At 45.6% G+C, this 288,358-nt stretch overlaps 3 long non-coding RNA genes across 3 annotated transcripts; 2 read left to right on the forward strand and 1 right to left on the reverse strand.

Moving 5' to 3' along the window:
* The first annotated feature begins 26,505 nt into the window (after window positions 1-26,505).
* LOC137301283 (uncharacterized) lies at window positions 26,506-73,837 on the forward strand. Its single transcript, XR_010958257.1, has 3 exons — window positions 26,506-26,709; window positions 35,435-35,499; window positions 73,753-73,837. It is a non-coding gene; the product is annotated as an uncharacterized lncRNA (long non-coding RNA).
* Window positions 73,838-75,124: 1,287 nt separating this feature from the next.
* LOC137301285 (uncharacterized) lies at window positions 75,125-205,917 on the forward strand. Its single transcript, XR_010958259.1, has 6 exons — window positions 75,125-75,375; window positions 98,727-98,896; window positions 120,174-120,216; window positions 160,357-160,477; window positions 183,728-183,818; window positions 204,385-205,917. It is a non-coding gene; the product is annotated as an uncharacterized lncRNA (long non-coding RNA).
* On the reverse strand, window positions 120,738-143,312 carry LOC137301284 (uncharacterized). Its single transcript, XR_010958258.1, has 3 exons — window positions 143,266-143,312; window positions 132,497-132,580; window positions 120,738-120,961 (listed from the first exon to the last, which is right to left on the reverse strand). It is a non-coding gene; the product is annotated as an uncharacterized lncRNA (long non-coding RNA).
* Window positions 205,918-288,358: the final 82,441 nt, after the last annotated feature.

Below are 288,358 nucleotides of genomic sequence, written 5' to 3' on the forward strand. Positions count from 1 at the left end.
GATGTGAAAGAGTATTACTCCTGGGAACAAGTGGTCCAGTAACTCTTTGCAAATTCAAAGTGACAAGTGAAAGTGTTAATGACGTAACACTTTGACCTAATTAAACTTTAGTTTAAACATATTGTATATCAATAAGTACAAATTTTCTGACTTATGACCAAGCCAAAATCAGCCAGCCATGACAGTACGGCACAGGTCACAGTGAGTCCACCGTCATTCTTGGTATGTTTTGAATCTCATATTTTGGTAATGTTCGAATCGTATATTTGGACTATCACTATCTGTATCAGGTTTTAAAACTGCAAGAGGGGATATACCCCTAAAAACAAGTTCTCGTTAATATCAGTTGATAATTCCTTCGTATGGAATTCCACTATTTTTAACGCTGATGTTAACCCATTTATCTTAAAGGGGTAAATGGACCTGCTCGTCCCTCCATAAACCTCTTTGCCTCTCCACTCTCTTTCTTCCCTAAGACCCTCTTTAACACCTACCTCTTTGACCAAGCATGTAGTCACCTGTCCTAATGTCTCCTTCTATGGCTCGGTGTTAATTTTTGTTTGATTATGTTCCTGTGAAGAGCCTTAGGACGTTTTACTACATCAAAGGCGCCATATAAAAATGCAAGTTGTTGTTGCTATAATAGTGGACAGAGTAATGTCATAAATAAATTAAACATTCGCCCATTGATACAACCAAACAATAACTTTTGGGCTATAGTTTTATTTCTCGAGGAATAAGATTGGTTTTATTTAAGTTAAATCTAAGCGTAAGGCAGACATAGCAGGAACAATTTGGAGCCAGAGCCCCAGAAGATTGGAAGGTTCAGTTTCAGCCTCTGAAAATTCCTGCTGATCAGGCCGTGTAACTCGTTGATGCTTTGCTGCGCTCTCCTGTGGATTGCTAGAACATTCTTTCACGCCCAGTTTCCTGACACGGCGAGCTATCGATCTCAGCCGCTCAGTTGGGCAGAGATGCTGAACAGAGGCCAAGCGATTCTCCCTGGGGGAAGGGTGGAAGATAAGCACAACTATTTTTTAACTGAGAAACCTGGATAAGAGCAACACCAATGTTGAGGAGGGGAGAACACAAGGTGGATCAAAGTGTAGTAGTTATTCAAAGGTTGGGTTTTAAAAAACTAGTAGATTGTAGGAGGAGGAAGGCGAGATAGAGGGCAGTGAGGAGTTCCATGGTTTTGAGGTTCTGGGGAACAATGGGTTTGAGTAGGAGATGGTGCAATGAGTCTCTATCTCAAGACAGTGAGGGTGCAGGATGAGGAAGAATTTGTAGGACTGTATAGTGGAGCTTGCAATAAAGCTTAAAAAGACTTTAGCAGTTAGTGTAAATGCTAATTGCTGGTATCACCATTAATCTCAATGTAGTATCTTCCTTCTATCCAGCGAAGACGAGACAATAATGGGGTCTCACTTTGCACGCAGTAATGTGACACGGCTCTTACTGAGCTGGGTGATGAGTTAATACCATGACGAAGATCAGTGGCTGAATTTACTGTCTGCCTGTCCACATGCAAAGGTTTATAGACCACTGCACAACTCGCCCATGCACTGAGGAGCCCATCTTTTACCGAGGGATTGGGCAGGGGGTAGATTTATGAAATGAGTTTTGACGTTCATTTCACTGCCAAAGAAAATTCATCAACAACCTAATAAACACCTCCACCTCACTCACATTTGGAATCCAGTTTACAACAACTTGCATTTATATAGAACCTTTAACATTGTAAAATGTCCCAAGGCGCTTCACAGGAGCGATTATTAAACAAAATTTGACACTGACCCACATAAGGAGATATTAGGACGCTTGGTCAAAGAGGTAGGTTTTAAGGGGTGTCTTAAAAGAGGGTAGAGAGGAGAGGTTTAGGGAGGAAATTCCAGAGCTTTGGGCCTGGGCAGCTGAAAATCGGGGATGTGCAAGAGGCCAGAATTGGAGGAGCGCAGAGATCTCGGAGGGTTGTAGGGCTGGAGGAGGTTACAGAGATAGGGAGGGGCGAGGCCATAGACGAATTTGAAAACAGGGATGAGAATTTCTAAATGAAGGCATTATTGGACGGGGAGCCAATGTAGGTTAGATTCTGAAAAACTCTAGATGATCCACTTAAAAACCAGACCATCCAGTCCGTAACTGAATGGGTGGTGACCCTATGTCATGCACTTCTCGTGAGCTTTCAAGAAGAAGTATGCAATGAGGACAGAGTGCGAGGTGGAGAACAGACCTTTGCGGACTCCTGAATTGATATAGTGGCAGGGTGTATGATATCGATAACAATGAAAATCGATGGTCTGTTCTTAATGTTATATTGATAATCTTTAACTCACTTGTTGCAATGTTTGTCATTGCTGAGTATATAGATTTTCTGCTTAATAACCAGGAAAAGGATTAAATTAATAATCAAATGTTATTATAAGGCACTGATTTGGGATTATTTTTGATGGGAGATTTTGGACATTGGCTCTTGCCTCTCAACCTGCGACATGTTGAACGGGTACTTGAAGCGGGATCGCAGGTTTCTGATTTTGCCGGCTTTGTGGGGGGGCCTTGGTGACCCCTCTTTTTCTTAGCAGTAATGTCAGAACATCACAATTAAAACAGAACGGGGGGCGGGGGTTTGGGGGGGAGGGTAGAAATCTGACTTGAGTGGGAGTGCAAAGTGTTTATCCCTCAACCAGCATCACCATTAAACCCAGTTTAATTGGTCATTTATCTCATTGCTGTTTGAGGGATCTTGCTGTGCGCAAATTGTCTCCCGTGTTTCCTGCATTACAACAGTGACTACACCTCAAAAGTACTTCATTGGTTGTAAAGCGCGTTGGGACATCCTGAGGTCACTATATAAATGCAAGTCTTTCTTCTTCTTTCTTCTCACTGGTAGTGTTCAACTGTGCAGCAAATGTAGAGATCAGTGAGGTGAATTACACGGAGTAACAAGTATAACATTCAAGGCACTGGGGGGAGCGTGCTTGAAGACCAGATTCTGGTACTAAATTTGACTTTGAACCTCAGTCTGAATCAAAAGTCAATTAAAACTTCCAATGGAAGATGTTCTAGAAATTCCTTGCGGTAATTCACCCATTGGACGAAGCAGCTGTCAACATATTTTCATCATTTTAAATCATTTTCGATTTCTACATCACAACAGTGACTACACTTCAAAAGGACTTCATTGGCTGTAAAGCATTTTGAGATGTCCTCAGGTCGCTATATAAATGCAAGTCTTTCTTCTTTTTCTTTCTTTATAATTTCCTGCTAATCAAATAAACCATGCAATACTGTAGTAGCAGTCAAGCAGTGCCATTCACTAGCAAACCTTTCCTTAGTATTGTTTTGTGCTTCTACCATTCTCAGGACTTCACTATATAATGGTAAAGTAGTGAAATTGAACATCAGGAGCCCTCATAGTGACTAAACACAATGCCCCGTGTCGACCTCAAGAAAGCCCCGGGTTCAGTGTCTGGTCTGCACGGGGTTAGCAAGGGTGATGAGGCTTATTTAATTGGCCTCAATGCCCCTGGATTAGAAAGAAGAGAGACTAGCCAGGGACCCCGGTCCCTGATTGTTGTCCTGTGGCCTCGTCTGGAAAACACGCACAGGCGCAGATGTCATGTAAGAACGTTGATGCTCGCCACACTCGCGCTCCAGGCTCACACGTGAGGAATGGCGACAAGAACGAGTTTCTGAAGGGCTGCCAATGCTGTAGGACTAAAGCCGTGCGAGCGTCAACACACGTAGGAGAGGAGGGGATACAACTGAGGGGAAAAAAGACCAAACATTGGTTCCCAAATTGCAGGATAACACAACTGCAAAGATTTCTGGGTCTGGCAACACCTTGTGATTGTTGGGCTTTTATTTCTCAGGAGGAACTGAACTGGGCCCTTCGTCGTACACACAGACTTTTATCTCGCAATTCCCTCTTAATGTCAAATGATTCCATAATGCTCGGAAATAAATAGGTTACTTTAAAAGTCAAATGAGAACAGAAACTGCTGCAACGCTTCGTGAGAGCGTATGAGATGGTGACTCCATGCAGGAATAAATCTATCCTTTCTCCTTTGAGGGCCTTGACTTTATTGGGCTATAATGTGCTATCTTAATTTGTCATTCCGGGCAGTATGAGTTGCCAACACACCTTTTCCTACATATGGACTTCTGACGTTTTAAAGAGTCCAGTGTCCTGTATTTTATGATCTGTGGATTAAATATATATTGCGTGGCACAGACTTACTTATAGAATCCAATAATCTCAATTTGATGTTCATATAAAAGGATTTAGTGAGTGCAGTTAAACCCTTCTCAAGTAACAGAAATGCAGACATGCCAAGCTTATTCTGCGGAGGAAGAAATAAAAAAGACTTTCAAGTACATCCTTCAAGTGGCAAACGTCTGAGCCTTATTGATTTTGTATTTATAGATGTGCAGATGTGGATTTGTCTTCTCTTTCCCCAAAAGGACAATCAAGGTTGAGACTTAACAGCGAGATACGGTTCAGGGGAGGAATGCTAATGAAGCATTAAATGGGAATGTTTGTAAGATTAAGCAGACCAGGAGAAAAAAAACTTCAGTGTCCTACAATGGAAGCTGGAAGTTAACGTATTGCAAAACACGAACGCTTTCATAATTTTGAGTGGTGGGCGCATAAAAAAACTTGGCTGCTGCTGACTGCTTTGGTGCTTCTTAACTGTGAGTGACATTGAGGATTTGCTTACACTGAAGTACTGAGAGCATTCCTGAATGATTGATGAGTTCTGTAGGTCATTTAAAAATTCTTATCCTTGTGTTCAAATCCCTCCATGGCCTCGCCCCTCCCATCTCTGTAACCTCCTCCAGCCCTACAACCCTCCTCCAACTCTGCCTTCCTCTAACTCTGGCCTCTTGTGCATCCCCCAATTCATTTGCCCCACCATTGGCGGCCGTGCCTTCAGCCATCTAGACCCTAAGCTCTGGAATTCCCTCCCTAAAGCTCTCCGCCTCGCTCTCCCCCTTTAAGACGCTCCCTAAAACCTACCTCTTTGACCAAGCATTTGGTCGACTGTCCTAATAGGTATAGGGATTTGGGAGAAGGGCATTATTCAATGGGGGACCAGGATCTTGTGAAAAATAACTGCCATTTAAGTATTGGAAGTGTCGGGAGCTTGCTTGTTTCCAAGATATCTTGGCCGATGAAGGCCCTGTGAGGAGTGAGAGGCTGCAGTGAAGAAAAGAGGAAGAAAAACCGAGGACGTACGCAGGAAGGGGGAATTGGATCGTGCAGTGGGTGAACACATTGGCTGTTCACTAATGGAACCTGGGTTTAAATGTAACCCAGATCGACAAGGTGAAAGTCTCTTCATTCTACTCGCTGTATTGGGTGCTACGTTAAATGGGTTTGGACAGTCCCAATCTAATTGGTCCTCAGCATGAAGCTGCCTCTTAATTTGGCACTAGCGTGGAAATATCACTCAGAGGCTGCAAAATGGCTGGTATGTGAAATGGAAATTGTCACACTATATTAGGGTAGAAAGTCGTCACATGAGGTTGGAGGTCGAGGCCTCTTGTAGAGTAAACTCGATAGTGACACTGGGTGCCTGAAGTGGGGAAAAGGTGTTCCATTTCCTGGCGCTAATACCTTTTTGATCATAAAATTCGCCAATAAAAAAAAACTGTTTGAGAGATGTTTTCCTGAACCTGGTGCTGTGATGGAACAATGACTGAAACACAGACAGTGTGAGCAAGGTTGCCAAGATTTCCAAACACTTTGTAGGGTTTCCATCAATTGATCGAATAATCACAATATTACTGTAAACCTGGAAGGTCAACAGCAATTAATCTTGGAGTTTGATAGTCCCTGGCCGACTTATAAAACTTTATACTGAAGTGTGATTAACTAAATGGCTTCAAAGAAACCTTCTCTTGAAAAATCAAATGGGGCGCATTACTGATGATGCGTTAAATGATTGGTTTTATTGATGTGCTTTTGGGTTCTGACTGGTCCCAACACCCAATTGTGCGCTGCAAGCAGATTGTCACTCTGAATGTCTCTCAATGTGCCTTAAAGAATCTGCTATTCATTTTAAAACAACTGTGTCAGCTGTGGCTCAGTGGGTAGCACACTCATCTCCGAGTCAGACAGGTCGTGGTTTAAGTCCCAGTCCAGAGACACTCCCAGTGCAGTACTGAGGGAGTGCTGCACTGTCGGAGGTGCCATCTTGCAGATGAGACGTTAAACTGAGGCCCTGTCTGCCCTCTCAGGCGGACATCAAAAATCCCACGGCCACTATTTCAAAGAAGAGCAGGGGAATTCTCCCTGGTTTCCTGGCTAATATTTATCCCTCAACCAACACCAATAAAACAGATTATCTGGTCATTATCACAGTGCTGTTTGTGGGACCTTGCTGTGCACAAATTGGCGGCCACGTTTCCTACATTACAACAGTGACTACACTTCAAAAGTATTTCATTGGCTATAAACCTCTTTGGGATGTCCTGAGGTTGTGAAAGCTGCTATATAAATCTGAGACTTTCTTTCAAAATGGAAGCTGTCTCAGCTAAAAAAGTTTTCATATCAGTTGGGATCTGTGCCCTTCGTGCTCAGTGGATGGGTTGGTGTGCTGGGAGTAGTGGGGGTTGTGCTGAGTGTGGCTCTGAGAGAGGCCTCCCCGCTTCTCATTTCTCTTGTCCCAGTTGGAGGACGAATATAACTTGTTATGCTTTGGAACATGCCCCAAACGTGCTTCCAATTGGGGCTAAAAGGGGTTCAATTATGCAGATGGGTTCCATAGACAAGGCTTGTATTCCCATGAGTACAGAAGATTAAGGGGTGAACTAATTGAGGAGTTTAAAATGATTAAGGGATTACATAGGGTAGATAGAGAGAAACTATTTCCTCTGGTGGGGGGAGTCCTGAACAAGGGGGCATAACCTTAAAATTAGATCCAGGCCATTCAGGGGTGATGTCAGGAATCACTTCTTCACACAAAGGGCAGTGGAAATCTGGAACTCTCTCCCCCAAAAAGCTGTTGAGACTGGGGGTCAATTGAAAATCTCAAGACTGAGATTGATAGATTTTTGTTGGGTAAGGGGATTAAGGGTTACGGAACCGAGGCGGGTAAATGGAGTCAAGATACAGATCAGCCATGATTTAATTGAATGGCGGAACAGGCTTGAGGGGCTGAATGGCCTCCTCCTGTTCCTGTGTTCAGACATATGCGTTGTGTTGAAAGCTGCCCCCTGCCACTCTTGTATAGGGTCTCCTCCCACCTGTCCCCAGGCCTAACTAATCCCCAGAGACTGACCAAACAAGCCTCAACCCCTTGCTTCACATGTGCAAACACAATCCTGCCAAGAGACCTGGGTGTATCAATGCATTCCTCCTGCGATAAGAATGTACAATGGCTTAGAATCATAGAATCTTACAGCACAGAAGGAGGCCATTCGTGCCCATGCTGGCTCTTTGAAAGAGCTATCCAATTAGTCCCACTCCCTTGCTCTTTTCCCATAGCCCTGCAAATTTTTCCTTTTCAAGTATTTATCCAATTCACTTTTGAAAGTTATTATTGAGCTTCCACCGCCCTTTCAGGCAGCGCATTCTAAATCATGACAACTCACTGCGTAAAAAAAATTCTCCTCTTCTCCCCTCTGGTTCTTTTGCCAATTACCTTAAATCTGTGTCCTCTGGTCACTGACCCTCCTGCCAGTGGAAACGGTTTCTCCTCATTTGCTCTATCAAAACCCCTCATAATTTTGAACGCCTCTATTAAATCTCCCCTTAACCTTCTCTGCTCCAAGGAGAACAATCCCAGCTTCTCCAGTCTCTCCACATAATTGAAGTCCCTCATCCCTGGTATCATTCTGGTAAATCTCCTCTGCACCCTCTCCAAGGTCTTGACATCTTTCCTAAAGTGTGGTGTCAGAATCAGGTACAATACTCTAGCTGAGGCCCAACCAGTGATTTATAAAGGTTTAGCATAGCTTCCTTGCTTCACAAAGTACATATGAGAATGTGTATTTTTGAGAAGTTTCCATATGTAGCTCATCCAATACCTGATGTGGTTCTGAGTTAGTTAATCCTAGCCAGGGGTGCTGGCAATTTGCTGTCACATCTGGAGCAAGGAAAGGACGAAACCAAATCGGCCAGGGCTCCCGATCCAAGAAAAGCGCGTGATTACATTGAGTTACATCCAAACTACAGCACAGAAACAGGCCACTCGGCCCAACTGGTCTATGTTCCTCCTCCCACCTTACTTCATCTAACCCCATCAGGATATCCTTTTATTCCTTTCTCCCTCATTTGCTTATCTAGTTTCCCCTTAAATGCATCTATACTATTCGCCTCAACCACTCCTTGTGGTAGCGAGTTCCACATTCTAACCGCTCACTGGGTAAAGAAGTTTTTCCTGAATTCCCAATTGGATTTATTAGAGACTATTTTATATTTATGACCTCTGGTTTTGGACTCCCGCCACAAGTGGAAACATCTTCTCTATGTCTACCCTATCAAACCCTTTCATTGTCTTAAACACCTCCATCAGGTCATCCCTCAGCCTTCTCTTTTCCAGAGAAAACAGCCCCAACCTGTTCAGCCTTTCCTTGATAGGAATATCCTCCCAGTCCTGGTATCATCATTGTGAATATTTTTTGCAGCCTCTCCAATGCCTCTACATCCTTTTTATAATATGGAGACCAGAACTGTGCACAGTACTCCAAGTACTGTGTTTTTATTCAAGTTTAACATAACTTCTTTGCTTTACAATTCTTTCTCTCTAGAAATGAACCCTAGTGCTTGATTTGGCTTTTTTATGGCCTTATTAATCTGTGTCTCTATTTATAGTGATTTGTGTATCTGTACCTCTAGATCCCTTTACTCCTCCACCCCGTTTAGACTCTTATTACCCAAGCAGATTGGCCTCAGCTGCAACGTCCCACCCCCACGATTGAATGTCCTGCCAATACTTGGTGTCCAGACTAACAGGTGGCAAATGGCCACTGGGCTGAGGTCCATGTGGAATCGAACCCCTGTGCGAGTCGCCACCTGGAGCATGACGGGGAATAAAACCGCGGACAAAAGTATTTTCCAAACTAGCATTGGTTCGAGTGTTTTGTGCGAATGTGAGCCTGGACAGAGTGTCAGCAGCCTCTTTGAACACGAGGACATCTGACTGAGTCCCATCCTGTCTTCATCCGACATCCACTCACATGCACCTTCACACCAGAGATCCCTGAATAATGTGCAGGAGCAGCAAACCTGGTTGATTTTTTTCCCCCCCCCCTTCTAACCCCGGTGTCCTGGGGCCAATATTTATCCCTCAACCAACATCACTAAACAAACAGATTATCTGGTCATTATCACATTGCTGTTTGTGGGATCTTGCTGTGCACAAATTGGCTGCCACCTTTCCTACATTAGTCAACAGTGACTGCCCTTCAAAAGTACTTCATTGGCTGTAAAGCACTTTGGGACGTCCTGAGGTTGTGAAAGGCGCTATAGAAATGCAAGTCTTTCTTTATGAGAACGATTGTAATCACTGCCTGGCTGCGATCAGCTAATTCAGTACAGACCAGGAATCAAAGCTGGTTTGTATGGCGAAGTATCACACTGGTCAGTCCATTTATCCATTGGGTGACTTGTAGGGGACCTAACTGGAGAAAATTTTTGAGTTAGACACACAGGGAATACTTTTTAAAAATATCATCTGATTTTAGAGTTCTCCCTGCTTTGAGTGCCATTGAAAGTTGATTTCTTCAGCACATTTCATATCAGCAATCTCAGGTCCTCATTGACTGAATTGTACTTTCAGATGTTCTGCTCCAGCCTTGAAGGTTGAATATTGATGCCGTCTATAATGATCTGAGGTAGCAGATTGAAACAACTTGAAGGAATCAACTTTCAACAGCACTGACAGCAAGAGTTAGCGAATCCAGATTACAAAGGAACTCCCTTACCCCACACATATTGTCACAAACTCCACAAGATACCCGAGGCATAGGAATGATCTCTTATTGTTAAGGAATAAAAACTGAAAAATTGATGACTGTTTGGAATATTACCAACCAAGGTAATGGAGGCAGAAACATTAACGATATTCAAAGTACAATGGGCATAAACTCGGGATTAGTGGTGGAAGCATTAAGGGCTGGTTAGATGAAAGTTTTCTCTGTAAAGGGTTATTAGTCTATAGAATGCATTACCGCAGGTATCTATAAAAGGCCAAGTCAATCATGGGATTTAAGAGGGAATTACATCAACATGCAAAGGCACAAAACTTCAATGAGCATGAGACAAAGCCAGGCAAATGAGATTGGAGCGTGCATATCGTCCTGATGTGGAGCTGCACCCCGGACAGACTCGAATGGACACATGTGCTGAAGTGCCTGTGATTCTGGATGCCGTGTAGGGAGAGTTAGTGTAATGGAGGGTTGAGTTTCAGTGGGCCAAATGGCCTGTTTTATTTCCTGACTTTCCTTGCGTTTTTATGCTTCAAATATGCAGCAGGTCAGTCAGCATTTGAAAGAGGAAAAATAGGTTAAGCTTATGGTCATGGCAAGGAGGAGATTCCCATTGTATAACTGAATAAAACAAAGAGGGAAGAAGGGGGCAAGAATGTGTATTATATATATATATATATATATAAAACAACAACTTGCACTAATATAACACTTTTACAGTTGTGAAACATCCCAAATCACTTCACAAAAAGTAACTGGACACTGGGTAGGAGTTTGGGAGGGAGATTAAAGAAGGAAAAGAAGAAAGAAAAGGCTTGCAATTATATCACGCCTTTCACAACCCCAGGACATCCCACACAGCCAATGAAGCACTTTTGAAGTGTAGTCACTGTTATAGTTTAGGGAAACACGGCAGCCAATTTGCGCACAGCAAGATCCCACAAACAGCAATGAGTTAAATGACCAGATAATCTGCTTTACTGATGTTAGTTGAACGGTAAAAGTTGGATAAAACTCACCTTTTCTTGAAATCGTGCCGTGGGATCTTTAACGTCCATCTGAGAGGACAGATGGGGCCTCGGTTTAACGTCTCATTAGAAAGATGGCACCTCCGACAGTGCAGCACTCCCTCAATGCTGCACTGCAAGTGTCAACCTAGATTATGTTCTCAAATCTCTGGAATGGGGCTTGAACCCACAACCTTCTGACTCAGAGGAGAGAGTGCTACCCACTGCTACTTTTGAAAATGGGGAGAGATGTAGCAGGACAGAGGGTTTTAGGGAGCGAGTTCCAGTTTGTGAGGTGTGATGCCAATGCTGAAATGGAGGGTGGGGGAGAAAGGGGGAAGAGAGCCAAACACTCCAAAGGCCAAAATTGGGGGAGCAGAGGGCATGAGCGCAGATATTGGGCTGGAGAAGGTTCCAGAGATTGGGTGGGGTAAGGCCATGAAGGGATTGATTGATAAGAACAAGGATTTTGAAATCTATACTTTGGAGGATGGGGAGCCAGAGTAGGTTGGCGAGGATTGCAGTGACTGGTGGCGCCATTAGGTACGTAATGGGATGTTGGGCAGCAAAGTTCTGAGTGAGTTGAGACTTTGTAGGGTGGGGTCTGTGGGTCGACAAAGAGAGGGTTAGAAAAGTTGAACCTGGAGGCGTTGAGGGTGTGGACAACCTAAGTACTTTTTCAGAGAGGCAGCTGGTGGGTTCAATGAACTGTAAATACATCTTAACAGAGTTGGGAAGTGCAGTGTATCTGTACACACCTGTTGGCTAACCTGCTGAGTATCTCTAACATTTACTCTTTATATTCCTGGCATTTACAATTTTGCTGTTTATTTCTTATTGTCAAGTCTTCAACTGCAAATGTCTTCAAATCCAACTGTAAAGTTAATCTGCTTCCCTTCCAAGAGTGATAGGCCTGAACTGATACAGAGGACACCGTAGTAACTTAGTAACATTAGGAACAGGAGGAGGCCATTCAGCCCCTCGGGCCTGCTCCGCCATTCAATTACATCATGGCTGATCTGCACCTCAGCTCTGTTTTCCCAGGAAAGGGTAATGCCACTCTACAGAGGATAATTATGGTTGTGTCATTCATGGATCAACGGCAGACAGTTTGTCCCAGAAGTTGTGGGGTGTAGGAGTATTGCTCATCTAAAGGCTCGAGCAGGGGGCAGTTGGGAGTCACGTGTATCCAGCTTTGGAGAAAGTGGAAGAAAAGGAACCATGTTATCTGCATGCTTGTTCTGCTGCCTCTAATGCTGTGTTGCAGGCTCTCTCTTTGTCTGTCTCTGACTCTCTCACTTCTTGCTGTAAGTGATCTTTTCTGCTCCATTGTAGACTCTTTGTTCCCTCGCAGATTAGCTCCTCTTTTCTGTGCCAAAAGAATCATCTCAGCTTCTGCAAAGGTGTATTTGGTGAAGAACACTGCCCGGTGAGCCATTCAGAGCAGAAGACCCCAGATTAATTCCCCGTGTTTGCTGATTTTAAGCAGGGCAGCAGTTGGCTTCAGTGCCTCTGGACTAGGAAGGGGAAGAAAGTCATTCAGGATTCCTGATCACTAGCCTACTGGAAAGTGCGTGTGTATATGTCAGGTGGGGACAGGATTGGGCTCAGCTGTGATGCATTCCATGGTGGAATACCCAACTGCAGCTCACCCTGCTCATGTGAAGCACGGCTAGTTGGTTGAGGTTATAATGGCCCCTGATGGCCATGAACAGTGCCCCAGCAAGAGTGAGTGGCTCCCGGAGAGAAAAATGGGCAAATACACAAACCAAGAAAGAAAGACTTGCATTTATCTAACGCCTTTCGCAGCCTCAGGATGCTTTACAGCCAATGAAATACTTGTAAAGTGTAGTCACTGTTGTAATGTGGGAAACACGGCAGCCAATTTGCACACAGCAAGATCCCACAAACAACAATGTGATAATGACCAGATAATCTGTTTATTAGTGATTAGGTTGAAGAATAAATATTGGCCAGGACACGGGGGGAGAACTCCCCTGCTCTTCTTCGAACACCGTGGATGTCTACCTGAGAGGGCCGCAGTTTAACATCTCATCCGAAAGACGGCACCTCTGACACTGCAGCTCTCCCTCCGTGCTGCACTGTGAGTGTTGGCGTGGATTATGTGCTCAAGTCTCTGGAGCGGGACTTCAGCCCACACCTTTCTGACTCAGAAGCGAGTGTGCTACCCACTGAGCCACGGCTGACACCTACAATAATGCCAATTGTGCCCAAACATCTCGTGGCTTCACCTGCCCTTTAAGTCGTGATTTATCTGACCTTTCTCTCTCCGCAAATTAAGTCTGCCAGACTGTTCTTCCTGAGGACAGTGTCCCTTTTAATGTATAGATTTGAATTAGAAAAGAAAAATAACTTGATGCTTGTCGTAAATCAAACTGCAATGAAATGAGACTCATTTAGAAGTGTTTGATTTGGGCCTGAAACACGACCTCGCAGTGTGAGAAGAGCACTCCCTGAAGGTGGGTTTCAAATGCTGGCTCAGAGCAGATCATTTTCTGCGTGAATAACCTCTCTTGGTTTCTCAGCGTTCAAAATGCTTTTAGGTTCTTCAGCTGTACCAAGGGCTTACAGTTCTGTGCATGCCACTACACAGCTGACAGGCAGACTAAAAGCTGGGGTCAACAGGTCATCTGTCTGGGGTCAGTGTTCAAACATCCTTGGCTTTGATCAGTTGTGGCTGATTCTTCAGATGCAGCTGATTGTTGGGGGGGGGGGGGGAGGGGCTATTTTCTTTCCTTCCCTTTCTCTTCCTTCCCCTTGTCGTGCGTTGACATTACCAAGTTCGTTAAGGGTTGGGATATTGAAATGTGTAGGAATAGTAAAAGCTGGTCGTTACCGACTGCATCGCACAGTGGAAAAGCAGGTGGGAGCTTGTGTTCTCTGTCCGTTTGTTCTGTTGCAGCACACACAGTGTGGGAAAACAAGGGGTGATTCTGCGACCCGAAGCTCCCAGCAAGGAGCGCTGCCCGGAGGGAGCACATCTGAGATAGAGTTGCCAACCCTCCCAGGATTGTCCTGGAGTCTCCAAGAATTAAAGATTAATCTCCAGGACAAAGTTGTGAGCAAACCTGGAAGAAAAATCGTCGAGGCATTAAATTTCTTTGAACACTTTTGTTCATTAGTTATAAAAATATTGGAGATGAGGGAAAGAAAGACTGTTTGACAGTGAGGAATTGGGTAATGAAGAGACTGTTCGCTTTCCGATTAGCCGTGGGGAAGGCAGGGCATCGCGAGGATGGACGTGTCGGGCGACCAATGGCGGGAGTGTGGGGGCGGGGCGGTTGTAGGCGGGAGGTCGTGCGATGCAACCTCCGGAAATTTGTCCAACCAGAGTTGGCAACCCTTCTCGGGGAGCTGCGGGCATCGCTCCCCATTGGGTGCGCTGGACCACGGAATCTCTCCGTTAAATTATTTTCCGGCTTTCCCTCCTTTTTTTGTTGATGAGGACAGTGTCCCTTTAACAACTAATTTTGGGCTCCTCCATTTCCTGAATGGGGAAATGCACTGCGTAGAATGGACTAAGCCACACAGGCCAGGAGTGTCCCCGGTTCTAATCCCCTGGTTCCACTGAGCTGGCAGATCACAGCCAGGTCAGTGGCAGGGATGCTGCAATCTGTGTATCCTTGGGTAAGGGAAAGGAAGTTCAAACATAGTTTCCCACTATTCTGTGACTATTGTTAGACAGTGCGCATGTGGACATGGGATTGGGTTTACCTGCGGTACTCCACGCGTGTCTGACAACATTCAAGGATAAATTTTACCAATTTGCGCTGCCAGCTCAGAGCTTTGGGCACTAGGAGCTTATGTTGAGAACTCTGGCGCAGACCCCAGGATTTTCTGTTCCACCTGACCCCTGTGCCCAAATAACCGTTATTTGCTCCCAGTGCGAAAAGCTCTTCAACAGGAGGGCAAATTTGTCAAGCCCACCCTCTACCATCTAAGTTGACGTACACAATGATGGTGCCACTGGAAGAACCCTAACCGGCACAAGTGATCAGCTTCTGGAAGGGGGAAATTCATTCATTTCTATCCTTCAAACAGAATGTAAAGTAGAATGGGAAAGTGCTGAACTTTTCAATAAGTCAGTGATTCACCTGTGCACCTCCTAGTGGCCCATCATAGAGAAGCCAAGGAGCAAATTGGATGCCCATTTTTTTGGCTGGAGATGTTGCATGGGTGTGTGTGGCATCTCAGGATCGAGTACCTCCAAGTCAGGTCGAGAGCAGGTTACACGCTCCTCAAGGCCCTATTCTCCATCTGCAGTCACCCAACAATGTGCCTTAACCTTTGCCTCAGAAGATGCTTCCATTTACCATAACATGCTTCCTTGTGGATCGTCAAAAATTAGTGCAAATTTGTACTGAATTGTGAGTACCTTCGTGTTGTGCACGCATGCGAGTGCCCAAAAGTCACTTCCCATAGGACCTTGGCAGCCGACTTTCATTCCAACACTGTTAGAATCAAACCAGGCCCAACAACCACAACAACTTGTGTTTATATAGCGCCTTTAACATAGTAAAATATCCCAAGGCGCTTCTCAGGAGCAATTATCAAACAAAATTTGACACCGAGCCATGAGATAGTAGGACAGGTGACCAAAAGCTTGGTCAAAGAGGTAGGTTTTAAGGTACGTCTTAAAGGAGGAGAGAGAGGTAGAGGGGCAGAGAGATTTATGGAAGGAATTCCAGAGCTTAGGGCCTAGGCAGCTGAAGGCACGGCCACCAATGGTGGGCTGAAGGGAATTGTGGATGCGCAAGAGGCCAGAATTGGAGGAGTGCAGAGATCTCGGAGGGTTGTAGGGCTGGAGGAGGTTACGGAGCTAGGGAGGGGCGAGGGCCATGGAGGGATTTCAAGACGAGGATGAGAATTTTAAAAATCGAGGCATTGCCGGACCGGGAGCCAACGTAGGTCAGCGAGCACAGGGGGTGATGGGTGAACGGGACTTGGTGCGAGTTAGGATAGGGGCAGCAGAGTTTTGGATGAGCTCAAGTTTACGGAGGATGGAGGGTGGGAGGCTGACCCAAGGTTGGAAGGACACTGTGCTAACCTGCTGCCCCACACAGTCCCTGCTGCTCCCTCTCCAATACAAAGCACTATGTTATTGTAAGGAATGTATCAGTCTGGTGTCCTTCAATAGTGATGGAGTTTGTGGGAACACTGTAGGCATAACGAGGTCCATCTTATGTGGAAGGTTTTTTTTGTGCATGGCGTTAAAATAGATGTGAAGTATGTAGGGCTGCAAAAAGAGATCTCAGCGTTTAAGCAAAATACATTAATAGGCCCACAGTGTTGGAAAAGAAAATGAATTGGTGTATTAATAGCTGAAGGAAGGTTTAACAGAACTAAGATAATCTTCCTTCTAGTGAAAGCTGCGACTCTGCAGTCCATTTCCTCAGGTACCTGGTTCATAATCAAGTTGTTTGCGCATCTAGTTCAAGAGCTACAGTGTTTTGCTTTTCATTATTGTTTGAACAGTGGAATCCTGTTTAGCATGAACGGGCAGAAATTGGCCACAGATGTCTGGTTCTCCATCCTTCCTGACAGCATTAGTCCACTTTGAGAGAACTTTTCACAAACATCAGTCTGCTGGGAAAAAAAAGAAAAGAAAGAGCTTGCATTTATATAGCACCTTTCACGGCCTCAGGATGTCTCGATGCGCTTCACAGCCAATGAAGTACTTTTGAAGTGAAGTCACTGTTGCAATGTAAGAAACGGGGCAGCCAAAATGTGCACAGCAAGATCCCACAAACAGTAAAGTGATAATGACCAGATAATCTGTTTTTGTGATGTTGGTTGAGAGATAAATATTGGCCCAGGACACCGTGGAGTTCGAAGTAATGCCATGGGATCTTTTACGCCTACCTGAAAGGGCAGACGGAGGTGCCATCTTTTAGATGAGACGTTAAACTGAGGTACCCTCTCAGGTAGACATAAAAGATTCCATGGCACTATTTAGAAGAAGAGCCGGGGATTTCTCCCTGGTGTCCTGGCCAATATTTATCTATCAACCAACATCACTAAAAAACAAACCTGATTATCTGGTCATTTATCACATTGCTGTTTGTGGGATCTTGCTGTGCGCAAATTGGCTGCCGCGTTTCCTACATTACAACAGTGACTAGACTTCAAAAGTACTTCATTGGCTGTAAAGCACTTTGGGATGTCCTGAGGTTGTGAACGGCGCTATATAAATGCAAGTTCTTTCTTTCCAGTTGTCTTTGTGGCCTCTCAGTGTCAAATTAGGTGTAGTTTGGGCTGTGGCCTCACTGCCAGTGGGACCTGGATTGAAACTGCGCCAAACCCATTTCATGTGGGACCCCCTACAGGCGGCAGAGAGAGGAGACTTTGCCCTCATCAGTGGACAATAACAGCAGTGTTGTTTCTGATTTATGTTCAAAGGGCAATTCATCCAGTGTAAGGTCACTGGGGAAGCTTCTACCCTCCTTGGTTTGCAAACATGTGATGCGGTGACATCATTCATGCTGTGCAAATGTCTGCTGCGCTCTCCACCTCTCCGAACAGTGATGTCTCACCTCCCCCCACTGTGAGCATTTTCCCACATGTCCTTGTTACTTACGCTCAGACTAGAATGGAATCGTCAGTGGCTGAATGCTTCAGCTTTGCATAAACCCGGCTGCCTGGTCTGACCTTTGACTTGACCCTCTTCAAAAGGCTCTTCTTCTCTGGGAGCCCAGTCTCTCCCGGTTCCTTTTGTCCCTCGTCTTTCTCAGCACCTCTGACCTCCTGCAAGTCGCGTCCACCAGCCGCAAAGAGGAAAATAAAAACACCTTCTCCCTTTCACCCTAACCTCCTTATACTCACCCAGTGGGAATAAACGCTTTCTGTTTTTTGTTAAGGTATAAAAGTACATTCTATTTTACACTTTCTGGCACTTTTAAACGTGAACACCCAGGGTTAAGATTGGAACATCAAGAAGTCCCGAGACTCCTGGTATCCCTGCTGTACAAATGAAGCTCAAACTCACTGGAGATGTCACACACAAAAAAAATAATTCATACATGGAGGTGGGGGGGGAAGGAATGCAATTTAACTCTGGATATATTTAGATTCCAAGTATTCCTCGCACTTTGCAATGTTGACACTGGTAATAGTACAGATGGGCCCTCTTTTTTTTTCCCTTAATGGGTTATGTCAACAGGACTTGGGTGCAAGTGGCCATGATGATAAGAAGGGACGACATCAGGCATCCATCATGCTGTCTGCTTTCCCTGGGTTAATAGAGAATGCAGTGTTGGTGAAATAGAGTCACAGCATTCCTGGTGTAATCTGCTATCACTTAATGCTTTTTAAAAAAAAATCACTGCTCTAAGAGTTCAGGTCTAGGGCTGCACATAAATTGCAGTAAATGATCCTGGTGCTGTCACATTCAGTAGATGAGAGACTTGGAATTGTAGTTGCTCTGGTTACCAAACTTTGCCTGCTGGCTCAGTGCCTTGTTCAGCAGTATTTCTGCAGAGTCTGATGGTGGAAGTCTGATAGTTGTGTCTTTTAGTCCTGTGCAGCAAAGCAAAGCAAGGTTTGGTTACTTCCTTTTGTAAACTTTCTACTTTTGAGTTAGGGGAAGTCTCTGATTTTCTACAGTATCTCTTTGTCCTTGCGGTTTTCTCCACTCCTCTCCTGAAGGTGCTGATTCACCCCGCCAGGGAAGAACCAGCTGCCTGATTGCACATACTTCATGTTATACCTTCCAGACCTCTTGGGAGGATTCCAGACCAAAATGTTGGTTGAGGGATAAATGTTGGCCGGGACACCAGGGAGAACTCCCCCCTGCTCTTCTTCGAAATAGTGCCTTGGGATCTTGTATATCCACCTGAGAGGACAGACAGGGCATCAGTTTAACATCTCATTCAAAAGACGGCACCTCCAACATTGCAGCACTCCCTCAGTACTGCTCTGAAGCGTCTGCCTAGCTGATGTGCTCGAGGGTTTAACCCTCAACCTCCTGACCCAGAGACAAGAGGGCCACAGCCGACACTTCAGATTTAACTTTGGAAGCTCCCCGAGGTTCTAGTGTGCAAAGGTAGTGGCACACGCCTTCTGGAGCAGAAGGTCCCAGGTTCAGTCCTGGCCCATTGCTGAATCAGCTCGTTTCAGCCAAGTCATCAATTGGGGTGTTACGGTTCATCCAATACCCCTGGTGAGAGATGCGAAGAAAAACAGCCAGGTGTCCTGATCCCTCTCCAGAGGCCCCTGCTGGAAATGGGCATAAGTGGGAACATCTGATAAAATCAGGCTGTGAAGACCTCCACACAGATGACACTCATTGTCTGTGCGTTTTGCGTCTCCTGGTTTTCATCGCTCCACCATTGGCGGCCGTGCCTTCAGCTGCCTAGGCCTTAAGCTCTGGAATTCCCTCCCTAAAACCTCTGCGTCTCTCTTCCTTTCCCTCCTCCTTTTAAGACGCTCCCTGACCAAGCTGTAGGTCGCTTGTCCTAATCTCTCCGTGCATGGCTCGGTGTCAGTTTTTTGTCTGATTACGCTCCTGTGAAGCGCCTTGGGACGTTTTACTAAGTTAAAGTCGCTTTATAAATGCAAGTTGTTGTTGTTTGGGCTTACGCATGCAAAATTCCCACTTGGGTGAGGTACAAGAAGGCACTGAACAAAACCCAGCACATGCCAGCACCTTCAGAACAAGAGGGAGAACATTTTGGATGGAGATAAAAAAATTTAACCTGTGGTGTAGAAAGTGCTGTCTAATTGCACAATGACAGCACAACCCCAATCACAATATTGTACAACACGGTTAAATCACAACTTCCGCATTCATCATTGTGATTAGAGGGCTCACTTTATTTGTAAATTATATGTTTTCCAGACAAAAGGAGGCCTGTTATTATGTGGTTGGTGTTTTATCAGAATCTCAGCTTTCTCGCTGTGTTATTGTTACATTTTTGCTTCAGTTTCCAAACCCTCTGCGTGTTGGGGTTGACCGTGTTAGCAATGAAATAGAGGGAAATAAGAATTGTTGCAAAGGGGAGAGGAGCTGGAGAGTAGTGGTGAGAGAAAGCTCCCCAATACATGGGACATGTGTTCATATCTTGGGCACAACAGGAGGGGGGATTCCCCCCCCCCCCCCCCCACGAAAGCATATAGTGAATTAATCCATTGGGCTATTGATACCCCTGTCCTCATTTCAAGACCCCCTCTGATCTCACCCGCCTTATCTCAGCAATCTTCTTCAGCCGTGTCTTGCAACCCCAATTCCTGCTTCTCCAACTCCATTCTGCTCTTCAGCCAGTAGGCCCCTACTCTTTGAAATTCTCTCCCAGAACCACTGCACCTTGCTATTTACAAACATAGGAATAGGAGTAGGCCATTCAGCCCCTCCAGCCTGTTCAGTCATTCAGTTAGATCAGGGCTGATCTGTACCTCAACCCCATTTTACCCGCCATTGCTCCATACCCCTTGATACTCTTACCCAACAAAAATCTATCGATCTCAGTCTTGGAAGCTCCAAATGAACCCCCCCCCACCCAGCTTTGATTCACAGCCTTTTGTGGGAGAGAGTTCCAGATTTCTACTACCCTTTGTGCTAAAAAATAGCCAAGCTCGAATTTGAAGATTATGTCCCCTCGTTCTCGATTCCCTCCACCAGAGGAAATAGTTTCTCCGTATCTGCCCTATCAACTCCTTCTAACATTTTAAACACCTCGATCAGATCACCCCCTCAATCTTCTAAACTCAAGGCAATACAAGCCATGTTTATGCAACTTGTCCTCATAATTTAACCCTATAAGCCCCGGTATCATTCTGGTGAATCTGCGCTGCACCCCCTCCAATGCCAATATATCCTTCCTGAGGTGCGGTGCACAAATCTGATCGCAGTATCTCCAGCTGGGGTCTGACCGAGGCTCTGTACAGCTGAAGCATCACTTCCTCCCCTTTGTAATCCAGAATCCCACTAACTAAACTACCAGCCAGCGCTTTTAACACTTCTAGATTTCTTTTATTCTCTTTGATTGCTCGCACAAAGCCTGCATAAATACTTCAAGAAGCGTCCCCTTGGCTGAGATGAAATGGATTTGAAATAGCATAGAGCTGAAAAATCAGCTGGCTATTCTCCTCCAGTAAACTGCACTTTTCACCTCTTCACCCATCGGTTGGTTCTTGCCTGAATGGCACTTAACCCTTCCAGCTCCTTGTGTAATTACAGTAGAATTTTGCTTTCTTTTTTAAAAAAATACGATTTTAATTATTCACAGCCTCATTCTTAAAATAGTGCACACATGCATTGAAAAAAAGGCGCTGAAGGGAAAAGGCCTATTTCTGGACATGTGCTGCTGTAGTGCGATATCCCAACTATGAAACACAGGTCGATTTCCCTGCAACGGGCAAATTCTTCTCACTGGGCGCCCAGGGGCCACACAGTAATGTGTTTAATGCATTTCCTCGTTTTATTGTGGGTACCCTTCCTCTTTTACTGCTTTCTGTTTACGCATGGATTGTGCTGGGACTTTCAACAGCCCTGAGTGAACCATTTTAAACATCTTTCACTGAGTCCTTGTTGCCTGGGCCGCCCGGTCAGAGAGCCTGCTGTCACACAGCCCCTGTTATCATGTCTAGACTGTTTAGGGTAGTTTGCAGTGGTATCGATAACACCTGGGGGAGACTTCACTGGAGCATTGTTGAGCTTGGAGCGATGGCTGAAATCTGAACAAATACATCAGTTTCTGGGGTTGGTTTGTTATCTTTGCCAAGTCCAGAATTGGATAGACACCTCTCTGTCTGAACACGGTGATTGCCTTGGCAACGGGCAGTTGCAGGGGCAGTCTGTAAACACCATGTATTGTTCTATATGTATAAATGCGTAGGCTTCAAGGAGCTCTTGAAACATTTGCCTGAGGAAGGAGGAAGCCTCCGAAAGCTTGTGAATTTAAAATAAAATTGCTGGACTATAACTTGGTGTTGTAAAATTGTTTACAATTGTCAACCCCAGTCCATCACCGGCATCTCCACATCATGGATAGAGAGGATGATAGGTGCAGGGCAGGCAATGGGATCGTGACCAGGGTCTTGGGGGGGGGGGGTGATTTTAAACCTCAAGAACTGGTGGGTTGGGGGCGGGTGGGAGTTGAAAAGAGTTGTTTTTTGGGTCGCGACCGTAACCCGGCTTTATTTCCGGGTTTGACATTGGCACGGGAAAAGTACAGGCTTCTCATAGCGACCCAAAAAAAGCAATCACTTTCAACTCCCACCCGCCCCCAACCCACCCGTACTTGGGGTTTGAAATCACCTCCCTGGTGTTTGCTGCTAATGAGTATTCATTAAGAATCTGCACTTCAGAAAGACTTAGCATTAAGTGGGGGAGAAAAACGACTTTTGCTTTAATGTCTGGTTCTTGTTTCAGAAAGTTACAAACCACACAAACTCAAAAGCTGGACTGTTTTATCCTAAACATTAGCCTGCTTATTTTGAGGGGGTGGGGTTGACCTGCTGTGAACCTGATTGGTACAAGGCACCTTTTGAAGGGATGTTAGATTGATGATGTAGGTGAATTTTTGCAGGGCAATGGAGCACCCTATTTCTGAGGGTCCTGTTTATAATTGCACTGTCTGTAATGAACAAAACCTTTCTTTAATATAATTAATAAATAATACTCGCATTTACATAGTTCCTTATCTGGTCACAGTGCAATGAACTATTTTTTTTGAGTGCAGTAACTATTGTTATGCAGGTAGTTTCTTACTGTGACCTTTGTGTGGATGTACCACGAAGGGTTTTCTTTGGCATTGTGTTGATGTGACACTTGTACGGTGCTGTTGTTACCCATGATACTTTACAGCAAAGAGAACATGAGTTTTGCACCTCTGATCTGAGTTTTGGTGGATCATGAGAATTGCCACTCAAGACAGCTCAAAATGTAGATCTCCGTTCCTCCATCTCTATAGGGTCCCATCCCCACCGGGCCCCCATCCCCACCGGGCCTCCATCCCCACTGGATCCCCATCCCCACAGGATCCCCGTCAGGCCCCAATCCCCACCGGGCCCCCATCCCCACCGGGCCCCCATCCCCACCGGGCCCCCATCCCCACCGGGCCCCCATCCCCACCGGGCCCCCATCCCCACCGGGCCCCCATCCCCACAGGATCCCCGTCAGGCCCCCATCCCCACCGGGCTCCCATCCGCACAGGGCCCTTATCCCCACGGGGCCCCCATCCCACCAGGCCCCCATCCCCACCGGGCCCCCATCCCCACCGGGCCCCCATCCCACCAGGCCCCCATCCCCACCGGGCCCCCATCCCCACCGGGCCCCCATCCCACCAGGCCCCCATCCCCACCGGGCCCCCATCCCACCGGGCCCCCATCCCCACCGGGCCCCCATCCCACCAGGCCCCCATCCCCACCGGGCCCCCATCCCCACCGGGCCCCCATCCCACCAGGCCCCCATCCCCACCGGGCCCCCATCCCACCAGGCCCCCATCCCCACCGGGCCCCCATCCCACCGGGCCCCCATCCCCACCGGGCCCCCATCCCACCAGGCCCCCATCCCCACCGGGCCCCCATCCCACCAGGCCCCCATCCCCACCGGGCCCCCATCCCACCGGGCCCCCATCCCCACCGGGCCCCCATCCCCACCGGGCCCCCATCCCACCAGGCCCCCATCCCCATCGGGCCCTCATCCTCACCGGGCCCCCATCCCCACCGGGCCCCCATCCCACCAGGCCCCCATCCCCACCGGGCCCCCATCCCACCGGGCCCCCATCCCCACCGGGCCCCCATCCCACCAGGCCCCCATCCCCACCGGGCCCCCATCCCACCAGGCCCCCATCCCCACCGGGCCCCCATCCCACCGGGCCCCCATCCCCACTGGGCCCCCATCCCCACCGGGCCCCCATCCCACCAGGCCCCCATCCCCACCGGGCCCCCATCCCACCGGGCCCCCATCCCCACCGGGCCCCCATCCCACCAGGCCCCCATCCCCATCGGGCCCTCATCCTCACCGGGCCCCCCATCCTGGGCCTCCATCCCCACCAGGCCCCCATCCCAGGCCCCATCCCCACCGAGCCCCCGAGCCCGCTGGGCCCCCATTGTAACCAGGCCTCCATTTCCACTGGGCCACTCCACAATCTATAGAGAGAAGAAGGTTAAGGGTGACCATCTCGGTCTATATAAAGTTTTAAATGGTACAGATAAGATAAGACATTTTATTATTTCAAAGTAAACCAGGCCAAAAGACATGAGTTTAAATTATAGGACACAGATTTAAGGTAATTGGCAAAAGAACCAGAAGGGGAGATGAGGAGAATTTTTTTACACAGCGAGTTGTTCTGATCTGGAATGCGCTGCCTGAAAGGGCGGTGGAAAAAGATTCAATAATAACTTTCAAAAGAGAATTGGATAAATACTCGAAAACGAAAGCTTTGCAGGGCTATGGGGAAAGAGCATGGGGGAAGTGGGACTAATTGGATTGCTCTTTCAAAGAGCCGGCACAGACACGATGGGCCGAATGGCCTCCTTCTGTGCTGTAAGATTCTATGATTCTACTCTTTAGATGGAGCCTGATCCTGTTGTCATGACTCCTCAAAGCATCTAACCTGTTTCATCAAGAATTTACAAGTCTAAAATTCATGGTCAGACTAATTCAGTAGGTGATGAGTTTCGCTATTGCCAGATGGTGGACAGATTGAGATTGCCATGAATTGTATGTTGAACATAATTTAAATTGCCTCAAGGCCCAGTGGGAGGGAGTGAGGGAGGGGGAGAGAAGCTGGATGGGATTCCCCATGAATTATTATGTGATTTGCACACTTTTGGTGACCGAATAGTGTGCGTTAGTGGATCATACAATGGGGATCGAGTCAGGATTACAGTAACATTGCTGCAATGTACACATATGAAGCATCTTCTGGAATAGGAGATAAAGAGAGTTGATTTCTTACCTTGTACTTTAATACTGGAAAGTACTGCACTTTGAAATTCTGTGGACACTCCTTAACAGAGGTTGAAAAGATGCATAGCAGTCAATTGGTGTCCCTTTCTGACATACCCTAGCCCTGGACTGAGCCATGGGCTAAGTGGTAGCATTCCCTCCTCTGAGGCATGGGGCTGCAGGGTTCAAACCTCACTCCTGATAGTCCTGCAGAGTAGAGACCAGAGCTTGGGCTCTTAATTCTAGATTGACATCCAGACTAGGTATTGTACCTGGAACCTTCTAAGGATTACATTTACCAGCTGTTTTAAACACAGGTGTAACAAATTTCCTGTGGGGATGGGGAAGGTTTAGTGGCTTAGTGCATTGGCGCGCCAACATTCTGCACCGGTGTGCAGATAGTTCATACGGGGAATCCCATCCATCTCTTCCCCTGCCCCGTGCCTCTCGGGCTTTTTAAATTAGGTTTAACGTAAAAATCAAGGCTAGCTCAATCTGTCAACCATCTGTGATGTTACTAATCTGCCAACAGCAAGATTCACCGACTACTGAATTACTCCGACCACAAATCGTTGGCTTGCAGGCCAGAAACTCTTGAAGACTCGTTGCCTTGAAGCTTTGAGGGAAATCTGGAGGGGGACTCATCCTCTCACAGACAGCAACAACAACTTGCATTTATATAGGCCTTAAGCATAGTAAAACGTCCCAAAGTGTTTCACTGGAGCGTAATCAGACAAAAATTTGATACCGAGCCACATAAGGAGATATTAGGAGAGGTGAGGGTAAGCTTGATCAAAGAGGTAGGTTTTAAGGAACGTCTTAAAGGAAGAGAGAGAGGCGGAGAGGTTTAGGGAAGGAATTCCAGAGCTTAGGGCCTAGGCAGGTGAAGGCACAGCTGCCAATGGTGGAGTGATGAAAATCGGGGATGCTCAAGAGGCCAGAATTGGAGGAGCGCAGAGATCTTGGAGGGTTGTAGGGCTGGAGGAGGTTACAGAGATAGGGAGGGGCGAAGCCATGGAGGGATTTTAAAATGAGGATGAGAATTTTAAAACCGAGGCATTGCCGGACCGGGAGCCAATGTGGGTCAGCGAGCACAGGGGGTGATGGGTGAACGGGACTTGGTGTGAGTTAGGATACGGGCAGCAGAGTTTTGGATGAGCTCAAGTTTATGGAGAGTGGAAGGTGGGAGGCCGTCCAGGGGAGCGTTGGAATAATCGAGGAAAAATTCTTGCTCAAATACTCCCTGATCCTCAAAGGTAATCAAACAAAACCTCTGAATATTCATGATGTTTATATCCTCATGATTCAATCTTGGCTTCACGTTTTTCTTTCCAACTCTACTCTGCCCAAGCTGCAGCTCAGGAACATTTATGTCCTATCCTCGTTTCTAATCTTCCTTATCACATGATAGACTTCCCTTGCTCCCTCTGCTACGGTTTCCATCTTCTGCTTACCCTCATAAAATCATAGAATCATACAGCATAGAAGGGGGCCATTTGGGTTTAGCTTTGCTCTTCTGCTGCTCTTCCTCCTGTGTACCCTTAGCTTCTATAATTGTTTCTTTTGTGGCTTTCTTAAGATCTCCTAGGCGTTCACCTACTTGGACATCCTATTTTTTTCTCTCTCTAGATCTGGGAACTCTTTCTTGAAAGCATCCGGATGGCCTTGTTTGGTCAGTTGTGGTGCGGAGCATTAAAGATCTCGAGAACCTCCAGCAGATGATGAGGAGTCAGCAGGACGCTGGCTTCAGCTCGCTGGAATGTTGATGGCTGCTGACATTCGATGGCGCTGTACGTGTGAAAAAGAAAAAGCGAGAGGACATTCAGCTGCGTTGAATCTAATCAAACTTGCAAGGTCAGTGATTTAAAAAGAATGAATGTTTATGAGGGTGCTGGGTGGTGCAGCGGGTTAAACATAAGGACCCCCTAAAAATCTGTGGGCCTCAGTCCCGGAATAAGTCTGGGATCTCTCTGCCGATGACCTCCAGTGCGGACCCTGGCAAAGTATGCGGGTTCAGGGAGAGACTTGAGCCCATAATCCAGGCTGACACTCTCAGTGCAGTACTGAGGGAATGCTGCACTGTCGGAGGTGCCGTCTTTCGGATGAGACGTTAAACCGAGGCCCTGTCTGTCCTCTCAGGTGGACATGAAAGATCCCATGGTGCTATTTCAAAGAAGAGCAGCGGAGTTCTCCCCGGTGTCCTGGCCACTATTTATCCCTCAACCACCATCACTAAAACAGATTATCTGGTCATTATCATATTGCTGTTTGTGGGAGCTTGCTGTGTGCAAATTGGCTGCCGCATTTCCTACATTACAACGGTGACTGCATTTCAAAAGTACTTCATTGGCTGTAAAGAGCTTTGGGATGTCCTGAGGTGAAAGGCGCTATATAAATGCAAATCTTTCTTTTTTTATTAACTTAAATAATACAGGTGGGCGCCTTTGCTACTAGGGATGTATCTCGAGCACCCACCGGAGGGAGAAGGCTGCAAATTACAGTAGTGGGCGCCAACCCAGGGTGTCGCTGTGCCCCCATAGAAAGATGCGCTTGACGGGGGTGGGGGGAGGCCAAAATAAAAATCGTCAGTAGTCCAGGCCGTGACCCATGGCCTGGACACTCAACTGCGCCCCAATTCCGCAGTGGTAGTATGCCTGGTCTCAATCAGTGTACTGATCCCCTGCTCTTCCGCCACGCTGGGAAAGCATTGGGGAGCAAATTTCAACTTTGGCAGGGGTGCAAGACGGGTGACAGCGGAATTGGTCGTACAAGGGGAGCTGATGGTAACTATCAAGCAGGAGAGGAGAGCAGAAAGTCTGCAAGTTGTAGGAGCATTTTGTTACAGGAGGTAAATATTAAACGACTGCCGTTCTGAATAGGCTCTTTATGTAAGAAACAGTTTTGTTATCCATTTAAATTGAAATTGATTGTGTATAGAACCTGAAATCCAATCTCGGTGTGGTTTAGATTAAATATAATTAATAATTGTGCCACACATTTTTAAATTAACATCAGCACTGAAGCTGAGTACTGGAGTGGTATGCGATAGAGTATAGTTGAGGCATGGGAATCACAAATTTGCACTTGAACTGGAGAAATAATAAAACACAAAAGCTGTATTATGTGAAAATAGCAAATTAAAAAAAAAACAAAGTAAAATCGAAAAGAAAAGAAAACAATGGAGAGACAAAGAGTCAGATAAATATTTTCAATAGAGGGTTTGTCTATAGAGTGTCGCTGGTCCAGTTTGTTAAAGCATTGGTTTTAATTCAGCTTCATACCTACATTTAAAGAGATAATTATCGATCTGCACACACGCTGTCTCTGCCTGTTACATACAAAACAGTTATAAGCTGTCATTATGAATCTGACAGGCTGGTGTCTCAAATTGTTCGAGTCGGAGCTTGTTCTGCTATTCCTTGCCTTTGTGGAACGAACGGCTTTGTTATATATGCATGAAGACTGTAATTTGATTTCTTTTTAAGATGTATATTTGTATCGTGAAATTTGGTTAAATTAGTGATATACTGTACCTTTAGGTAGGCTGTCTTAGTATCATACAGTCACCTTGGAGCGAAATCATTTTAACGTGTGGGTTTGCTATTACTTGTGATTGAGAAAGCCTGTTAGTGATTGGTTACTAGTGATTAGGCTTGTGAGGCCTAAACCAGGACTAAATATGATTTTATTATTTGGGGGAATTGCACGATAACCATTTAATAGCATTTGTCCTGTAGCAAGAATTGTGACACCAATGAACTTTCCCAAATTTTTCCCCTGGAAATTTAAACCACAAAAAAAAAATAGGGTTTTTTGGGGAAATAAAAAGGGTTTTATATTCGTGACAGAAATTCTATTTCTTGAACATTGCGAGTGTGGCTTGTCTTTAACTAGGCGGAGAAATGCGAATAGATTCTGCAATTATCCAAGGTTTTACATGTGTAAATATATCTGGGGTTCTCCAACTGCTTTTGTCTAGACAGAGAGATCAATCAAGCAAAGCCTCAGCCTCACTCTTCACAGCATTCATTCTCCAGCTCTCATTTCCATTTTGAACACAAACGCACTCGTGTATTTATATATACACATTGAATTTAATTTATGCAACATTTTGAAATAACACATTTTTTTGCAAAAATATATATTTTTTTGTGAATAAATATAAACCCTTATTTTTTTTTAAAAAGACCTGAATTATGACAGGGGTTTTTGACCTTAATTTTATTAATGAAAATATTGTGTTAATGCTTGGTCAGTAAAGTAAATGTTAATTCATGAAGCAAGAAATTTGTAACTGAGTACCTTTATTTAATGGTTAGGATTGAGAGATTCAAATTAAAATATTCACTATTTAGGAAGATTGTTGTATAATATTTAATATTTAAATAATGTCTACCAATCAATCCCACGTGTGTGTGTGTGTGTGTGTGGTGTGTGTGTATCTCTATACAGTAATAAAACATAAACTTATTAAAAACAACTTGATAAGTTACTAATGGTGATGCTGAGGGGGTTATTCTCCTATTTCATGTAGAACATATTAAATTTACACAACACTGGAAAGTTCCCCTCCCCTCTCCTCATTTAGCTTTCTTATCTTGTGTTCTTGGATCCAATCAGGCGAGATCAATATTTTCACAAATAAAACATAATCCCTTTCTTACCTCGGGACGTCCCAAAGTGCTTTACAGACAATAAAGTACTTTTGAAGTGCAGTCACTGTTGTAATGTAGGAAACACGGCAGCCAATTTGCGCGCAGCAAGATCCCACAAACAGCAACGAGATAAATGACCAGATCATCTGTTTTAGTGATGTTGGTTGAGGATAAATATTGGCCGAGGACACCGGGAAGAACTCCCCTGCTCTTTTAAATAATGCCATAGGATCTTTCACGTCCAGCTGAGAGGGCAGACTGGGCCTTGGTTTAACGTCTCATCCAAAAGACAGCACCTCCGACAGTACAGCACTGCAAGTGTCGGCCTAAATTTTGTCCTTAAGTGGGACTTGAACCTACAACCTTTCAGTGATCTCAGGGATGTGCATGCTACCACTGAGCTTCAGACAAATACTGCATATAAATTGCAGACGAGCCTGATATAATAAGTTAACTGGTTAACTGGACCAGGGGGTGGTGAGGGGAGGAGGGGAGGAGGGGAGGGTGGAATGGGGCCAACATCGAAGTATATAGAAAATAAGTGAATATATAAAAAATAGATTTTTTTTTAATGAATAAAAACCAGCCTCCTGCCAACAAAAACCTGCGTTTGTCCCTTTTAGTTTCCTCCGATTTGTGTTGAATATCCTGGGGGGAAGGGGAAATGCACATTCACAGCACAAAAGGTTTTCGAGGCCTTTAAGAGCTATTAATTTTTAATGTGAATGTCTAAGTAAGTAAAAAGCCTTTAGGACAGTCTGTCCTTGTACTCGTCTAACTGCATTGAACTGCTTTTAATCAGATTCACGGTTTACAACAGGCATTTTATAAAGACACAGCCACCCACCTTACTCGTTTCTTTCCCCCCCCCCTGCCAAAAAAACGTTAACCCATTCATGGTCAACAGAAATATTAAGCAATAAGGAATCCTTCATCTATTCACAAAGCTTATTAACTCAGCTATAAGGCTCAGTTGTCATGAAGTTGTGATGACAGTCATTGTTTGTTATATACGATATAGATAACGGGCTAGTTGATGCTCCTGTCTCTGTAGGTGTCAGCTGTGGCTCAGTGGGTAGCACTCTGCCTCTGAGTCAGAAGATTATAGGTTCATAGTCCCACTCCAGAAACTTGAGCGCAAAATCTAGGCTGACACTCCCAGTGCAATATTGAGGGAGCGCTGCACTGTTGGAGGTGCTGTCTTTTGGATGAGGCGTTAAACCGAGGCCCTGCCTGCCCTCCCAGGTAGACGTAAAAGATCCCATGGCATGATTTGAAGTAATAGCAGCGGAGTTCTCCCCAGTGTCCTGGCTAATATTTATCCCTCAACCAACATCAGTGAAAGAACAAATTATCTGTTCATTATCACATTGCTGTTTGTGGGATCTTGCTGTGCACAAATTGGCTGCCATGTTTCCTACATTACAACAGTGACTACACTTCAAAAGTACTTCATTGGCTGTAAAATGCTTTGGGACATCCTTGCATCTAAATGCAAGTTCTTTCTTGCAAGTAAGAACTTTTGAGCGCTGAATCTTTTAAATAAGCTGCTTGCACAAGTTTGTGAAACAGTCTCATCGTTTAAGAAGTATTTCACTGTGTGTTTTATGGACATGCGATGATCTGAACTCTTCTGATAATCACAATCAGTTTTTCCCCCATAAGGATTTCTACGCATCCCTGTGTTGTGCTGTATTCATCGTAGGGGAGGGCTACTGTATCTAAACATGGTGTAGAAAGGCAGAATAGAACAATCGTAGCATTTTAATAGTGTTTGCTGGTTTCACCTATAGTTTCTCATTTTATTAATTGTTGCTGTTCAAAAAAATTTGAGTAAATGTAATTCAATTAAAATAATTTTACATCCAGTGTTTTTTTAAAAAATAAACAGGAAAAAGAAAACGGGAAAACATGCACTATATAAAGAACCAAAGCAATACTAGGTTTCTCTGTTTTTCTCCATCTCTCTTTCGCTTTCACTCTGCCTTTCTCCAAATATTTCTTGTCTCTTTTCTCACCTCCCTCTCTATCTCTCTTTTTTCTCTATTTGTCTCAGTCTTTCTCTATCTCTCTCTCTCTTCCTATCTATCTCTCTTTGTCTGTGTGTCTGCCTCAGTCCCCTCTATCTATCTATCTATCTCTCTTTGTCTGTGTGTCTGTCTCAGTCCCCTCTATCTATCTATCTATCTATCTTTCTCCCAGCGAAATGGCTAAATGTTGCCGAGGAAACCATTGCACATTTGTCTGAAAACGCTTAAAGGGTTTTGTTTTTTTTTTGTTTTTCTATCTCAAAAAGGCAACAAATGTAAAATATTCTCCTCTTAGCAAAAAATATTGCCATCATTAGTTTTGGCCCCAACAGGGAGTATTCATAAAAAGACATTATTTAAAAATACATACAAATATATTTTCAGCCCTGCCTCTCCGAAGCCCGCATTGACTAACAACCATCTCAGTTATACATTTTTCTAAAACAGTACAGAAAAATATTGCGCCAGTCAAGACATTTTTTAAAATATATATTAAATTAATTTATTTTGTGTGCGTGTTCTTACAATTCGCATACTGGTTTCTAGATTGAGATGGTCACCCGCTTGCTTCATACTTTGATTACACGTACGATAATTATTCATTTTTGATAACAAGCTATTGAGGATGCGTTCAGCTAATGAAATCGCCATGGAGACTTGGCGTACATACCGCATTATTTAATTTGCGGTTGCAAGTGAGCGATTCCTGTATGAAACAACATACGAGAGCTTATTTAAAATACGCGCAACTATTTTATATTTTCTGCCTGATTCCCATCTTACAGTAAACACAGCCTCCTCGCCACTTTATAAATTCTGAAATTTTTGCTGATTTCATTCCCAAAGTTAAAATTATTAAATTGGCTTTGTTTGTTTTTTCCTGAGCTAAGTTTTGTGTTGAGAGTTGTACAGATTGGCCCTGGGTGATGGTGCAACATGGGAGAACTTGCCTGTTCTGTTACATCTGCCCAGATTTATTGAGGCTCCTGACCATATTTCCTTTGTTTTGCACGCTTCACTAATTAAACGCCTCTTCAAGAGAAGTTTCATTAAGTTTCGAATGTTAATTTTTCCCTGCACTTGTGTTCCCTCGGCCTTCAAGAGGGAGAAGCCAGTTATCAACATTTTTTTCTGACCAAGTTTTATTTCTCTTTCTCCATCTCTCTCTTTCCTTTTTCGTTTGGACAAAAATAGAATCAACAGAAATGAGATTAAAATTGGCACAATTTGTGTCCTGATTCAACTCTTAAAGGGGCCCCCACACAAACAGTAGCTTTTCCCTTGTGACGAGTGTGAAAGATGTTTGGAAAGGTTTGTGTAGGTGTGTGTGTGACTGACAAACTTCCTAACAATGTACTTTGGGTCTGAAGGAGCAACGAGCTCCCGTTAGAAATGATTGTTGCTTTGGCTGGCGGTTTGAATAAGGGGGAGTGGGGAGGGGATATAAAATTCAGTTTCGAGCCATAGAAACTGACATGTATAGTGCTGTCATTGTATGGTAGCCTGAGATGAGATCTGTGCACAGATTGGCTATTTCAACTGATGCATCACAGGTATGTGTAAGAGCTATTTAGTCTGGGATCAGCCCCACACCTCAGCTGTCCACTACAATAGGGGTCTTGCAAGTTCCTGAGCAATAAGTCCTGAAGTCTGCCCGCTGTAACTACTTTACTTTGCTGTCGTCCTTGACTTAAGTGGGTTTTTCTTTTGTTTTCTTGTCCTGGTGTTCGAATGCACCCGTTTTCTGACTAAGCAACGATGGCACGCATTGAAGTTAGGCCGTTAACTGTTCCCTCTTAAATAAAAGCCACGAGCTGATGGATCCCGGACAAAACAAAACAACAAAACCGAAAACCGATGGGACGTGGCCACTTTTTGCCAGCAGACATGATCGGCGTTTCCACGAAAATCCAGAAGAATTTTTCTCCTTCCTCCTTTCTCTCTCTCTCCTTTCTCTCTCTCTCTGGATGTCGCTTTGCAGGTCAGCAAACACTAATATTCCATCTTAAGCGATACGTTCCCTTTTTTTTTCTCTTTCTCTTCTTCCCGAAGCAGCCGTGAATAGAGAACAGCGGCATTTGCATCGAGGTATTTAAACAAAGCCTTTTCACAGATTAGACCCATGCTGAGAGGCTGATTGAAGTCACTGGACGGGGAGTGGGGTGGAAATTAAATTTTTTTGGCAGTAAGCCAAAAAAATTAAAAAAAAAATCCGTCGCCCGCTTCTCATTGTGAATTAACTTTTGACGAAGGCGGAGAAATAAAAAGAGACAAAAGCTGAAAATACTGCGGGCGCTGGAAATCTGAAATAAAAACAGAAATTGCTGTAAAAACACTCAGCAGGTCAGGCAGCATCTGTGGAGTGAGATAAACGAGAGTTAATGTTTCAGCTCGATGACCTTTCATCAGAACTGAGACGACTGAAATAAGAGAGAGGACGGCAGCTATGGGAACCAAGCCGGGGACTTGGCAAAACGTGAGGAAGGAACTGTAAAGAAATGCAAGCAAAGAAGTCCCCCTATATGGTGGCAGAAGCAGAGAGCAGCTTCTCTCAATGAAACGAGTTTATATTGCTTAGTGATGTCAAATTATTGCCTCCTTTCTTTCATCCAATCAGTGCTGTCATTATTGTAAAAGACTAATGTGTTATTAAGATGGTAATGCAATTAGTTCTGGTGAACTTAGGTACTCGTTATGTGAGGCTCACTTGTGGGTTTTCACTGGCGGGCTCGTTACACGGAGCGCGGAACATTCATATCACAGATTTCAAATGTGCGTTTACCTTTTAGGCAAAATTTTTATTTTTAAATAAAACACACACACAAATACGAAGGTCGGCCTGGCAGTGTGTGAGCTGTTATGTGATGTGTCTCATCCTCGAACACTACCTGCCCTATCACAGCTTATTTATATTCTTAGAATCATAGAATGATACAGCACAGAAGGAGGCCATTCGGCCCATCGTGCCTGTGCTGGCTCTTTGAAAGAGCTGTCCAATTTGTCCCATTACCCTGCCCTTTCCCCCTAGCCCTGCAATTTTTTCTCCCTTCAAGTATTTATCCAATTCCCTTTTGAAAGTTATTATTGAATCTGCTTCCACCGTCCTTTCAGGCAGCGCATTCCAGATCATAACAACTCGCTACGAAAAAAATGTCTCCTCATCTCCCCTCTGGTTCTTTTGCCAATTACTTTAAATCTGTGTCCCCTGGTTATCGACCCTCCTGCCAGTGGAAATAGTTTCTCCCTGTTTACTCTGATTTTGAACACCTCTATTTAAATCTCCCCCATTCTTGTTTTCACTGTTTTGTTTTGTCAGCTCTATGAAAACCCTCCAAAAAAATAATAAAATAGCTGAGATTCAAATGACTGTCACTTATTGCAGACTCCGTGTACCTCCGAGCCCAGTATGAAAGCTGGTAACTGCAGACTGCTGTAGGGAGCTTCCACCGACTGCTAGCTCCTAACCTGCCGGCTCGCAGCAGCAAATTGCCGGCGCTGTCAGCTCCTCTGCCCCTTGCTCCGTTCGGGTTCATCCACAGAATCATAGAACGATACAACGCAGGAGGAGGCCACTCGGCCCATCGCGCCTGTGCTAGCTTTTCCCCTTTTCTTTAAAAATAAAGCGAAACCGTCACATTTTAATACGATTGCTTCCAAACAAAAAAAAACATCTACCCAAACACACACAACCTTTTTTTTTTGAAAGAAAAAGAGAATGATCTAGGACCCGCTTTCAAATCTGGGTAAAGGACAGGAAGCGGAGTGCGTCGCCTTTTAATAAATTTGCAAGACGGATTGTCTGCCTGCGTGTAATAATATTCGGTGCTGCTTTTTGGTTTTGTTTGCATGCTTGGGCAGATGGCAGAGTTGAATGCTGACTTCTCTCTTTGTTAGGGGGCTGTTTAAAGACAGGACAAAGGTACTCTTAAGAGGGAAGCAGAAGAGGAGAGCGTTGCCTGGTGAGTTTTTCCAAATCTCTGTACTGTGAATGGGGAATATATATATATATTATATATTTAAAAATATCATTCCTCTAATGCGCCCAATACTTGGGACGTTAAGGGAAATGTCGGGCGTCCATTGACAGTAGCGTAAAAATCATATTTAAGCCAAGAATTGGCCGATGACCGGGTTCCGCCCACTACCTGCTGTATTAAAACAAAACCAATTCAAATTCCTCCATGGAAAAGGAACGTGCAGACAAAGATTTTTATAAAAATCCGTGGGCAAGTTCTTTCTTTTAAAAAGCAGCTCCCTGTAAAATTCATGGGGAACAATTAACAAATCTCACTTTGCAAAAAAAAGGGGGTGTTGAGGAGAGCAAATGTGGGCTCAGTAAAGTTCGAGAAGGGATAAGGAAAATAACATTAAGATATTCGTTCGATAGCCCATCACATTGTGAAAGCAAACTTCTCTCAATATTTAAACAATTACACGGTGCTTTTAATTTTAAACCTTATGAAAACAAAGCCACACGCTGTATTTATACTGGGTAAGATTGTGTGTGGTTCTGGGATTTTTATTTTCCTTCTATTTTGTTGCGGGGTCCGCATTTTTAATTTTAAAAAAAATTAATGTACATTTTTTTGTGTGCAGTCAGTGATATTCCTTGATTGCAAACTGCGAATGGTTCAATAATCTAATGGCATTCGGAGAATGTAGATGAGAGGGTCGCATTTTCATATTCTCTGGTGTCAGTGCTGGTACACTGCATTGCTAACTGAGTTCATGAATGCAAGTTTATTTGAATCCAGGATCCCCTGACCTGTGCTGGTACACTCGGTTCCTCATTAGCTTCACCTATTTCGATGTTCAGTGGCTGTGATTTCCTTTCATTTTGTGTGTTCCGTTAACGGTATTGACATAAGGTGGTCATTCAGCATCTGCCCACAGTTGCTTTTATTTTTAATGAAAAGGCAGGGAGATTATGGTGAGGTAAATGTGTTCCTCCTCCAGCTCTGCCCTTTGTCTTTTCATACACGCTCAGAGGGTTATGTTGAGGGAGGGCCTGCAGAAGGTACAGCAGTTTGAATGTAACCTGGTTAGTTGGGAGGGCCAGTGCAATTGGAGAATGTGGGGAGAAATAATGGCTGATCGAGTTATATTTTGTGTTTGTTAACTTTTTTCAAGGTCTGTTGCAGCATTTCTGCAACGTGATGTTGGTAACATATAATAATTTTTCAGCTGGAATTGCAACCAAGTCTTGTTACATCTCTCCAACTACTGAATTCGACTTTTTAAAACAATTCCTTCCCTCATCCCCTGAAGGTGCTGGTGTATAACCTCATGGGTGCCGGCTGCTCTTCAGTCCCATGCCCAGCTGCCGTCTTTCATGCATCGTGAGGCTATTGTACCATGGGGGGCAATCGCAGTTGAGCCCAGTTCTTTCCTCCCCCCCCCGATATCTACACAGGCGTAGTTTCCAGCAGAGGTCACTGGATAGTGACCGTATGCCGAAACCCTGTTTGATCTTCCTATCTCTCTCTAATCGGGGGACACTGAAGCTGTTCCAGACTGCTCCCCTGGTGAGATCAAACTCGGCACAGGTCGGGATCAAGCGTGGGATCTTTCTGGTCTGTATGGTTCAGGTTCACACTGGGAAAGGACACTTGACAACTGATCCACTGGCAGCACAAATATACCTTGTATTAAATTACATTTACAAAATTATGTCATCGCTAAAGAGTATTTTGTATCCCTCTTTACGTTATTCTCTCCCCAACCTCCCCCTACCCCCTCACTTTCATGAGTGATAGGGCAAGCAAAAGAACTCAAAAGGCTGCCTGCAGTGTCAGCTGTGGCTCAGTGGGCAGCACTCTTGCTTGAGTCAGAAGATCGTGGGTTCGAGTCTAACTCCAGAGACTTGAGCACGTAATCCAGGCTGACACTCCCAGTGCAGTACCGAAGGGGTGCTGCACTGTCGGAGATGCCGCCTTTTGGATGAGCCGTTAAACCGAGGCCCCATCTGTCCTCTCAGGTGGATGTAAAAGATCCCCTGGCACTATTTCGAAGAAGAGCAGGGGAGTTCTCTACGGTGACCTGGCCAATATTTATCCCTCAACCAACATCACTAAAAACACGATCTGGTCAATATCTCATTGCTGTTTGTGGGATCTTGCTCTGCGCAAATTGGCTGCCGCGTTTCCTACATTACAACAGTGACTGCACTTCACAAGTATTTCATCGACTGTAAAGCACTTTGGGAAGTCTTGAGGTTGTGAAAGATGCTATATAAATGCAAGTAGATTTGCTAGATAAACACACAAGGGAGAAATTTATAGAAGGATATGTTGATGGGGTTAGCTGAAGAGGAGGCTTGTGTGGAGCATAAACACCGGCATAGACCTGTTGGGCTGAATGGTCTGTGCTGAGCATCCTATGTAATGATCTAAGTCTTTCTTTTACCGTTTCTGCCAATCCCACGGTAAACCCATCAGGAAATGCAGAAAGGAGCTTGGCTGAGTTTCTCGTTTGTTTTTTTCCTCCACTATCCTCCCTCAGTTTGGGGGAGATGCCTGCTCACCATTTGGTACCTTCTCCGTCCCTAAAGGCTGAGCTAGGAAACTCCTTCAGGTTGGAAATATGGTCAGAAGAGTAGCCGCTCGCATTCTGTGGTACAGTGGATTGGAGCACTAATTTTTTTGTGCCAACACAGTAGCTGTAATTGTTTACCAGTTTCAGTGTGTATGGATACAATGGTGTGGTGGTTATGGTACTGGGTTAATAATCCAGAAGTCATGCACTCAAATCCCACTATTGCAAGTTGTGAAATTTAATTTTTAAAAATTGCCAATTTGTAGGCTAGCTTTGGGAAAAATGGCCGGGCGGGGGAGGGGGTAGTGGAAGGAAGTTTCAGAGAGTGGAACTTAGTGGTGCTGGTGTCAGTGTGGAAAGAAAGAACCTGCATTTCTATAGCGTCTATTCGTGACTTCAGGACATCCCAAAGCACTTTACAGCCAATGAAATACTTTTGATGTGTAGTCACTGTTGTAAGGTAGGGAAATGTGGGATGGAGGGAGGGAAGATTACACCAGAGGGCAGTGTCAGAGGAATGGAGAGTTCAGAGTAGGCTTGTAGGGCTGCAGAAAGTTACAGAGAAAGGGAGGGATGAGGCCATGGAGGGATTTAAACACAAGGATGAGAATTTTAAATTTAAAGGCGTTGGGAGACTGGGAGCCGGTGCAGGTCACCGACGACAGGTGTGATGGGCAAGCAGGACTTGGTGTGGGGTCGGATGTGGGGAGCAGAGTATTTGGATGAGCTGAAGTTTATCGACTGTGGGGAATGGGAGGCTGACCATGAGTCTAGAGTTGATAAAGGCATGGAGGCGGGGGTGGGTGACATTTTGGAGGTGGAAGCAGGCAGACTTTGTGATGGAGAGTTATCACATGTAGCCTCAATGGGGGAAGATTACCTCTGACACTGAAATATGTCGGTGGGATTTGAGAATTGTATTTACAGTTTCACTAGAAATAGCAATTATAGGGAAACTCCCACAATGTCCTAACACATGACGAGACGAAACTCTTCCCCCAATACAGCAGTTTAGAAGAATGATTTTGTCCGGCAAGAAACAAATGGGATTTCAGTACAATATAATAATAATCATAAAGAGATTCCGAGGATTTTCTGTTTTATCCATTAAATATATTCCGAGCATATAATTTAGGGATTAGAGTAGGAGCAGTGAATACCACATTTTAATTCCTTGGTTGGTGCCCTTTACAGTACATCTTGTGTGTTTTATAATGGTGCTGTTTGTGGGCTGAAGGATTATGTAATGCTTTGTGTTTGAATAAATTGCAGCCACCCTCATGTTCGGGCTTTTACATAAGCAGCAATTCAGCACGAGGTACTGAAGGAGGCTGTCACTGACGTGCTGGGTTGGCTGTTCTAATCCCCTCGTACAGAGATGACTCTGCACATGAAATGGTGTTTGTACCCAGGGCTGCTGATTTACCTCCTCTATTTCCAAACAGGCAGGTAAATAGATATTAATTATGTATGTGAAAAAAATCAGAAGACATTTAACCATCTGACATCTAAATATACTCAGAAAGAAACAGGACTATAACATAATTTGTAATGCTTGTAATATACATATCAGGTACTGTACAAATAGTATACAGTATATTGTGTAGTATAATGTTTGTAGTATAAATGAATCACTGCATAATTATAATGTACAGTATTGTATAGTGTGCTAATTGTGCATATGATACACTCTACATAGTGTACAGCGTATTGTGTAGTGTAATGCTTGTAGTATAAGTCATACACACTATATAATCTACAGTGTATTGTATAGTGTAATGCATGCGGTATAAATGATTCACTGTGTATACATAGTGCACACTGTATTGCATGGTGTGGTGATTGTATATACGATACACTCTATATAGTGTACAGTGCATTGTATAGAGTGATGCTTGTAGTATAAATCGTACACTGTATATAGTGCACAGTTTATTGTTTAGTGTAATGGTTGTAGTATAAATTATACGCACTACATAGTGTACAATGCATTGTATAATGTAACGTAATGATTGTACATATAATACACTATATAGTGTACAGTGCATTATATAAAATAGTGTTGTGCTTGTATATATCGTACTGGTGCTGCTCAGAGATTCCAGCCATATAATGGGGAGTACTGGTCGCACTCTCACCTCTGAGTCAGAAGATTGTGCGTTCCAGCCCCACTCCAGAAACTTGAGCACATAATCCAGGCTGACACTTCAGTGCAGTATTGAGGGAGTACTGCACTGCTGGAGGTGCTGTCTTTTGGATGATACATTAAACCGAGACCCCGTCTGCCCTCTCAATTGGTATGAAAGATCCCACAGCACTATTCGGGGAAGAGCAGTTAAGTTCTCCTGGTGTCCTGGCCAATATTTAGTCCTCAACCAACAATGCTAAAGCAGATTACCAGGTCTTTTATCTCATTGTTGTTTGTGGGACCTTACTGTGCACAAATTGACTGCTGCGTTTCCCTATATTGTACTGCACTTCATTGGCTGTAAAGCGCTTTGGGATGTCCTGAGGTTGTGAAAGGCGCTATATAAATAGAAATACTTTCCCTTCCTTTAAGGCTAACCTGGATAGCAGTGATGCCTTGCCTTCAGAGATGAGCTGGAAACCCACCTCATGGGGCAGGGCCCTGTGCCCCTGAAGACAGCTCCTCACTCTGTGTTGATCTTACAGCACTAGTTCCAAAGGCTAGCTCCAACAAGTATTGAAGCTTCCAAAATGAAAGAAAGGCAGATTATCTGGGCAAACAATGACTAATTCTAACAGATAAAACTCCTTATCACTCGAGCACTCTCCTTTCTGAAGTTGTTGTTGTGTACTTTCTGTCCATTGTTCTGTTAATTACCAGTTGACATGATGTAAGATCAAAGACCTTATTTTTTTAACCCTCTGCAGCACTCCCAATCAATTAAGCCCCAGGCTACCATTCACACCCACAATTGCCTTGTCTCTCCCATTCATTCTTCCATCGATGAGCTGCTCGAGAGTTGACCTGGCGAGTGTACATTGTCACTTTTACACTGACTCTTGTGTAGGATGGAATTCCGAACTGCCAGATGCCCCCCAGGCTTTTACCCTACCGAATCCGGCTCTCCAATCCAATCAGTAGACTTGTGACCCCAGTGTTTTGGGTGTGTACCAGACTGTTGATGGGATAAGGAAGCGAGATGTAACAGTGTAGATGCCAGGAGCTGACTCTCAAATGTAAGTGCCTTTATGGTGTTGAATCCCGTGTTTGACAGATAATAAAAGCCCCGGGGGGTAAGGAAGGACTCAAAAGATCCCATGGCACTATTCTAAGAAGAGCAGGGAATTCTTCCTGTGTCCTAGGCGACATTTGTCACTCAGCCAACACCACCAAAACAGAATTAACTAGTCCATTATCTCATTGCTGCTTGTAGGACCATTTTTGTGCACAAATTGCCTGCTGCATTTGCCTACTAAGTAACAGTGACCACACTTCGAAAGTAATCCATTGGCTGCAAAGCGCATTGGGGCATCTTGAGAATGTGAAAGGTTTAATATTAATCAAATTAATTTGCTCTTTCTTGCTATATTTCTGATTAGAGCTCGTGTACTTGCTGATTCTGTAAGATGACATATGATCTGGCCAAAACAGAAAGAAAGACTTGCATTTATATAGCATCTTGCACGACCTCAGGACGTCCCAAAGCACTTTACAACCAATGAAGTACTTTTTGAAGTGTAGTCACTGTTGTAATGTAGGAAACGCGGCAGGCAATTTGTGCACAGCAAGATCCCACAAACAGCAATGAAATAATTATCAGACAAATCTGTTTTGGTGACGTAGGTTGAAGGATAAATATTAACCAGGGAGAAATCCCCTGCTCTTCTTCAAATAGTGCCAGGGGATCTTTTACATTCACCCTAGAGGGCAGATGGGGCCTCAGTTTAACATCGCATCCAAAAGACGGTACCTGCGACAATGCAGCACTCCATCAGTACTGCACTGGAGTATCAGCCTGGATTATGTGCTCAAGTCTCTACAGTGGTACTTGCACCTACGACTTGTTGACTCAGAGGCAAGACTGCTACCCCCTGAGCCACAGCTGGCATGGTCCACTCTCTGGTCTGCGCTGAACTAATTGATCTCAGTAGAGACAATAGTTAGGGTACTAATGACACCCCTGTGTCAGCCAATGAGTTGGAGGCGGCGGGGGGGGGGGGCTTGTGGTTTTAATTTAGAGTCTTCAAACTCGAGAATGAAACTACGGCAGGGTCTCCCGAGTACAGCAGGATTATTTCTCCAGCAAATTGCAGTGAGTAGAGGATAGTTACATAATAACAAATTATGTGCATAAAATCAATCCCAGTCACTTACAGCAGTGTGGTTTCCAGGCATGATTGACAGGGGAATTACCCAATCATCTCCATTCTGGCTGGGACTTCTGGTGTCACTTTGCAGCCCAATCAAACAGCCTGCCACCACTCACTGGCAAATTGGGAGACATAGATGGGTCAGTTAGCACCCACGTTACTGAACCAAAACATGGCTTATTGTCCTCTGGCGAGGAGGGAGGAAAATTGAGGGAGTGGGTAGGGGTAGCATCTCTGATTCGATACCTCTGGCCTCCATTGGCGGCCGCTCCTTCAGCTGCCTAGGCCCTAAGGTCTGGAATTCCCTCCCTAAACCTCTCTGCCTCTCTACCTCTCTCTCCTCATTTAAGACGCTCCTTAAAACCTATTGCTTTGACCAAGCTTTTGGTCATGTGTCCTAATATCTCCTTATGTCCTCCTCGATGTCAAATTTTGTTTGATTGCGCTCCTGTGAAGTGGCTTGGGACGTTTTACTACATTAAAGACATTATGTAAATGCGAGTTGTTGTTGTTGTTGTTGTTGTTGTTGTTGTTGCTGCTGCACTGTGTATCTAAGCCATGTACAGCTGTAAAATCTGCAGAGGGCTGTGCTGTTCTCTAACTCAATTTCCCAGCATTGTCTCCTTGTACTCCCACTGATTTCAAGGCAAGAGGCTTTGAAAAGCTCCACAGGGGTCTAATTCCCCATTTCCTGTTATTCATGACTAGGTAATATCAAACTCCTTTTTGAAATAGGACAGTACCTTTACAGAAAGTTACATTTAGGTGCCAGTGAACGTCAATTTCTGATCACACACAATTCATACAGCTCTGTGTTTTTAGTTTTTGTTTCCTGGAAAAATTTCCTGAGTTTTTCGGGATTTATTCCAGGTCTTCCAGAAGTGGATAAAATTTGACGGCTGGGGGGGAAATCAAAGGATTGGTGGAAATCGATGAAAAATGTTTCCCCAATGGAGCTGTGAAACGTTGAGATGATGGCCTCTGTTTTCATTCTCCAAGCATTCTCTGGCTGCGAGAACATGGAAAAGGGCAAAAAGTTGGACTCACTGGCAGACACAATACAGGAACTGGAAGGCGTTTTCTGGGGAGTCAGAGGCAGCACATGAAGCTGAAATCCAGGGAAAGTAAATGGGAGGAGGGTGAATGGGCAGGAGTTTAATCGGAAGATAATGGAATGGCCAAAAAAAAAAGTGACTGCATCAGTGACACCGTAGAGCCCCACATATAACTGACAGAGGAGTTTCAGAGGGATTAAACCATGAGATAAAATTACCGTCACTGATTAAGGGGTGATCTAATTAAGGTGTTTAAGATGATTAAAGGATAGGATAAGGGTAGATGGAGAGAAACTATTTCCTCTGGTGGGGGAGCCTAGAAAAAAGTAAAGAAAGACTTGCATTTCTATAGCGCCTTTCACGACCTCAGGACGTCCCAAAGTGCTTTACTGCCAATGAAGTACTTTTGAAGTGTAGTCACTGTTGTCATTTTAGAATTAGGCCGTTCAGGGGTGATGTCAGGAAGCACTTCTTCACACAAAGGGGAGTGGAAATCTGGAACTCTCTCCCCCAAAACAAGCTGTTGAGGCTGGGGGTCAATTGCAAATTTACAAACTGAGATTTATAGATTTTTTTTTTGTTAGGCAAGGGTATTAAGGGTTACAGAACCAAGGTGGGTAGATGGAATTAAGATACACATCAGCCATGATCTAATTGAATAGCGGTACAGGCTCGAGGGGCTGAGTGGCCTACCCTTGTTCCTATGTTCCATTCCCTTTGTACAATATACTAACAGATCTCCTGCAGCATTGCTCAGGATAATGCAGATGATTATGGACAGCAGTGTTAGCCCGTTGTGACTCACCGTGTATTACTCTGCTGCTAAGGTGGAATGTGTTTCACGAGCGTTTAACCACAAGGCCTCATTGCTCTCAATGGTCCTGAGGACAATTAGACATTGGTTGCTGTTGGTAAGAGAAGTTTGCAGATTGGTCAGCACTTGTAAATTCACAGCTCCAAGTAAAAATAAACTAGCATGGAATAACTGGCTCCTTATTTTGACGCATATTGCCTGGTGTGTTGGGCTCTCTCGAAATAGGTGCTCTGTGCATTAATCTGTTGTTAAGTATATTTTGATTGGGGAGCAGGGAGTACGACCGTTGTTTTCAGTCTGAGAGCAGACTGTCAATGGCGGGGGCACAAGAAAATGATTATGAAAATACTTATAGGTTCATAAAGAAAAAGAAGCAGTTGATTGTGTATCCAGTATGGATTGCACTGTTGAAATACTGCAGGTAGTGGTTTCAGAGCAGTGTGAAATGGGAATGTGGAGATATATTAATCAGTAGGTTCAAGACCCACTCCAGACCCATTATAACACAACAACAACAACTTGCATTTATATAACATGGCGGTGGCCAATATTGCCCACGGCAAAGGTCCCACAAACAGCAATGTGATAACCTGATTTTCGGCAATGGTTCAGGGATAAATATTGGCCAGGACACCAGGGAGAACTCCCCAGCTCTCCTTTAAACCATGGGATCTTTTATGTCCACCGGAGAGGGCAGATAGGGCCCCTCATCCAAAAGGCAGCACCTCCATCAGTACTGCACTGAAGTATCAGTCTAGATTTTGTACTCAAATCTCTGGAGTGGGACTTGAACTCACAACTTTCTAACTCAGAGTACAAGAGTGCGACCCACTGAGTCACATAACAAGTTACTGAAAGACCAACCATGGACAATCCAAAACATAACTTCAGGGTTCAGGTCTCTGCCTTATGCAGGGTTGTGGAGGACAGTTCCAGGATCTCTGAGGATAGTTGACTGATGATGAGGCCTGTAAGAATAATACATAATGGAACAAAAAATTAAATAAAGATCTTTTATGTGCAAAAAAACCCACTTTTGAACCCAAACCGGTGGAAATCGTCTTAAGGCAGGTTATTTATCACTTTAATTGTATGAGTGCAGGTGTAAGTTTGCTACACAATGAAAATTTAGATTTTGAAATAGGGAGGTCAGGAGGTTGGTTAAAAAAAATCAACAGAGACTTGTAAAAAATTTAAACACAGAGAAATTTTAGTGAATGCAGACATCAGTGATTAACTATTCATTTAGTTTTATGAGGTCGAACCAGCTGTGCTATTTATCATTGTTCTATTTCGTTTTGCTATTAATGTTCCACAGATGAAATCACATTGCACACGTAAGCATGACAAGGGCAGGATAGATTAATGAGTAGATTAAGCTGAACGGAGAAACCCACTTACAAATGGAGGCGGGGAGGTGGGGGGTAGGGTTGCATCCATTACAAATGGAGGGGAGGTAGGGTTGTATCCATTACAAATGGAGGGGGGGCATAGGGTGGCATCCATTGAAATGGAGGGGAGGTAGGGTTCATCCATTAAAATGGAGGGGAAGTAGGGTTCATCCATTTGCCTAGTACATAGTCAAAAAAAAGGGGGTCGGGAAATAAGGGAGCTTGAGTTGGGATGTTTGCTTTACTGAAGTTTCAATGAATTTTCATCATCTGTAACTAATGTTTACAATTCATGAGACACAAAGGTGACAAAAAAAGGACTCAAGTTTTAAAAGGTAAGCTTCCAAAAAAAAAGGAACTTGCATTGGAAATGTAGACAGTCTTGTTTCATAGGCCATTGTAGTGGCTATTTTGGGCACAACAAGATCCCCCAAACAGCAGTGAGATAAATGACCAGTTAATTCTGTTTTTGGTGGAGAGATAAATGTTGGCCAAGACACTAAGAGAAGGTCCCCTTCACTTCAGTTATTGCCATTGGATCTTCTCCATCTACCTCAGTAAGTAGGTGGGGCTTTGGTTTAAAGTCCTATCCAAAAAACAACACCTCTAACAGGGCAACACTCCTTCAGTACTGCACTGAAGATGCAGCCTGGATTTAGTGCACCAACATCTGGAGTGGGGTTTGAACCCATAACCTTCTGACTCTAGAGGTGAGAGTACTACCACTGAGCCAAGCTGACACACTGGGTTTTTAAGTCTAGAAATTTCCAGCCAGCTTGTTCAAAGTCCAGACAGGTGACAACCCTCGGACATGTAAAATGGAAAAAGTAGGAAGGTCCCAGGTTTGATCTCCAGTCTGTGTTGGGTTAGCCGATCGTAGTGGAAGCGATGAAATAACTGGCCTTGGTGCCCTCAGAGAAGGGAGAGGAAAATTCAACTTAGGCTCTCGGCCTTGATCGCTCTCCAATGATCTCTTCAGGGGGTGTGTGGACATTGGGTTCAGCTGTATTGTTCCCCTCCCCTTGCGAAGGCTCCCCAAGGAGAAAAATGGAGGGGAGGAAATTGGAGGAGAGAAAGGAAAGTAAAGTCTGAGCTGTCTCGAGTGATGTTGTGTCTTGGAGCCCTGGACCACTTTGCCGCAGAATTGTTTGTACCTGTGATTGCACACGTTTCAAGAACCGATACTGTCCACATGGGGCAATGTCACCGGAGGCCCTGGCACCACTTCGATTATGCTGGAGGGCTAATTTCAGGCTCGGTCCGGGGCTGCCTGAGGTGGCAGAGTTACAATATAAGTGCAGCGTAATTTGAAGCATTTCCTCCTGCTATCCCCTCCCAAAATATAGGGAGCAAAGCAGGAGTAGAAGTGGGCTGTAAAATAGTCTGTTCTTTGTCTCCCATCTTCCACCCTCCCTAAACTTGAGCTCATCCAAAACTCTTCTGCCCATATCCAAACTCGCACCAAGTCCCGTGCACCCATCTCCCCCTGTGCTGGCTGACATACATTGGCTCCCGGTCCGCCAACGCCTCAATTTTAAAATTATGTTCAAATCCCTCCATGGCCTCAACCCACCCCTATCTCTGTAACCTCCTCCTCCGAGATCTCTGCGCTCCTCCAATTCCGGCCCCTTGCGCATCCCCGATTTTAAGCGCTCCACCATTGGCAGCCGTGCCTTCAGCTGCCTAGGCCCTAAGCTCTAGAATTCCCTCCCTAAAGCTCTCCACCTGTCTACCTCTCTCTCCTCCTTTAAGACGCCCCTTAAAACCTACCACTTTGACCAAGCTTTTGGTCACCTGTCCTAATATCTCTTTAGGTCGGCCCGGTGTCAGATTTTGTCTGATTAAGCTCCCGTGAAGCGCCTTGTGACATTTTTACTACATTAAAGGCGTTTTATAAATGCAAGTTGTCATTGTCTGCATCCAGAAAGTTCCTACATATCTCTTCCTCCTTAGCTTCTAATTAACAACCATGCCAAATTATCACCATTTCCCCCAGTGAGTTCAATTATCAAGTCCGCAGAAAGGTGTTAATGCCAGTGCATTAGCTGCAAGGGCTGGGGGAGGTGTGAGATATTGTCAGTGCTTCTTCTGAACAGGGCACGCTGCATGAAAAATGGTCACGGGTTTTTTTTTGCTGAGCAATGAGGCACAGCAGCTGAGGGAAGCCTCGGCCGACATTTAACATCGCGAGAATTTCGAACGCTGTGTCCCGACAGCGCCAAGAGGTCACAGTTCAGCCGGTAACGATGGCTGAGAAAGAGTGATGTGATAAGTCGATTCCCCCCCCTCCCTCCCCCACCACCCCACCTCAAAGTGCACGGAGCATCTCATTTCAATCAGAATGACATTGAACGGAGATATCAGAAGTGTTAATTGAGAGGGGAGTTCTGTCGGTTTCCAGCCGTTATATATGAAGGTCAGAGACAAACAAAGCAAATGATTCTGATCTTGAAGAAATGGAATCGTTATTTTCATGAGCCAGCTTTCCATTTAAGAGATGAGGCTAATAATAATTATGAGGTTGTCCCAGTGGAGATTAACATGCTGCAGGCAGACTGCTCAACACACTGGTCGCTCCAGTGCTACTTTTCCTGCAAACTGCAAAATCTTTTGTTGTATATTTTTCCCAATCTCTCCCCTTTTCCCTGCGAAGGTGCCGACTGTGGCTAGGGCACAATCCCCACAGGTACCTCGACCCTCGTCCCCATTCTACACCTGTCAGCAGTCACCAGTCAAAATCACTGGTTAGGCCTCAGCTGGAGTATGGCGTCCAATTCTGGGCACCGCACTTTAGGAAGGATGTCAAGGCCATGGAGAGGGTGCGGAAGAGATTTACCAGGATGACACCAGGGATGAGGGACTTCAGTTATGTGGAGAGATTGGAGAAGCCGGGATTGTTCTTTTTGGAACTGAGAAGGTTAAAGGGAGATTTAATCGAGGTGTTCAATATCATGAGGGGATTTGATAGAGTAAATGAGGAGAAACTGTTTCCACCGGCAGGAGGGTCGGTAGCCAAAGGACACAGATTTAAGATAATTGGCAAAAAAGCCAGGGGGGATATATGGAGATTTTCTTTACTGTAATTATCTGGAATGCACTGCCTGAAAGGGTGATGGAATCAGATTCAATAATAACTTTCAAAAGAGAATTGGATAAATACTTAAAAAGGGAAAATTTGCAGGGCTTTAGGGAAAGAGCAGGAGGGAGTGGGACTAATTGGATAGGTCTTTTAAAGAGCCGGCATAGGCACAATGGGCTGAATGGCCTCCTTCGGTGCTGTATGATTCTAAGTCATCAGGGATGTTCTCCCGGTGATCTGGCCAACATTTGTCCCTTCAATCAACATGGCCAAAAGAGATTATCTGTTCATTTATCTCATTTGCTATTTGTGAGACTTCACTCTGCACAATTGGCTGCCGGGTTTACCTACATAACAACAGTGACTGCACTTCAAAAGTAACTCCTCGTTGTGAAAGCGCTTTGCGACATTCTGAGGACCTGAAAGCCGCTATATAAATACAAGCTCGTTCCTTTATTCTTCCTACCTTATGACTTCATCGGGAGAAACAGCCTGAGAGGAGTTAATGACTTCAGTACATGGGGAGCTGGATTAGCATCATTAATATCTCACTGATTTACTGAAACAGTGCAGGTTAATGAAGCTGTCTGCACAATATTAATCCACCTCCTTCAGACTGATGGCATCTAATTCTTTCCCACCAGTCACCCCAATGACCATCCTCAGCCCCCTTTTGCACCAGCAGTGTGACATTCTCCCATTTCCAAAAGCTCGTCCTGCCCTCTCGGGGTTGTGGCATGTTAGTGCTGAACTCGAGGTGGGGGGTGGGTGGGGGGTTTGTTCTGTTTAGTGATGTTGGACCTCACTCACAGGAGGATCTCCTTCTTCAGTCCATGAGTGCAGCACGGCAGAAAATCTTATTTTTGTAATTAACAAATTGCCAGTTTCAAGTTGCTTTTGTGAATTCAGCCATGGATGCCTAAACACCCAGCCTAGTGCTGGCATTAGGCATTAGCATTAATCCGATAAGAAATCAGAACAAATTATGTACTTTTTAATTGTTTAATAGATTTCTGTAGAATCCTAGACGACTGGCTTTTCTCCTGATCAATAGTAAGCTTTTTAATAGTTCAAAAAAATGTTAAATAAAATCACTTTGCATATTCAGGCATTTTATACATGTGTTTCACTACATTACATCGAATTTACAGCACAGAAACAGGCCATTCGGCCCAACGGGTCTATGCCGGTGTTTATGCTCCACGTGAACCTCCTCCCTCCCTACTTCATCTATCAGCATATCCTTCTATTCCTTTCTCCCTCATGTGTTTATCTAGCTTCCCCTTAAATACATCTATGCTATTCACCTCAACCACTCCTTGTGGTAGTGAGTTCCACATTCTAACCACTCTCTGGGTAAAGAAGTTTCCCCTGAATTCCCTATTGGATTTATTAGTGATCATTTTATATTTATAGCCGCTAGTTTTGGACTCTCCGACAAGTGGAAACATCTTCTCTACGTCCACCCTATCAAACCCCTTCATAATTTTAAAGACCTCCATCAGGTCACCCCCTCAGCCTTCTCTTTTCAAGTGAAAAGAGCTCCAGACTGGTCAGTCTTTGATCGTTGTAGCCTCTCAGTTCTGACATAACCGTAGAGCTTTGTTCAGCTCCCTCTGATGGACCAGGGGTAAGTGCACTCTGTGTTATGGTTTGAGCTCCCATCTGGTGCTGAGTTAGCTGATGTCCACTGGGGCAACCATCAGGAATGATTCAAATGGACTTAGCAACCCCTGGGCTAGGGATGTGTTCCTGCTCTGATCACTGTGGAGTGACTCCTGCTGGAAAGTGCGTGTGCGTGGGCGTCTGCTGAGGTTTCTCCTGGGATCTTGAACTCACCACATGGGAAGGACCATGGCCACTGAGTCACTCCTTACTGCCGCTACCTGATTCAAGTGACCATTGTTCATGTGCGAGTCTAGACCCCTCCAGACCTACGACCCTCCAAGAACTCAACATTGCTCCAACTTTGGCCTCTTCCCCTTTCCAACTTCCTTCGCTCCACCATTGGCGGCCGTGCCATCAGCTACCTCGGCCCTAAGCTCTGGAATTCCGTCCCTAAACCTCTACACCTCTCTCCCTTTTTAAGATGCTCCTTAAAACCTACCGCTTTTGTCTGATTACGCTTCTGTGTAGCGCCTTGGGACCTTTTACTACGTTAAAGATGCTTTATAAATGGAAACCACTCCTGAGACTTGAGCACGTAATCCAGGCTGTCACTTCAGTGCAGTACTGAAGGAGTGCTGCACTATCGGAGGTGCCGTCTTTTGGATGAGATGTTAAACTGATGCCCAGTCTGCCCTCTCAGGTGGATGTATAAGATCCTAAAGCATTACTTGAAAGAGAGCAGAGGAGTTGTCCCGCTGACTTGGTCAATATTTAATCTCTTAACCAACACCATCAGAACAGATGATCTGGTCATTTATTTCATTGCTGATTGTGGGATCTTGCTGTGCGCAAATTGGCTGCCATGTTTCCTACATTACAACAGTGATTACACTTCAAAAGTACTTTATTGACTGTAAAGCTCTTTGGGATATCCTGAGGTCGTGAAAGGTACTATATAAATACAAGTTCTTTCTTACTTAACAAAAGTCACTGGACTTGAAAATAATTCACTGTATACGAAACACTTTGCGATGTTGCAGAGAGCAGTGATAAGATGCTATATTAATACAAGTTTTCCATTTCTTTCACTTTACCACTCACCATGTTACAAAGCGAAATGTACAAATCCACAACACACCACCTCAATTCAAAATATTCAACGTTAATGTTTTGTGGGAGGCTTATTTTTAAGATCCAGCTTCAGAACATGAAGTGCTAAATTACAATTAAATGATGGAATGCCTGCATCATGTGACCAGCGCTGGCCCTTCATAACTGCTGTCGCACGGAAATTGGACCGCACCCTCGATTTGGAAATAGTGAAAAAATTCCTTGCTGCCTGAACAAAAGGCAGTTTAGAGAGAAAGTGCCAGTAACCTCGGAAAATTCTGCCGTTCTGCAGTATGTGTGTGTTGCACGGGCTCTTAAGGCCCCCCCCACCACTTTTTCTTGATCTGACGATTCTTTGAGTTGTTTGGGGAGGTTGGAATGTGAATGACTCTTGTTCGGATTGGAGCCGGGTGTTTTTTGCTCTCCCAAATTTCCTGCGCCCCTTTTCCTGAAGATGTTGACCAATGCTGGGGTCTAGTTCCACAGGTACTGGCAGCCCTCCAGTACCTAACACATGTGGTCAATCTTCATGTGTGAACCTAGAACTATAATAAGTAACATAGAAACAGAAGGAGGCCATTCAGCCCCTCGAGCCTGCTCCGCTATTCAATTAGATCATGGCTGATCCTCACCTCAACTCCATTTTCCTGCCATAGCTCCTTATTCTGTGATATCCTTGCCTAACAAAACTCTACCTATCTCAGTCTTGAAAGCTTCAATTGTCCCCCAAAATCCACAGCCTTTTGGGGGAGAGAGTTCCAAGTTGCTGCTCTCTGACTGTGGGGGAGATGACAGTTGTTGTTTATATATGCACTTTCCAGCAAGATAGTTCATCAACTAGCAATCTGGAACATGAACCCTGACCTCTTTCCCCCCCTCCCCCCTTCAAGTTTCTACCGGTGTGGCTCCGCCCTCCCCAGGAGCTTGGGAGTTTCTCTGAATGATACCATCCGACTCACCACCCACTTTGCCTTTCCCCCATCTTGGATTTATGATCTCTGCCAGGTCATCGGCATAAAGAGGTGTCTCTTGAGATCTCGAACTCACCAAGTGGGAAGGATCACCATCACAGAGTCACTCCCGGAGGTGCATAGCGCTATTGCATTGCGGCCACTGAGATTCTTGCTAAGTCCAGCTCACTCAGCACAGAGTCAACCTGAGGCCGCAGTGATCTGCATGGCACAGTTATTGTCCTTTTTAACTGAGTTGTGGGAAGATCAGTCAGACATTCCCTGTCCACTTGGAGTAAGCTCCACTCTCCAGCAGTTTGACTCTTGCTGGATGCCAGAGAGGTTGTTTTTGTTTTGAGAAACCGAGGTGAAGAGGCAGCGCCCTAAACCTCTCCGCCTCTCTCTCCTCCTTTTAAGATGCTCCTTAAAACCTACCTCTTTGACCAAGCTTTTGGTCACCTGTCCTAATATCTCCTTATGTGGCTCAGTGCCAAATTTTGTTTGATAATTGCTCCTGTGAATTGCCTTGGGCTATATATATAAATACAAGTTGTTGTTAGGTCCAGAGAACAGGGACAGAGTTAAAATGATAAAATAGAGAGAGGGAGAAGGAAGATAGCAACATAGAAAGAAAGAGACTGGAAACTGGAGATGAGGGAAGATTCACTGATCAGACCAGAAGCTTTTTCTTGTGTTCTGTCCAGAATTTGGTCACGCCCTCCCCATAATTGCCAGAGTTGTCCTTAATTTAATTACACTTTTCAAAAAAAGCATTCATTCCAGTTGATTTTGCAGGAAACAGTCATGACTATAACCTTTGTGGTCAGTTTCGAGTTAGGATTTCTGACCTGAAACTGACTGTCCTCCCCATCAAAGATTCGCAGCCCTGAGACAGATCATGAGCTGTAACTGAACTTGAATTTGTCGTTTTCTCCATTTCATCAACCTGTTAGTCGGCCTCCCTCAATGGGCTCTCTCCTGTTCGAGCAAAACTCTTCATATCGTGAAAATGATTTAGTGGCAACAAAGATTTTATTACAGAAAAGGGTTCCTCTGTGCTGCTATTTATCAATATATTGCATTACCGTGACATCCCCACTTCAGACTGAATATTTCTTCGGCAAAATAGTCTCATTTATTAAATTTACTGCTGTAATATGCTCCTGTTCCCACCCTCTCTGGTTCATTCCTTTTCACGCTGTGCTTCCTTTTATTATTTCATATTTTTTTTGGTCAATTTTCTTTCCTCTCCACAGGCATCGGGTGCTTCCCAGTACCTCACCCAAAAGGACACAGTAAGCATTAGCAGGCTGACACTCGACTTTGGGGTTTCACAGACACACAGTGAGCATTAAAGAAAGAAAGACTTTCATTTATATAGCATCATTCACAACCTCAGGACGTCCCAAAGTGCTTTACAGCCAATGAAGTACAGTCACTGTTGGGAAATGTGGCAGCCAATTTGTGCACAGCAAGATCCCACAGACAGCAATGTGATAATGACCAGATAATCTGTTTTAGTGATGTTGGTTGAGGGATAAATATTGGCCCCAGGACACCGGGGAGAACTCCCCTGCTTATCTTCCAAATAGTGGATCTTTTACATCCACCTGAGAGAGCAGACAAATCATTAACAACTCATCTGAAAGACAGCACTCCCTCAGTACTGCACTGGGAGTGTCAGCCTGGATTTTGTACTCAAGTCTTTGGAGTGGGACTCGAACCCACGACCTTCTGACTCAGAGGCAAGAATGCTACCCACTGAGCCACAGCTTTTATTAACAGCCAGAATGTAATTGACCTTCAGATACTGATGAGCCAGGAGCTGCAGGCGAGCTATAATGGAGCCTGCAGTATAACTCAGATCTGCTGTGAGCAGGTACCAGTCTCAAACTGAAACTTGTAGTGTTGTACCTGCCTTTAAAATGCATGGTGGGCTGTTGCTTATTGTATTTCTAATGAGGATAGCAGAGAGCAATCAATATATTCAACAGCAATTGATTGGCTCTTAACTAGATGCATTTGGTTTTGATGGTATAAGGTATGAGGTCATCATTTATTTAGAAGAATATTGATCGATTTCAGGCAATTAGCTAAAGGCCAGACTGCTATCTCACCATGATTTCTTCTTGTCCTTTTCCTTCCTGACTCTGAGGGAATGTATTGTGTGGGATGTCGAGTTTCCTTTTCATAGTTTGCACCATCGAATCGTAGAATGGTTACTGCACAGAAGGAGGCCATTCGGCCCATCGAGCCTGTGCCGGCTCTCTGCGAGAGCAATCCAGCTAGTCCCACTCCCCTGCCCTTTTCCCGTAACCCCGCAAACTTTTTTCTTTCAAGAACTTATCCAATTCCCTTTTGAAAGCCACGAGTGAATCTGCCTCCACCACCCTTTCAGGCAGTGCATTCCAGATCATAACCACTCACTGCGTAAAAAAGTTTTTCCTCATGTCGCCTTTGGTTCTTTTGCCAATCACCTTAAATCTGTGTCCTCTGATTCTTGAACCTTCCGCCAATGGGAACAGTTTCTCTCCATCTACTCGGTCTAGACCCTTCATGATTTTGAATACCTCTATCAAATCTCCTTTCAACCGTCTCTGTTCCAAAGAGAACAACTCCAGATTCTCCAGTCTCTCCACATAACTGAAGTCCCTCATCCCTGGTATCATTCTGGTAAATCTCCTCTGCACCTTCTCCAAGGTCTTGACATCTTTCCTAAAGTGTGGTGTCAGAATCAGGCACAATACTCTAGCTGAGGCCTATTTAATCTCGTTGGGCCAGAAACATACTGATCAAGGAAGTTCTCCTGAACACACTTCAAACATTCCTCCCCCTCTTTGCCCCTTATATTATTATTATCCCAGTTTATATTAGGATAGTTGAAGTCCCCCGTTATCACTACTTTATGGCTTTTGCATCTCTCTGTAATTCCCTTGCAAATTTGCCTCTCTCTATCCTTCCCACTAGTTGGTGGCCTATAGAATACACCCAGTAGTGTAATGGCACCTCTATTGTTTCTTGATTCTAACCAAATAGATTCTGTCCTTGACCCCTCCAGGACATCCTCTCTCTCCAGCACTGCAATATTCAATACTGCCACTCCCCCTCCTCCTTTCTTTCCTTCCCTATCTTTCTTGAACACCTTGTATCCAGGGATATTTAGTACCCAATCCTGCCCTTTTATGAGCCAGGTCTCCGTTACCACCACAACATCATATTCCCATGTGGCGATTTGCACCTGCAGCTCACCAACCTTATTTACCATGCTTCATGCCTTTACACAAGTGCAGTGTAAACCAGTCTTAGACTTTCTTGTACTCTCTCTTAGTCTGATCCCACCTAATACTGTACTATTTCTTACTCTAGGGCTATCTTTCTCTCCCAATCCTTTGTGCCCCTTGTTTCTCCTTTCCAATGCTACATCCTGGTGCCTACCCCCCTGCCAAATTAGTTTAAACCCCTTCCCCCCCCAACAGCACTAGCGAACCTCCCCGCGAGGACATTGGTCCCAGCTCCCGATTGAGGCCTAGTCCCTGGGCCTCGCTTTTTACCTGCTCCGATGCTGGGATTGTTCTCCTTAGAGCAGAGATGGTTAAGGGGAGATTTAATAGAGGTGCTCAAAAAATTATGAGGGGTTTTGATAGAGCAAGTAGGGAGAAACTGTTTCCTCAGGCAAGTGGGTCGGTAACCAGAGGTCACAGATTTAAAATAATTGGCAAAAGAACTAGAGGGGAAATGAGGAGAAATGTTTTCACACCGAGGGTTGTTAACATCTGGAACGCACTTCCTGAAAGGGCGGAATCAGATTCTACAGGAACTTTCAAAAGGCAATTGGACATGTACTTGAAGAGGACTATATTATCTTTCAAAGAGCCGGCACAGGCACGACGGGCCCAATGGCCTCCTTTTGTGCTGTAAGATTCTATGATTAAATCTCAGGTTCTGTGCTGAGTTGGCTGACTTCAGCCAATTTTCGAGGATTTCATTTTCACAACGTTCACCTGACGAAGGAGGAAGCCTCCGAAAGCTTGTGAATTTAAAATAAAATTGCTGGACTATAACTTGGTGTTGTAAAATTGTTTACAATTATCCAAAGAAAGAAAGAAAGAACTTGAAACTTTCACGACTTCAGGACATCCCAAAGCACTTTACAGCCGATGAAGCACCTTTTGAAGTGTGGTCACTGTTGTGATGTTGGAAACACAGCAGCCAATTTGCGCACAGCAAGCTCCCACAAACAGGAATGTGATAATGACCAGATAAGCTGTTTTGATGTTGGTTAGAGGATAATTACTGGCTCCTCCAATTCTGGCCTCTTGCACATCCCCGATTTTCTTCGCCGCACCATTGGCGGCCGTGCCTTCAGCTGCCTAGGCCCCAAGCTCTGGAATTCCCTCCCTAAACCTCTCCGCCTTTAAGACGCTCCTTAAACCTGCCTCTTTGACCAAGCTTTCGGTCACCTGTCCTGATATCTCCTTATGTTAGTTGATGTCAAATTTTTTTTGATAATTGCTCCTGTGAAGTGCTTTACTCCATTAAAGGCACTATATAAATGCAAGTTGTTGTTCACACTTCAACCCCAATCTCAGAAGAGCTCCCACTATTCCACCAGTGTGACATTTTTCTATTTACCGCACCATCCTATGGCCTATTTTTTTTTGTCTTGACAACTTAGTGTCAAATTAGGGGCAGTTTTGTGGTGTGAACAGAGAGCTGGGTTAAGACTGCCCATACTCATGGGGAACCCTTGTAATCATCATTCTGCCTAGATTTGAACCCAGGTGCTAGACATGACAGACCAGTGTCTAACCCATTGCACCAGAGTAGTTTATGTGGCTCAGTGAGTAGCCCTTTTGCCGTTGAGTCATAACCCAGTTGTGGGTTCAAGTCCCACTCCAGAGACTGGAGCATAAAATCTAGGCCGACACTCCCAGTGCAGTCCTGAGCGAGTGCTGCACTCTCAGAGGAGGCGTGATTCAGATAAGACATTAAACTGAGGCCCCGTCTGCCCTCTCAGGTGGCTGTAAAAGATCCCATGGCACCATTTCGAAGAAGAGCAGAAGAATTCTCCCCAATGTCCTGTCCCCCAATCAATATCTCTGAAAAAACACATTATCTGGTCATTATCACATTGCTGTTTCTGGGATCTTGCTGTGCGCAAATTGGCCCTACATTACAACAGTGACCACATTTCAAAAAAGTACTTTATTGGCTGTAAAGTGTTTTGGGATGTCCCAAGGCTGTGAATGCCGCTATATAAATGCAAGTCTTTCTTCTTTTATAATCCAGTATATGACGCTTAATCACTTTTAACTCGGCAGCCGAACAGTTAAACCCTGTGCTGCAATGATACATTGGTCAGCGTGACTCAGGTGAGGCAATTGCATGATGACAGATGCTCTGTTTGTTGAGCTAGAAACCTGGCCATTTTTCATGTAATCGATGGGTCCGGCTCACCACAGACTGTGGCCTGTGTTTATCTCTGACCTTAACATGTATTTAAAGTGCATATACATCACTGCCGTGCAGAGTATACTCCCAGACAGAGATGAAGCACACTGTGCCAATGTGCGTTATTCTATACAATTGAGCAATGACTTATTGTATTGAAACCCATCCCTGTTACCGATCTCGGTTTTTATATTTATTTTCTCCCCGCCTCTCTGAAGGAGTTGGCCTCTTGCTGCGGAAAGAAAGTCTCCCAGGAAAGTCTCAAAGTGATTCGGAGATGAGGAATTAGTTTGCAGTGCAGTTACTGTTTGTTTTGCAAGTGCACAATGGGTGTCGTAACTCCGGTTAAATGACCTGATCCACCAGCACATCAACCAAGTGGCAGTTTCCCATCCATGAGCCTGCCTCAAATTTAAAGTTCTCACCTTGTCTTCCAATCCCTCTGTGATCTCGCCCCCTCCCTATCTCTGTAACCTCCTCCAGCCCTACAACCCTCCGAGACCTCTGCGCTCCCCCAATTCTGGCCTCTTGCGCTCCCCCGATTTTCTTCGTTCCACCACTGGCGGCCGTGCCTTCAGCTGCCTAGGCCCTAAGCTCTGGAATTCCCTCCCTAAACCTCTCTGCATCTCTACCTCTCTCTCCTCCTGTAAGACGCTCCTTTAAACCTACCTCTTTGACCAAGCTGTCCCAATACCTCTCCACGTGGCTCGGTGTCAAATTTTTTCTGATTAACGCTCCCGTGAAGCGCCTTGGGACGTTTCACTGCGTTAAAGGCGCTATATAAACGCAAGTTGTTGTTGTTGGACAGTGAGTCTGTTCAGGCAACTTGACCATGATGGTCATCACAACGCAGCCTGACCGTCTCCTCGCCTGATGTGCGCACACCTGCACTTTCTGGCAGGAGTCACTCCGTGAGGATCAGGACCTGATCTTCCACCCCCTCTAACCTAGGAGCGGTGAGGCCAATTATAGCAGCCCCTTACCACCATATTGGCCGAGATTAGCAAACTCTCTGTAATGAGCAGGCGTAGAACCAGGGACACTTCTGGCCTGTGTGACTCTGGACCACGCGTACACCCACTGAGCCAGGAAGGGACTTTCCAAGAGTATTTCGTTGAATCATACAGCACAGAAGGAGGCCATTCAGCCCATCCTGCCTGTGCCGGCTCTTTGAAAGAGCCATCCAATTAGTCTCACTACCCTGCACTTTCCCCCTAGTCCTGCAATTTTTTTCCTTTTTAAGTATATTTAAACAAAAAAAAATGAAAGACAAAGAACTATAACTGTTGAAGGTTTTTTTTTGATTAAATATTCCAGCTACACACAGAATTGTTTCAAAAAGTTCAGGTGTGAATTGTTATCTCTGCACATTTCCAAGAATGTTCAATAAAACGAGGAGCTTGTTGCTCAGGGTAATGATGTGCCTGATCAGAGGGAGCCTTTCTTCACTGTATAAATTATTTATCTTCCTGACTTTGCTATTTTTACATATTTTTTTCATCCTATATGAATTTTCCTCTGCTCTGAAATTATTTTAAGGGAATTTTTTTTCTCTTTGAAGTGTAATCGCAGTTGGTGGGCGCATTGCCAGTTAATTTTCTGTTCCTTTTTTCTTGCCCTTGTTCTTTTTCACCCCACTGTGTCTGTGTCTGTCTCTCTGTGTGTCTGTCTCTCTGTGTGTCTGTCTCTCTGTGTGTCTGTCTCTCTGTGTGTCTGTCTCTCTGTGTGTCTGTCTCTCTGTGTGTCTGTCTCTCTGTGTGTCTGTCTCTCTGTGTGTCTGTCTCTCTGTGTGTCTGTCTCTCTGTGTGTCTGTCTCTCTGTGTGTCTGTCTCTCTGTGTGTCTGTCTCTCTGTGTGTCTGTCTCTCTGTGTGTCTGTCTCTCTGTGTGTCTGTCTCTCTGTGTGTCTGTCTCTCTGTGTGTCTGTCTCTCTGTGTGTCTGTCTCTCTCTGCCGGTGTCTCTGCCGGTGTCTCGTGTCGTGTCTGTGTCTCATGTCTGTGTTGTGTCTCGTGTCTCGTGTCTCGTGTCTCGTGTCTCGTGTCTCGTGTCTCGTGTCTCGTGTCTCGTGTCTGTGTTGTGTCTGTTGTGTCTCTGTCTCTGTGTGCGTGTCTGTCTGTCTCTGTGTGTGTGTCTCTGTCTCGTGTCTGTGTCCCGTGTGTGGTGTCTAGATCTCTGTCTGTGTGTGTGTGTGTCTGTGCCTGTCTGTCTCTGTGTGTGTGTGTGTGTCTCTGTGTGTGTGTGTGTGTGTCTGTCTGTGTGTGTCTGTTTCTGTCTGTGTGTGTCTGTTTCTGTCTGTGTGTGTCTGTTTCTGTCTGTGTGTGTCTGTTTCTGTCTGTGTGTGTCTGTTTCTGTCTGTGTGCGTCTGTTTCTGTCTGTGTGTGTCTGTTTCTGTGTGTGTGTGTCTGTTTCTGTGTGTGTGCGTCTGTGTCTGTCTGTGTGCGTCTGTGTCTGTCTGTGTGCGTCTGTTTCTGTCTGTCTGTCTCTGTGTCTGTCTGTCTCTGTGTCTGTCTGTCTCTGTGTCTGTGTGTGTGTGTCTGTGTGTGTGTGTCTGTCTCTGTCTGTCTGCTCAGTCATTTTCCGACCTCCGCCTTCAAAAGCAAGGCCTGGCTTTCATCTCCAGGGTGACCTCCGACCTTCTGTCTAGTACTGAACGTGATTCCAATGATAATAGAAACTACTTGGGGCCCCGAAAGGTGGATTATCCATTTTGTGCCAAAGTGGAAAGTGTCGGCTGAATTTTCTTGTTCAAAAAAATGTTTAAAACATTAACGCTGATTCTCGTCCTTTGCTTTGGGTTCCAAAGGCCCTGAGTAAAAGCAGCTCCAAATCAAATTCCTGGTTCTTCAGCTTGCTCTGTTTTTATTTTGTATTATTTATATCTTGGTAGCAATTTGTGGAGAAATTCTCTGGGCAGGCGTTAGGTGGAAGAGAGAGAGAGAGAGAGAGAGAGAGGGTTTGGATCTTTTTCTGGTATTGTAAGATGAAGATTTTTTCCCCTCCAGTTTTACTGCCCTCTTCTTGAAGGGGCTTAGCTGAGCCAGGGTTATGGCTCCATGGCACTGGCAATCTTTTGGTACCTCGTCCACGTGGGGTCGCCAACCCTCCAGGATTGTCCTGGAATCTCCGGGAATTAACAATTAATCTCCTGGGCACTGCTTTCAGCAACCCTGGAGAGAAATCATAGGGGTGTTTAAAAAAAATGTGGGGAGTTTTTCCCCTATTTACTTTGAACACTTTTTTTTTGTTTGTTATTAAAAAATATTGGTGAGGGGGTGGGGGAAGTCTGTTTGACAGTCAGTCAAGAAACATCCAATCGGATAACAAAGAGTTTGTTCACTTTCCATTGGGGGCGGGGCACTGTGATAATGGACATGTCGGGAGACCAATGGCGGGAGAGTAGGGGCGGGGCGGTTAGAGGCGGGAGAGTCATGTGATGAAACCTCCAGGACTACGTCCGACCAGAGTTGGCAACCCTACCCCCAAGTAGCCCCTTGTTAATTTGTGGCCTTGACTGTGCATCGGGGGTTATTTTACTATGGAGAGGATCACAACTGCGCCCAATCCACCTCTCACACAACATCCCTACTCATGCACCTTCTAGCGAGACTCACTGGATAGGAACTCTGGCTGATTTCCCCTCCCTCCTTCCCCCACAAGCCAGCATGCTGAGGGAAGTTGCAGGACCTGACTTAATTCAGCACAGACCCGGAATCTGCCCACATTCCATGTCTATATGCCCTTCGTGGGCATTGACACATTAAACCCATCATGGAGGCTTGTGAGGATAATGTTCAGGTGCACTAGTTGGTTTATTGTGTCAGCCATGGCTCAGTGGACAGCACTCTTGCTTGCTGAGTCAGGAGGTTTGTGGGTTCAAGTCCTATTCCAGAGACTTGAGTGCATAATCCAGGCTGACACTCCCAGGGCAGTACCGGGGGAATGCTACACTGTCAGAAGTACCACTTTTTAGATGAGACCTTAAATCAGGACCCCATCTTAGGTGGACGTAAAATATCCCACGGTACTATTTGAGGAGCAGGGGAGTGCTCCCTGGTGTCCTAGCCAGTATTTATCCCTCAACCAACATCACTAAAACGGATTATCTTGTCATTTAGTTTATTGCTGTTTGTGGGATCTTGCTGTGTGCAAAATTGGCTGCCGCGTTTCCTACATTACAACAGTGACGACACTTCAAAGGCATTTCATTGGTTGTAAAACACTTTGGAACATCTTGAGGTCATGAAAGTTGCAATATAAATGCAAGTTCTTTCTTTCTTTCTTTTTCACTGTGCCAGGAGTAGGTAGGACCTAAGTTTGTGTCTCCCCTTCCCCTGTCCCTGAAACCCACCTGGGCTGAGATGTCTACCAGTGTAGGCACTGAATTAAAGCTCGGTCTTTGTCATGTTACTTTGTGCTGGTGGTTGGAGATGTGTATATGTGTGAGGGATGAGACTGACGTGATTTCCTCTCTAGTTCTCCCTGCCCCTAGAACTTTTGTCCCCGTGTCCCCCTCTCTCACGCTCACCAAATAGCATCCAACCGGAGAGTATCATTGGTGGAGCCATGGAACAGCTAATCCCACTGTTCCCTTGACCACAGTTGGCACTGTGAGTTTTGTAGCTTTAACTGGAGGATTCCCAAACATTAATGTAAAGTTATCTTTGCACCTTGTTATGGCATCACGTGCAAATGGCACAGAGGTTCGAAATAAAGGAGAGCGATGTTTTGTGATAGGAACATAGGAACAGGAGGAGGCCATTCAGCCCCTCAAGCCTATTCCGCCATTCAATTAGATCATGGTTGATCTGTATCTTAACTCCATTTACCCACCTTGGTTCCATATCTCTTGATACTCTTACCCAACAAAATTCTATTGCTCTCAGTCTTGAAAGCTCCAATTGTCTCCCAGCATCCACAGCCTTTCTGGGGAGAGAGTTCCAGATTTCCACTACCCTTTGTGTGGAACACTGTTTCCTGATTTCACTGCTGAATGGCCCAGCTCTAATTTTAAGATTATGCCCCCTTGCCACCAGTGGAAATAGTTTCTCTGTATCCACCCTATCAAATCCTTTTTGTCATTTTACACACCTCGATTAGGTCACTCCTCAGTCCTCTAAACTCAAGGGGATGCAAGCCAAGTTTATGAAACCTGATCTCATAATTTAACATTGTGAGTCCCAATATCAGATGATAGCATCACCTCCTCCCCTGTTGGTGATGGTCTAGAGGTGATGATACTCCTTTAAGAATCAGGTGACACACATACAGCGAATACTTGATGAGAGGAGGGCTGCAGTTGATTTTTGTTTTGTTCCGCAGCTATTTATGAATGGAGGCAGGGGTCATTGAGTCAAAAGGAAGCTCTCCTTATCCTCCTCTTGGGTTCCCGGTCTGTGCTGAATTAGTTGATCCTAAACAGGACGGCGATACTGCTGGATTCCACGTTACTGGGTGAGGGAGGGTAAAAATCAGCCAGGGTTCCAGCTCCCGATCCTTGTTCCCTGGTGGAAAATGCGCAGTTGGGTGTCGCAGTGACGGCCCACATGGCTGAATGGCCTGCTGACAGGCTCACACGTGAAGGGTGGGGGGGACTTGGGTATTGGAGGACAATCAATGTGAGTCAGCACCTTCAGTTATGCGGAGGGACCAGAGAAGCTGGGCTTGTTCTTCTTGGAGCAGAGGAGGTTAAGGGGCGATTTAACACAGGTGCTCAAAATTATGAGGGGATTAATAGAGTAAATAAGGAGAAACTGTTTCCACTGGCAGGAGGGTCGGTAACCAGAGGACACAGATTTAAGGTAATTGGAAAAAGAACTGGAGGCGAGATGAGGAGAATTTTTTTTACGCAGCGAGTTGCTATGATCTGGAGCACATTGCCTGAAAGGGTGGCGGAAGCAGACTTAGTGGTAACTTTCAGAAGGGAATTGGATAAGTACTTGAAAAGGAGAAATTTGCAGGGTTGTGGGGAAGGAGCAGGGGGTGTGGGGCTAATTGGATAGCTCAGGCACAATGGGCCCGAATAGCCACCTCCTGTGCTGTGTGGTTCAGTAAGGATTGGTAGGGAGAAAACTGAGAGAAAATATGGAGGGAAAGAGCTGCCGCATGGACCGAGCAGGTCGGGGGGTGTCTGGCACATGTAGGGGGCAGGGAGGAGATGGAGAGAACAGCAACAATGAATCCTCTCCATTGTGGTAACAACGCATGCCATTAATGCCAGTGAGAAAGGCACCATTGAATTGCAGTCTTTGGCAGAAATGGACAATAAATGGTTTGCCAAACACTGTCCTCAGAGAGCGGTGCTGCCTTTAAAAATACCAACAACTTTATCTGATGTCATCAAGTTTAAAGATGAGTGACCTCCCCTCATTTTTTTTAAGCCATAATGTTTATTCATATGAAGCTCTCCGATAATCAGCTGAATCTCTGGGTCAGGACAAGGTTATAATTCATAAATATTAAAGAGCTAGCATTAATTTGCATCATTTTCTGAGGAGCTATTAAATTATCATTTCAGTGTTCCACCATGTGCTTTTTAACAATCTCAACATTTTCTTTCTTGATATCTGTTTCATAAACTGACGGGGGTAGCAATGAATTAAGGATTATCTCGTTCTGTTCCATTTATTTATTCAATACTTTTTATAACTTATTTTGTAATTTTTTCAATTTTTTAATTTCTCTCCAATTCCCTCCGCGCTTCTCCTGAAGGCACTGACTGGGGCTGGGACTGGTTTATCTGCCACTGTCTGCCTTCTGGTACCTCAGCGCACAGGCTGTTTTTCTTATGTTACCTAGATGGTGAGTGTTGGGAGGCCATTCAACCGTACAAGGCATCACAACAACAACAACTTGCATTTATATGGCGCCTTTAACGTAGGCGCTTCACAGGAGCGTAATCAGACAAAATTTGACACCGAGCCACATAAGATATTAGGACAGGTGACCAGAAGCTTAGTCAAAGAGACAGATTTTAAGGAGCGTCTTAAAGGAGGAGAGAGAGACGGAGAGGTTCATGGATGAAATTCCAGAGCTTTGGGCCTAGGCAGCTGAAGGCACGGCCGCCAATAGTGGAGCGATAAAAATGGGGAATGCGCAAGAGGCCAGAATTGGAGGAGCGCAGAGATCTCGGAGGGTTGTAGGGCTCGAGGAGGTTAGAGAGAGAGGGAGGGGTGAGGCCCTGGAGGGATTTGAAAACAAGGATGAGAATTTTAAAATCGAGGCGTTGCTGGACTCGGAGCCAATGTAGGTCAGTGAGCACAGGGGGTGATGGGTGAACAGGACTTAGTGTCAGTTAGGATACAGGCAGCAGAGTTTTGGATGAGCTTATCCTTACCTGATGTCCACATCCAGCAGGAGTGGCGCAGGAACCCTGGCTCATTTGTTTTTCCCATTCCCTATCTCAAACACTGAGGCCAATTTTAGTGTCCCAACTGCTACACGAACTGGGAGGAGCAAACTCGGCATAGAGCAGGGACCGAACCTGGGGCCTCTACTAACTGCACTCCGGAGGAACCTTCTTTTCACTGTTAAGTCTCCCCGTTGCAGCGTATAATTACCTGGCTGAGATGTTTGATGGGTGACCATTTAATGACAATGAACGTGTCCGGTAGGAGATGTGTAGGCGTAACTCAAGTTAACTTCCCCCTTCCTCCTCCCCCATCTTCTCTTCCGTTTAGTAGTGAAGAGCCTAGATTCTGCCCTCTGCCTCTTCCTCTTCCTCACTCCCCGCCGACCTGGTTGAGAACAGCAGATGGCCATATTGGGAATTGTTGACCAAACTGTGTCCTAATCCCTCGTGACCCAATGTGTTGACGCTACACTCTGCTACACCATATTGAAAAGGTAGCAACAGACTTGAGGAACAGACACAGACATTTTCCTTATTGTGTTACAATTGAAAGTTTTTCTTTCTTGCCGAGGGGCCCCTGGAGAGTTGAATCTTAAAATGGCAGAAAGAAAATGATATGGGGGGAGGGGGGAGGGGTTATTTAACAAATTAAACATAAAACAGCAGTTGCGGTGGTCTGTTTAACTGCGTGTAAAATAAACCTGGTAATCTACCCGGTGGCTGGCACAATGTTCTGTTTATTACACATTCATTGATGTTATAATGAGGAAGGAGATCACAAGATGGACACAGATGAAGAAAGGCATTCTTCTGAAAACCAAATGCCTCTTCACAGCATCCAGCTGTTTCTCAAATGACTCCAATGTGTTTTCCTCCACTATCTTACCCATGAGTCCATCCCACTTTGTGTGCAGAGAGCATAAAAGGAGGCCATTCGGCCCATCATACCTGTGCCGGCTCTTTGAAAGAGCTATCCAATTAGTCCCAGTCCCCTGCTGTTTCCCTATAGCCCTGCAAATATTTTTCCTTTTCAAATTTATATCCAATTCTCTTTTGAAAGTTACTATTGGATCTGTTTCCACCGCTCTTTCGGGCAGTGCGTTTGAGATATCTAGACATGTCCTGGGGGAGACCATTTATTGACCATATCAAATGGAGAAGAAAAGAGGCAAGAGAATGTTGCAATGGAGAGAGTGGGGCTTAGAGACTAGTGATGGAGAGAAGGGTCGCTGGTCAGACAAAGCTTTATCTTGTATCCTGTCCAGGGAGTACGAAAGAGGTCGCAAAGGGTTTTTGTTGTTGTTGAAAAAACCGAGGTGAAAGGCTAAGGTTCATAGAGCAGGACACCGCCAAGGTTGAAAAGAGTAAGTGGCAAGATAAATCAAGGAGTAATGATTAGCTGATGCAAAGCTTGGGTTTTAAAAGCCTGAAGATGGTGGGAGTGAGGGAAGACCGAGGGAGATGAGGAGTTCCACAGCTTGAGGATCCTGGGAAAAAACGAGTTGGAGTAGGAGACAGTTGCTCTCTCTCTCTCGTGTTCTTTTCTTTGATGCGGGAATGCTCCTGTGGTCCTCGAAGGGTTAATGTCGATGCCGTCGTGAAGCCTAAAGCGCCTGCAAAAGGGAACAAACCATCCTGAAGGTGGGGAGGGAGGGATGGATGGATGGAGGGAGGGAGGGAAGGAGAAAGAGGGCGATTCACACGAGTGAAGAGGATAACAAGCACAGAAGAGGCTAAACGGATGGCAGCTCCTTGCTGTTTGCCTTGACATCAGGGCCCCCACGTCTGACCTGCTGTGCTTGTGACAGTGTCCGGAGTGTTACAAGCCATTTACTGCTGTGAACTGATGTTTACACGCCTGACTTATCACACAGCATGCTTAACGGACAGGACACACAGCTAGCTCCAGTGAAAAAAGCACCTCGGGAAATAAATTTGAGATCAGGAACTGAGCCGTGAGATAGAGGAGAACTGTTATATTTTTCTTTATTTACTTTCAAAGGAAGTGTTAAGGTAAGAAGCAACCTAAGATTTCCAAAGCAATGTTGATGCTGTGATTTCAATGAAAGATCTTTTAGAACAGTATGTGAGCAATAGGTGTGTTGCAGTCCTCTTATCCTCTTATCATTGTCACAATTGAAAAAAATTGCAATCACTGGCATGATATTACTTCTAAAGTCTTTCTTTACACGTATATAATACTTTCATCATTTTGTCTGTAATTTGGCGGACCATTATGCTTGGTACTGTCCTTTCAGGTCTGGGATCTGGCTTTGTATCGAGCCCAGACTGATGAGCTGGGAGTTCCCCCTGTATCGACCGGTAGTGAGGGGCCTACGGGGGTATATATTCTGAGGCAGTCGCAACCCCTAGTGTTCACTGCACAAAGCAGCCCATATTATAGCATTAACTGACCCCAACCTCAGGAGAGAGCAGCTTGTTTGTACCAGTTTGACGTTGGCACCTTCTGTTCCAGTCGTTCTTCCGATCTCTCTAAATAATACTAATGCAGTGCCAATTGGTGTTCAATAGGGGCAGTTCTGTGTGCATGAGTTGGGACTCTTAAAAGCTTGTCCCATATACCTGGGGTATCCAAGCTTTAGGACTTTGTGGACCGCATAGGTGCACACTATGGAGTTTCAGGAGGCCACATACTAAGTTTTAATCCCTCTTTCCCCTTAATTTCCATGTATCTCAAGTTGCTGATAGTAACAGATTGTGATTTCGGGTTTATTCAACAATGGAGGAACAGTGCTGCAAACCTCCACGCAAAGCAGGATTCAAATAATAAAAACAAGCGAATAAGGACTGTAAGTGTGAATGGTTGCCTGGGCTTCGAGGGAGGGCTTGCCAAGGTTTGAAGACTGGATGTGTCTCTAAGACCACGGGTTGGACATGGCAGACAAAGGGGACTTCCGTCACCCGTTGCCCTGGGCTGGGTTCAAACCTCGGCCCTAGAGGTGAAAGGGCAGTGTGCAACCAAAAGATCGCTCTTGACTGCATGACTTGACGGTAATAATTCCTGTCCATTTGAATGGTTCTTTTTGAAATGGTTTAGAATCACTGGAGGTGAAATATGAAGTGGGCAGTATCGAGTCTGGTGCCAGTTATACATCCCGCCCGAAATTCAGTTCCATGAAATAACGGGCACCAGATGCGATACCACCCGTTTTGCATCCCCACCCAAGTCGTATCACACCCCCATTATCTTCTGATTATATAATTGACAATCAACCTGTTCGCCTTGTGATACCACGCACTGAATACAAACTGTAAGGGTCACTAGTAAAAGCTCTCCCATGCCCGCTGACACCAGTATTGGACTCGATGCACAGCTCTCTGTAACTGGGGAAGAGACAGTAGTGATGAACAAGCTCTCCCACTAGCTCAGTGGGTAAGGGCACTGCGCAGTGTGATGCTGAACCCCCCTGGGTTCAATCCCCCAGACTGTGCGACGGTACAGCTGGAGGTGCAGTAGAGGCACTGCAATTAGCCTCGGGGCTTCTACAATAGGGAGCAAGGAAATTCAACCAGGTTTCCTGTGTCTGAATGCCATCCAGGGATGTCTGCCATAAGCTGCAAGTGTGTGTGTACATCAGGTGAGGACAGGATTGTGCTCATCTGTAATGCCCAATGTAGTTGAATAGCCTTCTTATGATCACCACATGAAGGGCAGCAACTTCGGAGAGGCACTGTGGAGTGTTGCTGCAACTGTTTCCCAGCCTCAGTAAGTGCTTTCAGGAGAAGGGAAGAGAGGAGGGGAGAATGTTGGCAATAATTGATGGTAATGAGCAGTGCTGTATTGCAACACAACTCTGTCTTCCTTATACTGTTCCTGGTTTCTCTCTCACCTTGTATGGGCCAGGAGAGATCATGAAGGAATAGAGGTCAGGGATCTGGATTTCAATATTTCACGTTTACTGGAAAAAAATCCTTAATGTAGCAATTGTGAATCATTTGGGAAATAATTGACAATTATATAAACTATATTTGAGCCCTATAATTAAAAATGACCCTTTTCACTGTACATACATTTTAAATGACTGTTTTACCTAAAAGCTTTGGAGATGTTGTGTTGGGAGAGATTGGAAGTGATTTCTCTTCTCATTCCATCTTCCTTGGGTGACTCCTTTCCATGTACATGCGGAGGGGTCACACTGATTGGCTGCTCTGAAGCTCCTCCCAGTCCCAGGAGGTCAACCTATGCGCTGCCTGCAAAAACTGACATTTAAAAAAAAAAATTTATCCAACCAGAGTTGGCAACCCTGCTCCTCATTGGCCTCCAGAAGGTCTGAGCACTTTCATAGGTCCTTGCACCCGGGGAGGAGAACTTTATAATCGAGGCGTTGGTAGATCAGGAGTCAGTGTAGGCCAACGAGGGCAGGGGTGATGGGCAAACGGTGCAACTTAGGATACGGGCAGAGTTTTGGAAGAGCGGATTTATGTCTCAGACTACGTGCTTTCAGTCACAGTGAAGTGGCCAACCGCTGAAGCGGAAAAAATCCAATGGTCTGCTGAATGTGTTTACACTGGAGGTGCACGCACATGCATACACGCATGCACACGTGAACACACATGCACACACACGCGCACATGCACACACATGTACCCCTTTGAACAAACTCAGAAATTAGTAAGTAATGGTGTGCCTTCAGCTGAAGCTGTTACTACACTGCCTTAGGAGGGAAGCTTTCTTTACTTAGGCTATTGTCACCCAAACAAAGGCTCCGTGTTGTCCACAATTGTGTGGGCTTTTCTTTACTGCCAGCCAGTAAATTTCTGTCGACAAACACTTGGTGCTTAAGTTTCCTGTGGGCCTTGATTTCAAAATCTCTTATCCTGCACTGCAGATGCCTCCATGGCCTCACCTCCCCTTGTCCCCATCAATCTATTGTCACATCTTGTACCCTCCGTTCTTCTGACCCACCGTGAGTCCTCCCATCATCTGCCCCGTTGTAGGCAACCGGGATTCAACTACCTGGAACGTTCGTCCTAAACCCCTAAGTCTTCCGACATTTCTGCCCATCTGCAATGGCCTCCTTTTCATCCATCTTCCTTATTCCACGCCCATTTCTTGTCCCCTCCCTCCTTGCCCCACCTCTGTCCCCCAGGCTGGTAAAGTACCTTGGACGTAAATCTTTATAAATGGATGTAATTGTTGCTTAAAGGAAAAGGCAGGTGGTGCTGCAGGGAGCTGGAGTCAGTAATCCAGCCGTGTTGTTAGAATGGGTGAACCCTTCAACTACAACAACAACTTGCATTTATATAGCAACTTTAACACAGATAAAACATCCCAAGGCGCTTCACAGGAGCGTAAACAGAAAAAAAAATGGACACCGAGCCAAAGAAGGAGATGTCAGAAAGGGGTGATCAAAAGCTTGGTGAAAAAATTGGATTTTGAGGAGGGTCTTAAAGGAGGCGGAGAGGTTTAGGGAAGGAACACCAGAGCATGGAGCCCAGGCGACTGAAGGCATGGCCGCCAACAGCGGAGGATGGGAGGAGGATACACAAGGGACCAAGGTTTGATCCCAGAATGGGCCACGTTAGTTGATCATATGTGGAGAAGTGGTCTCGTTGACCCTAGGTTAGGGAGGGGGAAATTCCGCCAGGGTTCCTGCTCTGTTTGAACCAGTCGCCCATCACTGGCTCCAGGTGGGATCGTCATTGGGTTTAAATGACATGGAGCACTGTTCTGGCACCTTCCATGATTTTTTCCATCCTAATGCTAAATCTATGGCAAGTGAAATTGCTGTCTATTGTAACTAGGTGTCCATGGGGAGTTAGGCACAGGGCAGCATAGGTAAGAGCATTTAAAGGAATAAAAAGACAATTCTTTTTGCAGCTTTGAGACCTATTTTCTGACGCATTTTTCTGATTTTTATTGTTTTGTTCTCCTGGTGCATCGGTTCTTAACAGCCTTTGTGCCAATTGCTTTAATTTGTTTTGTCCGCAGCACTGTTGCTGCCATTAGTGGGTTTCCCAATGGGAATTCTCCTATCTGAGATGCTGGGAACATACAAAATTGTTGGGCAGGAAAAGACCAGCTGGTCCATCAAGCCTGCCCCAAACCATGATGGTCGGAGAATCATGACTAAACCTCTTCCCCCCCCCCCCCCCTCCCCCTCCTCGCCTCCCCCTCTCCTCCCGCACAGCCATGTAATCGCCTGGGAGAGGCAAAAAAAGAGTAAAAAACCCAGGGCCAAAAAGGGGGGATAAATACTCTGGAAAATTCCTCTCCGACCCCCTCAGGCGATCGAAACCAGTCCAGGAGATCACAAGAGGAAGAGGAGGACCACCGAAGGGATGACACGGCCATTCAGGGTCCATGAGAGATGCTCCCCAGCCACCCTACCAGACCTGCATCTGCAGACAGACGTGACTGGACCTTCCTTTGGCTCAAACTCTGAAGGGAAGCCATGACAATAAGTGCGATGCCACAGATCCGTGTGAAGTTCTGGCCGTTATGCTGGATGGTTCTTCAGAAGCATCCCAACCACAGCTGGTCATGGTTGCCATGGTACTGCATGAACGAACGCTAGTCCGGGGTGGTCATCAGACAGCAGAGACTGAACAGACTGAGCACACTGCCAATTGCCGCCAACTACATTTGCGTTGTCGGTATTGCACCAAGCTGGTAATGGCTGTGGGGAACTGTCTGCCCAGCGTCCAGATCAGCAGGGAGCCAAAGGCAGAGTTGTGCCGTCAGCTGTAAGGATACCTGCTGCTATCATCCACCATGGCGTTTAGTCACTCCAGTGACAGCACCTGTCAACTGTGACCTCAAGCCTGTACACGGGGTCTCCTTTCCCTCCATTATAGCCCATCACTTAATCCCCTCCCCTTCAGACTTGGGAAAAGTTGCTAATGCACTGAGATGCCCTTTGAAGGCTTTCAGAATTCTGTCCCTCCATTGTTGTTTGTGGGATCTTGCTGTGCGCAATTTAGCTGCCGCGTTTCCTACATTACAACAGTGACTACACTTCAAAAAGTGCTTCATTGGCTGTAAAGCCCTTTGGGACATCCTAAGGTCATAAAAGATGCCATATAAATGCAAGTTCTTCTCATATATATGCATTATTTATTGTTTCATAGTGAAAATTCATGTAAAATTTCAGTAACTGATACCCCAGATCTTGAGGCACAGAAGTGGAAAGTTCAGTTTTAAAATCCAAACACGTTTGTCTTCTTTCTTTTCTTTCTCTCATTCGTTCGTTTGTTCTCTCTTTCTTTCTTTCTTTCTCTCATTCATTCTTTCTTTCTCTCTCTCATATATATCAATGTACTGTTTACTATATACAATGTTACACCATACAATACACTGTACACTCTATATACACGGATAGTGGAATGCTTGTGTGATCTTTGATTCGCCCCTTTAATTGTTCCCCAAATTTCACTAACATGCAGTTTTCCTCACAAATATAAGTGTGCTCCGTACATTAGTTCAGTTTGCACCTGGATCTGAGAATAATGATTTCCAGGAAACCTGAATGCTGTGGGTACATTACCATACAGGTGGGGTTAGCAACATCTCGTAACCTTACAGACTTGATTGTACCAGTGGAAGAAAATTGGCCCTGATAAATTTGCGAACAGATTCTCTATGATTTCCTCTCTCAGCAGCTTCATCAGAGACTGACCGGAAACCCATTGAACTCTCTCATGGGGTGTTTCCCCCAATTGCCCAGTTTGGTAACTCCACTGCCCAATGTAGCGATGAGCCACGAAGGCTGGAAATTTTCCCAAGTTTGATCTCTGGATTGTTAGCTCTTCCCCAAGGCAGTGTAGCTGCTACTATTGGCCTCAATAGGAGTTGGAAAGGGGAACGACCCTGCCTCCGAACTCTATCCAGTGACTGCTGCTGGAAAGTTAATCTGTGGACCTCGGCCGAGAACACAATTGGACTCTGCTCCGATGCCCCCAGAGTTGAATAGTGTGCTGACACTGCCTTACCGCAGTGTGTGAAATAGAAATTTCAGGAGTGTAGGGGGAAAATGCAAGTCTGTGTGCTGGTTTTTTTGTGTGTGTATAAAGTGCTTTGATTTACCTGTCTGAAATGAAGATGAACCCTTTCGTGAGGCTTTGGCTAAGGGTTGATACTCTGGTTGGATGCATTCCTGGAGGTTTCATCACATGACCTCCCGCCTCCAACCGTCCTCCCCAGTCAAACAGCCTTTTTTGCCCCATCTCCAAGATTTTTATAACGAATAAACAAAAGTGTTCAAAGAAAATTTTTTAAAAAACACTTTTTTTAATGCAATCTATGATTTTTCTCCCAGGTTTTGCTCGCAGCAGTGTCCTGGAGATTAACCTTCAGTCCCCGGAGACTCCAGGATAATCCTGGAGGGTTGGCAACCCTACGTTGGCCAAGGGTAAAGATCAGGCAAGGCTGAGGTTTGGGCCAGGGCCCAGCTGGACAGCGACAATGACAGATTTTATTTCCCCCACACGCCAGTGTAATGTTTCACCATTTTGTGTTAGCGCTCATTTTTACTTCTATTTTGCAAAGGTGACTAATGATCACATATTTTACAGGGAACAGGAGCTGTTGCTAAGCAACAGGCCACATCCAATGTGGCTGGAAACGAGGTTTGGACCAATGAAACAAGACAAAGCAGAAATACACAATGATGGTAAGCACCACACAAGTGAGGTGGGGAATTGGAAGATGTGGCTTGTAATTAATTGCAATCCGTGGTTTTTCTGGGTTTATTACTGAATATCTTGACACCAAATACACATCATGGGGTTATCACTTCCTCTCCCTCCAAATGTTGGTGCACCTGCTCACTTTATACCATTTTGTCCAGCAAATAATACACACTTTTTAACAGGACAAATTCTCATAGGGTCATACTGTTCCCTGTAATATACATAGGGTCTTACTGTTCCCAGCCTCTATTATCCTGTGTATAACATAGTCCAGACAGTGCATTATCCTGTGTATAGCACAGTGCAGCCAGTGCATTATCCTGTGTATAGCACAGTCCAGCCAGTGTATTATCCTGTGTATAGCACAGTGCAGCCAGTGCATTATCCTGTGTATAGCACAGTGCAGCCAGTGCATTATCCTGTGTATAGCACAGTGCAGCCAGTGCATTATCCTGTGTATAGCACAGTGCAGCCAGTGCATTATCCTGTGTATAGCACAGTGCAGCCAGTGCATTATCCTGTGTATAGCACAGTGCAGCCAGTGCATTATCCTGTGTATAGCACAGTGCAGCCAGTGCATTATCCTGTGTATAGCACAGTGCAGCCAGTGCATTATCCTGTGTATAGCACAGTGCAGCCAGTGCATTATGCTGTGTATCTCACACTCCAGCCTGTATGTAACACGCATGCATGCTGTGTGTTATTCTTTGTGTTTTCTGCACTGGATTTTTATAGTTATATAAAGTACTGTGGGGGAAAAAAGCCCTTTCTTATAAAAGGGGATTTTAACATCCAACGTGAGTAATTATTTGTGGGCATTTTTGGGCATTTCTGCCACCATTCTCACTGAGATTCCTATCTGGGAGCTGGTGTGGCTGGAGTTTGTGTGATAGAGAAGCTTAGCGACTTTGTAACCTGAGTGGAGCTGTGTGAAAAGGGGTCAGAGGCTCTCGACTGAAAATCTAGCCTGCCTCTCCTATTTGGCAAGTGACCCATGGGTCACAAGCTGTGGTTGCAGGTTTATTGATCTACGGAGGGGGGATGGGGGTGAGAGAGGGGGGCGGGGAGGGTGGGGGTGAAAAGCTTGTCTGGCTAGTGCGTTGTCTGGACTTTGCACATTCCTGGCTTCTAGGGGGTGTGGACTTGCAGAGGGAGCAACCATTGGGAGGAAGTAAAGTGCATTAAAAGTGCTCGAGCCCAGCTCGTGTCCCTGAGCATGCTCTGTTCGCTCTCCCATATGCCCGTCAAAGCCTTGAAGTCTGAACTCGGCGGAAGATTATAGAGTGGATTTTACTTTGCGAGAGGGACACCTGACTGATAGTGCCCCTCTGACCAGATAAGCAGGCAAACAGTAGACCATCCTGACGAAACTTTAACCGAGGAAACACATTGTTTGCAGCAACAGAACTAAACAAAAACAAAAAAAAATCTCTTTGGGAAGAGAGAATGTAAGAGGGAAAGTTTACTGAAAAGCAGAGCAACCTGTGGAATCGAGGACTCTAATAGGTCAGTACACTGGCTGGAGGGGGGAGGGCAAAGCTTCTTAATATTTCAGTGGGGCTTTTTTTTTTACAAATGCAAAACAAATGATTATTTCATAAAGTTGATCGTCTGTCGTTTCTGTGTGCATGTTCTGTTCTATTTGATTTGATTAATAATATTGTGAGATGAGGAAGGATTTGTAAGGCATTCGACCTGTTTATGTATCGAGTTTCTTTTTATTTGGAAATTAAGGTGCATGCAAGAAGGCTTGTAATGCCCAAGTATTTCCAGAGTGTGCTCCACGATGCTGTGCAGTTTCTCATCTCTGTCTGTCGCCTCTCTCCGCACTGCACTCACACGCACTCACACACACTTCAAGAAAGACTCTTCACACTTCCCCCCCCCCCCCACACCTTCTCCTGAATCCTTGCCCTTTTTGGTGTGTCCGACCTGTGTGGAGCTCTTTAGCTGAGAGTGCCTGAATAGCCTGCTTTGTGCGTTCAGCCAGTCGAGACAAGGGGTCAACCCCCAAAGCCCTTTGTGTAACTGTATTAAAAGATAACAATGTGTCTTTGCTGGAAATTTAGCAGCTGGGAGATTTTATCTCTCATCTCCTTGAAACTTTGTCTGATTTGAAATTTCCTGTATTTTTTATGATTTTTTTTCCCCCCCCTGACGACAAGTTAATGCTGCAATAGAATTGCCTCTTAATTTGTGCAAATTGAACATTGAAGTGTACAGCTCTGGGGAATCAACTGGTAGTGAATAATATTTAATAAATCAATGCATATTTCATTAATTGCTGATATTTTGTAAGAAAGCACACTGGATTTTTAACCCCCTATCTTCCGACTTGCTGCCTCCTTGCCTCCCCTATCTCCAGTTCCTCACCCTCTCTCCCACTCCCCCACTCCTCTCTCTTACCCCTGTTATCTCTCCCTCACACCCACTCACATTCCTCCTCTTTTTCCTTTCTCTCCCCTTATCCATCTCCCTTCCCCAACAGTGAGACTGAATGACGATGGTCCAGGTTTTTTATTCAGTAGTGCGTGTATCTATGCGTGCACGTGTGTGTGTGTGTGTGTGTGTGTGTGTGTGTGTATGTGTGAGTCTGTGTAGGTGTGTGTATGTGTGTCCACATGCGCAAGAGAGAGTGTGGAAAAAAGGAATGTTTAGTGAAAAATGATATGAAAGATATGTGTGCAGAATTCAGTTTTATTTTTAAAATTTTACTGAGTTAGGAAGCTGAAAAAAATCATAGTGCAAATTTGTTTCACTTTATCCTTTCTATTTGATTGTAATGTTTCTTCCTTGAAAGGATTATTATTGTTGCATTCTGCATTGTATCAATAAATGTTACAATTATTGGCTTCTCAGATATTCTTGATACTTGCTGTGTAGCATTGATGGTTTTCTGATAATTGTATTATTGAGGTTGTGAGGTAGTGGGACTTTTATCTATTCGTTAATTAAATATTTGCCTCTTATACCACGTTGAGCCTGAGTGGAGTCCACTCCCATGTAAACTTCACAGTGGAAGCTGGCCTGGGGGACATGCCAGGGTCACGGAGGATGTGGGTTTGTGCCGGTAATTCCCAGCAAAGCGTGTTCTCGATCTTGCCGTGTTGTGGGGTGTAATGGGGTGGGGACGATCGGACTGCCACGGGGGGAATTTATCGGAGGATAAGCATCACCAAGACTTCCTTTGTAACAGTCCAGATGCATTTCTGCCAGTAGTCTGGGAACAGGGAACTTGCTTGATCTCCCGTTCCATGGCTTGTACAAGTGCCTGTACTGAAGGAGAGAGTTTTTACCTGATTGACACTATCAACATTACATGCCCCTGTGAAAGAAAATAGAAAGACTTGCGCCTTTCACAAACTCAGGATGTCCCAAAGTGCTTTACAGCCAATGAAGTACTTTTTTTTGAAGCATAGTCACTGTTGTAATGTAGGAAACGCAGCAGCCAATTTGCGCACAGCAAGGTTCCACAAACAGCAATGGGATAATGACCAGATAATCTGTTTTTTAGGTGTTGGTTGTGAGATAAATATAGGCCAGGGCACAGGGGAGAACTCCTTTACTCTCCTTAGTCCACCTGAGAGGGCAGACGAGGCCTTCGGTTTAACGTCTCATCCGAAAGACGGCACCTCTGACGGTGTAGCACTCCCTCAGTACTGCACTAGGAGTGTCAGCCCGCATTTTGTACCTAAGTCTCTGCAGTGGGACTATGAATCCACGACCCTCTAGCTCAGAGGTGAGAGTGCTACCCACTGAGCCAAGGCTGACACCAAAAAGCAATTTTGGACCCAGTTGTGGTGTGACACAGGTACAGCAGTTTGAACATTGCCACCAACAGGATGAGAAATCCACACACATGCCGTCCACCCGTTCCAGTACACCACACTGGCAATGGGTGTTGGAATTGGCATCCCCAGCCACGGATTGGCAACTGGTATTGGGATTACAGCAGCCCCTGTCCTTTTAACATTACAATTAACGTCAGCTTGGCAAGTGGAAGCCTTGGCTTAGCCGTAGCACTTCTCCGTTCTGAGTTAGAGATTCATGGGTTCAAGTCCGACACCTGGTAGATGTAAAGGATCCCATGATACTATTCGAAGAAGAGCAGGGGAGTTCTCCCCAGCGTCCAGGCCAATATTTATCCCTCAACCTGCATCACTTTAAAAAAAAAAGCAGATTAGCTGGTCATTATCACATTGCAGTTTGTGGGATCTTGCTGTGCACAAATTGACTGCTGCGTTTCCTACATTACAACAGTGATAATACAGCAAAAGTACTTCATCAGCTGTAAAGTGCTTTGGGCTGAGGTTGCAAAAGGTGTTACATAAGCCACCCGACCAGCTGGAATTTAATCGAGGGGTTCGGGTGGTTTATATATAGAATAACAGATACCTGGGGGTGAGTTACAGGCTGGAATCTAATCGAGGGTTTTGGGGGATTTATATATAGAATAATGGATACCCGGGAGTGAGTTACAGGATGGAATCTAATCAAGGGTTTTGGGTGACATCATGAACTGTGACAGTTAAGCAAATATGGTTTCTGCGGTTTGAACCTTCACGTTAGATCCTTGCTCCTGTTAACTGTAATTTCTTGGTTCCACCTCGCGTCACTTTAGCCCTCCTGCCCTGAAGGCGCTGAATCTTACTGAGGTGCAGCTCTCTGTTCCTTCATCCCGTTCGCCATTCTTACCTGTGAGATTCTAGACCGGATGGAGTCTGCAGGATGGCGAACCACTGGGGAACGATCACAGAAGAGCCCGAACATCGGACATCTGCACATTCCCCCACTTTCCAGCAGAGGTCACCCACTTTGTGATCAGGAGCAGGAAGCTTGCTGCTTGATCTCTATCCCAGCTCAACGGTGCTGAGGCCAACTGTAGCACTCACAAACTGCACAATATCCAGGCTGACACTCCCAGTGCAGTGCTGAGGGAGTGCTGCACTGTTGGAGGTGCCGTCTTTCAGATGAGACGTTAAACCGAGGCCCCATCTGCCCTCTCAGGTGGATGTAAAAGATCCCACGGCCACTATTTCGAAGGAGAGCAGGGGAATTCTCCCTGATGTTCTGACCAATATTTATCCCTCAACCAACATCACTAAAAACAGATTATCTGGTCATTATCCCATTGCTGTTTGTGGGATCTTGCTGTGCCCAAATTGGCTGCCGCATTTCCTAGATTACAACAGTGACTACACTTCAAAAATACTTCATTGGCTGTAAAGCGCTTTGCAACGTTGTGAGGTCATGAAAGGCGCTCTGGAAGTGCAAGTCTTTTCTTGTTTGCTTTCTTTCCAATCATGGATGGTATCGCAGCCATGGCTGATCGGTCTTCACATACAGCTTCCAGGTTGGGGGTGGGGGGCGAGGAGGTGGGGGGGGGGGGGGGGGGTGGGAGGGGGGGCTGGGAGGATTGGATCATGATCAGGAGTGGAAACCCTGGCTGATTTTCCCCTTCTGGACCATGGATAATGAGGCCAATCGCGGCAGCTGCACCTTCGCCCCGGTTAAGATCAGTCAATTCAGCTCATGCCGGGGCGGGGGGCTGTTGGCCGGTATAGTTCGTTCCCACACAGACCCGCTCTCAGTGGATGTACTAGATGAGGTGCAGTCAGTGGAGTATCTACAAAGGTACGTGGCAATAATTTTATTTGATCGCATATATAAAAAAAACCTCAGTAAAAGCCTTAAATCCTCAGCAAATCCACAGTCAGGGGTAATTTTCCATTGTTAGTTTTAGCCGTTTGCTGTCTTTGGGGGAAGGTAATGGACATTATTACTCGAAGCTTGATTTCTATCCCTGTCTGCTGAAATGCTGTAAAATTGTAAATAGCTGCTTTCCGATCCCCTGTGACCACTGCTTCCCCTTGGCTTTAATCACACAGTCTCTCACTCTCCGTGATTACTCTATCCCTGCTGTCACACCAGACCCCTCAAGCACTCCTCTTTTATATCGACCATTCATTTCAGGAGCTCTCTCCCTAGCAGTGGAGCCCTGGCTCCTGTTGTCGAGTGATTTAAATCCCACTTAAAATCTCGTCTGAATCCACTCCTTTCTCTCCAATGCCCCCCCCCCCACGACCCCGACCAATGCTCCAACACATCTCTCTGGTTCCACTCTGTACTTCTGGGATTCATTTCTTTTATTTTTGTCTGTTGCAGTTTCACTCCTTCTCGCATAATCCTGACTCTCGAACTTCTTGTGTTTTTTTTTGTGTTGGTACACAGCCCAGATGCACGGGCTGCCTCCAGTTATTAATTTGTTTTTCTGCCTGCCTCTCTCGAACGCACCAATTCTCATTGGGATACAGGCTCCTACTGGCACATCAGCCAAATAGCCATTCTTGCCACGTGTGAGTCCAAACAGTGAGTGTCACTGAGTTATTTTGTCATGAGGGGCATCACATCCATGTCCTAATCTGCTTCCTTCTTCAAGGTGTCAGCCTTGGCTCAGTGGGTAGCACTCGTGCCCCTGAGTCAGAAGGTCGTGGGTTCAAGTCCCACTCCAGAGATTGAGCATATAATCTAGGCTGACACTCCCAGTGCAGTACCGAGGGAGTGCTGAGCTGTCGTCTTTCGAATGAGACCTTAAACCGAGGCCTTGTCTGCTCTCTCAGGTGGATGTAAAAGATCCCATGGCACTATTCGAAGAAGAGCAGGGGAGTTCTCCTTGGTGTTGTGGCCAATATTTATCCCAGTACCACCAAAAATAGATAATCTAGTCATTTATCTCATTGCTGTTTGTGGGACCTTGCTGTGTACAAAAGTGGCTACTGCGTTTGCCTACATTACAACAGTGACTGCACTTCATAAGTAATTCATTGGCTTTGTGAAGCGCTTTGGGACATCCTGAGATCTCGACATAAATGTAAGTCCTTTCTTTCATCTGATGTCCACACATCGGGTCACTGGATAGCAATCACTCCTGGGAGCTCTGGCTGTATTTGTGGAGACCTGTCATTAGTTACTTTGTAGGCAGCGCTTGCTAGCCTGTTCCTCTCTAAGTGCTACAAACATGACATAAATCTGAAAGAACCCCCTACCTTCACCTGCTCAATCGCGTAGGATTCCAGTGTGCTAATGAGTTGTGATGAGGAGCGGTAAGTTCCAGGGTCATGATTCCCTCCCACTGAATTCCCAATCTCAGCGGGACTGAGTAGGAAGAAGAGGGATGTAAGGGAATTCAATATTTGATAACACTACTACACAGGTTGTGATGGTAGGACCTGGGCCTTAGGTGATCTGCCTGCATGCTTCGCTGCTCGTTGTGTGTTGTCTTGTGTTTTATGATGTGGGACATGGTTCCCCACACAGTGTGTCTCAGACCTGGGTTGTTGTTGGGAAGCATTAAGGATTTTTTCAAACCCCCTCCTCCTTGCCCCACAGTTGCCACTTACTGGTCTTGCATTAGATAGGCTGGAAATCTCTAAAGTTTAAATAGATGCTAACTGTATAGGGTTTTAAGTTTGAACTTTCCACTTCCATGCCTCACGAAGTAGGGGTGTCAGTTACTGAAGCTTTACATGAATTTTCATTATGAAATAATAAATAACGCGTTTATATAAGAACTTGCATTTCTATAGCGCCTGTCACAACCTCAGGACGTCCGAAAGCACTTTACAACCAATTAAGTACTTTTTGAAGTGTAGTCACTGTTGTAATGTTGGAAATGCAGCAGCCAATTTGTGCACAGAAAGTTCCTACAGACAGCAATGAGGTAATGACCAGATCATCTGTTTTTAGCGATGTCGGATGAGGGATAAATATTGTGCAGGACACCGGGGAGAACTCCCCTGCTCTTCTTCGAAATAGTGCGGTGGGATCTTTTACATCCACCCGAGAGGACAGACGGGGGCCTCGGTTTAACATCTCATCTGAAAGACGACACCTCCGACATAGAATCATAGAAGTTTACAACGTGGAAACAGGCCCTTCGGCCCAACATGTCCATGTTGCCCAGTTTATACCACTAAGCTAGTCCCAATTGCCTGCACTTGGCCCATATCCCTCGATACCCATCTTACCCATGTAACTGTCCAAATGCTTTTTAAAAGACAAAATTGTACCCGCCTCTACTACTGCCTCTGGCAGCTCGTTCCAGACACTCACCACCCTTTGAGTGAAAAAATTGCCCCTCTGGACCCTTTTGTATCTCTCCCCTCTCACCTTAAATCTATGCCCCCTCGTTATAGACTCCCCTACCTTTGGGAAAAGATTTTGACAATCTACCTTATCTATGCCCCTCATTATTTTATAGACTTCTATAAGATCACCCCTAAACCTCCTACTCTCCAAGGAAAAAAGTCTCAGTCTATCCAACCTCTCCCTATAAGTCAAACCATCAAGTCCCCGGTAGCATCCTAGTAAATCTTTTCTGCACTCTTTCTAGTTTAATAATATCCTTTCGATAATAGGGTGACCAGAACTGTACACAGTATTCCAAGTGTGGCCTTACTAATGTCTTGTACAACTTCAACAAGACATCCCAACTCCTGTATTCAATGTTCTGACCAATGAAACCAAGCATGCTGAATGCCTTCTTCACCACCCTATCCACCTGTGACTCCACTTTCAAGGAGCTATGAACCTGTACTCCTAGATCTCTTTGTTCTGTAACTCTCCCCAACGCCCTACCATTAACGGAGTAGGTCCTGGCCCGATTCGATCTACCAAAATGCATCACTCAGTACTGCACTGGGAGTGTCAGCCTAGATTCTGCGCTCCGGTCTCTGGAGTGGGACTTGAACCCACAACCTCCTGACTCGGAGCCGAAAGTGCTACCACGGCTGACACACATATATATATATATATATATAATAGAAATCAACTTATCACTCTTCACACAATGAATTACTTTTTGGGGCGCAATGACCTTTATATATCAGCAGAACAACCCTCAGTACTCAGCCTGTCTTGCCTAGGGTTACCAACTCTGGTTGGCTCCTCCAGCCCTACAGCCCTCCGAGATCTTTGCATTCCTCCAATTCTGGCCTCTTGCACATCCTCGATTTTCATTAGCCCACTATTGGTGGCCGTGCCTTCAGCTGCCTCGGCCCTAAGCTCTGGAATTCCCTCCCTGAACCTCTCCGCCTCTCTACCTCTCGCTCCTCCTTTAAGACGCTCCTTAAAACCTATCACTTTGACCAAGCCTGTCCTAATTTCTCCTTGTGTGGCTCGGTGTCAAATTTTGTCTGATTACGCTCCTGTGAAGCGCCTTGGGACATTTTACTATGTTAAAGGCGCTATATAAATGCAAGTTGTTGTTTTTTTGGATGTATTCTTGGAGGTTTCATCGCATGACCTCCCACCTCCAACTGCCCCACCCCCACGCTCCTGCCATTGGTCGCTCAACATGCCCATCCTCAGGGCGCCCGCCTTCCCATGGCCAATTGGACAGCGAACAGACTCTTCATTACCTGATTGGATGAATCTTGACTGTCAGTCAAACAGACATTTTTCCCATTGCCAATATTTTTATAACTAATAAACTATTGCGTTCAAAGAAAATGAAAAAAAACCACACAGTTTTTTAATGCCCCTATGAGCTTTCTCCCGGGTTTTTGCTCACAGTGGTGTCCTGGAGATTAATCTTTAATTCCTGGAGACTTCAGGACAAACCTGGAGGGTTGGCGACCCCTAATATTGCCCACTGTCTAGTTTTGGTCTTTGCAAAGGATTGGCTGTTCTACACACAAACAGGGAGGAGGGTAATTTGGAGGAGCCGCTCAGTGTGGAATTGCCAGATCCAGTGATCCAATCAACAGTCTAATGTCTCTACAAACGAGCAATCTACGCAGCGGAACGTGACAGCTGTTTTATACTCACCTTCCTCTTATTACTCCACGTCTAACCAGCGCATCGTCCACCTGTTATTACCGTATTAAAATCAAAACAAACCACGAATGAGTGGAGTGTTTTTGATGCTCTCTCTATATTTTTGGAACGATGGTATCGGTCAGTTCATGTTCAAACCCTGGGCTGGACTCGGCAGCAGTGGGACACCTGCGGTTTTGCAATGTTTTTGCAATGGTGAGGCAGTCCCACTACAGAGGCTTGAGCACAAAAATCCAGGCTGACCCTCCAGTGCTAGTACTGAGGGAGTGCTGCACTGTCGGAGGTGCCGTCTTTCAGATGAGATGTTAAACCGAGGACTTGCCTGCCCTCTCAGAGCCCACGGCACTAATCCGAAGAAGAGCGGGGAGTTCTCCCGGCATCCTGGCCAATATTTATCCCTCAACCAATATCACAAAAAAAAAACAGATTAACAGGCCGTCTATCTCATTGCTGTTTGTGGGAGCTTGCTGTGCTTAAATTGTCTGTCAGCGTTACAACAGTGGCTACGCTTCAAAAGTAATTCATTGGCTGTTAAGCACTTTGGGACGTCTTGAAGTCGTGAAAGGTGCTATATAAATGCCAGCGGTCCCCTCATCTGTGACAAACCCCAAAGTGGAGCAACCAACTACGGTGCCTCCAGCAGGAGAGTTACTGTCCATCATTGTTGGAGGCACTCAGTGACACCTCCCCCACCTCCTGAGATGGTTTCTGCGCTTCCGATGGCTCCCAACAACATCTTGCATTTATATAGCGCCTTTAACACAGTGAAACGTCCCAAGGTGCTTCACAGGAGCGATTATGAAACAAAATTTGACACTGAGCCACATAAGGAGATATTAGGACAGGTGAGGTGGGTTTTTAGGAGTGTCTTAAAGGAGGAGTGAGGGGTAGGGAGGGAATTGGAGAGCTTTGGGCCCTGGCAGCTGAAGGCACGGCCACCAATGGTGGAGCGATGAAAGCGGAAATGCGCAAGAGGCAAGAATTGGAGGAGCGCAGAGATCTCGGAGGGTTGTAGGGCTGGAGGAGGTTACAGAGATAGGGAGGGGGGCGACTCCATGGAGGGATTTGAAAACAAGGATGAGAATCTTAAAATTGACGCATCGCCGGACCGGGAGCCAATGTAGGTCAGAGAGCACAGGAGGTGATGGGTGAACGGGACTTGGGTGCGAGTGAGGATCCGGGCAGCAGAGCTTTGGATGAGCTGAAGTTTACAGAGGGTGGAAGGTATCACGGCTTGCCTCCCGACATTGTTCTTGCTGTTGAAGCCCACCCCGCTATTGGAAAGGGGGGACATGAGGATACACAGAGAGCGAGATATAATAGCTGAGGGAAAGAAGAGAAGCTTTGTTCAAAGTTGATGAGGTGGTGCACTGCGTGAAGAGTTTACAACGCAACAAGTCCTCTCAGTGTAAATGATAAAACAGATGTCCCCACCCTGGCTGTGGGATCAGGCAATATATTTAAAAAAAAACCCAAAATGTACAAGGCGAAGAGGGGGCTTATAAAACATTCTTATTAAATCAGAACGGTATTTACAGAGGCCAGAACATAAAACCTTTGTGAGTAGTCTGTGTCTCGGCCTTGCAAAAGTACTGTACCGTGAAACCGAGTTAAGCATTAATCAGCGATCTCTCATGAAAGGCAGTTCCTGTTTGCTGTGTGCCCAAGGTTGTCATCCTCAATTGAGTTTATTTGGGTTTGAAAGACATGACCCCTCCTCTCCGTTCCTGGGCTCTAACCTGGTCGGAGCTGGATTAAAAACGCGGCAAGGAGTCCAAAACCTCCATCTGGAATGTTCCCTTTCGTCGCAGAGGTCAAACAGCGTGTAGACTCGTCAGTGGAAATAATACAATGAGAAGGAAAAGTCAGGCAGGGTTCCGGAGTTCCTGATTGCTCTCCAGCAGGTACCTGCGTGCCAACAACAACAACTTGCGTTTATACAGCGCCTTTTAACGTAGTAAAAACGTCCCAAGGCGCTTCACAGGAGCGATTATCGAACAAAATTTGACACCGAGCCACATAAGGAGATATTAGGACAGGTGACCAAGAGCTCGGTCAAAGAGAGAGGTTTTAAGGAGGAGAAGGAGGTAGAGAGGCGGAGAGGTTTAGGGAGGGAATTCCAGAGCTGGGCGCCGAGGCAGCTGAAGGCACGGCCGCCAATTGTGGAGCGATTAAAATCGGGGCTGCGCAAGAGGTCAGAATTGGAGGAGCGCAGAGATCTCAGAGGGTTGTAGGGCTGGAGGAGGTTACAGAGATAGGGAGGGGCGAGGGCCATGGAGGGATTCGAAAACAAGGATGAGAATTTTAAAATCGAGGCATTGCCGGACCGGGAGCCAATGTAGGTCAGCGAGCACAGGGGGTGATGGGTGAACAGGACTTGGTGTGAGTTAGGATACTCAAGTTTACAGAGTGTGCAAGTTGGGAGGTCAGCCAGGAGAGCATTGGAATAGTCGAGTCTGGAGGTTACAAAGGCACGGATGACTGTTTCAGCAGCAGGTGAGCTGAGGCAGGGACGGAGACGGGCGATGTTACAGAGGCGGAAGTAGGCGGTCTTGGTGATGGAGAGGATATGGGGTCGGAAGCTCAGCTCAGGGTCAAATATGTTAAAAATGCCAGACAGGCACAGGGCCTGGCTCAGCTACAATGGCTCCCACAGGTGAATAGCCCAGTTACGCTCAGCACCAAGGCTTGCGCAGTTAACATTAACCTTATACTGACGCTCGACTCGGTCAGATTTTGGAGGACCAGTGTCTGTGAGCCACTCCCAGTATTTGCGTTCCCAGTTCCGGCTCTCCAATCCCAGGGAGCTCATCATAGACCCGGATTCTCTGTGCTGAAGGGGTAACGGAGCAGGATTCTGTTGTGTACATTCCAGGGGTAGCTGGTCTCACAGACATCGATCTCCAGGAACCCAACCTAGAGGAGCACCAGTGTAAAGCAGCTGAAGTTTGGGCACTGAGGTAAGGGACTGGTGAGCTTCTGTCCCCGGGACAGTCGTCCAGTCTGAAGCACAGCCATTGGCAAGAGAAGTTAACGGGAGATAAAAAGACCACAAGCATCAAATAACTCATTAATGCCGAGGAACACGGGCGTAAAACAGCTGAAGAGCAATTTTCAGCTTCATCATTGGCGGCCGTGCCTTCAGCTGCCTAGGCCCTAAGCTCTGGAATTTCCTCCCTAAACCTCTCTGCCTCTCTCTCCTCCTTTAAGACTCTCCTTAAAACCTACCTCTTTGACCAAGGTTTTGGTCACCTGTCCTAATATCTCCTTATGTTTCCTGTTTCCATGTTGTAAACTTCTATGATTCTATTGGGCCAAGTGCAGGCAATTGGGACTAGCTTAGTGGTATAAACTGGGCGACATGGACATGTTGGGCCGAAGGGCCTGTTTCCATGTTGTAAACTTCTATGATTCTATGACTCTATGTGGCTCGGTGTCAAATTTTGTTTGATGATCGCTCCTGTGAAGCGCCTTGGAACGTTTTACTATTTTAAAGGCGCTATATAAATGGACATTGTTGTGGTGGTGGCTGGGTTAAGGTGGGACTCTGGTGCAGAAAACCATCCTTTTGGTGATGGAACATAGGATCAGGAGCAGGCCATGCAGCCCCTCTGGCCGGTTACATAGAATTACATAGAATGTACGACACAGAAACAGGCCATTCGGCCCAACAGGTCTGTGCGGGTGTTCATGCTCCACATGAGCCTCCTCCCTCCCTACTTGATCTAACCCTATCAGCATATCCTTCTATTCCTTTCTCCCTCATGTACTCCTTGTGGTAGCGAGTTCCACATTCTCACCACTCTCTGGGTAAAGAAGTTTCTCCTGAATTCCTTATTGGATTTATTAGTGACTCTCTTATATTTATGGCCCCTAGTTTTGGTCTCCCCCACAAGTGGAAACATTTTCTCTATCTCTACCCTATCGAACCCTTTCATAATTTAAAAGACCTCTGTCAGGTCACCCCTCAGCCTTCTCTTTTCTGGTGAAAAGAGCCCCAGCCCGTTCAGTCTTTCCTGATAGTTATCTCCTCTCAGCTCTGGTATCATCCTAGTGCCTCCATATTCCTTTCTATAACATGGAGACCAGAACTGTGCACAGTACCCCAAGTGCGGTCCAATCAAGAATCGATACAAGTTTAACTGGGCAAAGGACTGAAAGGGTTAACTCTGATTTGCATAATAGCACAGATATCTGTGACTGAGGTGGTGATCGTAAGATGGTCTCTGAGCCCTCAGCCAGCACACAGCGCTGTTTCCTAAGACGTTGAGAGTTGACGGGGCCAACGGCAGACATTTTGCTCAGTGCACAGATTTCTCTGGAGTCTCAAAATGGCCGCTGATGGGGAGAGAGAGAGAGAGAGACAGACAGAGAGACAGACAGAGAGAGAGAGAGAGAAAATAAAATTCCCTTCACGCCGCCCAGTCAGCTGTCTGTTGTACGTTTAACCTGCTATCAGGATTTCTCCTTTGGCAGGTGAACAGTCAGCATCACTGCTGTTTAGCTGAGCCACGTCTACAGGACTCTTCAATTAGCCGTTCTCTGCTTTTAAATTGGCTCCAGGCAAATGCCGATAAAATCATTTGTGCCAGATTTTTTTTTTTTTGTTTTGGACGGACTTGCTGAGCCATTTATCCTGAAATGCCCTCTCCTTGTTTGTTTAATTCAGTGTACAGTATGTGCCTCAAATAATAAAAAATAAAAGCTTCACACACTTTACCTTCAGTTAGCAGGCCTCGATTCTAGTTATCGAATCCCAAACGTCTGCAACATCCTCTCTTCCTTGTTTCAGGCGTGCGACATTGTTTTTGCTTAAAATATTTCTCAGTTTTCTCCCCATCCCCTCTCCGAAGGCACCGATCCCCGGCTGGGGTATGGTCCCCACGGGCATTGCCAGCTCTCCTCCCCCCACAGCACCTTCATCGAGAGACCGTTCTCAAATCACGAGCCTGTGCAGTGAGCGTTGCCAGAATATTTGTGGGATGGGAGGGGGGCATCGGGTGCCAAGACTGACTCTGACCTCACCTGATAACCAGGTGCTTAAAACCTTTCAGCACAGCTCACTGTGTATTTACAGAAAAGGGAACCCAGGCTGCTTCCCCTCCCTTCTCTCTATCATTGGATCACTCAGCCAGTGTTAGTACCCAACAACAACAATAACTTGCATTTGTATAGCATCTTTAACGTAGTAAAACATCCCAAGGCGCTTCACAGGAGCGATTATCAAACAAAATTTGACACCGAGCCGCATAAGGAGATATTAGGACAGGTGACCAAAAGCTTGGTCAAAGAGGGAGGTTTTAAGGAGCGTCTTAAAGGAGGAGAGAGAGGCGGAGGGGTTTAGGGAGGGAATTCCAGAGCTCAGGGCCCAGGCAGCTGAAGGCACGGCCGTCAATGATGGAGCGAAGGAAATCGGCGATGCGCAGGAAGCCAGAATTGGAGGAGCGCAGAGATCTTGAAGGGTTGTAGGGCTGGAGGAGGTTACAGAGATAGGGAGGGGTGAGGCCATGAAGGGATTTGAAGACTAGAATTTTAAAATCAAGGCGTTGTCGGGCGGGCAGCCGGTGCAGGTCAGTGAGTACGGGGGTGATGGGTGAACGGGACTTCACATTGCTTGTCCATGTGGAAAGCGTGCATGTGTGATCTGAGCACAAGGACTGGATGGTTCTGATGTCTTGACCCTCGCCTCTGCATCGGAGCGTCATAGGTTCAAGTCCCACTGCAGCTCTTGGGCACATAATCTAAGCTGGCATTTCAGGGCAGCACTGAGGAGGTGCCGTCTTTCGGATGAGACGTTAAACCGAGGCCCCGTCTGCCCTCTCAGGTGGATGTAAAAGTTCCCATGGCTACTATTTCGGAGAAGAGCAGGGGAGTTCTCCCCGGTGTCCTGAGCCAACATTTATCCCTCAACCAACATCACTTGAAACTGATTATCTGATCATTATCACATTGCTGTTTGTGGGATCTTGCTGTGCACAAATTGGCTGCTGCGTTTCCTACATTACAACAGTGACTACACTTCAAAAGTACTTCATTGGCTGTAAAACGCTTTGGTACATCCTGAGGTTGTGAAAGGCGCTATATAAATGCAAGTTCTTTCCTTCTTTCATCGCTCTGAGGGACTGAGTAAACTCCTGATAAGTCTGTTTGCACGAAGTTTGGCTTTTTGCATAAGGACAGTCCCTAAGGCCACAGGACTGGCATCAGGAGTGTCAAAATAAGGCATCACTGTGACTGGACAGCAACTGCTTGTTCTGAAGGAAGTTGGACATGATCAGCTTTCTCTCTTCTCTTGAAGATACAGTGAAACCTGTATAAACACTTCCCAAAAAAACAGACTCTGCTTGACAGTCCCAAATAACCTACACGGTAAAATGTACAAGAGGCAGTCTGAAACCACGCGCCCTCGCAAAGTAGGAACTACGGACAGCCTGCAATGCACCAAATACCTTTCACAACTTAAAACACGGGACCTGCAGGTCAGCGCGAGGCAGCAGCGGGTTTTGTGAAAGAAACAGCTTTTTGTGGAATGGGGGAGCTCTTTACCCAGCATCCATAGTGGCAGTGAAACTACCCTATCTCTGGGATTGAATGCTTGCGTGGCTTGATCCCAGGCTGGGTGAAGAACTCCCCATTCTAATGAACGTTTTTACAGCACCTACAATGGGCATTTTGAAAATAAGGACACCTGCAAAAAAAAAAGGGACAGCTGATTCCAGTCCCTAAGGTGTCTGTAATTTACAGATACTCCAGTAACTGATAGCTCTCATTAATGGATGTGTGTTTGTAGCCAGATTGGGAATAAAACATCGACAGCAAGTAACCACATGTAGAGGATTGCAGGTTTCTGGGCCATTGAGTGGGACGTTTGGCATTGTGACTTGCATTGACCTCCCTGGAGTCTGGTTGCATTCCCTGCTTTATGAAGACCGGGTGAGAACATTCTAGATGTTCCTTACCACTTTGACACGTGAGTGCAAGGCCATTTTCTTGCAGCCTGTGAAGAACTCTTCAAGGCACATGCCATGTCCTGCTTGGTTGGGTGTCTGTAGCAGAAGGCCGTTACTTAGTCCGCAGCACCTTTAGTATCAGGCAGTGTCTCGAATACACCTTGAAAATGGTCTTTCCTGTAATTCAAGAAGCAAATCTCTTTTGCAATAATATTGGCAACTCTCAAACCATTTCACCCATTACGATGAGAGGGTTGCTGTGGAATGGGGATGTTTGAGATTATCCCGTGCGTTCACAAGTGGATCCATTCCATGTCACCTCCTGAAAAGCAGAGTACACCGTGACATTAGGAGTGTGTCGATGAATGGAGTTAGCCATTGATGTGCTGCCTATGTGGAGTACGTTTCTCTCAGAGGGGCAGCCTTCAACTGTGTTTCACAAGATAGCCTTGGTGTTTGAGGACAAAGGATACATTTACACAACAACTGTGGTGTGGGTGCGAACTGGTTAGACTGTGGTGCTGTTGCTACAGTTACTTTGCATCACCGGCATCTCCACATCTTTGCAAATTCAGTGTGAGTCTGGCATCGGTCCACCCAAATCTGGCAAGACACCCGGAGTGCGGTGAGTGAGATCTCCGGGAGGAGGGTTACTCTTGCTCCCGTTCCCTTCGGAGTCACATTAGGCCTTCTCGGTTTGTAAATTGCCCAATTGGTTGTCATAATGCACTGTGGGTATTAATGTTCCACTGGTGCAGAGTGGAAACTGCACCTCATAGTATCATAGCAGGTACAGAAGGAGGCCATTCAGCCCATTGTGCCTGTGCCGGCTCCTTGAAAGAGCTATCCAGTTAGTCCCACTCCCCTGCTCTTTCCCCATAACCCTGCACATTTTTTTCCCTTCAAGTATTTATCCAATTCCCTTTTGAAAGTTATTATTGAATCTGCTTCCACCGCCCTTTCAGGCAGCGCGTTCCAGATCAGAACAACTCACTGCGTTAAAAAAAATGTTTCCTCATTTATCCTCATGTTCTTTTGCCAATTACCTTAACCCTGTGCCCTCTGGTCACCAATCCTCCTGCCACTGGAAACAGTTTCTCCTTATTTACGCTGTTAGAACCTTTCATGATTTTGACTGCTGTGATGCATCTCTGGCTCGCTCGCTCACTCACTCTCTCACACACACACACACACACACACACACACACGTGGATTTTGCCTTTGTGCAATGGTGTAAAACAGGCAATAGTGAGTCGGCAACTCGTTCTATATCATTCCCGTTCTTTTTTCTTCCATTGAAATCAATCAGGAATAGGGTCGCCAACCCTCCAGGATTGGCCTGGAGTCTCCAGGAATTAAATATCAATCTTCAGGACACTGTTGCGGGCAAAAACATGGGAGAAAAACCATAGGGCAATAAAAAGTGGTGTTTTATTTTCAATTTCTTTGAACATTTTCGCTCATTAGTTGTAAAAATATTGGAGATGGAGAAAAAAAACTGCGTGACTGACAGTCGAGAATTATCTAATCGGGTAATAAAGCATCTGTTCGCTTTCTGATCGCACGTGGGAAGGTGGGGCATCGCAGGGGGAGAGAGGGGGCGAGTGGTCCAGGGAGGGGAGGAGAGAGGGGGGTGAGTGGTCCGGGGAGGGGAGGAGAGAGGGGGGGGTGAGTGGTCCGGGGAGGGGAGGAGAGAGGGGGGTGAGTGGTCCGGCTGGTGAGAGTGGGGGGCAAGTAGTCCGGGTGGGGAGAGAACGGGGAGCAAGTGGTCCAGGCAGAGAGAGGGGTGGGGGCGAGTGGTCCGGGCATTGGGGGAGGGGGGGGGCGCGAGTGGTCCGGGCATTGGGGGAGGGGGGGCGCGAGTGGTCCGGGCATTGGGAGAGGGGGGGCGCGAGTGGTCCGGACGGAGAGAGAGGGGCATGAGTGGTCTGGCCAGAGATAGAAGTGATGTGTGGGCTGGAGTGGAGGGGGGGAGGGGTGAGCTGGAGGGGAGAGAGGGGGGCTGAGTGGGGTGTGAGTGGTCCGGGGGGAGAGAGGCGGGATCAAGAGAAGGGGGTGGGTGGGCCAGGCAGAGAGAGTGCGATGGGTGGGTCGGGGGAGAGAGGGGATGGGTGCGCCGGGGGAGAGAGGTGAGGGTGGATGGGCTGGGCGGAGAGAAAGGGGGTACGGGTGGTCCAAGGTGAGGGAGAGAGGGAGGCGAGTGGTCCAGGGGGGAAAGTGGGGGCCGTGTGGTCCGGGGGGGAGAAGAAGGGAGGGGGGTGGGTGGGTTGGGGGGAAGGGGGCGGGGGAAGTGGGGGGAGCGGTTGGGCCTAGGTGTGGGTGGTTTGGGGGGCAGAGGAGGGCGGGTGGGTGGGCCGGGTGGGGTAGAATGGGGGCGGGTAGGAGTGGGGGGAGAGCGAGTGGTCCGAGTTTCACTGCAATCCCAGGTGGGGTCAATTGACGGGAAGCTGAGAGGCCCATGGCCTGGAGTGGCAGCAGCAGCTTAAGTAACGTTAACTAAATTTAAAATTAAATAAAAGGTCCCTGGCAGCAGCGGGAAATTATAATTAAATAAACTTGAAAGACACGCATGTAAGGGGATGCTAGTCCAGGGAAGGAAAAATAGATATAAAATTTAAATAAAAGTGCTGATTTTCTCTGATCAAACCATGCTCACAGTGATCACTAATCTCATCCTGTCTAAGATCAGTTCCCTGATTAATGATATTATTGTGAATTATTTAATTCTTTAAACTTTCTTATATTGGGGGCTTTTCTGCTCAGTAGTGTGTTGTGGCAATTGTGCTGGTGGATGTTATGAGATTTGTACTAAATTTACTTTTTACTAGTTTGAACTTGGGCCTCTTTGTGCTTCTGTTAGATTTTAATTTAAAGTAATAGTCCCCATTTCCCAGAGAGATGTAGAGGGACATTATCTCCCAGTAATTCAGAGAGAAACGTAAGGCGTAGTACTTTTGAAGTGTAGTCACTGTTGTAATGATGGAAACGCGGCAGCCAATTTGTACACAGCAAGATCCCACAAACAGGAATGTGAAAGTAACCAGATAATCTGTTTTAGTGATGTTGGTTGAAGGATAAATATTGGTCAGGACACCGGGGAGAACTCCCCCTGCTCTTCTTGGAATAAGTTCTGTGGGATCTTTTGCATCCACCTTAGAGGGCAGATGGGGCCTTGGTTTAACAACTCATCAGAAAGACGACATTTTCCGACAGTGCAGCGCTCCCTCAGTACTGCCCCTCCGACAGTGCGGCGCTCCCTCAGTACTGCCCCTCCGACAGTGCGGCGCTCCCTCAGTACTGCCCCTCCGACAGTGCGGCACTCCCTCAGTACTGACCCTCCGACAGTGCGGCGCTCCCTCAGTACTGCCCCTCCGACAGTGCGGCGCTCCCTCAGTACTGCCCCTCCGACAGTGCGGCGCTCCCTCAGTACTGCCCCTCCGACAGTGCGGCGCTCCCTCAGTACCGCCCCTCCGACAGTGCGGCGCTCCCTCAGTACCGCCCCTCCGACAGTGCGGCGCTCCCTCAGTACCGCCCCTCCGACAGTGCGGCGCTCCCTCAGTACCGCCCCTCCGACAGTGCGGCGCTCCCTCAGTACCGCCCCTCCGACAGTGAGGCACTCCCTCAGTACTGACCCTCCGACAGTGCAGCGCTCCCTCAGTACTGCCCTGGGAGTGTCAGCCTGGATTACGTGCGCAAGTATCTGGAGTGGGACTCGAACCCACAACCTTCTGACTCAGAGGCGAGAGGGATACCCACTGACAGCTTGTGTAACACACGGCGTGTTATATATGAATGTGTATTCTGGGTATTATCCTGTATATATAACACACTCCAATCTGCTTGTAACTCACTCTAATTGACATCATGTAGCTCATAGCCATTGGCTGAAACTGTCGCCAGAGGCATTTTAACCTACAAAATAGCGGCCAATGAGATTTGTGCATTAATAAAAAAAAAAATTCCCAGTAAACAAACGTTACCATTGTACAAGTAATGCTCACATTCACTAAATTAATGTGATTGAGCGATAGTAATATTTTAACTTTGACAGCCCCCAATTCCTGGTTCCTTATAGTTATTATAAAACAATTTTAAACTTAAAATAATTATAATAATTTGCATAATTATAATAATTTGGTTAAAGCCTGTAGCTATTGTGCATTAATGATGGGTTTTAGAGTTCACCGTCAATCAGAAATAAGGGCTCTGAGCAAAATACTTAAGCTGAGTAACATTTCCACTGATTGAACAGCTGGTCCCTCCAATTCTGTTGCCCACTGAACCTACAGGTCAAAGGTTGGTTTATTTTAACCACCATTTGGGAGAGGCTTACAAACCATCCTCCCCTCTCCTGTCTGTGTATCATAGAATTTACAGCACAGAAACAGGCCATTCAGCCCAACGGGTCTGTGCCGGTGTTTATGCTCCACACGAGCCTGCTCCCTCCCTACTTCATCTCACCCTATCAGCACATCCTTCTATTCCTTTCTCCTGCGTGTACTTAACTAGTTTCCCCTTAAACAGCAATGTGAAAGTAACCAGATAATCTGTTTTAAGTGATGTTGGTTGATGGATAAATATTGGCCAGGACACCGGGGAGAACTCCCCCTGCTCTTCTTCGAATAATGCCATGGGATCTTATTGAAACATACAAGATTGTGAAGGGGCTTGATCGGGTGGGTGCGGTAAGGATGTTCCCAAGGATGGGTGAAACTAGAACTAAGGGGCATAATCTTAGAATAAGGGGCTGCTCTTTCAAAACTGAGATGAGGAGAAACTTCTTCACTCAGAGGGTAGTAGGTCTGTGGAATTTGCTGCCCCAGGAAGCTGTGGAAGCTACATCATTAAATAAATTTAAAACAGAAATGGACAGTTTCCTAGAAGTAAAGGGAATTCGGGGTTACGGGGAGCGGGCAGGAAATTTGAGGTTAGGATCAGATCAGCCATGATCTTATTGAATGGCGGAGCAGGCTCGAGGGGCTGATTGGCCTACTGCTGCTCCTATTTCTTATGTTCTTATCTGTTACGTCCACCTGAGAGGGCAGACGGGGCCTCGGCTTAATGTCTCATCCGAAAGACGGCACCTCTGACAGTGCAGCACCCCTTCAGTACTGCAATGGGAGTGTCAACCTAGATTTTGTGCTCAAGTATCTAGAGTGGGTCTATGAACCCATGACCTTCTGTCTCAGAGGCGAGAGAGAGGAGTAAGGCAGAGGACTGAGAGAGTGTGCTAAAAGCTGAGACACAGGGAGCTAGGATAGAGAGAATGCTTTGAGGTAGACTACTGGGAAAGCACTAACGAACGACTGCAAGGGAGAGAAAGAACACGGGTAGAAGGAGAGATAAGGCAGAGTGTTGGTAAAAGGAGACAGATAGAAGGACAGAGTGAGAAACCGAAAGAGCCAGAGAGAGAGAGAGAGAGAGAGAACGATGAAGTCCTCAGTTGAGGTTGAAGATCAGCCATGATCTGCCTGACCTCGTTCCTCTCTGCACATTATCTGCACACTCGGGAGGAGCCTAGAGAAAGATAGGAAACTAAAATTCATACAGATTTGACCGCTGTGGTGCAAAATGCATTCGCACTTGGCCACGCCCAGAATATCACCACACCATCTCATCTGTCCAAATCCAGACAAGGAAGGTCCTTATTTTCCATGTTCTATAATATCTTCGCCTCAGAGCCGCAGCAGACGGTTGTACACGTGCAGTAAAAGTCCCTCTGGTTGCTATGGGTGACATTTTAAATTTGCTTGTGAAAATTTCGCTATTTCGTGTGAAAGTGTAAAAGGAAGGGCTTGCATTTATATAGCGCCTTTCACAACCTCAGGACATCCCAAAGTGCTTTACAGCCAATGAAGTACTTTTGAAGTGTAGTCACTGTTGTAATGTAGGATACCCAGCAGCAAAATTGCACACAGCAAGATCCCACAAACAGCAATGAGATAATGACCAGTTCGTCCGTGTTAGGTGTTGGCTGAGGGATAAATATTGGCCAGGACACCGGGGAGAACTCCCCTGCTCTTCTTGAAAGGGTGGCCATGGGATCTTTTATGTCCACCTGAGAGGGCAGACGGGTCCTCGATTTAACATCTCATCCAAAAGACGGCACCTCTGACAGTGCAGCACTCTTCAAAAGTATTTGGCTGTAAAGTGCTTTGGGTGGTCCTGAGGTCATGCAGCATTTATAAAGGCGCCATATAAACGCAAGTTTTTTTGTTGGTGACTAAACAACGAGAGGGTTGGCGGAGGGGAAGGGGAGGGGCCATCCACCCCCACCGAACACGAGTATCTCGCTGGATGTCAGCCCAGAATTCAGAGCCGGAGCTCCGGCCTCCGCTCCCCGGGACCGTCCGGAGCTCCGGCCCCCGCTCCCCGGGACCGTCTGGAGCTCCGGTCTCCTCTCCCCGGGACCGTCTGGAGCTCCGGTCTCCTCTCCCCGGGACCGTCCGGAGCTCCGGCCCCCGCTCCCCGGGACCGTCCGGAGCTCCGGCCCCCGCTCCCCGGGACCGTCCGGAGCTCCGGCCCCCGCTCCCCGGGACCGTCCGGAGCTCCGAACGAGATCATAGTCTGTACGATCTGCATTGTATTGGTTCAAACTATATTGCTTGAAATTGTGTCTTTTTAAATTGAACTGTGTGTATCTTTAAATTTTATGAAATAAAGTATATTTTAAAATGTTAAGAAACCCACTGAGCCAAAGGCTGGTTCCTAGTGGTGCATTGATGAACCCCCAAAGGCTCAGGAATGTGGGACTAAGGCACGGATCAGGAAAGTCATTGGTTTGATTCCTCTGTTGGAAAGTGCATGGTATGGGGACATGATTGGCATTAGATTCAATGCTGCCTAAAGCTGAGTGGCCTGTCAACGTTCACCTCCGAGGCTCACTCCTGAGCAATGGACACTTGGGAGAGTTCTGGTCTCCATATTATACATTAAAAAATAGAGGCACTGGAGAAGGTGTAAAAATAAAAGATTTGCAAGGTTGATACCCGAACTGAGAGGTTATATCCATCAGGAAAGATTGAACAGGCTGGGTCTCTTTTCTCTAGAAAGGAGAAGACTGAGGGGGTGACCTGATAGAGGTCTTTAAAATTATGAAGGGGTTTGATAGGGTAGATGTAGAGAAGATGTTTCCACTTGTGGGGGGGACCAGAACTAAGGACCATAAATATAAGATAGTCACTAATAAACCCAATAGGGAATTCAGGAGAAACTTCTTTATCCAGAGAGTGGTGAGAATGTGGAACTCGCTCCCACAAGGAGTAGTTGAGGCAAATAGCATAGATGTATTTAAGGGGAAGCTGGATAAACACATGAGGGAGAAAGGAATAGAAGGATATGCTGATAGGGTGAGATGAAGTAGGGAGGGAGGAGGTTCGTGTGGAGCATAAACACCAGCATGGACCAGTTGGGCTGAATGGCCTGTTTCTGTGCTGTAAATTCTACCTAAGTATTGGAATATGTTTTGGGGCCCATAGAATTATATCTCCGCATGAGTCAGCACCTCCTCGAGAGGTGGAGGGAGGTGGGGGGAAGCACTGGATGAGAAAAATAGTTGGGGGAGGAAAACAAAACAGCCATGTGGCCTATCTTGCAGCGATTAGGTCGGTCAAGAATTACATAGAATCTACAGCTCAGAAATAGGCCATTCGGCCCAACCGATCTATGCTGGTGTCTATGCTCCACACGAGCCTCCTCCCACCCTACTTCATCTCACCCTATCAGCATATCCTTCTCTTCCTTTCTCTCTTGTGTGCTTATCTAGCTTCCCCTTAAATGCAGTCTGACACTTTCCTCGATCGGCAAATCGGATTCAATTGAGAGCAGCATGATCCCACTTGGAGACAATCGATTGTACAAACAGGGCCTTTTTGTCCAGCTTCCTTCACCTTGAATCCCTGATGGATAACAGGAGCTCCTAGGGTTGGTAAATGGAGTCTGTTTTGACTGCTGCTTTAAGAGTGTTAGATTGTTATTTGGTCTAGCGGCTTGGAAGCCTTGTCACATTGTAAAAACATCAAATATTTGCACTAATCACCTCCCTCCCCCTCTTCTCCTTCTTTCTTTCAGCAAGTCCAGAGATCTTTGGCAGACAAAACAATGGGAAGGAGACTAGAAGCCCTGCAGAGATGCCACAGCAGGCTATAGCTGAGCCTGATTTAATTACTGTTGAATGCTAACCCGAATGCCTGATGTCCCCCATGCCAATTACGCAGTGAAAGATAAACCTGTCACTAAAGGTGAGAAATTCTACATCTGTCTTTTCACACTTTTCAAAGAGCCGTCTTAATGACGAGCAATTAAATATCAGGCATTCTCCTAAACCACTAAGAGAAAAGGCTTTACATTGATGACAGTGGAGGACTGTTATGAGATTTTTGATGCTTGCTAATTATTTTTCACGCCATAAGAGTTGCTTCCTCAAAAAAAGTCACCGAATATTTTTTGTAAACCGTGGTACATTTCATACAACATTTAAAGAAAAAAATCCCCTCTTCTCCTCAAATGTAAGGAGTCTTACAACACCAGGTTATAAGCTGTTGGACTATAACCTGGTGTTGTAAGACTCCTTACATTTGTCCACCCCAGTCCATCACCGGCATCTCCACATCTTAGCCTCAAGACTTCAGCTCCTTGTTGGGATGCCATTCCATGGCTGTTAATTGGCCTCTGCCATCTTGTCCAAGTGACCATTTTTCATGTATGAGCTTTGGCAGGCATAGAATATAAGAGCAAGGAGGTTATGATGGAGCTGTATAAAACACTGGTTAGGCCACAGCTGGAGTACTGTGTGCAGTTCTGGTCGCCGCACTACAGGAAGGATGTGATCGCTTTGGAGAGGGTGCAGAGGAGATTCACCAGGATGTTACCAGGGCTGGAGCGCTTCAGCTATGAAGAGAGACTGGGAAGATTGGGTTTGTTTTCCTTGGAGCAGAGGAGGCTGAGGGGGGACATGATTGAGGTGTACAAAATTATGAGGGGCACAGATAGGATGGATACTAAGGAGCTTTTTCCCTTCGTTGAGGGTTCTATAACAAGGGGACATAGATTCAAGGTAAAAGGCGGGAGGTTTAGAGGGGATTTGAGAAAGAACTTTTTCACCCAGAGGGTGGTTGGAGTCTGGAACTCACTGTCTGAAAGGGTTGTGGAGGCAGGAACCCTCACAACATTCAAGAAGCATTTGGATGAGCACTTGAAATGCCATAGCATACAAGGCTACGGACCAAATGCTGGAATATGGGATTAGAGTAGACAGGGCTGATGGCCGGCGCGGACACGATGGGCCGAAGGGCCTCTATCCGTGCTGTATAACTCTATGACTCTATGACTCTATTTGACTGTGGAGGGCATCAATGCTGACCCTCCTTCTACACAGAGGCTGATATTTTCCAGCAGCAAATTGCAATCGAAAGCAGCAATCCCTGCCTTGCCTATATCTTCCCGACAAACTATAGACTTTTAAAATCCAACTTCAATGTCACTTAACAGCTACTGCCCTCTCTACCTGTTCAGGTGTTCTATTTGAAGAGCAGAGTGTCCTGGCCAACATTTATCCCTCAACCACCCAAAAAACAAACTAATTGATTATTCATCTTAATTGCTACACACAAAATGGTTTGCCTAAATGGAATAAACGTTACGCTCCAAAGCAATAAATTGTATCCTAGGCTTTTGAGATGTTCCTGAAAATGTGATAAGACGTTTTATAAATCTTTCTTACTGTATAGGTTTTCTTTCTTTCTGAGATTGTTATACAGAGAATCAAACACAGAACTTTCTTGATCTCCATCACTTAATCATACATCAACCCACGCACGTTTCTACTGGAGAAAAGATCCTTGAGAATTCTATAATGAGCTTGCTTTAATTCATGAGCTTGGACATTATATGTAATCTTCTCCCAGGCAGTCTTGACATTATTTTTGACATCCTGCCACGTTCTCTCAGTGCAAAAATCCATGGCTAACTTCTTTCCAGGCTGTGTGTCTGCCGTGGCTCAGTGGGCAGCACTCTCGCCTCTGAGTCAGAAGGTTGTGGGTTCAAGTCCCACTCCAGAGACTTGAGCACAAAATCTAGGCTGACCCTCCCAGTGCAGGACTGAGGGAGCGCCGCACTGTCACTAGGTGCCGCCTTTCAGATGAGATGTTAAACCGAGGCTCCATCTGCCCACTCAAGTGGATGTAAAAGATCCCATGGCACTATTTTGAAGAAGAGCAGGGGAGTTCTCCCCAGTGTCCTGGACAATATTTATCCCTCAACCAAACATCACTAAAACAGATTATCTGGTCATTATCACTTTGCTGTTTGTGGGATCTTGCTGTGTGCAAATTGTTGCTGCGTTTCCTACATTACAACAGTGACTACACTTCAAAATAAAAAGTACTTCTTTGGCTGTAAAGCGCTTTGGGACATCCTGAGGTTGTAAAAGGCGCTATAGAAATGCAAGTTCTTTCTTTCTTTATTCTACAAGCGCTGATTGATTCATGATGGTTCAAAAATGTGATCCCATTCCTCATGCATTGTTCTACCTCAGAAGTCAACTGAACTTGTATCAGTTGGGCTTGTATCTTGTTAATCTACATTGAAGTGTTGAGTTCAAGCAACAACCTCGAGCGAACTGAACCGGTTAAAGCAGTTACTGGACATGTCGGATCCAGCAGGGCTTTCAACTGAGCTCGGGGACTATTTGCAGCCCACCTCCCTCTCACTTGAGGCCTGTGCACAGGCCTGTTGCTCTCTGTGACTGTGGGCCTCTGCTCATGGCTGTGGAATGCAGGAAGAACTTGGGAGTCATTGCTGCTTCTCTCCTTTTGCTGTCTCAGTGTAACAATCTATTGGGAGGCGAGGCTATCCCACGTTCCAAGACCAAGGAGAAGAGGGGAAAGAATTCTGGCCTCTTCCGCATCCCCCATTTTAATCGCTCCACCATTGGCGACCGTGTCTTCAGCTGCCTAGGCCCTAAACTCTGGAAAACTCTCCCTAAACCTCTCTGCCTCTCTCTCCTCCTTTAAGATGCTCCATAAAACCTACCTCTTTGATCAAGCTTTTGGTCACCTGTCCTAATATCTCCTTATGTGACTCAGTATCAAATTTTGTTTGATAATCGCTCCTGTGACGTGCCTTGGGACATTTTACTATGTTAAAGGCGCTATATAAATTTAAGTTGTTGTTGGAAGGTAAATTGAACACTGGAGGCTTCACAACTAGGCCCAATGCTGTTCTCCAACTCTGGTCTCTTGTGCATCCCCCACTTCCTTCGTTCCACCATTGGTGGCCGTTCCTGCAGCCGTCTAGACCCTAAGCTCTGGAATTCCCTCCCTCCTTCTCCATCTTTCTCTCCTCCTTTCAGATGCTCCTTCAAAGCTACCACTCTGACCAAGCACCTGTCCTAATATCTCCTTATGTGACTCGGTGTCAAATTTTGTTTGATTATCACTTCTGTGAAGCGCCTTGGGACATTTTACTATGTTAAAGGTGCTATATAAATGCAGATTGTCGTTGTAGTGTTGGTTGAGGAATAAATGTTGTCCAGAACTCCATCGGAACACTTTTCTTCAAAAATGTCCTTGGATCGTTAACATCCACCTGTACAGGCCCTCAGTTTGAGTTACTCTGAAGACTAGTAGCTCCACCAATGCAGCACTCCCTCAGTCTTACATTGCAGTGGAGAGTCAGTACAAATTATGACCATATCCCTGGAGTTGGGCGTGAACACATAACCTTCTGACTCAGAGAAAGAAAGACTTGCATTTATATAGTGCCTTTCACGACCTCAGCAAGTCCCAAAGTGCTTTATTGCCAACTGAGTACTTTTGTAATATAGGAAACACGGCAGCCAATTTGCACACAGCAAGATCCCACAAGCAGCAATGTGATAATGACCAGATAATCTGTTTTAGTGATGTTGGTTGAGGGGTAAATATTGGCTGCAGGACACCGGGGAGAACTCCCCTGCTCTTCTTCAAAACGGTGCCATGGGATGTTTTACATCCATCCACCTGAGAGGGTAGACGGGGCCTTGGTTTAACATCTCATCCGAAAGACGGCATCATGGACAGTGTAGCACTCCCTCAGTACTGCACTGGGAGTCTCAGTCTAGATTATGTGCTTAAGTCTCTGGAGTGGGGCTGTGAACCAACGACCTTCTGACTCAGAGACGAGTGTACGATGCACTGAGCCACGGATCACACCTGTAGCAGGCTGGCTACACCGGGTAGCACTGAGGATAAAGTATAAGAAAAGCTCTCCCCTGTGATCCCCACACACGGGCTCAGACAGCTTGAGTTCACCAATGCAGAATTAAATAATTTGTAGAATTTGAGTTGCGTTTGCTAATGGTGCGTCAGCCTATTAGAGGCAATGATTTAAAACGGGGACCAGCGTGTTACATATACTTGGCATCGCAGGGGTGTATTTCATTAGTTGCTGCCACGTGGATGTTAATGATTACCCCATGCTGGGATTTACTGGCTCGCAAGGAAGCTTGTTCCGCACTCTGAATGAGCCTTAATAAACCACCATTTCTCCCTCCCTCCCAAATCTCTGTGCCCACGCACCCCCCGCCCCTGCCCCCCGCCCCCCGTCACTGTCACTGGGGAAAGAGAAAGAAGGAGCAAGATCCGGGATGACTGCGTGAACATGAAGGCATTTGTAAGTAATGAGGTTTTCAGACAATTGAAAGAGAGCGGCATCCTGTTTGCTTTTCTTACTTTCCTTCCTGCCTGGTTCCTGTGTCACCGCATGTCCAGCTATTGTCCACAAACAGTTTGCCCCCTTTGAACTGACAGACCTGCAGAACTACATTACAGGTTAGCCCCCCTCCATCAGCCCCCTCTCCCTGCCTGTAACCTGCAGATCACTGTACCTCTGCCTGGTTTTACACTGTATCACAATTGCCCTTTCATTAATGTTTCTCCCCCACCCATTCCCCAAGGTGCTGACACTTACAGGGGACACTATTCCACCAGCAATGTCAAGAAAGAAAGACTTGCATTTATATAGCGCCTTTCACAACCTCAGGACGTCCCAAAGCGCTTTACAGCCAGTGAAGTACAGTCACTGTTGTACTGTAGGAAAGGCAGCAGCCAATTTACACACAGCAACGTCCCATAAATAGCAATAATCTGCTTTAATGGTGTTGGTTGAGGGATAAATATTGGCCAGGACACTGGGGAGAACTCCCCCTGCTCTTCTTCAAATAGTGCCATGGGATCTTCTACATCCATCCGAGAGGGCGGATGGGGCCTCGGTTTAACGCCTCATCTGAAAGACGGCACCTCCGATAGTGCAGCACTCCCTCAGTACTGCACCGGGAGTGTCGGCCTAGATTATTTGTTCAAGTTGCTGGAGTGGGACTTGAACCCACGACCTTCTGACTCAGAGGCGAGAGTGCTGCCCACTGAGCCTCGGCTGACAACACTGCACAGTGTCGTCCAGCTGACCATTCTTCACTTGTGAGTCTGGACAGTGAGCTTCAGTAGTCTATTCAACCATGGAGAGAATCACAGCCAAGCCTTATTCCGTCGCACTCTCTCCCCGCAGCGTGCACTTTCCTGCACTGGATAGGGAAGTTTCCCCTTTGTGGGGCTGAAGCCAATTGTAGCAGCCCTACTGCTGTTACCCTGCCTACAATCAGCCAACTCACCACAGACTGGTGAATGAGTACAGGTCCCTCCTGGCCTGTGTGACTCAGTAGAACATGAGACAGTTCATTCACCCACTGCGTCATCCCGGGAGCTGGAAGTTGTTTTTTTTTTTACCCCTTCATTTAGCTTTGCTGGTCCCGTGCACCGTTTCTGCTGGTGAAAGCTGTGGTGGCAAGCTGCTCCCTGACTTAACGGGAGCAATTTTAACCTAGCCTGCCCTTTGGGAAACGGACGGGATCGGGTGCAGTGCTGGTTTTTGCACCCTGCCTGATTTCGCTCTCCAGTGAAGCCATCGGAGTGTAATATTGACCGGGGTGTAAAACTGGTGCTCCGCCCAATCCGGTGGGACTCCCGCCCGGCGATCGAGGTTAAAATGACCCTCAATGCCTCTGTTGCTCGGAGACGTCTCTGAGAGGCCCCGGCCGATTTTGACTTTTATTTTTCCTTGTCCCTCCCTCCACCGATGAACTCCTCTCTCCGTTCCCGCCCCCTGTAACAGCTCCTCCCCCTCATTTTTCCTTCCTCAGGAAGCACTGAGCTGAAGTAGGGTTGCCAACTCTGGTTGGACGTATTCCTGGAGTCTCATCACATGACTATCCCACCGCCAACCGCCCCGCCCCCCCATGCTCCCACCATTGGTCGCCCGACACGCCCGTTCTCACGGTGCCCAACCTTCCCACGGCCAATTGGCAAACAGACAGACTCTTTGTTACCCGATTGGATGATTCTTTAACTGTCAGTCAAACAGAATTGGTTCCCATCTCAAGTATTTTTATGACTAATGAACGAAAGTTTTCAAAGGAAATTTAAAAAAAAACACACAATTGTTTTTTTAAAGCCACTATGATTTTTTCTCCCGGGTTTTGCTCGCAGCAGTGAGATTAATCTTCAATTCCTGGAGACTCCAGGACAATCCTGGAGGATTGGCAACCCTAAGTTAAAGTCAAGTCCTTTCTCACGGTGACTCGGGTGAGATTGTGAACTCGAGTGTGTTGATCCCGCCTTAGGGGTGATTGAGGCGACTAGCATTATTGCATTTAAGGGGAAGCTAGATAAACACACGAGGGAGAAAAGAACAGAAGGATATGCTGATAGGGTTTGATGAAGTAGGGAGGGAGGAGGCCCGTGTGGAGCATAAACCCCAGCACAGACCAGTTGGGCCGAATGGCCTGTTTCTGTGCTGTAGTTTCGATGTAACTCGATATCTCCGCTCAGAGCCCCTCCCAAACACCGGGCCAGTCCCAATTATTTTTATTTCAACGTATTTTCATGCTGCCACTTTGAAACATTCACCTTAGAGACCTGATGTCTCCCTTGCTCGATGCAGCACATCTCAATACAACACCCTAAGCAGGGAGTCAGAAAATGATCTCCACACTCTACCAGCATTCAACAAGAAGCCATTCCATTTATTAGATTTTTCAAAAAACTAAAAATACAGATGTCAGTGCAGCAATTTGGCCTTTCCGGTAATGGTGATATACAGTCCCTGGATAGCACAGTCTAAGTATATAATGAACAGCAGACTTTGCCAGCAATATGCATTGACGTTATTTATTAGTTTTTCCAAAACTTAAGAACCACAGCACCCCCTATTCCATCACTGCAGTAATGATGATATAGTGTCACTCTGACCCTGCATTGTTAGTACAGTGCATGCATAATACATAACAAGCCCAAGCTCCCATATCAGGAAGGCTCCTCCAGCACCTCTCATACACTCCCTGACAGAACGCAGGGAATAGCTTGTTCTCTGGTAGCTGATCCTTCTCTCACATCTAGCCTCCACCCTCTCTCCACCCCAACCTTTCTCATCTTTGTATTATTGATGCGCTGACAGTCTTTGTTCCCCTCAATCTTCCCCTCTTGATCCTCCTTAGTTCAAAAATATATCATCCCATGCGTTCCTTCTCCTCCCTGCATCTTCAAGTGGTGACATCAAGATTTATTCTGGCACCCCTTATTCCAACTCCTCCAAAGATCACAAAAACTATGGGCTCCCTCCCCTCTCCAATCTAAAAACCAAAAGCTTGGTGTGGCCCAAAAAATTATTTCTTGATTTATCTTGTCTTATCTCTTTTGCAGCCTTTCTGATGTCCCGTGCTATTGGCCTTGACTTAAGCTTCTCAAATAAAAAAAAAACAATCATCAGTATTCCCGCATGATGTTAAATATTTACATTGAAGTCCGACCCAGTACCTGACAGGAGAATTTGAGATATTTTGCGACTCTACCTTTCCAATAGAGAAGCAGCTTCCTTCAGTCATGCCAGACTATTGGTGGTAAATGGTGTTGCATTGAGCTGTAGAGACCAGGAAGGTCACGGGGACATTTCAGGAGATGACGTGCCTACTAGTAGGTGGTCCAAATACTCTTCTCTTGGCCATGGCTGATGCATGACCTAAGGAGACCAGGAAAACTGCGGAGAAAATAGAAGAGCTTAGATCCTCAACAAAATTACAAATCAATGAATAAAATAAAGGAGTGCTTCATGACATTAGTGAATCAGAATCTTTGAATCGTTGCCCATCTCCACACCTACATTCCCCCTCCTCTCCTGCTGAAACTCATTCGCATCTTTATCATTGCTACGCTCAACTTTTCCAATGTCTTCCATAGTGGCCTCCTGAACTACACTTTACATAACCTCCAACTCATCCAGAACATCCTATTCTGCACAAAATCCCGCTCACCTATCATTCCAATCCTTGGCTCCTGGTCCTTCTGTGCGTCCATTTCAAAATCCTCATCCTTGCCTCCAAATCAGGCCAGGGCCTGACTCCTTAACTCTCCAGCCTCCTCCAGTTCTACAGCCCAGGCTGCACCCTGTGCTGTTGTTACTCTAGTCTACTGCACGTCACCCCTCCTTCTTCCACTGACCCATACACTCAGCTACATCTCCACCTGACTTCAAAAGCCTCCTTTAAAACTGTCTCTTGGGCTGTGCTTTCAGTCACATCCCCTTAAGCACTCCTCCATCCGCTTCCTGCTCGGAGCTGCTGCCGTGGCTCAGTGGGTAGCACTTTAGCCTCTGAGTCAGAATGTTGTGGGTTCAAGCTGCATTCCAGGGACCTGAGCACAAAATCTTGGCTGACACTCCCAGTGCAGCACCGAGGATGAGATGTTAAACCAAGGCCCCGTCTGCCCTCTCAGGTGGATGTAAAAGATCCAATGGCACTATTTTAAGGAAGAGCAGGGGTGTTCTCCCCGGTGTCCCGACTAATATTAATCCCTCAACCAACATCACTAAAACAGATTATCTGGTCATTATCTCATTTCTGTCTGTGGGATCTTGCTGTGCGCAAATTGGCTGCCGCGTTTCCTACATTACAACAGTGACTACACTTAAAAAGTACTTCACTGGCTGTAAAGCACTTTGGGATGTCCGGAGGTTGTGAAAGCTGCTCTATAAATACAACTTCTTTCTTCCTTCTTGATGCCCGTCGTGAAAGGCCTCGGGACATTTTGCTACATTAAAGGTGCTATATAAATGCAAATTGTTTTATGTGTGGTTGAGTGTCCAAACTGCACAGTCACGGGCTGGGCCCGGAATTTTACAAGGTGAGCCTATAAATGAGGCAATTCTTTCCCATTGCTTGGCGACTGTTACCTCATTGAGCGTTAAATTCTCAGAGATTCTAATCCACTTAAATCACACCATGAAACATGGTTTACTGAAGTATAATTACCAGATTGGGTTTCCAGCAGATGGATCCTACCTCAAGGGTTTTGGAGCCTGCGTTTAAACCTTTCAATGAGTTTCAGTGAAAGGAGACTCTCTGAAAGAGCCAGTTACAGTTACATTGTACAGCTCGTGAGAGAACAATCTACGACATCAGATCCTTACGGATTCTGATTTCAGATACGGACAAAAGGAGAGCCCTTGTGAATTCTACACTCTCCAAATAAAGATTTCTTAAAAAAAAAACTCTGTTTCTTGTTTGAAACAGTTATTGAAAATTGAGAGGGAGCCTGTGAGGGAATAATACTCCGTTTGCTGGAACCCTTTCAGCGCTCTGTCTTGGTTTACTGTTTGTTGCTCCGATATGTCCGAATCTGGTCTTTTTTTTTTTCCCCTCGTCTGTTTTTCTCCCCATCCTGTCCTGAAGATGCTGGGGCTCCACAGGCGCCAACCACTCTCTGGTACCTCACTCCAAAGGTCACTTCTCATGGGTGAGCCTAGACGGTGAATGTCACAGGCTGTTTGTCCGAGGATGGGATCAAAGCCAAGCTCTGTGCACTGCAGCAACTCGCCAAGGCTTCTTCGGCAGCACCTCCCAAACCCGCGACCTCTACCGCCCAGAAGGTCAAAGGCAGCAGGCGCAAGGGAACACCATCACCTCCAAGTTCCCCACCAAGTCACAAACCATCCCGACTTGGACATATATCGGCCGTTCCTTCACCATCGCTGGGTCCAAATCCTGGAACTCCCGACTTAACGCCACTGTGGGAGAACCGTCACCACACGGACTGCAGCGGTTCAAGAAGACGGCCCACCGCCATCTTCTCAAGAGGCAACTAGGGATGGGCAATAAATGCTGGCCTTGCCAGCGATGCCCATATTCTAGGAATGAATATTAAAAAAAAAATTATCACCCAATAATCAAATACACACGCACAGAGGACAGCGAATAAGAAGCAAAATCCTGAATGATTTTTGCTCCTGGCTAACCTGAGGGCCCTGAGAAGAGAGAAAAGAAAGACTTGCATTTCTATAGTGTCTTCATGACCTCAGGACGTCCCAAAGTGCTTTACAGCCAATGAAATACTTTTGAAGTGTAATCACTGTTGTAATGTAGGGAAACCCGGCAGCCAATTTTCGCACAGCAAGATCCCACAAACAAGAATGTGATAATGACCACATAACCTGCTTTTCAGTGATGTTGGTTGAGGGATAAATATTGACCAGGACACCGGGGAGAACTCCCCTGCTCTTCTTCGAAATAGTGCCATGGGATCTTATATATCCACCCGAGAGGACAGATAGGCCTCGGTTTAACGTCTTACCCGAGAGATGGCACCTCCGACAGTGCAGCACTCCCCCAGTACTGCCCCTCCGACAGTGCAGCACTCCCCCAGTACTGACCCTCCTACAGTGCAGTGCTCCCTCAGTACTGACCCTCCGACAGTGCAGCACTCCCTCAGTACTGACCCTCCGACAGTGCAGTGCTCCCTCAGTACTGACCCTCCGACAGTGCAGTGCTCCCTCGGTACTGACCCTCCGACAGTACAGAACTCCCTCAGTACTGACCCTCTGACAGTGCAGCACTCCCTTAGTACTGACCCTCCGACAGTACAGAACTCCCTCAGTACTGACCCTCTGACAATGCAGCACTCCCTTAGTACTGACCCTCCGACAGTGCGGCACTCCCTCAGGACTGACCCTCTGACAGTGCAGTGCTCCCTCAGTACTGACCCTCCGACAGTGCAGCACTCCCTCAGTACTGATCCTCCGACAGTGCAGTGCTCCCTCAGTACTGACCCTCCGACAGTGCAGTGCTCCCTCGGTACTGACCCTCCGACAGTACAGAACTCCCTCAGTACTGACCCTCTGACAGTGCAGCACTCCCTTAGTACTGACCCTCCGACAGTACAGAACTCCCTCAGTACTGACCCTCTGACAATGCAGCACTCCCTTAGTACTGACCCTCCGACAGTGCGGCACTCCCTCAGGACTGACCCTCTGACAGTGCAGCACTCCCTTAGTACTGACCCTCCGACAGTGCAGCACTCCCTCAGGACTGACCCTCTGACAGTGCGGCACTCCCTCAGGACTGACCCTCTGACAGTGCAGCGCTCCCTCAGTGCTGCACTGAGAGTGTCAGCCTAGATTTTGTGCGCAAGCCTCTGGCAAATTGTAGCAGCGCAAACACTGCCCTGAGATTTGCTACTTTAGCCCAGTCTGAGACAGGGCTCACAGTAATTCCTGGCTGTAAGGCGGACTGTTGATCTCCTGGATTCTGAAGTAGTTCTGAGGCGAGTCCATTGCGCATGACCTTCTCACCTAGACTGTGGACAATCTCAAGGGGGTCTGACTATATAAATGGCCGTTTTGTAGGGGAAAAGATCACATCTAAAACTCTGCTGCTCGTATCCTAACTCGCACCAAGTCCTGTTCACCCATCACCCCCTGTGCTCACTGACCTACATTGGCTCCCAGTCCGGCAACGCCTTAATTTTAAAATTCACATCCTTGTTTTCGAATCCCACCATGGCCTCGCCCCTCCCTGTCTCTGTAACCTCCTCCAGCCCTACAACCCTCCGAGATCTCTGCGCTCCTCCAATTCCGGCCTCTCGCACATCCCCGATTTTCATCGCTCCACCATTGGCGGCCGTGCCTTCAGCTGTCTAGGCCCTAAGCTCTGGAATTCCCTCTCTATACCTCACTCTCTATAAAACCTACCTCTTTGACCAAGCTTTTGGTCACCTGTCCTAATATCTCCTTACATGGTGTCAAATCTTGTCTGATAATCGCTCCTGTGAAGCGCCTTGGGACGTTTTGCTACGTTAAAGGTGCTGTATAAATGTAAGTTGTAGTTGAATGTGGCCCCTTTAATAGGTGACTAAACGTAGAATCAAACGGTACGTGTAGGTATTGATGACAGGGCTGGAGATGAGACGTATCATATTTATAGTGGGCACTGTGCCAAGGTGTACTTTTCAATTCAGACTTTAATCTTCATAAGCCGTTCCGAATGCTGATATATAGAAAAAACTCCATGACTTGGTGGCCCGATTCTAATCAGCCTGTGCCTGCTTTATATAGTCATGATGTGGAGATGCCGGTGATGGACTGGGATGGACAAATGTAAGGAATCTTTATTTGAAAATCACAAGCTTCTCTGACTATATATGCGGTAACTTTCAAGGAATTCCACACTCACCTGACGAAGGAGAAAGCCTCTGAAAGCTTGTGATTTTCAAATAAAACTGTTGGACTATAACCTGGTGTTGTAAGATTCCTTACATTTGCTTTATATGGGACAGTGCTCACTAAAGGCTTCTCCTCCTTTTCCATCTCACTAGCTTCCTGCGCCAAGCTATCACGTTCCAAGTGAAAGCTTGAGCAGCCAGCCTTCTCGTTGTTGGTGCTGCTCTTCATCCCACTACTCGGAGCAACTCTCAAACGCGCTCTCCATCTTGGGCCTCTGCGAGAGAGAGAGAGAGAGAGCTGATCTCAGCCACAGTAATTGTTGGATGCTACAGTTTGGCCTCAGGGCTCCTGCGTGGGGCAGAGGCAAAGAGAAGGAATTAGCTCGGGTTCCCCAATCCAGTAACTACCGTCAGAGACCGTGGTGCATGGACATCAGGAATGAGCTCGGCTGTGATGACCCCAGGGAAACACCTCTCACCTGTCAACACCCAGTCTGCACCGTCTAGGCTCACATCTGAAGAATGGCGATTTGAGTTCTGGTAATGGTTGGTTGCGGGAGTCCCACCTCAGCATAACTCAGCACCTTCAGGGGAGGAAAAAATTGAACTTTAGTTCTCAGCATTTTCACAGATCCTTCTGACTTACAGCATTGCTCGAGTATAATGTATAACGGATGAATAAAGAGGTTGCAATGATATGGCGCCTTTCATGACCTCAGGACGCCCCAAAGAGCTTTTCATGCCAATGAAGTACAGTCACTGTTTAATGTGGGAAAGACAGAAGCCAATCTCTGCATAGCAAGGTCCCACAAACAGCAATAAGATAAATGACCAGATAACCTGTTTTTTAGTGATGTTGGTTGAGAGATAAACATTGGCCAGGACATCAGGGAGACCTCCCCAGCTCTATCATAGAATAGTGCCATGGGATCTTTTACGTTCACCCGAGAGGGCAGATGGGGTCTCGGTTTAACATCTCATCTGAAAGACGGCACCTCCGACAGTGCAGCACTCCCTCAGTACTGCACTGGGAGTGTTCAGCCTAGATTCTGTGCTCAAGTCTCTGGAGTGGGTCTTGAACCCACAACCTTCTGACGCAGAGGCTAGAGTGTTACCCACTGAGCCATGGCTGACACTATATCTGTAATTATTTTTTGTAAATGGGATTTTGGAGCCCAGCCACAATTAGTATCTGAGCCCTATATTATTTAAGGTATTTAGTAAAAGAACCAAGGGGGAGATGAGGAGATTTTTTTTCCCTCGCCCAGTGGTTCTGAGGCTACTTTTTTGTGCATCAACTTCTTGTTGGTGCCGTTTGAGATCAACAACAACAACTTGCATTTGTATAGCGCCTTTAACATAGTAAAATGTCCCAAGACGCTTCAAAGGAGCGATTATCAAACACGTAAGGTGATATTACATAAGAATATAGGAAATAGGAGCAGAAGAAGGCCAAATGGCCCCTCGAGCCTGCTCCACCATTCAATAAAATCATGGCTGATCTTCTACCTCAACTCCACTTTCCCACCCTATCCCCAAATCCCTTAATTCCCTTAGTGTCCAAAAATCTATCGATCTCAGACTTAAATATACTCAGCGACTGAGCATCCACAGCCCTCTGGGGTAGAGAATTCCAAAGATTGACAACCCACTGAATAAAGAGATTTTTTTCCTCATTTCGGTCCTAAATGGCCGACCTCTTATCTTGAGACTATGAGACCTAGTTCTAGACTCTCTAGCCAGGGGAAACAGCTTCTCAGCATCTACCCAGTCCAGTCAAGCCCAATTAGAATTTTATAAGAATTTCAATGAGGTTACCTCTTATTCTTCTAAACTCCAGAGGGTATAGGCCCATTCTACTCAATCTCTCCTCCTAGGACAACCCTCTCATCCGAGGAATCAATCTAATGAAGCTTCATTGTTCTGCCTCTAAGGCAAGTATATCCTTCCTTCGGTAAGGAGACCAAAACTACACAGTATTCCAGGTGTGGTCTCACCAGAGCCCTATATAATTGCAGCAAGACCTCCTTACTCTTATACTCCAACCCCTTTGCAACAAAGGTTAACATACCTTTTGACTTCCTAATTACTGGCTGTACCTGCATATTAACTTTCTATGATTCGTGTACAAGGACACCCAAATCCCTCTGACTACTAACATTTCTTAGTCTCTCACCTTTTAAAAAATATTCTGCTTTTCTATTTTATATTAGGACAGGTGACCAAAAGCTTGGTCAAAGAGGTAGGCTTTAAGGAGCGTCTTAAAGGAGGAGAGAGAGGTAGAGAGGTGGAGAGGTTTAGGGAGGGAATTCCAGAGCTTGGGGCCTAGGCAGCTGAAGGCACGGCCGCCAATGGTGGAGCGATGAAAATTGGGGATGCGCAAGAGGCCAGAATTGGAGGAACACAGAGATCTTGGAGGGTTGTAGGGCTGGTGGAGGTTACAGAGATAGGGAGGGGCGAGGCCATGGAGGGATTTGAAATCAAGGATGAGAATTTCAAAATCAAGGCATTGCCGGACCGGTAGACAGTAGAATCAAAGTCAGTGGAGATACTGATCAAATTTTAATGCTCTGGATAGACCGCACTGGGGTTGCCAACTCTGGTTGGACATATTCCTGGAGGTTTCACCACATGACCTCATGCCTCCAACCACCCCACTCCCGCAATTGGTCGCCTGACACGTCCATCCTCACGATGCCCCGCCTTCACGCGCCGATAGGGAAACAAACAGACACTTCGTTACGTGATTGGATGATTCTTGACACTCAGTCAAACAGCCTTTTTTCCTCATCAGTGTTCAAAGAAAATGGAATTTTTTTTTAATGCCCCGATTATTTTTCTCCTGGGTGTTGCTCGCAGTAGTGTCCATGAGATTAATCTTCAATTCCTGGAGACTCCAGGTCAATCCTGGAGGGTTGGCAACCCTAGACCACACCTTGTATATTGTACCCAGGTCTGGTTGCCAAGAAACAAGGGAGAGATTCATGGGCTGGAGTGCAGAGAAGAGCAACAAGGCTGATCCTTAGTGTCGGGATCTCGACCTGTGAGTGGAAACCATCAGAGAGCATTCTCATCTGTAGATCTATCCATCACTATTCCACAACATTTAAGTTATTTTATTTTAATTGCTACTCTGTATTGTCTCATCGTTGAAAGATACTGTCACCCCCAAGTCCCTTTCTAAGCATGTCTGTGCTAATAATGCTATATTTCATAATTGTCAGTCTTTCTGCATGGCCTCGCCCCTCCCTATCTCTGTGACCTCCTCCAGCCCTACAACCCTCTGAGATCTCTGCGCTCCTCCAATTCATTTTTTTTATTCGTTCATGGGTTGTGGGCGTCGCTGGCTTCTTGGGCATCCCCGATTTTTATCGCTCCACCATTGGCGGCCGTGCCTTCAGCTGCCTGGGCCCTAAGGTCTGGAATTCCCTCCCTAAACCTCTCCGCCTCTCTCTCCTCCTTTAAGACGCTCCTTAAAACCTACCTCTGTAACCAAGCTTTTGGTCACCTGTCCTAATATCTCCTTAAGTGGCTCGGTGTCAAATTTTGTTTGATAATGTTCCTGTGAAGCGGCGTGGGACGTTTTACTACATTAAAGGTGCTATGCAAATGCAAGTTATTGTTGTTAAATTTGATTTGAATTTATCTGCCCAATTATAGAACTGATCTAAATCCGCCTGCTAATTGTTGGCTGCATCGTTTGTCTATACTGATCTCCATATTGTAGAGTCATGTGCAAATTTAGTGAACTTACTGCATCAAAATCATTTATTTAGATAAGAGACATCGGGGCTCCAAATATTGGCACCTGATCTGCACTCGGTACCTCCTGCAAGTAACTTTGATCCAACTTCTCATCTGGTTTCATGTTCTACTCTGCAGTCCCATGGTTTTTAGTTTAAGGAAAAGCTCTGTTAAAAATCTAAATAACCTATATCATAGGGAGAACCCATATCTATTTTATTTGTAATTTCCTCAAAGAAGTGAAGAACAATTTTGACCTTCTAAACCCACGCTGATGGTTATTTATAAAGCTATTGCTCTTTAGGTAAGAAGAGACAATTAGAAGGTGGCTCTAACCCAATCCATCTCCTCATTCTCTCTAAAGACAAACAGAAAATGTGTCCACTCAGGAGAATAAATAGATGGTAGAGTCATGATAAGGTGGAATGTACATGGTTTGTGGGAGGAGATTAAATGGGTGGGTAGAGTCCATGATAGGGTAGAGTGTACATGGGCTGTGGGAGGAGATGAACTGGGTGGGTAGAGTCCATGTTGGGATAGAGTGTACATGGGCTGTGGAAGGAGTAGGGTGGATAGGACAATTGGCCGTTCCTTGCTCAATAATTTTTATTTGTTTTACATCCTGCTGCATAATAAATAAGAGAAAGAAATACTGAACATATTAAGTGCAGATGGAACTCCAAACATTGCTCCTGTTTCAATTTTTCTGCGGTTGTCTGTATTCTGTTCCTCTTTAGAGTTGATTGAGTGGATTGGGTTACAGGCACTCCCAAATTTTCTCTTTTATCGGACTGTTGTGGAAAACCAATTGAAGTAAAGCATTTCTTGGCAGAGTGGTGCTGCCATTCATTGAAACTGGAACGTTCCTCAGAGTTGAGATTGTCTCTAATTTTAACTATTAAATTTTACGAGATATTTGTAAGAAGTTTTCTGTGGGACGTCCAAAGGGATTAATGTCTGTGCTTTGAGAGCTGGAAAAGCCATCCAAGCTCTGAAAGGGTCTGATTCTATTGATTGCAGAGAAAGGGTGGAGATGGCTGGGATGGATTACCGTATTGGCCAGTGTGCTTCAAGATGGCAGTTGCCTCTGAACACTGAAATTGTAAGCCCATTTATAAAGATTAAGCTTAAGATTTCATAATGGTTAACACACGGGGTAAGTCCTTCCCCTCCAGAAGATTGGGATGAGGTTGTGGGGTCTCTGAATAGAGACTCAACTTAGTTACTGTGTTCATAAACTTGAGCTCACCCAAACCTGCTGCCCGGATCCTAACCCACACCAAGGTCTGTTCACCCGTCACCCGTCTGCTCGCTGATCTATATTGGCTCCAGGTCAGGCAAAGCCTTGATTTTAAAATTCTCTTCCTTGTGTTCAAATCCCTCCATGGCCTCACCCCCTCCCTATCCCTGTAATCTCCTCCAGCCCTACAACCCTCCGAGATCTCTGCGCTCCTCCAATTCTGGCCTCTTGCGCATCCCCGATTTTAATGCCATCATTGGCGGCCGTGCCTTCAGCTGCCTGGGCCCTAAGCTCTGGAATTCCCTCCCTAAACCTCTCCGCCTCTCTCTCCTCCTTAAAACCTACCTCTTTGACCATGCCTTTGGTCACCTGTCCTAATATCTCCTTTTGTGGCTCAGTGTCAAATTTTGTTTGACAATCGCTCCTGTGAAGCACCTTGGGACGTTTTACTATGATAAAGACACTATATAAACGCAAGTTGTTGTTGTGTGGTTCTGCGTTGAAGCTGAGGAAAAAATTAAAATGGATCAGAAATAGTAAGAGGCCTCCTGCAAGAATCTGTGAGAAAAGAACCACGGTCTCAGCATAAGGGCAGATGGAGAGAAAAAAAGAACAGCAAGATCCCACTTCTCCCCCGGTGGCTCGGTGGGTGACTGTCTACTGACTACCGAGTTCTGAAGATCCCAGTTTGAATTCCAGGTCTATACTGAGTTATCTGACTTCAGGCAGGGCTGCAGCAGAGCTGTCCCAATGGGCTTCCGGGCTCCTGCGCGAGGCAGAGAAAGATTACCCAGGGTTTCCTCTACCGAGGAGTACCCAATGCCTGGGTGTACGTCACTGGACATCAGGGACTTGGCACCAAAACTTGCTCCCCACCCCACCAAGGCTGAATGTTACTAACACTTACTGCCTAGGCTCGGAAATGTGGAATGGCCTCTTTTGCAAGGTATCAAATGGCACCTGGAGTCTATGAAACGCTGATCCAGCACCTTGAGGGGATGGGCGGGGGGTGGGGGGAAAGAAGGGAAAAATATTTCACTGCAATTACAGTGCTTTGCAACTTCAGTCAGATAAAGGAATGATATCGCTGCGTTAAGAAAGACTTGCATTTCTATAGCGCCTTTCACAACCTCAGGACGTCGCAAAGCGTTTTACAGCCAATGAAGTACATTTTTTGAAGTGTAGTCACCGTTGTAATGTAGAAAACGTGGCAGCCAACTTGCGCACAGCAAGATCCCACAAACAGCAATGCGATAATGACCAGTTAATCTGTTTAAGGGTTAAATATTGGCCCAGGACACCAGGCAGAACTCCCCTGCCCTTCTTCGTAATAATGCCATGAGATCTTTTATGTCCACTGAGAGGGCAGACGGAGCCTCGGTTTAACATCTCTTCCGAAAGACGGCACCTCCGACATTGCAGCACTCCCTCAGTACTGCCCTGGGAGTGTCGGCCTCTGGAGTGGGACATGAATCCACAACCTTCTGACTCAGACTCAGAGGCGAGAGTGCTACCCCCTGTTACAATTTACACCTAAATTACCTCTTAAACCCACAGTCTGTCCGAACTCTCTGTCGAATTTAAAGCCTATTTTGGACTGTAGGAGCAAGAAATCAGAAATCTGTTGTTTCAGTAGCTGGACATGACGGTGAGCGCACCTGAAACAGCTCCTCTTCTTTTAAGAAAAGGGATTGTCACTGCACGGGCTGTTCTCTGGTCCCAGCCGCTTCTAATCTCAGATCTGATGTGTGCACAGACGCCATTGCAACATACAGCCCAATCCACACTGATGCTGCCGTCTGTCGCAGCTGGGGGAGAGCAGTGTACACAGTAAGATTACACTTTGATGGCAGTTTGACAGCTAGATGACATTGCATAGAATGGCAGCTCCTGCCTGAATAGGGAAACATTTGTTGTCTGGTCCTGCAAACCAAAGATATCTCCAAATTAATCAGAGCGACAGGCTGCTGTAAACTGCAGTGTGTCACTCTTCACTGATAAAGCACAGAGAGAGAGAGAGAGAGAGAGAGATGAGGAAAAGCACCCTTGTCTAGAATATTTAGATACCAAATTTGATTATTCTGAATACCTCATACAAGAGGACTAATTAAAAAAAAGCTTGACAATAGGAGGGGCACTTGGTCCAGTCTCAAGGTGATCAGTGTTGAAATTCATTGTAACCCCTCAAGTTTCTTGTGTCAAGAGAATATCAAACGTTATCTGCAGGTTTTCCTATCTGTCTTTCTCAGCGGCAACTCACCTCGTTATTGGATCAGATGTGGTCTGACCTTTGTCCTCCCCGATATCTTGCCCTCCTCTCATGACCCCTGCTGAGGTACGACAGTTTCCCCCCAATGGCAGCTCCGAGGCATCCCACCTAAGTGGCCGTTCTTCCTGAATGAGGCATGACGGCGAGTGCCAGCTGGTTATTCAACCGTGGAGGGCATCGCACTTAAACCTGGTCCAGCCCTCACCCAAGATGTGCGCAGGCAGTCCTTCCAGCTGCAGTTAGCAAATAGTGTTCAGGACAGGGTTGCCAACACTGGTTGAATGTATTTCTGGAGGTTTCATCACATGACCTCCTGCGTCCAACTGCCCCGCCCCCGCACTTCCGCCATTGGTCGCCCAACACGTCCATCCTGGCGGTGCCCCGCTTTCCTGCGGCCAATTGGAAAGTGAGCAAACTCTTCATTACCCGATTGGATGATTGTTGACTGTCCCTCAAACAATCTTTTTCCCCATCTCCAATATTTTTATAATTAATAAATGAAAGTAGTCAAAGAAAAATGAAAAAAAAAACACACAATCTTTTTTTAATGCCCAGAATGATTTTTCTGCCAGGTTTTTGCACGTGGCAGTGTCCTGGAGATTAATCTTCAATTCCTGGAGACTCGAGGCCAAACGTGGAAAGTTGGTGAGCCGAGGTCAGGAGAGGGAGCCCAGCCTGGTTTTTCCCATCCCCAGCCCAGAGGCAGGAAGGTCAAAATTGTAGTAATGGTTTCCTCAGCCCAGACTGACCTGTGCGGTTCAGCACTGCACCGTGCAGTACATGTAACGCTAGGACAGCTCGCATCCCTGTGTAGCTTCCAACGCCCCCCCTGCTGTCAAAACGTAAACACATTGGGAAAACAAGGACAACATCATTGTACTCACCGTCCTGTTTTAACGGCCTGCCTCGCACAAGCAGGCAGTTTTCACTTCGGATTGGCCTACGTTTGCTCCCAAGAGAAAGAAGAGAGACTGGAGAAGCTGGGTTTGTTTCTCCTTCGAGCAGAGAAGGTTAAGGGGAGATTTAATAGAGGCGTTCAAAATTCTGAGGGGTTTTGATAGAGTCGATAGGGAGAAGCTGTTCCCACTGGCAGGAGGGTCAGTAACCAGAGGACACTGATTTAAGGTGATTGGCAAAAGAACCAGGGGGGAGATGAGGAGAAATTATTTGTCTCGCCCAGTGGTACTGAGGCTACTTTTTTGTGCATCAACTTCTGCGCCGTTTGAGATCAACAAAAACAACAACAACTTGCATCTTTAACATAGTAAAACGTCCCAAGGCGCTTCACAGGAGCGATTATCAAACAGAATTTTACACCAATCCACATAAGGAGAAATTAGGACAGGTGACCAAAAGCTTGGTCAAAGAGGGAGGTTTTAAGGAGCTTTTTAAAGGAGGAGAGAGAGGTAGAGAGGCGGAGGTTTAGGGAGGGAATTCCAGAGCTTAGGGCCTAGGCAGCTGAATGGTGGAGTGATCAAAATCGGGGATGCTCAAGAGGCCAGAATTGGAGTCTGCACAGAGATCTCTGAGGGTTGTAGGGCTGGAGGAGGTTACAGAGATAGGGAGGGGCGAGGGCCATGGAGGGATCAGAAAACAAGGATGAGAATTTTAAAATTGAGGTGGAGTTAGATCAGTTAACTCCACACAAACCTGGGGACTTTCTGGTCTCTAAGGCCCAAGGCCACATTGGGTGGGAAATCTTACAGCTTACAATTTTTAATCACAACATTTTCTTCCTTTTACAGAAAATAAAGCAACTCGGATTCAGAAAAACAGAACTTAGAAGAGGTAAGTGCTACGTTTGGTTTATGAATCTTCTCGAGGCTGAGCTAGTGAGAGAAGAGCTCGGATCATGAGAATCAGGGAGCTGTTCCTGTCTGTGGGTCGAAATTCCTCTGTGTGGTAGTTTTAGACAATGGGTTAATAATGCCATTAAAGTATTGAGCACTGGACTTTAATACAAATACGATTTAGTGCGTTAAAATAGAGCACAGATAAATTTCAACTCCAATTTGTTTTTCAAACCAACATTCTGGATTTTTCAGCTGCCTGCTGTTGTGGATAGAGAGAAACTATTTCCGCTGGTTGGGGATTCTAGGAGTCGGGGGCACAGTCTAAAAATTAGAGCCAGACCTTTCAGGAGTGAGATTAGAAAACATTTCTACACACAAAGGGTGGTAGAAGTTTGGAACTCTCTTCCGCAAACGGCAATTGATACTAGCTCAATTGCTAAATTTAAATGTGAGATAGATAGCTTTTTGGCAACCAAAGGTATTAAGGAATATGGGCCAAAGGCAGGTATATGGAGTTAGATCACAGATCAGCCATGATCTTATCAAATGGCGGAGCAGGCACGAGGGGCTGAATGGCCTACTCCTGTTCCTATGTTCCTATGTGACTTGCTGGGGTTACTAACACATGGCACTGGGCAATAGAAGGAAATAGGTTCTTGTGATTATTTTGTCTTCACACGACGAGTCCTTGATCTTCACTGGCCTGTCAGACGAAGGCGGAGACGGAAAGCCCAGGCATTCTGTAACAACAACAACTTGCATTTAATATAGCGTCTTTAACGTGGTAAACGTCCCGATCCGTATAAGGAGATCTTCGGACTGGTGACAAAGAGGTAGGTTTAAACGAGCGTCTTAAAGGAGGAGAGAGGTGGAGAGGATTAGGGAGGGAATTCCGGAGCTTAGGGCCCAGGCAGCTGAAGGTGCGGTCAGCAACGGTGGAGCGAAGAAAATCGGGGATGGGCAAGAGGCCAGAATTGGAGGTGCGCAGAGATCTGGGAGGGTCGTAGGGCCGGAGGAGGTTACAGAGATAGGGAGGGGCGAGGCCATGGAGGGATTTGAAAACAAGGATGTAGAGAAGGCAAATTGGAGCAACAGTCAATCTTGGATACTGTCACAGCAAGCCGGTTACAGATTCCATTGATGATGGAACAATGCTTTGATCCAAGGAACCAAAAGGAAGAGAATTAACTAACGACTGGGAGGGGATGGAATGTAAATTTACACAAATGTAATTGCAGATTCCCATTTTGGAAGTGGACTTGAAATTTAAGGTATTCTGTGGTTGGACCAAGATTACATTTGGATCCAGACCTGTGTATAACAGAAACAATATGAAAACTCATCCCACTGGAGTGGTATTCAAAGTAACACAACTGAGCTCAGTGACCCTGAGCTAAGAAGTGGGAAAATTAACCAGCCTTCCCACTCCTGATCACTATCCAGTGACCCTTGCTGGACAGTGCATACATGTGGACACTGGGTGAGAATATGTACTGACTCAGCTGTGATACCCCCCACAGTAGAATAGTCTGTCATCACTCGCTGCCTGGGTTCATATGAAGAGTGACCACTTGGCAGAGATACCATGAGGTGATTGGTATCTGTGGACCCGTACCCAAGCAAGAATCAGCATCTTCAGGAGCAGAGCAACATTGGAGCAGGAGAAGTCCATTCAGCCCCTCGAGCTTGTTCCTCCGTTCCATTAGATTGTGGCTGATCTGCACCTCAACTCCATTTACCCGCCTTTGCTCCATGTTTCTTGATACCCTTACCCCAACAAAACTTTATCGATCTCAGCCTTGAGGAAGGTAGAAAAAGGGAGAAAATTGGGACTTTTTTTTAAAGAAAGAGAAAATAGTATAAATTCTTTGCCTTTTTCAAAATTACTCTTTAATAAGACAATATAATCATAGTATCACAGTAGGTACAGCAGAGGAGGAGGCCATTTGGTCCATCGTGCCTGTACTGGCTCTTTAAAAGAGCTATCCAATTAGTCCCATTCTCCTGCTCTTTCCCCATAGCCCTGGAAAATTTTTCCCTTCAAGTATTTATCTAATTCCCTTTTGAAAGTTATTATTGAATCTGCTTCCACCGCCCTGTCAGGCAGCACATTCCAGATCATAACAACTCGCTGAGTAAAAAAATGTTTCCCCATGTGGCCTCTGGCTTTTTTGCCAACCACCATAAATCTGTGTCCTCTGGTTACTGACCCTTCTGCCACTGGAAAAAGTTTTTCCTTATTTACTCTATCAAAACCGTTCATGATTTTGAACACCTCTATCAAATCTCCCCTTAACCTTTTCTGTTCTAAGGAGAACAATCCCAGCTTCTCCAGTCTCTCCACATAACTGAAGTCCCTCATCCCTGGCACCATTCTAGTAAATCTCTTCTGCACCCTCTCTAGGGCCTTTACATCCTTCCTAAAGTGTGGTGCCCAATATTGAACACAATTCTCCAGCTGAGGCCTAACCTTTGTTTTATAAAGGTTCAGCATAACTTCCTTGCTTTTGTACTCTATGCCTCTATTAATAAAGCCCAGGATCCTATATATTTTTTTAACAGCTTTCTCAACTTGTCCTACCCCCTTTAGAGATTTGTGTATATGCGCCCCCAGGTCTCTGTTCCTGCACCTCATTTAAAATTGTACCATTTAATTTATATTGCCTCTCCTCCAAATTGTATCACTTTACACTTCTGTGTGTTAAATTACATCTGCCACGTGTCTGCCCATTTCACCAGTCTGCCTATGTCCTCCTGAAGTCTGTTACTATCCTCCACATTGTTCACTACATTTCTGAGTTTTGTGTCATCTGCACACTTTGAAGTTATACCCTCATTACCCAAGTCCAGGTCATTAATATATATCAAAAAGAGCAGTGATCCTAATACTGACCCCGGGGGAACACCACTGTATACTTCCCTTCAGACTAAAAATCAACCGTTCACCACTACTCTCTGCTTCCTGTCCAATTTTGTATCCACGCTGCTACTTTCCCTTTAATCCCATGGGCTTTAATTTTGCTAACAAGTCTATTATGTAGTACTTTACCAAATGCCTTTTGAAAGTCCATATACTCAACATCAACCGCACTACCCTCATCAACCCTCTCCGTTACTTCATCAAAGAATTCAATCAAAGTTAGTCAAACACGATTTTCCTTTAACAAATCCATGCTGACTAGCAATGTATAATGTATTCTGATCTCACTGCCAGTCATTATCGTAAAGCTTGTTTGCACGTTATGTGACTTAATGTATTAGGTAGTTGTGGCCAGATGAGTTCTTTTTATCAATGTTGTATTGGAATCTGTGTTAGTTTTCTTGTTTGCAATACATATCCGTCCAGCTAAACAGGAATAATCAGAGTCACACAAACTGCAATACAACCCATCGAAGCACTGAATACCTCAGGCTGCTTGAATATTAGTGTTAATATGCTGGATGAGGCTCGAATATCACAAGGTTACCAACATTCCAACGTTTGGCAGGAGTCTCACCAGTGAGATTACAATCTTCTGTCCTCCCACTCAGGATTATGATCTGATGCCTCTCTGCGCCAATAATATCTGATGTTTCTCTTGATTTTTGTGGCTGGAGATGAAGATGAAGCAAGTGAACGCTGCGGAGGTGGGGCTATCTCAGCATTCATAGAGATAACAAAAGTCTTCCATTAAAATGATAGGCCCTGCTATGTTTGAATAGAGAATGATGGAATAGTCCTGTCTCAGTAGCCTGTTCCTGCTTTCTCGCACTCTATGCTGGGAGAACAAATGAGAAAAAGCTTGCAACAGTTCACGGGGAGGATGGCTGTGAATAGGGACTAAGAGAAGAGGGGGATAAGAGATGCTATAGCTAACAAAATGAGAGAGCAGTCTCGATGGGCCGACTGGCCCACTTCTGTTCCTAAGAGAAAGAAGAGAGACTAGAGCATAGAATAGAACCATAGAAGTTTACAACATGGAAACAGGCCCTTCGGCCCAACATGTCCATGTCGCCCAGTTTATACCACTAAGCTAGTCCCAATTGGGATTATTCTCTTTAGAGCAGAGAAGGTTAAAGGGAGATTTAATAGAGGTGCTCAAAATTATGAGGGGTTTTGATTAGAGTAAATAAGGACAAACTGTTTCCACTGGCAGGAAGATCGATAACCAGAGGACACAGATTTAAGATAATTGGCAAAAGAACCAGAGGGGAGATGAGGAGAATTTTCTTAACGCCGCTCGTTGTTATGATGTGGAACACACTGCCTGAAAGGGCGGTGGAAGCAAATTCAGCAGTAATTTTAAAAAGGGAATTGGATAAATACTTGAAAAGGAAAAATTTGCAGGGCTATGGGTAAAGGGCAGGGGAAGTAGGAAAAAGTGAATAGCTCTTTCAAAGAGTCGGCACAGGCACGATAGGCCGAATGGCCTCTTTGTGTGCCATATGATTCTAGGTACGTTAATGCTACTTGACTTGCCCCTGAGTCCCATGTCCGATGCAGCTTGCTGCATGTTTTTGGGCATGAGAAAATACCTTGGATACGTGGTTAGCAACTACAAACTACCCACTTTGAATTTGGCTGAGATCGGTGGTTTTGTCTAGGACAAGATGCCCTTTTTTTTCTCGTTGTGGAGTGGGGGGGGGGGTGGGTGGTGAAAATGACTCTCAGAGAACAAGGAATCAACCTGAAAGCTTAATTATGATAGATTATTGTAAATGGAGCCATTACAGGGAAACCGGAGAATTCTCTGTTGACTCCTGCAGTGATCCAGATGGTTTGACTTTACCTTCAGAATGTATTTTAAAATAATATTTCATTGATGTACTTTAATAAATAGGTCAGCCTGTGCTGCAGCCAAATCTGGGCCCCCTCAGGGGAGAAAGCTGATTTGGTTTCTCATGTGTCCAGGACTGTGAAATTTGAGCTTCCCTCTTTCCTTTGGGAAGAGGCAACTGCAAAGTGGGACAGATCCGTTCATCAACTTTTTTTGTATTCTTCAGCAAAGTTCCCTTCCTTTGGTCAAAATGTTCCCAGTGAGGAGTTTCCCCTGATGGGCAATGGCACCGTCCAATGTTGTCAGGAAAGACTGAACAGGCTGGGGCTCTTTTCTCCGGCTGGGGCTCTTTTCTCCAGCTGGAGCGTCAAGAACCAGGGGACATAGTCTCAGGATAAGGGGTTGGATAGTTAGGACTGAGATGAGGAGGAATTTCTTCACTCAGAGGATTTTGAATCTTTGAAATTCTTTACCCCAGAGGGCTGTGGGTGCTCAGTTGTTGAGTATATTCAAGGCTGAGATCGATAGATTTTTGGACTCTAAAGAAATCAAGAGATATGGGGACCGGGCGGGAAAGTGGAGTTGAGGGAGAAGATCAGCCATGATCTTATTGAATGGAGGAGCAGGCTCGAGGGACAGTATGACCTATTCCTGCTCCTATTTCTTACGTTCTTACAAGGCTGAGGGGTGACCTGATAGAGGTCTTTAAGATAATGAAAGGGTTTGATAGGGTAGACGTAGAGAAAATATTTCCACTTGTGGGAGTGTCCAAAACTGAGGGTCATAAATGTAAGATAGTCACTAATAAATCCAATAGGGAATTGAGGAGAAACTTCTTTACCCAAAGAGTGGTGAGAATGTGGAACTTGGTACCACAAGGAATAGTTGAGGCGAATAGTATAGATGCATTTAAGGGGAAGCAAGATAAACACATGAGGGAGAAAGGAATAAAAGGACATGCTGATAGGGTGAGATGAAGTAAGGAGGGCAGAGGCTCGCGTGGAGCATAAACACCGGCATAGACCTATTGGGCCGAATGGCCTGTTTCTGTGCTGTAGACCCGACGTAACTCGATGGGTTGCACCAAAGCCGTGCAGACCAGAAGATCCAAGGTTCCGTCGCGAATCTGTGCCAGGCCATCTGGTCTTAGCGAAGGCAGCACTCAGTTGCGCTACAGTTGGGCACTCTGGGCTAGGGACGGGGAAAGATATCAGCCGGGGTTCGTGCAGTGGGGGCTGTCGTTGAGGACAGGGTCAGGTTGTACCTTCAGGAGAAGTAGCCTGTCGACTGTCGCTGTATCGTCTCAGACATAAAGAGTGGGCATTTAGCACTTTCAACTTCGCGGGGGAGAGGGTCGTAAATCGGGCGTAATCGGATTGGACGCCCGTTATCCACCCCGTCCGATTTTCCAAAGGGCCCGAAGCTAAACATGCCCCTTTTCTGACATTGTCCCATTGATGCTTTGCTTGGCAGGAGTGGGGGGGAACTGTCTGAAAACCGAAGCAAAGGTTTTACGGTTTCACCCCACCATTGGCGGCTGTGCCTTCAGCTGTCTAGGCCCCAAGCTCTGGAATTCCCTCCCTAAACCTCTCCGCCTCTCTCTCCGCTTTTAAGATCCAACTTAAAACCCACCTCTTTGACCAAGCTTTTGGTCACCTGTCCGAATGTCTCCTTCTTTGGCTCAGTTTATGTCTGATTACGCTCCTGTGAAGCACCTTGGGACATTTTACCACATTAAAGGCGCTCAATAAATGCAAGTTGTTGCTGTTGAGTGCAACTTAACTGTGATGTCAGGTCCAATGAACAGAGATGTAGGAGGTTGTACTCACCAGGATTTATTTTTCTGTTTGCAAGCTAGAAATTCTTGCTGGTGATGCCTTGTTTAATGTAAAAGGAAATGAATGGGGTGTAGTGCTGAGCCATATTGGGGCATAATGCATTCACCTGTGATTATTTTCTCTATATTTTAATGGAGGCGTTTCCCCAATAGCTTGACGCATTCTTACACAGTGCAATTTTTCTTCTACATCGTTTTGCGGTCTGTCCCTTTAAATAGATGTGGATAGAGGTGCATGGTCATCAGAAATTACTGGTTTGCAAGCCACAAGTGCCTGTTTGCAGAGTATGTTCATATGTTCGTAAATGGGCAATAATTGATTTTTAAAAATTCGTTCATGGGATGTGGGCGTCGCTGGCGAGGCCGGCATTTATTGCCCCATCCCTAATTGCCCTTGAGAAGGTGGTGGTGAGCCGCCTTCTTGAACCGCTGCAGTCCGTGTGGTGAAGGTTCTCCCACAGTGCTGTTTGTTAGGGAGTTCCAGGATTTTGACCCAGCGACGATGAAGGAACGGCGATATATTTCCAAGTCGGGATAGTGTGTGACTTGGAGGGGAATGTGCAGGTGGTGTTGTTCCCATGTGCCTGCTGCCCTTGTCCTTCTAGGTGGTAGAGGTCGCGGGTTTGGGAGGTGCTGTCGAAGAAGCCTTGGCGAGTTGCTGCAGTGCATCCTGTGGATGGTACACACTGCAGCCACTGTGCGCCGGTGGTGAAGGGAGTGAATGTTTAGGGTGGTGGATGGGGCACCAATCAAGCCTGACCTTCCCTCCATCATAAGGTCAGAAATGCGGATGTTCACTGATGATTGCACAGTGTTCAGTTCCATTCGCAACCCCTCAGATAATGAAGCAGTCCGTGCCCGCATGCAGCAAGACCTAGACAACATCCAGGCTTGGGCTGATAAGTGGCAAGTAACATTTGCACCAGACAAGTGCCAGGCAATGACCATCTCCAACAAGAGCAAGTCTAACCACCTCCTCTTGACATTCAACGGCATTACCATTGCCGAATCCCCCACCATCAACATCCTGGGGGTCACCATTGACCAGAAACTTAACTGGACCAGCCACATAAATACTGTGGCTACAAGAGCAGGTCAGAGGCTGGGTATTCTGCGGCGAGTGACTCGCCTCCTGACTCCCCAAAGCCTTTCCACCATCTACAAGGCACAAGTCAGGAGTGTGATGGAATACTCTCCACTTGCCTGGATGAGTGCAGCTCCAACAACACTCAAGAAGCTCAACACCATCCAGGACACAGCAGCCCACTTGATTGGTACCCCATCCACCACCCTAAACATTCACTCCCTTCACCACCGGCGCACCATGGTTGTAGTGTGTACCATCCACAGGATGCACTGCAGCAACTCGCCAAGGCTTCTTCGACAACACCTCCCAAACCCGCGACCTCTGCCACCCAGAAGGACAAGGGCAGCAGGTACATGGGAACAACACCACCTGCATGTTCCCCTCCAAGTCACACACCATCCCGACTTGGAAATATATCGCCGTTCCTTCATCGTCACTGGGTCAAAATCCTGGAACTCCCTTCCTAACAGCACTGTGTGAGAACCTTCACCACATGGACTGCAGCGGTTCAAGAAGGTGGCTCACCACCACCTTCTCAAGGACAATTAGGGATAGGCAATAAATGCTGGCCCACATCGCATGAACTAAAAAAAAAAGTGGGCTGCTTTGTCCTCGATGGTGTCGAGTTTCTTGAGTATTGTTGGAGCTGCACTCATCCAGGCAAGTGGAGAGTATTCCATCACACTCCTGACTTGTGCCTTATAGATGGTGGAAAGGCTTTGGGGAGTCAGGAGGTGTCCAGGATCCAGGGACATATTAGGGTAAATTGTCTGGGACTTGGCACATAGCTGGAGTCTCACATGTCAGGAACGCTATTCAGAGGCTGAGTGAGTAGCACGCTTATCTTGAGTCAGAAGGTTCTGGGTTCAAGTCCCACTCCAGAGACTTGAGCACATAATCTAGACTGACTCTCCAGTGCAATGCTGAGGGAGTGCTGCACTGTTGGCGATTCCGTCTTTCAGATGAGACGTTAAACTGAGGCCCCGTCTGCCCTCTCAAGTAGACGTAAAAGATCCATGGCACTATTTGAAGACGAGCAGGGGAGTTCTCCCCGGTGTCCTGACCAATATCTATCCGTCAACCAACATCACTAAAGCAGATTATCTGGTCATTATCACATTCCTGTGTGTGGGAGCTTGCTGTGTGCAAATTGGCTGCTGGGTTTCCTTCATAGCAACAGTGAGTACACTTCAAAAGTATTTCATTGGCTGTAAAGCTCTTTGGGTCTTGAAAGGTACTATATAAATGCAAGATCTTTCTTTGTTTTAATAGATGTCCATGCACCCGATTTGGGGCATTCCCAATTTTTCGGCCATTAAAATTAATAACTGGAAAACCAGAAGCATCCCAAACCTAGGGCGGAAATGAGGCATATGGGCCAGAACCGTCGTAGATTTGATCCCTGAACTGCACTGTGGTAGCTGATCTCAGAAGGGTTTTGGTGAGACGTGCACTCAAATAGACATTGGTTAGGACAGGATTTAGCTCGATTAGGTTAGCAGAGGGACCTGGGGGTGCATATTCATAAATCTTTGAAGATGGCAGGACTAGGTGATAAGGCGCTTAAGAAAGCGTATGGGATCCTGGGCTTTATTAATAGAGGCGTAGAGTACAAAAGCAAGGAAGTTATGTTAATCATTTATAAATCACTGGTTAGGCCTCAGCTGGAGTATTGTGTTCAATTCTGGGCACCACCCTTTAGGAAGGATGTCAAAGCCTTGGAGAGGTGTACAGGAGAGATTGAATAGAATGGTACCTTAGAGCAGGGAAGGTTAAGGGAAGATTTAATAGAGGTGTTCAAAATTATGAAGAGTTTTGATAGCCTAAATAGGGAGTTACTATTGCCACTGGCAGGAGGGTCGGTAACCAGAGGACGCAGATTTAAGGTAATTGGCAAAAGAACCAGAGGGGAGATGAGGAGAATTGTTTTTTATGCAGCGGGTTGTGATGATCTGGAATGCGCTGCCTGAAAGGGCGGTGGAAGCAGATTCAATAGTAACTTTCAAAAGGGAATTGGATAAATACTTGAATGGGAAAAATTTGCAGGATTATGGGGAAAGAGCAAGGGGAGTGGGACTAACTGGATAGCTCTTTCAAAGAACCGGCACAGCCTTGGCGAGTTGCTGCAGTGCATCCTGTGGATGGTACACACTGCAGCCACTGTGCGCCGGTGGTGAAGGGAGTGAATGTTTAGGGTGGGCCGAATGGCCTCCTTCTGTGCTGTATGATTCTATGTCTTCTCAGAGTGCAGTTTTGTGTTGGGGCGAGGGACCAGGGTGTACGAGTCTCCAACTCGTGTCATGTAAGAGCCTTACAACGGGGGAGAAAGGAGACTTTCTGCCAGTCAGTCTGGGCTGGGTTTGAACCTGAGTCCCAGAGGTGAACTCACTATCTCACCGATTTACCTCCACCCCACTGGCTGTCCAGCTCCTGCTCTCGTTTGCTGCTCATCGACAAAGAGAGAGCTCTCTGCCCAATATATTTGGATGGAGATGATCCTCCAAGAAAAGACGAAGCCTGTTATTGAAAAACAATGTCAGCAGCAGACAATCACGTTAAGGGTTGTCAGAAATATGAATCTGACAGTGTAAAACCTTGGCCAGAACAGAGGGCCCTGATGGGGCGGGTGTTGCTGCACTGCTATCACAGGCTGGAGGGGCTTTGGAGCAGCGTGTGCTGTCAGAGCATGAGAGATGTGCTTATTACAGTGGGATTGAGGCCTCCCAGAGCGTAGACAATGGTGTCAACAGCAGCAATTTGTCAAAGAATTTCCTGAAGCCACTGAGACGTACAAATGTGGAGCTGACTGCGGTACTTGTGGGGGAGCGTGCGAGTGAGTGTGTGCCTGAGTGTGAACATGTGAGTGTGTGTCTGAGTGTGAATGTGTGTGTGTCTGAGTGTGAACATGTGAGTCTGCCTCTGTCTATTCTGTATCTCTGTTTGCTTTTGTACTTGATGGTGTATTAATTTACAAGAATGATACCAGAACTGAGAGGGTACAATATCAGGAAAGACCAAACAGGCTGGGGCTCTTTTCTTTAGAAAAGAGAAGGTTGAGGGGGTGACCTGATAGAGGTCTTTAAAGTTATGAAGCGGTTTGATAGGATAGATGTAGAAAAGATGTTTCCACTTGTGGGGGAGTCCAAAACCAGAGGTCATAAATATAAGATAATCACTAATAAATCCAATAGGGAACTCAGGAGAAACTTCTTTACCCAGAGAGTGGTGAGAATGTGGAACTCGCTCCCACAAGGAGTGATTGAGGTGAATAACATAGATGCATTTAAGGGGCAGCTCGATAAACACATGAGGGAGAGAGGAATAGAAGGATATGTTGATAGGGTGAGATGAAGTAGGGAGGGAGGAGGCTCGTGTGGAGCATAAACACCAGCACGGACCAGTTGGGCCGAATGGCCTGTTTCTGTGCTGTACATTCTCTGTAATTTGTCTGTGTGTATATGTACATTTTACCACCCAAGTCATATGCTGAATTTACACTGAATAATGAGCTTTCAAACCACATTTAATAAAAAGGAATAAAAGAAGGAGGGGTTCAAGGCTGACAGAACACTGCAGGATACTCCTGTTAATTCAACGTTGCATTAATTCAAATTATCTATTCATTTATATTTTTATTGTCACCAAAAACCTTGTATCTGCCTTATTCACATTGCTTAACTGCAATTACTGGATATTTCAAACTGCTTGACAAAAAAAAAATGGGGGTGTTCTGTGTAAATTTATAATGTAGGAAGAAGCTGATTGCAGGCTAATCCTATTAATTCAGTAAAATGTTTGTAGTAAAACATTTAAATTACCCAGTAATTTGAATTAAGCAACTTTGAATTAACAGGAGTATCAATATAATGGAGTGTGTCAGTGCTGAACCAGAGGGAATGAACAAAGCTGAGGTAGGCCTGCAGTCAATATCATGTAGAATATCTAATATAAATGTATGTGTTTGTATTATATATATATATATACGTGTATATATACGCAGAAGTGCCCACCTCAAACAGGCAAGAGGTACTTGGGGGAGATGAGGAGAGTTTTTTTTACGCAGCGAGTTGTTCTGATCTGGAATGTGCTGCCTGAAAGGGCGGTGGAAACAGATTCAATAATAACTTTCAAAAGGGAATTGGATAAATACTTGAAAGGGAAAAGATTGCAGAGCTACGGGGGAAAGAGCAGGGGGGAGTGGGACTAATTGGATAGCTCTTTCAAAGAGCCGGCACAGGCACGATGGGCCGAATGGCCTCCTTCTGTGCTGTAAGATTCTATGTTTCTTCGGAAGCACAGTATGAAGTGCATGACAGAAGGTTTGCCAGGAGTGTTGCGCAGTCACCATACCTCACTGGCCTCAGTTTAAATCTACACCCAGAGCTATGCTAATGAGCTGACCGTTAGGTGCAAACAGTACACATTCTAAAACCCACCACATTCAGCTCCAAACTCTGCCCATAGTGAAAATTCTGGGCCACGTATGACATAATCTGTGGTTTATATAACATAGAATCTGCAGCTTATTGGAGAGAATGGGGTGTGATGTATTTGCCAATGATCCACCGTGGGTGAGATCCTTCTAATACAGTACCTGTCCTGTGATACTGTTGGCCTTCCATTTCTCACAATCAGCTTCATTATCCTTTCCACGGTATCTCACCCCCTTGGACTGCAGCTAAGAAAAGAAAAAGGAACATTGTTTTAGTGGAAATAAGCAACGCACACGTCCTTACTAAAGAAGAGCAATAGGGCTGGCAGTGTGCCTCAATCAGTCAGTCAATCCTTCGCACGCGCATGTGAATGCACGTGGCTCTGTGTGTGTGTGAGTACGTGTGTGTACGAGTACGTGTATGTGCGAGTACGTGCACGCGCAGGCTCTGCTAACTTGCTGAGATCTCTCGGGAGGTTTGCAGGTGCAGATTATGATGTGAACAGATGATCTCAGGTCTAACCTGCAATCGGTGGTGAGTTATCGGAGCCAATCCGTGACTGCTGCTGTGGAGGCTCAACAATCAGATTCAATGCCCCTTAACTAGGGCGGGGAAAATCAGCCAGGGTTACACGCTGCTGGAGGTCAATCTTTGTCTTCAGTGCAACAGTGAGGCCAACAGAAAGAACTTGTGAAAGAACTTTCATTTCTGTAGTGTCTTTCACAACCTCAGGATGTCCCAAAATGCTTTTACAGCCAATGAAGTAAAGTCACTGTTGTAACGTAAGAAATGTGGCAGCCAATTTGCACACAGCAAGATCCCACAAACAGCAATGTGATAATGACCAGATAATCTGTTTTGGTGATGTTGGTTGAGGGTTAAATATCGGCAAGGAGTCCCCTGCTCTTCTTCGAATAGTGCTATGGGATCTTTTACGTCCACCTGAGAGGGCAGACGGAGCCTCAGTTTAAAGTCTCAAGCGAAAGACGGCACCTCTGACAGTGCAGCGCTCCCTCAGTACTGCACTGGGAGCGTCAGCCTAGATTTTGTGCTCAAGTCTCTGGAGTGGGGCTTGAACCCACGACCTTCTGACTCAGAGATAAGAGTGCTACCCACTGAGCCACAAAGCGCATGTGAACGCTGGTGAGGATAGGATCGAGCTCGGCTGTAATGCACTCCATGGTCAAATCGCCCATGGGCTCTCAATGTCTAGTCTCTCACATAAAGAATAGCTGCTTGGGCAAAGGAGCAGTGTCAGCACGTTCAGGGGAGAAGAGGAGAAAAATATTTTCAAAAATGGTGTTGCAATCCATAAAATGTTTAAAGTCTGTCATCCTGCAACATCAGTCGGATTATGTGGAATTTTTTTTGACACTGGTACTTGGTAAACCTGAATTCCAGTTTAACATTGGAGTCTTTGGTCACTATTGAAATGTATAAATGCCCCTTTCTGGTTGCTTTGCAAACCACCAGTCCTCTCTTAAACGAGCTGACACTACAAAACTATTTCTTTTCTTCTTCTTCTTTGAGAGAGAGCATTGATACTGGAGGGGTTCTCAATTACACACGGTACTTGCAGATCAATCAAGCCTCGCTAGAAAGAACCAGACAGTGCACGCTTTCAAAAATTGTCTCTCAAGTGCTGGAGTGATGGGGAGCGCAGGAGAGCAGGTGTTAAACTGTCCCTTGCCTGTCGCTGATGGTACTTTGCAATGGAGTGAGATGTGTTAGCTAACGCACAGCCATGGAGATTGATGAGTGCTCTCCCTGGTACAGGGAGCTTCATGAAAGAACAACGAGTCGACAGAAAGACAGAGAAATCCCCCCCCCCCCCGCAAATAAAGAACAACGCATCCAGAAAAATTAGTTTTGTTGTTGACAGTTTGTGGAATTGATGTGAGAATGTGTGACAGGCAAGCCTTCAGCTAGCAAGCGAGAGTCTTTCTCTGATGAAATTATTTGATTCGCTAAAGGTTGGACATCTGGCTATGAGGAGCAAACAGTCCAGAACTTCACAGGGTACAGTCTTTTATATTTATTTATTATGCATCTGCAAAAATGATAAGCAAAAGAGTACAAATACTTTTACTTTATTACTATTGGTCCAGTCGATTTTAAAATTCTTATTCTTGCGTCCAAATCCTCCATGGCCTCGCCCCCCTCCCTATCTCTGTAACCTCCTGCAGCCCTACAACCCTCCGAGATCTCTGCGCTCCTCCAATTCTGGCCTCTTGCACATCCCCGATTTTAATCACTCCACCATTGGCGGCCGTGCCTTCAGCTGCCTAGGCCCTAAGCTCTGGAATTCCCTCCCTAAACCTCTCCGCCTCTCTCTCCTCCTTTAAGACGCTCCTTAAAACCTACCTCTTTGACCAAGCTTTTGGTCACCTGTCCTAATATCTCCTTATGTGACGCAGTGTCAGATTTTGTTTGGTAATCGCTCCTGTGAAATGCCTTGGGATGATTTAATACATTAAGGGCGCTATATAAATGCAAGTAGTTGTTGTTGTTGTTGTTGTTGTTCTTGAGCATTTTCATTATTTGTTTAAAGGAAATTATTTTACTACCGTGCCAGAACAGCGAGGCAGCATTTAAAGGGGCTGTGTCAACTTGCAAGTCAGTTTAACCCAAACATCTGTAAATGCATCACCACGACAACGGTTGGGGTTGCTGTATGAATTTTATCTGGCATTTGATGGACTGTTTTTTTTCTAATTAGTTCCCCTCTTCTGAAAGTGCTGACTTTCGCTGGTGTACATATTGCACAGAAGGAGGCCATTCGGCCCACCGTGTCTGTGCTGGATCTTTGAAAGAGCTATCCAACTAGTCCCACTCCCTTGCTCTTTCCCCATTGCCCTGCAAATTTTTCTTTTTCAAGTATATATTCAATTCCCTTTTGAAAGTTATTATTGAATCTGCTTCCACCGCCCTTTCAGGCAGTGCATTCCAGATCATAACAACTCACCGCGTAAAAAATTTTCCCCTCATCCCCCTCTGGTTCTTTTGCTAATTACCTTAAATCTGTGTCCTCTGGTTACCGACCCTCCTGCCAGTAGAAACAGTTTCTCCCTATTTACTTTATCAAAAACCTTCATGATTTTGAACACCTCTATTAAATCTCCCCCTTAACCGTCTCTGCTTTAAGGAGAACAATCCCAGCTTCTCTGGTCGTTCCACATAACTGAAATGTAAAGTCATTTACTCAAGGATTCAAAATTAGCGAGGGATAATGGCCTGGAATTTTATCCTTCTGACTGAGAGTTGAGAGTGCTACCCACTGAGCCATGGCTGACTCCCCATGAAGAAGGGTCCTTGGGCGATCCACCAGAGAGCTCCTGGCTCCTGTGGAGCTGTACCCCGGCGAAAGTCAGATCTTTCAGGAGAAGAGGGGAGCTAATTGGAAAAATACGCTCCATCCAATGCCAGTCACTGGTGTCCCTCGGCACTACTACTTTTGATTACAGTCAGTCAAACTGATTTGATAGAACAAGATAGGAACATAGGAAGAGGAGGAGGCCATTCAGTCCCTCAAGCCTGTTCCGCCATTCAATTAGATCATGGCTGATCTGTATCTTAACTCCATCTACCCACTTTGATTGCGTAACCCTTGATGCCCTTGCCTAACGAAATTCTGATGAAGATGAATAGGTCAATCCGCAGACTTTCTCTGATTTGGCCCAAGCATTTGGGGTTGGTGTCTCGGTAGCAAGGTTTTGAGGTAGAGGAGGCTTGAGAGGCATCTGCCCTTCTTTCACCACCGTGCCCCTCAGCGAGTGCTCAATCAACACAACAGATCATTTCCCAGTCTGGGTCCTGGCAGCCAGGAGATAGACCGACCAAGGCGATGTCTTTCAGGAAACATTCGAAAAACAAAACCTGTTTAATTGTCCCATTTGGCCCTCAAGGTTACCATGCGAGGGAGGGAGGGAGGCTGAATCTGCAAATGGCTGAAAGGAAGATCAGATAGCGGAGCATATATCTGGGTGGCAAGAGATCTTTCTTTAGAAAATTCCTTTTGGCATTGTGGGATGGCCTTTGTGACAGGCCATTGAAATTCATTGTCAGCTCCTGACCTGCTCAGTCTTCTGTCTCCGTAATGAATGAGAGGCAAGGAGACAGCAAGTGCTTTCGGGTTAGACTCCAGCATAAATCAACTGCACTTTCTTCCATTTTCTCTTCTGTGTGCGGTGAATGAATATCTAAAGCACTCAGATGGATTCTATATTCATAGGTATTGGAGTCATGAGCTGATTTTAAAAAAAAATTCAAAGTTTGCATTTACATTTTTTTCCTACATCCGGCCCTTTAACTTCCGCACAGTTTAGTTGCTTCTTAAATTAAAACTGCTGGAATCTGCAGCGAGAGATTTTTTTCTGTGATTTTAAAAACAAACAAAAAGAAATGTCTTTCTTCAGTCGTAAATATAAGATAAAGAAAAGAAAGATCTTGCATTTATGTAACGCCTTTCACAACTTCAGGACGTCCCCAAGCGCTTTACAGCCAGTGAAGTATTTTTTTGAAGTGTAGTCACTGTTGTAATGTGGGAAACGCGGCAGCCAGTTTGCGCACAGCAAGATCCCACAAACAGCAATGAGATAATGACCACAAAACTTTCCAGGAACTGACTTGAACAGCGTTACCCCATGTAAAATAAAAACGTGGTCATGCCAGCGTTAAGATATCGCCAATCAGACCATCTCAGTCGGGGTGAAAAAAGATGGAGCTCTGTTTTTTTTTTAAGAAAATCAGACTTTTGAGCCCCAATTTTAACCTAACCCACCCGACGAGAGCAGGGCGGGGAGTACGGATCAGGTGCCTGTTTCACACCATGCCCGGTGTCAATGCAGTGAAAAATTGAGCGAGCTGTAAAACAGGCATCCGACCCGAACCCAGCTTATTCTCGCCGGGATTGGGTTAAGACCGGGGCTTTGGTATCTGGTCTTTACAGAGAATTACATAGAATTTACAGCACAGAAACAGGTAATTCAGCCCAACTCTGTGCTGGTGTTTATGCTCCACGCGAGCCTCTTCCCACCCCTCTTCATCTAACCCTATCAGCATAACCTTCTATTCATGTGCTTATCTAGCTTCCCCTTAAATGCATCCAAACTATTCGCCTCAACCACACTCTGGGTAAAGAAGTTAAATTTCAACAACAACAACTCGCATTTATATAGCACCTTTAACATAGTAAAACGTCCCAAGACGCTTCACAAGAGCGTAATCAGACAGAATTTGACTCCGAGCCACATAAAGAGACAGGCGACCAAAAGCTTGGTCAAAGAGGTAGGTTTTAAGGAGCGTCTTAAAGGAGGAGAGAGAGGTGGAGAGGCGGAGAGGTTGAGGGAGGGAATTCTGGAACTTGGGGCTTAGACGGCTGAAGGCACGGCCGCCAATGGTGGAGCGATGAAAATCGGGGATGCGCACGAGGCCAGAATTGGAGGAGCGCAGAGATCTCGGAGGGTTGTGGGGCTGGAGGAGGTTACAGAGATCAGTGCCAATGACAGTTCATCTTAATACGCCCAAACTTTCTTCTCCCAACTACACCTGAGGATGTGGCAGCATTCAATTGTTTTACATCCTAATTTGACACCCGTTTCTGTAAAGCTCAGGAAATTTATGTTAGTGTTCAAACCAAAAGGACCTTTTCCGTTGTTTCATGTTTAATGCTGGTTGGCCAACAGCTGGAGGTGAAGAATTGGAGGAAGCCAGGTTTTGCCTGTGTTTGGAAATATAAATAAGGCCAGTGACCTTTCACCCCCTCCTTATGTGGTAAGGCGAATACAGAAAAAAGAGTGTGTGTGTGTGTGTGTGTGTGTGTGTGTAAGAGTGTGAGTGTGTGACAGTGAAGGAATGTGTGAGTGTGTGTTAGTGAATGAGTGACAAATTGTGTGCAAGACTGAGAGTATGAGAGTGAGACGGTGAGAGATTGAGAAAATGTGTGTGTAAGACAGTGTGAGATAGAGAGTGTGAGAGAACATGAAAGGGAGAGAGTGAGAGTGAGTCTGTGTGAGAGGAAACACTCTGGGAGCTTGTTGAGGGTGTAATGGCCACACAGTGTAGGACCGTGCTACCTGTGGTTAACTAGGTGAGCCACACAGATAGCTGCAGTAATAATTGTGTGTGGGACTCTTCCATCAGGAGTGTGATATGGGAGCAGCTTCGGGAGGCTCTTGCTCTTTTGTACAAGTGGTGCGACTGCCTTGCCACTTACAGTAGCTTTCACTGCGACCTGTTTAACCATTTGGGTGCTGCATTTCGCCCCATCCACCTCCTATCCCACAGTCTGTTTACTGTTCTCCATCTAACAGAAAATAAGATAAATAACATTTACTGGTCGCCAACTGGGGCAGAGTTGAAACTAGCAGAGGCAGAGCTGGAGGACGCAGTCTTGTAAAAAAATAAATATATATTATCCTGTTTGCTCACGGCTAAAGGATTAGCTCTGTTAAACAGCAGGGACAGACAGTCCCAGAGCGTTCGGTCTGCGGCAGCACGTTATTCTCCATGATGTCCCTCACCCACCGAGACCAGCTTTTCACTTTCACATTTTATCAGTGATTCAAATGCAAATGGGGGTCAGGAGATGAGATGGTTCTCACATAAACTTGAATCTCCTGATGAATGCCGCCCCTGTTAGCCATTGTCCGCTGGAGAGAGAGGGAGAGAGAGAGAAAAGACATAAGCCGGGAGACGTGAACCCCAGCAAGGATATTAAGAAGGCATCTGAGTGACCTGGCAGAGGCAAGATTGGAAAGGGAGAGTCCCTGCACCAGATGGTCTGCTTGGAAAGGTTTTCTCTGTGGCAGCTTAGTAACAAGCCTGCCTTTTGCCTGCGTTTGTCACAATATTTGAGGGCAGGAGACTAGTTAAACCAGAATTATAGATTCGTCGGCCTTTTGTGTTGTTACAAAGAGCGGTGTGGTGTGAGTTTCAGCCCTCCCCACCCCGACTGATCCAAACGCGGCAGACATGATAAATCAGCCTCCCTAAGCGCATTCCTGCCAGGTCAATGAGGCTTTCTCTCTCTCTCTCTCTCTTGCACGGCTGCCTCTCAAATACTCCGCAGCGATGCAGTCAGTGTCCGGACCATCCCCGCTGCAGTCTGGGGTCGGCCAGTGTTGGCCAGGCTGCCTTTAAAAGCGAGGTTCCAGAGGAGCGTTCGTGAGATCTCCGCACTGCACATTGGACCAGCCCCGCGGCTGGTGTTGTTGTCGTTTGTTTTATTAATGTATCGCAGTGAAAAACAAATGTACCGTTTCTGTCATTCAAAATTAAAACAATACAAACTGTTGGAAGCAGTCCAAAAAAAAACTCGCCCATCAAATGAAGGGCAGTTTATTTCTGGGAACTTACCAAGTGACAGAGAGAGAGAGAGAGAAATAGTTTAAGGGGGAGGGAGAGAATTGAGCAGAAATAAAGAAAAGGATAGGGAGAAACAGAGAGAGAGAGATGGGGAGGAGCAGAGGGAGAGGGAAAGAAACGGGGAGAGAAATAAGAGGGAGATAGCGACAGGGAGACGAGGAGAAACTTGGTGAAATGGGGGAGAGGGAGAAAGGGTCAGCGAGAAACAGCAAGAGTGAGAGATGGAGAAACAGAGAATTGGGGAGAAAAGTAGAGAGGGAGCGAAAAATAGACAGGAAGAAACAGAGAGATGGTAAGAAAACAGTGACAAGAAAGAACACAGAGGGAGAGGGAGCTAAGGAGGGAGGAAGAATTGAAGATTTATGGGTCCAGAGAGAGCAAGGAAGCTGGAGGGCAGATAGAGAAAGATGGCAGAGGCAATGGGAGTCGGTGGGACAGAGAGGGAGAGGTGGGGAGAGGCGATTGAAGCAGAGAGACGGAGAGAAAGAGTAAGAAAAAAATGCAGAGAGATGGAGACAGATAGCGAGCAATAGATTCTGTCATGAATAATACCCCATCCCCATCCAATCAAGACAAAGAAATGTTGAAAGTGTGTTTGAAGGAATATGGAATATGCACCCGCCCTGTCTCTCTGCCACTTGTCTCCAATGTCGCTGCTATTAAGAGTCTGAATCGTAATGCATGAGATCAATAGGTGAAACGTGAACTCGGGGGTTAAGTGTAAATATAGACAGGCATTCTGCGTTTATTTTATTTATACTTTGGTTCTCCCGACACCTATTTTTAAAAAAATAACTCTGATCTGCTACCTTGTTCATTTCAAACCCCCCCCCCCCCCGGGGGGGTCTGGAGGATTGCGTTTCTTTCGGGGGAGGAGTGGGTGGGGAGAGACTATGAACAGGTTATTGATAGTGTTATCAAGCAATTTGACATTGATGCTGAGAAGGATAAAGAGAGATTACACCCAGATGGATTTTTGTTGCGTTCGCTGCAGGTTTAATTTCCCCGCCCGTCAGGCAAACCCCCAGAGGGGGCTTCACTTTAAAACCGATGGTAAAGAAATCCGGACCCGAGTGGAGATTTTAAACTTCCTTCCCTGCAGCTCTAACTCATGGGACTCTGAGGGAGACGCGTTCTTTTGGTGTGTTTGTCTCGCTCTCTACATTGCAGAATCCCCTTTTTCTTTCAAGCATGTCCCTTTGTTCAATGTCCAGCTCCCCCCTTTTCTCTCCCTCTCCCAGCCCAGTCCCCTGAATGTTTAATCTCTGCTGTCACGTTCATGGCTGGGGCGAGTCAGCGAATTAATAAAGTACAGAAATGCAAAGCTTTTCTTATTGCATTTCATCGATCTGACTGCGGTGCCGCTAATTGAAGGCAGGTGTATGATGGATGCGTCTACTCGGCACCCGGGATTTGTTAGCATAGGGGCTGGAGAGAGAGAGAGAGAGAGAAAAGGTGAGGGAGAAAGAGAGAGAGAGAGAAAATGTGAGGGAGAAAGAGAGAGAGAGAGAAAATGTGAGGGAGAAAGAGAGAGAGAGAGAAAATGTGAGGGAGAAAGAGAGAGAGAGAAAAGGTGAGGGAGAAAGAGAGAGAGAGAGAGAAAATGTGAGGGAGAAAGAGAGAGAGAAAAGGTGAGGGAGAAAGAGAGAGAGAGAGAAAATGTGAGGGAGAAAGAGAGAGAGAGAAAATGTGAGGGAGAAAGAGAGAGAGAGAGAAAATGTGAGGGAGAAAGAGAGAGAGAGAAAATGTGAGGGAGAAAGAGAGAGAGAGAGAGAAAATGTGAGGGAGAAAGAGAGAGAGAGAGAGAAAATGTGAGGGAGAAAGAGAGAGAGAGAAAATGAGGGAGAAAGAGAGAGAGAGAAAATGTGAGGGAGAAAGAGAGAGAGAGAAAATGTGAGGGAGAAAGAGAGAGAGAGAGAAAATGTGAGGGAGAAAGAGAGAGAGAGAGAAAATGTGAGGGAGAGAGAGAAAAGATGAGGGGGAGACAGAGAGAGAGAAAGGGTGAGGGAGAGAGAGAAAGGGTGAGGGAGAGAGAGAAAAGATGAGGGAGAAAGAGAGAAAAGGTGAGAGAGAAAAGGTGAGGGAAAAGAGAGAGAGAGAAAAGGTGAGGGAGAAAGAGAGAAAGGAGAGAGAGAGACAGAAAATATGAGGGAAAGAGAGAGAGAGAGAGAGAGAGAAAATGTGAGGGGGAGACAGAGAGAGAGAGAAAATGTGAGGGAGAAAGAGAGAGAAAATGTGAGGGGGAGACAGAGAGAGAGAGAGAAAGGCTGAGGGAGAGAGGGGAGACAGAGAGAGAGAAAGGGTAAGGGAGAGAGAGAGAGAGAAAAGATGAGGGAGAAAGAGAGAAAAGGTGAGAGAGAGAAAAGGTGAGGGAAAAAGAGAGAGAAAAGGTGAGGGGGAAAGGAGAGAGAGACAGAAAAGATGAGGGAAAAAGAGAGAGAGAGAAAAGGTGAGGGGGATTCAGGGAGAGAGAGAAAAGGTGAGGGGGATTCAGAGAGAGAGAAAGCACTCGGTGACCGAAGGCTTTGTGTGGAATGAATTATTTGTTTCTCGCTTTCCCTCACGGTCGGTATTTGCAGAGGCTTCAGCTCATGAACCGGGGCCATTTCTACCTAATAATCAAGTTCCCGAGTGCGCTTTATATATATATATATATATATGTGTGTGTGTGTGTGTTTAAACATTTAACACACCAGCTCTCTGCATCCGACTGCAGCGTGGCTGTGATTATTTGCCTTTCCAGTGCAGGGAGTAGCTCATGGGCGACACTTGTTCATCTTTACATTAAACAATATAGAGGCAGCATCGCGCTGGGTGCAGGTAACTTGCAGTTAAAATAAGCGCCATAAGAATCTTTTTGATATTAAAAATGCTGCACTTGGGATAGATTTTAATTTGTAACAGAACATTGCTGACTGTGGTTTATGTTGATTAATGCCTTCAAACCGTATGAGCAAATGAAGTTCAGGGGTAAAGGGTTTTTCCGTTCCGGGGGACCTGGTAGCATTAGCTGCGATGGGACAGAGCCGAATATTTTCTGATGGTGTGAACTATAAAACTGCCTCGGTCCGCGCTGAGTCTCCAGCAGCAGTTAAGGATTGATCGCCAGCCAGCTGCTCAATTAGATTTGCTCTCAGACATGGCAAAAAAAGTTCAGGTGTGACCCTGTCATTAGCCCTGCTCCACTGACAGGGAAACTCTTCATTCAATCATGGGTTACAAGACTTTCCCTCTGCCTGTCTGGCTCTCTTTTTCTAAACTTCCCTCTCCCCATTCTTCCCCCTTCCCCTCCTTACATCCCTTTCCCCCTTCCCCTCCTTACATCCCTTTCCCCCTTCCCCTCCTTACATCCCTTTCCCCCTTCCCCTCCTTACATCCCTTTCCCCCTTCCCCTCCTTACATCCCTTTCCCCCTTCCCCTCCTTACATCCCCTTCCCCTCCTTACATCCCTTTCCCCTTCCCATCCTCCCATCCTTTCCCCCTTCCCCTCCTCCCATCCTTTCCCCCTTCCCCTCCTCCTCCCTTTCCCCCCTTCCCCTTCCTGACTTAACAAGGAGTTACTTACGATTATGAATTCAACAGTGGAATATGTCTCATTACACTGACATGCCATAATTAGCCCCAAGGAAGGTGAGTCACCGAGAGTCCGGTCAGGGTCTGTACGTGACCCAGGCGCTGTATTATTTCCACCTTTGTTCTTCAGTCGGGTTCCTGAGCTATTGCTGACTAATTGTTAGTTGTGATAAAGGCTATAGGCTGCTGGATTCCAGATGTGTGCAGACGTGTGCCTGATCCAAACATTACAACACACTGAACTTGGGGCTGAAAGTCTTCCAACTAACCCAGATGTGATGAGCGTTTCAGGACAGCGTTCAAAGGAAAGACAGAGAGAGAGAGAGAGACAAAAAGAGAGTACGCGTAAAGTTAGAATGCGTTTTTCCAAAGACCTGAAGTCGTCAGAAGCGACGGATGATTTGAATCTTTTTTTTGTTTTGGCGGTGGGGTGGGGGTGTAGGGGGGCGGTGGGAGGGGGGTCGGCAGGATTCTACAGATTGTACGGAAAAACAAAACCCCACCCCAGCCAAAGGTGAGAGCCCATGTGATCTTAGACTGAATTCTTTTTAATAAATGTCTTTGTCCAGCCTTGCGAGGGCAGACTCGCTCTTGAATGCAAGTGTCACAGTAGGAGGGAGGGCTCAGGGTTCAGCTCCTGTATAGACAAAGCCACGGTTGTCCCTTTTGTCTCCTGTTCTTTTCGTTTCCCCTTTGCGTCTCTTAAGTGCCATCCTTGTCACTGGTCTGGGGAACAGAGAGAGAGGGAGGGGGAACAGAGAGAGTATGTGTGTGTTTGAATGTGTATATATAAATGTGTGTGTATTATGGTCAGAATATGGTGAGAGTCTGTAATGCATTCATCCTGCACTGTTATGATAAATAGACTGCTAATGCATTCTTCAATTTAGGAATTAAGAAGCTCTGTTTGTGTCTTGTCTGATCGACTTGCCACCATCAGAATGCGATCTGCTTGGGACAGGGTCCTTGCTTCTGCCCGCGACAGTGAGAGTCTATCAGTGCGACTGTCTGAGAGCGTGGGTCAGGGGGCTGGGGAAACTTCCAGCAGTGGAATGACTTGGAACCAGCGTAAGAGATCACAAATACTCGGGCATAAAGTGCTCATTATGGGTGTAAACTCACATTCGCTTATAAATTCCGCGGTCTTTTTGCACTATTTCATTTAATCCTGCCCAGATCCAGCTGTTATCTGGGCGGATATCGTGCGGAAACTCGACCTCCCCCGCCCCCCCCCCCCCCCCCCACCCCCACAAAGGTGATTGTTGTTTGAAAACGATCTCGCGTCTGTGGACAACCGCAGATCCACGGAGAGAGAGAAAAACAAAGACATTTATACCGCAAAGAGCTGGCATTTCTGCTCGCACTGCGAGATTTCTTTTTAAGGCAAAATAAAGATCAAATTAAGGTCTTTTTTTTTATGTTCTCAAGAATTGAACCTATTAATTTTTACGCGTATGTGTGTGAAAGAGAGAGCGAGGGGGGAAACCAGGGTTAGAGTGAACAGGAAGATGGGGAATGTGCGATTTGAGATGGAATTCACACAAAGGGCAGTGGAATTCTGGAAAACTCTTCCCCCAAAAAGCTGTTGAGGCCGGAGGTCAATTGAAAATGTCCAACCTGAGATCGGTAGATTTTTGTCAGGCAAGGGTATTAAGAGTTACAGAACCAAAGCGGGTAGATGGAGTTAAGATACAAATCAGCCATGGTCTCATTGAATGGCGGGAGTGACTCGATGGGCTGAACGGCCTCCTTTTGTACCTATGTTCTAATGAATTGGTATGCAGTTAAAATTTAATTTTGAGAAATTAAACGTTATTTTCAGGCGATGAAATTTTAATTTTGCCTTAAAAACCATTGATTATAATTAAAGTCTGATTTGTAAAACGCTGCTTGCTTGTGGCAGTGTGTAAAATATACAAAAAGGATGGAAGTTTTAATTTTTTGCAGTAAGTGTGTTACTGTTTGTTTGTAGCAGGTGTGTGTGTGTGTGTGTTCGAATCGTGATGGCCCCAGCAGTTTGGGTGTGAAGTTGGAAAAATGCCGGAGAACATTTTTTTTTTAAAAAGCTAAACCTGGGTAAAATGATCCTATCGGCCATCTGGCTGGTGCAGGGTTTAAAGCTTACTTTCAGGGTGGTAAGAAAGTTAAACAGAAGGGCCTCACTGTAAAATAAACGCACAAATGTGTTTTAAAACATGATTCGAGTTATAGGTTTCGAAAGCTGCCTTTTGTTCACATGAGCGCGATCTCATTTCCGTATCTGTGTGCATGAGTGAGAATAGTTTGCGTGTGTGTGAGAAGGAGAGAGGGGAAATTTTATGTGTGTGTGTTTTGTGCGGTACTGAGGGAGCGTTGCACTGTCGGAGGTGCCGTTAAACCGAGGCCCCGCCTGCCCTCTCAGGTGGACGTAAAAGATCCCAGGGCCACTATTTCGAAGAAGAGGAGGGGGAGTTTGCCCTCGGTGTCCTGGAGCCAATATTTATCCCTCAAGCAACATCACTAAAACAGATTATCTGGTTATTGCTGTTTGTGGGATCTTGCTGCGCTCAAATTGGCTGCCACGTTTCCTACATTACAACAGTGACTACACTTCAAAAGTACTTCAATGGCTGAAAAGCACTTTGGGACGTCCTGAGGTTGTGAAAGGCGCTATATAAATGCAAGTCTTTTTACCGAGGGATGGGGAGAGCTCACAATATTACACTGTGTTGGTGAATTGCATCAGGTCCCCTCAAAGGGATGGTAGCTTTGTGAAGAAGTGTCTGGCAAACCATTTTTGGTTTGTTTGTAACAGGATTTATTAAAATTTAAAGATACGTGGATGTGGGAATGTGGTCATTTATAAGCTGGGAATGGAGAACTTTATAAAGGGGCCTCATTTTGAAATCCTCATCAGTCTCGAGAACTGTGGCTGATCCCTTCTGACAGATTGTTGAAAAATCAAGGACCAAGTTGTGGCTTCTGTGAAGTTCACTCTGTTCACTGTCTAACTAACGTTATTTATTTTTTTAAAATGATTTTCTTAAAGTCTTTGACAAACTGCATCCACTTCAGATGTTCCTCATTCTCGGGGAGCCACCCAAGATGCTGAAATGTCGCCACATGATCCTGCTGTGAATGTTTAGCGGAAACGCATTGTGGGATTGATCTGGGAGGAGGGTGGGGAGCATCAGAGAGGGAACCGCAATCTCGTCTCAGTGCTGCCCAGTGCTTCCAGATATTGAAATATCACTTGAATTCCAACCAGATTTATTTATCGTTTTGACTTCCTCGGGTAAGCAAACGAAATCAGAACGGTACAGCTAACACTGCACCGACCAGGAATTGTAGCTAAGTCCACCCTAGTCTGTATGGCTCAGCACTACACATTTTTAAAATTTGTTCTCTAGGATGCGGGCGATGTGTGCAAGGCCGCCTTTAGTGGGCCCAGAAGGTGATGGTGGGCCGCCTTCTTGATGCAGCGATCGTTCTTATAACTGAGTGGCTTAGTGGGCCATTAAGGGCATTAAGATTGAACCAAGTAATGTGGGATTGCAGTCATGTGTAGGCCACATTGAATAGAGGTGGCAGGTTCCCCTCTCTAATGAAGGATATTAGTCACCCAGTTGGGTTTTAATGACAATCCGGCAGCTTTCATGGACCATTGCCAGCTTAGGGTTGCCAACAGTAAAAGAGGTGCCATTACACTACTGGGTGTATTCTCCAGGCCACCTACTAGTGGGTAGGAGATAGAGGAGCACATTTGCAGGGAAATTAAAGAGAGGTGTAAAAGCCATAAAGTAGCGATAACTGGGGACTTCAACTACCCTAATGTAGACTGGAATAACAATAATAATATAAAGGGCAAAGAGGGTGAGGAATTTTTGAAATGTGTTCAGGATAACTTTCTTGACCAGTACATTTCCGGCACAATGAGGAAGGAGGCATTGCTGGACTTGGTTCTAGGGAATGAGGTGGGCCAAGTGGAGCAAGTGTCAGTGGGGGAGCATTTAGGGAGCAGCGATCATAGTATCATAAGGTTTAGAATAGCTGTGGAAAAGGACATGGGCCACTCTAAAGTAAAAATACTCAATTGGAGGAGGGCCAATTTCAGTGGGATGGGAACAGATCTGACCCGGGTAAATTGGAATCAAAGATTGGCAGGTAAAATTGTCATTGAACAGTGGACGGACTTTAAGGAGGAGATGGTTCGGGTACAGTCTAGGCACATTCCCACGAGGCAGAAAGGTAGGGCAACTAAAGCCAGAGCTCCCTGGATGACAAAAGAGATAGTGAGTAAGATGAAACGGGGAAAAAAAGGGGCGTATGACAGATGTCAGGTTGATAACACAAGTGAGAACCAGGCAGAATATAGAAAGTTCAGAGGGGAAATGAAAAAGGGAATAAGAGGGGCAAAGAGAGAGTATGAGAATAGACTGGTGGCCAACATAAAAGGGAATCCAAAAGTCTTCTACAGGCATGTAAACAGTAAACGGGTAGCAAGAGGAGGGGTGGGGCCGATTAGGGACCATAAAGGAGATCTACTCATGGAGGCAGAGGGGATGGCCGAAGTACTAAATGAGTACTTTGCATCTGCCTTTACCAAGAAAGAAGATGCTGCCAGAGTCTCAGTAAAGGAAGATATAGTTAAGATACTGGATGGGCTAAAAATTGATAAAGAAGAGGTACTTGAAAGGCTGGCTGTACTTAAAGTAGATAAGTCACCTGGTCCAGATGGAATCCATCCTAGGTTGCTGAGGGAAGTAAGGGTGGAAATTGCGGAGGTACTGGCCATAATCTTCCAAACATCCGTAGATACGGGGGTGGTGCCAGAGGACTGGAGAATTGCAAATGTTACACCCTTGTTCAAAAAAGGGTGTAAGGATAAACCCAGCAACTATAGGCCAGTCAATTTAACCTCAGTGGTGGGGAAACTTTTAGAAACGGTAATCTGGGACAGAGTTAACGGTCACTTGGACGAGTGTGGATTGATTAAGGAAAGCCAGCACGGATTTGTTATAGGCAAATCATGTTTAACTAACCTGATAGAGTTTTTTGATGAGGTAACAGAGAGGGTAGATGAGGGCAATGCAGTTGATGTGGTGTATATGGACTTTCAAAAAGCGTTTGATAAAGTGCCACGTGGTAGGCTTATCATCAAGATTGCGGCCCATGGAATAAAGGGGGCAATAGCAACATGGACACAGAATTGGCTAAGGGACAAGAAATAGAGAGTAGTGGTGAACGGTTGTTTTTCGGATTGGAGGGAGGTGTACAGTGGTGTTCCCCAGGGGTCGGTGCTGAGACCACTGCTTTTCTTGATATATATTAATGACTCGGGTGTACAGGGCACAATTTCAAAATTTGCAGATGGCACAAAACTTGGAAGTGTGGTGAACAGTGAGGAGGATAATGATAGACTTCAAGAGGATATAGACAGGCTGGTGGCACGGGTGGACAGATGAAATTTAACACAGAGAAATGCAAAGTGATACATTTCGGTAGGAGGAACGAGGAGAGGCAATATAAACTAGGGGGCACAACTCTAAAAGGGGTACAGGAACAGAGAGATCTGGGGTTATATGTGCACAAATAATTGAAGGTGGCAGGACAGGTTGAGAAAGTGGTTAAAAAAGCATACAGGATCCTGGGCTTTATAAATAGAGGCATAGAGTACATAAGTATTGAAGTCATGATGAACCTTTATAAAACACTGCTTCGGCCACAACTGGAATATTGTGTCCAGTTCTGGGCACCGCACTTTAGGAAAGATGTGAAGGCCTTAGAGACGGTGCAGAAGAAATTTACTAGAATGATTCCAGGGATGAGGGACTTTAGTTATGTGGATAGACTGGAGAAGCTGGGGTTGTTCTCCTTGGAACAGAGATGGTTGCGAGGAGATTTGATCGAGGTGTTCAAAATCATGAAGGGTCTAGACAGAGTAGATAGAGAGAAACTGTTCCCATTGGCGGAAGGGTCGAGAACCAGAGGACATAGGTTCAAGGTGATTGGCAAAAGAACCAAAGGTGACATGAGGAAAAACTTCTTTTCTCAGTGAGTGGTTAGGATCTGGAATGCACTGCCCGAGGGGGTGGTGGAGGCAGATTCAGTCATGGCCTTCAAAAGGGAACTGGATAAGTACTTGAAAGGAAAAATTTGCAGAGTTAAGGGATAGAGCGGGGGAGTAGGACTAGCTGGATTGTTCTTGCATAGAGCCGGCGCATACTCGATGGGCCGAATGGCCACCTTCCGTGCTGTAACCTTTGTATGATTCTAACTCTGGTTGGGTGTGTTCCTGAAGGTTTCATCACATGACCTCAAGCTGCCCCCCACACTCCCGTCATTGGTCCATCCTCCAGGCATGGGAACAGAGTCTTTGGCCCCGATATTTGTGGGGAGGGGACGGGGAGGAGGAGGCGTTAGGGATGGTGGGGGTCCAGGAGCGCGGCAGCAAGGAGGGAGGTTGGCAGATTGCGGGGGGGGGGGGGGGGGGGGGGGGGTGGAGATCGCGGCGGTGGGTTGGGGGAGATCGCAGGAGCTTTGCTCGAGGAGTGGGGGTGGAGTGGGTGAGGGGAAGGGGAAGTGTTCCTGCTCCTCCTTGACCCACCCAGCAGTGCTGGAAAGGCACTTACCTGCTGGATCCGGCAGCTCCCGCCTCCCTTCGGCTGCCGGGTTTCCTGAGCCCCGGGAAAACCCGGCCCGCAGACGTTAAGTTCAAATGGCTGCCAAAATCTGAGGAACGGAGCCTCATTAACATATTATAATCACGGACCCGCCTCTCCGGAGCAGGTTACTCGGACGCCCCCAAACCCACCGCGGTTAAACCGGAAATAGGCGCGTTCGCGGCGGGTTGGGGTCAGGTTTCACTTATTTACCAATTTAACCAACCGGCCTATGGGAAGCGGGGGTGGGTTAAACTCCCCCCATTGTTGTCCAATTGGATTAATCTTGACTGTTAGTGAAACAGACATTTCCCCCCCTCTCCCAATATTTTTATAACCAATAAATAAAAATGTTCAAAGAAAATGAAAAAACACATTTTGTTTAATGACTTTTCTCCCAGGTTTTTGCTCGCAGCAGTTTCCTGGGGATCAATCTTCAATTCCTGGAGACTCCAGGACAATCCTGGAGGGACTGTTGCCAACCCACAAACGACCCAGACTTACTGATTTCAGTTTCACAGCTTGGCTCTGGTTCTCCAGCCCGGGACCATCAGCAGAGCATGACTGCACCCTCCACCAGTGACGGCTCATTTACCCCAGTGAGCCAGGAGCGGGCCGCTAGGCCACATTCTTGTATGGTCTCGACCACGGCACCAGTTGGGATGATACAGCAGGCCGCAGAGCGATGGCTCCCAGTCCGGCAACGCCTTGAGTTTAAAATTTTCATCTGTGTTTTTAAATCCCTCCGTGGCCACACCCCTCCCTATCTCCGTAACCTCCTCCGGCCCTGACCCTGACCCTGACCCTCTGAGATCTCTGCGCTCCTCCAATTCTGGCTTCTTGCACATCGCCGATTTTACACACACCAATCCTGTGAAGCACTTTGGGACATTTTCACTACGTTAAAGGCGCTATATAAATGCAAGTTGTTGTTGTTGAGAAGGAGAGGCTTCTGGGAGCTCGTTTCTCAGTTGCAAGGGAAGCAAATAGTTAATTGGTTAAAGCTGAATAAACTGTCTTTTGAGCTTGACGTGAGACACATTTCAGTGAGGGAGGTCTGCGACAGTCTGAATAAGACATATGCAGGGTCAAGGGTGAAACCCAACTGGAGGCAGGCAGAAGGATCAGCAAAAAAAATGAAGAATATTGATCCAGATTGTCTTAAACAAAGATTTATCTAAACAAAAATGCCTAAAAGAGTGAAGTGGTCAGAAAGCAAAAGTGCATGTGCCTGTGTGTATGGGTGGGCTGCCCTTGCATGTACGTGTGTGCGTGTACACATATTGGTGTGTATAATGTGTGTTTGCACGTGCACATCTGGTGTATTGTGTGTGTGTGTGTGTGTGCCTCTGTGGACTGGTGTACTTGTGTGGTGTATGTGTGTGGTTGCGTGTATATGTGGTGGATGTGCGTCTGTGGACTGGTGTACGTGTGGTGTGTGTTTGTGCGTGTCTGTGTATGTGTGGTGTGTGCGTGTCTATGTATGGGGTGTGTGTCTGGGACTGGTGTACATATATGGTGTGTGTTTGTGCGTGTTTCTATGTGTTTGTGTGTCTGGACTGGTGTGCATGTGTGGTGTGTGTATATCTGTGCGTGTCTGTGGTGTGTGCATGCATGCGTTGTTTTATTCAATTAAGAAGCTGGAATCAAGGGTCGAGGTCTATTGTGTAGGACGGCACCAAGGGTGAAAAGCACTGGAGAGAAGATGAGGTAAATCGGCAACTAGTGATTAGGGGGCACCAATCTTGGATTTTTAAAGGCCTGTAGATTGTTGGGTGAAGGGGAGAGGGGGACATGAGGCGTTCCAGTTTTGAGGTCCTGAGGAAGATTGAGTTAGAGAAGAAGATGGGATAACTTAAATTGTTAGGACAATTAGTAATAGAATACCTGAAATAGAGCAAACTTCTGGACCGCAGTGTGTTTTTAATGATTACTTTCAGATCATTCAATGTAAATGTCAGCTGTTCTGGTTCACAAATATAAAGGTCACATCTGCCATTTCAAGGTATTGCATTGTGTGTTCGTCTATATGTTAGACAAATGTAAACGTTACATGTCGATTACATCAGGTAACCGAATGGCTAAATTTCTTGTGGTTTATACATAGAATAACAGATACCGGGAGTGAGTTACAGGTTGGAATCTAATCGAGGGGTTCAGATGGTTTCTATATAGAATAACAGATACCCGGGAGTGAGTTACAGGTCGAGATCTAAAATTAAATGCACCCTGGGCCTTAAACGTGCCTTGCACGTGGTTTGTGCATAGTGTCTATGTACTAACAGCACTTTGGGCCTCCAGTCGGGGGGCGCAGAGTACATCAGGCACATACAAACAGATGAAAAATGACTGACAGGAATAGACTCAGGTCCATGCAGCCTGTCCCACAATGCTGACAGTCTCACCCCAACCAGAGCCATGTAATCTGGGAGAAGTGAAAAACCAGATAAAAATCCAGGCCAATTAGGGGGGAGGGGGAAATCTGGAAAATTCCTCTCCGACCCCTCTTAGGTGATTGAAACGAGTCCAGGAGATCACTCTGATCCTGATTAATGTTACCAGATGATTTCCGCCCAGCCAAGAAACAGGTCCAGCTCTCGTTTGAAGGAATTCAGCGAATCGGCATTCACCACGAGCCGGCAGCCTGTTCCAGAGGCCCACTATTCTCTGGGAAAAGAAGAATCTCCTGACATCTGACCTCGTTCTAGCCTTTACGTAAGTTGAGGGATGACCATAGTCCTCCCTGATCTATTCAGGTGAAACAATTTGTCTACACAAACAAGAGCTAATCCCTTCATCATCTTAAAAACCTCAATCGAATTACCCCTAAATCCATTACATGGTACAAGGAACCAGTGCCCAACACCCTTCAATGCAAGGGTTTACTGGCATTGTATTATTGTCCTGTAGTGTCCAATATATAGTCTATAGTGTGGAACATAAAATATACATCATACAGTAATATGTAATTCTGAATAGCACTTTTTACATAATTCATTCTTGTGATATGGGCATCACTGGCAAGGCCGGCATTTATTGCCCGTCCCTAGTCGCCCCTTGAGAAGGTGGTGGTGAGCCGCCTTCTTGAACCGCTGCAGTCCGTGTGGTGACGGTTCTCCCACAGTGCTGTTAGGAAGGGAGTTCCAGGATTTTGACCCAGCGACGAAGAAGGAACGGCCGATATATTTCCAAGTCAGGATGGTGTGTGACTTGGAGGGGAACTTGGAGGTGATGGTGTTCCCATGTCAAAGTATGTTGTAGACCTGGAGAGTCCAAACTTTTTGTCATTAAGAGCTGCTTTGGTGTGTGCCTTGGAGCCATGTATAAAGTTTAAATCAATATTCCCATTAAGTTGCACATATCCCAAGTTGCAGGTACTAACAGATCCTGATGTTCTGATTTAGGATTTATCTACCAATGAGGCAATGGTGCAAAGAGCTGAATAGTAGATTTAAGAAAAAAAGACATGCATTTCTGTAGCGCCTTTCATAACCTCAGGCCGTCCCAAAGTGCTTTTAACAGCCAGTTAAGTACTTTTTTTGAAGTGTAGTCATTGTTGTAATGTAGGAAACATGGCAGCCAATTTGCACACAGCAAGATCTCACAAACAGCAATGTGATAATGACCAGATCATCTGTTTTTAGTGATGTTGGTTGAGGGATAAATGTTGGCTGGGTCACTGGGGAGAACTCTTCTCAAATAGTGGGGTCTTTTACGCCCACCTGAGAGGGCAGACGGGGCCTTGGTATAACGTCTTATCTGAAAGACAGCACCTCCGACAGTGCAGCACTCCCTCAGTACTGCAGTAAAGTGTCAGCCTGGATTTTCGACTCTAGTCTCTGGAGTGGGATTTGAACCCACAATTTTCTAACTGAGGTGAGAGCCACAGCTGACACTGTGGGTTAGTGTTGCTGACTCTCCCGGATTGTCCTGGAGTCTTCAGGAATTAAAGATTAATCTCCTGGACACAGCTTCAGGAAACCCTGGAGAAAAATGTAATATATAGTGTCCAGGATATAATATATAGTATATAACATATTAATGTATATGTGCACAAATGAACTCTCTTTGCAACGAAATGCTAGGTTAGCTCATTTGAATATTCTTTGGAATGCTCCTGACACATAACATGTGACATGCTGGGGGTGTGCTCAGTTTGTATGGGTGGGATTTCAAGCACCAGCAGCAGGTAAAGGGCCGCATGGCCTAAACAAGAAATTTTCTTTCCTTTATTACTTATAAAAATATTGGAGATGCGATAGAAAAAAACACTGTTTGAGTGACAGTCCAGCATCAACACATAAGAACATAAGAAATAGAAGCAGGAGTAGGCTATACGGCCCCTCAAGCCTGCTCCGCCATTGAATATGGTCATGGCTGATTTTTGACCTCAACTCCACTTTCCCGGATAATTAAGAGCCTGTTAGCTTTCCAGTTGGCTGTGGGGAAGGCGGGACGTTGCGAGGTTGGACGTATCGGGCGACCAATGGCGGGAGCGTGGGGGCACGGCGGTTGGAGGCAGGAGGTCATGTGATAAAACCTCCAGGAATACGTCCAACCAGAGTTGGCAACCCTGCATCGCCACATGTCCGTTTTTGGATCTCAGCAAAAGATGAGAACTCTTGAGTCCAGTGGGTGGAGGCTGCTTAACATATTCCTGCGTGGACTTTTAGTGCTACAACCTCACCCACCCCGCTAAACCACTCCTTCCACGAAACTGTGCGTTTTGTGGTACGAGGATCCGCTCTTTGCAGTCAAGCTGAGTACTGCTGAGGCCACCACCTTAAAGGGGAACTGAGTTCAAAAGGACAGCAGGACCTTGATCTGAACTCAAGTGATCCCCGATTAGAGTTGCCAGCTCTGGTTGGATGTATTCCTGGAGGTTTCATCAAATTACCTCATCAGTGTGAAAAAGACACAGATTTAAGGTGATCGGCAAAAGAGCCAGAGGCGACATGAGGAAACATTTTTTTACGCAGCGAGTTGTGATGATCTGGAATGCGCTGCCTGAAAGGGCGGTGGAAGCAGATTCAATAGTAACTTTCAAAAGGGAATTGGATAAATACTTGAAGGGAAAAAGTTTACGGGGCTAAGGGGAAAGAGCAGGCAAATGGGACTAATTGGATAGCTCTTTCAAAGAGTCGGTATGGGGCACGATGGGCCAAATGGCCTTCTCCCGTGCTATACCTGCTATGATACATACAATTTTTTTTTAATATCCCCAGTGAATTTTTTTCTGTGGGTTTCCCTCGCAGCAGTGTCCAGGAGATTAACCTTTAATTCCTGGCGACTCCAAGACAATCCTCGAGGGTTAACAACCCCTATCCCTGGTTCCAGACCAGTTTAACAATTTAAAGGGGCACGGCCTTTGTCAAAAGAAATTGTACGAGGTTACTATACTTTTGTGACAAGTTGATTTTCTTTCCCTGTATTTACCAGTCCCTGTGACACAATAGTGCAACTCATCAGCACGTCAACTGTAGGCGATGTCACCGCAATAAAATTACCCACACGGTCACAATCACATCAGCTTTCCAGGCGCTCCCCCATATTCACAGCACTCTCCTGCATGTCCTCGATTTTAATCGCTCCACCATTGGCGGCCGTGCCTTCAGCTGCCCAGGCCCTAAGCTCTGGAATTCCCTCCCTAAACCTCTCCGCCTCTGTCCCTCTGTCTCCTCCTTTAAGACGCTCCTTAAAACCTACCTCTTTGGCCAAGCTTTTGGTCACCTGTCCTAATATCTCCTTATGTGGCTCGGTGTCAAATTTTGTTCGATAATTGCTCCTGTGAAGCGCCTTGAGATGTTTTTACGACATTAAAGGCGCTATATAAATGCAGGTGGTTATTTTTGGGAGATGAACGTGAAAAGACATTGGTTTTAAATTCATAACGTTTGTTATTCCTTGGCTGGCCCAGCATGGGGTGCACTGTCAGTGATGAACAAAAGACTCTCCCCTAGAACCCCTTCCTTAGCCTGTTCTCTCCCCCTGCCCTTCCTTAAGGATAGCCCGTTTAAGGACAGTCCTGCGTGATTACTGCAAACTGGGATTGGAGTTTTGAGACTGACAGTCTACCATTGAAGTACCAGGCTGCCTTGTCTTTTTTTTAATTGGAGGAACAGACCATCCTTGAAGGATGGCTGGATTCATAACAAAATTCCAGTGCTCCCATCCCACCCCGCTGAGTCTCCCTGTGGCTAAGACTTGTGTTTTCACTTTGTGAGCCTCATGCATAAGATAACAGACTGGTCCATCTGTGTGCAATTATCCCAGTAAACACAAAAGAAATGGGCCAGAAACACTGCCCCCACCACCACAGGTCATGGCTGGCTCAATGACTCCATAACACTCTGATGGATAGAAAGGACAATTTGATTAAATTGAGAATAGCTGAAAACATCATTGGTTTGAAATTGCACTGTGCAAGATTAAGATCATTGGCAAAAAAAAATCCAGAGGGGGCAAGATGAGGAGAATTTTTTTTACTCAGTTAGGATCTGGAATGCGCTGCCTGAAAGGGCGGTGGAAGCAGATTCAGTAATAACTTTCAAAAGGGAATTGGATAAATACTTGAAAAGGAAAAATTTGCAGGGCAACGAGGAAGGAGCAGGGGGAGTGAGACTAATTGGATAGCTCTTTCAAAGAGCTGGCCCAGGCACGATGGGCCGAATGGCCTCCTTCTGTGCTGTAAGATCCTATAATTAGTAACGAACGCGTTGACATGCCCAGGATGATATTCTTTTGTCCCACTGTTTTGAAAAAGAAAGAACTTGCATTTTTATAGCGCCTTTCGTGACCTCAGGATGTCCCAAAGCACTTCACAGCTAATGAAGTACTTTTGAAGTGTAGTCACTGTTGTAATGTGGGGAACGCGGCAGCCAAAATTGTGCACAGCAAGATCCCACAAACAGCAATTAGCAGCCAATCTATTTTAGTGATGTTGGTTGAGGGATAAATATTGGCCCAGGACACATCTCAGGGCCAATTATAACATCCCTACAAATCTCTCTGCTGGAATCAACTAACTTAGTACAGAGCAGGGTTTGAACCTGGGACTTTGCAGGGCCTGTATATATAATCAGCTGGTGCACTTACACACCAAGCCATTGGAGGGGGAAGCACAGAATTTTTTTTTTGTTGCTTAATGATGCAAAAGGTAAATCTTGAGCTGAATATTTGCACAGAGTTAGGGTGATAAACCACACAAGTCATTAGCATAGGTCAGTGTGGCACTATGATGACAGGTTAGTATCTGGGGAGTGGGAGGAACTAGAGATTCATGTTAGTTTACACATTTGCCAAGGAAAACTTGAGTTTCTTTTATTTCTCTTCTCCATATTTTTCACCAATTTTCTCCTCTTCCCATTACGAGCATGACTGCCGAACCCGAATCCTATTTCTCATCCAACATTCTCTCTCTCTCTCTCTCTTTCACACGCATGCACGCACATTCCAGCAGGGATCACTGGATAGCGATCAGGAGTGGAATCCGGACTGATTTTATTTCCCCCCTTTCTGTAATGCGGAGGCATTGAACATCCTGACGTCGCCCCAGCTGAAATCAGCTGACTTAGCGCAGACCGGATATCGGATGTGGGACGTTCCTGAACTGTGCGGCTCAGCTACTCATCGCTTTAGGGTTACCTAAGCTCCACGGAATGATAGAATGATAGAGCACAGAAGGAGGTCATTCGGCCCATCGTGCCTGTGCCGGCTTTTTGAAAGAGCTGTCCAATTAGTCCCACTCCCCCTGCTCTTTCCCCACAGCCCTGCAGTTTTTTTTTTGCTTTTCAAGCATTTATCCAATTCCCTTTTGAAAGTTATTATTGAATTTGCTTCCGCAGCGCTTTCTAGGTCATAATAACTCGCTATGCAAAAAAATTCTCCTCATCTCTCCTCTGGTTCTTTTGTCGATTTATCTTTCTCCAGCTTCTATCGATGAGAAAGCTGCAGATTAACTCAGTCCGATTTCTTCTCCTCACCTTAACTTAGATGGAAAAGAAGCCACCAAATTCTTCAAATTAAAGATTTTGCACGGTGGTGGAAGCACTAAGAATTTTCAATCTTTCACACGTGAGAAGGGCTTCGGCCCGCCATCAACAAAACACAAAGTCAAAATCCTAGAGAGAGAGAGAGAAATTCTGGAGGACTTCTAACCTGGGTCCGTCATGTCGATCAAAAGCAAACTTGCACTGCCACAATCCTTCGTTTCACGTAAATGTGTTACTGGAACTCCCTTGTTGGTCTTCAAGTACATAAATAAAGTCTTGCAAACCAATCCTGTGCAAATACCCTGTGGTTGAATGGCTGAGGAAGGTTTTATATTTATATGTACATACAAAAATTGAAAGCGAGTTTTCATACGTCTGTATATATTTTTCCAAACGGTGGAACAGTGGTATTTAGGAAGAGGAAACACTTAATGTCTCTTGGCCACGAGAGATTTTGATATCCCAGAGGGATTCTTGCGATGTTGACTGTGGGTAATCAGCTCCAAAGAATCTCGGAGTTAGTTGGTGAGAGGTAAACGCCCAAAGCTCCCAAAAGCACCTGGTGTTTGGCTGTGTGGTCGGAGACTCGGTGAATTAAAAGTCGCCACGGTAACCCAGTTTGTTTATCAGTTCTTAAGATCATTTTTTAAATATGGTTGGGATTTTCCTGACTCACTTCCCAGCCATGAAAATATGAATAATTGACCATGTTTTGGAATCCGATTTTCCCGTGCTCTGGGGGCTACGTACACAATGGAAAGGTCATTTTACAAATTCATGCTTCACCCAGTAGGAGTGAATATTGGGAATTCAGACAGGTATTTCCATGATTTTCTGTCTGGCGAAGCTCCGTATTGGAATCACAAGTTCATAAAGTTAGCCCTCTGGTCTTTGCTAATAATTAATATTCATGATTCAGTGCTTTGGTGTACAATGTTCTCCTATCAACAGGGATTCCTGTATTTCACAAAGGTGCAGCTGGGGTGCATTCCCTGTTGAATTGAACCATATAGAGTACAAAAGCAAGGACGTTATGCTAAACCTTTATAAATCACTGGTTTAGGCCTCAGCTGGAGTATTGTGCCCAATTCTGGGCACCATACTTTAGGAAGGATGTCAAGGCCTTAGGGAGGGCACAGAGGAGATTTACTGGAATAATATCAGGGATGGGGGACTTCAGTTACTTGGAGAGACTGGGGAAGCTGGGATTGTTTCTCCTTAGAGCAGAGAAGGTTAAGGGGAGATTTAATGGAGGCGTTCAAAATCACGAAGGGTTTTGATAGAGTAAATAAGGAGAAACCGTTTCCACTGGCAGGAGGGTCAGTAACCAGAGGACACAGATTTAAGGTAATTGGCAAAAGAATCAGAGGGGAGATGAGGAGAATTTTTTTATACGCAGCGAGTTATTATGATCTAGAATGCGCTGCCTGAAAGAGTGGTGGAAGCAGATTCAATAATAACTTTAAAAAAGGAATTGGATAAATTCTTGGAGGGGAGAAAATTGCAGGGGGGAATGGGCAGAGGAATGGAACTAATTGGATAGCTCATTCAGAGAGCTAGCACAGGCGTGATGGGCCGAATGGCCTCCTTCTGTGCTGTAAGATTCTCTGATTCTGTGATACTAGGTTGACTCTGGTTTAATTTCTACTCTGTGCTGAGTTTGCTGATCTCAGCTGCGGTGATGGTATGGGTGCTGTAATGGGCCTCCATTGCCCCTAGACTAAAAATGATATCAATCAGCCAGGTTTCCCACTCCTTGCTCGCTATCCAATAATGTGCATGGCTTTGGATATCCAGTGAGGACAAGATCAAGCTCAAAAGAAGGGCGGAGAGGGATAAAAATGTGTCCAAATTGGGCACGGTTAAGGAACATTGTACAATCATGAAATCATTGGCGTCACCATGGCCATTTTCTATCCAGTTTCAAAATGGCTGCCTGGTGTTTCCAAAATGGTGCCAAGAGTTGCGTTAGGGTTGCCAACCGTCCAGGATTGCCCTGGAGTCTCCAGGAATTAAAGACTAATCTCCAGGACACTGCTGTGAGCAAAACCCAAGAGAAAAATCATAGGGTTTTAAAAACAATTGTGTAGTTTTTAAAAATTTTCTTTGAACGCTTGGGTTTATTAGTTATAAAAATATTGGACATGGGGAATGAAGAGTCTATTCGCTTTCCGATTGGCCCTTGGGAAGGTGGGGCGCCGAGAGGATGGACATATGGGATGACCAATGGCGGCCATGTGGGGGGCGGGGCAGTTGGAGGCAGGAGGTCATGTGATGACACCTCCAGGAATACGTCCAACCAGAGTTGGCAACCCTAAGTTGCATGCGTCACTCACAAACTACTGCCTGATTTAGTAACCGGATCGCACTTAGTGATTGTATTTCTCTTTAGCTAAATATCAGCGATGTCACTGTCTGATACTTTTTCCTGGTCTGTTTTAAACTACACAGGGAAATGATGGAGCTTCTTCAGGAAAAATAGAGGGAGAAACCGCAGAGAATACAGGAAAAGAGCTGGAAGCTTAGAGTTCACTAATGACAAAGGAATTTTCTCAACCGCATCATCAGCGCTGTGAGTTGCCTGTTTTAATTTTCTATTTATTAATTGGTGATTTTGCTTCCCTTAAGTAACAATACTGACATGTAACTCCCGTCTGTTTGGCTTGGGGTAGAAAAAGAGGTCAAGATGAGTTGTTATGACCTGGTACGCACTTCCTGAACGGGCGCTGGAAGCAGATTCAATAGTAACTTTCAAAAGGGAATTGGATAAATACTTTGAAGGGGAAAAAAATTGCAGGGCTATGGGGAAAGAGCAGGGGAAGTGGGACTAATTGGATAGCTCTTTCAAAGAGCTGGCACAGGCACGATGGGCCGAATGGCCTCCTTCTAAGCTCTAAGATTCTCTGATTCCATGAAGATTATCTCAAGCTTCACTGAAATAAATTGTTGAAACTTTCCACAATGCAAATTTGACAGCCGATTGCCTTGATGAAGAAGTACATGACAAACCTGTTCTTTAAAGCAGAAAGAAAGATTTGCATTTATATAGCGCCTTTCACGACCCCAGGACATCCCAAAGCGCCGTACAGCCAATGAAGTACTTTTGAAGTGTATTCACTGTTAGGAAACGCAGCAGCCAATTTGTGCACAGCAAGATCCCTCAAACAGCAATGTGATAATGACCAGGTAAAGTTCAAGTCCCACTCCAGAGAGATGATCACAAAAATCCAGACTGACACTCCAGTGAGGGAGCGCCGCACTGTCAGAGGTGCCGTCTTTTGGATGAGACATTAAACCGAGCCCCATCTGTCCTCTCAGGTGGACGTAAAAAATCCCATGGAATTATTTCGAAGAAGAGCAGGGGAGTTCTCCCCAGTGTCCAGGCCAATATTTATCGCTCAACCAACATCATTAAAAAAACAGATTATCTGGTCATTATCATATTGCTGTTTGTGGGATCTTGCTGTGCACAAGTTGGCTGCCGCGTTTCCTACATTACAACAGTGACTACACTTCAAAAGTACTTCATTGGCGGTAAAGCGCTTTGAGACATCCTGAGGTCATGAAAGGCGCTATATAAATGCAGGTCTTTCTTTCTTTTCAGGCATTTAAAACCCAAGCTTGGCATCACCTAATCAAACTTACTGATATAGCTTATCTTCTCTCTTACTCTTTTCACCTTGGCCTATGTCCTTGACTCTTTGTCTAGACTTTTCAATAAAACATTGAATTTTTTTCTTTGTACAGAATATAAGACGGTTAGAATTCTTTGGCCCTCTATTTCTCTAAAAGAAAGCCTGGTGCAAATAGGTGCCACACTCAGAGATGATAAATTATTGCCGGATCCTATGTCGACGACTTGCCTTTTAAACAGATTTCTGTTGTGAGTTGGTGTAACCAGTATTTAGATGCCCCTTCCTAACATTACATATTTATTGGAAGTAATTAGAACTTACAGCACAGAACCAGGCCTTTCAGCCGAACTGGTCCGTGCCGGTGTTTAAGCTCCACACGAGCCTCCTCCCTCCCCACTTCATCTCACCCTATCAGCATATCCTTCTGTTCCTTTCTCCCTCACGTATTTATCTAGCTCCCCCTTAAATGCATCTGTGCCATTCGCCTCAACTACTCCTTGTGGTAGCCAGTTCCACATTCTTACCACCCTTTGGGTGAAGAAGTTTCTCCTGAATTCCCTATTGGATTTTTTTTTAGTGACTATCTCATATTTATGGCCCCGTACATGCATAGACCAAAAGCATCACTGCTCTGGAGCTTGAAAGATCGAAGATGAAAGTAGCTATCTTCGTCCGTTTAAGAAAAACCTGTTCCCTTTTGCCATCTGCTCCGTGAAGGCGAAGGGGTTCCGGTTGATATAGCAACGAGTATCTTGCACCCAGTAAAAGCTGATGATCGGGAAAGACTAATTTTAAGTGTTGCTTTTAACAGTGAAGTTGGGTAAAATAAAAAGTACTCGATGTATTAAACTTTGACTTTGTGAGAGTCACTGGTTAGCAGAATGGAATTATCAGAACATAAGAATTAGGAGCAGGAATAGGCCATACGGCCCCTCGAGCCTGCTGCGCCATTGAATCAGATCATGGCTGATCTTTGACCTCATCAGGTTTGCTAACTATCAGTTTTAATTTTGTGGTTGCAAGGCAATACACAATGGCCCTTGAAAACATACTTAGTTGAACATTATAGATTCCAGAGTGCTGTCGTTTGGTTAAATGCCAAGAAAATCGGTCTGCTTTTCTTTCAAACAAGCTCATGGAAGTTTTATTAATATTTTTTCTTCAGGAGATCAGCTTTCCTAATGACAATGGGCCTTGGCGAGAGCCGGTTGCCATGGTTTCTGTGGAATATTTTGCGGCCTGCTGTCAGGCTGTGTCAATAAACGACTGAGCTGATGGTTCGGGCTCGTTCTCTGAGAAGCCAGTAGGGGGAATCCATGTTCTCCTGCTGGTGACAATCTCAAAATGGTGTCAGTAGAATGAATCATCTGTTCGTCAAACCCTCTCTTTGCCCTTGATATTTAATGATATTCCACGTAAATTTCAAGCTCATACCTGGACTATAATCTGAATATGTACAGTGGGACTTGATATAAGCTTTTTTTTTTGGAGCCTTTCAAAGTCATTTATCTTATTGTCCGTGTACCGTATGTAAATCAGAGTTCCTCTGAATGGCCAGGCAATGAAAGGTTAGGAGATCAAACTTAACATGATTGAATGGGTTCGTAGATTTGAGGCTCACATTAAAAATTATTATTTAGAAATGAAGTTTCTCAACAAAATGGCTCAGGAGGTAACAGCACCATGGTACTGAACTGTAGAGATCAAATAGGTCCCGGGTTCAGTTTTAGGTTTGCACTGATTTAACGGATCACAGGTAGGGCAGTGATGATGTGCCACAATTGGCCTCCAAATTTATGGGTGAGGATTCTCATTCTTAACCACTTTCCAATGACCCCCTGATGGAAACTGTACTTGGGGGATCTTGGCTGAAGATGGGAATGGACTGAGCTGTGATGGCTCCCATAGTTGCATAGCCTTCTGACACTGAAGGTCCAGGATGACAAATAATGTGTGTGGCACTAGAAGACAGCAGTAGCACAGCATGAGTCAGGGAGTAGATTCAGGGAGATAACCAAGAGTAGGTTGGTGTTATCCTTTATTCACTACCTGTATTTATAGATAGGGTCTATCTTTTCTTCTTTTATTCTTCATTTCCTTGTTGAGTTAGTTTAGCTCACGATCATTATGTTTCTAGGAACATAGGAAGAGGAGGAGGCCATTCAGCCCCTCGAACCTATTCTGCCATTCAGTTAGATCATGGCTGATCTGTATCTTAACTCGATCTACCCGTAACCCTTAATACCTTTGCCTAACAAAAATCGATCAATCTCAGTTTTAAAAATTTCATTTGACCCCCCCAGCCTCAACAGCTTGTTTCGAATTTCCAACAGCAAATCCTTTATCGCTCTTCATTAAAACCCAGGTGCCCTGGAATTGCTCAACTTCTCTTCCAGGAGTGGCTATCTAAAGGGGATTTATTCGCACGAGTCCCGTTCATCCATCACCCCTGTGCTCGCTGATCTACATTGGCTCCCGGTCCAGCAACGCCTCAATTTTAAAATTCTCATCCTTGTTTTCAAATCCCTCCGTGGCCTCGCCCCCTCCCTATTTCTGTAACCTCCTCAAGCCCGACAACCCTCCGAGACCTAGGCACTGGAGAAAGTGCAAAGAAGATTCACTAAGATGATACCAGAACTGAGAGGTTATATCCATCAGGAAAGATTGAGCAGGCTGGGGCTCTTATCTCTAGAAAAGAGAAGACTGAGAGGTGACCTGATAGAGGTCTTTAAAATTATGAAGGGGTTTGATAGGGTAGACGTAGAAAAAATGTTTCCACTTGCAGGGGAGACCAGAACTAGGGGCCATAAATATAAGATAATCACTAATAAATCCAATAGGGAATTCAGGAGAAACTTCTTTACCCAAAGAGTGGTGAAAATTTGGAACTCGCTCCCACAAGGAGTAGTTGAGGCGAATGGCATAGATGCATTTAAGGGGAAGCTCGATAAACACATGAGGGAGAAAGGAATAGAAGGATATGCTGATAGGGTGAGATGAAGTTAAGAAGGAGGAGGCTCTTGTGGAGCATGAACACTGGCATAGAGCTGTTGGGCCGAATGGCCTGTTTCTATGCTGTACATCCCACGTAATTCTATGTAATCTCTGCGCTCCTCCAATTCTGGCCTCTTGCGCATCCCCGATTTTCTTATCTCCACTATTGGCGGCTGTGCCTTCGGCTGCCTAGGCCCTAAGCTCTGGAATTCCCTCCCTAAACCTCTTCGCCTTGCTACCTCGCTCTCCTCCCTTAAGAAGCTCCTTAAAACCTGCTTTTGGTCACCTGTCCTAATATCTCCTCAAGTGGCTCGGTATCAAATTTTGTTTGATAATCACTGCAGTGAATCGCCTTGGGATGTTTTACCATGTTAAAGGCGCTATATAAACGCAAGTTGTTGTTGTTTAACAATTAAATATTCACAAGATGTAGCAATCAAACCAAACACTCCTAACAACCCCCGTGAGAAAATTCCTCAGCAGAAGGAACTAATAATACGGAACTTTCACCATGTAAGTTGTGTTCTGAAAGCCTTAATTATGTAAAGGTTACTAAGCTGTAAAAGACTTTCCTACGACTTCTACTTGTTTCTCCCAAATACTGTTGATAGATTGTTATATATAAATGTTAGGTGTTAGCCGTGCCTCAGTGGGTTGCTCTCCTGCCCCTGCGTCAGAAGGTTGTGGGTTCAAGCCCTGCTCTCGAGACTAGGCTGACACTTCACTGCAGTATCGAGGGAGTGCTGCACTGTCAGAGGTGCCATCTTTCAGATGAGACATTAAACCAAGACCCTGGCTGCCTTCTCAGGTGGATGTAAAAGATCCCATGGCACTATTCAAAGAAGAGCAGGGGTGTTCTCCCTGGTGTCCTAACCACTATTTATCCCTCAACCAAACATCACTAAAAAACAGATTATTAGGTCATTTATTTCATTGCTGTTTGTGGGACCTTGCTGTGTGTAAATTGGGTGCCACATTTCCTACATTACAAGCTTAACTGTGATGCACTTTACAACACTTCAAAAGTACTTCATTGGCTGTAAAGTGCTTTGGGATGTTGTGAGGTTATGAAAGGTGCCATATAAAGGCAAGTTCATTCTTTCTTTAATGGATAACCAATGTATTTTTACTCAGGAGGTGACCAAGCTGTCTTGATTAATTGCATCTTGGGTTACAAATTTCACAGAGAAACAGGGATGGTATTAATGCCACTGAGTCCAGCTCCTGTCAACCAAGGCAGCGATTGGGGGGGATCAAGCTTAACTGTGATGCCCCTGCAGTCAAGCAGCCTGCCGAGGTTCACACTTGAGTATGAGGTACCAGAAGATGGCCAGTGCCCATGAATCACAGCCCGCGAAGAGCCAATGCCTTCAGGAGATGAGGGAAGAAAAAAAAATGATTAAAACTGAGACGATGTTGTGAAATAGTTTTTAATTATAAGATTGTGCTAAACATGGTAATGGTGGTACAGGAACGGTACCCTGGAGGGTTATATAATTAGAAAGAGGATGCTGTGTTGACGTTTCGCGTTTATGAATCGGCTAGCACCGCCTCCCAACAAATTTTGATCTCCAGGAAGCGAAAGATAAGGAATTAGGCAAATACATTAGCAGAAGAATATCAAAGAACGTGGAAAGGGATTTGTGTTCCATCATGCCTTGACTTACCACTTTCACACATTTATTAGCACTAATTTGAATTGATAACAAAGGCCAAGAACCTGGGGTTTTGTGACCGTGTCAAAGATTACATGGGGCCTGAAAGTCCTCACTCTGAGGAAGCAATCAGCCCAGACTAATACTTTAATTAACACTTTTACTTCTGAGGAAACTAATTTAATCACACACAGGATCTGCCTCACAGCACAGCAGCAGAAGGGCCTTACCCACTCGCTGAATGGAAGCAAAAGATGTCTGCAGCCATGGCAACAGACTAAGGATTACTTTGCCCTGGTAAAGACCTATTTTTTTTTTCACTTCTTGGAAGCTTTTATCAAGCCACTAACAGATGACATGGAGTCTGATGAAAGAGCCTTTCAAATCAAAGGGCAAGAAAGAGTAGTCAAGAATGACTGGTTTCAAGGACCGCCATAGAGCGGAGACTCTTAACAGCGGAAAAAAAAAGAAAAGAAAGTGTCTATTTGGGGAAGAGATTGACACAATTACGCAGCTGTAATATTTTACGGAATTAGATACACTATGATCAAGAAGAACTATTCCAAAAGATTTCCGGTCAGTTCAGACAAAGACGTGGGTGGAAGCTTTTATTTTTTTGTTATGGTCGTGAAATCTGATAATAAGGATGTTAATTATTATTACAGACCTCAAATAAATGAAACAAAGAGTCATCTAGCAAAACTAATATAGAATAATAGATACCCGGGAGTGAGTTACAGGCTGGGATCTGATCAAGGGGTTCGGGGGGGTTTATATATAGAATAACAGATACCCGGGAGTGAGTTACAGGCTGGGATCTAATCGAGGGGTTCAGGGGGTTTATATATAGAATAACAGATACCCGGGAGTGAGTTACAGGCTGGGATCTGATCAAGGGGTTCGGGGGGTTTATATATAGAATAACAGATACCCGGGAGTGAGTTACAGGCTGGAATCTAATCGAGGGGTTCGGGGGGTTTATATATAGAATAACAGATACCCGGGAGTGAGTTACAGGCTGGAATCTAATCGAGGGGTTCAGGGGGTTTATATATAGAATAACAGATACCCGGGAGTGAGTTACAGGCTGGGATCTGATCGAGGGGTTCAGGGGGTTTATATATAGAATAACAGATACCCGGGAGTGAGTTACAGGCTGGGATCTGATCGAGGGGTTCTGGGGGTTTATATATAGAATAACAGATACCCGGGAGTGAGTTACAGGCTGGGATCTAATCGAGGGGTTCAGGGGGTTTATATATAGAATAACAGATACCCGGGAGTGAGTTACAGGCTGGGATCTGATCAAGGGGTTCGGGGGGTTTATATATAGAATAACAGATACCCGGGAGTGAGTTACAGGCTGGAATCTAATCGAGGGGTTCAGGGGGTTTATATATAGAATAACAGATACCCGGGAGTGAGTTACAGGCTGGGATCTGATCGAGGGGTTCAGGGGGTTTATATATAGAATAACAGATACCCGGGAGTGAGTTACAGGCTGGGATCTGATCGAGGGGTTCAGGGGGTTTATATATAGAATAACAGATACCCGGGAGTGAGTTACAGGCTGGGATCTAATCGAGGGGTTCGGGGGGTTTATATATAGAATAACAGATACCCGGGAGTGAGTTACAGGCTGGGATCTGATCGAGGGGTTCAGGGGGTTTATATATAGAATAACAGATACCCGGGAGTGAGTTACAGGCTGGGATCTAATCGAGGGGTTCAGGGGGTTTATATATAGAATAACAGATACCCGGGAGTGAGTTACAGGCTGGGATCTGATCAAGGGGTTCGGGGGGATTTATATATAGAATAACAGATACCCGGGAGTGAGTTACAGGCTGGAATCTAATCGAGGGGTTCGGGGGGGTTTATATATAGAATAACAGATACCCGGGAGTGAGTTACAGGCTGGGATCTAATCGAGGGGTTCAGGGGGTTTATATATAGAATAACAGATACCCGGGAGTGAGTTACAGGCTGGAATCTAATCGAGGGGTTCGGGGGGTTTATATATAGAATAACGATACCTCGGGATTGAGTTACAGGCTGGGATCTAATCGAGGGGTTCGGGTGGTTTGTGTATGGAATAACTGATACCTGAATATTACATTTCAATACTGCAGGTCTGTTTAGAACTAATCTGTATTTGGTTAGCAAAAACTTGTAGTCATTACTTCAGGTTGTATTTTTGTGATGGAGTTAATATGACAGTGAATCTAGCTACTACCCGTTACAAGAATGCAGTAAAACCTGGAAAAGGTAGGTTCAGTCTATATTTTGAATTTAATTGAGTACTTTGAATTCAAAAGTTAGTTTTGCAATCTCCCATTGGTTGTTTGTAAATACACCATGGTTATGGTACTGAGCCCAGGATCCATCTCCTTCCTCCCTCCCTCCACTCTCCGAAAACTTGAGCTCATCCAAAACTCTGCTGCCCGTATCCTAACTCGCACCAAGTCCTGTTCACCCATCACCCCCTGCGCTCACTGACCAACACTGACTCCTGGTCCAGCAACGCCTCGATTTTAAAATTCTCATCCTTGTTTTCAAATCCCTCCATGGCCCTCGCCCCTCCCTACCTCTGTAACCTCCTCCAACCCTACAACCCTCCGAGACCTCTGCACTCCTCCAATTCTGGCCTCTTGCGCATCCCTGATTTCCTCTTCTCCACCATTGGCGGCCGTGCCTTCAGCTGCCCAGGCCCTAAGCTCCGGAATTCCCTCCCTAAACCTCTCCGCCTCTCTGCTTCTCTCTCTCCGCCTTTAAGACGCTCCTTAAAATCTACCTCTTTGACGAAGCTTTTGGCCACCTGTCCTAATATCTCCTTATGTGGCTCGGTGTCAAATTTTGTCTGATTACGCTCCTGTGAAGAGCCTTGGGACGTTTTTACTATGTTAAAGGCGCTATATAAAGGTGGTTGTTGTTGTTGTTGAGTTAGCCAACCTAAGATAGGGCAGCAATTAGCCTTAGCATTCCTGGTCTAAAGAGGAGAAAAGTCATCCAGGTCCCCAGTCCTGATTGCCGTCCTGTGATTCCTACTGGAAAGTCGATGTGTGTGGATGTTGAGTGTGAGCTGGTCGGTGATGCGATACCCCTCCTCACCCCCCTTCTGTGGGACCATTGACACTCAATCCTCAGTGTAGTCCTGCAATGCCTTCGGTTACGGAGGGGATAAAGTCAGCTGGATTCCCACTCCCGATCACTATCCCAGTGATCCCTGAAATGCATGGACCAGGACAAGATCGGGCTGGTCTGCGATGCCTCCCATGGTCCAAAGGCCTGCTGACACTCTGGGGGTGATTTTAACCTGACGTGCCTGGCAGGAATCCCACAGGATCGGGTGGAACGTCGGCTTTACATCCCATCCGACATTGACTTCAGCAGCGAGTAAAATCGGGCATGTCGTAAAACCAGCGATGCACCCCATCCCATCAGCTTCCCGACTGGCGGGCTCGGTTAATATCATCCCCTCTGTGTCCCAGCCCCCATGGTACCCGAGGTCAGTGCCCTCAGGAGAGGAGGGGAGAAAATTCAGGTGAGACGCAAGAAGCAGAAAGTAATTTCCTTTTCTCCCACCCCCCCCTTTCCTGCATATTAAACTCCGCAGCATAACCTCACTCGGAACGCTGGGAGTCTCTCACAGTTCCTGGAACTGGGAATGACTCTCCTGGCTTGTTCAGGGGCAGTCACATGTCGAGATGGGTGGGGCAGAGCAGAGGAGGGGGGGGGAGAGAAAGGGGAATTGTACCTCTCCGACTCTTACTGTGTTAGAAAAAAGAAAAGCAGGACTCTGAGAGCCCATTACGTTCCCTGGGAGCTATTAACTGCTGGAATAAAAATAAATAATCAGGAGCAAAGTTCTTTTCAAAAAAATTAAAACCAACGGTGCCTGGAAGCCAGGCAGTTACCGGGAGACTGAGAGCAGAACCTCATCTGCCAACTCAAACAGATTGGTGGGTGTGCCAACCCAGGACTTGGGCAAGCTGGGACCTGCGCATAAAATGTGGGGATGTTTACAGCAGAGGAGGATCGAAATGTTTACTGCAGTCAAACGTTTATTGGGAACGATTGTTTATACGCTCAGTCTGCAAATGCGCAGTTATATTCAGCACTCTCCATTTTGTGTTTAGTTTCTCTCGCTCTGTACAGCTAAATATCACACTTTCCCTGGCAGTGTGCCCAGCTCTCTGCCAATACTATTCTTTTACTGTCTGCCACAACAACAACGTGCATTTATATAGCGCCTTTAACGTAGTAAAACGTCCCAAAGCATTTCATAGGGGCGATTATCAGATAAAATTTGACACTAAGCCACATAAGGAGATATTAGGACAGGTGAGAGATAAGGACCGTCTTAAAGGAGGAGAGAGAGGCGGAGAGGTTTAGGGAGGGAATTCCAGAGCTGAGGGCCTGGGCAGCTGAAGGCACGGCCGCCAATGGAGGGGTGATGAAAATCGGAGATGCGTAAGAGGCCAGAATTGGAGGAGCGCAAAGATCTCGGAGGGTTGTAGGGCTGGAGGAGGTTTCAGAGATAGGGAGGGGCGAGGGCCATGGAGGGATTTGAACACAAGGATGAGAATTTTAAAATCGAGGCATTGCCGGACTGGCAGCCACAAGGTTTGTGAGAGCAGGACATCACGCAGTCAGATTTTCTCCTTCCCCCCCCCCCCCCCAGCCCCTCCTCTGCCTTGCCCACATTAACTCCTGTTGGGGTACAGTTCCAGAAGCGCTGCCAAGCCCCCTGCTACCTGGTCCAGGCAGGGGCAACCTTTGCCTTGCAGGGGGCTCTGTGTAGAGGTTCAGTTTGGGGCTGCTACATTTAACCAGGCAACGATACTGCTAGACCATTGCTCCCATTTTCTCTCGGACAGCAGGTGCTGGTATTGGAAGATGGCTGCACCAGAGCCACCGGGCATGGAGATGGTGTGGGCAGGTGCTGGGGGGGGGTGAGGATCCTCTATCGGTACACGGCCGGCAGGGTGGTCCCCACCCCTGGGGTCTACCACCTTTCTCCGCCACATTCCCCGGCCTCGGCAACCTTCCTTGCCAGATTTTCCATGCTTCCCTCCCCCTCTGCTGTCCTGTTGTAAACATTTACGCCTCCTCTGCACCTGACTCATTACCACCCCCATTTGCCTTGCACCATCACCATCGCTCCCGCCCTCCACCCGAGCACAGACCTCCCCTTTTGTTCTTTCCCTGCCTCCCTTTTCCGTGGCTCTGTATTTGTTTAAAAACTGTTAGAGATTTAACATCTTCCAGTTGTTTATATGAGGAAATGAGGAGAAACACAGAGAGTTGTAATGATCTGGAACGCACTGCCTGAAAGGGTGGTGGAAGCAGATTCCAGAAGAACTTTCAAAAGGCAATTGGACACGTACCTGAAGAGGACTAATTTGTAGGGTTATGGGGAAAGAGCAGGGGAGTGGGACTAAATCAGTCAGCTCTTTCAAAGAGCCAGCACAGGCGTGATGGGCCACTTGGCCTCCTTCTGTGCTTTAAGATTCTATGATTCTATCTTTCAGTTCTGATGAAAGGTCATCGACCTGAAACGTTAACCCTGTTTCTCTCTCCACAGATGCTGCCTGACCTGCTAAGTGTTTCCGGCATTTTCTGTCTTTATTAATGATACTAAACACTTGTCACAGGATCTGCTCAGGGCCCCATTAGGGCCGCCAACTCTGGTTGGGCATATTCCTGGCGGCTTCGTCACATGACCCTCCTGCCTCCAACTGCCCCGCCCCCCCCCACACTCCTGCCATTGGTCGCCCAACATGCCCATCCTCGCGGAGCCCCGCCCCCACACTCCCACCATTGGTCGCCCAACACGCCCATCCTCGTGGAGCCAATTTAGAAAGCGAACAGACTCTTTGTTACCCAACTGGATGATTCTTGACTGTCGGTCAAACAGCCTTTTATCCCCATCTCCAATATTTTTATGACTAATAAACAAAAATCTTCAAAGAAAATGAAATAAGTTATTTTTAATGCCCCCTACGATTTTTCTCCCGGGTTTTGCTCGCAGCAGTGGCTAGGAGATTAATCTTCAATTCCTGGAAACTCCAGGTTAATCCTGGAGGGTTGGCAACTCCTAGGTCCGGTGGTCCTGGGGCCGCCTCTGTGTCCAAGACCCCCTTCCCCCTGTGTGACCCCGGGACAGTGCGTTTCTTTAACTATGTGTCAGCTGTGACTCAGTGGGCAGCACTCTCGCCCCTGAGTGAGAAGGTCGTGGGTTCGAGTCCCAACCCAGGGACGTTGAGCACATAATGCAGGCTGACACTCCCAGCGCAGTACTGAGGGAGCGCCGCACAGTCGGAGGTGCCGTCTTTCAGATGAGACGTTAAACCTCTCTGCCCTCACAGGTGGATGTAAAAGACCCCATGACACTATTTCGAAGATGAGCAGGCGAGTTCTCCCCAGTGTCCTGGGCCAATATTTATCCCTCAACCAACATAACTAAAAACAGATTATCTGGTCATTATCATATTGCTGTTAGTGGGACTTTGTTGTGTGCAAGTTCTTACATTACAACAGTGACTACATTTCAAAAGTACTTCTTTGGCTGTAAAGCACTTTGGGACATCCTGAGGTTGTGAAAGGCGCTATATAAATGCAAGTCCTTGTTTCTTTAACTTTTATAAACAAGGGTCTTAACTGCACTGCCTATTCGACAGTAGTCAATGCACTTACTGGCTAAACCATCAGGGGAGCTCCTTCTGTGTTCAACCCATTCTATGTTGTGCCAGGTCTATTTTCCCATAGCGTGATATTGAGTGTTTTACTGTACTCCTGCTCTCAAGCAGAGATCTGGCGCTGCGTTTAATTGATTAATTGAAAGCTTCGCAAACAACCCCTGCAAGGACTCGCTCGTTTTATTTATTTATTTATTTATTTTTTGCACTGTAATTGGTCGGGATTTATGTTTCTAATTAACTTTTATTGTCACTGAGCGTAATAAAAATGTGGATTATTGGAAAAGTTCAAACTAATTGGTGGTTTTGTCCGCTTTAAGAGACGGGAGATTAACCAGCTTCCAGCATCCCCCTCTCCCCAACCCCTGACGCTCGAGTACAAATCATCCTTCATCTACTAAACTAACGAAGGCAGACGGGCAAGCCGCCCGATCTCCAGATATCCATTAAATCATTATCTCGTGCATTCACGCAGAGCGCTCCTGCTAAGTGTATAACTGATTTTTCACAATTGTACACGTGTCCCTCTGTATATGACTGTGGGAGGGGGGTTGGGGGAGGCATGTGCAGACAATAGTACCACTGTAAAGGTTCAGCAGTGATCTCGCAAAGGAGGGTAATGCACATACATGGACACTACTCAGAGCTGCGCACTGTTTCCGGTTCATTCCCGGGGATTAACGCCCTCCCTCTCACCACAGTTTTCTGCTAAAATATATTTAATCGAAAAGAGTTGATTTAAAGAGCCGCCCTCTCCACAGAAGCGTGCATCGCAGACTTCAGTAAGGAGAGACGACGGGTTCATGCATGAGGGGGAGGGGGAGTGTGCGCGTACACGTGTGCGCGCGCGAGTGTGAGCGTGTGTGCGAGCACGTGAGTGTGCATGCGAGCGTGCGCATACACCCCACCATCAGACGGGGGTTCAGTTCAGAGGGAAGGGCCCACACTCGAAATGTTAACCCTTTTCTTTTTAAAGATACTGACAGACCTCAGAAATCTAAAGAGAAAAGTCAAGACAATAGAGCAGTGTGACGATTTGAGTAAAGATAAGCAGAGTGTGACAGGAAGGGACAGAGAGTTTAACGGTAATAGTGCATCAGCGAATAAGGTCAAAGCAGGGAATAATGGTAAAAAGATAAAATTAAAGGCTCTTTATCTGAATGCATGAAGCATTCGTAACACGATAAACGAATTAACGGCTCAAATAGAGATAAATGGGTTTGATCTAATCGCCATTAGAGAGACGTGATTACAAGGTGACCAAAGTTGGGAACTAAATATTCCAGAGTACTTGACGTTTCAAAAAGACAGGCAGAATGGAAAAGTGCGGAGTCGGGGGCGGGGGGGTAGCCCTGATAATAAAGGATGACATAAAGACAGTGGTGAGAAAGGATCTTGGCTTGGACGATCAGGAAGCAGAAACAGTATGGGTGGAGATAAGAAATAACAAGGGGCAGAAAATACTGGTGGGAGTAGTTTATAGGCCCCCTGACAGTAGCAACACCGTTGGACAGAGTATGAATCAAGAAATAATAGGAGCTTGTAACAAAGGTAATGCGATAATAGTGGGGGACTTAAATCTTTATAAAGACTGGACAAATCAAATTGGCAAAGGTAGTCTGGAGGACGAGTTCATTGAATGGATTCAAGACAGTTTCTTAAAACAGGGAACAGGCTATTTTAGATCTTGCATTGTGTAATGAAACAGGGTTAGTTAGTAATCCCATGGTAAAGGATCCTTAGAGGAAGAGTGATCATAATATGATAGAATTTCACATTGAGTTGAGAGTGACATTCTTAAGTCCGAAACTAGTCGTAAATTTAAATAAAGCCAATGGCTTTTATTGCTAGGGGGATAGAATATAAAAACAGGGAGGTATTGCTGCAGTTATATAAGGTATTGGTGAGACCGCACCTGGAATACTGCATACAGTTTTGGTCTCCATACTTAAGAAAAGACATACTTGCTCTCGAGGCAGTACAAAGAAGGTTCACTCGGTTAATCCCAGGGATGAGGGGGTGGACATATGAGGAGAGGTTGAGTAGATTGGGACTCTACTCATTGGAGTTCAGAAGAATGAGAGGCGATCTTATTGAAACATATAAGATTGTGAAGGGGCTTGATCGGGTGGATGCGGTAAGGATGTTCCCAAGGATGGGTGAAACTAGAATGAGGGGGCATAATCTTAGAATAAGGGGCTGCTCTTTCAAAACTGAGATGAGGAGAAACTTCTTCACTCAGAGGGTAGTAGGTCTGTGGAATTTGCTGCCCCAGGAAGCTGTGGAAGCTACATCATTAAATAAATTTAAAACAGAAATAGACAGTTTCCTAGAAGTAAAGGGAATTAGGGGTTACGGGGAGTGGGCAGGAAATTGGACATGAATTTAGATTTGAGGTTAGGATCAGATCAGCCATGATCTTATTGAATGGCGGAGCAGGCTCGAGGGGCCGATTGGCCTACTCCTGCTCCTATTTCTTATGTTCTTATGTTCTTATGTTCTTATATAGATATGAGGGGCGAGTTGGTTGCTGTAGATTGGAAAATTAGATTAAAAGATATGATGGTAGATAAGCAATGGCAAACATTTAAAGAAATATTTCAAAATTCTCAACGAATATACATTCCATTGAGAAATAAAAACTCCATGGGAAAAGTGATCCATCCATGGCTAACTAAAGAAGTTAAGGATAGTAGTAGATTAAAAGAAAAGGTTCATAATGTTGCCAAGAAGCATAGTAAGCCTGAGGTTTGGGAGAGTTTGAGAAACCAGTAAAGGATGACCAAAAACTTGATAAAAAGGGAGAAAATAGAATATGAGAGTAAATTAGCAAGAAATATAAAAACAGATTGTGAGAGCTTCTACAAGTATGTAAAAAGGAAGAGAGTAGTGAAAGTAAACGTGGGTCCCTTAGAGGCTGAGACAGGAGAAATTATAATGGGGAATCAGGAAATGGCAGAGACGTTAAAGAAATATTTTGTATCTGTCTTCACAGTAGAAGACACAAAAAGCAAACCAGAAATAATGGCGAACCAAGGGTCTAATGAGAGTGAGGAACTTGAAGTAATTAATATCAGTAGAGAAAAAGTACTGGAGAAACTAATGGGACTAAAAGCAGACAAATCCCCTGGACCTGTTGGCCTACATCCTAGGGTTCTAAAAGAGGTGGCTGCAGAGACAGTGGATACATTGGCTGTGATCTTCCAAAATTCCCTACATTCTAGATCGATCCCAGTGGATTGGAAGGTAGCAAATGTAACACCGCTATTCAAGAAAGGAGGGAGAAAGAAAACAGGGAACTTCAAGCCAGTTAGCCTGACATTAGTCTTCGGGAAAATGCTGGAATCCATTGTTAAGGAAGTGGTAACAGGGCACTTAGAACATCATAATATGCTTAGGCAGAGTCAACATGGTTTTATGAAAGGGAAATCGTGTTTGACAAATGTAAGAGTTTTTTGAGGATGTAGCTAGCAGGGCAGATAAAGGGGAACCAGTGGATGGAGTATATTTGAATTTCCAAAAGGCATTCAATAAGGTACCACATAAAAGTTGTTACGCAAGATAAGGGCTCATGGGGTTGGGGGTAATATATTAGCATGGATAGAGGATTGGTTAAAGGACAGAAAACAGAGAGTAGGGATAAATGGGTCATTTTCAGGTTGGCAGGCTGTAACTAGTGGGGTGCTGCAAGGATCAGTGCTTGGGCCTCAACTATTTACAATCGATATTAATGACTTAGATGAAGGAACCGAGTGTAATGTATCCAAGTTTGCCGACGATACAAAGCTAGGTGGGAAAGTAAGCTGTGAGGAGGACACAAAGGAATATAGGCAGATTGAGTGAGTGGGCAAGAAGGTGGCAGATGGAGTATAATGTGGGGAAATGTGAGGTTATTCACTTTGGTAGGAAGAATAGAAAAACAGAATATTTTTTAAAATGGTGAGAATCTATTAAATGTTGGTGTTCAGAGGGATTTGGGTGTCCTCATACAAGAAACACAGAAAGTTAGCATGCAGGTACAGCAAGCAATTAGGAAGGCAAATGGCATGTTGACCTTTATTGCAAGGGGTTTGGAATACAAGAGTAAGGAATTCCTGCTACAATTGTACAGGTCATTGGTGAGACCTCACCTGGAGTACTGTGTACAGTTTTGGTCTCCTTATCTAAGGAAGGATATACTTGCCTTAGAGGCGGTGCAACAAATGTTCACCAGATTGATTCCTGGGATGAGAGGGTTGACCTATGAGGAGAGATTGAGTAGAATGGGCCTATACTCTCTGGAGTTTAGAAGAATGAGAGGTGATCTCATTGAAACATATAAGATTCTGAGAGGGCTTGACAGGGTAGATGCTGAGAGGCTGTTTCCCCTGGCTGGAGAGTCTAGAACTGGGGGACATAGTCTCAGGATAAGGGGTCGGCCATTTAAGACTGAGATGAGGAGGAATTTCTTCACTCAGAGGGTTGTGAATCTTTGGAATTCTCTACCCCAGGGGGCTGTGGATGCTCAGTTGTTGAGTATATTCAAGGCTGAAATAGATAGATTTTTGGACTCCATGGGGAATCAAGGGATATGGGGGATCAGGCGGGAAAGTGGAGTTGAGGTCAAAGATCAGCCATGATCTGATTGAATGGCGGAGCAGGCTCGCGGGGCTATATGGCCCACTCCTGCGCCTATTTCTTATGTTCTTATTGGAGGGATGGTGTTGAAACTTGCAGATGACAATGGCTAATAATTTGGAGGACTGCACCAAAATATAGCAAGGCATGAACAGACTTGCAGAGTGAGCGGATACATGATAAATGAAATTTAATATAGCGAATTGTGAGGTGATTCATTTTGGTAGGGGGAATAGGAGGTCACTAATTCCTTGGAAGGAAAGAAACTAAATGGGGTAGATAAGAGTAGCAAGGCAGGTTGATAAGGCCATAAATGATGCATACAAAGTATATTTCCAGAGGAATAGAATACACACACAGGGAAGTAATGTTACATTTATATGGGACCTTGGTTAGACCACACTTGGAGTACCGTGGGCAGTTCTGGTCTCCATACTACACAAAGGATATTGAAGCACTGGAGAAAGTGCAGAAAAGATTTAAGGATGTTACCAGAATCGAGAGGATGCAACTATCAGGAAAGATTGAGCAGGATGGGACTCTTTTCTCTAGAAAAGTGAAGACTGAGAGGGTGACCTGACAGAGGTCTTTAAAATGATGAAGGGGTTCGATGGGGTGGATATGGAGAAACTGTTTCCACTTGTGGGCGAGTCCAGAACAAGGGGGCACAAATATAAAACAGTCACTAGTAGATCAAATAAAGTATTTAGGGGGAATTTCTTTCAGAGAGTGGTGAGAATGTGGAACTCGCTGCCACATGGAGTGGTTGAAGCAGAGAGCATTGATGTATTTAAGGAGAGGCTTGATGCATACTCGAGGGAGAACAGAATAGAGGGAATGCTGGCCTTTATATCTAGAGGACTAGACTACAAGGGGGCAGAAGTTATGCTGCAGCTATACAAAACCCTGGTTAGACCGCACCTGGAGTACTGTGAGCAGTTCTGGGCACCGCACCTTCGGAAGGACATATTGGCCTTGGAGGGAGTGCAGTGTAGGTTTACTAGAATGATACCCGGACTTCAAGGGTAAAGTTACGAGGAGAGATTACACAAATTGGGGTTGTATTCTCTAGAGTTTCGAAGGTTAAGGGGTGATCTGATCGAAGTTTATAAGATATTAAGGGGAACGGATAGGGTGGATAGAGAGAAACTATTTCCGCTGGTTGGGGGTTCTAGGAGTCGGGGGCACAGTCTAAAAATTAGAGCCAGACCTTTCAGGAGCGAGATTAGAAAACATTTCTACACACAAAGGGTGGTAGAAGTTTGGAACTCTCTTCCGCAAACGGCAATTGATACTAGCTCAATTGCTAAATTTAAATCTGAGATAGATAGCTTTTTGGCAACCAAAGGTATTAAGGGATATGGGCCAAAGGCAGGTATATGGAGTTAGATCACAGATCAGCCATGATCTTATCAAATGGCGGAGCAGGCACGAGGGGCTGAATGGCTTACTCCTGTTCCTATGATACGAGGGCAGGGTGGGAAGAGGTAAATCGAGTGGGAGGAGATGTGTGTGGAGCATAAACACCAGCACAGACCAATTGGGCCGAATGACCTGTTTCTGTGCCGTAGTTTCGATGTAATTCTATGCAAAGACCTGCTGTGCATTTGTAGCACTTCCTGTTTTTGTTTCAAGTTTCCAGCTGCTCGTTTATTCCCCCCTCTTTGCTTGTACTGTTTGGAAAACATTTCTTTTGGCTTCTTCACAATTATATAAATTTCAGTGGAGTGCACTGACACCTCATCTGCATGCGATGTCATCTGCGTGTGATGTCACTGTCAGGGATGATGCAGCCCCCTTTAGACTCATCTCTCCCCTCCAACCATAATAATCCCAGAACAAACAACACACATTGGGTTCAAGGATCTAAAATCCAACTCCTTCTTCCTGCAGCCGTTAGGATTTTAAGACCCAAGCTAGGTGCCAAGTAACCACTTTTTCCTGATTTACAGCATCTTCTCTCTCGCTCTCGGTGGTACTCGTTGTAAGTGAGCTAGGACCTTCCCTTTGATTTCTCTATTTAAAGACCTAACACTGAGGTTCAATTTACTTTATAAATTTATGATTTATAGTCAAAAGCAGGATGCTGGAAACCTGAAATAAAAACAGAAAATGCTGGAGAAGCTCAGCAAGTGAGGCAGCGTCTGTGGAGAAAGAAACAGAGTTAACGTTTCAGGCCGAAGACCTTTCGTCATAGCTGTTGTGTAAAATCTATGTAACTGCCAGTGCTGGTTTCTTCTTAATTTTATAAATTAAGTGAAAAAGGATTTAACTCTGAAACCACCACCTTAGGACTGATAGAGATTGGGTGGGGAGGGGTTGAGATATTTCGCCAGTTATGGCCTGGTTTGATAAAAGGCCCTCCGCCAATGCCTTGGCAGCTTGCCTCAGTAGAGTGCCCTTTGCTGATGCATGGGAGCAGATCCCTTCCCTGCGCTCTGCTTTTCTTCGGGACTGTCAGTCATGACACGAGCGTCACACCTAAAGGTCTGAGCGAGGTTTTCATATCTTCCCTGAGAGAATAGTGTGAAAGAGATAGACCAAGCAATTACAGGCCAGTCAGTCTAACCTCGGTGGTGGGCAAATTATTGGAATCGATTCTGAGGGACAGCATAAATTGTCATTTAGAAAGGCACGGGTTAATCAAGGACAGTCAGCATGGATTTGTTAAGGGAAGGTTGTGTCTGACTAACTTGATTGAATTTTTTGAGCAGGTAACAAGGAGGGTCGATGAGGGTAGCGCGTTTGATGTAGTCTACATGGATTTTAGCAAGGCTTTTGACAAGGTCCCATATGGCAGACTGGTCAGAAAAGTAAAAGCCCATAGGATCCAAGGGAAAGTGGCTCGTTGGATCCAAAATTGTCTCAGTGGCAGGAAGCAAAGGGTAATGGTCGATGGGTGTTTTTGTGACTGGAAGGCTGTTTCCAGTGGGGTTCCACAGGGCTCAGTACCAGGTCCCTTGCTTTTTGTGATATATATTAATGATTTGGACTTGAATGTGGGGGGCTTGATCAAGAATTTTGCAGATGATACAAAAATTGGCCATGTGGTTGATGGTGAGGAGGAAAGCTGTAGACTGCAGGAAGATATCAATGGACTGGTCAGGTGGGCAGAAAAGTGACAAATGGAATTCAATCCAGAGAAGTGTGAGGTAATGCATTTGGGGAGGGCAAACAAGGCAAGGGAATACACAATAAATGGGAGGATACTGAAAGGTGTAGAGGAAGTGAGGGACCTTGGAGTGCATGACCACAGATCCCTGAAGGTAGCAGGACAGGTAGATAAAGTGGTTAAAAAGGCATATGGAATACTTTCCTTTATTAGCCAAGGCATAGAATATAAGAGCAGGGAGGTTATGCTGGAACTGTATAAAACATTGGTTAGGCCACAGCTTGAGTACTGCGTACAGTTCTGGTCACCACATTACAGGAAAGATATGATTGCACTAGAGAGGGTGCAGAGGAGATTTACAAGGATGTTGCCAGGGCTGGAGAATTTTAGCTATGGGAAAAGATTGGATAGGCTGGGTTTGTTTTCTTTGGAACAAATGAGGCTGAGGGGAGATTTAATTGAGGTGTATAAAATTATGACAGGACTAGATAAAGTGGACAGGGAGGACCTATTTCCCTTAGCAGAGGAGTCAGTGACCAGAGGGCATAGATTTAAAGTAATTGGTAGAAGGATTAGAGGGGAGCTGAGGAGAATTTTTTTCACCCAGTGGTGGGAGTCTGGAACTCACTGCCTGAAAGGGTGGTAGAGGCAGAAACCCTCAACTCATTTTAAAAAGTACTTGGATGTGCACTTGAAGTGCCGTAACCTACAGGGCTACGGACCAAGTGCTGGAAAGTGAGGTTAAGCTGGATAGCTCTTTTTCAGCCAGCACGGACACAATGGGCCGAATGGCCTCCTTCTGTGCTGTAACTTTCTATGATTCGCAGGCTGATTAACCATGAACGCTCTTTCCATTGGCTGTAACCACCTTTATGCTGGCCCATAGGGTGGTTAGTCCTATATTGCAGGAGGGAGGGTTTTATGGACTCCCACAACCCATACAGTGAGGGAGGGTCACCGACACCCACCAGGCATGAGTATCCCGCTGAATGTCAGCCCAGAATTCCGAGCCTGGAACGGGATTCGAAACTTATACCTTCTGACTCAGCAGTGGGAACGCTGCCATTAGACCAATACCTCGCTCCATCTGAGAAGTTATTGGAGCAGTTACTTTCGGAGGAACATAGGAACAGGAGGAGGCCATTCAGCCCCTCCAGCTTGTTCCGTCATTCAATTAGATCGTGGTTCATCTGTATCTTAACTCCATTCACCCTCCTTGGTTCCGTAACCCTTAATACCCTTACCCAACAAAAATCTACCAATCTCAGTTTTGAAGTTTTCAATTGACCCCCAGTCTCAACAGCTTTTTGGGGGAGAGAGTTCCAGATTTCCACTCCCCTTTGTGTGAAGAAGTGCTTCCTGACATCACCCCTGAACGGCCTAGCTCTAATTTTAAGGTTATGCCCCCTTGTTCTGGACTCCCCACCCCACCAGAGGAAATAGTTTCTCTCTCTCTACCCTTTCTGTGGCATTGTCCCTTTTTTTTAAAAGAAAATATTTTTACATAATTTTTCTTTTAGTCAGCTCTTCTCCACCTTTGGAGGACCAGGTAAAGCCTCATCCAGTGCCGAGATATGCAGATAGGGTGACTTGAAGAGGGATAGGAGGAGACTCGTGTGGAGCATAAATACCGGCATAGATCAGTTGGGCCGAATGGCCTGTTTCTGTGCTGTACATTCTATGTAATACAAGTAGCCTTTTCTGATACTGTTACTGCTGCTGCCCACGAGGAGGCAGTAGAGAGCACTAGCTATGTCTTCCATCTGGTTTCATCCCCTCCTGATGGCAGACATAGAATTTACAGCACAGAAACATCTATGCCGGTATTTATGCTCCACACGAGCTTCATCCCTCCCTACTTCATCTCACCCTATCAGCATATCCTTCTATTCCTTGCTCCCTCATGTGTTTATCTAGCTTCCCCTTAAATGCGTCTATGCCATTCCCCTCAACCATTCCATGTGGTAGCGAGTTCGGCAAGTTTCTCCTGAATTCCGATTTATTAGTGACTATCTTATATTTATGGCCCCTAATTGTGGTCTCCCATGGAAGTGTCTACCCTATGAGACTATTTTTAAAGGCCTCTATCAGGTCACCCCTCAGCCTCCTCTTTTCTAGAGAAAAGAGCCCCAGCCTGTTCGGTCTTTCCTGATGGTTATAACCTCTCAGTTCTGGTATCATTCTTGTAAACCTCTTTTGCACCTTCTCCAGTGCCTCTACATCCTGACGCCACAGACTCTGTTTGGCGTCACCTGCTCAGTGTAGTTCAGGTTAACCGAAGTTTGCCTGGGGGTTGTGGTTCTGAGTGTAACTCCAGCACCTGCCCTGTTTTATTTTGGGGCTGATTCTGTTCGGTTGAGATGTGCCGCAGTGCCCGCTGGGAATACGAGCGATCCTGTCCCACGTGTAAAGTTTACAATTGTTTCCGTATTTTTATTATTTTGTTTCCTTGTCCTTGCCTCCAACATCCCCTCCCTCTCCCCTGCCCCGAGCCGCACACTGAGATGGGAGGGGGTTTATTTTGACTGCTGCCCTGAAATCAGGCAGTAAGAGGTGCCAGAGAATGTTTCGGGAGTGACACTCATTTCGAACAATCCCAGCCCCTCTTCCCTGTGCTGACAACCAGAAAGCAAGAAAGACGTGCATTTATATAACACCTTTCACGACCTCACACATCCCAAAACACTTTACAGCCACTGTTGTAATGTAGGAAACGCAGCAGCCAATTTGCACACAGCAAGATCCCACAAACAGCAATGCAATAATGACCAGATTAACATTGGCCCTTATCTTCCTCAAAATTGTGCCATGTGATCCTTTACATTTACCTGAGAGGGCAGACGGGGCCTCGGTTTAATGTCTCACCTGAAAGGCAGCACCTCCGACAGTGCAGCACTTCCTCAGTACTGCACTGGGAGTGTTGGCCTGGATTGTGTGCCAAGTTTCTGGAGTGGGACTTGAACCCACGACATTCTGACTCAGAGATGAGTGAGCTTCCCACTGAGCCATGGCTCTGCTTAGTGTCTGACCCTGGCATCGTGCCCATAATCACACAGCTCACCCTGTAATAAATCCCAATAAATGATGCTGACTCTTTTTTTGTAATAGAATGTCTCGTTTTAAATGGTGGTCTGGGGAACCCTGGGATATTCCAGTCGTCCAAAGGACCTCATGGCGACCCTGGTGCCTTTTGAATGGGGTAAGTCTCTTGTGTGCAACACACTGAATTTATCAGCAATTGGACTGTCAAGGTACTGATGTGATTTTCATACATATCAACAGAAGAATATTTAAGAACAGGAAAAGGTCCTTAGGCTGAACAAGACCATCCCCAATTCATAGATCAAGGCTCACTACCCACCTTCTCACCATATCCATCAACCCCACCTCCTCACCATATCCCTCAAGCCATCAACCCACCTCCTCACCATATCCATCAACCCCAAATCCTCACCATATCCATCAACCCACCTCCTCACCATATCCATCAACCCCACCTCCTCACCATATCCATCAACCCACCTCCTCACCATATCCATCAACCCCAAATCCTCACCATATCCATCAACCCCACCTCCTCACCATATCCATCAACCCCACCTCCTCACCATATCCATCAACCCCACCTCCTCACCATATCCATCAACCCCAAATCCTCACCATATCGCTTCTCTCGTTAATTCCTCTCCCCCACATTACCCATCTGGAAAGCTGGGCTGACATCCTGCTCCTGGTTGTGTGCCAGTGCAACTCTACATACAGCCAACAGGAGGCAGGAGAGAACACCCATTGTTTGGCTTGTGGAACAACAACAATTTGCATTTATACAGCGCCTTTAATGTGGTGAACCGTCCCAAGGTGATTCCCTGGAGTGTAATCAAACAAAATTTGGCACCGAGCCACATAAGGAGATATTAGGGCAGGTGACCAAAAGCTTGGTCAAAGAGGTAGGATTTAGGGAGCGTCTTAAAGGAGGAGAGAGAGGTAGTGAGGCAGAGAGGTTTAGGGAGGGAATTGCAGAATTTGTGGCCGAGGCAGCTGAAGGCACGGCCGCCAATGGTGAAGCGATTAAAATCAGGGATGGTCAAGAGGCCAGAATTGGAGGAGCGCAGAGATCTCGGAGGGTTGTAGGGCTGGAGGAGGTTACAGAGACAGGGAGGGGGCGAGGGCCATGGAGGGATTTGAACACACGGATGAGAATTTTAAAATTAAGCCATTGCCGGACCGGGAGCCAATGTAGGTCAGTGAGCACAGGGGGTGATGGGTGAACGGGACTTGGTGCGAGTTAGGATACGGGGCAGCAGAGTTTTTGATGAGCTCAAGTTTACAGAGGGTGGAGGTTGGGAGGCCGGCCAGGAGAGCATTGGAATAGTCACCAATCTCATCCACCTCCTTGAGCAAGCATGGTGCCTCCCCTCCCCCCGATCTGAAACTCACGGCCCTGAAACCCCCACCCCCACCCACCTTGTACTGAATGCCTCAGTGATGCAGTGTTTTTACTGAGAGAGTGCTGTATGTTATGAGGGGGCGGAGGCTCTGCTAATGTGTCCCAAGACTCAGGTAGAACCCCCCAAGCACATTTACCGTCAACGGGTGACTCAGTTCATTTCATGTTGCAAATGGAAAGAGAGCAAGCGCCAAGAAAACCCACTCGGTGGTCGAGCCGGTTGCAATTTATACCCAACGATGACTCCGAGGGTAAAGGCACGTTCATTGCATGGTGTTCAGCTGAGCCAGACAGAGCTGCAGCTCCCAGTTCAATCCCCTGGACCTGTGCGGAGTCCTGATCTCAGCATCCCCGTGTTAGGAAGGGGAGAATCAGCCAGCAGTTCTCACCATCTGACCGACCAACTGGAGAGTGCGGGACTAGATATCGGGCGTGGGCAGTGTCACTGTCCAGCTTCACACACGGCCATTTAGGAACATAGGAACCAGAGTAGGCCATTCAGCCCCTCGAGCCTGTTCTGCCCCTCTGTTAGATCATGGCTGATCTGTGCCTCATCCCTTGCTCCATATCCCTTGATACCCTTAGCCAACAAAAAAATCGATCTAAGTAGCAGGGGAATGGAGAGCTCCATGCACTGGTGAAACAGAGTCCCAGCAGAGGACTGTGCCATCAGAAGAGGGGAAGAGAAAATTGACAAGGGGAGGGGCAGAGTAATAATACCTGATGAACAATTTTTGTTACACCCATCCCATGATATCCCCTCCCTCTCTTCCCCGAGTCTCTTGGTTGGGGGCAGTGTGCGTTCAGCGAGGCGTCCTTGCTTGGATTCTTAGTTGAGGGGAAATTTCTAGTTGTGACATTGACAGCTCTGTGTTTTGCGGTTTTTACGTTTCACTCTTGCTGTCCACGTTGACTGTCCAGTGTAAGATTCATATCTTTGTTGGATGTCATAATATTTTAGGTCTTTACGTGTGAAGGGACTTCATTCCTAAAGTAGTCTGACAGGCCCCCTGGGTACCAAGATAGATGAGGCTGAGGCAGTCTGAACACAGGTAAAAGTCCACAGTTCAAAACTGCCCTTAACTCAACACTAATTGACACAGTTGGGTTGAAGATGCACCATGTGATTCCAGTGACATGTTAGTATGAAATTCTTCCTGTTTTAACACCTTTGTTAAAACACTGGACAAAGGAAGGTCACATGAACGTCTTTGTTACTGATATCAGACAGCGTGCTTTTAGCCTCTGCAGTGTCAGCCTTGGCTCAGTCGTTAGCACGCTCGCCTCTGAGTCAGAAGCTTGTGGGTTCACAGTCTCACTCCAGACACTTCAGCACATAATCCAGGCTGACATGTCCAGTGCAGTAGTGAGAGAGTGCTGCACTGTCAGAGGTGCTGTCTTTCAGATGAGATGTTAAACTGAGGCCCTGTCTACCCTCCTAGGCACATGTGAAAAATCCAATGTGCTATTTGAATAAAGCATGGGAGGTGTTCTGGGTCAATATTTATTCTTCAAAACAGATTATCTGGTCATTTATCTCTTTGCTGTTTGTGGGATCTTGCTGTGTGCAAGTTGGCTGCTTTGTTTCCCTATAACATTTCAAAAGTACTTAATTGGTTGTGAAGCACTTTGGGATGTCAATGCAAGTTTTCTCTTTATTTCTTTCTTAAATTGGTTGTCTCACTTGGAAAGTTTTTCCATTATAGCCAATTCCTATGTCAACATTTACAATGGAAATTGCCTATATAAACATGTCACGCTGTAATTACACCTTCCCACCAGTGGTGGCACTGCAGCACATTAGTTTTGCATCTCCCAGCTCTTCAGAGAAACTCCGTTGCCCCAACCAACTCTATTTCCCTGCTTCCCAATTTATGGTAAGTTTTGTTACTCAACTATAAACAATAGTATAAATCAAAGTATTATATAAAAATAAGGATAGGTTGAATTACATCTGTACGCTTTGGTTCAATCATCTCCCGCCCTCTAACCCTGCTTCATCTGAAGACCACATTTGCTCTGGACTCCACATGTAAAATGACACGGGAGATCTATTAGTATTTTATATAACATATCATGTATTACTAGATATGATGCTGCTGTATATATATTATATAATGACACACTGTGTGTTACTGCGTATAACGCTCCTGTATTTAGTATATAACACACTGTGCGTTATTGGGTGTAATATTCCTGTACGTGTTATACAAAAATATAGAGTATTACTGGGTGTACATCTCCTGCTTATATGTTACATGATAACACACCATGTGTTAGTGGATGTAATGCTGCCAAGTAAACTTGTCACAATGTAGTGACACCCTGCCGCTGGTAGAGTTGCTGCAGTGACACTAATGGTGGGAGGGTATAATTACAACGTGACAAGTTTACATAGGCATAGGAATTCAGAGTGGAAATATGAAAACAAGGACAGAACATATGAGTTTCAAATGAGAACTGAATGACGCCTGTATGCCCTGGTCCATCTACCACTGGCCTCTAGCCCTGCTTCAGCTGAATAATACACTTGGCCTTGACTCCATGTGTATAATGCCACAGCAGATCGACTGGTATTGTATGATGCATGTGGGTGAATTTCTAGAGGGTTTCTCCTGCTTGTCTGCCGGAACTTTGGCGGAAGAGCCGCGGAGAAAGTTATGGCAAATGAGCATGAGAAAACTGCGAAAATTCACCGTCCTTATATCTGTACGCACTTCCTAGCAACTGTTTTCATTAAAAATTCCCCAGACTTAGAATGGAAGCTGCACATGTAAACTTTACACCCTCTGCCCAGTGAACGCTCTGAAGCACCACCAATGGCCAGAAGGTGTAATTGCAGCATAAGCAATTCCCATTATAAATGTGGACATGTGAATTTGTAATGAAAATATAAAAATAAAATCTGGTAAAGAATGGGTTTGGCTTTACCTTGTGGGAGAGAGAGAGACCTTTATAAACATTCGATGTCATGGTCTTGAAATACCGATGTTATATCAGTGTATGAGCCTTAGGACGACAGAGAGAGAGAGAGAGACAAAGTGGGAGAAATAATTCTTCAGAGTTGGTTAATCATGCGGTGACACAACGGGCACCAGTTAAAGCAAGGGGGAGGGAGGGAGAATTGTGTGCTAGAGTGTGAATGTGTTTGTGTGTGTATGTGAGAGTGTCTGTGTGAGAGTGTGCGTGTGCAAGTGTGTGTATGTGTGTGCAAGAGTGTGCTTGTGAGTGTATCTGTGTGTGAGTGTATCTGTGTGTGAGTGTATCTGTGTGTGTGCGTGCGAGATTGTGTGTATGTGTGTGTGTGTGTGTGTGTGTGTGTGTGTGTGCGCGCGCGAACGAGTGTGTGTACAAACACAGACTCCTTTCACTGAACAGCCTTGTAGTCGAAGTATGCCGGGCTGGTGCGGTGATGTCTGTTACTTAATTAAAACCAGATACCTGGTATGGTTGACCTTGCTAGCGATAGCTGCGTGAGGCACACTGAAGGGAAAACAATGAATCTTTGTGCTTGAGTGTGTTTGGAGAGAGAAAAAAAAAGGCAGATTGCAGAGAGAGAGAGAGAGAAAACCCAGCTGAACAAGACAAGCCTTTCTTTCTACCTGCTTGATAAGATGTGTCTGGAACACTGGACACCCTACCGACTGGTGTAAGTAAATTATTGTGCGCTAAACCCGAAGGATTTTTTAAAAAGAATGTATGCCCAGGTATTGTGCGAATACATTTTCTCACAAAACAAACCCTGAGAATAAAGGACGCTGGTTCAGCAGTCTGCCTAGTAATGGACCAGCCCGTCTGGCACGCAGCCCGGGCCTGTTATAGCTGTGTCACCGGTATAGTTCAATTGGCACAGCAGGCGTTTCGACCTGAATAGGCTTCCAATATATATGTTGAGCACATAGGAGAATTCTGTTATGGGCAGGCTCTTAGGAGCGGGCACAGAGATTTCAGTGGACAACAGTTAACGGCCTTTTCCCTTTATGGATAACTATTCTCAGGCAGTGATTAAGCCCTGGTGCGATTAACTCTTCGAGTGCCGTGCAGTGCTTTGAGCTTTCAAGCTGGGGGCGGGGTGGGAGGGTGCCGGTAGTCAGGGGGTGGGGTGGGGGGGGGTGTCATGAGATGGCGGGAGGTGCTCTGACGCTGGGTATCGCAGAGCAGAGACGGGGCAAGGGGACGAGCCCAGTTCCGCTCAGCTTCAGGTCTGAGGTGTGTCGCAGCTGCCCCGACATGGGCTGGGGGGGGGAAAGGTCATAGCCCAGTGGTCTCTGGTACCTTCTGGCTGCAGGCTGGAGGAGGCGCTGACAGTGCGTGGGGAGCAGCGCCTGCAGCGCGAGTCTCAGGCCAGACAGACGAAGGAAAAGATAAAATTCTACTACCGCAAAAAAAATCATGCAAATGCCTCAAAGTGAAAAGACTGTAAGATTATATCCTGTTATCTGTATGCAGCATTTTCTCGTTTATTTTATTGTAGTTAGTGAGGAATCATAGGGGAGTCAGTTTGATATTCAAGGAGAGAATCATAGAATCATACAGTTCAGAAGGAAGCCATTCGGCCCATTGTGCCTGTGCCGGCTCTTTGGATGAGCTATCCCTTTCCCCATTGCTCTGCAAATTTTCCCCTTCCAGTATATATACAATTCTCTTTTGAAAGTTACTATTGAATCTGCTTCCACCGCCCTTTCAGGCAGTGCATTCCAGATCAGAACAACTCCCTGCGTAAAAAAATTCTTCTCGACTCCCCTCTGGTTCTTTTGCCAATTAACCTAAATCTGTGTCCTCTGATTACCGACCCTCCTGCCAGTGGAAACAGTTTCTCTTTATTTACTCTATCAAAACCCCTCATAATTTTGAACACCTTTCTCTTAACCTTCTCTGCTCCAAGGAGAACAATCCCAGCTTAATGTACAGCATGATGGGGTTAAATTTCCCCCCATGGTCCAATGGTTAATGCTCTGGCATAATACTCTACTTTAAGCTACTTAAAAAGAAAAGAACTTGCATTTATATAGCGCCTTTCATGACCCCAGGACGCCCCAAAGCAGTTTATAACCAATGAAGTACTTTTTTTTTTAAGTGTAGTTGATGTTGTAAACCCGGCAGTCAATTTGTGCACAGCAAGATCCCACAAACAGCAGTTGCTAATCCATTTACTTTAACCAGTTACTGAGTGGGTTAAAACACCACACCAATGAGATTGTACAGAAACACGTTATCCAGTTAAAGCTAACCCTCACTGTCCATTTTGCAAAAAATCCCTTATTTCCTCCCCCAAAAATGCTGAGCACTCAATTCTGACGTACATATTGTGTAAGTATATGAGGCAATTTCTCAGTTGCTGAAACTTTTTTGAAAAAACACAATCCTGTACCTCCCACCACTGTATAATTTTCTCCGCAGTGATTAGAGGGGAGCACGAATATACTTTACCGTGTGACATATACACCAGGAATTATGGTAGTTATCAAGAGCAATGCCCTTACACTGTATCAGGTTCTGGCCCACAATACAGGAGGTCATTGGTGGTTTGAAAGGGAGCTGCTCGATTTCCCCCCCCCCCGCTTCCTCCCTCCCTTCCTCCCCCCCCCCGCCCCCCCGCAAACCAACATTGATCGAGAGCAGCCAGCTAATTAGCAGCCTGTGAATTGTAATAAATCACTGCCCCTTAGACAGCCAGGAGGGAGTCAGGCAGTGAATCAGAGCTATCTGGGGCGGTCATGTGCGGAAGTACAGAAACCCAGACAGATGCCGGCCACAGAATGGATATAACTCACCTGTGCGGGGGACCTGAAACCACATGGGAATATCATAACCTTTGCTTAAAAGCCTTGCAATTGTGTTCTTTCCTTTAAACTCCCTTTTTCCCCCCATCCTTTCATGTTTCTCCCCTCCCGTCCTTAATGAGATGACACCTACAATCGTGCAGATCCACCTATCGGTGCCTTGCCCAAGTTGCCATTATTTACGCATGAGTCTGGATCGACTATTCGACTAAGGGGAGCATCACGACAGAGACCGCTCCTGTCCTAACCCAATACCAATACACACCCACTCTCCATTAAAGGTTACTGGACAGCGGCCACGAGGGGGAAGCCCTGTCTGGTCTGTCCCCCTCCCTAGTCCAGAAGCACTGAGGTCCCTGTTACTGCTGCCCCTCAATACAGACGAGAGATGGACCTGGGACCTTCCTGATCTCTATGGCGATACATTTACCCACTGAGTCAGGATACTCTTCAGGAGGGCTGTTAAGCTTCAGAAAATATTGTTTCAAAGATAACTCAAACATAACAATATGACACTTTTGGGAATGGTGGCAGTGCAGTTATGTGTTTGGACTAGTAATCCAGCAAATAGTGAGTTCAAATCCCACCCTGGCAGTCTAAGTATTCCCTCTTTAATCGAGCTTTTAGTCCTAATATCTCCTCTTTGGCTTGGTGTCAATTTTTGTCTGATTAATGCTCCTGTGAAGCGCTTTGGGACATTTTACTACGTTAAAGGTGTTGTATGAATGAAAGTTGTTGTTGTTGTTGTTTGAATTCAGTTTAATTTAGATAAATGTGAGGTGATGCATTTTGGTAGATCGAATCGGGCCAGGACCTACTCCGTTAATGGTAGGGCGTTGGGGAGAGTTATAGAACAAAGAGATCTAGGAGTACAGATTCATAGCTCCTTGAAAGTGGAGTCACAGGTGGATAGGGTGGTGAAGAAGGCATTCAGCATGCTTGGTTTCATTGGTCAGAACATTGAATGCAGGAGTTGGGATGTCTTGTTGAAGTTGTACAGGGCATTAGTAAGGCCACACTTGGAATACTGTGTACAGTTCTGGTCACCCTATTATAGAAAGGATATTATTAAACGAGAAAGAGTGCAGAAAACATTTACTAGGATGCTACCGGGACTTGATGGTTTGACTTACAGGGAGAGGTTGGATAGACTGAGACTTTTTTCCCTGGAGAGTAGGAGGTTTAGGGGTGATCTTATAGAAGTCTATAAAATAATGAGGGGCATAGATAAGGTAGATTGTCAAAATCTTTTCCCAAAGGTAGGGGAGTCTATAACGAGGGGGCATAGATTTAAGGTGAGAGGGGAGAGATACAAAAGGGTCCAGAGGGGCAATTTTTTCACTCAAAGGGTGGTGAGTGTCTGGAACGAGCTGCCAGAGGCAGTAGTGGAGGCGGGTACAATTTTGTCTTTTAAAAAGCATTTGGACAGTTACATGGGTAAGATGGGTATAGAGGGATATGGGCCAAGTGCAGGCAATTGGGACTAGCTTAGTGGTATAAACTGGGCGACATGGACATGTTGGGCCGAAGGGCCTGTTTCCATGTTGTAAACTTCTATGATTCTATGATTCTAAAAGCAGGGTCTCAATAAAAGTGATCGGGGAAGCTATCAGATTGTCGTTAAAAACCCAACTGGTTCACTAACATCCTTACCTGGTCTGGGCCTCCTTTGGGATGAGGGGGTGGACATATGAGGAGAGGTTGAGTAGATTGGGACTCTACTCATTGGAGTTCAGAAGAATGAGAGGCGATCTTATTGAAACATATAAGGTTGTGAAGGGGCTTGATCGGGTGGATGCGGTAAGGATGTTCCCAAGGATGGGTGAAACTAGAACTAAGGGGCATAATCTTAGAATAAGGGGCTGCTCTTTCAAAACTGAGATGAGGAGAAACTTCTTCACTCAGAGGGTAGTAGGTCTGTGGAATTTGCTGCCCCAGGAAGCTGTGGAAGCTACATCATTAAATAAATTTAAAACAGAAATAGACAGTTTCCTAGAAGTAAAGGGAATTAGGGGTTACGGGGAGCGGGCAGGAAATTGGACATGAATTTAGATTTGAGGTTAGGATCAGATCAGCCATGATCTTATTAAATGGCGGAGCAGGCTCGAGGGGCCAATTGGCCTACTCCTGCTCCTATTTCTTATGTTTTTTATGTTTACATGTGACTCCAGTCTTAACCTGCCCTCCAAAGTGGCCCAACAAGCCAATCGGCTGTACCAAACCCTGACCAGCGGTTCAAGAAGAAGGCGGCTCACCACCACCTTCTCAGGGCAACTAGGGATGGGCAATAAATGCCGGCCTCGCCAGCGACGCCCACATCCCGAGAATGAATAATAAAAACAAATGCAGCACTTCAAAAGGTCGTTAGGAAAAGGCGAGAACCATAAAAGCTACAAATCTGCTTGAAATAAAGCATAAGCATCAAATATTATTGTCACCCTTATATTCACTTGTCAGTGCTTTGAGTAACGTGCCTCGTTACTGTCTAACATCTGTTAAAATGTTTGAGCTGGAAGATTATTGCAAAAACAAAAACAGAAATTATTCCGCAGACTTGCACAAATCAAAGTGTCAAAATAAAATAAAATCACTATTCATCCCAATTATCAATATCAGGAGTATTATCGAGGTTTATATTTAGTGATTTGTCACCTCTGAAATCTCAATCTGCATTCAGGCCCTTTCCCCAGCCTTACAAAGCATCATTATCTGCTAACAGTGATTAAATGATAATTATTAAACGATCTGAATCCACACTCGCTCTCCCTTTCTGTGTGTTGCTCGATAGAAGTCTCTCAGATTGGGCCCCCTTCTGGTAGAAGAGGTAATGACGAGTTAAGTCCTCAAGGAGAATCATCGAATGATACAGCACAGAAGGAGGCCATTCGGCCCATCATGCCTGTGCCGGCTCTTTGAAAGAACGATCCAATTAGTCCCACTCTCCTGCTCTTTCCCCATAACCCTGCAAATTATTCCTCTTTAGGTATTTCACGTACAATGAATGCCTGTTATGTGAGTAATTTCCTTTTGCTGTTTTTATCCCCTCCCGCTCCTGAATGCACTCAGTCCTTGCAGTTGGGGTACAGTTCCATAGTCACCAGCAGCCGCCCAATACCTCGGCCAGGCACCCATAGGCAGTGACTATCAACAAGCTATTCAACCACCCGGGGCATCACGACGGAGCCCGATTTTGTCCTCACCCGATGTCTCACTTTCCAGCGGGGGGGGGTTGTTGGATAGTGATTAGGAAGAGAATCTCTCCCGCTCCCTATCCCAAGGGGCTGGAGGTTAATTATAGGGACCCCAACTGTTGTCCTGGGTGAGATCAGCAAACTCAGCATGGACTGGGAATTAAACCGGGATCTTCTAATCTGAATGGCTCAGTAAGACACTAAATGGTGCAGTTACTCACTAAACTATCAGGGAAGCTCAACATGCATTAATATAGCGCTTTTAACGTAGTAAAATATCCCGTATTCAGACAAGATTTGGGACCAAAAAATTGACATCGAGCCACATAAGGAGATATTAGGACTGGTGACCAAAAGCTTCGTCAAACAAATAGGTTTCAAGGAGCATTTTAAAGGAGGAGAGAGAGGTGGAGAGGTTTAGGGAGGGAATTCCAGAGCTTAGGGCCTAGGCAGCTGTAGGCACGGCCGCCAATGGTGGAGCAATTAAAATCGGTGATGCGCAAGAGGCCAGAATTGGAGGAGTGCAGAGATCTCGGAGGAGGTTGCAGAGATAGGCAGGGGCGAGGCCATGGAGGGATTTGAAAACAAGGATGAGAATTTTAAAATCAAGGTGTTCCCGGACTGGGAGCCAATGTAGGTCAGTGAGCACAGGGGGTGATGGGTGAGCAGAACTGAGTGCGAGTTAGGATACGGGCAGCAGAGTTTTGGATGGGCTCAAATTTACTGAGGGTGCAAGGTGGGAGGCCAGGCAGGAGAGCATTGGAATAGTTGAGTCTAGAGGTAATAAAGGCATGGATGAGGTGTATATGTATATATATATATATATATATACCGACCTCAGTATCAAGCCAAGGATAACACGGGTTTGATGCTGGGTACAGCTCCCTCTGCCAGAACAATCGATGCCTTAACCCCAATCTCAGAAGAGCGTCTCCTAGTCCACAAGTGTGGCATCTCCATTCCTCACACCAGCCATCCTATGGCGTCTCTGAGTGTGATGACCAGTTTACTATCCCCACTTGCAAATATATCGGCCGTTCCTTCATCGTCGCTGGGTCAAAATCCTGGAACTCCCTTCCTAACAGCACTGTGGGAGAACCTTCACCACACGGACTGCAGCGGTTCAAGAAGGCGGCTCACCACCACCTTCTCAAGGGCAATTAGGGATGAGCAATAAATGCCGGCCTCGCCAGCGACGCCCACATCCCATGAACGAATAAAAAAAAAATGACTAGCAAATTATACAGAGGTCTGTATTTAATTTGAGCTGGACTGAGGCTGTCCAATGACATTTCAAGTCAAACCCTCACAGCTGTCAAAGAAAGGTTGGTCAGTCTGAGTTGGATTGAGGGGAGATGAGGAGAAATTTCTTTACGCAGCGAGTTGTTATGATCTGCCTGAAAGGGCGGTGGAAGCAGATTCAATAATAACTTTCAAAGGTGAATTGGATAAATACTTGAAGGGGAAGAAGTTTTCAGGGCTAAGAGGAAAGAGCAAGGAATTCACTAGATTCTGGAAAGGTCCCAGCGGATTGGAAAACTGCAAACATAACATCCCTATTGAAGAAGGGAGTGAGACAGAAAGCAGGTAACTATAGACCAGTTAGCCTAACATCTGTCACTGGGAAAATGCTAGAATCCATTATTAAGGAAATAGTAGCAGGACATTTGGAGACTCAAAATACAATCAAGGAGAGTCAACATGGTTTTATGAAGGGAAAATCATGTCTGACAAATTTATTAGAGTTCTTTGAGGAAGTAACGGGCAGGGTGGATAAAAGGGAACCAATGGATGCAGTATTTGGATTTCCAAAAGGCATTCGATAAGGTGCCTCATAAAAGATTACTGCACAAGATAAGAGCTCATGGTGTTGGGGGTAATATACTGGCATGGATAGAGGATTGGCTAACTAACAGAAAACAGAGTCGGGATAAAAGGGTCATTTTCAAAATGGCAATCTGTAACTAGTAGGGTGCCGCAGGGATCAGTGCTGGAGCCTCAACTATTTACAATATATATCAATGACTTGGATGAAGGAACAGAGTGTCTTGTGGCCAAATTTGCCGATGATACAAAGATAGGTGGAAAAGCAAGTTACGATGAGGACACAAAGAGTCTGCAAAGGGATATTGACAGGTTAAGCGAATGGGCAAAAATTTGGCAGATGGAATATAATGTGGGAAAATGTGAAGTCATCCACTTTGGGAGGAAAAATAAAAAAGCAAAATATTATTTTAATGGAGAAATACTACAAAATGCTGCGGTACAGAGGGATCTGGGTGTCCTCGTACATGAAACACAAAAAGTCAACATACAGGTGCAGCAGGTAATCCGGAAGGCAAACGGAATATTGGTCTTTATTTCTAGGGGGATGGAGCATAAAAGCAGGGAAGTCATGCTCCAAGTGTACAGGGTGCTGGTGAGACCACACCTGGAGTACTGCGTACAGTTCTGGTGCCCTTATTTAAGGAAGGACATACTTGCATTGGAGGCAGTTCAGAGAAGGTTCACTAGGTTGATTCCGGGTATGGAAGGGTTGTCTTACAAGGAAAGATTGAACAGGTTGGGTCTATACTCATTGGAGTTTAGAAGAATGAGAGGAGATCTTATTGAAACATACAAGATTCTGAGGGGACTCGATAGGGTAGATGCTGAGAGGATGTTACCCCTCATGGGGGAATCTAAAACTGGGGGGCATAGTCTCAGAATAAGGGATCGCCCGTTTAAGATGGAAATGAGGAGGAATTTCTTCTCCCAGAGGGTTGTGAATTTTTGGAATTCTTTACCCCAAAAAGCTGTGGAGGCTGAGTCATTGAATACATTCAAGGCTGAGTTAGACAAATTTTTGATCAGCAAGGGAGTCAAAGGATATGGGGAAAGGGCGGGAAAGTGGAGTTGAGGTAAAAATCAGATCAGCCATGATCTCATTAAATGGTGGAGCAGGCTCGAGGGGCCGAATGGCCTACTCCTGCTCCTATCTCTTATGGCCTTATGGTCTTATGGGAGTGGGACTAATTGGATAGCTCTTTCAAAAAGCTGGCACAGGCACGATGGGCCGAATGGCCTTTTTCTGTGCCACACTTGTAGTATTGTGCACAGTTCTGATATCCAGATTACAGAAAGGATATAGAGGCACTGGAGAAGGTGCAAACAAGATTTACAAGGATGATACCAGAACTGAGAGGTTATAACTATTGGGAAAGACTGAACAGGCTGGGACTCTTTTCTCTGGAAAAGAGAAGGCTGAGGGGTGACCTGATAGAGGTCTTTAACATAATGAAAGGGTTTGATAGGTAGATGCAGAGAAGATGTTTCTTGTGTGGGAGACCAAAACTAGGGGCCATAAATATAAGATAGTCACTAATAAACCCAATAGGGAATTCAGGGGAACCTTCTTTACCCAGAGAGTGGTGAGAATGTGGAACTCGCTCCCACAAGGAGTAGTTGAGGCGAATAGCATGGATGCATTTAAGAAACACATGAGGGAGAAAGGAATAGAAGGTGATGCAGATAGGGTTGCCTGAAGTAGGGTGGGAGCAGGCTCATGTGGAGCACAAACAGCGGCATAGACCAGTTGGGCCGAATGGCCTGTTTCTATGCTTTTAATCCTGTGTACTTCAGAAGTGACAGGAGCTTCACCGGTTGTGCCAAAGGATCCCATGGGCTGCGTTTGAATTGTCGGTCATGTTTTCGAGCTTCCCTGGGTAAGAGCGTTGACCTCACACTCTCAGGATCTGGATTTAAAGGCAGCCCTGGCTCCTCTCCCTGATGGCCGTAATGCTGGGATGTGGAATCGGTTTGGAGCCAGGCGCTGCCCAGGGCCGAGTTGAAACTGGCCCACTGGATAAAAAATTACCTGAATTTGACAACTCAGAAAGGCCAGAAATACGACTGGTGCGGGGAGTGGAAATATATCAGAGAGATGCAATGGAGGGCGCTCTTCTGAGGTTGAGATTAAGGGACATTGTGGGGTTTGAATGGTGGGTCCTTTACTCTGCATCCCACTCTCACATGGTTCAAGTAGGAGTGCTTGATGCTGACACTGGGTAGCCTTAATGGAAAATATTTAATTCTCTGGCACTGACATCCCTTGCCTTAATGCCCCCAGGTATATGTTATTCTATATATAAACCACCTGAACCCCTTGATTAGATCCCAGCCTGTAACTCACTCCTGGGTACCTGTTATTCTATATGTAAACCACCCGAACCCCTCAATTAGATTCCAGTCTCTAACTCACCCCCAGGTATCCGTTATTCTATATATAAACCCCCGAACCCCTCAATTAGATTCAAGCCTGTAACTCACCCCCAGGTATCTGTTATTCTATATATAAACCCCCGAACCCCTCAATTAGATTCCAGTCTCTAACTCACCCCCAGGTAGCTGTTATTTATATATAAACCCCCCGAATCCCTCAATCAGATTCCAGCCTCTAACTCACCCCCAGGTATCTGTTATTCTCTATTTCATTGAATGATCTAACCTTTTTAAACAAATAATCCTGGTAAATCTGCACATTAAAAATATAAAATTGAGAAAACGGACTTTTCCCTTTTGTGTGATTGTTGAAGGACATTTTGCCCCTTTACGGAGGTGCACACATCTTCTTTCATGTTATCTGTTAATCTGCATTCTAATAATAGGCTGCAGTCTGCTACTGAGACTGGCGAGACAGTGTTTAAGAATAGAAACACTACAGGGAACTAATGCTGGCATCAGGACTGTGTCCAAGAGCATCTCAGTCAGACCAACTGGAGATGCAGAGTCAGGCAATTCACTGAGCTGTCATCACTTAAAAATAGCAGCCCGCTGCTAATGTACCTCCAGTCGAGGACCCTTGTGAACTCCAAGGTCAAACTTATGTGTGTGTCTCTCTCCTATATATAATATGTATATAGAGAGAGCTATATATAATATATAAATATATAGAGAGAGAGAGATGGTTGTCCCTTGTATTGAGGCTGACTGGGGTCATCAGAAGGTTCTCAGAACCTGCAATCCATCCGCGGAGCCTGGTGCAGGTCTCTGTGCGAAGGTGATCTGGATGGAGTCATTCAGTTGCTGAAAACCTTAGATGGTTTTGTAGTTTTCTGGGCAACGCACACTGGTGGTGGATGCAGATTCAATAGTAATTTTCAAAAGGGAATTGGATAAGTACTTGAGAAGGGCTATGGGAAACGAGCAGGGTGAGGAGTGGGACTAATTGGTTAGCTCTTTCAGAGAGCCGGCCCAGACACGATGGGCTGAATGGCCTCCTTGCTGTATGAATCTGTGGTGCTTTTTTTTTCAAAGTGAGAGACACCAGCCCAAGAGTTTAAAGGGAGTAGAGGAGCAGACGGCCCTTGGTGTGGGAGATACACAGCGCAGGCAATAAAAAAAGGCAAATGGAATCCTTGGTTTTGTGTCCAGAAGGGTTGAATGCAAAAGCAGAGAGTTAATGTTGAATTTGTACAAGACCTTAGTTAAGCTGCAGAGGGAACATTGTGACACCCAATTCTGGGAAGGCGAGAGGGCAGTGGAAAAATCGCCGTGTAAATTCACTGGGATGTTACCAGGGATGAGGGGCTTACAATTGTTGAAGAGAGTTTTGAGAAATTAGGGCTTTTGTCACGAGAGTTCGGAAATTTAAGAGATCATCAAGATAATGAAGGACTATGATGAGGTAAATAGTGATGAATTGTATCCACCTCCCAGTGTGGTACTGAGAATGGTCCGAGGTTTAATCCTTGGCTTGTGTTGAGTTAGCTGATCTCAGACAAGGCCTCAATAATTGGCCTTAGTATCCCCTGAGGGAGGGAGGGGGGAGGGAGAAACAGGCCGCGCCCTGATTGCTGTTCCTCTTTTACCTTCTGATGTTAAATGATCACACCTAATCTGAAGGATACTTCACCCAGAAAAGCACTGATTTGATTTGGAGTATCCTTTGTGCGATGTAACAGGAGGAGGTGGGAAAATCTCCAAATCCAATCAGGAGGAATTCTAATACATTTTCAGAATTTGAAATTAAATAACTTTATTCTGTTTCCTCATCTTTGATGACCAGACCTTTTGATTTGAATAAGAGTTCTAAAGCCCCACTGCTGGTCCCATTGTTTCAAAGGTGAACATGACCCTCTCATTTGAATTATGGCTTTTGCACGTAATACACTTAGCTGAAGAAGGCAGTGAAGCTTGCCATTAGTTCCCGTCAGTTTAAAGAGAAACTCCACTCATTTCATGAACCATCTCCTGCCATTGATGGCGACTTTGAGCCATTCCCATTCGCTGGTCAATACGGTGTGCAGTTTTGGGTCTCCAATCTTCAGAAGGGCATTGATGATGACCTCAGGACTTGAGGCTTTAGGATATGAGGAGGGGAGGACAGGCCTGAATTTGTTTCCACTGAAGAACATTGAGGTGGAACATGACTCAGGTCTTTAAACTACTGAGAGTCGCTGATGATTTAAATGTCAGCCGAATATTTCCCTGTTCTGTCTCACTCTCTCTACGTCTTTCTCTGCCTGTTTCTCTGCCTGTGTCTCTCTCTCCATCGCCCTCTTTCACTCTCTTATTCCTTTGTCCTGGTGCCTTAACCCTCTCCCTCTGTATCTCTAGGCACGCACCATTAAATCAAACGGTGGACACTATCACATTCAATGACTGATAGAAGTTTTCATGCATAGAAAAATAAGTATTTAAGTCTAGAGATATATTGTCAATCCCCTTCGTTTTTGTGAGTGTGAAGCTTGGGCATGTAATCTGAGTTTTACTGATTGAGCTTCAGATCAGAGCAGGCTGTTCTGGATGAGACCTGATGAACATTCTGCAGTTTTTTGTGACACTATTTAACATTCAGGGAACATTTCTACAGAACTTTCCCTCGGGAGATTAAAGAGGTGGGGTAGAGCCCATGATGGGGTAGATTGTACAATAACTTGCATTTATATAGCGCCTTTAACCTAGTAAAATGTCCCAAGGCACTTCATAAGCGTAATTGATACCGAGCCAAAGAAGGAGACACTAGGACGGGTGATCAAAGAGGTGGGTTTTAAGAGGGGTCTTAAAGGAGGAGAGAGAGGCGGAGAGGTTTAGGGAGAGAATTCCAGAGCTTAGTGCCCAGGCAGCTGAAGGCACGGCCGCCAATGGTGGAGCGATGAAAAGCGCAAGGTGCCAGAATTGGAGGAGCGCAGAGATCTCGGAGGATTGTAGGGCCGGAGGAGGTTATAAGATAGGGAGGGGCGAGGCCACGGAGGGATTTGAACACTGGGATGAGAATTTTAAAATCAAGCGTTACCTGACCTGGAGTCAAAGTAGGTTAGCGAGCGCAGGGGTGATGGGAAAACGGGATTTGGTGCGAGTTAGGAAACGGGCAGCAGAGTTTTGGATGAGCTATGGAAGGAGTGGGCTTGATGGGCTGAATGGCCTTTTCTCCTTCCAGGCTTTCTTGGGTCCTTTTCAGACACTCGCTCCACATTGAGAACTTGAACAAGTATATTTTGCACATGCATGTCACATGCTAATAGCCACATGTGGAGTATGTGGGACGAATGAGCACATGTATTTGCATACAAGACCTCAGAACTGCTGCGTACTCCAGCTGATTTGAAACAAGCTCATTCAATGGCTCAGTTATTAAATCCACCATCCAGTGTAATACCGAATCGTAAAGTCCCAGAGCATCCCAAAAGGTTTGATGCCTCTTCTGTACTGAGTTAAACCATATTTGGCCTCAGTGTTCCTGGCGTAGGGTTTCGGAAAACCAGCCAGGGACGTTTGCTGGTACGTATTCCCTGCTAGAAAGTGCATAGACCCAGACAACGGGCCATAGACCCAGACAACGGGCCATAGACCCAGACAACGGGCCATAGACCCAGACAACGGGCCATAGACCCAGACAACGGGCCATAGACCCAGACAACGGGCCATAGACCCAGACAACGGGCCATAGACCCAGACAACGGGTGAGGATAGGATTGAGTATGGCTGTGATGTCCCCCTCATGGTTGGACAGCCTATTCATTGTCCAGCATGACGTATGATGAAAGGACATCTGGGCAAGGATGTGGCTCTATATCTCTGCTTAAGTCAACACCTTCGGGAGGGGAGAGCAGAATGTGAGGGGAGAGGGAGGAGCTCATTTGAAATCTTGTCTTCATTTGAAAACAGACCACTTGCACACGAGACTGATCACTGAACCAAGGTAACAAGAACGGCACAGTGTAAAAAATTCACGGGAAGGATTGACTCCTTGGCATGCTGCTTCTGAGAGTCCCGAGTATTAAACCAGTCGAACAATTCTGTGTAGGAAAGACGGGGACAGCTTCTCGTGGCTTTTCAATCAGAGCTGGGGGAGGGGCGAGGGGGCGGGTGAGGCCTTCTGCACTCTGCATTCCCATCATCCACCCTAAGCCTGACCCAGTTTCCCTAACAATCTCGACTCCGCGTCAAACACGGACTGCTCGCTATCAGGTTTGATACTTCACCTGACCTCAGCTGGCCCTCGAGTACAGCAGGAGATCAGAGAGCCTGTGAGGGGGTGTGTTTTATTGTGGCTTTACTCAGTCCCTGTTTTTTATTGACATTTTATTTTTAAAAGAAGTTTTGAAGTAAAAATTAATTCACCTTTCAGCAGATGCAGGGTAAGTAGATTTAAAAAAAAATAAAGATATCTGGTAACATGATACTTTAATATTCTCCTGCTTAGCTTTTTGCTTCTGTCGTCTGATGTGTGGGATATGGTAATAGCTGCATTTCTTCAATTACATGAGAATGGATCACTCAATTAAATATTAAGTACCAGGTAACGCCTATAAATCTACGTGAGATGTCAGTCCTGCTACATGTTCAGTGCCACTTTTGGTGGTTCCAAAGAGTAGATGCACCACTTGGTGTAGTTTGGGACCCATACAGAGTTGAAGGGACCTTGGTTCTGTCTCAGGTTTAGCTGGTTTCAGTCGCATGCCAGAGAAAGCGCCAAACTTGGTCTCGGTGTCCCCGGATTAGGGATGAATCGGCCAGATTCCCTGCTCCTGAGCTCTTGCTTAAAAAGAAAACGTGGCCCCACGGATCAGGGTGACGTCAGGAACTGGCTCAACGTGTGATGCCTCTGTTGTCGAACAGCCCGCTAACACTCATCACCCTGGCTCACAGATGTAAGACGGCCTCACTTGGCCGAGGTAGTCATGATTGAAATAATTGTGTTTGCTGGTGATCTTGGCCTGACTAGCCAAGGAACCGATTATCAGTCACCGTGTTCCATGGGCTTGTGTGTATGTTTCATTTAGTTTGCCTGCCTCCTGCCCGTGCTCTGCCAATTGCCAACTTCAGGACACTGAGCAGTGCGTGGGGAGAGAAGATCTTTGGTGCAAGTTTATGAATGGATGCAGGGATGTCCGTCACAAAGAACAAAACTATGAAGATCGAGACTTCTTTTTTATTTTGTGCTTTTCTCTCCTGTGCTCCTCCCATTCTTTACCCTTTGATTTGCCACCTCACACATCACTTCCCCAATCAAGGCTGGAGACCCCCGTTGACAGAACTCCGCTGATCACTGCTCCCAGTCTGCTTGCTTGCAGCTGATCTGAAACCAGCTCACCTGATGGGTGTGTGGATAGGTGGGTGGTTGGGTGGGAGAGCGGTGGACAGTGACTCTTCCCATTCACTGTTCCATCCCTCTCCTGGGGGCGAGGCGGGCTGTGTGCTCGAAATTCCCTTCCCCCCCCTCTCCACAATGACTTTAGAACTGCGGGAGGTATCGAGCAGAGAGCAGGTGCTTCCCCACAGGGATGGAGGCAAAATCAAACAGCAGGGCACACGTAGAATCATAAAATCGTACGGCACAGAAGGAGGCCATTCAGCCCATTGTGCCTGTGCTGGCAATTTGAAAGAGCTGTCCAATTAGTCCCACTCCCCTGCTCTTTCCCCATGGCCCTGCAATTTTTTCCCCTTCGAGTATTTATCCAATTCCCTTTTGAAAGTTATTATTGAATCTGCTTCCACCGCCCTTTCAGGCAGCGCATTCCAGATCAGAACAACTCGCTGCTTTAAAAAATGTCTCCACATCTTCCCTCTGGCTCGTTAGCTCTTAAATCTGTGCCCTCTGGCTACCGACCCTCCTGCCAATGGAAACAGTTTCTCCCTATCTACTCTATCAAACCCCTTCAGAATTTTGAACACCTCTATTAAATCTCCCCTTTACCTTCTCTGCTCTAAGGAGAACAATTCCAGCTTCTCCGGTCTTTCCACACCACTGACTATTTTTATATTTGACCTGCTTATTGGTGGATTATCAAATATTTAAACGCTCAATTATTACAGTGAGTTTCCCAGAATTGATTCCATTTTGTTTGTTTGGGGATTTAGGGGAGTTTCTTCACCAGCTTGGCTGCTAGCAACCAACGAGGAATCGGTGTTGGAAGAGGCCTGGTACAGGACTCTAGCCTGTCCTTCAGAACTGAGTGTGATATGAGGGAGAGCAAAACAGAGTCGGAAAACAAAATGAAAACGAGACATACAAAGATAAGAAATATGACGGCCAGGAACAGACCTACTGGTCCATATAGCCTGATGTCTTGTGCATCACAGACACTCCCCACCCAACCTGGAAGCCGCGTAATCTCCTGGAAGAGGCAGAACGCCAGACAAAAATCCCTCAGGTCAATTAGGGAAATCAAAAATCTGGGAAATTTCTCTCCGACCACCTCAGGAGGTTGAAACTGGTCCAGGAGGCCACTCTGGGCCCTGATTAATGTTGAACAGTAATTACGTATCAGTGGAGCCTTGCCAAGCTCACCTGCTCATCGAATAGGTGAATGAGAAAAGGCCATTCGGCCCATCGGGTCTGTTCCTTGCACAGAACACGTCCAGTCCCCTCTACCAGGTGCTGTAATCAACCTACTTAATTTCCTGATGAAACATTTTGCAAGTTCCTCTTTGCCTCCCCCTCCTCACTTTAAACTGAGCAAAAACTCCCAACACTCCCTGGGTTCTGTAGTGTGCACATTCACACCTTGAAGAGATCGTCCTGCAGTTCCAACACACTCAATTCCAGCGCTGGTCAGTCCCAGACCCATGTGATCTGTGGCCTCAATCGCGATTGCTGACCCCTTCCCTTTGGCCCTGGTTCTTACAGCGTGGTCTGCAGCGGTTCAAGAAAGTAGAAATTTGCAGGGCCAGGGGGAGTGGGATTAATTGTTTAGCTCTTTCAACGAGCCAGCACAGGCATGTTGGGCTGAATGGCCTCCTGTGCTGTATGATTCTATGATTCTAAGAAGGCGGCCCACCAGCACCTTCTCAGGGCATCGACGGACGGGCAATAAATGCCAGCTTTGCCAGCAATGCCCACATCCTGAGAATGAATTAACAAAAACCACACAGAGGCAGAAAATTAAGGGGCAAAGGTTAGAGGTCAGTGGACAGGTGGTACTGAAGGAGTTCTGATTTTTGACAGGGATAAACTTTTTAAAATTATTACCTGGGGGGGGGGAACAAAAGTCCATTTCTCTCGGGTTTCTCAATTTAAAAGAAACTGCATGCGGCAAGTACAAAAAAAATAGCCTTGTTGAATAATTTTTCCAAAAGGTAGTGTCCCTTTAAGATGGTGTATTTTCCAGACTCCATATGAAATGTATAAAGCATAAACACCAGCACAGACCGGTTGGGCCGAATGGCCTGTTTCTGTGCTGCAGACATGACATAATATGAAATAGCACCCAGTTTTTTTTCTCTTGAAAATTAAGGTTCCGCCATTTAGATTTAAAAAAAAGAGAGAAGCAAATACTATTTAAATCAAAAGAAAGGCTTCTTTTTTTCCTCTTGGGTTTGCCTGCAGTTTGGCCACTGAGGCAGCCATCCGTCCCATGATTCTCAGTGTCTGCAGAAAGCCTGGATGTGCACGGGCCGCTGTCTGGGGTGGGAACGAGGGAGGGAGGGAGGGAGGAGGGAGGGAGGGAGGGAGGGAGGGAGGTGGTGGGGGGGGGGGGGAAGCCTGGTGATGTCATGCAGTTGGCATCGCTAGTGTTGGCACTGTAGGTCAAATGCACTCATTCCCCAGCTGCTGCCATCCAGCTGAACAAGAGCCTCATTGTTGGGAGTCGCTCGTCTCGAATCCACCATCGAGAACACTGAAAACGGTGAGAGAGAGAGGGGAAAAAAAAGGAGGTTTGTGACCTGGGTCTTTTTTATTTTGTTTGTCGTAGTTTGTGTGTTTATTACCGGGACAATTTCAGTTGAAGGTTGCGTCAGTAAAAAGGGTCAGTACAGGAGAAGAAAAAACATCGGCCAAATGCTTAAATGATCCATTAATAAATATGAGAACGGTTTCATTTTTTGTGTTTACTGTTTGAAGTCTCGGTTTCTGAGAGCAGGTTCTATCTTGTGCCCTGGAACCCTCACCGATTATTTTACTGCGAGTGGATTTCGATTCATGTGTGGGCAACAGAGAGTCCTTTTTTTTTCAAATTTATTTTTGATGTATTTTTCTGCCTCTTCCCCCCTCCTGCCCACACCGTGACTGTGTCCTTTCCGACAGCGCTGGCAGACAGGTCCTCTGTGTAACGTCTGGCAGAAGATGAGTCAGAGGGACACTGGCTGACTTATCCTCAGATTCTACCCCCCCCCCCCCGCCTCGTCCCTGGAAATAGGGAGGGGGAGGGGGGCATAAGATCATCTCCTTTTGCTCATTGCCGATCCCCCTAAGTTCCGAGCTACAATCAGAAGCTCGGGCACATGCCCTGCAGTAGACTGGCAGAGATATAGATGATACCCAACAGAAGGGTACTGTGTGCCCCACACAAGCCCCCCTATACCGTCCGGCCTACCACTGTACACCCTTCCTTCCATCAGCGGGGATTCAGACAGATACCATGCAGTTGATTCCCCCGAAAACTGCGACACCATCAGTCCCTTAGAGATTGACGGCAGCTCATGATATGGTGCTAAAGCGGTTATGTGACTGGACTGGTAATCCAGAGGCCTGGACCAATAATCCAGCAGAACCTGAGTTTAATTCCCACCGTGGGTAGTTTGAGAATTTGAATTTGGTTTTAAAAGAAATCTGGGAATGAAAGCGGGTACCAGTAAAAGTGACCATGAAGCTGTCGCATTGTCAGAAAAACCCAACCGGTTCACCAATGTCCTTTAGGGAAGGAAACCTGCCGTCCTTACCTGGTCTGGGCCTATATGTGACTCCAGTCCAACATCATCATGGTTGACTCATAACTGCCCTCTGAAGTGACCAAGCAAGCCACTCAGTTGTGGGAGACACATACACTGAGCTGTCGCTATAATCTTTAGAGTTATGGTCAAATACTCTTCGTTGGACCCCCCCTCCCAAGCACTCATACATACGACACCCTCGGGGGCTCAGACATAAACCCATCACAGGAACACCCCCCTCACCCCCGCCCAGACTAATCAAGTCTTGGATCTGATTACAGGTTGAAGTAGGTTATTTTAACCCTTCATAAATGATAAGAATATCTGCTGCCTGTGTCCTAACTCGCAGCAAGTCCCATTCACCCATCACCCCCTGTGCTCGCTGATCTATATTGGCTCCCTTTCCAGCAACGCCTTGATTTAAAAATTCTCCTTCTTCTTTTCAATTCCCTCCATGGCCCCTCCCTATCTCTGTAACCTCCTCCAGCCCTACAACCCTCCTGATCTCTGCAACCTCCTCCAGCCCTACAACTCCCTGAGATCTCTGCCCTCATCCAATTCTGGCCACTTGCACATCCCCGATTTTCATCATTCCACCATTGGCGGCCGTGCCTTCAGCTGCCTAGGCCCTAAGGTCTGGAATTCCCTCCCTAAACCTCTCCACCTCTCTACCTCTCTCTCCTCCTTTAAGACGCTCCTTAAAACCTACCTCTTTGACAAAGCTTTTGGTCACCTGTCCTAATATCTCCTGTGTGGCTCGGTATCAAATTTTGTTTGATAATCGCTCCTGTGAAGCGCCTCGGCACGTTTTACTACGTTAAAGGCACTACATAAATGCAAGTTTCTGTTGTCACATTCTGATGTGAAATTTTGATCAATTTATCTCCAAGTGAAGATGAACCTTTTGGAGACGATTCACAACAGGGTGATGGGGCTCAGTAAAGCTACGAGGATAGACTGATAGAACTGGAGTTGCTTTTATTAGAGAGAATGTAACACAGAGAGAGAGAGAACGTAATGTAAGTCTTTAAATGCTGAAAGGCTGTGGTAAATTGGACGTAAGGAGACTATCCAACATATAATAGCCTTAGGTATGGTAACCTGGTGGTTATTTTACTGGACTTGGAAACCAGTGAAATTGAGTTCAAATCCCACCCTGGCAGTTTGTGAATTTGAATTCAGTTTTTTAAAAAACCTAAATAAACCGGGAATAAAAGGCTGGTCTCAGTAAAAATGACCATGAAGCTGTCGGATTGTCGTAAAAACCCAACCGGTTCAGTAATGTCCCTTTAGGGAAGGAAGCCAGCCGTCCTTACCCTGTCTCGGCCTCTATGTGACTCCAGTCCCCACACCAATGTGGTTGACTGTTAATTGTTCTCTGAAGTGGCCTAAACTATAAAAGGACTAGCCAACATCAGTGCAATATCAGTAAAGCCTCCAGACAAATGGTAGATTAGATTTCACCTTCGTCCCCCAGTGAGTGGACAATGTGAATCAGTCTCCCAGATTAACTCCATGAGAAAGGACCTCTGGGGATGGTATCCACTGTCTGCCTCAAAACCATGACCAAATGTCGGAAGATTTCCTCTGATCAGTATTTCTGGTAACATCATAAAACATCTTTTTTTTGAGCTAAGTCAAGATTTTCTTCCTGCTGATTGAGTCCTTCAGCATTTAAGGAGATCATTCTGAGTTCAGCCATAGCAGGAGGGAGGGGGAATGGGTTGGGGATGTTGTGTGTGCTGGAGCTTGGTTGCGTCCAATGCCCTGTCATGGGTATTATCTACAGATGAGGAGGAACTCCTGGTGGGGGGGGGGGGGGGGTCACAGGGTTTTACCGTGAGTGGGGAACCCCAGGATAGGGGATAGTCCATTTGCTCCCTGCTCTGCCGTGGATCACTGGGGCTGGGGGGGAGGGGTCTAATGGTGTGTATGCATCTGACTCTGCTGGCCGCACAGTTAAGTGCTACTTGTGCCATTATAGGAGTCCCTGCAATGAGCTGGTAACTGTGTGTGAGATGGACTCCCTTGGTCTTTGAGGGGAGCAATGGACCTGTTTCTTCCTCACTTTTGGGGGCTGCTGTTGCACTTACCTAAAAAAAAAGGCAAGGCATTACTGCATTAATTTAATGCAGGGCAAATGAGGCAATTGTGATTCTCCCGCCTGATTTTCCTCCATGTGCTGTGCCCGGTGTTTCTATACACACGTGCAATAAGAAGAAAGTTTCCTCCTGCAAATCCCATCCTGAACTAAACATCAGTGTTCTCCGTGGAATGTGACAAGTATCACCTTGGAATGTTGGGATTCATTTCCTTCTGTGCGCCATTTTTAATGTACTGTTTTCCCCTAATTTACTGTTCTAATGCGATCATTAAACATTTAAAAAGACAGGTTAATGCACACACTGTATATATTATAATAGCAGACACTGAATCTATTTTAATAGCAGATACTGTATATATTATAATGAGGACCTGTATATATTATAATAAAGGACACTGTATATAATATAATAGAGGACCTGTATATATTGTAATAGTGGACCCTGTATATATTATAATAGAGGACCCTGTATATATTATAATATGGGACACTGTATATATTTTAATAGGGGACACTGTATATATTATAATAGGGGACCCTGTATATATTTTAATAGGGGACACTGTATATATTATAATAGGGGACACTGTATATATTATAATAGGGGACCCGGTATATATTTTAATAGGGGACCCTGTATATATTATAATAGGGGACCCGGTATATATTATAATAGAGGACCCGGTATATATTATAATAGGGGACCCTGTATATATTATAATAGGGGACCCTGTATATATTTTAATAGGGGACACTGTATATATTATAATAGGGGACCCGGTATATATTATAATAGAGGACCCGGTATATATTATAATAGGGGACCCTGTATATATTATAATAGAGGACCCGGTATATATTATAATAGGGGACCCTGTATATATTATAATAGGGGACACTGTATATATTATAATAGGGGACCCTGTATATATTATAATAGAGGACCCGGTATATATTATAATAGGGGACCCTGTATATATTATAATAGGGGACACTGTATATATTATAATAGGGGACCCGGTATATATTATAATAGGGGACCCTGTATATATTATAATAGGGGACACTGTATATATTATAATAGGGGACCCTGTATATATTATAATAGGGGACACTGTATATATTTTAATAGGGGACCCTGTATATATTATAATAGGGGACCCTGTATATATTATAATAGGGGACCCTGTATATATTATAATAGGGGACACTGTATATATTTTAATAGGGGACCCTGTATATATTATAATAGGGGACCCTGTATATATTATAATATGGGACCCGGTATATATTTTAATAGGGGACCCTGTATATATTTTAATAGGGGACACTGTATATATTATAATAGGGGACCCTGTATATATTATAATAGGGGACACTGTATATATTATAATAGGGGACCCTGTATATATTATAATAGGGGACACTGTATATATTTTAATAGGGGACCCGGTATATATTTTAATAGGGGACACTGTATATATTATAATAGGGGACCCTGTATATATTATAATAGGGGACACTGTATATATTATAATAGGGGACCCTGTATATATTATAATAGGGGACACTGTATATATTTTAATAGGGGACCCTGTATATATTATAATAGGGGACCCTGTATATATTATAATATGGGACCCGGTATATATTTTAATAGGGGACCCTGTATATATTGTAATAGAGGACCCGGTATATATTATAATATGGGACCCGGTATATATTTTAATAGGGGACCCTGCATATATTATAATAGGGGACACTGTATATATTTTAATAGGGGACCCTGTATATATTTTAATAGGGGACACGGTATATATTGTAATAGGGGACCCTGTATATATTTTAATAGGGGACCCTGTATATATTTTAATAGGGGACACTGTATATATTGTAATAGAGGACCCTGTATATATTATAATAGGGGACACTGTATATATTGTAATAGGGGACACTGTATATATTATAATAGGGGACACTGTATATATTTTAATAGGGGACCCTGTATATATTTTAATAGGGGACACGGTATATATTGTAATAGGGGACCCTGTATATATTTTAATAGGGGACCCTGTATATATTATAATAGGGGACACTGTATATATTGTAATAGAGGACCCTGTATATATTATAATAGGGGACACTGTATATATTGTAATAGGGGACACTGTATATATTATAATAGGGGACACTGTATATATTGTAATAGAGGACCCGGTATATATTTTAATAGGGGGCACTGTATATATTGTAATAGAGGACACTGTATATATTGTAATAGAGGACACTGTATATATTGTAATAGAGGACACGGTATATATTGTAATAGAGGACACTGTATATATTGTAATAGAGGACACAGTATATATTGTAATAGGGGACACTATATATTGTAATAGAGGACACTGTATATATTGTAATAGAGGACACGGTATATATTATAATAGGGGACACTGTATATATTATAATAGACGACATGGTATATATTGTAATAGGGGACACTATATATTGTAATAGAGGACACTATATATTGTAATAGAGGACACGGTATATATTGTAATAGAGGACACGGTATATATTGTAATAGAGGACACGGTATATATTGTAATAGAGGACACGGTATATATTGTAATAGAGGACACGGTATATATTGTAATAGAGGACACGGTATATATTGTAATAGAGGACACGGTATATATTGTAATAGAGGACACGGTATATATTGTAATAGAGGACACGGTATATATTGTAATAGAGGACACGGTATATATTGTAATAGAGGACACGGTATATATTGTAATAGAGGACACGGTATATATTATAATAGAGGACACGGTATATATTATAATAGGGGACACGGTATTTATTATAATAGGGGACACGGTATATATTATAATAGGGGACCCGGTACATATTATAATAGGGGACACGGTATACATTTTAATAGAGGACACGGTATATATTATAATAGAGGACACGGTATATAACATAATAGGGGACACTGTATATATTGTAATAGAGGACACGGTATATATTATAATAGGGGACCCGGTATATATTATAATAAAGGACACAGTATATATTATAATAGGGGACCTGGTATATATTATAATAGAGGACACGGTATATATTATAATAGGGGACACTCTATATATTGTAATAGAGGACCCGGTATATATTATAATAGGGGACCCGGTATATATTATAATAGGGGACACTGTATATATTGTAATAGAGGACCCGGTATATATTGTAATAGAGGACCCGGTATATATTATAATAGAGGACCCGGTATATATTATAATAGAGGACCCGGTATATATTATAATAGAGGACCCGGTATATATTATAATAGAGGACCCGGTATATATTATAATAGAGGACCCGGTATATATTATAATAGAGGACCTGGTATATATTATAATAGGGGACACTTTATATATTGTAATAGAGGACACGGTATATATTATAATAGAGGACCCGGTATATATTATAATAGAGGACCTGGTATATATTATAATAGGGGACACTTTATATATTGTAATAGAGGACACGGTATATATTATAATAGAGGACACGGTATATATTATAATAGGGGACACTGTATATATTGTAATAGAGGACCCGGTATATATTATAATAGAGGACCCGGTATATATTATAATAGGGGACACTGTATATATTGTAATAGAGGACACGGTATATATTATAATAGAGGACCCGGTATATATTATAATAGAGGACCCGGTATATATTATAATAGAGGACCCGGTATATATTATAATAGAGGACCCGGTATATATTATAATAGAGGACCCGGTATATATTATAATAGGGGACACTGTATATATTGTAATAGAGGACCCGGTATATATTATAATAGAGGACCCGGTATATATTATAATAGGGGACACTGTATATATTGTAATAGAGGACCCGGTATATATTATAATAGAGGACCCGGTATATATTATAATAGAGGACACGGTATATATTATAATAGGGGACACTGTATATATTGTAATAGAGGACACGGTATATATTATAATAGAGGACACGGTATATATTATAATAGAGGACACGGTATATATTATAATAGAGGACACGGTATATATTATAATAGAGGACACGGTATATATTATAATAGAGGACACGGTATATATTATAATAGAGGACACGGTATATATTATAATAGAGGACACGGTATATATTATAATAGGGGACACTGTATATATTGTAATAGAGGACCCGGTATATATTATAATAGGGGACACGGTATATATTATAATAGAGGACACGGTATATATTATAATAGGGGACACTGTATATATTGTAATAGAGGACCCGGTATATATTATAATAGAGGACACTGTATATATTATAATAGAGGACCCGGTATATATTATAATAGAGGACCCGGTATATATTATAATAGGGGACACTGTATATATTGTAATAGAGGACACTGTATATATTATAATAGGGGACCCGGTATATATTATACTAGGGGACCCTGTATATATTTTAATATGGGACCCGGTATATATTATAATAGGGGACCCTGTATATATTGTAATAGAGGACACTGTATATATTATAATAGAGGACCCGGTATATATTATAATAGAGGACACTGTATATATTATAATAGAGGACCCGGTATATATTATAATAGAGGACCCGGTATATATTATAATAGGGGACACTGTATATATTGTAATAGAGGACACTGTATATATTATAATAGGGGACCCGGTATATATTATACTAGGGGACCCTGTATATATTTTAATATGGGACCCGGTATATATTATAATAGGGGACACTGTATATATTGTAATAGAGGACACTGTATATATTATAATAGGGGACCCGGTATATATTATACTAGGGGACCCTGTATATATTTTAATATGGGACCCGGTATATATTATACTAGGGGACCCTGTATATATTTTAATATGGGACCCGGTATATATTATAATAGGGGACACTGTATATATTATAATAGGGGACCCGGTATACATTTTAATAGAGCACCCGGTATATATTGTAATAGAGGACACGGTATATATTGTAATAGAGGACACGGTATATATTGTAATAGAGGACACGGTATATATTGTAATAGAGGACACGGTATATATTTTAATAGGGGACACGGTATATATTTTAATAGGGGACACGGTATATATTTTAATAGGGGACCCGGTATATATTTTAATAGAGGACATTGTGTATATTATAATAGGGGACACTGTATATATTATAATATTGGACACGGTATATATTATAATAGAGCACCCGGTATATATTGTAATAGGGGACACTGTGTATATTTTAATAGGGGACCTGGTATATATTTTAATAGGGGTCACTGTATATATTATAATAGGGGACCTGGTATATATTTTAATAGGGGACACTGTGTATATTGTAATAGAGGACCCGGTATGTATTATAATATAGGACCCTGTGTATATTACAATATAATTGCACTCTGTGTTAAAATATAATAGCAGATCCTGGATATATTATGTTATAGTATAATATAATAGAAGACCCTGTATATTATATTATAATAACATATGATGTATAAATTATAAAATAATAGCAGACCTTGTATGCATTATAATATAGTCACAGACCCTGTAGAATGGAATGAAATGTAGAGGCGATTGCTGATCAAAAATATCATTCCTAACAGTCCCATGATGCTGACAGCTCTGGAGGAAAAACGAGGAGAGAGAAAGAAGAGGAGGGACTGAGGGGAGGAGAGAAAGGGTGAAAAAGGACCGCCCTAGATGTAAGTAAGATTAGAAATGGTCCAGGGAAGGGAAGCATTACTCCAAATTGAACAGGGACAGTAGAACATAAGAAATAGGAGCAGGAGTAGGCCATACTGCCCCTCGAGCCTGCTCCGCCATTCAATCAGATCATGGCTGATCTTCGACCTCAGCTCCACTTTCCTGCCCGATCCCCATATCCCTTGATTCCCCTAGAGTCCAAAAATCTATCTATCTCAGCCTTGAATATACTCAACGACTCAGCATCCACAGCCCTCTGGGGTAGAGAATTTCAAAGATTCACAACCCTCTGAGTGAAGAAATTCCTCCTCATCTCAGTCTTAAATGGCCGACCCCTTATCCTGAGACTATGCCCCCTAGACCAGGGGAAACAACCTCTCAGCCTCTACCCTGTCGAGCCCCCTCAGAATCTTATATGAGATCACTTCTCATTCTTCTAAACTCCAGAGAGTATAGGCCCATTCTACTCAATCTCTCCTCATAGGACAACCCTTTCATCCCAGGAATTAATCTAGTGAACCTTCGTTGCACACCCTTTAAGGCCAGTATATCCTTCCTTAGATAAGGAGACCAAAACTGTACACAGTACTCCAGGTGAGGTCTCACCAAAGCCCTATACAATTGTAGTAAGACTTCCTTATTCCTGTACTCCAACCCCCTTGCAATAAAGGCCAACATGCCATTTGCTTTCCTAATTGCTTGCTGTACCTGCATGCTAACTTTTTGTGTTTCTTGTACGAGGGCTCCCAAATCCCTCTGAACACCAACATTTAATAGTTTCTCACCATTTAAAAAATATTCTGTTTTTCTATTCTTCCTACCAAAGTAAACAACCTCACATTTCCCCACATTATACTCCATCTGCCACCTTATCGCCCACTCACTTAACCTGTCTATATCCCTTTGCAGACTCTTTGTGTCCTCACAGCTTACTTTCTCGCCTATCTTTGTGGATACATTACACTCAGTCCCTTCATCTAAGTTATTAATATAGATTGTAAATAGCTGAGGCCCCAGCACCGATCCTTGCGGCACCCCACTAGTTACAGCCTGACAACCCGAAAATGACCCGTTTATCCCCCTACTCTCTGTTTTCTGTCCGTTAACCAATCCTCTGTCTATGTTAATATGTTACCCCCAACCCTATGAGTCCTTATCTTGCGTAACAACCTTTTATGTGGCACCTTATCGAATGCCTTTTGAAACTCCCCAAATATACTACATCCACTGGTTCCCCTTTATCTACCCTGCCAGTTACATCCTCAAAAAACTCTAATAAATTTGTCAAACACGATTTCCCTTTCATAAAACCATGTTGACTCTGCCTAATCATATTAGATTTTCTAAGTGCCCTGTTACGACTTCCTTAATAATAGATTCGAGCATTTTCCCAACGACTGATGTCAGGCTAACCGGCCTGTCATTCCCTGTTTTCTCTCTCCCTCCTTGAATAGCAGTGTTACATTTGCTACCTTCTAATCTGCTGGGACCGTTCTAAAATCTAGGGAATTTTGGTAGATCATAATCAATGCATCCACTATCTCTGCAGTCACCTCTTTTAGAACCCTCGGATGTAGGCCATCAGGTCCAGGGGGTTTATCTGCTTTTAGTCCCATTAGTTTCTCAAGTACTTTTTCTGTATGGATATTAATTACTTCAAGTTCCTCACTCTCATTAGACCCTTGGTTCCCCACTATTTCTGGTATGTTTTTTGTGTCTTCTACTGTGAAGACAGATACAAAATATTTCTTTAACGCACCTGCCATTTCATGATTCCCCATTATAATTTCTCCTGTCTCAGCCTCTAAGGGACCAATGTTTACTTTTGCTACTCTCTTCCTTTTTACATACTTGTAGAAGCTCTTACAATCCGTTTTTATATTTCTTGCTAGTTTACTTTCATATTCTATTTTCTTTCTCTTTTTATCAGTTTCTTGGTCATCCTTTGCTGGTTTCTAAAACTCTCCCAGTCCTCAGGCTTACTACTCTTCTTGGCAACATCATAGGCCTCTTCTTTTAATCTAATACTATCCTTATCTTCTTTAGTTAGCCACAGATGGATCACTTTTCCCGTGGAGTTTTTATTTCTCAATGGAATGTATATTTGTTGAGAATATTGAAATATTTCTTCAAATGTTTGCCATTGTTTATCAACCGTCATACCCTTTAATCTAATTTCCCAATCTACTTTAACCAAATCACCCCTCATACCTATGCAATTGGCTTTATTTAAATTTAAGACTCTTGGTTTCTGACTTAAGTACGTCACTCTCAAACTCAATGTGAAAGTCTATCATATTATGATCACTCTTCCCCAAAGGATCCCTGACAGTGAGATTACTAATTAATCCTGTCTCATTACATAATACAAGATCTAAAATAGCCTGTACCCTGGTTGGTTCCATGACGTATTGTTTGAGGAAACTGTCTCGCATGCATTCCATGAACTCGTCCTCAAGACTACCTTTTGCCAATTTGATTTGCCCGGTCTATATGAAGATTAAAGTTCCCCATTATTACTGCATTACCTTTGTTACAAACTCCTATTATTTAATGATTAATACTCTATCCAATGGTATAGCCACTATTAGGAGGCCTATAAACCACTCTCACCAATGTTTTCTGCCCCTTGTTATTTCTTATTTCCACCCATATAAATTCTACTTCCTGATCTTCCGAGCCAAGATCCTTTCTCCCCACTGTCCTTGTGTCATCCTTTATTATCAGGGCTACACCCCCTCCTTTTCCATTCTGCCTGTCTTTTATAAACGTCATGTAGCCTGGAATATTTAATTCCCAACCTTGGTCACTTTGTAACCATGTCTCTGTAATGGCGATTAGATCAAACCCATTTATCTCTATTTGTGCCACTAATTCGTCTATCTTGTTACGAATGCTCCGTGCATTCAGATAAAGAGCCATTAGTTTTGACTTTTTACCATTTTTTCCTGTTTTGACCTTATTTCCTGATGCACTATTATTGGTAAACTCTCTGTCCCTTCCTGCCACTCTCTGCTTATCTTTACCCAAATTACTACACTGCTCTGTTGCCTTGACTTTTCTCATTAGATTTCTAAATTCCCCCCCCCCCCATTTTTAGTTTAAAGCCCTATCCACAGTCCTAGTTATTCGATTCTCCAGGAGCTGGTCCCAGCCTGGTTTAAGTGGAGCCCATCCCAATGGATCAGCTCCCTCTTTCCCCAGTACTGGTGCCAGTGCCCCGTGAATCGAGACCCCCTGTCTCCCACACCACAGTTTGAGCCACGCATTTAACTCTCTGGAGGCACAGAGTCAACTGGCAAAGACACATTTAGGGACGATGGCAGGAAGCTGTCCCACATGTAGAATGTTCCCGGGGTAGAGTTGTGGAGGCAGAAACCTGGGGATAATTTGAGGAACAGCCCAGATGGCGGATTGTGGGTATTTTCTGAATGGATGAGCTAAGAATGTCCTTTCTCGTTTGTATCTGCCTCTTGTGCTCTTTTTATTTTGAGAGAGGGGAGATGTTGATGGAGGGAATGTACGGAGGAAGGAGCACAGAATCTTGCTCTGGTGGAGCTTCTAGCAGCCGTGTCCCACATTAACCTTGTCACCAAGCCGCTCATTTGTTAAGAAGGTGTCACTGGATAATGATCAGAAGCAGAAGTCCTGCATGTTACTCACAGCAGTTAAATACAAGGTACAGAGGCATCTTATCATCAAAACTGGTCATGACCATGCCTAGGTGGAACAATGGGCTCCCCCCATCAGTTATCACCGACACTGTCCTTCTTATTCATCCCACCCGTGACTCAGTGCGTTGCCTCTGAGTCAGAAGATCGTGAGTTCAAGTCTCACTCCAGAGACTTAAGCACAAAATCTAGGCTGACACTCCAATGCAGTACTGAGGGAGTGCTGCACTGTCGGAGGTGCTGTCTTTCGGATGAGATGTTAAAGTCAGGCCACGTCTGCCCTCTTAGGTGGACATAAATGATCCCATGGCACTATTTGGAAGAAGAGCAGGGGAGTTCTCCCCTGTGTCCTTGCCGATATTTATCCCTCAACCAATATTACTAAAAACAGATTATCTGATTATTATCATATTGCTGTTTGTGGGACCTTGCTGTGCGCAAATTGGCTGCTGCGTTTCCTACATTACTACAGTGACTATAATTCAAAAGTACTTCATTGGCTGTAAAGCGCTTTGGGATGTCTTGAAGGTCGTGAAAGGCGCTATATAAATGACACTTCTTTCTTTCTTTACCAGTCCCATCCTTCACGGTAGTGATCCAGCCAGTAATCGCCTCCTTACTCACATTTTAAAAAAAAATTTTTTTCTCGTTGACCTTTGCACCCGGCAGCCTCTTCATTTCCCTGAACACAGGACCGGTGCACAATGGGCTGAAAGCAGATTTTGATTCTGCCACAACAGGGAGCAGCTGGTGAGCAAGTATCGACCGACACAAAGGTTAAAACAACCTATGATATATTCCAAGTCTGGGCTAACTCAGGTGATCCCAGCCAGGGCTGGCAGTAGCGCAATACAATTGGTCTCAGCACCCTTGGGTTTGGGTGTGGAAAACCGTCCGGTGTCCCTGCTCCCGATCGCTATCCGATCACACCTGCTGGAAAGTGCATGTTTGTGACCGTTGAGTGTGAACAGGCCTGGATTTGATTGTGGTATCCCAATCAAACACTAGTCCCACATCACACATGAATGTTTCCACTTGTGGGGGGAATGCAAAACTGGGGGCCATAAATATAAGATAGTCACTAATAAATCTAATAGGGAATTCAGGAGAAACTTCTTTACTCAGAGAGTGGTGAGAATGTGGAACTCGCTACCACATGGAGTAGTTGAGGCAAATAGCATAGATGCGTTTAAGGGGAAGCCAGAGAAGTACATGAGGGAGAAAGGAATAGAAAGGATATGCTGATAGAGTGAGATAAAGTAGGGAGGGAGGAGGCTCGTATGGAGCGTAAACACCGCCATAGACCAGTTAACACAAGAAACAGGAGCAGGAGTAGGCCATACGGCCCCGCGAGCCTGCTCCACCATTCAATAAGATCATGGCTGATCTTCTACCTCAACTCCACTTTCCCGCCCGATCCCCATATTCCTTGATTCCCTAAGAGTCCAAAAATCTATTGTTCTCAGTCTTGAATATACTCAACGAGCATCCACAGCCCGAGAGAATTCCAAAGATTCACAACCTTCTGAGTGAAGAAATTCCTCCTCATCTCAGTCCTAAATGTCTGACCCCTTATCCTGTGACTATGTTCCCTAGTTCTAGACTCTCCAGCCAGGGCAAACATCCTTTCAGCATCTATCCTGTCAAACCCCCTCAGAATCTTATATGTTTCAACGAGATTACCTCTCATTCTTCTAAACTCTAGAGAGTATAGGCCCATTCTACTCCATCTTTCCTCATAGGTCAACCCTCTCATCTCAGGAATCAATCTAGTAAACCTTTGTTGCACTGCCTCTAAGGCAAGTATATCCTTCCTTTGGTAAGGAGACCAAAGTTGTACACAGTACTCTAGGTGAGGTCTCACCAAAGCCCTGAACAATTGCAGCAAGACTTCCTTACTCTTGTACTCCAAACCCCTCACAATAAAGGCCAACATACCATTTGCCTTCTTAATTGCTTGCTGTACCTACATGTTAACTTTCTGTGTTTCTTGTACAAGGACATCCGAATCCCTCTGAACACCAACATTTAATAGTTTCTCACCATTTTTCCTATCAAAGTGAATAACTTCACATTTCCCCACATTATACTCCATCTGCCACCTTCTTGCCCACTTACTTAACCTGTCGATATCCCTTTGCAGGCTCTTTGTGTCCTCCTCACAGCTTACTTTCCCACCTAGCTTTGTATCATCAGCAAACTTGGATACATTACACTCGGTCCCTTCATCTAAGTCATTAATATAGATTGTAAATAGCTGAGGCCCAAGCACTGATCCTTGCGGCACCCCACTAGTTACAGCCTGCCAACCCGAAAATGACCTGTTTATTCCTACTCTCTGTTTTCTGTCCAATAACTACTCCTCAATCCATGCTACTATATTACCCTCATCCCCATGGGCCCTAATCTTGTGTAACAACCTCTTATGTGGCACCTTATCAAATACCCTTTGAAAATCCAAATATACTACATCCACTGGTTCCCTCTTATCTACCCTGCTAGTTACACCTTCAAGAAACTCTAATAGATTTGTCAAACACAATTTCCCTTTCCTAAAACCGTGTTGACTCTGCCTAATCATATTATTATTTTCTAAGTGCCTTTTAATAATAGATTCTAGCATTTTCTGTACTGGCCTAGAGTTCTATGTTTTCTCTCTTCCCCTTTTCTTGAATAGCGAGGTTACATTTGCTACCTTCCAATCCATTCGGACCGTTCTAGAATCTAGTGAATTCTGGAAGATCACAACCAATGCATTCACTAACTCTGCAGCCAACCTTTTTGAAACCCTAGGATGTAAGCCATCAGGTCCAGGGGATCTGTTGACTTTGTTGGGCCGAATGGCCTGTTTCTGTGCTGTGAATTCTATGTAATTCTAAGATTCTGTGTAATTCTACGAAGACTGATGACCTGGGCAAGGTACTAGGGGACCCCCATTGCCCGTAGAAATGTAGCCTCTCAAGAATCAACGCCCACCAGAGAGGAAGGGAGGAGGTCGGTAAAAAACAAATGAAAGTTTTTTCCTTTTTTTTTTGGTTGTGGTCCTGATTTTTATTTTTCCATTTTTTGACACACTCAAACTTTTTGCAGTGCTGTTTCTGGGCAGAATTTCAAGGAATGAATGAAACCACGTGCGGAATCATGGGCAGAGAGCAAGTGAGGTGGTAATGGTAAGTCTCACTTTACTTTGTTGTAATATCAGGTACATAACATGTATTCACAGTCATACATAAAGGCTACTTTCACCCGCTGTGCCCTCTCGCAGTCTTGTCCGGACTGCGGCTTTGCGAAAATCTAATTGGACGTTTTAAATTTGCAAAGCACCTTCACCTCAAAAACCGCAGCAGTTGAAGAAGAAGGCGGCCCACCATCACCTTCCCAGGGCAACTAGGGACGGACAGTAAATGCCGGCCTTGCCAGTGACGCCCACATCCCGAGAACGAATAAATAAAGGAAAAGATTCTGAATTTATCAGATAACCTGGCTGGCACACTCTGTGTCTTGGAGTCATTGCTATTTGCCCATTGGCACTGTGTGGTTATACTAGGAGAGATTTTCTGCATTGGCAATCATGGTGCATACAAGGAGAGTGTGTTGGGACTTTACACAACCCCCAATCCCTGAGTTCCCATCCATTCATTATAAATAAATTTGCAAGTACATTTTCCCACATGCAGGTTTGTAATAATGGATTCCTGCGAGAGAAATTGGAACTGCAACAGAACACCACATGTACATTAATCCACATGTGATAGTTGATGGGTGAACACATTCACTGCTTCTTCAAATTTAATTTTTTTTTTGGTGGGGTTTCTTTGTGTCCTTATCGAGGAGAGGGGATATTAGTGGTGGGGATCAGGACATTTCCCAGTCTGCACACTCCCAAAGCCAAGTAAAGGGTTAAAGTCAAACTTTCTGCACTAAGATGTGGGTTAACCCCAGCCCCCATTCTCAGAGTAACATCCCATACTGCAGCAGTGTGTCATCTTCACTTCCTGCATCAACCATCCTTAACACATTCCTAAGTGAGGTTGTCAATTTGGACTAACTTGTGAGATTGCCATTACTGGTGAGAAATAGTATTTACAGCACAGAAACAGGACATTCAGCCCAACAGGTCTATGCTGGTTGACCTACGTCAGTTTGGATCCTAATCTGGGCCAGGCTGGGGGTGGGTTGGGGGGGAATGGGAGGGGAATCAATTGGTCTTGAACATCTCCTAATGGCCAGCAGTATTGACAGAGGCCTGAGGGAAGGTGAAAAGGAGCAGTGGGGAAGTGGGGTAAAGAGATGGGGAGGGAGAGATTATTCAGGAAACAATGGAAAACAGATCAGATAATCTCTGCGAGTATTGGAAATCTGAATCAAAAACGGAGAATGCTGGAAATTGACCGAAAGGACTTTAAGCATCTCCAAAAGGGAAAAACATCACATCTCTCTGAGACAGTCAAAGTGCTTCAAATACAATCTGTTAGTTTGATGTGCAGAAGCTGTTGTCAATGCAGAAGCCACATTGCACAGAGCAAGATCCCAGAAATTTCATTTATCACCGCAATCACTTTCCCGCATTCTCTGCCTCATTCTTCGGAAATCATGTGCGGCATTCCTCATTCCCAGTAGGAATTCTGCTTTATTTCCCTGCGTAATGAAGAACGTGCACCTCACAATTTTTTGATGGCATGCTTCATTCTGAGCTCTTCGATGGAGTTGCTCAAGAATGAGGGTAAACACCATGAGTTTTGGTCACTGGGAGCTACCAACATGCTCAGAGTCAGGGGGTGAGCCAACAACTATAAGGGGATCGATGGGCCTGTCTCCCCCCCCCACCTCCCCCCGCCTTGTTTGCCTCGGTGTGACCTCCATCGAAGCCACCTCGAAGCGTGATTCTGTCATGGGAACAGTCCCACATTGGCGCCCGATATTTCACATAGTTCCCACCAGAAGCAATCGATCGTGGTTGAGAAAGTGTAGGAGTTTAAGTCAATGGATATTAAAGAAGTCTTTCTAGAATGCTGAGAGACAGACATGTTGCAGATGTTAGCGGTCTATTTGACTTGGAGCCTGTGAGCACAGAATTAGAGGACGCAGGTTTAAAATCAACATACCTCAAGAAAGGTAAAAATTTCTCACTTTGTTTTTCTGCGTCTCTCCTTGTCTTTGTCTCCATTTCTTTCCATTGTTCTAAGTGTGTGTCTCACTTTCTGACTCTCTTGCTTTGTCTATCTTCCCTCTGTCTGTCTTTCTTTCTTTCTTTCTTTCTTTTCTTCCTTCTCTCCTTTTTTTATATACAGAGAATTGTTAGGACATGGAATACCCTGCCAGAGACAATGGTGGAAGCAGAATCCATAATAGTTTTGAAAAACAAAATAAGTGAATAACATTTTTGAAAAGAAAAATTTGAACGGGGAATGGAACTGAGTGGATAACTCGTTCTTAACAGAGAGCTGACATGGGAGTGATGAGCTGATAGTTCTCCTTCTGTGCTGTAAACCTCTATGATTCTATTTCTCTCTCTCTCAGCCTGTTTCAGTACACGTCTGTCTCTCTCCATTTTCAAATATTGTGCGTGTGGCTCTCTCTCTCCCTACTTTTCTGTGTCTGTTTTTTCGTCCTCTCTCTCACTTTGCCTGTTACTCTCTATCTCTTTCACCTCTTCTGTTTGTGTGTGTGTGTCTCTCATTTTGTCTTTCACTTTCTCTGCCTGTCAACTTCTCCCTCCCTGTCTGTCCACCTTTCCCTCTTTCTCTCTCTCTCTCTCTCTCTCTCTATTCCTTATCCTCTCTGTTCTCCACCCCCCCCTCAGAAATTAAAATTATTTAGAGTCGCACAATACCATATCCATGTGGCAGGACAAAAGATCTTTCAAAGAAGGTTTAAAAAATAACAAATGATCAATTTAAAACCTCTCAGCTGCCTTGGAGTGGGAGGCTGGGGAGGGGGGAGGCTGGGGAGGGGGGAACTGGTTGGTTTTGGGGGAGTGGGAGGTGAAGCAGCGTGTAGGAGTTCAGGATTGTTGCAAAAAAGGTTAAATTTTCCAATTGGGAAGAAGCCCAGCATCTGCTGAGAGCGAGATCAAAGAGTTGATGCGTGTGGAAAGTGATGTGAATCCGGGGGGAGGGTGGGAGGGGCACTAACATTCTGTGTTACAGCCAACAACGCACGTCATGAAGGCAACTTTCATGCTTATCATTGTTTACATAGGAAAATAAATGGGGCCCAGTGAAGCTGAGTGTGTGCAGTCAATCAGGCAAAAGAACCGGGGGGGAGATGAGGAGAAATTTCTTTACGCAGCGAGTTGTGATGATCTGGAATGCGCTGCCTGAAAGGGCGGTGGAAGCAGATTCGATAGTAACTTTCAAAAGGGAATTGGATAAATACTTGTAAAGGAAAAAAAAGTTTTGCAGGGCTACAGGGAAAGAGCAGGGGGAGTGGGATAATTGAACAGAGCCGGCATAGGCAAGATGGGTCGAATGGACTCCTTCTGTGCTGTAAGCTGTGTAAGATGTCAGCCGTGGCTCAGTGGGTAGCACGTTGAGTCAGAAGGTCGTGGGTTCAAGCCCCACTCCAGCGACCTGAGCACAAAATCCAGGCTGACACTCCCAGTGCAGTACTGAGGGAGTGCTGCACTGTCGGAGGTGCCGTCTTTTGGACGAGACGTTAAACCGAGGCCCCGTCTGCCCTCTCAGGTGGATGTAAAAGATCCCATGGCTGTATTTCAAAGAAGAGCAGGGGAGTTCTCCCCGGTGTCCTGGCCAATATTTAACCCTCAACCAACTTCACTAAAAACAGATTATCTGGTCACCATCACATTGCTGTTTGTGGGACCTTGCTGCGTGCAAATTGGCTGCCGCATTTCCTAAATTACGACAATGACTACACTTCAAAAAAGCACTTCATCTGCTGTAAAGCACTTTGAGATGTCCTGAGATCGTGAAAGGCTCAATAGAAATACTAGTCTTTCTTGCGTTGTAAGATTCTATGATTCTAGGAATCAGTGTTTTTGTCGATTATATGCTGATCTATGCAGGGCCTAGGGCAGAAAATAACATCAAATAACTGCAAGGCAATCCCAGTTGCAGTACGTAGAAATGTGCTTTAAAAAAAATGGCTCTGTGTTTGTCACGATTAGCCTCACCGTTCCTGGAGTGAGAGAGGGGGCAAATAAATCAGCTCGGACGCTGATCGGCTGTGTTTCTGTGGCATTTTGTTGTGGTGTTTTATTTTTTTGTCTGTGTATGTTTAGCGATAACAGGTTGGCACATTTTCTTCCCCCACCCCATTTCCCTTTGTGAAACGCAGCAGCTTCAAATAATAAACGGAGCCTGCCTAATTTCAGGGGCTGATTGCAAACACAGCAGGAAATGTGAGGCTGGACCACATTTTCCTTCCCCCTGCTTGTTTTAATTGGCCAGTTTATGAGACCTTCCAGCAGCCAGTGCCTTTTGCCAATTAGAGCCGGGCTGCGATTCATTCCCTGCTATTAGCTGCCCTGCGCCCGGTGACATTTGAGCACGATTGGGTGAGATGTGGTGGCAGAGGGCAGCCCGCTGACAAGACACTGGAGCGTGAAGGGAGAGGGAACCAGAGAGAGCGAATTTTTTTTAAAAAGCGCAGCTGGAGGAAGCAGAATTTAAAGAGACAGTCACCACTTCGCCTCTTCTGCTTTGATTCGAAGGGAGGAGGGTTGGGTCCCATCATAACCTGGAGGTCCTTATATTAGAAGGACTACGGTGGTGCTCTTTCCCCGCCCCCAATGACTGTGAATTTACCCAGCGAGGAGCCGAGCGTCCTCGCCCAGTAAGGCTCCAGTTCGCTGATCTCGCTCGGGGCAAGGGCAGGGGGTCACCGCAGATTGTCCTCAGAACTTTAGTGTCGGGGAGAGGAACATCGGCCAGCGTTCCCGCTCCTGGGCGAACTGTCTTTGCACTCGTGACGACTTTTCCACTGAAATTATCGGCGGCTGAGCGTTTGCCGGTTTGTGCGTGCGCTCGGCTAGGGCCCTGGTGTGCTGCCCCTGCTGGTCGAATATCCCATCAGCACTCACACCGTCTGCGCTCACACCCGAAGAAGGGCCAGTTGGACGCGGCAGTGTAGTGATTGATGTCCATGGAACCGCACGCAGTCAGAGTCCGTAACCTCAGAGATTGGGATTTGAGGAGAAGAGTTACCAGAGCTTAGGGCCGAGGCAGCTGAAGGCACGGCCGCCAATGGTGGAGCGATGGAAATCGGGGAATGTGCAAGAGGCCAGAATTGGAGGAGCGCAGAGATCTCGGAGGGTTGTAGGACTGGAGGAGGTTACGGAGACAGGGAGGGGGCGAGGGCCGTGGAGGGATTTGAGCACAGGGATGAGAATCTTAAAATCGAGGCGTTGCTGGACCGGGAGCCAATGTAGGTCAGCGAGCACAGTGGGATGATGGATGATGGATGATGCCTTTTGCCAATTAGAGCCGGGCTGCGATTCATTCCCTGCTATGAGCTGCCCTGCGCCCGGTGACACTTGAGCACGATTGGGTGAGATGTGGTGGCAGAGGGCAGCCCGCTGACAAGACACTGGAGCGTGAAGGGAGAGGGAACCAGAGAGAATAAAAAAAAAAGCGCAGCTGGAAGAAAGAGAATTTAAAGAGACAGTCACCACTTCGCCTCTTCTGCCTCGCTTCCAAGGGAAGCAGAGTTTTGGATGGACAAGCCGCTCAGTTGTGAATAAATTGCTGAGAAGAAGGCCTAACTTCTCAGGGCAACTAGGGATGGGCAATAAACGCGGCCTAGTCGGTGTCTCCCAAATCTCGAGAACAAAGAATTTTTAAAAACTGCCCGATGTGCCTCGCCAACAGAGAAATAAAGCAGTGGTGATTTGATTGCCTGTGGTTCAGAAAGGATGGGGAGTACAGCCACTCTCGTTTCCTTTAAACTGAAGTGTTGGCCACAGCACAGATATCCACTTCAAAAGCCGAAATATCTTACTAGCCTGTCCCTGGTGATCACGTGGGCTTTTAGCTGCAATGTTGGTGGTTTCCCTCTGATGAAAGGACCCTTCTTCTGCTCAGATTGGTTACATTGTTGGCCAAATGGGGAAGGGAGTCGAGTGACACGGCTTATATATATATATAAAAAAAAAAGTTATTTAAAAAAGGAAAAGTGCGAATATATTCATCGTGTGTTAGTCAGAGGAATTTTGGGTCAGTGATTTCAATGCTGACTCACCGCTTTTGTGTGAAGTACAAAGGAGAAACTTCTTTACCCAAAAAGAGTGGTGAGAATGTGGAACTCGCTATCACACGGAGTAGTTGAGGCGAATAACATAGATACATTTAAGGGGAAGCTCGATAAACACATGAGGGAGAAAGGAATAGAAGGATGTGCTGATTGGGTGAGATGAAGAAGGGTGGGAGGAGGCTCGTGTGGAGCATAAACACCAGCAGGGACCAGTTGGGCCGAATGGCCTGTTTCCGTACTGTAGACTCGATGTAATTCTATGTAAGATGGATATTTCCCCAATCCTTTGGCGAACAGGCGACCCTGTTTCTGACCTTCCCCCTTTAAGGCAGTTCTTTATTTACCCCCAACTCTACATGACCATGACCTCATCCACCCTCAGCCAATCAGTGACACTGTAGCCCCTTTAACCCACTGGCACACACCCATTTTGTTTCCCTCTGGCCCTTTCCAGCAATTTTCCAGCAGGCACTACTTCAAACAAACTGCAGTAAGACCGTTCAGGATTACGTGGACTTTGGATGAAGATGGGATTAGACCTGGCTGTGATACCCCCGCTCCCCACCTCCCACGTCCCAACCCGGCAGTCAAATAAGAAGCTAACATGCTCCAGCTGCACTCAAAGTTGGAGCAGAGGGCATAGGAACATAGGAACAGGAGTAGGCCATTCAGCCCCTCGTGCCTGCTCCGCCATTTGATAAGATCATGGCTGACCTGTGATCTAACTCCATATACCTGCCATTGGCTCACACCCCATGGAACCACAACCCAATATGTGTCAGCACCCCCAGGGGAAGAGGGAAAAATATTAGGGCATAAAGAAATGCTCGGGAGAACCATGTGAATTTATACCTGTGTACATCATCGGGCAGAATTAACTGGGCATCAGACCAGAACAACTGTACTTCTAAAAGAAACAACGTGCATTTATATAGCGCCTTTCACATCCTCAGGATGTCCCAAAGCACTTTACAGCCGATGAAGTGCTTTTTTGAAATGTGGCCACTGTAGGGAAACACGGCAGCCGATTTGCGCACAGCAGGATCCCACAAACAGCAATGTGACAATGACCAGATAATTTTTTTTCCTCTGGTTATTAAAAACTATTTTTGGGAGCACATTCGTACCATTCCGTGGACTTGCTGTTGCAATTCAGCTCATCTCAGATGCTGGCCATTAGGAGCCGCAAGAGAGCCACCTGGGCTGACTGATTCATTGATTATTTTTTTAGGCCCCCCACCCTCTCCCAACTCCCCCCAGTTGATAGGGAAGTGCCTACCTTTGCTTGGGACACCTCCTCCCCCCACTCCACCTCTGACAGGCCTCACTCAAGTGGCCACTTTTCCCCGATTGAGCTTAGATGGTGGGATATTCAACCATGGGGGGGATGTTGCAGCTGAGCCCAATCCTGCCCTTACTCAATATCTGTACACACACATGAGGCAGGGGTTTCACTGGATAGTAATTCGAAGGGGAACGCGGGCCGAGTTTATTTACCCCTTCTTTCTAACTAACTGAGAGTGAGGACGATTGTAGCATTCCTATTGACACTCCAGTTGAGATCAGCTAACTGTGTTTACACAGTTGCTCACTGGGGTGTGCATTGGACAACCGAGTCAGCGTGTTTGCCAACCATCATTACTAAAAAAAGAACATTTCAAAACTGAGATTGATAGATTTTTGTTAAGTAAGGGTATCAAGGGATGTGTAACCAAGGCGGTTGAATGGAATCAAAATGGAGTCAAGATGCCACAATCTAATTGAATGACGGAACAGGCTCGTGGGGCTGAATGGCCTCCTCCTGTTCATATGCTCCTGAATCAATGCTGAATATAAATGCTGACATCTGTTATAAGATATTCCTTTTCTCTCTGTTAAGGGTTGAGCAGGATGAACACGTGGAGCTTCTCAACCCTGGTCCAGTTCAAATTGGGTTCTCTTGCTCTGATCCAGGACGAGCATGAACACATTGATGAACTGGTTTTACAGGAGACCGAGTTAGTGAAAGTCAACAGTGTGGTCACCAGCAGGTCAATCATTGAACTGGTCACCAGGAGGTCAATCGCCAGACTGGTCACCAGCAGGTCAATTGCCGGACTGGTCACCAGCAGGTCAATCGCCGGACTGGTCACCAGCAGGTCAATCGCCGAACTGGTCACCAGCAGGTCAATCGCCGGACTGGTCACCAGCAGGTCAATCGCCGAACTGGTCACCAGCAGGTCAATCGCCGGACTGGTCACCAGCAGGTCATTCGCCGGACTGGTCACCAGCAGGTAATTCGCCGGACTGGTCACCAGCAGGTCAATCGCCGGACTGGTCACCAGCAGGTCATTCGCCGGACTGGTCACCAGCAGGTCATTCGCCGGACTGGTCACCAGCAGGTCATTCGCCGGACTGGTCACCAGCAGGTCATTCGCCGGACTGGTCACCAGCAGGTCATTCGCCGGACTGGTCACCAGCAGGTCATTCGCCGGACTGGTCACCAGCAGGTCATTCGCCGGACTGGTCACCAGCAGGTCATTCGCCGGACTGGTCACCAGCAGGTCATTCGCCGGACTGGTCACCAGCAGGTCATTCGCCGGACTGGTCACCAGCAGGTCATTCGCCGGACTGGTCACCAGCAGGTCATTCGCCGGACTGGTCACCAGCAGGTCATTCGCCGGACTGGTCACCAGCAGGTCAATCGCCGGACTGGTCACCAGCAGGTCAATCGCCGGACTGGTCACCAGCAGGTCATTCGCCGGACTGGTCACCAGCAGGTCAATCGCCGGACTGGTCACCAGCAGGTCAAACGCCGGACTGGTCACCAGCAGGTCAATCGCCGGACTGGTCACCAGCAGGTCATTCGCCGGACTGGTCACCAGCAGGTCATTCGCCGGACTGGTCACCAGCAGGTCATTCGCCGGACTGGCCACCAGCAGGTCATTCGCCGGACTGGTCACCAGCAGGTCAAACACTGGACTGGTCACCAGCAGGTCAATCGCTGGACTGGTCACAAACAGGTTAAACACGGGACTGGTCACCAACAGGTTAAACATGGGACTGGTCACTAACAGGTGCGTTTAGTCTAATAATCTGTTAAGTTTGTTTACATTGCTGTGCTAGGGACCATCCTTAAATACTGAAAAGAGCACAGGTTCCTGTTCTTTTTATCTCCACTCTCAAGAGCTGTGATAACCAGTCAAAAACCAGACTGGGCATTCAAATAAACAACAACCTGCATTTATATAGCATCTTCAACATAGTAAAACATCCCAAGGCGCTTCGCAGGAGCGTTAGGGAGGGAATTCTTGAGCTTAGGGCCTAGGCAGCTGAAGGCACGGCCGCCAATGGTGGAGCGATGAAAATCGGGGATGCGCAAGAGGCCAGAATTGGAGGAGCGCAGAGATCTCGGAGGGTTGTAGGGCTGGAGGAGGTTACAGAGATAGGGAGGGGCGAGGGCCGTGGAGGGATCTGAAAACAAATGATGAGAATTTTAAAATCGAGGCGTTGCTGGACCGGGAGCCAATGTAGGTCAGCGAGCGCAGGGGGTGATGGGTGAACGGGACTTGGTGCGAGTTAGGATATGGGCAGCAGAGTTTTGGATGAGCTCAAGTTTACAGAGGGTACATGGAGGGAGGGTGGCCAGGAGAGCATTGGAATAGTCAAGTCTAGAGGTAACAAAGGCAGATATTAGGCTTAAATAAAATGCTGCATGTGTGCACAAATTGCACTACTTCTGCACACATACATCCAACTTTACAATCTGGCTGGTTTTCAAATATCACAGTGAAAAGCTCGTTACCCATTTTTTTAAAATATGAGAATTAATCATATCTTTATATCAATGTCTATTTATATAAAAAGTTTGAGAGAGTCCGTCACAGTTCTAAAGTCACGCCCCAAAGTGTCAAAGGTACACAAACAAGAAAGCTAGTCATTTCGCGCTGGTTTTTACCGACTTGGAGCCAGAAATTTACCAGCAGCTACCAATCCACAAACTTCCCCGTACCACTGCAATTAAACTCTGACTGACTGCAGACTGTGTTTATTTACATAGCGATTACATTTTGTGACCTTAAAGGGAAAGAATACCGTAGCAACAGAATAATCAGTGTGTATTACATGGAATAACATTCCTGTCATTTTAAAATATAGTATCGTCTGACTTACCATGATCAATACCGCAGGGCAGCCACTTGTATATAAATATAAAAGTGTTCCTGGAACGTTAGCCCTCACCCCCCTCTCCCCACCCCCCACCATTGCATCTTTGCACTTTTTCTTGAAAGTTCTGATAGTTAGGGATGCTCCCTCACAAATCTTTGTGTCATTTATCATGGTTCAAATTCTCCTTAGAGCAATCTGCTTATTTAAAGTGTTGATTGGAATTTAAAAGGGGAAAGATGGCTGATTATTAATTCATCACAGTGTTTTGAATCTACAGTAAGAGATGTTTGATAGTTGTCATTTGTTTGGCCAGTTTAATTTGACTTTGGAAACAAAGTCCTGATTTACTTTTTCAAAGGATGTTAGGACCCCCCACCTTTGAAAAGAGATCTCGATGGCAAGTCTGTCCCTTTTTTTCTTTTAAGTATTAATGCTTACAGTCTGTGGCCTCACTCATTGCCCCCACAATCAGCCGCCACACATCTCCCCAGGTCAGTGACAAGCCCCGTTCAGTTCCCAAGAGTTTGTACAGACTGCGCCGCAGCTCAATCTGGGCTGGTTATTAACATTAGACATTTGGTGAACTTCGTTTTCTTGACGTTGGCAGAGCTCCAGTTTGCACTGAGGTCACATCTGCTTTTGTCCAAAGAAAGTGAATATGCTGCTTCCCATAACTGCTGGGCGGGAAATGGTTAAAAGCAGAGTTAACCCCTTACAATCTAGTTCCAACCATATCATGTTCTTGTGAATGCAGAGTGGGGAGGGCTAGGAGACACCTTGCTTCTAAGTGCTCTGGAAATTGGTTGTCGTTCTTTTCTCCCCCACCCCCCCTCTTTTTCTGTTGACTTTCTTCTTCCCCATTCCCCTGAAGACATGGATTCACCCCTGGAACCTGGTGACACACGTGTAAAGCACCCGCTACTACCTTGATCCAAAGGCCATTCTTCATGTGCGATCTGAGTGTCAATCCTGTTCTCATCCAGCGTCAGCACATGTGCACTTCCAGCTAGAGGACTGGATAACGATCAGGAAAGAAAGAAAGAAAGAACTTGCATTTCTATAGCGCCTTTCACGACCTCAGGACATCCCAAAGCGCTTTACAGCCAATGAAGTACTTTTGAAGTGTAGACACTGTCGTAATGTAGGAAACGCAGCAGCCAATTTGCGCACAGCAAGATCCCACAAACAGCAATGAGATAATGACCAGATCATCTGTGTTTAGTGGTATTGGTTGAGGGTTAAATATTGGCCCAGGACACCGGGGAGAACTCCCCTGCTCTTCTTCAGAACAGCGAAGTGGGATCTTTTACGTCCACCCGAGAGGGCAGACGGGGCCTCGGTTTAACGTCTCATCTGAAAGACGGCACCTCCGACAGTGCAGCACCGAAGTGTCAGTCTGGATTTTGTGCTCAAGTCCCTGGAGTGAGGCTTGAAGGTGAATGGACCCTGGTTGCACCCCTAAACCACAGGCACTGAGACCAGATGTAGTACCCCCTACTGGTACTTCAACTGAGATCAGCTAACTCAAGAGATTTAATCTTGACCCCTTAAACTCAACTACTCACTGTCTTAATCTGCTGAGCCACCAGGCGAGCTGGGAGTATTGCTTTAAAATTTTAGTAGAATTCGAGCATTTTAAGGTGGGGATCGTTGAGGAAGGGAGAACAGACAGACATCATGACATCACCACAAGGGAAAGAACATTTTTAGACACAAGTTGTGCTTTGGCCAAACTTATGATAAAAGTTTTCATGTGACGATGATTCCCACTTAATACACATCCCTTACGCAAGACAGCCAGGAAGTGAATCAGGGTCTAGAAATGATTGAATTCTCCTCAAAGAGGAAAGGGAAGAGGATGATGATGGTGTCAGGGCAACAGTTTTATAAAGGGAATGTGTTTGTATAGGAGTGACTCACAGTGAAGCTAATCTGTCAGCCTCCTCCTACACCGCCACGTGTAATCACAGCACTTTGCAAATCTCACCCAGATTTGGTTCTTTTCAATTTTTAAAATATTCTTGTTTCTTTTCCAATGTCCCCTCCAACTCCACAAGGCACTGACTCTCCCCGGGGTACACTTCCTGAAGGTGCTGATTCTCCCCGGGGTACACTTCCTGAAAGTACTGACTCTCCCCGGGGTACACTTCCTGAAGGTACTGACTCTCCCCGGGGTACAGTTCCTGAAGGTGCTGACTTTCACTGGGTACAGTTCCTGAAGGTACTGACTCTCCCCGGGGTACAGTTCCTGAAGGTGCTGACTTTCACTGGGTACACTTCCTGAAGGTACTGACTCTCACTGGGTACAGTTCCTGAAGGTGCTGACTTTCACTGGGTACAGTTCCTGAAGGTGCTGACTCTCCCCGGGGTACACTTCCTGAAGGTACTGACTCTCGCCGGGGTACACTTCCTGAAGGTACTGACTCTCCCCGGGGTACAGTTCCTGAAGGTGCTGACTTTCACTGGGTACAGTTCCTGAAGGTGCTGACTCTCCCCGGGGTACACTTCCTGTAGGTACTGACTCTCCCTGGGGTACAGTTCCTGAAGGTGCTGACTCTCACTGGGTACAGTTCCTGAAGGTGCTGACTCTCCCCAGGGTACAGTTCCTGAAGGTGCTGACTCTCCCCGGGGTACAGTTCCTGAAGGTACTGACTCTCACTGGGTACAGTTCCTGAAGGTACTGACTCTCACTGGGTACAGTTCCTGAAGGTACTGACTCTTACTGGGGTACAGTTCCTGAAGGTACTGACTCTCACTGGGTACAGTTCCTGAAGGTGCTGACTCTCCCTGGGTACAGTTCCTGAAGGTACTGACTCTCACTGGGTACAGTTCCTGAAGGTGCTGACTCTCACTGGGTACAGTTCCTGAAGGTACTGACTCTCACTGGGTACAGTTCCTGAAGGTGCTGACTCTCACTGGGTACAGTTCCTGAAGGTACTGACTCTCCCCGGGGTACAGTTCCTGAAGGTACTGACTCTCACTGGGTACAGTTCCTGAAGGTGCTGACTCTCACTGGGTACAGTTCCTGAAGGTACTGACTCTCACTGGGTACAGTTCCTGAAGGTACTGACTGTGGTTGGGTTACAGCTCCATGGCTGCTGCTAAGCCTCTGCTATCTCACTGAAGAAGCTCTTCTCTATGTGTGGAGCTGTTCAGTTAATGTCAGGAGGAGTCACTGGATTACAACCAGGAGCAGGAACTGAGTTACATTCCTCCTACTCAAGGGCACTGAGGCAAATTGTGATGGCCCGGTTGACATCAGCTAACTCTGCACAGACGAGGAGTCGAATGTGGGACTCTCTGGTGAGCATGGCTTAGAACGACAGGGGCACTGTCTCTACCAATGAGTCATCGGGGAAGCTTCCATTTTTATTTCTTCTTGCAGCTTGTGATATTTACGATAATGTCTGGTTATGTTGGGAATAACGGGGGAAGGCGAATGATTATGAGGTAATAATCTCATCGAGGGGTTCATATGATATCGTATGACTGTGGAAATCATGATTGAACAATGTACAATTACCAACTGAATCCCAAGATGACACAACAGTCTTGCGATTACAACCATATGCTCTATGCCTAATGTACATACTGTGAACTCTGCGCTTCTCCAAATCTGGCCTCCTGTGCATCCCCGATTTCCTTCACCTCAACATTTGCGGCCGAGCCTTAAGCTGTCTCGGCCCTAAGCTCTGGAATTCCCTCCCTGAACCTTTCCGCCTCTCCACCCCTTCCTCCTCTAAGACCCCCCTCCGCCCCCTTAAAACCTGGCTCTTTGACCAAGCTTTAATCACCCGACCGAATATTGCCGCCTTTGGCTCGGTGTCATTGTCTGTAATCGCTCCTGTGAAGCGCCTTGGGACGTTTTCCTGCGTTACAGGCGCTATATAAATGCAAGTTGTTGTTGTTGAAGTTGACAAGCATCGTTCTGTTTGGTTTTTTGGTCTTTTATTCCCCGAGAGGAGATGTTGTGGGGGATCCTGACTATTGCATGTGAGTGATGTGTGGTGACAAGCACCTCGAAGGATTAAAGGTTGTGATGTATTGAAGTAATAATCAGCATGTGATTCCCACAGAAAAATTACAGGCAGTACATATACTGTACCAACTAAACTGTTACATTTCAGAGGAGAAACAGAAAGCTCCAAAAGCACCACACACAATGTATACGGCTCGTGCTACTTTGATATATTAACGTTGTATATACTCTTGCCTGTCAGTTGGTTGGTCAGTCAGTCTGCCTGTGAATTGGAGTCGGCCATTCGGCCAATCTGTGATCTAATCCAAAACCGTCAGCTGTGACTCAGTGGGCAGCACTCTCGCCTCTGAGTCAGAAAATCATGGGTTCAAGTCCCACCCCAGGAGACTTGAGCACAAAATCTAGGCTGAAACTTCCAGGGCAGTACTGAGGGAGCTCCGCACTGTCGGAGGGTCAGTACTGAGGGAGCGCCGCACTGTCGGAGGGTCAGTACTGAGGGAGCGCCGCACTGTCGGAGGGTCAGTACTGAGGGAGCGCCGCACTGTCGGAGGGTCAGTACTGAGGGAGCGCCGCACTGTCGGAGGGTCAGTACTGAGGGAGCGCCGCACTGTCGGAGGGTCAGTACTGAGGGAGCGCCGCACTGTCGGAGGGTCAGTACTGAGGGAGCGCCGCACTGTCGGAGGGTCAGTACTGAGGGAGCGCCGCACTGTCGGAGGGTCAGTACTGAGGGAGCGCCGCACTGTCGGAGGGTCAGTACTGAGGGAGCGCCGCACTGTCGGAGGGTCAGTACTGAGGGAGCGCCGCACTGTCGGAGGGTCAGTACTGAGGGAGCGCCGCACTGTCGGAGGGTCAGTACTGAGGGAGCGCCGCACTGTCGGAGGCGTCGTCTTTTAGAATGAGACTTTAAACCGAGGCCCCGTCTGCCCTCTCAGGTGGATGTAAAAGATCCACGGCATTATTTCGAAGACGAGCAGGGGGAGTTCTCCCTGATGTCCTGGAGCCAATATTAATCCATCAACCAACATCAATAAAACAGATTATCTGGTCATTATCACATTGCTGTTTGTGGGATCTTGCTGTGTGCAAATTGGCTGCCCCATTTCCTACATTACAACAATGACTACACTTCAGATGTACTTCATTGGCTGTAAAACGCTTTGGGACGTCCCGAGGTTGTGAAAAGTGCTATATAAATGCAAGTTGCTTCTTTAAGCTGATTGGTCAGTCTGTCTGTGATCTGAGTCAAATATCTGTCTATTGGTCTGTATTGCTTTGTTGGTTGGTATAAGACAGGAACATTTTCAGCCAAAAATCATTGGTTGAAGCTGGTTGGATCAGTGACAGCAATCAATAGATTAGCAATCATTTTTCAGTTTTATTCTATATATAAACCAACCGTACCCGGAGATAGGGTGGGGGAGTGGAATTAGCTGGATTGCTCTTGCATAGAGCCAGCACGGACTCAATGGGCCGAATGGCCTCCTTCCGCGCTGTAACCTTTCTATGATTCTACCCTTAGCATAGATTCCATCCTGTAACTCACTCCCGGGTATCTGTCATTCTATATATAAAACCTCAAACCCCTCGATTAGATTCCAGCCTGTAACTCAATCCCAGGTATCAGTTATTCTATATATCAATCCCCTGAACCCCTTGATTAGATTCCATCCTGTAACTCACTCCCGGGTATCTGTTATTCTATATATAAACCCCCCGAACCCCTCGATTAGATTCCAGCCTGTAACTCACCCCCAGGTATCCGATATTCTATATATAAACCACCCAAACCCCTCAGTTAGATACCAGCCTGTATCTCACTCCCGGATATCTGTTATTCTATATATAAACCACTCGAACCCCTCGATTAGATTCCAGCCTGTAACTCACTCCCGGATATCCGTTATTCTATATATAAACCCCCCGAGCCCCTTGATTAGATTCCAGCCTGTAACTCACTGCAAGCTATCTATTGTACAATTTAATTGCGTCACTTGTTTTAAAAATTGTGGCGTAGGATTATTCCACCTGTCCTGAGAGGGGGTTGCTGGGGCTTCACATCTCAGTGGTTTTTGCATTGTTGGGGCTGATGTTAATGGACGAGCTCATTCAGGTCACCCTTCAGACGGTTCTCACTGGAAGAGATTGTTTCACGGATAGTCGGCAGCAGAATGTTCACTTAAATTAAACAGACTGAGGTATTGGAAAGAAAAAAAATTATGATAATAATTCTTCAACGCTCGGCTGTAGCTTGAGGAAGAATTATGTGAATGTTTTGTCATCTCAGTCATTTGCAACGTAAATCCCTTGTAACTGAAGCTGCGTCCCCCTGTGGGGTCGGTGAGTGAGGGGACAGAAGTTCGGGAGAGTTTCTCAACTGCCTGAACCCTGCAAGCTCGGCTTATCAAACTCGACATTGTTCGAGCTTTTATATTTCTGTTGATTTGTTTCCAAACTGGGTTTGCAAGCCTGTAATTAGCTAATTAAAGCATTGTAGAATTTGTTTGGGTTCCAATAATGGGTGTAGGAGAATTCGAACTGGATTTGTACTCTCTCTTTGGGCCATGCGCCCTTTTACAGTTCCAGGATGTGAGGAGGTTGGGCCCTGCCAGTGTTTGAAGTGTGCCAGACAGTGGATTTGGGTTAACACCTTAATGTCTAAATATCCGCGTTTTGGATTACGAGAGGCTAAGCTGGTTTATTCAAGAACTAGGCTCTAATCCCTGATCTGTGCTGAGTTAGCTATCTCAGCTGGGAGGCGCTACGACTGGCTTCTGTATTGCTGGGCTAGGGAACCAAGATTCCAATCATTGATCCAATGATTGTTGTTTGAAAGTGAGTGTGGACATCAGATGAGGACAATACTGAGCCTGTTTGTGACATTTCCCCCCTCCCTCCCAAAAAAACCATCAAATAACATGCCAACTAGACTCACTGCATAACGATTGGGCACTTGGGCAAAGGACTGGAGGGAATGTGGTGCTCGCGGTACTGATCCCTCCAAACGGCACCGTCTTCAGACTGCCTTGCCTTGCCGGTATTCTCAGGAGTAACAGGATGCTCGAGACCTTCAGTGGCTGCTCTTGCTTGGGCCCATTGTCCGTTGAATTAGTCACTACTCACCCGTCGCCGATCTTGAGAATATTTCACAATTGCTGAGTGAGTCTCCAATCATGCGGCTTTGCAGGAGATCACTCAACAGATTGTTCTAAACTGAAGGATATCACCTGGAGGTTTCTGTGCTCGCACTGGGAAATGCAAGTTTATAAAAACACACGCAGTACAATATTAAAAGATGATTGGCTTTCATATCGAGTGCAATTTTTTTTAGATAACTGTTGCACACAATTAGCTGACTATATAGATTATTATTCAGTTAGTGGAAACCTACTTTTCAATAATCCATGGATGGTGACATATGATTGATCAAATTTTTTTGTGTCATTGTTTTTCTCTCCCCTTTCCATTGCTACTCAACACATTCTTTTCTACCATTCCATCCACCCTACACTTTCCCTCGAGTTCCAATCCCTTCCTATCCAACCCAACCTGCCCTATCCCATCTCATCTCATCCCTTACCTTCTGGTCGATATCCAGAGCACACAGATTCAAGGTAATTAGCAAAGGAACCAAGGTGGGGGAGATACGCAGCGAGTTGTTATGATCTGGAATGCACTGCCTGAAAGGGCGGTGGAAGCAGATTCAATAGTAACTTTCAAAAGGGAATTGGATAAATACTTGAAAAGGACAAATTTGCAGGGCTACGGGGAGGAGCAGGGGGATGGGACTAATTGGATAGCTCTTTCAAAGAGCTGGCACAGGCACGATGGGCCGAATGGCCTCCTGTGCTATAAGATTCAATGATTCTTTCTTCCCATCCTCTCTATTCCATTCCATCCCATCTCTTTCCCATCGGTTTCTTTCCTTTTTACCTTGCTTCCCAATAGGTGAACCACAAGATCCCACCTAAACCCAGTTGTAAGGTAGAGTGAAAGTGGTCATGATGTGAAAATGATCCAGTAAATGGCAGTGGCAAAGATCCCGTCCGTCGACAGAGAGGCGACTGATCCCGAACTGTGGAGGTGGAGGCATATCTCAGCAGCTGCTCTCAGACAGGGAGAGGCACAGGCCGCCACCCATGTCCATGTCACCTGTTGAATGTGTACACAACGCTGATTCTTTCAAACTGCGTAGCACATTTTGGTCATCCTTAAGTTCAGAGATATAAGAATGCAACAGGAAAGGGTATTAGTGAAAACAGACCCATCCTTTTTGATAGTTCCCAACCCCATCCACCCACCTTCTCACCCCAGCCTTCCATTCGCTATCCATAAACATCTATGTGCCTCTTGAACCCGTATACTGCCTGTTGCAATGCCTTCCTTGGTATGACGGTTATATAACCCACTCACAGATACAAAAGAAATAAAAATTTATATAGCGCCTTTCACGACCTCAGGACGTCCCAAAGCACTTTACAGCCAATGACGTACTTTTTGAAGCGCAGTCATTGTTGTAATGTAGGAAATGCGGCAGCCAATTTGTGCACAGCAAGATCCCACTGACAACAATATGATAATGACCAGATAATCTGTTTTTAGTGATGTTGGTTGAGGGATAAGTATTGGCCAGTACACCGGGGAGAACTCTGCTGCTCTTCTTTGAAATAGTGGCTGTGGGATCTTTTACATCCACCTGAGAGAACAGAGCGGACCTTGGTTTAATGACTCATCCGCTGCCTTTATCGGTGAGCCAGGTGCAGAACAACACTCCCTAATGCTTCAGAAGAGAAGGGGGGAAAGGGAGAAAAGTGGAACAAATCAAGGAGTAGTGGTTAGATGACACCGTGCTTGGAATGTAAGAATCTGCAGATGGTGGGAGAGAAGGGAAGGTTGAGAGAGATGTAAGGACTCCCACTCCTTCGAATGGTTGGGAAAGAATGAGTTAGATTTGGAGATAGTGCAGTGAATCATGATTTCATCACAGGGAGGATGTAGGAAGGAGGGAGAGCGAACTTGAACTGGAGAGAAATGCTGTAAAGGAATTAAACTCTCCTGCGTTATCAGTGAAGAGTGGGAAGCGAGAAAGATAGGAATTCAGAGACTGAAAGCTACCGATTGTTGCGTAAAGCTGCGATGAGGGGGAGTGGGGTAAAGGAGACTTTACAATTACTTACAGAGCAGCCCAATTACTTGGATTTCCACCTACCGAGACTGGAATTGCTGGTATTGCCCCCGCCTCCCCCGTGATTCCCAAGGTAACTTGGCAAGTGCAATTTTTCAGCACCAGGCATTTGTAACCATTAGAGTTGCCAACCCTCCAGGGTTGTCCTGGAGTCTCCAGAAATTAAAGGTTGATCTCCAGGACACTGCTTCCAGCAACCCTAGAGAAAAAGCATTGGGGCGTTAAAAAAAGTTTATTTTTTTCATTTTCTTTGAGCATTTTCGCTTATTTGTTATAAAAATATTGGAGACGGGGAGGGGGTGGGGGGGAGGGAGGGGGAAACAGGCTGATTGACTGAGAGTCAAGAATCATCCAATCGGGTAACAAAGAATCTGTTTGGTTCCCAATTGGCGGGGCACCAGGAGGATGGTCATGTTGGGCGGCCAATGGCGGGGGCGTGGGGGCAGGGCATCGCGAGGATGGACATGTTGGGCGACCAATGGCGGGGGCGTGGGGGCAGGGCATCGCGAGGATGGACATGTTGGGCGACCAATGGCGGGGGCGTGGGGGCGGGGTGGTTAGAGGCAGGAGGGTCATGTGATGAAACCTCCGGGAATACGTCCAACCAGAGTTGGCAACCCTAGTAACCATGGATACAAACGTTAATCCTGAAAGTGCCTGTATTCTGCCTGCTATTGGGAACAACTAGTTTGTGTTAATTTTGATATTCCATTTTTTAAAAAATTGAAGTTAAAGAGATGGCGGTTGGGTCTGAAATTGGATAAACTCTGCTTTTTTTTCTCTCTGTTAAGTATTCTCTCTTCCTGCCCTGAAAGGAGTGACTCATGCTGTGTCCACAGATATCAGCAGGTTTCTGGTATCTCACCCTAGTGCCTTTTCAACATGTGTGAGGCAAGACAGCGAGTATCAGCAAGCTATTCATCTGTAGAGGTGGGCGAGGGGAGGAGATCACAGCAGAGCCTGATCCTGCCCTTAACCACAATAACTTGTATTTATACAGCGTCTTTAACAAGGTAAAATATCCCAGGCCGCTTCACAGGAGCGATTATCAAACAAAATTTGACACCGAGCCACATAAGGAGATATTAGGACAGGCGACCAAAAGCTTGGTCAAAGAGGTAGAATTTAAGGAGCGTCTTAAAGGAAGAGAGAGAATTAGAGAGGCGGAGAGGTTTAGGGAGGGAATTCCAGAGCTTAGGACCTAAGCAGCTGAAGGCTGTACTGCCAATGGTGGGGTGATTAAAATCGGGGATGCGCAAGAGGCCAGAATTGAGGAGCGCTGAGATCTCGGAAGGTTTGCAGGGCTGGAGGAGGTTACAGAGATAGGGAAGGGCGAGGCCACGGAGGGATTTGAAAACAAGGATGAGAATTTGCCAGTGCAAGTCACTGAATAATGATCAGGAGCGGGAGTCCTGGCTGATTTCTTTTTTTTGCTCCTCAGCTCAGTGATACTGGTACATCCCCCAGCAGAAACCAGCAATCTCAGCAATCGAATTTGGGACATTCTTGGTCTGTTTAGCTCAGTGCTATACCAGGCCTTCACATTTACTCACCGAGCTTGTTGGAGAGATGGTCGATGCTGCTCTACTGAAAAGGTCATTTTTGGTGCCGGTCAGATCATCTTCTGAAAAGGTGCAGTAAGGTCAATGGAATTCAGCTGCTATCTGGCACTGCTGCACGCATGCTCATCACTCAGCCCATTTCTGTACACTGAGTGCTCATTTGCAATCTAGTTAATATACCATGACGCTGGTCAATGTGGCACTGTAAACAGCCAAAGGGGAGTCAACTGTGCATGAATCCACCATGAGTCACTGAATTAGGGCAGGAACTGCTGATGTGTAAAGATGATAGAGGACCCTGACTGAAACCTCCTTATACAGAATTTCTTTGTGTGTGGTATGTGTGCATGTGTTTGTGTGTGTGTGTGTGTGGTATGTGTATTTGTGTTTGTGTGTGTGGTATGTGTATTTGTGTGTGGTATGTGTATTTGTGTGTGTGTAGTGTATGTGTGTGTGGTGCGTGTGCATGTGTTTGTGTGTAGTGTGTGTTTGTGTGTGCATGTGTTTGTGAGTGTGGTATGTGTGTGTGGTGTGTATTTGTGTGTGTAGTGTATGTATGTGTGTGTGTGTGTGTGTGTGTGTGTTTGTGAGTGTGGTATGTGTGCATGTACGTGTGCATATGTGTGTGTGTGTACACTTAATGAGGTGAAGGGGGAGGAATGACTGGGGTGAGAATTGTGAAAATGAATAGGATGAATTTGGTGAATTGTGCCCCTTCATCAAGGGGAGTGGAACAGTCTCCATTTCCTCCACCCAGTGCCAGCATCAGGTATCCGAAATACACAGCTCCCTCTACTCTGCCCTGCCCCAATCCCTCAGCCACAACCTCAGAGGAGACCACCTTTTGTACCAACGGGATACACTTCCATTTCCCACACCAGCCATCCATTCACTTTAGTGCCAAATTAGGAGCAATCTTTTGTGCTACAGGCTGATGCCAGCCAAGAACTGAATCAATAACTTCCTCAAACTAACTTCACAGAGGATCCACACAACCAATAGAGAGAGAAGACGTTCTTTTTTTCCATCAGCTTGAAGCACTCACAGATCATCTGTTGCCAGACTGTCTGTTGCCTTGTCCACGTGCCCTTCACAATAAGAGCACTCTTTACTGAATGAGTGTGGTATCTCCCCACCGGCACTCTATCCAGGGCAGCCTCTCAGACGTGGTTCCACATCAAGTTGTGGTTTAAAATGCCAACTTCAGCAGATCTGGTGTGAATTTTCACACGTTTATTCTGTGTCCTTCAATTTGTTTAATATTTAGTTTCTGGAGTTTGGAACGAGCAGAGAACCAATTACGAGATAGCGCTGAATTATTCCAGAGCTTTGGGGGCATTTCCTCTCCGTGTGAAATGGGGGAAGAGGGGGTGGTGGGTCGAGCAGCGAATTCTGTTCAAAATGAGAACTTCTCAAACCTTCTGATGACTCGGGCCTCCCCGAATGCTTCTGGATAGTTCCATGTTTACCCAGTTGCAAAGAATCATCCTTCAGTGTCTCTGAAAGTGATTCCCTACAAGAATGAGGCTGATCATTTCCAGATTTTTTCCTCATGGGTTTTGGATAAATGTAAAGCCATGGGGTGGGGCAAGGAATCTCCAGACATGTTCTCATCCATTGGTCCTGCTCTCCTTCACCCCGTCAATTTCATTTTTGATCATTTATCGTAAGCAAATATACGTTCCGGCAAGATTACAAGGGCTGGCGTTTTACATAGAATCATAGAAAGGTTACAGCACGGAAGGAGGCCATTCGGCCCATCGAGTCCGCGCCAGCTCTATGCACGAGCAGTCCGGCCAGTCCCACTCCCCCGCCCTATCCCCATAGCCCTGCACATTTTTTTCATTTCAAGTACTTATCCAGTTCCCTTTTGAAGGCCATGATTGAATCTGCCTCACTATTTCCTCAGGCAGTGCATTCCAGATCCTAACCACTCGCTGTGTAAAAAAAAGTTTTTCCTCATGTCACCTTTGGTTCTTTTGCCAATCACCTTAAACTTATGTCCTCTGGTTCTTGACCCTTCCGCCAATGAGAACAGTTTCTCTCTATCTACTCTGTCTAGACCCTTCATGATTTTGAATACCTCTATCAAATCTCCTCGCAACCATCTCTGTTCCAAGGAGAACAGTCCCAGCTTCTCCGGTCTATCCACGTAACTAAAGTCCCTCATCCCTGGAATCATGTTAGTAAATCTTTTCTGCACCCTCTCTAAGGCCTTCACATCTTTTCTAAAGTGCGGTGCCCAGAACTGGACACAATACTCCAGTTGTGGCCAAACCAATGTTTTATAAAGGTTCATCATGACTTCCTTGCTTTTGTACTCTATGCCTCTGTTTATAAAGCCCAGGACCCTGTTTCCTTTTTAACCGCTTTCTCAACCTGCCCTGCCACCTTCAACGATTTGTGCACATATACCTCCAGATCCCTCTGTTCCTCTACCCCTTTTAGAATTGTGCCCTCTAATTTATATTGCCTCTCCTCATTTTTCCTACTGAAATGCATCATCTCACATTTTTCTGTGTTAAACTTCATCTGCCACGTGTCCGCCCATGCCACCAACCTGTCCAAATCCTCTTGAAGTCTATCACTATCCTCCTCACTGTTCACTACACTTCCAAGTTTTGAGTCATCTGCAAATTTTGAAATTGTTCCCTGTACACCCAAGTCCAAGTCATTAATATATATCAAGAAAAGCAGTGGTCCCAGCACCGACCCCTGGGGAACACCACTGTATACCTCCCTCCAGTCCGAGAAATAACTGTTCACCACTACTCTCTGTTTCCTGTCATTTAGCCAATTCTGTATCCATGTTGCTATTGCCCCCTTTATTCCATGGGCCGCAATCTTAATAGCAAGCCTATCATGTGGCACTTTATCAAACGCTTTTTGAAAATCCATATACACCACATCAACTGCATTGCCCTCATCTACCCTCTCTGTTACCTCATCAAAAAACTCTATCAAGTTGGTTAAACACGATTTGCCTTTAACAAATCCGTGCCGGCTTTCCCTAATCAGTCCACACTCGTCCAAGTGACTGTTAATTCTGTCCCGGATTATCGTTTCCAAAAGTTTCCCCACCACCGAGGTTAAATTGACTGGTCTGTAGTTGCTGGGTTTATCCTTACACCCTTTTTTGAACAAGGGTGTAACATTTGCAATTCTCCAGTCCTCTGGCACCACCCCCGTATCTACGGATGTTTGGAAGATTACGGCCAGTACCTCCGCAATTTCCCCCCTTACTTCCCTCAGCATCCCAGGATGTGCATCCCATCCGGACCGGGTGACTTGTCTATTTTAAGTACGTGATCAGTCTCAGCATAAAACAAACTAACAATTCAAAAGAAAGACTTTGCATTTCTATAGCACTTTTCACAACCTCAGGATGTCCCAAAGCGTTTTACAGCCAATGAAGTACTTTCTGAAGTGTAGTCACTGTTGTAATGTAGGGAAACACAGCAGCTAAATTGCGCACAGCAAGATCCCACAAACAGCAAGGAGATAAATGAGCTGTTAATCTGTATTGATAGTGCTACTTGAAGAATAAATGTTGGCCAGGACACTAGGCAGAACTCCCCTGCCTGTCTTCAAATTGTGGAATCTTTTACACCCATCCGAAGTGGCAAACAAGGCCTCGGCTTAAGATCTCGCCTGCAAGATGACTGGCGTCACCCCTGCATCTCTGTCACTCCCTCGGCACGGCACTGGGGGTGTCAGCCTGGGTCATGTAACGGGGCTTTGAACCCACAACCTTCTGACTCAGAGTGCTACCAACGAGCCAAGTCTCATGCCCAGGCCTGACTTTACAATTTGGCAGCCAACACAGTAAGCCCATTATTGTTTGTCACTCCAACTGAGGCAGAGAGAGGCACAGCAAAGAGAGGCAGGGCTGCCTGGATAAGGATCATTATTTACAGTGTTTTAATTTAATTTTATCCCCTCTCCTGAAGCCACTGTCTGTTACCAGGAGGTATTCCATGGTCCCCCTGCCACCTCCCCTATTCTGTTCCTCATGTGCGAGCCTGGACAATGAGCGTTAGTTGGTTGATCGACCGTGAAGTGCAACATATACGAGCCCTATCCTCACTCCTCTTCTGAGGACACACTTTCTAGTGAGGGAGTGGGGGCACAGAGATCAGGAACCATTAATTACTTGAAAAAGTATATAAAATTCAAAAAGTGTTCATGCGTTTCATTATAAGGTGAGTTAAATTTATCTATTGGAAAAAACAATTAAGCAACTGAGAAAACACCCTTTGCGTTGAGACGCCCGATTGGTGTCTGCAGTTCACCAGAATTATTAGGGTTGCCAACTCTGGTTGGGCCCTCCCGCCTCCAACCGCCCCACCTGGTCAAACAGCCTTTCCCCACACCCCCTCCCCCCACCTAATCTCCAATATTTTTATAACTAATAAACAAAAAGCGTTTTAAAAAAAAAAGCCCACCGTTTTTTTAACGCCCCTATGATTTTTCTCCCGGAGTTTTTTCTGGCACCAGTGTCCTGGAGACTAATCTTTACTTCTTGTGGATTCCAGGACAACCCTGGAGGAGTTGGCAACCCTAGGAATTATGGAGATGAGGCCCAATTTAGGCACATTTGTCTCCGGGGCGAGCATTTTCAACAGAGCACCGAGTTTCCCAGCTGGAACCCCAATTTCCTCCCCTCCGAGTTTGTATTTCGCACTGGACAATGCATTTGACAACAGTCAGAATGGGACCAGGGATGAGGGACTTCAGTTACGCGGAGAGACTGGAGAAGCCGGGATTGCTTCTCCTTAGAGCAGAGATGGTTAAGGGGAGATTTAAGAGAGGTGTTCAAATTTACGAGGGGTTTTGATAGAGCAAATAAGGAGAAACTGTTGCCACTGGCAGGAGGGTCAGTAACCCAGAGGGCACGGATTTAAGATAATTGGCAAAAAAATCCAGGGTAGAGATGAGGAGAATCTTTTTACACAGCGAGTTGTGATGATCTGGAATGCGCTGCCTGAAAGGGCGGTGGAAGCGGATTCAATAATAACTTTCAAAAGGGAATTGGATAAATACTTGAAAAGGAAAGATTTGCAGGGCTATGGGGAAAGAGCAGGGGGAATGGGACTAATTGGATAGAATCTTTCAAAAAGCCGGCACAGGCAGGATGGGCTAAATGGCCTCCTTCTGCGCTGTATCATTCTATGATTCTACAGTGCCCATGATGTTGCACAGTACAGGATGGGCGCTGCTAAGATGTTTGTTAACCATACAGTAGACAGATATGTCTGAACTCTGAGTCTGAGCTCTACCAGATGTGTGTCAATTGTGACCGTTTGGTGGTATTGATTGTACCTGCAGGACAACAAGTGGATGAAGTTGCTTTGGGTCCGCTTCCATAGGCCTCAGCGGCTGCTGAACAATCCTCGGTGAGGCAGGCCCGGCTCCTGCTCCACTCTGCACAGATTAGCAGAGGGGCCTGAAAAGAGGTATTAGGCCTCTCTTTCTGAGTCAGAAGGTCGTGGGTTCATGTCCCACTCCAGAGACTTGAGAGCGCAAAGTCCATGCTGACGCACCCAGTGCAGCACTGAGGGAGCTCAGCACTGTCTGTGGTGCCGTCCTTTGGATGAGACGTTAAATCGAGGCCCCGTCTGCCCTTCCAGATGGATGTAAAAGATCCCACAGCACTATTTCGAAGAAGAGCAGGGGAGTTCTCCCCGGTGTCCTGGCCAATATTTATACCTCAGCAAACATCACTGAAACAGATTATCCGGTCATTATCACATTGCTGTTTGTGGGATCTTGCTGTGCGCAAATTGGCTGCCGCGTTTCCTACATTACAACAGTGACTACACTTCAAAAACTACTTAATTGGCTGAAAATGTATTTTGGGACGTCCTGAGGTTGTGAAAGGCGCTATATAAATGCAAGTTCTTTCTCATCTTTATATGTAAGGAGCCTAACGCCTGTTTTAGACGGCTGCCAAGCAAGCAACAAGGTCCAATTTCCACCCCCATGTTCCTTACGACAGGCATTTGAGACAGATGAGCGCTGGAGGAAATCCTGATTTTCTCTGCTGCTTTCTCCTTTCATTCCTTAATTCCATCCATCGTTCTTTGCCCCCATAAAGATCAAGCGATAATCCATGATGGTCTTTTAAGACAATTCCAGATAGCTTTTTAATACGATAAACCAGATTATATAAAATAGCAGCTGGCTGTCAGTGTCAAGGGAGGCTCTGATGCAGCCTCTGGGTCCTGGGACTGCTTATAAACTATCCCTGCTTCATTGGCACAGTTTCTGGTGTTGTTCGAACTCTTTGATTGGGTTCCACTGTTGTAATCGGAGCAGGATTAAGAATTCTTGTGGTCCTGGACATCAAGACTATTCGAGGCCTCTCCGCACGCCCTCCACAGTCCTCCCCTGATCCATTAATGCACAAGCGATTAGCAAAACCTATAGTGTCGGCCATGGCTCAGTGGATAGCGTTCTCGCCTGGGAGTCAGACGGTTGTGGGCTCAAGTCCCACTCCAGAGACTTCAGCACATAATCCTAGGATGATACCTCAGTGCAGTACTGAGGGAGTGCTGCCCTATCGGAGGTGCCGTCTTCCGGATGAGATGTTGAACCAAAGCCCTGTCTGCCCTCTCAGGTGGATGTAAAAGATCCCACAGCACTATTTCAACGAAGAACAGGAGAGTTCTCCCTGGTGTCCTAGAATCATGCCATAGTTACAGCACAGAAAGAGGCCATTTGGCCCATTGAGTCCGTACTGGCTCATTGTAAGAGCAATCCAGTTAGTCCCATTCTCCTGCTGTTGCCCTGTAAATTTTTTTCCCTTCAAGTATTTATCTAATTCCTTTTTGAAAGCCACAAATGAATCTGCTTCCACCGCCCTTTCAGGCAGCGCATTCCAGATCACAACTACTTGCAGTGCAATATAGTTTTTCCTCGTGTCGCTTTTGGTTCTTTTGCCAATCACCTTAAACCTGTGTCCTCTGGTTCTCGACCCTTCTGCCAATGGGAACAGTTTCTCTCTACCTTCCCTGTCCAAACCCGTCAAGATTTTGAACACGTCTATCAAATCTCCTCTTAACCTTCTCTGCTCTAAGGAGAACAACCCCAGCTTCTTCGCTCTGTCTGCGTAACTGAAATACCTCATCCCTGGAATCATTCTAGTAAATGCAAATTGTGGTTGTTGTGATTCTTCGGGAAATTCCATTTTTGTTTTGGGGTGGGAGAAGAGCTGGCTCCAATTACATTGCGATAATGTTGGACCAAAGTCATATGGAGATGGATTTCAACCCTCTTTATGTGTGTTTTTGAAGAAACAATGTAAGTGTTACAGATATATATTTCCAATGAAAGCAGCATCCCTTTAAAAGGTTATTAGAGAGGAAGTGGTTATTATAACATTATAATTGGTTAAAACTTTATGTACATAGGGGAAATAATTTTTTTTTTATAAAGGGCAACGTTTAACTGTATTACTCACAGGAATGATGAGCTATTAGAAACTACAAGGAGAAACAAGAGAATGGAGGTTAGGGAAATGTGGTTTGACCAAGTGAGTTCATTGTAAGTCTAATCGCTTGGCATGAGATTTATCTTATGAATCCAAACGCCTCGATTCACAAACAGAGCCAATTATTCACCGTGTTGGCAAAGCAGAATCTTAAATAACACTTGGCATCGGCTTCATCAGAGAGAAATAACTGAGGTACTAATTATAGCTTTAAAAAATCCATTTCATGAACAAGGAACAAAGTTCAGAGTTGAGTCCGCGCGGTAGGTGATCTGCTTTTGCACTCAGCACCCCCACTTCCTTGGCTCGAGAAAGGGCCGGAGTCAGAGAAGGGGGAGGAGAGTTAACTAAGGTTAAGAAACAGTGCATAGAAGAGCACAGTCTAGTGCTTAGTCTAATGCTTCATGTGCCAGGGTACATACAGAAAAGACTGAAGTCATGTGAAGCAACCTGACAAGGGAAAGAAAAAAAAGTATATATATGTATATATATATATAGAGCACAGACATCTTGCTGCCGCCTCGCCAGGTATTATTTTTTATTTTAAATCAGCATTTAGCAGCTTTCTGTCTCTCTCTCTTCCTATTTCTCCACCTCCTCTGTCTCCCTTTTTTTTAATAGAGAATTTATCTCTGGCAGAGGGCCAGGCTGTGAATGTCAGATGCATGATGGTACTGGTCTTTGAGGCCCCAGTAAATGGCTCAGTGCTGCGATCAATTGCGAGTGAAATGAGTTGGCCGCCTGCCAATCTCAGGTTGCTATGCAGCCAGCTTGTCCTGCGCTGCTCGCTGTTAAATCACAGAAGGCAAGAGTTCGGCTTTTCCAAACAACTTTTTTTTTCTCTCTTCTCTTTTTCGAAAATTTTTTTTTTTTTGTTAACCCATTTCAGGCAACACTGCATCAAGATATCAGAGTGTGAAACCAAAGGCCAAGATCACAGAATGAATGTTTAAAATTAAGACGTGTGTGCGTGTGTGTGTGCGTGTGTGTGTGTGTGTGTGTGTGTGTGTGTGTGCGTGTGCATGTGTGTGTGTGTGTGTGCGTGTGCATGTGTGTGTGTGTGTGTGCGTGCATGTGTGTGTGTGCGTGCATGTGCGTGTGCGGGTGTGCGTGTGTGCGTGCGCGTGCGTGTGTGTGTGTGTGTGTCGTGAGGGAGAGGTAATAATTTTTTTTTAAAAAGGTGAATTTAACATGGAAAGCCGGATTGGTGGGGGGCACAGTTCAGGAGGAGGGCGAGCTCAAAATGTCAGGGATATTTTTTAAAAATGAACATGTTTTCTTCCTGTATTTTGAGCCACATGTGAGCGTTTTCTGGGGAAGGGGGGAGAGAGAGCAACATTCCTTTGTTTCATTTGACTGTAAACCCTCCAGTATTTTAGGAGCTGGAGCCGTTCTCTCTCAACACTCCACCCTCGAATACATTAACACCACATGGTGAGGCTCATTCTAATACCTTGCCCTATCGCAAATAATCTCCGTGAGTTTTAAATGGGTGCTATACGTATATATTTTATGTAACGAATATTTTTATATATACACATTAATGCTTTGTATTAATTATGCTGTTAGAAGCACAATGGGATTTGGAGCACAGCAGAGGAATGAACAGAGAATGTTAACTCAATCGGTTATTTTGCTTTGAATGTTATGTTTCTGTCTGTCCGTTTGCAGGGAAAGTACTAATTGCTTATTACACTGCCTGGTATATTACTTGGCTGGTACCACCATCAGGTGCCTTGGTGTCTGCATGCCATTAACCAGGCTGCAAGATTTCTGAGCAATTCATTGCCTCTTGGCATTAGTGGGTCCTGCGTTGTTGAACGCTGGCTGGTAGCTCTTTAGACGTCTCAATTGCCTGGCACCAGACGCGGGGCACTGGGCGGAGAGAGTGCGGCGATCAAACGGTCGGGACAGAGAGAAGAGGGCGGGGTGGTGGGACGGTGGGGGTGGGGGGTGGGGAGAGGGGAGGACAGCAGGTCTCCGCTCCACCAAACGCCAGTTTGAATCCCCTCGGCCGAGCAGTCTCTTATTTTGATTCCCTTTCTTGTTGTTTTATTTTAAATTTATTTTGCGTTGTGTGTGCAATGCTGCAAATGAGGTTTTCAGTTTGAAAAATGATCCCTGGCTGCTTCCTTCCTAGTCAGCACATTTGAAGGTGGAGATTAATGTCCATGATTGGTGTAACACTGCCGCAGTATTCCGTGAGCAGAATGCAAGATGGGATATGGGGGAAAGGCCACGATTCATGCCTATACTCAAGAGTTTACACAAGTCTCCATAGTAACATGCCTGGTTATTTTGTACGCGTTTGTTTTGTGTGAGTACAGATGAGGAATGAACATTCATTTAACCAGAATATTTTATGTGTAATTGTATGCAGTATTTTTTTTCTTTCTCAAAAATTATTCTCCTAGATCTTTTTTATAAAAATGACTTGTGGCCAGCTGTATTGCAATTGTGAGCATTCAGCTTGTGAATGATTGTGTTCTCTCTCTCCCTAACATTTCTCTCTGTCTCTCTCTCCCTCTCCCTCCCTCTCATTTCTATCTCTCTCTCTTTCTCCCTCTCGTTTCTCTCTCGTTCTCTCTCTCTCTTTCTCCCTCTCGTTTCTCTCTCGTTCTCTTGTTCTCTCTCTCTCTTTCTCCGTGGCCACAGAGTTGGCAAAACCCATGAGCTTTTGTCGTTCTGTTTCAACCTTCCCCCCACCCCCCCACCAACACATCGACCCCCCCCCCCGAAACCTCGGAGCTGGTGCTGAAAAAGCTGCGTAAAGAAGCATCAGGTCCTTCTCTTCCCCCCCCTCCGCACACACACACACAAAAAAATTACTCGTTGACTTCGCGAGAGAGAGAGAGAGAGAGAGAGAGGGGGGGGGGATAAAAAAAGCTCCTTCCAGGAGTTGTCTTGTCCTTGATGGGTAAAAGGTATGTCAGAAATCTGAACCTCCAATCCAGCTGTTAACGCATGGGAAGAGCCCGCTTATTAAAACCGAACGAGGGAGGGAGGAAAAAAAGGGGGATATAAGAGGCGGCATGCTGCAGTCAGGCTGCTTGTGAATACTCACTCCTCTCCGTCATGGCTCTCTGCTTCTAAAAAGCATGCCAAAAAAAAAATCGAAAGGCTCAGTGTTGGCGATTTTACAAACAGATGTTGCCTCTTGCTGCTCGGTTAAAGCACGGACCAGATTGGCTGAACAACTGTTCAGGGACTCTGGACGACTTCTGGGGGTTTGGTTTTATTTTAGGTGGGGTGGGGAGGGCGGTGGAGGGGGGGGTAGTCTTATATTATGTTAATTTAAAAAAATTTTTTAAATATTATTTATTTTCTCCAGCTGTACGCTCACTAATATAATTGCTTTAAAAAAAAAACAGCCTCCTTTTATCTGTTTACTTCGACCGCAAGTGGACAATCGGTGAATGAAGCCTCGGCCCCTTCTTCTTAAAAGAACCCGCTTCTCGTCCCCGTTTGCACAAAAAAAACGATGCTCGGGAATGTTAGGATGTTCCTGGTGAGTTAAAGTAAACCCCACCTCGGATACAATGGGCTCGTGGTTTGGTTTTTTTTTTCTTCTTCTTGGCATCCGTCTATAGCAACATTTCTCCCTCCCCCATATTGTCAAATGGAAAGAGTTATTTTGACATAATGTGGTTTCAAGTTATAAGGCTCAAGGGAAGCAGGTCCGGTTTCAATGGAAAAGTAGCGAGGGGCAATGGCTGCAAACGGGGACGACGGCTAATGTCGCGTCAGTGCCGTGTTTCTCCATATTGTTAGCCTTTCACAGGGAGCGGGCACCCACGTAGAGAGCCGTGTGTCGTCCCTCTTTCCCTTTCTCTCGCTTTTCTGACCTGTGCCTCTGTCACGAAAGTGTTAAAATTTACTTGGCACCAGAACTGCATTTCAAAGCAGATTTGTCTTTCTCTTTGCATTCAAGATTCACAGGGTACCATCTGATTTTAAAATTCAGATTGTCGGGTTTCGAGTTCCGTGCCAAGATCCACACTAAGCCCTTTGCGCTCTCTCTCTCTCTCTCTCTCTTTCTCTTTCTCTTTCTCTCGCTCTCATTCTCGCTCTCTTTCTTCCCTTCCACCCCCTTTCGTTCCTAATTGCCGTTTAACACTTGGGGAGAGAGAGAGAAAAAAAAACTAAAGAGCCTCCTTCAAAGTTTTCTGGCTGGGAATTAGAAGTTTAGTCGCGTTCGAATGGCCAAGTTTGTGTGTGTGTGTGTGTGTGTGTGTGTGTGTGCACTAACTCTCAAGTCTTTGTGCGCCTGCAAACGTTTCGCTCCCCTTATCTGCTGACGGCTATCCATCAACCAAATGGTTCTGTTGCTGTACTCGGTAAGAATGCGCAGTGCCCAGGCACTGCATTGTGCCCGCTTTCTTGCTTGCTTGGTTAGGGGCAGCATCGGATTGAAGGGGAACACGATCCAAATTCACCATCGTTTTTTGAGAAAATTGTTTCGTCTCTTTGTATTCGTATTTTTAAAAAAAAAAATTTTTTTTTTTTTGCTTTTGAAAAACCGAACGGCAAAAACATTTCCATCCTAATCCCGTCAGTCAAAAAAAAAATTGTAAGCGCCATATTTTTTTTTGCTAGAAAGAGGAAACTGCTGGCCGGTGCAGTCGGCAGATTTAAATCCAGGGAAACCGATTCCATTCGCGGAGGCAAAAATCTATTGGGTGACCTTTTGGGATTGCAGGAATGCTGCCAGCTCCCCTTTGCTTGCGTGTGTGTAAGTGTGCGTGTTTGTGTGTCTTTCTCCCTCTTTTCATGCGATATGGAATTACAGGGGGAAACCCCCCCCCCGCCCCCCCCCCCGGCCAAAACTCGGAGCGTGTGTGTTGGCAACGCTGCTTCGAGTGTTGGTCGAATTTCTCGGAGTCTCGCCGGGCTGGACCCTGTTATCGCAAACGGCAACGAATCCATGCTCAAAAAATGAGGCAGGACGTTTGGTGAAGGAGGGAGAGCGGAGGCGGGTGTTGGGGGGAAGGGGTGGGGAAACAGCTTGGACAAAGGTCCGTTTGAACCATCGCTCCCCCACACAAAAAAAAAAGTAATTGTCCTGCGTGTAGATCTTGTGAAGCGGGTCAGTCTTTTTTGAGTCTTCTTCCTTTTTCTTTTTTCATTCTTTACGTTCCTCCAACGGAGAGTGGGTGAGAAGGAAGATCCGGCTTGCGTCTCGCGTTTTAACAGAACGTTTTAATTTGATCGCTTTGCTTTTCGATAGTGAGGGTGTTTGGGATTGCTGCCTGGATCCGGCCGCACATTCCCAGTTCTCTTTTGGGATTGTGTGTGTGTGTGTGTTTCTGTGTGTGAGACTATAAGCTGTAAGTCACACTTAAAACTGATCCAAAGGCTTTATTTCTTTTTCGGGGGGGGGGGGGCGGGGGGGCTGGGTAGAGGGGGGGCAGCGGTGAGCGAGAACGAAAGAAAGAGAGAGAGAGAGAGAGAAAACCAGAGACACAAAGACCGTGTCCAAGCCTGGCAAGCAGAAGGAGCTGGGGTAGCTAGCCAAGCAGCCTGCTATGGTACAAAGCAAAACCTTCCAGAAGCCTAGTCAAGTATTTCTTACAATAACAGTTGTGCTTAGATGAGGCATGATACTTCTCACTCGATTATCTCAGCTCTGACAGTAATTTAAAGCAAGAAACTTTTTTTTACGCGCGCACAAAGGTCTAGTCCAAGATTGGATGTTAAAGCTGCTTTTAAAAAAAATTTTCAACGTTTTAGCGATGCTTTAGAAATCGCAAAACATTGTCGCCTTTAATTGTACTAAGTTGGCCATCTGACTTTGGCCATTATGGGAGTTTCAGTAGTGAATGATTTCGCTCGAAACCTTTAAAAGCTTCTTTTCACTTATTTTTTTCTTTTTCCTTTCATATTTTAGGATCTCAGAACACCAGAGGATTCGGCCTAGCGAGATAGAACGCAGCCTGGCATGATATCGACACCCTGAGCCAGGAGCTGAAGCTGGGAGCCAATCGATGGCCCAACACTCGCACAGCAGCCAGATCGCAATGTTGGTGTTTGGGTTTTAATATTACTTTTATTATTGTTTTTGAAAGCTTTTTCTCCCTTGGGTCAGATTTGATTTGAGAGCTGCTTTGACTTTGCAAATTCATTTAAAACGGCAAAAAAAAGAAAATCTTTAGTTTAGGGTGTGTTTGTCTAAACACATTACTTTTTTTTTGACATCTGTATTCATACATTGCGTTTCTTTTCTTTGTTTAAACAGAGTGAGGGAGGGTGAGAGAAGGGAAATCAAGGAGGGAGGAAGAGGAGCAACAACCTGCATTTATATAGCTCTTTTAACGTAGTAAAACGTCCCTAGGCGCTCCACAGGAGCGAATATCAGACAAAATTGGACACTGAGCTACAGAAGGAGATGTTAGGGCAGGTGACCAAAAGTTTGGTCAAAGAGGTAGGATTTAAGGAGTGTCTTAAAGGAGGAGAGAGAGGCGGAGAGGTTTATGAAGGGAATTCCAGAGCTTAGGGTCTAGGCAGCTGAAGGCACGGCCGCCAATGGTGGAGCGAAGGAAATCGGGAATGCGCAAGAGGCCAGAATTGGAGGAGTGGAGAGATCTGAGAGGGTTTGCAGGGCTGGAGGAGGTTACAGAGATAGGGAAAGAGGTAGAAGAGAGGAGGTTGGATGGCATTGGTGACAAGGGAGAGGAGATGAAAAAACGAGGAGGAAGAGGAGAGGAAAAGCAGTCAGATCGAAAGAAATGTTGAAACTACAGAACCAGCTGTCGCAAACCCGTAGATCCGAACTTGCTGTTCCCATATCTCACAAGCTCGTGTCTATAGGTCTGTGTCTACATGGTAAAGAGACGACAAACATTTTCTTTTAGCAACAAACAACCTACACAGGTTAAAGATCTTTCGTAGTGATTCTCAGCGCCGGCATTGTGACTGTTTTCATTCTTCAGATGGTCGCGAGGGCAGGGACTGGTAGCCGATTGTTAGTCCTATGTGGGGTTTTTTTGTATTGCCTGGCTTGGTGCAGAAGGAATGGGTCAGAGCAACAACCACATAACAATGAACATTAAAAATTATGTTCAAAATTAGAGGGGTTTTAATAGAGCAAGTAGGGAGAAATTGTTTCCTCTGGCAAGTGGGCCAGTAACCAGAGGTCACAGATTTAAAACAATTGGCAAAAAAAACGAGAGGGGAAATTAGGAGAAATATTTTTGTAGGGTTGTTAAGATCTGGAACACACTTCCTGAAAGACTGGTGGAATCAGATTCCATAGGAACTTTCAAAAGGACATGTACTTGAAGAGGATTAATTTGCAGGATTACAGGGAAAAAGCTGGGGTGTGGGACTAAATTGAACAGGTCTTTCAAAGAGCCAGCACAGGCACGACGGGCCGACTGGCCTCATTCTGTGCTGTAAGATTCTAATTACATCGAATTTACAGCACAGAAGCAGGCCATTTGGCCCAACTGGTCCATGCCTGTGTTTATGCTTCACACGAGTCTCTCAAATATTGAAGTAAATTGGACCAACTTTAAATCCTGATTTTTGTGTGTGTGTGTGTGTGTGTGTGTGTGTGTGTGTGTAATAGGGTGGGGCTGGGGACATGGCGGTCCTAGCCCATGAGTCAGTGGGGATGTGGCGATCTCCCAGTTGGCAACTCCCTGACGATAATTAACCCTTTCACCGAGTCATTTAATACCACTCCTGGAAATAGTGACCCAAAGCTTCTAGTTTATTTATTTTTTAATTCCTCGCAATAAAAATGTTATTAATAATCGTAAATGTGGTTTTCACTTGGGATTATCCATGAAAAAAGGAACGTGTCTGAGGACAGTCGTTAGACCAGAAATGGACAATTAAAGCAAGCCCATTGATACCTCTCAGATTCACTGTTGGCGGCCGCATCTTACCACATTTTGAGAGTATTCTTTAGAATAAGCTCTCACTGAACACCAGTGAAGTTGTAAGGTTTCCTTTGAGGGGGGCAGGGGTGGAAGGAGGGGAATTGGAACTACTTTATTGGGGAGGATGTAGCTCGCAGAACCAGAAGAGGTGCCTGATTGAAGCAGACTATTTTTTGGGCCCCATTCTCTCATCATTGACAGCCTCAGTGTTGCCAAAAATCCTTTTATTAAAAAACTTACAGCTGAAGTGCGCTTGCCGCCACTAAGTGCTAACTGGCTGGGGTGGTGGTTTGTTTTTGAGGAGGGGAGGGGTGTGCGTATTTTTTAAAAATCTTCTCACAAGAGGAATGAGGCCCTGTTTATGGGTGTCTCTATTTTTCAACCTCTCAGGGTGTGTATGTGTCAACCAGTCACGCCTTTAGAAAACATAGTTATGTAGAGAAAACTCAGAACTTCGGACCAATACAACCCCTTACCGTCCCTCTTTCTTCCCCCCCACCCCACCCAGCCCTGACAACCACCTGTCTTTGAACCTCTGATACAGGAGCTGATGGGGCCGATTGCTGTGTGCACCCGGGCTGAGGTAGTAGGTTGTATAGTTTAGAATTACACCAAGGGAGATAACTGTACAACCTCCTAGCTTTCCCTGGGGCATGCGTACAACAGCACCAGGGAAACAAGGCACGGACAGTCGACCTCAGAGAAAAAAAAAACACCCCAATAACACTCAGAAAATGGTAAGTTCTTTGATTTACTTTCATGGGTCGAAGCACATCAGATTCGTCTGTAAGTATCTGACCTCCTGTTAGAAAGTACTGGGGACAGACGGTTGTTGAAATGCTCTTGGATACCTTTCAAAAGATTTGCTTTTGCGGAGAAAGGCGTCGGTGTTGATGATGGCGGTGTTAACCCTTTGCTCCCTGCAGGTCCCCCTGTCCATTCAGTCAGGCACTTAATCCAAACAGTACTGCCCCGTCAGTGGGTCTGCGTATCGGCCAGGCGGTTCTGCTTTACTGATGTGTCGCTCTGCTCCTAGGGCTCTTTTACTCAGCGCCTCTCCCCCAGCAACCCAGTAGATCAATGCACAGCCCACTGTGGTATTCAGCTGTATGGATCAAGAGGGTCAAAGGCCTGTGTCAGATTAAGTAGTCTCAGCCAACAGGGGCCCGACAATTGGGCTTCACCTTTTGGCTATGAGAGGAGGGGGGGGGGGGGTGGAATTAACCTTATTTGCCCTCCAGATTGCTATGCAGTGTCCCCTTTGGGATCCAGTATATGAGTAATTTGAGAAATGACGTGGTGAGTGTTACAGGCTCGGGAGGAACAGGTGACTTTGGACCTACGGTTCCCAAAACTCTCCACCACTGGGGGTTTCCTCACCTCCTGTCTGGGTCTGTTGACTCATTGATAGAGATTGATTGCTGTGATTAGTCAACAACTCCATTATCGTTGTACCATCTTGCTACCAGGATGGTGGAAGGTGAACTACAACGACCGTAGTCTTTTCTCGTCCAGCAATTCCGGCGTTGGCCAGTGTGAGGTGCTTGTGTGGTTGGTGGGGACAGGATTCAATTGAGCTGTACCTCCTTCCCATGAAGGAATAGCCTGCTGGTCCTCAATGTCCAGGCTCACACATCGAGTGGTCACTGAGGCGAGATAATGGAGGGATCTCGACACTGTGGCCATTCACTCCAGTGAGCATCATCAACAACAACAACTTGCATTTATATAGCGCCTTTAACGTAGTAAAACATCCCAATGCACTTCACAGGAACGTAATCCGACAAAATGTTACACTGAGCCACATAAGGAGATATTAGAACAGGTGACCAAAAGCTCGGTCAAAGGGGTAGGTTTTAAGGAGCGTCTTAAAGGAGGAGAGAGAGGCGGAGAGGTTTAGGGAGGGAATTCCAGAGCTTAGGGCCTGGGAAGCTGAAGGCACGGCCGCCGATGGTGGAACCAAGGAAATCGGGGATGTGCAAGAGGCCGGAATTGAATGAGCACAGAGATCTCGGAGGGTTGAAGGGCTGGAGGAGGTTACAGAGATCAGTGCATTTAGGAGAGAAGAAAGGAGAACGAGAAGGTTGTGGGGGGGATCTTGCTCCTTTTATGTCTAGTTTTTTTTGTGAGGGGGATGGAAAAAATTGAAGATATTTTTGCCAGCTGTCTGGTGCGAGGTACAGATAGTGCAGCTAATTGCTTTTAATTCAAACCTAGCATGTCAGGTGAAATGTTTAAAAGGTTTGCGTTCACGCCTCCCCTCCCTGTAAATCTTCAGAGTCTCGACACCTTTACTTCAACTGGTGTCGCCAGCAGAAGGTGAATTTATTTCACACTCTTGCTCGGGGGCTGGTTATGTCACTGGACTAGTAATCCTGAGAACCTGAGTTCAGATCCCACCGTGGCAGTCTGAGGATTTGAATTCAGTTTTTAAAAAATCTGCAAACAAAATACCGGCATCAGTAAAAATGACCATGAAGCTATCGAATTGTCGTTAAAAACCCAACTGGTTCACCAATGTACTTCGAGGAAGGCAACCTGCCGTCCTTCACCGGTCTGGGCCAATAGGTGACTCCAGTCCCAACGTGGTTGACTCTTAACTGCCCTCTGTAGCGGCCTAGCAAACCACCCAGTTTCAGGGATGGGCAATAAATGCCGGCCTTGCCAGCAACACCCACATCCTGAGAATGTGTTGATCAAAGGAATCCAGGAGGTGTTGTTTCATAGACCTGGTGTCCATTGAAATCTAAAGTAGAAGCTAGCAATGACTTTGTTTCCCTCTAATTACTTCTGTATCCAAAAGTCCGTTCAATTCTGTTTAAAAGTGTTTGAAGGAAAAAAAACAAACGGTTCGACATTTAAGGAGGGTTTGCTCTTCCTGACCCATCCTGCAGAGACTTTACAAAAACAAAGTACACTGTAACGGGATGTCTGCCTGCTGTATGAGCTGGGTTTCACGTGGGGCTGTGGGTTAGTGAGGGAGCTGTTATGCCTGCCTGTAATATCAGAGCTTGTGATGTAGTACGGAGGGTTATGATGAATTGATGACCCACAGTGTGTGAGTGACTTGCCCTGTGCCTCAGGCTGTGAGTTATCACCACATTTTATGAAGGGCTTCAGCTGTGTATGAGATTGTTACAGGAGGTTGCTCAAAAATGAATGGAACGGCAGCTTTAAATAGTTTGTACGGAGGCATTTATTGATATATTAAAGGGGCGGCATCCTCAGGAAATCATTTGACAAATCCTTCGCCCCACCCCCTCCATCCCACCAATTTTCTCCCCTCCCCCCCCCCCCCCCGAGGGTGCAGACTCCTGTTGGGGTTAAGATCAATGGGCATCGTAAGGCGTCCTGCCCAAGACAACCTCCTTCATGTCCAAGCTGATGGCAAGCGTTGATTGTAATAGGACATTACATCAAGGCCGATCCCGGCCCCCCTCAGCATCGGACACAGAAGCAGGAGCCCTGACTGGTTTTCTTTCCCCTCCCCAGCTCGAAATGCCAAGGCCAATCGTAGCGTCCTAACTGCTGCCCCCAGCTGGGAACTTGGCATGGCTCAGTTGCACACTAGCCATCGTACTTACCAGCTGACCCATCGGGGGACGAAGACAATGGTGAATTTCGGCATGATTTGCACAACTTCTGATACGTTTGTAAATGAAGAAGAAAAGGGCTTGTCCTTGAAATCAATTTGTGGGATAATAAGAGCAGTTAATTGGGGCTTTGGAAACCTTTCCGCTAGACCCTCTGGTCTGTATGGCTCTCTCCCCAGTGCACATTGCATTCACCCAATACCTAATCAGGGGGACTGTTTTAGCAGAATTAAATCATAATAGTTTACATAGAATCTACAGCACAGAAACAGGCCATTCAGCCCAACTGGTCAGTTCTGGTGTTTATACTCCACAGGAGCCTCCTCTTTCTTTCTAATTACCCCTTCCCACCCTACCCCTGTACCCCTCTATTCCCTCCTGTATGCATCACGCCTCCCCTTAAATGCGTCACTGTTACCAGTTTCAACCACTCCACATCCTCACCTCCCTCTGCGTAAAAGAAACACAACATTCAGCTCCAGATCCCATCCAATCTCAGTCCAGTTTTATTAAGAGATGATCCGTTACCACTAGTTGAAGTTAGATTACTAAAATGTTAACCTGCCGAATTTGAGTTTAAAGATTAAGAGAGGGGGAACCTCCTTGTGTGAGGTCACAGCTTGTCCCTCTGTATTTCAGCTCCCCCAGTGCAACGGCTGACCCTTGAGTTCCTGGCCAACTACATTATTGAATGGGTTGTCTGGAAAAATGTCAAAGATTTAAACCAGGCACAAGAGAGATAATTCTCGCAACGCGCCCGCAATTTGCCGATAAGCACTGGCAGCGAGCAGGTACCCCACCATTAGAACGTCCTTGAAGAATCACCCCACAGGGGGCATTTTGTAAAGTAGAATCTTTCTTTTCTTCACTTATACAGAATTACATTGAATTTACAGTGCAGAAACAGGCCATTGAGCACAACTGGTCTATGCCGGTGTTTATGCTCCACACGAGCCTCCTCCCTCCCTACTTCATCTCATCCTATCAGCGTATCCTTCTATTCCTTTCTCCCTCATGTACTTATCTAGCTTCCCCTTATAGGCAGCTGTGAATTCGAGGGACTTCAGTTATGTGGAGAGATTGGAGAAGCTGGGATTGTTCTCCTTAGAGCAGAGAAGGTTAAGGGGAGATTTAATAGGACTGTTCAAAATAATGAGGGGTTTTGATAGAGCAAATAAGGAGAAACTGTTTTCTCTGGCAAGTGGGTCGGTAACCAAAAGACACAGATTTAAAATAATTGGCAAAAGAACGAGAGGGGAAATGAGGAGAAATTTTTTCACACAGAGGGTTAAGATCTGGAACGCACTTCCTGAAAGACTGGTGGAATCAGATTCCATAGGAACTTTCAAAAGGCAGTTGGACATGTACTTGAAGAGGACTAATTTGCAGGGTTATGGGGAAAAAGCTGGGGAGTGGGACTAAATTGGACAGTTCTTTCATTAGAGCCGGCACAGGCACGATGGGTTGAATGGTCTCCTGTACTGTATCGTTCTATGAAGGGCCTGCAGTGCTATCACTGCGGAGACGTTGGAAGTGATGGCGTGACACTCTGAGGGGGTGCAGCCTTTCCCTTGCCCCAGTAAATGTAATATTTGCCAACTTTGCACCGTCCCCATGGCTTTGATGAAGTGCCCCATTGAAGAGAAACTGCAGACTCTCCTGGAGGCTCAGTGGGGTACTTGCATTGCCCAGTATGGAACACAGATCGGGTAAGGCCCTCCCAGTGACTCCACTGGGACACATGTGTGTGAGGGTGTTGGGTGTGAACAGGTTTGGACTTGGCTCTGACAGCCCAGAAGCCTACTGACACTCACTGTTTGGCTTCATACACGAGGGACGGCCACCTGGGTGAGGTGCCAATGGGTCACTGGGCACCCATGGAACCCGGCCCAAGTATACATCACCACAAGGAGAGCCAATTGGAGAAGAAAACAGATTCCAACTGGGGATTCTACCCAAAGCTGGACTTGGACTGGGCAAAGTCTGGCAAACATAATTACTCTCCTCAAACATATTACCTGAGCTATTAGACTCTAAAACTGAAAGCAGACAGGTGAATAAAGCCAGATTAGCCCCTTCTAATTCATTAATATCCATGAGATTTAAACAAAATTGATCTGAAGTGATATCAGGATCGGAATGCAATTTTAATGTAACCCATCAGTCGGGAAACTGACTGGATCGGGAGCAACACTGGCTTCACACCCGCCCGATTTTACTCTCCGTTGAAGTTAATATTGGGCGGATGGTGAAACTGGCTTCTCACCCGATCCATGGGATTCCCGGCCAGCGAGTCAGGTCAAAATGACACCCCCCCCCCCCCCACCCCCACAGCTCTTGTTTCTGAGGGATGTGTTACCCTTTTGCCAATTTATTTAAAAGATGCTCCAGTTTGGGCAAAACTAGAATTCTGTCTTTACTGATGTCCTGTCCCGGGTATTGGTGCAATATGGTCGGTTCAGACAGGCCAACGATGCTTTAACAACGAATGTGGAGGAACTTTGGAGTTGGAAATCCAAATAAGGTATTTACATCGAATTTACAGCACAGAAACAGGCCATTCAGCCCAACTGGTCCGTGCTGGTGTTTACGCTCCCTACTTCATATAACCTATCACCATATCCTTCTATTCCTTTCTCCCTCATGTGTTTATCTAACTTCCCCTTAAATGCATCCATGTTATTCGCCTCAACCATTCCATGTGGTAGCAAATTCCACATTCTAACCACTCTCTGGATAAAGAAGTTTCTCCTGAATTCCCTATTGGATTTATTAGCAACTATCTTATATTTATGGTCCCTAGTTCTGGGCACCCCGCAAGTGGAAACATCTTCTCTACGTCTACCCTATCAAACCCTTTCATAATTCTTTGGTGTAATAAATCTTCCTTTTAAAAGGGGTATTATTAGCTTGTTACTGTGCCAAAATACACATCATTCATATTCATTTACTGAGCTGAAGGTTAATGGAGGGAGTTGAGGCCTGTTGAAGACCAAACACTACCAACCTTCAGAATAAAACTGTAGACGTTTCTTACCTCATTGAGAAGGAGGGTAGACAAGTAGACTAGTGCCTAACTTTGGTAGTTTTAACTCTGAGCGATAGTGTGAAATGGACGATAGCAAATTAGCAGCCGGTTATACACCATCCCTGATCTTCCTTTCCATTGAAGTCAACGAGAAAGTTAGGCGGGGCTCATGATACTAGCCAATTTGATATCGCCCATTTTAAACCATCGCCCAAAGTTAAAACCACCTCCAGTATTTGTAAAGGAAGCTGGAAGCCGAAACTGGCTGTGCATGAACTGAGTGCCAACATATTGTGGTATAATAATTATCTTCAGTTAATTGGATAAGTGTCTGATTGGAAACAGGATTGGAGGTTAGATCGCGAAGGAAGGACTGAGATGATTAAATGATAAAGAGGGATATGGTGGTTCCAGTGCGGTTGGGGATGGGGATGGGCAGCAGGCCAGGGGGGAGGAGTGGAGATATGACTGTGAATGAATGTTCCAGAGTTTGACCATGTCCCTGTTAAGAATGTCGGTTCCTACTGCCCATTATTCACAGCAGAGAGGGGTGAGGATGAGTACATGATTATAAGCTTAGTATACGGAATGATAGAAGGGTTTAGTAGGTCTTTTCATGTAACAAGTCCCGAAGTATTTAATGAAAGATCTCTCCATGTACAGTACGCAGCCCCAATGTGACGCTCATTGGAAGCCCCCAGGCAGAAATTGAACCCAAATAACCAGATTAACCCCATTGATTGAAACCCATCAGTTTGTATTTTAAGACTGGAGATGAGTTGGCGCATTAATTATGCCCCTATTAAGGATGTTGGTTCCTGATTATCCACCCACAGTGGGGAAAGTAAAGAAACACTGGCTGTCAGATGTGTTCCAGAGGCTGAGGTTACAAGGGAACAACTGGATCAGCACTGAGGCCTACTCCCATTCCTAAACTCCTTCTGACCTATTGACGGTATCCTTGGAAAATGAGGCTTTGGTGCAATTCTTGTTTGTGACACTTTTTTATTATGCTTGTGTCAGAAAAATGTGAAAAAAGAACTTGCGTTAATGTAGCACCTTTCATACCCTCAGTGATTCACAACCAATGAAATACTTTTGAAGTGCAGCCATTATTGTCTGGTAGGCAGACGCAGCAGCCAACTTGCGCACAGCAAGTTCCCACAAACAGGAATGAAATAAATGACCAAATCATCTGATTTTTAGGTGCTGGTTGATATCACCTTCCGATATTGCCCCTGGAGGGGCTTAGGCACCGTGAGGTCGGGAGACTTCTCCGTCCAATTCTCTGGACAATTTCAGGTTTTCAAAGCCCGTTAATCCCCTCCTTCCAGCTACCCCCCGCCCCCACCTCCCTGAAGCTGCCTTGACCCAAAGTCAAGCTGACCAAATATCTTTGCCAATCCTAATTTGCCACGTTTAGACGCGAATGTGAATTTGTCGCTGAACCTTTTTGCTGTCTCATCCCACCTGTGCCCGTTGCATCTGCATGACCACTCACCAAGCCGGCTTAAAGGTAAGTGGCATGACAGGGGCTATTTTCTACTGACAATTTTGTTTAAATATAATATGAAAATAAACATGAGTTTCGAAGATTTGAGACAGAAATTTGCCACAGCACCAAGTGTCGATCAGAATTCACTGAGAAACTTCGGCGATGGTCCACAGTGCAGCACAGTTGAAAAAAGGAGAGATGGGATAAATCGAAAAGTATTGGTTAGATGTCGTCAAGCTGGAGTTTTTTATCCCAGGAATAGAACAAGGACCTCTTCCCATCCTACTCCCTGTATCCCTCTATTCCCTTCTCCCTCATGTATCCATCAAGCCTCCCTTTAAATGGATCAATGCTCTCTACTCCAACCACTCAGCGAGTTCCACGTTCTCACCAAACCACTGGAACTTCAATGAGCAACCTTTTCCTTTTCACTTAGAGAAGTTCTTTTAAAACAATGCTATGTTTCCCCGTCTAGGCCGCCAGTTAATTGACTTTAATCGTGTGTCAGATGCCGCGTCCTGAGGTGATCATGTTTGAGAATCAGGAAAAATCCCAATTACAGTTTGTCTTGTTACAAAATAAAGTAATGATTAAAACCAACTCAAAACATTAAACACAATCCAAAATTCTTGGGGGAATTATATCAATCAAATAAATATTTGAATATTAAAATGAGTCTGAAAATTAAACAGTTCAGATGACAATAATGCCTGGACTACAACTTTAGACACCGAGGTTATCTCATCCTGCACTTGTGCTGTGTACATGTGTGCATGGATGTGTATCTGGCTTCAGTTCATGATGTACGAGGTTGCCAGAAAATTGACCCTTTTAGTGGGGTAAGAATACCAAGTCCAACCATTAAAAACCATTCATGAAGCAACACCTACTGCTGAGAGCTACTTTAATAAGGTCTGAGAACCTTAGTCATTAAGTTTTTTTTTAAACCCCTCATGGTCCATCTTTATAGCAAAAGAAAAATAGACAAAATTGTTATGTTATGTGGAGAGACTGGAGAAGCTGGGGTTGTTCTCCTTAGAACAGAGAAGGTTAAGGGGAGATTTAACACAGGTGTTCAAAATTATGAGGGGTTTTAGTAGAGTAAATAAGGAGAAACTGTTTCCACTGGCAGGACAGTCGGTAACCAGAGGACACAGATTTAAAATAATTGGCAAAAGAACCAGAGGGGAGATGAGGAGAACATTTTTTCATGCAGCGAGTTGTTATGATCTGGAATGCGCTGCCTGAAAGGGCGGTGGAAGCAGATTCAATAGTAACTTTCAAAAGGGAATTGGATAAATAATTGAAGGGGAAAAAGTGCACGGCTATGGGGAAAGAGCAGGGAGTGGGACTAATTGGATAGCTCTTTCAAAGAGCCGGCACAGGCACGATGGGCTAAATGGCCTCCTTCAATGCTGTATGATTCTATGAATTAATATCTGATTGTCCCGATTCATATTGGGAGAGGGAAGGGAGTCACAAATGTAATGCTCAGTGCGGAACTGAGTCATAGAGACCAGGAAGGCCAGAGGTTCGATCCACGGTCTGTGATGAGCCAGCTGACCTCAGCTGGGGGTGATGGTACAGGTGTGAGAAACATCTGGGCTCACAAATAAAAATTGCCCATTTTGGGTGAGATACTGTAGCCCGAGTTATCACCTGCCCCTTATTCCCCCCCGCCTGTTATACCCCCCGCCTGTTATACCCCATGCCCATTATAACCCCCCGCCCGTTATACCCCCTGCCCATTATAACCCCCCGCCCGTTATACCCCCGCCCGTTATACCCCCTGCCCATTATAACCCCCCGCCCGTTATACCCCCGCCCGTTATACCCCCGCCCATTATACCCCCCGCCCATTATACCCCCCGCCCATTATACCCCCCGCCCATTATACCCCCTGCCCATTATACCCCCGCCCGTTATACCCCCCGCCCGTTATACCCCCCGCCCGTCATACCCCCCGCCCGTCATACCCCCACCCGTTATACTCCCCACCCGTTATACCCCCTGCCCGTTATACCCCCGCCCGTTATACCCCCACCCGTTATACCCCCTGACAATTATACCCCCGCCCGTCATACCCCTGCCCGTTATACCCCCTGCCAGTTATACCCCCACCCGTTATACCCCCACCCGTTATACCCCCACCCATTATACCCCCGCCCGCTATACCCCCTGACAATTATACCCCCGCCCGTTATACCTCCTGCCCGCTATACCCCCTGACAATTATACCCCCACCTGTCATACCCCCGCCCGTCATACCCCCGCCCGTCATACCCCCGCCCGTCATACCCCCCCGCCCGTCATACCCCCCCGCCCGTCATACCCCCCCGCCCGTCATACCCCCCCGCCCGTCATACCCCCCGCCCGTCATACCCCCGCCAGTTACACACCCTGCCCGTTACACCCCCCGTCCATCATACCCTGCCCATTACACCCCCCGCCCGTTATACCCCGCGGTTACACCCCCAGTCCGTTACACCCCCCGCCCGTTACACCCCCCGCCCGTTACACCCCCCGCCCGTTATACACCCACCCGATTGACTTCAATGAAAAGGATGGGCGGGTGTATAATGGCGGCCGATTCGCTACCACCTGCTTTGTGTCTCCGGTAGAGTTGACTTTGACCCTCGATGTGTGTGTTTATTCCGCTCTCGTGCTATTGGGCTCAGTAACTCCCCCTACCTGGGGAAGCCAGTTTTTTTGCCAACCTCAGCCAGGAGTGAAGCAGCAATGGGGCAGAGGAAAAGGAGGTGGGATCAGGGCCTACGTTCTGATCTTTGCTTTTGGCGGCGGTTCTGTGAAACCTTCAGTAACTAAAGTCTGACACGTCATGAGACACAGAGGTAAGCAGGAAAACTAACTTGTGATTTAGAATCAAACTATTGGGTATCCAGTTTTCATTTTAGAAAGTTCTGGACACCTTCACTGCCTGGGTGATAATTTCAAATTAATGGGGCGGCTTCTACAATGGGTCCATGATCTCCCCCAGGATAGTGACCGGCGGTGATGGTGAAAAATACCCGTATTGTCCCAAAGCTGGACAGTGGCCACTCCAGTCCGAACCAGTGTCACCGACCATCATCCTCCAAACAAAAATGTATCCATCTATCTTCGAGAATGTTCCTCACACTTCAGACACCGCTCTTCAAAAAGTCAAAAGTATTTTTTTTAAAAAGAGAAATAAAGTCAGTCATCTCATGCTGCTTTTGCTGACCTGGAGCCAGAAGTTTGCAATCTTCCCTCATCACCAGCAATGAAACTCTAATCAACTCCAGGCTGCTTTAACTCCGAGCTATTGTGGCCTTAAAGGGGCAGGTCAGCGTAAATACAGTTCCACATCAGCAGCAGAATAATACATTGTGTGCTACAAGTCATTATATAACAGAGGGGTATAAATCCATTATGGGCGTTTGCAGGAAACAGGCAATAGAGAATCAGCCGCCCATTTCACACTCCATTAAGTCACGGAAAAGAGGATTGGGAGGAGTGTAAATGGCAATTCGGTATTACCCATTTTGCGTTACTGCCCAAAGTGAATTTACAGAGTTCGAGTACAGCGTACAGTTCTGGTCACCACATTACAGGAAAGATGTGATTGCACTAGAGAGGGTACAGAGGAGATTTACGAGGGTGTTGCCAGGACTGGAGAATTTTAAGCAAAAACAGAAAATGCTGGAAATACTCAGCAAGTCAGGCAGCATCTGTGGAGAAAGAAACAGAGTTAACATTTCAGGTCGATGACCCTTCGTCAGAGCTTAAGTTATTGAAATCAATATTGAGTCCAGAAGGTTGTAAAGTGCCTAATCGAAAGATGAGGTGCTGTTCCTCGAGCTTCCATTGAGCTTCATTGGAACAGTGTAAGAGGCCGAGGAGAGAGAGGTCAGAGTGGGAATGGGACGGGGAATTAAAATGGCAAACGACCGGCAGGCCAGGGTCACGCTTGTGGACAGAACGGAGGTGTTCAGCAAAGTGATCACCCAATCTGCGTTTGGTCTCCCCTGTAGAGGAGGCCGCACTATGAGCAGCGAATGCAGTATAGTAAATTGAAAGTAGTACAAGTAAACCGCTGTTTCACCTGGAAGGAGTGTTTGGGGCCCTGGACGGTGGGAAGGGAGGAGGTGACGGGGCAGCTGTTGCATCTCCTGCGCTCACACGGGAAGGTGCCGTGGGGAGGAGAGCGGGTGTTGGGGGTGATGGAAGAGTGGACCAGGGTGTCACGGAGGGAGTGGTCCCATTGGAATGCTGAAAGGGGAGGGGAGGGGAAGATGTGTTTGGCATTGGGATCGTGCTGGAGGTGGAGAATTTTAGCTATAAGGAAAGATTGGATAGGCTAGGGTTGTTTTCTTTGGAACAGAGGAGGTCGACGAGAGATTTAATTGAGGTGTATAAAATTATGAGGGGGGGGTTGGATAGAGTGGACAGGAAGGACCTATTTCCCTTAGCAGAGAGGTCAATAACCAGGGGGCATAGATTTAAAGTAATTGGTAGAAGGATCAGAGGGGAGTTGAGGAGAAATTTTTTCACCCAAAAGGTAGTAGAGGCAGAAACCCTCATCAAATTTAAAAAGTACTTGGATGAGCACTTGAAGTGCCGTAACCTACAGGGCTACGGACCAAGAGTTGGAAAGTGGGATTAGGCTGGATGGCTCTTTTTCGGCCGGCACAGACACAATGGGCCAAATGGCCTCCTTCTGTGCTGTAAATTTCTATGATTCTATGAGTCTATACCCCAGAAAGAAAGAAAGAAAGTCTTGCAGCGACTTTCACAAACTCAGGACGTCCATAAGCGCATTACAGCCAACAAAGTACTTTTTGAAGTGTAGTCACTGTTGTAATGTAGGAAACGTGACAAACCAAACAGCAATGTGATAATGGCCAGATAATCTTTCTTTTTTAGTGATGTTGGATGGGGGATAAATATTAGCCAGAACACCGGGGAGGTCTCACCTGCTGTTCCTCGATATAGTGCCATGAGATCTTTCACGTCCACCTGAGAGGGCAGACGGGGCCTCAGTTTAACATCTCATCCGAAAGACAGCACCTCCGACAGTGCAGCACTCCCTCAGCACTGCACTGGGAGTGTCAGCCTAGATTTTGTGCTCGAGTCCCTCGAGCGGGACTCAAACCCACAATCTTCTGACTCAGGCAAGAGTGCTACCCACTGAGCCACAGTGTCCCGTAACTCACTTTGAGCAATACCCTGGAGATTTGTTAGTATTTACAAAATATTAAAACAAAGGCAGAAATAAACAGGAAAGATATCTTGTCTCAATGGTGAGACTAACTTTTAAAAGAAGCCCCCTACTGATTGGAAACCCCATGCTTAAAAGTTGTCTTGTGATGGTGAGGCTGTGCCTTTAAATCCCTCGCGTGTTTGGCTGCACTGACTGGGTCTGAGTACTGGGTGAGTGATGAGGTGCTAAATGGAGCTGTTAAAAGCATCAATTAACAGATGAGCATTTTGTAGAGTTGGGAGTGAAACATTAATCCTCTGCTGTGTCCATTTATTTTTGCCTGGGAATAGTATAAAACGGGTATTACAGGGGTGCAGTTACAGAGTGCGTAGGTCTATTAATTAGAGGGAGCCATAGAAATTTTGAAAGCTCATAAAAGTAAACAGTTCACCCCAAAAATTAATTTGTATCTTCATTAATTTTAACCAGAAAAAAATTGGGGTTAACATCAAGCAATGGTTTCCTGTTTAAAAATGATTGGAGACAGGAGTTATGATTTTAAAAACATATGGACAAACCTATTAAAAGAAGGCAGAAATTCATCAATAAAGACCCTTTTCAACAAGTGTCCAATTTTTTGTCTTCATGAGCCATATAGATATGTGTCGTAGAGGCTCCGAGCCACATGTAAAGTTTAACTCCATAATTCCATTAATTTCCATATATCTCAGGTTGTTGTTACATAGGGGCTTGAGCACAACATCCAGGCCGACACTCCCCGTGCAGTACTGAGGGAGTGCTGCACTGTCGGAGGTGCCGTCTTTCAAATGAGACATTAAACTGACGCCCTGTCTGCCCTCACAGGTGGATGTAAAAGATCCCACGGTACTCGTTCGAAGAAGAGCAGGGGGAGTTCTCCCAGGTGTCCTGGGCCAATATTTATCCCTTAAATAACATCACTATCAGGTCATTATCTCATTGCTGTTTGTGGGATCTTGCTGTGTGCAAATTGCCTGCCGTGTTTCCTACATTACAACAGTGACTACACTTCAAAAAATACTTAATTGTCTGTAAAGCGCTTTGGGACATCCTGAGGTCATAAAAAGCGCTATAGAAATGTGAGTTCTTTCTTTCTGGGGTATAAATACATTTTGGGCGGTCGTGATTCAGCCGTCCAGTCGCACGCTGTCCGACTCTCTTTCCCGTTGACTCAATCTTTCTCTGATCTGATTCAGATTTATCCAACAATGATTCAACAGCAATAAGAACAACCCTTTCCAAATCTCCAGACCCACAAAATTCAATCAGGACAAGCCAGCGAGTAAGAAATAATGTCACAAAATAGGACTCAGGCTCCTGGGCTGGCAGGATAGACGTGACTCACAGGCTGCAGTTTGAACAGAGTCTGGCTTTGAAGTGGATACCTGGTAAAATGAAGGAGTGAAAAGTGCAGTTTAAAACAGCTTCATTTTTAAAAAAAATCTGTTGCGCGGACAAGTTTAGCCATCTGCAGCAGCGTGAGTCTAAAATGCTGCCTCTCTCCCAAACTTAAAGGTGCAGAATAGAGGGAGCTCTGAATCTAACCAGGAAGTGTTAGATGCTGATGTCTGGAGCAAAAAAAGTGGATGTCGCTCTTTCCCCGGGTTTTGGAATTAACTGTTTAATTGTGTTTTTAATTAGTTTGCTTTTAGTATCAATAATAATTTATTTTATATTATTCATTCTCAGGATGACCCGCAAGTACTGTCCATCACTAGTCTGCCCTGATACAACTGTTTAGAGTCAACCACGTTGGTGTGGGGACTGGAGTCACATTTAGGCCCAGACCGGGTAAGGACGGCAGGTTTCTTTCCCTAAAAGACATTGATGAACCAGTTGAGTTTTTACGACAATCCGACAGCTTCATGGTCACTTTTACTGAGACCTTAGCTGGATTTAAACTGAATTTAAATTCTCAAACTGCCATGGTGGGATTTGAACTCACGTTCTCTGGATTATTAGTCCAGGCCTTTGAATTACTAATCTAGTAATGTAACCACCGTACGACCATATCCACCAACATCAAAACTGTGGAACTCCTTATTTCCCTCTCTGTCCCCTTACTCTGACAATCTACAGGCCTTTAGCACCCAAGCCTGATGCCACCTGACCATTACCTTATTTGTCTCGTTTTCTCTCCTACTCCTTCCACCCTTGCTGGTGTTCTGGACTGTGGACTTTGGCCCTTCAAAATCATTCTAGCTTCAATAATAACGAGGCCGGATGTCCCGGAACGATCACTCCTCTCCTCAACCGAAATGAATTTGGACATTTTCACTAACCTTGAAACTGTCCAAACTTACTCCAGTTGAGAGGAGGAGAGTTAATTCTGGGACATCCATCATCGTAACCTTGATCAGAAGACAGTTATTGTATTAAACCAGTAAATGGCAAGTAGGAGCACAAATTCCCCCACATTAGTGAGTTGTCATACTCGCCCACACTAGGGTTGCCATCCCTCTAGAAATTAAAGATTAGTCTCCCGTTGCTGTGAGCAACCCAGGAGGAAAATCATAGTGGCATTAAAAACAGTTGTGTAGTTCTTTTTCATTTGCTTTGAACACTTTTGTTTATTAGTTGTAAAAATATTGGAGATGGGTGAATAAAGGCTGTATGACTAACAGTCAAGAATCACCCAATCACTTTCTGATTGGCCACGGGAAGGCGGGGCACCACGAGGATGGACGCGTCGGGCGACCAATGGGGTGAGTGTGGGGGCGGGGTGGTTGGAGGCAGGAGGTCATGTGATGAAACCTCCAGGAATACGTCCAACCAGAACTGGCAACCCAAATCCACACTGCTGTGGGGAGGCCTTGGCTAGTGTGGTAATGGCCGAGGGAAATCGGAGGCAGAGTCGCATGGGTCCCAGCCTGCGTCTGGCTCGGACCCGAGAGTTCTCCTGGGTCCTTCCCAGCCACAGGTGCGTGGCCTGGGGAGAAATAGGGAAATTCCACTGCAACGGTTAAAAAAGAAGAGTACATTAGATAATTGCTCTGTGATGTCCTGCTGTTATGGGCATTTAAGTGCAGCAGCTGGCCTTGAAACCTGATGAAAGAAGCTCTCAATGAAGGAAAAATGTGTTCAATTTCCGATTGTAAACAATTTTACAACACCAAGTTATAGTCCAAGAATTTTATTTTAAAATCCACAAGCTTTCGGAGGCTTCCTCCTTCCTCAGGTGAATGTGGTTCAATTTCCAGGCAGCCCCGGGACTTGAACTCATAGAGGTTATGAGTCACGCACTGAATCATTTGAACTCCCACAGCTTTATTCAAGAAGTTAGATCTTCATCCATTTCCCACTGAAGACTATGATCATCTCTGCATTGGGATGGACATCATGTAGGATGGACAGAGTGGTGAGAATGTGGAACTCACTACCACATGGAATGCTTGAGGCGAATATCATAGATGCATTTAAGGGGAAGCTAGATAAACTCACGAGGGAGGAAGGAATAGAAGGGTATGTTGATAGGGTTAGATGAAGTAAGGTGGGAGGAGGCTCGGGTGAAGCATAGACCTGTTGGGCCGAATGGCCTGTTTCTCTGATGTAATTACTATGTAATACATTGTATGTGGCCCACGCAATGTACAAACTCTCAGAGGGTCTCTCATCCAACCACCAGTCTGGTTTTGTTGGCACAAGATGGCTACTCTGAGAGAGGGGCTGAGGAAAGGGAGAAAATAACTTTGAAAAGAGGGGAGAATAATATCCATGCATATCTGTAAATCTTAGCCCGATCTTACCCGTTGCTATGGTGATTTTTGAATGACGTGCTACGCCAGATAATTTAATTTGTTTTTTAAATAATGGAGATTCTGCTCCATTTGAACGGAATGGACTCACAATCATTTGAAGGTGGGAGATTACTTTTGGGTTTTTTTTGTATTTTCCAAGGAATTTATGTAAATTTTGTAGCATTGCTTCAAAACCCAGTTTGCATCAGGTTAACCAGAAGTCCCATTCCCCACCCATGAACCAATTGGTTTCAAATAATATGACTGCCAGTTAGTATTGTGTCTCCTTTAACTTGACTTTAAATTAATTGGAAGATAATGGGGAGCAGGGAGCTGCTACCAGTTATTTAAGGGTGCACCACCTTAAGATAAATAATGATTTTGGGGGTGTAATGAATTTTAACAATCCCTGCTGATCCTTTATACACAGATCTGGGTGTCTGTCTACAGACCCGCAGACTGTCTCTGTACACAGACACAGAAAGGAAAGAAAGACTTGCATTTATGTAACGCCTTTCATGACATCCCAAAATGCTTTACAGCCAACTAAATACTTTATGAAGTGTAGTCATTGTTGTAATGTAGGAAACGCGGCAGCCAATTTGCGCACAGCAAGATCCCACAAACAGCAATGTGATAATGACCGGATAATCTGTTTTTTATAGTGATGTTGATTGAGGGGTAAACATTGTCCAGACCCCTGGGAGAACTCCCCTGCTCTTCTTCCAAATAATGCCATGGGATCTTTCATGTGCATCTGAGAGGGCAGACGAGGCCTCGGTTTAACGTCTCATCTGAAAGAAGGTACCTCCGACAGTGCAGCACTCCCTCAGGACAGCACTGGGAGTATCAGCCTAGATTTTGTGCCCGAGTCTCTGGAGTGGGTCTATGAACCCACGACCTTCTGACTCAGGGACGAGAGTGCTGCCCACTGAACCATGGCTGACACCTTAAGGGATCCACTTATATGAAAAGGAATTTCGAAGGGAGGCAAATTAAAAATAAGCCTTGTTGTAAAGGTAATTGTTGGGAGTAAGAGTGTGTTCACGCTGGTGAGTTGGGTCACACATCAATTACTTTATAGAGAGCAAACTCACTCATTCAGATTGAAAATCGTAGCCTACAGACGAATGACTCACATCAACCACCCAGTGAATCACAGGATGCAGTGAGAGAAGCAACTCACATTTCTATAGCATTTGTCGGTACACCGCTGGCACCTCACCCACTCAAGTGGCCATTCTTCATGAGTCACTGGTCAGTTAGTGACAGAGGCTATTTGACCATGGGGGCCCTCATGGTCAAGCTCTATCCTGTTCTCACCATGTACACACACTATTTAGCAAGATTCACTGCACTGCGACCAGGAGTGGGAACCTTGGCTGGTTTTTCTCCTTTCCCCCCTATTCTTGCTCCAACCGAGACCAGCTAACTCTGTATCAAATCTGGAACCTTCTTGTCCCACGTGGCTCAGTCCGACACTGGGCAATGCCTTTACCCATTAGGCCATTCTTAAGCCTGTCTCTTCGAACCTGATTGCAGATAGTTAGAGTTGATTGACGCTGCTCTCACAAAGTGCTGGACACGCGATGAGTTTCGCCAATCACTGTCTTCAGTATATTGGCGGCAGTGGTGCGTTCGTTGTTACCGTGTCAGCCTAGGGCACAGTGATCGGAAACGCTAGAGAGGGTCTGTGGCTCACAACAGGAGCACAGACCGTGATGGGAAAAAATGGAGTCTGTCTGCACAGGGAGGCGGAGGATAGCAGCTGATCGGAGGGACTCAGACCGGGGTATCGAACGAGACATCATACTCAGGTCAGTTTCCGCATTGGTGAACAGATCACTGGGGCAGGTTTAGAAATTGGATCATCGGGGGTCTTTTTGGGGCAATTCTTAGACGTTGGCTTTGGAGATTGGGGTTAAATCCAACCCAGACTAATGGGGCAGATGTCTTCCCTCCCTGTTGACTGTGAGGGTCTTACGTAACATGAATATGGGTGGTGGTCAAGCCAGTCCCTAGTGGACATGGCCCCATAGCAAGAGACTGATCCTAATTCATCACTAACCTGGCAATCTCACTCAGAGAAGCCTCAGGATGGAGAATGGAAAAATGTCCTACTCGTGCTGTAAGAGGTGTTTACCTGAGAGCGGGCTTCAGACACAATGTTGAAGGAAGGTTACAGGTGGACCTATAGTGGAATGTCCACTACTTGTCCTGGGAGTGCTTGATACTGACACTGGGGGCCCAAATAGGAAGGGAGTCAGTTCCTCAGACCTCACCTTGATGAACACAAATGATTTCTAAAAGAAAAATGTTTGTAATGAAATACAGTCTCTGTTATAACCTTCCCTTCATTAGAAGCCTGTCATTTGTGATGCCCTCTTTGTGTTACCTCTGCCCCTCATCATAAGGCTCTTACAAGATAGATAAAGATGAGGAAAGCCATTTGACCCATCTCAGCTCATCCATCTAAAAAGACCCTACAGTTCCCTTCCTCCTCCTCCCCACTCCCTCCCTTCACAACATCTAATTGGTTCTTAAATGATTGCAGTGTTTTTGCCTCCACTGCTCTTTCTGGGAGGCAGGTCCGAGGATGGGTCACTTTTAGAATCATAGAATCGTACAACACAGAAGGAGGCCATTCAGCCCACCATGGCTGTGCTGGCTCTTTGAAAGAGCTATCCAATTAGTCCCACTCCCCTGCTCTTTCCCCATAGCTCTGCAATTTTTTCCTTTTCAAGTATTTATCCAGTTCCCTTTTGAAAGTTACTATTGAATCTGCTTCCACCGCCCTTTCAGGCAGCGCATTCCAGATCATAACCACTCGCTGCGTAAAAACACTTCTCCTCGTCTCCCCCCTGGCTTTTTTGCCAATTATCGTAAATCTGTGTCCTCTGGTTACTGACACTCCTGCCAGTAGAAACAGGAAGGACCTTGTACTGAAAACTTAGAGCAATAGCTACATAAAAAAGTGTTTTCTATACATTTCATTGGTGAGATGCAGTGCTAGGCATTCATTTGATATCCTGGACGCTGTAAGAAAAACCTCCTGATATCAGTCCTCAATGTGCTTTCACTAGTTTGGCTATTGCGTGTCTGTGGCCTACTCTCATGGTATAGTTTGAAGTAATTTCCTAGATTTATTGTTTCCATTCTGCTTGCTATCTTATATATCTGTGTGGGACACCTCGCATCGAGACAGGTTTCTCCAGCCATTCCTCAAATCTCCATTTCTGACTAAGATTAGCTCCTGTGCTTCTTCTTTCCACAAAATTGGCTGCCGTGTTTACAACAGTGATTAAAACTCAGAAGTACTTCATTGGCTGTGAAGCACTTTGGGACGTCCTGAGGATGTAAAAGATGCTATAGAAATGCAAGATCTCTATTTGTTTTGTTTGAGTCTGACTTCCTCTGACTTGTCTACTGTTTTGACAATACAGTTCAGTATTCTACTTGCTTCTTATAAAACGCTCCCTGTCACACACCCCTCAGAATAGGACTCTCAGTTACAACACTCTCTCAGTTACACACCCCACCCTCAGTATAAGGCTCTGTAATAACACTCTGACACAACCCCCCCACCGACTGTGAATCTGTAATAACTCTCTGTTACACACCCCCCGAGTGTGAATCTGTAATAACACTCTGTTACACACCCCCCGAGTGTGAATCTGTGATAATACTGTTACACACTGCTCTGAGTGAGAATCTGTAATAACACTCTGTTACACCCCCCCCTCCGGGGTGTGAATCTGTAATAACACTCTGTTACACACCCCTCTGAGTATGAATCTGTAATAACACTCTGTTACACACACCCCCAAGTGTGAATCTGTAATAACACTCTGTTACACACCCCTCTGAGTATGAATCTGTAATAACACTCTGTTACACACCCCTCTGAGTATGAATCTGTAGTAACACTCTGTTACACACCCCTCTGAGTATGAATCTGTAATAACACTCTGTTACACACCCCTCTGAGTATGAATCTGTAATAACTCTCTGTTACACACCCCTCTGAGTATGAATCTGTAATAACACTCTGTTACACACACCCCCAAGTGTGAATCTGTAATAACACTCTGTTACACACCCCTTTGAGTATGAATCTGTAGTAACACTCTGTTACACACCCCTCTGAGTATGAATCTGTAATAACACTCTGTTACACACCCCTCTGAGTATGAATCTGTAATAACTCTCTGTTACACACCCCCCCGAGTGTGAATCTGTAATAACTCTCTGTTATACACCCTCCCAACTGTGAATCTGTAATAACACTCTGTTACACACCCCTCTGAGTATGAATCTGTAATAACACTCTGTTACACACTGCTCTGAGTATGAATCTGTAATAACACTCTGTTATACACCCCCCCGAGTGTGAATCTGTAATAACACTCTGTTACACACTCCTCTGAGTATGAATCTGTAATAACATTCTGTTACACACCCCCCGAGTGTGAATCTGTAATAACACTCTGTTACACACCCCCCCGAGTGTGAATCTGTAATAACACTCTGTTATACACCCTCCCGACTGTGAATCTGTAATAACACTCTGTTACACACCCCTCTGAGTGTGAATCTGTAATAACACTCTGTTACACACCCCTCTGAGTATGAATCTGTAATAACACTCTGTTACACCCCCCGAGTGTGAATCTGTAATAACACTCTGTTACACACTCCTCTGAGTATGAATCTGTAATAACACTCTGTTATACACCCCTCGAGTGTGAATCTGTAATAACACTCTGTTACACACTCCTCTGAGTATGAATCTGTAATAACACTCTGTTACACACCCCCCGAGTGTGAATCTGTAATAACACTCTGTTACACACACCCCCGAGTGTGAATCTGTAATAACACTCTGTGACACACCCACTGAGTGTGAATCTGTAATAACACTCTGTTACACACCCCCCGAGTGTGAATCTGTAATAACACTCTGTTACACACCCTCCCGACTGTGAATCTGTAATAACACTCTGTTACACACCCCTCTGAGTGTGAATCTGTAATAACACTCTGTTACACCCCCCCGAGTATGAATCTGTAATAACACTCTGTTACACACCCCCGAGTATGAATCTGTAATAACACTCTGTTACACACACCCCGAGTGTGAATCTGTAATAACACTCTGTTACACACCCCCGAGTATGAATCTGTAATAACACTCTGTTACACACCCCCGAGTATGAATCTGTAATAACACTCTGTTACACACACCCCGAGTGTGAATCTGTAATAACACTCTGTTACACACCCCTCTGAGTGTGAATCTGTAATAACACTCTGTTACACCCCCCCCGAGTGTGAATCTGTAATAACACTCTGTTACACACCCTCCCGACTGTGAATCTGTAATAACACTCTGTTACACACCCCTCTGAGTGTGAATCTGTAATAACACTCTGTTACACCCCCCCGAGTATGAATCTGTAATAACACTCTGTTACACACCCCCGAGTATGAATCTGTAATAACACTCTGTTACACACACCCCGAGTGTGAATCTGTAATAACACTCTGTTACACACCCCCGAGTATGAATCTGTAATAACACTCTGTTACACACCCCCGAGTATGAATCTGTAATAACACTCTGTTACACACACCCCGAGTGTGAATCTGTAATAACACTCTGTTACACACCCCTCTGAGTGTGAATCTGTAATAACACTCTGTTACACCCCCCCGAGTATGAATCTGTAATAACACTCTGTTACACACACCGAGTATGAATCTGTAATAACACTCTGTTACACACCCCTGAGTATGAATCTGTAATAACACTCTGTTACACACCCCTCTGAGTATGAATCTGTAATAACACTCTGTTACACACCCCCTTTGCTTTGCACATTAACCCTTTGAGGCTGCTATAAGTTTTCTGCAACAAATGTAAAACTCTAAGCGCGGACAGTTGGCCAAACGGTCCTGTGTGGTTTTTGTTTTGATTCTTGTTGGTTTTGGTCCTGTCCACTTCTTGTTCCAACACCAGAAGGTGTTGAGAATGTTTAATCCAGGCTCGTAAAACCTCGAGCGGTGAATCTCCACAGATGAAAACAGCAGTGAGACCCCCCGCGGGGTGAATTCAGTGCAGCAGCTGGAGCAGAGCCGCTACATTTGGGCCTCAGCACCTTTAGGCTCGGAGTGGGGAGGGGGGAGAAAATCAGCCAGGGTTTCTGCTCCTGATCACAATCCCGTGCCTGTCGGAACCTGGGAAAAGGAGTCAGTTAATCGGCTGACAGTTTTGGCAGCTGTTAATTTTTTAAATCCCTATTCCTCGGTCTTTCTCAATATCCCTATAATACCCCTCCCTCCCCCCAAGTCTCTATCTGCCTTTTAAACTCCTTAATTGATTATGTGTCAGTGGCCATCCAGACCACTGTGTTCCATATTCTCACAACCCTTTGTGCAAATAAATGTTCTCTAGATCGCTTTTAACAGGATTAGTTCAAATTCTGCATTTGTTTCCCTTGGGTCTAGATGCCCCTGTTAGAGGGCAGAGCAGTTCCTTGTCTGCCCTGTAATTTCCCTCCGTTATTTTAAACACCTCAATCAGGTCAGCCCTTAACCTCATCTCCTGGGAGCATCACCCAGGTTCACCTCGAGTTATTTCTCTACTCATTCTCGGGATGTGGGCGTCGCTGGCAAGGCCGGCATTTATGGCCAACCCCTTCATTGTGAGAAGGTGGTGCTGGGCTTTCTTTCTGAAGCGGTTTGATACATCTGAGGGCAGTTAAGAGTCAACCACGTTGGTGTGGGGTGAATGGAAGAAAGAAAGCAAGTATTTACGTAGCGCCTTTCGTTGTTTTACTCCCTTCTTAAAGGTCTGTTCTAGTAATGATATATATAAAATAAAGACTTGCATTTATATAGCGCCTTTCACAACCTCAGGACGTCCCAACCCAAAGTGCTTTACAGCCAATTAAGTACTTTTGAAGTGTTGTCACTGTTGTAATGTAAGAAAGGCCCAGACCGGGTAAGGACGGCAGGTTTCCTTCCCTAAAGGACGTCCCTGAACCAGTTGGGTTTTTACGAGAATTTGACAGCTTCATGGTCACTTTCACTGATACCAGCTTTTTATTTCCAGAGTTATTTTTAACTGAATTCAAAATTCTCAAACTGCCACGGTGGGATTTGAACTCAGGTTCTCTGGATTATTAATCCAGTAATGTCTAATCATCTCTTTGTCCCAAGGATCATTTCCGGTCAACAGGTATTGGACTTTCTCCAAGAGCAGAACATATGAATCCAGGTTTGGACTCGTCCGCGATGCCCCCCAAATACAAATAGTCAACATTCAGTCTGGGCTTGGATATGAAAATTGGACCATTGGGGTGGAGTGCAGCCAACATCCCGTGAGACTATACTTTAACATCTCCGCTTTTGGAAGAGATGGGTCAGGGAATTCTGCTAAGAATTCTACACAGAGGCAAAATTTACACCAGCTTAAAAAAAAACAATTAAAGGCTTGTAACAGAAGCAATGGAAAACCGTGCAGGAATTGGGATCAGTGAAAGGGTTAATCGCGAGTGTGAACACTTGGGACTACAGGCGGCTTTAGCTGCTGACGTGTAGTGCGTTTTGTTTTTAATGGTGTTGGTGGTTCTCTCATCTTCTTTGTTTCAGTCCTGCTACAAAGGATAACATTATCGCAAGGCATGATTCTGTCACCCGTACCTGACAGATCGTTCCCAAGGAATGCAGCCAGAATCTTAACATGTGTCTGTGCCGAGTCATTTCTTTTTGCGTGTGTGTTGTTGTTGTGATTGTTGTCGCTAAGGTCCCCCCTTACCCACACCTTGTACTCCCAACAGGTGATGCATTAATTTTATAAGCTGCATTAACGGCAGATTATTCAACTGTGGTACTCCCGTCTGTGAGCAAATCCGAGACATTCAAAGATTTTATTCTTCCAAACGAAGGGATGGGCAAAAATCGGTGCTGATGTCGTTCGTACCCATCCGAATTCCCAGTCAGATCAACGCCAATCTCCCCCCCGCCCCCCCATGTCGAAGATTAGAGGCCGTGAGACAGTCCCGAGCTGGGAGCAGAGGTTCTAGTTAGCCTATTATTATTATTACTATTATTATTTTGGCTTTGTGTATCAAAGTAATTGATTTGAAGAAGACTACTTTGGTCTCGATACCTGAGCAGCCTATCAGTCTGACTAAGACCATTTATTTGCATGATGTTGTCTGATGATCATCCAGGACCCCTGCTGAATAATTTTGGTTCTTATTAGTTGGCTGTAAAAGATGATCTTTCTTTTCTCTTTCCCCTCCTTCCCCATTCCCCTCCCCCCCTCCCCCCATGCAGCAAGACACCGGGTGACAGGATGAATCTAATATTAGGGTACTGTACTGTATCGAGCGTGTTAACTAACAAACAGTACAGCCTTGGCTCGAGCGTAGCGAACAGAGCCTGCTATATATATATATATTTTTTTTTTCTCTCTCTCTCTTTCTGTCTTTTCCTCTGCGAAAGGAGCTGAGGCTGATCAGAGTGGTATTGATTTCTGATTCTGCCAGTGCTGCTGTGAGCATTCATCCAAATCTGTGGAGAGCGAGAGAGAGAGAGAGAGAGAGACTGACAAAGATCGACGCTAAATCTTTCTGAGAGAGAGAGGGGGCAGTGTGGTCTTGCAAATTTCTGCATGTCACTGATTTGTGCCCAGTGTCTGTCGTCCATCAGTAACCTCCTTTGCAAGCCTAAGGGAGAGCCAGCTCCAGACTATATGCGCTCTAAAAAAAAAGTCAGCCACATCGATGGTGCTATGTCTACATGATTAAGTTTAAAGACAGTCCTTATGATCTCGGTCTGGCGATGCTGGGAGAGACTGGCGAGGCGGACTATTTTCTGGGGTGTATGTGTTCTTAGGAGGTGAGAAAATAAGCAGGATTTTCATGCATGCAATTTAACGTTTTAAAAAAAAATAGAAGTCTGTTCTTTTTGCCGGTCTCAGAGTGCAGGGTATGAATGTGTTTTTTTTTAAGGAGCTGTGTTTGAATGGACGATATCTCAGATCTCTGTTAAACCGAAGGCCCTCTCTTTTCTTTCTCCCTTCTTTCTATCCGTTCCTTCGAAGGTGTTCCTGTCGGTCCAGGTTTATCATCATTGTTTTTTATTAATTAAGAAGAAAGACAGAGAGGAGAAGAAGCAGAACTATGGGAATGCAAAAAGAAAAAAACTTTTTTTTTCTTCTCGTTTCAAAAAAAACGTTTAAATTTTTTTTTTAACCATTTCCTCGGCAAAGAGTTCATTCAAAAGTGTCCTGTTCTTTTGGCCTCCCCGTTGAGTAAGAGTGACACAAGAATAGAGTAGGATATGTACAAGGAGGAGGAGGGAGGGGGGGGCATGTCTGCCATAACCCCCCTGTGTATACTGAATGACACATCAGAACTGCAGTTGTTAATTTGGCCTTGGCTTCATAGAGGCAGCTGATGCATTGAGGCCCCAGTGACAGGAACAGCAAAATGCATAGAGAAGGCAGCAGAAAGGGAAGGTTTGGCTACTGAGAATTTTTTTAGAAGAGAGAGAGAGAGAGAGAGAAAAAAATGTGTGTATCATCTCAGTGAGAGAGGGGGACTGTCTGCTAATGCTTGTCTGTCTCTCTCGGTTTCACTCTGTCGACAAGCTGGCGACTTGGGTCACCTACAATCTGGATTTCTTTTCTTTATGTTTTTTTTTTGTCGCACTTTGTTCTTTTCGAAACGGGTTGTCTCAAGAGTCGAGTTCTGAGGTTTTTTTTTTGCCTGCTCCTCCTCCTCCTCCTCTTCTTCACGGTTGCAGACTGAGGTGCTCAGTGTTAAAAGGGTGAGTTCTGAAGTGATGTTTCGTTAACACATGTCTTCCCTCCCACAACTGTCCTCCAATGCCTTGTCATTTTGCTTCTTGAACCTGATATTTATGGGCGCGGGGGTTTGTTTTATTTTCCCGTCTGCGATTCGTTTCGCAGACTCTGCCTCCTCTGTTTCTCCTTTCATTCATTTCCTCCCTTATTTCAGCGTAACAGGAAGATCGGACAGCCCTGAACATGCTTTAAGGTGCTGAGAGAATAGGAAGAGATGCTTCTCTCAGAAGAGAGATTTTCAAACAATCTTCCATAAATACCAGGTTTATTAAAATGGAGAAAGCACTGACTTGAGAGTGAATAATGTCCTATTTCTAACCATCCTCAATTTTTTTTTTCTCTTCGAGCAAATGCTCTCTTTGATTGTGTAAATTGGTTTTAAGCCTCATTTATCCCTGCTAACTTGCACCGGTTAAAAATGTGAGCGAGGTGTGGGAGATGGTGTGACTGGCAGGCTTGGGCAGGAGGAGATGTCGGTAAAAAGCGAAGAGGAAGAAGAAATCTTTCGGCAGAATAGATTTCTTGCGTCTTGTTCTGACTGTTTTTTGAATTTTTTCTATATTTGTTTTTATATAACAAGTTGCACCCCTCTCAGTCCCTGAGACCCTAACTTGTGATGTGTATCTCCTTAATCCACGGGTTAGGCTCTTGGGAGCTGTGTGCTGTGCGTTTACATCTTAAAATAGGAGGACATTGGAAAGAGAAAGTTGGTGATGTGTGTGTGTGTGTCTGTGTGTCTGTGTGTTGAGGGGAGTGGGGTAAAATAACGATGTCAGGTGACATTCTAACAGGCGTCAGCTGATTTGAAAATTTATTTAAAGTGAAACAAAGGCATGTTGAGATTGAACAAGACATGATATTCGTTAACTTTTTTTTGTGTACCGTCAGAGTTTAACGAGATGGTGGGACTTGCTCTTGGTTCCTCCCAGCTGACCTCTCTCTTGTGTAACAGTTGCAAGGGTTTTTTTTTTCCTTAAAATAAATAAATAAAATGATTCGCAGTTTTGAAATGATTCAGTGTGTGGGGTTTGACATTATTCGAGTCTCACAGTTAAAAAGCACGCCTGCATTCCTGCGTTTAAATGTGTAAGGGACTGAAAAGTTACCCGCTGCAGAGGTGACCTCGTGACAGGGCCCACTGCGTCACAGACTGGTAGCATGAGGGCTTCTTCCCGTGTCCTTCCCATGGTCCATCCTCCGATCTGCCCGTGTCGGGGGGTTGCGGGGGAGGGGGTGGGGGCAGGGGCAGGGGAGGGGGAGGTGAAGGTGAAATGCCAATCAGAGAATAGGGATATCCCCCCCCCAGGGTAAGATGAGAAAACCGCTCCACACCTCCCGTCTCAACCCCACCTGCGCCCCCCCCCGTACCTCCCCCTGCCCTCAAACAATCTCTTTGTGGCTAGTCACAGACCTACCCCCACCCCCCATCACCAACAACAGCAACATGGGACCATCAGTCCCCAACTCTCACCCAGGGGAAAAGTACGTCAATGTGGGAAGACCACAAACAACAACCACCTGCATTTATATAGCGTATGGCACCTTTAACGTCTCAAGACGATTCACAGGAATGTAATCAGACAAAAATTTAACACCAAGCCAAAAGAAGGAGACATTAGGACAGGTGACCAAAAGCTTGGTCAAAGAGGTAGGTTTTAAGGAGCATCTTAAAAGAGGAGAGAGAGGCGGAGAGGTTTAGGGAGGGAATTCCAGAGCTTAGGGCCCAGGCAGATAAAAGCACGGCCGCCAATGGTGGGGTGATGGGAGTGGGGGATGCGCAAGAGGCCAGAATCGAAGGAACGCAGATTTTTCGGAGGGTTGTAGGAGGTTACAGAGATAGGGAGGGGCGAGCACCCACGGAGAGATTTGAACAAAGAGAGGGGAGGAAGCAACTTTAAAAATAAATGAGAATATATATCTTAAAAACCGCAGCAGCTCAGAACACTAGCTCGGTACAGTGTCAAGACGCAAGATGGAGAGGGAAGGAAAAATGCCTTTCTGCAGATTAGTTGTGACACTGTCCAGCTTTACTGTTGAAATAACCGAGTGAGGGGGAACAGAAATGAAAAGGAAAAAAAAATGTGAGAGAGGAATCAGTGGTTAATATGAGCAGTCATGATGTGGAGATGCCGGTGATGGACTGGGGTTGACAATTGTAAACAATTTTACAACACCAAGTTATAGTCCAGCAATTTTATTTTAAATTCACAAGCTTTCGGAGATTTTCTCCTTCCTCAGGCAAATGTTTCAAGATCTCCTTGAAGCCTACGCAATGCGTAGGCTTCAAGGAGATCTTGAAACATTTGCCTGAGGAAGGAGAAAATCTCCGAAAGCTTGTGAATTTAAAATAAAATTGCTGGACTATAACTTGGTGTTGTAAAATTGTTTATAATATGAGCAGGGCATTGAGTTCAGAGAATATGGTGGAAAAAAGGATGTTTCAGTGTGGGAGAGAGGAGGTCTTTAATCAATGAGAAAGGTAGCATTCTTATTCTGCAGCACAAGCAGGTTATCCCAGTGGTGAAGTGCACTGAAATGAATAGCATAATTGCTAGTTGGGTCAATCACCGACAGTCTAGACTGGTCCAGACACATCAATTAGTGCTGTCTTTAAAGGGGAGAGCTTAGCAGAAACAAGTGGGGCCTTATTGATACTGATCTGTGCAGCGAAAATCCAGCTTGGAGAGATCAAACCTACACCAACATTTGGACACTGGTGAGCCCAGGAAGTCGGCTGAAAAAACAGAAAGGATAACAAATGAAATGTAATGTCCACCCCCCCTCCCCGATTCACACAAAGACCGGGGGGCATGGGTTTCGACAATTTGCCTCTTTCAGAGATTTTTTTTCTCTACAAAGACCAGCCAGGCTGGGGGGGATTCACATTTTCTACTGTCTTTGACAATCCTTCACCAAGCCTGGGATTTACTGTAATAATCTTTGATTCAAGTAAAAAGTCACTTTGTAATGATTATTTTCATCCTCTCTCTCTCTCTCTCTTTTCTGGAGTGCTTTGGGAGTTGTCGGATTTTTAAAAACTTCATGTTGTTATGAAAATGACATCTGTTCCCCCCACCCCCCTCGGTCCTGACGTTCAATCAGGTGGGGGGGGCGGGAGGGAGAGCTTGTGGGTTTGTCAAGTTCCCCTCCTCTACCCTATTTATTCACCTTTTCGTTTATTAATT

The sequence above is a fragment of the Heptranchias perlo genome, chromosome 33, assembly GCF_035084215.1.
Source record: "Heptranchias perlo isolate sHepPer1 chromosome 33, sHepPer1.hap1, whole genome shotgun sequence".
NCBI classification, from domain to species: Eukaryota; Metazoa; Chordata; class Chondrichthyes; order Hexanchiformes; family Hexanchidae; genus Heptranchias; species Heptranchias perlo.